The sequence below is a fragment of the Microcaecilia unicolor genome, chromosome 5 (genome assembly GCF_901765095.1).
Source record: "Microcaecilia unicolor chromosome 5, aMicUni1.1, whole genome shotgun sequence".
Lineage (NCBI taxonomy): Eukaryota > Metazoa > Chordata > Amphibia > Gymnophiona > Siphonopidae > Microcaecilia > Microcaecilia unicolor.
In genome coordinates, this window is record NC_044035.1 from 168,050,884 (window position 1) to 168,317,090 (window position 266,207).

The 266,207-nt window shown below is 44.5% G+C and overlaps 4 protein-coding genes across 6 annotated transcripts; 2 read left to right on the plus strand and 2 right to left on the minus strand.

The window, feature by feature from the left end:
* Positions 1-943: 943 nt before the first annotated feature.
* Positions 944-67,493, minus strand: POLR2C (RNA polymerase II subunit C). The gene is given in 11 exon segments (XM_030203570.1): positions 944-2,337; positions 2,340-2,410; positions 13,402-13,476; positions 27,781-27,949; positions 31,801-31,852; positions 38,235-38,347; positions 38,350-38,362; positions 38,542-38,594; positions 39,687-39,755; positions 47,816-47,865; positions 67,338-67,493. Coding segments are annotated over 11 exon segments (822 nt in total). The 5' UTR covers positions 67,424-67,493; the 3' UTR covers positions 944-2,266.
* Positions 67,494-67,557: 64 nt separating this feature from the next.
* On the plus strand, positions 67,558-163,435 carry COQ9 (coenzyme Q9). 2 transcript variants are annotated; one of them, XM_030203571.1, is made up of 9 exons: positions 67,558-67,653; positions 93,924-94,095; positions 108,345-108,480; positions 110,279-110,421; positions 118,975-119,059; positions 137,380-137,484; positions 139,559-139,714; positions 154,701-154,754; positions 163,097-163,435. In XM_030203571.1, the coding sequence occupies exons 1-9, from the start codon at positions 67,593-67,595 to the stop codon at positions 163,130-163,132; spliced, it is 948 nt and encodes a 315-aa protein (XP_030059431.1). In that variant the 5' UTR covers positions 67,558-67,592; the 3' UTR covers positions 163,133-163,435. The 2 variants fall into 2 exon arrangements, with proteins under 2 accessions (XP_030059431.1, XP_030059432.1); XM_030203572.1 differs by having other exon boundaries at positions 67,580-67,644.
* A 16,745-nt stretch (positions 163,436-180,180) lies between these two features.
* On the plus strand, positions 180,181-248,934 carry CIAPIN1 (cytokine induced apoptosis inhibitor 1). 2 transcript variants are annotated; one of them, XM_030203575.1, is made up of 9 exons: positions 180,181-180,204; positions 186,778-186,945; positions 194,008-194,169; positions 205,536-205,606; positions 208,083-208,251; positions 236,403-236,476; positions 236,606-236,727; positions 242,844-242,928; positions 248,421-248,934. In XM_030203575.1, exons 2-9 carry the CDS (start codon positions 186,789-186,791, stop codon positions 248,529-248,531), a joined length of 951 nt encoding a protein of 316 aa, XP_030059435.1. In that variant the 5' UTR covers positions 180,181-180,204; positions 186,778-186,788; the 3' UTR covers positions 248,532-248,934. The 2 variants fall into 2 exon arrangements, with proteins under 2 accessions (XP_030059435.1, XP_030059434.1); XM_030203574.1 differs by having other exon boundaries at positions 180,193-180,271.
* Positions 248,935-254,212: 5,278 nt separating this feature from the next.
* CCL17 (C-C motif chemokine ligand 17) lies at positions 254,213-265,918 on the minus strand. The gene is made up of 3 exons (XM_030204916.1): positions 265,724-265,918; positions 257,408-257,519; positions 254,213-254,454 (listed from the first exon to the last, which is right to left on the minus strand). The coding sequence occupies exons 1-3, from the start codon at positions 265,785-265,787 to the stop codon at positions 254,358-254,360; spliced, it is 273 nt and encodes a 90-aa protein (XP_030060776.1). The 5' UTR covers positions 265,788-265,918; the 3' UTR covers positions 254,213-254,357.
* Positions 265,919-266,207: the final 289 nt, after the last annotated feature.

Sequence of the window (266,207 nt, forward strand, 5' to 3'; positions counted from 1 at the left end):
GAGAAGACTGGTTTTACATTTAGTAGCTGACAGCATTTCCTCTAAAGAATCATTGCTTTTAGAGTGTTATATGCCCCAAGCTTGTCCTGGAGAACCCCTTTACTTAAATATGGTTGTCAATAGATACAAATCAAATATGCATGAAAGTTCTGCACACAGTGGAGACAGTTTGAACTAAACTCATATGCATATTCACTGTGGACGTCATCAGACTGGATCAGGGGTATTCCAGGTTCAGCTTGAGAAACACTGGTCTCAAGCCAATTCATGGGACACACCAAACCAGCCTCATGCATATTCATTGTGGGTATCCTAAAACCTGACTAGCTTGGTGTGTCCTGAGGACTGGGTTGAAAAGTCCTGGTCTAGAGCACAGGTTTCTCAACCCAGTCCTCAGGACGCACTCAGTCAATCTAGATTTTTGGCATCCACAATTAATATGCATGAGAGATTTACATGCACTGCCCTCCTTATATGCAAATCTCTCTCGTGCATATTCATTGTGGATGTCCCAACAACCCAACTGGCTGGGTATGGCCCGAGGACTGGGTTGAGAACTTCTGTTCTCGAATGCTGGTCCTGGAGTAACCTTTTATCCAGTCTGGTGTTCAGGATATCTACCATGAATATGTATAAGAGATTTGCACATACTGCTTTCACTGCGGGCAAAACTCTCATATACATCAGTGGTATAGACAGACAGCAAATTTTGGGTGGACATGACACATTTCCTTTCCGCCCTTGCTCAACTTAAAAGCTAAATAAGGGAAATGGGACTCAATATACTACCTTTCTGAGGTTTTTGCAACTACATTCAAGGCGGTTTACATATATTCAGGTACTTATTTTGTACCAGGGGCAATAGAGGGTTAAGTGACTTGCCCAGAGTCACAAGGAGCTACAGTGGGAATCAAACTGTTCCCCTGGATCAAAGTCCACTGAGCTAACCACTAGGCTACTCCTCCATAAGCTGGGGGGGAATCTTCAAACCCTGCCAGCTGAAGACATCAGCAGCCCGCAGTGGCGTTCTCAGCCACCAACACTGACACTCCATGACAGCTCAGTTCATTTACAAGAGCTAAGCCTGCATAAGGTGTTGGTGTTGGCAGCTGAAAATGCTGCTGCCAACTGCTGCAAGGGGAAATATGGCAGGTTGCTGTCATCTTCAGCTGGTGAAACCTGGGGAACCCCACCAGCTACACTTCTGCAGGGTGGGTCTGATGCCTACACCCATCATGAATATTCATTATGGATATTCTGAAAACAGGACAGGCTAATTGGGTCCCAGGAAATGAGATGAGAACCACTGGTCTACAGCAGAGATGCCCAAGTTCAGTCTTGGAAGGGTAGAGACAGGTCAGGTATTCAGGATAGCCCTAATATACATGAGACAGATTTGCATCCAGTGGAGGTAGTATGCATGCAGATCTCCCATATGCTTATTGATTAGATATATCCTGAAAACCCAACCTGTTTATGCCCCTGGACGACTGATCTTGGACACTCCCAGCTGTTGTCTCAGGATCTCACACAGCTGTGACAGCAATACATGAAGAGAGGGCTGGAGATGATCATTTAACCTTCCTCTCAGATACTGTATGAGGAGTTACATTTAGAGAAAAGTGACTTTACTGAATTTATCTTTAAAAAGTGTTTATTAAGCCAAATAGCCAAACAATATACTAAGACATCAAATGGGATACCAAAATCTAGAAATCCAGGGCAACTGTGCCTTGATTTGTCAAGGTTCACAGTTATTAATGAGCATACAAGACTGAGGCCAGAGCTCATGAACACAGACTGCACAGCTACACTAAAGTCCCAGGTTGAGAAGTCCTGCAGCTAATGGGCATTACAGAGAGAATAGAAATAGAAAATTCCCCTCAAGCAGATTAATTAGGGCATATGAGTTACGAGTAAATGGACATTATTTACAACCTTATACTTTCCATAACTCAGCTCAAAAATATCTGGGAACGTAATCAAATAAAATCTACAGAATAGTCACCTGTGTTTCCTACAATCTCATTATAAAAATACAGGGAACATCCTCTATGGATAATCTGGTAGGTGGCAATGAAGACAGAGTGCAGCAAAGGCAGCCAGGTAGGTCCTTGTCTGCACTTCAATTTCTAGGATACCATTAACAGAAGAGATGTTAATGTTTTCATTGGTGACTCATCAGAAGTGTCCTGTCTACTTTCATATTCTCACACTGAGGTGAGTGACAGTGGTGACCGGAAGAGTCCTCTGGCAGATGTGGTGTTTAGTTAATAGTGAGCACATCACTCTGGATCTCGTGACTCAGCTGGGTCTGCAGATCACTAAGTTTCTTTTCAGTCCGGACAGTGCAGAAAGTACAATGGTTTCTGGACGCAGGGAACCACAGGACTCCACATTGTAGTAAAACCTTGAGCAGGCAAGAAAAAGAAGATGAGTTAAGCATTAATATATTTCCTTTTGTAATGCTGAGGAGACCTGAGTAAGCAGCTCTCCAAGTGTGCACAATAGAACAAAGGGCAAGGGAAAGAGGATGGATTTGATATAGTGCTTTTTTGTGGTAACAATCAAAGTGGTTTGCATATTATATACAGATACTTATTTTGTACCTGGGGCAACAGAGGGTTAAGTGACTTGCCCAGAGTCAGAAGGAGTGGCAGTGGAAATTTTATCAGGTTCCCCTGGTTCCCAGGCCACTGCGCTAACCATTAGGCTATCCCTCCACTCACAAGCTACAGGTAAGTACTACACCCCCCCCCCCCCCCCCCCGGATGGCTGGAGACCACCCTTAGTCAAACATGATTCTGCTTAAAACATGGCTATTTCAATTACTATGGTAAAATTATGTCTTACTTGATAATTTTCTTTCCTTTAGTCACGGCAGATGAATCCAGCAAGTAGTAGGTTGTGTCTGTCTACCAGCAGGTGGAGACAGAAATCACCAACTTTCAACACAGTGATTTAGGACAGACAGCTCCTCCCAAAAGCCAGTATGTCCGCTACCAAAGCAGAATCCGCACCAGGCCCAAGCCTGCCGTCCTCTGTTCCAGGAACACCCCTTGAGCTCAGCCCTCCATGACGACAGGCGGGACAAGGTGGGCAGATTTGGCCTGTCGTCATGGAGGGCTGAGCTCAAGGGGTGTTCCTGGAACAGAGGACGGCAGGCTTGGGCCTGGTGCGGGTTCTGCTTTAATAGTAAAAAAAAAAAGGCCCGTTTCTGAAACAAATGAAATGGGCGCTAGCAAGGTTTTCCTCGGAGTGTGTATTTTTGACACAGTGTGTGTGAGAGCGAGTGTGTGTGAGAGAGAACATGAATTTGCGAGTGTGTGTGTGTGACAGAGTGAGTGAGTGTGGGTGTGAGAGCGAGTGTGTGTGTGAGAATGGGTGTGAGAGCGAGTGTGTGTGTGAGAATGAGTGTGTGCACGTGCGTATGTGAGACACAGTGAGTGTGAGAGAGAGACAGTGTGTTTCACACACATACAGTGTTTGTGAGAGAGAGAGAGAGAGACTGTGTTCGAGTGTCTGTGAGAGAGAGAGAGAGAGAGTGAGACTGAGTGTGAGTGTCTATGAGAGAGAGTGTGTGTGGGAATGAGAGTGTGTGCCAGGATGGTCCCCCCTCCTGCAGGGTGCCCCCCTCCCTGTCTCCCTGCCATGTGCGAGTGTGTATTTGTGAGAGAGTGAGTGTGTGTGAGTGTGTTTGTGAGAGAGTGTGTGTGGGAATGAGAGTGAGTGTGAGAATGAGTGTGTGGCAGGATGGGCCCCCCTCCCTCAGATGTGGGCCCCTGCCCCCCTCCCTCTCTGCCAGGTGTGAGTGTGAGAGAGTGAGACTGTGTGCGAGTGTCTCTGTGAGTGTGTGTGAGAATGAGAGTGTGTGCCAGGGTGGCCCCCTCCCTCCCAGGTGCAAGTGTGTGTTTGTGAGAGAGAGAGAGAGAGAGAGAGAGAGAGAGAGAGAGAGTGTGTGTGTGTGTGTGGGAATGAGAGTGTGTGCCAGGGTGGGGCGCCCCCTCCCCTCCCAGATGTAAGTGTGTGTTTGTGACAGAGAGAGTGAGTGTGTTTGTGAGAGAGAGAGTGTGTGTGTGTGAAGGAGAGTGTGTGCCAGGGTGGCCCCCCTCCCTCCCTCATTGCCTGCCAGGGGCCCCCCTCCCTCTCTCCCCACCTCCTCCTCCTCCAGCCCTCCCTGCCACTTGATCCCGTTCTTCGCTACTCCTCCCCTTGCCTGCTAGCATTGACATGTTTTACCTCCTCCTGTCCCTCCCTGCCTCTTGATCGTCGATCTTCGTGACTCTCCCCCTGCCTGGTACACACCCACCTTCTCCTCCTCCGGCCCGCCCAGCCACTTGATATTGTATCTTCGGTACTCCTAGGGCTGACTGACCTGAGCGCTAACCACAAAAAATGTAAATTAAAAAAAAAATGGCACCGCAGGCAGCCTTGAGGCATTGGCTGCTGGCTGTGCAGGCTCCTCCCATCTCTTTCGTCACTGCCCCTGGAGTGACGCAGGGGCAGTGACGTAAGAGACGGGCAGAGCCTGCACAGCCAGCAGCCAATGGCTCAAGGCTGCCTGCGATGCCGGGGTTTTGTTTTTTTTTTTACATTTTTTGTTGTTAGCGCTCAGGTCAGTCAGCTGAGTGTTTCTTCTTTTTGTAGCGCCGGCCCTGCTGCTCAACATGAAAAGCAGCAGTGGCCGGCAATGGGAGCTGGGGCTGATGCTGGCGCGCTGGAGGAAAAGTGGGCGGGCAGGGCCCGTCTAGGGCCGGCCGTGGCAACGCCCCCGGGCAGCAGTCTGGAGCAATTCTACTCCTCCCCCTGCCTGGGTTGGTGTTTGCTGGGGGGGTGGTATTCCGTGTGTTTGCGGTGGCAACCTGGAGCGATTCTACTCCTCCCCTGCCTGGGTTTGTGTTTGCTGGGAGGTAGTGTTCCGTGTGTTTGCGGTGGCAACCTTGGGGGGGGGGGGGCTGTTTTGGTGACGGACGGCGACTTTGGGGGGTGGGAGACATTGGGAAGGGCGGATAGTGCGCCTCCAACCTTCTAATGGGACGTCATTTTAGGTTGAGCAATGTTTTTTGCTGAGTGTCACTGCTCCGCCCTCGACGTCATCACGTTTGACGCATGGGCGGGGCAGACACTCATGGAGCAAAAAAGTGGTCTTAGCCACCTCACTTTAGAACGTTGGGAAAGTGAGGCTTCATTAGAACATTGGAGGTGTGTTATATATATATATATATATAACACAGGTGTCGAACAATGTTGCTTATTCCTTACACCTTTGAGAGGACTGCACACCTGGTGGGACAAGGTGGGCAGATTTGGCCTGTGTGTGTGTATATATATATATATTTTTTTTTTAATTTGTAGATATTATGTGCTGTTGATATATATATATATATATATATATCAGTGCAATCCGCTTAAGTGCAAGGGTCTGGGACCAAAGAAATGCATGCAGTTAACCGGAGCGTGCACTTAACCGGTGACCCAAAGAAGCCTGACATCTGATAAACATATGTACAGTACTGTTATTATACGTACAGTATACAGTCTCCGTTAACTGACATTAGGCTTACTTGAAGTAATCAGTCATAGTCCTCTGTACACTCTTGGGTCTGTGAGTTCCATAGACTATGTCTGCCAGACGATAAAAACTGTTATAGCACTGACATCCAGTGGCCTCCAGATAGGCCCGCACAGTGTTGAGACTCTCCAGCGCTCTTGCAAAAGTGACAGGAGGTTGTTGAATTTCGTCAGCATGTGCCTCGCTGCTCATTTCGTCATCTGTTTCATCATCAGCCATTGTTGCCTGTGTGTAGGCACATATCTCGACATCAGTGCTGTCTTCAGCTGTTTGTAGATCGTAATCAACAGCTACGTAGCGATGGAACTCCTCTTCAGTAACACCGGCTGGGATGTCAATAATCTGTTCATCCGACATGTTTGCAACAGCAGCATCTGTTTTGTCCCTCTCCACATCCTTAACAAAGCTTGCCCGCTTGTAGCAGTTCACAATGGTTGCCTGTGTAACATGATTCCAGGCTTCTTTCTGCATATGTAGGGAATCCAACAGTGATAGATTACGAGCCATTCAACAGCACATTTATTCTTGCCAGTCTGGTCATCCATAACGCTCATCAGACGACGTAGCACAAGAGCCTGATAATGTTGTTTGAAATTGGCTATTATGCCCTGATCCATAGGTTGGATCAGAGAGGTAGTGTTTGGTGGCAGGAAGACCACTTTGATGTTAGACAGCCTGACATCATCCCTGTGTGCAGCACAATTATCACAAAGCAGCAAAATCTGACGCTTTTGTGCCCACATTCTAGTGTCTAACTTCTTTAGCCACTGCTTCCAAATTTCCCCAGTCATCCATGAATTTGCGTTAGCCTCATATAACACAGGAAGTCGCTTAACTTTCTTGAAGCTACGGGGCTGTTTGCTGTTTCCAATGACGAGGGGTTCCAACTTCTCACTCCCATCCATACTGCAGCAAAGGAGGATCATCAGTCGGTCCTTCGACGTCTTACCACCAGTAGTTTCGGCATATTTGAATGTAAGTGTTCCATCAGGAATCGCTTGCCAGTAGAGACCATTTTCGTCAGCATTGAAAATGTCGCGAGGTGCAAACTCGTTCAACATGGCAGGAAGAACTGAAACAATCCAATTTCAGCACAAAAGTCATCAGCGTCTTTTTTTCTCACCATGCTGTTCCTCTCCTTCCATCTTTCCAACCATCCAACAGTGGCTTGGAATTCAGTTAGTCCAAGACTTTCAGCTAGCTGGTTGGCTTTCTCCATAAGCAGTGGACCACTGATAGGAAACTGTCTGCTCCTGACTTGAGAAAACCACGAAAGAAGAGCATCTTCTACCTCCTCAGCTTTTCTCGCCCGTTTTCGTTTCCGTTGTGGATTTGTATTGTTTTGCCAGTCTTCCAGAAGCTGGTCTTTCTGCTTCGAGACACGTGATATTTGACTGGGATTGACACCATATTCTTTAGAAATAGATGCTTGACTTTGTTTTCTAATTTTTTAAGAACTTCTATTTGTTCAGCCAGTGTTAAAGTCTTACAGTTCCGCCGCGACGACGATAACCCCAGTGTACGCTCTAACAACATTCTTTCGCTTATTCTGCCTGTGGCAGTTAAAGGGGCGGTAAATTTGAAATCTCGTTGGTTGTCACGCGCCAATCGGCTTCCATATTCCGTGTTTGCGCTTATGCAGAGTCTTTCCTGCAGAGGAGCGGTCTTGAACCATGCATATAAGCAAATCTTGCACTTATCAGTGGTGCGCTAAACCGAAGTGCGTCCCCATAGAAATTGATGGTGCCAAAAACGGGACCGAAGTACGGCATGCAGTTAAACAGAGCATGCACTTATCCGACGTGCACTTAAATGGAGTGCACTGTATATATATATTTTTTTAATTTGTAGATAGAATGCGCTGTTGTGAATACATGTAGAACAAAAAAAAAAGCTAACCACAAGAAAAGAAAGAATGCTCATATCACAGACAGCATAGAGGGAGGGACACTGGATTCATCTGCTGTGATTAAAGAAAAGAAAATTATCAGGTAAACATACCTTCCTTAGCGTCATCAGAAGCAACTAGTAGGATGTAGCAAAGCAGTCCCTAAAGAGGGAGGGGATCTGACAACCCCATGGAGAGCACCACCGCACCAACCAAAAATCCCGGGTGCGCAGCCACATCCAAACATAAGTATTTTCTCTAAGAAAGCAGAGAGGCCCAAGAGGCCGCCTGACCGATGTCTTACAGAGAAAAAAAATCCTGATCTCTACCCAGGAGGCTGCCACTGCATGCACAGAATGCGCATGCAATGCCGCCAGAGCCTAGCACCCCATCAGCACCTATGCCGACACAATCACAACCCTAATTCAGTGTGTCAAGGTCGCCTTGGAGGCTGTGAGAGATCCTTCCGGGGTCCCACCATCAGGACAAACAGATGATCTGACCTGTGAAAGTCATTTGTCACGTGCAAATAGTGAATCAGAACCCGATGTCCAAGCAGTGAAGGCCCGCAAAGTCTCATGGATAATCCTCCACCACAAAGGACGGAAGAAACAGTGGTTGATCAGGATGAAAAATTGAGACCATTTTCAGCAAAAAAAAAAAAGGCACCAGATGGATCATAACCCCCCCCCCCCCCGCCCCCCTTGAAAACTACTACTATTTAACATTTCTAGAGCGCTACTAGGGTTACGCAGCACTGTCTCAACAGGATGAATCCTGCAATTCTGACACCCGCCATGCTGAGGCCATAGCAACCAGAAACACCACCTTCAGCGTCAGATCCTTCAATGACGCTGACCACAATGGTTCAAAAGAGACCTGCACAGCACGAAGAACCAAATTAAGATGCCAGTCTGGACAGAGAGGTTGCAGAGGAGGCCTGCGCCGATTAACTCCCTTCGAAAAACACACGACATCCAGATGAGTGGCCAGTGAAGACTGGTCTAACCTGCCTGGGTAGCAAACTTAAGCTGCCACCTGTACTCACCACAGTGAGTTAAAGGCCAGACCTTTCTGCAGTCCCTCTTGCAGAAAAGCCACAATCCTAGGCAATGAGGCAGTCAACGAAGAGATGCCCTGCTGGGAGCATCACAACTCAAAAGCCCGCCAAACCTGTGTATACGCTGATGTCATCGATTGTTTCAAGATTGAAGGAGGGTGGTGATCACCCCCTCCGCATATCCTTTCCTCCTCAAGCACGACCGCTCAAGAGCCAGGTAGTAAGACCAAAGAAGAGGGGAACAGATCCGGAACCAAGGGCAGTGAGAATGGATCATCCACAAGCAGCCGTACCAGATCCACACACCATGGACGTCAGGGCCAGTCGGGAGCCATCAGAAGCACCAGGCCTGGATTTTGCAGAATTCGATGCAGCACGGTGGAAAGATGCAGAGAAGTTCCTTTGACAACCAGAGTTGAAGCAGCGTGTCCAGGCCCTTGGATCCGGCTTCTTGGCCTCAGCTGAAAAACCTTGACATCTTGCATTGGCCCGAGTCACCATCAGATACCGTTGATGGCAGACCTCACCAATGGGTGATGGTGTGGAACACCGTCAGCAACAGCTCCCTTTTCTGCCTCGTCCAGTGACATCCGTCTGAGAAAATCTGTTTGCACGTTGTGGGTCCCCGAAGTGTGAGCTGCCGATAGAAGTTGAAGGTGACACTCTGCCCACGTACCAAGAAGGCTTACCTCCTCCTCCAGCGCAGCACTGTGAGTACCCCCTGATGGTTGAAATATGCAACTGCCGTCGTGTTGTCCGAGAGAACCCATACTGGCCTGTCCTGAATCAGACCCAGAAACGCCTCCAAAGCCCGAGTCACTACTCAGAGCTACAAGCAAGTGATGGACTACTGCTTCCAGCATGGACCAACAGCCCTGAGCACTGCACTGCAGGTAATGGGCTCCCCAGCCTGCCAGGTTGGCATCAGTCACTGCTACAAATCCACTGAGGAAACACCAATGGCAGTCTCCCCTGCAAATTGTCTCGCTGGAGCAACCAGCGTATGGTGAGGCAAGCCTGCAGGTTCCAACAGAATCACACCTGATAGTCCTGCGACTACAGAAGATCAGTGATGTAGGAGACAGTTCTGCAGGGTGAGCATGCGAGGCCTTGCACAGAGCACTACATCCATGGATGCCATCATTGATTCCAGAACCTGAATGTAATCCCACGTGGACATGGCAACCTGAGGGTGCAGTTTCTCCACCCGACCCTGAAGGGTATCGAAGCGCACTCTGAGATATTCAACTACCTGTGAAGGGACTAGATGGCTCATGGCTCTTGGTCTCTGTAGACACCCGGATCAACCAGTCATCCAGATCTGGGTAAACTTGAACAACTTCCCACTACCACCATGACCTTAGAAAACATGCAAGGTGCTGTAGCCAGCCCACAGGGGAGGGCCTGAAACTGGAAATGATGGCCCCGCACTGCAGATATGTCTCCTTGAGATTCAGGGCCGTTAAAAACTCCACCGGCTGTTCGCTGCCAGCACGGACCACAACGTCTCCATGCGAAAATGATGGACCTAAAACGGTTCACATGCTTGGGGTCCAAGATCAGTCAGTAGGACCATCCCTTCTTGGCCACCTCAAAATAGATTGAATAGCATACCTGTTCCTGTTCCCCTGCAGGGATGGGCACAAAGGTGCTGAGCTCCTGCAAGGTGGCCAGAGTGGACAGCACCACCAAGCACTCAGAAGGTGCTCTGCATGGGAATTCCAAGAAAAAATCTGCCAACAGGAGCAGAGAAATAATTTGTACCCTTCTCCGATAATGTTGAGAACCCAATGGACTGGCCCACTGCTCGAAAAACAGGGTCAGCTAACCCCTATTTGCTGTACTGAACAGTGGGCCGGCGCCCCATCATTGGGCAGTTCTCACCGAGGGCGGAGGACAACATATGGGTCCTGGGTCTCTCGTCACTTTGAAAGGAAGACCGCTGCTGAAAACAGAACCTTTGAAAGTCCAAAGATGCCGCTGCTGCAGAACCCGGTCCTGGTCGATAGTTCTATACCTCCTTAAAACAGGTACGCATTGTGCCTGGCCTGAACAAAGGCTTCCTCTGATCCTTGGGCAACTGCTGTCTCAGAATCCCCCAAATCCTTGACCACCTTTGAGGTCCTCCCCGAACAGCAGCTCCGCAAGGGGAGCTTGGTAAGGTGCTGCTTAAAAGGATGTGCCTGCTGCCCAACGGTGGCCACAAAAGCCGTCGAGTCATCACAGCCACAACCATTTGTTTTGCAGACGCCCACATGAGGTCATACAACAAATCTGCCAAATAAGCCAAGCCAGATTCCAGTGAGAGAAAATCCATTGTCGGCTGATCCTCCCCCGATGCCGTCTGCCGACTGTGGGTCCAGGTGAGGCAAGCCTTTGCTGCATAGGAGCTGCAGATGGAGGTTTCAAGCGAGAGCTCCAACACCTCAAAGGCCTGCTTCAAGGACGCCTCCAGCTTCTGGTCCTGCACATCCTTCAAAGCTATACTCCCCCCCCCCCCCCCCCCATCAGCAGGATAGTCTTCTTGGCAACTGCCACCACCAAAGCATCCACCTTAGGAAGCTTCAACTTTTCCAAGTAGTCATGTGGCACAGGATACAGGCGAGACATAGCCTTTGCAACCTGCAGGCCAGCATCCGGAGTGAACCACTGTGCCAGGATGAGCTCTTCTATGACCTCATGCACCGGAAAGGACTGAGCTGGTCTCCATTTTGGGATTACCCGCAGCTGGTGTAGGGGACCGTCCACCGAAATGCTCAGGGCTTGAAGAGCGTGAACAATCAAGGAGGACAACTCCTCTTTATGAAATATATAGACAGCCATTGGGTCATCCATCTCCAAAGCCAGAAGTTCTTCCTCCTCCAGGTCCCCTCTAGGGGAGAATGATTTGACCTGCCTGAGAGAGCCAGCACAGTCCCCAGGGTTGAAAGGAGCGGAGTGGGAGGAGAAAGAGGGGCCACCAACCCCACTTCAGAAGCAGCTTCCATATGCTTCTTTTCAGGAGGCACCAGAGGCAAAACCCGAGAGGAAAGCTCAAAGGTATTCTTCAAACTTCCTGACTGATGCTGAATACGTTTCATCAGGTAAGCCTGATGTATCAGAACAAAATTGCAGGGGGGGGGGGGGGGGGAAGGAGTCTCCACCCCCAAAGTAGACACTCCCTTCTCAGGCAACATGCAGGCCCCGGACTCCCATGGGGTCACACACCACCTGGGGCCCTGCCGCAATGAGGAACCATGTCGTCTGGCGGCAAAATGGTTGTTGGATGATTCGTGTCCAAAGGAGGAGATCATGTGCGGAAAGGTGCCATATTATCTGCCAGTACCGCAGAGGCGTCAGTGCAGCCCCCTTGCAGAGAACGGACACCGCTCACCACAGCAGGAACAGCGGGACGCTACAATCATCAGGATGCTGAAAAAATAAAACAAACACTTACCACTGCCAGGCAGCTTACCACAGATCCAGCACAACACCGCCACCAGAAACAGCCTGCCCTGACAGTCTTCAGCAGAAACACTCTCCCTTCATGACTATCCTAGCACAGCAGCATCTGAACAATGTGTGCTATGGCTTTCTTGTTCCGCACGCTAGCACAACTACAGAAACAGGGACTAAGAGCCCTTTTTTAATTTTCTGTCATCTTATTTATTTATTTGGAGGAAAGCCAAATGAAAACAGTGGAACAGAACTGAGGGTGAGGAAGCCCACAGAACAGTGGCAGAGGGAAACCCAGGGTGCGGGAGGGACCAGGGGTGACCAGGTATGCTCCCTAAAGCTGGCACCGAATAGCCAGAGCACGCCCATGCTCAACTGACCAGGAGACCCAGGCCAGGAGCACCCCTAACGAGCTACAGGATATCCGTCCATCTGCCTGCTGGAGATAGATATATACTGGAAGAAGGTATTCATCCTATATCACTGGGTTGAATGTCAATCATCTCTGTCTCTACACAACCCACTAGTTGCTGATTCATCTGCTGCTGATGCTAAGAAAATGGGTGATCTCCCTTCGCCCATATGGGGTTGAGAGTCTTCCCGCACATCTCTCTTACCTCTTTGTTTGTCCTTTTATACCCTCTCTTTTGTAAACTGCCCTGCAGTACATGGCAATTGACGTTATCATCAAGGGTCTACAGATAAATAAATATACTCTACCCTCCTAATGAAAAAAAAACTGGCAGAAAACTTAGGTCACTGAAATCTGTTTTAAAATCATACTAAACACAAAAGGAACCCGTCTAGCAGCTAGATGTACTAAAATGCACTATCGTGTTATTTCAAGGTGGTTTGATGAACAGGAGACGGCAGGAGTATGCTTTGGCCATAATCTGGGCTGGTCAGTAGGCAGAGCTTTTCACCCTATCGATTACATTGTTTTGGGTGTACCAAGATGGCAGCAGCTGCTTTGGACAGAATTTAAAACCTTCATGAGTGGACCAGCTTCAGCTTTGAGACATCATGCCGCCTCCTGTTCATCAAACCTTCTTGCGTTAATGCATATTAATGTGTTAAACTAGCCCTGGGTCCTTGACGGCAGTACTATAGAAGGGCTGATACTGTGAAAGAAATCTGCTAGACTGCATCCTGATACCTTTATTATTATTAGAACACATTACACCTACAGAATGGGGGACAAATGCTGCTCAGAGACAGCAAGCTAGAAGTACTGAGAAATTACAGATTTTGGTAATATCCATTCAGAAAATGGATTTCATTTTGTTTATGAAGCCCTGTATCTTATATGCTACTCCTTCAATGACCTCTGCTGCCCCATGGTTACACTTTCCTGTTCCTCCCTTTCATAAGGTGATGCTTCTTCACAGTAGATGTATTTGAACATTTCCATCACTCCTCATCCTGGTATAGCACATAACCTCTTACCTCTCAGGTTTCCCGTTGGGATCATAAGGAGCCTGGGACTCATCTTCATCAATCTCTGAGTATTCACTCTTTGGCCTGGAATCAAAACACCACAGAAGTGAACATTTGTGCTGCACATTCATTTTGCTCCCCTCTCACTGCACTATAGATTGTTGCATGCTATGCAAGGTTATTTAATGCATGTGGAACAAGGTTCTTTTTCCTCAGTTACCCTTTTAAAGCTTGTAACTTTTCCCCATTTCTCTTCCTAATCTTTCCATCCCCTATTTCTTTCTTCAGTACTTCTGTCCCTCTTTCTCTCCCTCCTCTTCACCTCTGATGGTTGTTTTTCCCTTTGCTGTCTCAAAGGCCTCTTGCTATTGTTGCACTGCCACTGAAACAGTTCCTCCTCCACACAGCCCAATTCAGCTCCAGTTTGAGCTGCTCTCATTGAGACCGCAAGAGTTGCATGAGAGCCGTGCACCTCATGGCCCAAACCTGAGCTCAATTGCATTGTGCTGGAGAAAGGGGGGGAGGGGGGTTACGACACCTCATGAAGGTACAAAATCTTGGACACCAAAGTCTCTAGATGCCACAGTGACCTGGCAAATGGGAACTGTCAAATCTTACAGGACCAGATGCCATAGGACAGATGTGACTAAACTGTACAATCCATCTTTATAATCTGCTGAAGCCAAATGTGATAATACCGCAAACCATTTGTCACGGAATGCCTAGCACCCACCTGGGGCTAACCCTGTGGCCACCTAGAGGGTCTGTCCCAGCAGTGCTCAGGCCCACTACCACCTGTGCAAGTGCTCTACTCTGACATACCCTTCCTCCCACCTGCTGGGTTACGCTTGCCTCCCAGACTTAATTCCCCAGTGCTTTCTAAGGACACTGAAGCCACACTTCCAGGGGTCCCACAGTTCCTAGAAAGCTCCCACAGACCCAAAACACAAACCACCAGGATTCTTAGTCAGTCCAGGACAAAAATTGCTAATAAATTAATTGATTTATCATCATAACAAGTTAGAACTGAACGGATGAATAGGGTGTAATTAGCAGACAAACAGGTAAATTAAACAGGAATCAATACTAAACTAACACTTATTCACTACCTGAGTAGTACCTGGGGAGTTCAGGAAAATTAACTGCTCACAGTTTTTGAATAGGGTCTCAGTATAGAGGTCTGTACCTTCCACACTCCCACTCTGAGACTAAAGATTTCCAGCGGATACAATCAGAGCCCAGATCATAAACACTGAGCGGCTTCTGACCAACAGCAGTGCAGATTACTTCGCTTCTGCTGAGGCAGGAAGAAGAAACTGTCACTTCTGTAACAACTTTACAAAGTTCAGACACCATCTGCTGGCCAAACAAGGGAAATGCACATCATAAAAAATAGCTATACAATTTACATGCAGGAAAACTCCGTTTCACCACACCATTAAACGCCACAGTCATTTTATTCTTTCCAAACCAATGAAATGCTGGTGTACTGCACCATTCAAACCAATTAACCCACCCCTCTCCAGGTCAGAGCTTCATATAGAGACAAGAGACGCACACAAAAACACAAGGAAAGGAGCTGGAAATATATACATTACATGAGCCAAGCAAAGCATGCTTTCCCAACTTGTTTCAGGCCACAGATGGAACAACCAAGCGGATTCAGAAGTCAGAGGAAACAATGTTTTATTCACAACCCGACACACTTTTTTTTAGGTTTTATGCTTTTTCATTTTCTTGAATATTTTTTAATCATTAAGTATTTTTAGGACATAAGAATAGCCATACTGGGTCAGACCAATGGTCCATCTATCCCAGTATTCTGTTTCCAACAGTGGCCAAGCCAGGTCACAAGTATCTGGTAGAAACCCAAATAGTGGCAACATCCATGCTACCAATCCCAGGGCAAGCAGTAGCTTCCCCATGCCTGTCTCAATGTGGTTAAGTCCTGCAGTCCATTAACTTTTATATTCTCAACCACTGTTTTGTTATAATTTATGTTTTAAGACTTTTTAATGAATCGGCAACAACGTATTTAAATTTATATGATGCTGACAATGAATTGCTATATTTTATTATTTACTAGTAAAAAAGCCCCGTTTCTGATGCAAATGAAACGGGGGCTAGCAATGTTTTCTTCTGTGTGCATGTGGGAGTGTGTGTGTCCCTGCCCTCTGGCCTCTCTCCCCTCCCCCCTCTGAGTCCTTCACTGTTACAGCGCCAGCGATTTGATTTCGTGCTCTGCTGTTTTCCTTCACTGACTGTGTTACAGAGAGGGCGGGGCAGACACTCATAGGGAAACCGGATATCTCGCCCCCTTCACACTTCCGGCTGGAGGCTTCATAGAACGTTGGTGTTGCTTTTTATATAGAGAGATTAACGCTTATGATGCATCTGTTGTGTCAGACTCCTGATGCTAGCAACTGCCATTGTTCTTGAGTAATAGCAGTACATTTGCTCACAAGGGTGTACTGCAGGTCTCTTGTTCTTTTTTTTTGTCCCGATCTGTTTCAGCCGTTCTCTTTTTTAATATTAGTACTCTTTGCAAGTTTTTTCTATGCAAGTGTTTGAAATTTTTTTGTGTGCCATTTTACCTATTTATGGTCATCTTAAGCAGTCTATGATAAAATGAGAAGAACGGTGAAATTTTTAAAAAAAACTTAAAGGAACAGCTGTGAAGGCGTGGATGCTGTTCAAAAATACAACCCTACAAGCCCAGGCCAAATATATTCCGTGTATTAAAAAAGAGGGAAGGAAAGCCAAACGATAGCCAGCATGGTTAAAAAGTGAGGTGAAGGAAGCTATTGGAGCTAAAAGAAAATCCTTTAGAAAATAGAAGTAGGCTCCGACTGAAAATAATAACAAACAGCATAAGGAATGGCAAGTCAAATGCAAAGCACTGGTAAGGAAGGCAAAGAAGGACTTTGAAAAAACATTGCGTGGAGGCAAACACACATAGTAACATTTTTTAGGTACATTAAAAGCAAGAAGCCAGCAAAAGAAACAGTTGAACCGCTAGATGACAGAGGGATAACTGGCCACTGCTGGAAACAGGATACTGGGCTCGATGGACTTTCGATCTGTCTCAGTATGGCAATACTTATGTTCTTATGTTATGTGCTTAGAATATATTCTGATTTTATTATTACAAGCAAAAAAAAGCTCATTTCGCTAAAAAATGAAACGGGAGCTAGCAAGGCTATCATGTAATGGCGATTATGTTTTAAGTGAACCGTGATTCTCCCCTCGCCTCCCATCCCCATCCACCGATTCTCCTCTGCCCTGCCCTCCCATCCGTATCCCGCGATTCTGCCCTCGCCTCCCATGCCATCCATATTCAGCAATTCGCCTCTACCCTGTCCTGCGCTTGTGATGTACAGTATTGTTGGGAGTGTCCCTCTGTTTCTCCTCTCCCCCCTGCCCTCCCCTCCATGTCCAGTGATTCTTCCCTCCCTTCCCATCCCCTCGATGTCCAGCGATTCTCCTCTGTCCTGTCCTTCCCTCCCATCCATATTCAGCGATTCGCCTCTGCCCTGCCTTCCCATCGCTTGTGATGCACAGTGCGATTCGCCTCTGCACTGCCCTCCCATTGCTAGTGATGTACAGTACATTGGAGTGTCCCTCTGCTTCTCTTGTCTCCCCTGCCCTCCCCCCTCCATGTCCAGCGATTCTTCCCTCCCCTCCCATCTATGTCCAGCGATTGTCCTCTGCCCTGCCCTCTGCGTCCCGCAATACTGGCCTCCCCTCCATGTCCAGTGATTCTCCTCTGTGCTGCCCTCCCCTCCCAATCCGTGCCCTGTGATTCTCCCCTCGCCTCCCATCCCATCCATATCCAGCGATTCGCCTGTGGCCTACCCTCTCATTGCTTGTGATGTACAGTGTGATTCACCTGTGCCCTTCCCTCCCATCGCTTGATGTACAGTACGTTGGAGTGTCCCTCTGCTTCTCCTCTCTCCTGCCCTCCCCTCCATGTCCAGCGATTCTTCCCTCCCCTCCCATCTCCAGCGATTCTCCTGTGCCCTGCCCTCCCCTCTGTGTCCCGTGATTTTGCCCTCCCCTCCATGTGCAGCAATTGTCCTCTGCCCTGCCCTTCCATCTGTGTCCCGCGATTCTCCTCTCGCCTCCCATCCCATAGATATCCAGCAATTTGCTTCTGCCCTGCCCTCCCATTCCATCCATATGCAGCAATTCTCCTGTGCCCTGCCCTCCCATCCATGTCCACCGATTGATGTACAGTACATTGGAGTGTACCTCTGCTTCTCCTCTCTCCCCTGCCCTCCTCCCCTCCCATCTCATCTATGTCCAGCGATTCTCCTCTGCCCTCCCTTCCCTCGCCCCCATCCCGATATCCAGCAATTCACTTCTGCCCTGCCCTCCCATTCCCATCCATGTGCAGCGATAGTCCTGTGTCCTGCCCTCCCATCCATCTCCAGTGATTCTCCCCTCCCCTCCATGGCCAGTGACTCTGTCCTTCCTGCCACCCTCCTTGTAGGCCATCCATCTTACCTCAGAACGGCGCAGCGGCAGGCAGGCTGGGCTCGCGTTGCCTCCAGCGTTCCCTTGCCTTCCCTCTCAGTGTCCCACCCTCCTCAGATGTCATTTCGTTTTTACACGAGGGCGGGACACTGAGAGGGAAGGGAACACTGGAGACGAGCTGACGTCAACATGTTACAAACCTAGACAGCCAGCCATCCAGAGAAGCTGAGGTACAAATTATTATATAGTATAATTATTATATAGATATTTGAGTAGTCCTTTGATATTCAAAACATTTCCATGTAAGATATTGTTATAGTTACAAAACAATGTTCTTAAAGATAAGCATGCAGCAGTTTAGATTGTTATAAAACTGCATGATATGTCTATTTAAGGCTAGAGTTCTGCATGTGATCATTAAGATACCTATATCACACATTGTATACGAGAATATTTACTTTTTAAATGATTTTCCTGGGTGCAATAAGATGCATGTTATGGCAGTACTCTGTCTTTTCATGTTTTATGATGTTATGGCAGTACTCTGTCTTTTCATGTTTTATGATGTATGTTATATGATTTAATTTGTATATATGTATCCTTTCAGATTATCCACAATGAATATTCATGAGAAAGATTTGTATGCAATGGAAGCAGTGCATGCAAATATCTCTCATGAATATTCATTGTGGATATCCTGAAAAACCAGGTTTAGAAACTACTGCTTCAGACTGATGTTTTACCTTTTACAGTTATTTATATATCAGTCAAAGGTAAAACACCCTGGGCAAGTCACTTAACCCTCCAATGCCCCAGGTACAAATAACCTTAGATTGTGAGCCCATTAGGGACAGAAAAGTATCTACAGAAAGGTGGTATATCCAGTGTGGAATAACTTGTTAATGTTGGATTTTGCTAAAGTTTTATTTTTCATTTTTTAATGTTTTTAAATCTTATATGCATGTTATTATATTTATGTGACAGACCCCTGATGGCAAACGATAGCCAAAACACGGGCCATGTTTCCTCTGACTTCTGAATCCAAATGGTTGTTCCATCTGTGGCCTGATACACACTTTTCGTTTTACAATACGTTGTGGTGTTATTCCCTCTGACTTGCCTGCTTCCCAACTAGTTTGCTATAAGATTACTGCTATGTTGCTGGTCCTAGGAAAAAATAAATATATTGGCCTGCTATCGCTCTGTTCTTTGTTTCAGACACCACATCCTCTACCAGTTCAGCAAAGACTGCTGTTACAAATCAACAATAAACATAATTTTATTGTCTATGCATATGCTTATACTACCCCCCCATCAGTAAATACATGTTTCTTATCTTCCCTGTAAGACTATTCTCTGCCTCTCTAATCAGGGGAAACTTCCCAGAGTGTCTTTAAAGCCATATTAGGCTTGTGATGCATGAAAATGACCACAGTCTGAGAATTTAAAAACTCCTGGGTGGTACTGCATTGGAAATGCCTTTATGTTCCATCTTGAGCCATTCCAACCATAATGTGGGCCCCTGCATGAAAGGCAATGTTTGGGGTACTAGACCTTTTCACTGACTAGGGAAGTCAGGGGAGTTGGCTAGGGAATAGGAAGAGATGAATCTGGAAGGTATAATAGGCCAAATCAACAAACTAAAGAGCAGCAAATCACCTGGATTAGCGTATCGAAAGAACTCTAAATTGAAACTGTAGATCTACAATTTCATTTTTGAGTTCTTTCAATACTCTAGGGTATATACCAGGGGTTCCCCAAACACTTTCGGCTCACGGCACCTTCAGTATCCAAGCAATATTTTGTGGCACCCCCCCCCCCCCCCCACATGGGTCTCCGCACCCCTCCCCCATGGGTCTCCACACCCTCCCTGGCCACATGGGTCTCCCTTTCCCTGCAGCCCTCGCTTCCCAGAAAGTCCACCACACCATTCCCTGCAGTCCCTCTTATCCCATAAATCCACCACACCTCTGCCTTCCCCAAATCCAGCATTGCTAGCTACCTTCCTTCCTGCAGGTTCAGGATCACTGCTGCTTCCTTCTCCTTCCCCCACCGCCGCTGCAGTGCTTGCAGCTTACGTTTTCGGGCCACCTGCAATTCACAAAAGGCAGGCACTCAGAGGCCTTCCCAGTCTGCCGCATCCGGCCCTCTCTCGTGCAACTTGCTTTTGTGAGGGCCGGACGCAGCAGAGGAAAGTCCCCGCAGTGTCTGTGTGAATCGCGGATGGCCCGAAAATGTAAGCTGCTAGTGCTGCAGCGGTGGCGGGGGAAGAAGCAGATTCCGGACCTGCGGGAGGGGAAAGTACACAGCGATGCTGGATTGTGGGTGGTGGGAGGGAGGTCAAGATGTGCCGCAGCACCTCTGAGAGTTTGCTGCAGCGCACCAGGGTGCTGAGGCGCACAGTTTGGGAAACATTGGTATATACCATCCAGTCTAGATGATTTGCTACTCTTTGGTCTGTTGATCTGATCTGTTATATCTTCCAGATTCACCAAGGTTTGTTTCATTAAGTCCAAATCATCTCCTTTAAGGTAAAATTATGTATCATACCTGATAATTTTCTTTCCATTAATCATAGCTGATCAATCCATAGACTGGTGGGTTGTGTCCATCTACCAGCAGGTGGAGATAGAGAGCAAAGTTTTTGCCTCCCTATATGTGGTCATGTGCTGCCGGAAACTCCTCAGTATGTCGATATCAAAGCTCCATCCGCAGGACTCAGCACTTAGAGAATTACACCCACAAAGGGACACTCTGCCCAGCTCACCACCGCCGAAACGGGGGAGGGGAATTAACCCAGCTCATCCCCACACAAGTGGGGGAGGGGAATCCGTCCAGCTCATCCCCGCGGAGCGGGGGAGGGACACCACCCCGCCGATGCGGGGGGATCTGGCTTATCCTGCAACCACAACCGCGGGAGGAGCTGACTGACCCTAACACCGCCGAAGCGGGAGGGGTACAAAGCTGCCCTACAGCCGCACGAAGCGGGAGGGAGCACCGGCAGAATTTAAGTCTCAATCCAGCCCCGTAAAACGGAGGGGAGAGGAATGCAGCAGCTCACTGTAACACAAACTCGTCTCAACTCTTGAAGAATCCAATTGAAAAAACTTGAACACGAAGTCCTCCTGAACAGGAACTGAAGACTAAACTTGAACCTGAAATGCAACCAGAATATAAACAGTACAGATATCTGGGAGGGACTATGGATTGATCAGCTATGATTAATGGAAAGAAAATTATCAGGTATGATACATAATTTTACCTTCCATATCATCATGCTGATCAATCCATAGACTGGTGGGATGTACCGAAGCAGTACTCACCCAGGGCGGGACATTGAAATCCCTGACCGCAACACTGAAGCTCCAAACCGGGCCTCCGCCCGAGCAGCCACAGTCAAGCGGTAATGTCTGGAGAAGGTATGGGCCGATGCCCAAGTTGCCGCCTTGCAAATCTCTTCCAAGGAGACGGACCCGGCCTCTGCCATCGAGGCCGCCTGAGCTCTAGTGGAGTGAGCCTTCAGCTGGATAGGCGGCACCTTCCCCGCGGCCACATAAGCCGCTGCAATGGCTTCCTTGACCCATCTTGCCACTGTAGGCTTAGCAGCCTGCAGACCCTTACGAGGACCTGCAAACAGGACAAACAGATGATCCGACTTCCGGAAATCATTGGTCACTTCCAAGTATCTGATGATGACTCGTCTCACATCCAGATATTTGAGAGCAGAGTATTCCTCTGGGTAGTCCTCCCTACGAAAGGAAGGGAGACAGAGCTGCTGATTCACATGGAAGCGAGAAACAATCTTGGGCAGGAAGGAAGGCACTGTGCGAACAGACACTCCTGCCTCAGTGAACTGCAGAAAAGGCTCTCGACATGAGAGTGCCTGGAGCTCGGAAACTCTTCTGGCTGAAGTGATAGCCACCAAAAAGACTGCTTTCAACGTCAGGTCTTTCAGAGATGCCCTCGACAAGGGTTCAAAAGGCGGCTTCTGCAAGGCTCTTAGCACCAGGTTGAGATTCCACGCAGGCACCACTGAGTGCAGAGGAGGGCGCAGGTGATTAACTCCCTTGAGAAAGCGCACCACATCTGGCTGCGAAGCCAGGGAAGCACCCTTCAGGCAGCCCCTGAAGCAAGCCAGAGCCGCTACCTGGACTTTAAGGGAACTGAGCGACAGGCCTTTCTCCAGACCTTCTTGCAGGAACGCCAACACTGAAGAAATTGGGGCAGTGAAGGGAGAAAGTGAGCCTGCTTCACACCACGCTGCAAAGGTACGCCAAACCCTGGCGTAAGCAGTAGAAGTAGAGCGCTTCCTCGCTCTCAGCATAGTGGCGATGACCTTGTCTGAGAAGCCCTTCTTCCTCAGACGCTGCCGCTCAATAGCCAGGCCGTAAGACTAAAGGGGGAGGGATCCTCCATCACCACGGGACCCTGATGCAACAGGCCCTGCTCCACTGGCAGCTGCAGAGGGTCGTCTGCTGATAGCCTTATCAAGTCCGCATACCAGGGACGTCTGGGCCAGTCCGGACCCACCAGGATTATTCGGCCCGGATGCTTTGCCACCCGGTCTAGTACCCTGCCCAACATGGGCCAGGGCGGGAACACATAGAGAAGCTCCTGTGTCGGCCACTGTTGGAGAAGAGCATCTACTCCCAGAGATCGAGGGTCCCGTCCTCTGCTGAAAAAGCGCGGCACTTGGCAATTGGCCGATGACGCCATCAGATCTAGGCTCGGCTGGCCCCAGCGCTTCGTGATGTCCAAGAACGCCTGAGCCGATAACTGCCACTCTCCGGGATCCAAGGTATGGCGACTGAGAAAGTCCGCCTTGACATTCATGACTCCGGCAATGTGGGCCGCTGACAGCTGTTCCAGGTTCGCTTCCGCCCACTGGCATAGATTCATGGCTTCCTTGGCTAGAGGGGCGCTCTTGGTACCTCCCTGGCGGTTGACATAGGCCACAGCCGTGGCATTGTCCGACAGGACCCGTACTGGCTTCAACGCCAGTACCGGGAGGAACTCCAAAAGCGCCAACCGAATGGCTCTGAGTTCCAGGAGGTTGATAGACCACTTTGCCTCTGCAGGAGACCAGAGCCCCTGCGCTGTCCTTCCCAAGCAGTGGGCTCCCCAGCCCATCAAAGAGGCGTCCGTCGTGACGACAATCCACTCCGGGGTCACAAGAGGCATCCCTGCAGACAACTTGTCTGTCTTCAGCCACCAGCTCAGCGCCTTGCGCACTGCTGGGTCCAAGGGAAGGCGCACAGCATAATCCTCCGACACCGGAGTCCAGCGCTGCAGCAGAGAGTGTTGTAGTGGTCTCATATGAGCCCTGGCCCAGGGCACTACTTCCATCGTGGCCATCATAGAGCCCAACAGCTGCACATAGTCCCAAGCCCTAAGCGGAGAGGCTACTAGGAACTGGTCCACCTGAGCCTGAAGTTTGACAATCCGATTGTCTGGCAGGAACACTCTGCCCACTTGGGTGTCGAATCGAACTCCCAGATACTCCAGGGACTGAGTCGGGCGCAGCTGGCTTTTCTCCCAGTTGATGATCCACTCCAGGGAGCTCAAAAAAGCAATCGCCCGGTCCACAGCTTTGCCGCACTCTGCATAAGAGGGGGCTCGGATCAACCAGTTGTCCAGATAAGGATGGACTTGTACTCCTTCCTTTCGCAGGAAGTCCGCGATGACCACCATTACTTTGGAGAAGGTCCGCGGAGCAGTAGCCAACCCGAACGGGAGGGCTCTGAACTGGAAGTGTCGGCCCAGGACTGCAAAACGCAGAAAGCGCTGATGAGGAGGCCAGATGGGAATATGCAAGTACGCTTCCTTGATGTTCAAGGATGCCAGGAACTCCCCTGCCTTCTCTGCCGCTATAACAGAGCGGAGAGTCTCCATGCGAAAGTGCTGAACTTTCAAGGCCCGATTGACCCCTTTGAGGTCGAGGATAGGCCTTACAGAACCTCCTTTCTTTGGTACCACAAAGTAAATGGAGTAACGTCCCTTGCCAAGCTGATTTTCTGGCACCGGAACGACCGCACCCAGGCGGATCAGATTGTCCAAGGTCTGCTGCACTGCCACAGCTTTGACGGAGACTTGCAGGGAGAGAGTACAAACCCGTCTCTTAAGGGTCGGCAGAACTCTAGCTTGTAGCCGTCTCTGATGACTTCCAGCACCCAAGCGTCTGAAGTTACCCTGGTCCACTCGCCCAGAAACGAGGACAGGCGTTCTCCAATCTGCACTGGGCCATGGACCAGGACCCCGTCATTGGGTACGAGACCCTGGGGGAGGACCGGAGGGCGCACCTCCGGGACGGCGGTCTCTGCAAAAGGAATGCTGCTTGGGGGAGAAGTTCCTCTTAAAGGAAGAGGGGGCAGAGGAGCCCGACTTGCCCGGGCGGTACCGACGGGTTTCCTGAAACCGTCCTCTGGATATACCGGGGCGAGCACTGGCCCGAGCCCTGACCTCTGGTAACCTCTTGCCCTTAGACGTGCCGAGATCGGTCACAATTTTGTGCAGCTTGACCCCAAAGAGCAGCTTGCCTTTAAAGGCAACTTAGCCAGGCGGGACTTAGAGGCGTGGTCCGCTGACCAATGTTTCAGCCAAAGCCACCGCCGCGCAGAGACTGTCTGAGCCATACCTTTAGCCGAGGCTCTCAAGACATCATATAGTCAGGCACGCCCTGGCCACATAGGAGCCGCAAACTGAGGCCTGCAAACTTAAGGCAGCCGCCTCGAAGGACGACCTTAAGGCCGCCTCCAATCTTCTGTCTTGGGCGTCCTTTAGGGCCGTGCCACCTTCCACCAGCAACGCCGTTTTCTTAGTCACCGCAGTGATTAAAGAATCCACGGTAGGCCAAAGAAAGGCCTCCCATTGACTTTCAGGCAAAGAATAGAGGCGGGACATAGCCCTAGCCACTTTGAGGCTCACTTCCGGGACATCCCATTGAGCCGAAATTAAGGTGTGCATGGCATCATGCACGTGGAAGGTTCTAGGCGGGCGCTTCGTCCCCAGCATAATGGCGGAGCCAACAGGGGCTGAGGGAGAGACGTCCTCTGGACAGGAAATCTTCAAAATGCTCATGGCCTGCACTAACAGGTTGGGCAAATCCTCTGAGCGAAAGATCCGCGCTGCAGAGGGGTCATCCGCTTCCATCCGAGCGGGAATCCGTCTCCTCCAAGGAATCCCCAAAGGACCGTTGGGAGAACTCAGATACGCTGCCTCATCTACATCAGAGGAAACAGAGTCCTCTAAGGCCTGGGAATCCACCCGGGGCGTTACTTTCCGGGGGCCCAACCCCTTTATCGGACAAGGGAGAAGGGGCAGCATTTTGCCATCAGGAAGGCCTGATGCAGCAGCAAAATAAACTCGGGGGAGAAACCCCCCAGACTGTGCACTTCAGCAGCCTGGGCCACAGCCCTAGACGCACCCTCAACCGGTCGCTCGGAAGAGCGGGGGAGAAACATGCTGCGCATCCAAGATGGCGTCCGGCGCGCACTCCGCGAAGGAGCCGCGCGGGAAGAACGGCGCTTAACTTTAGCCGCTTTTTTGCCGTCGCCCAAATCAAGGGCGGCCATGGCATTCACGTCTCCCAGCTCAAGGGCGGCCCAAGAAGAAGCCGTCCGAGCAGAGTGGCCAGCCAAGATGGCGGAGGCGAGCAGCGGGGGATGGGCGTTTATGGCGGGAAAAACCGCCGCATCGGAGGAAGACCCGGGACACTGACCGGCCTCCAAACTGACCCCCAACAAGGGCGAATCAGACTTTAAGACCCCCGCATCCCCGCTAGAAGCGCACACGCGGTCCGGGGAGCGATTCTTCGCGCCCTCGCCCTCCGACGCCATAGGCCACGTGGAGATCGATCGGGGAACCCCCTGCCCGCTATAAAAAGGTAAAAATTACCTGCTTCTCGCTCCGAGCTGTAACGACCTGGTGTCCCAGTGAGTAGCTGCAATAAACGTTTAAATAAACGTCAAAATAAACGCCTTTAAGGACGTCCAAAATTTTTTTTTTTTTTTTTAACGGAGCCAGCGGGAGGGGGGAGAAAAGGATGGACCTGGCGCCACCAGGTTTGCACTTGCTCAAGAAGAGCCCTCAACCCCAGGCACTCAACAAAACCTAAAAATTAGGCTTGGAGACCTAGCCAGAGCTGCTGCTGTGTGTGACCACCCCCTGCTGAGATAGAGAACATACTGAGGAGTTTCCGGCAGCACATGACCACATATAGGGAGGCAAAAACTTTGCTCTCTATCTCCACCTGCTGGTAGATGGCCACAACCCACCAGTCTATGGATTGATCAGCATGATGATATGGAAATACCATTACTGGCACTGTAGCTCCCCAAATTTGTTAGCCTTCCTATTGTCTGTTAGTATTTCACTGTCCATCTCTATCTTTCTTGGTAATACTAGTAAAAAAAAGGCTCGTTTCTCAAACAAATGAAACGGGCAAACTAGCAAGGTTTTCCTCGGAGTGTGTATGTTTGAGAGTGTGTGTGTGAGAGTGATTATGTGAGAGAGAGTGAATGTGCGAGTGTGTGTGACAAAGAGAGAGTGAGACTGTGTGCGAGTATGTCTGTGAGACAGACAGTGTGTGTGTGTGTGAGATTGAGTGTGTGTGCCAGGGCCCCCCATTCCCTCCCTCCCAGTGTCCCCCCTCCCTCCATGTTCCAGGGTCGCCCCCCCCCCTGCCTCCGAGTTCCAGGGTCGTCCCCCCTCCGTCCCTCCGAGTTCCAGGGTCGTCCCCTCCCTCCGAGTTCCAAACGTCCCCCTCCCTCCCTCCGAGTTTCAGGGTCCCCCCTCCCTCCCTCTCGAGTTCCACGGTCCCCTCCGAGTTTCAGGGTCCCCCCTCCCTCCCAGTTCCAGGGTCATCGTCCCTCCCTTCCAGTTCCAGGCCCCCTCCCTCCGATTTTTAAAGTCATCTTCACTTACCAAGTCAGAGTTACGGCGGCGGGCAGTAGCTGTAAAGCGCGTGCAGGCTCGGCCCTTCTCTCTCTTTCTGAGCTTTGGTCCCGCCCTTGCGGAAACAGGAATGAGGGCGGGACCACAGCTGAGAGAGAGAGAAGGGCCGAGCCTGCACGCATTTTACTGCTGCAGCCGGCCGCCGTAACCCTGACTTGGTAAGTGAAGATGACTTTTAAAAATCAGAGGGAGGGGGCCTGGAACTGGAAGGGAGGGACGACGCACCCTCATGCGTGTGACGTAGCGTTCCTTTGCCTGGCAACTCTGCAGTGTGCCCTTCCCTCTCACTGTTCCGCCCTCGACGTCATCACGTTTTGACGAGAGGGCAGGACAGAGAGAGATGGTGACAGACTAACGAACCTTACGAACGCTTCACTTCAAGTGTGCCACGGTCAGCTTCAGAACATTGGAGGTGCAATTATTATAGTAGATATGGAGTTCACTGGATGGAGTCAATTCAGAGGGCAGCTACTAAAAAAAATCAATGGTCTTCTTTATCAAACATATGGGGACAGCTTAAAAGCTCTATATACATATACCCTTGAGAGTACGCAGGATCAGGAAGATATGGTAGAGACATTTAAATACATCCAAGCATAAATGAACAGGGAAGCTGGCCTCTCAGTGGAAAAGAATCTCAGAAAGAGCAGTTGTAAGATGAGGGTGAAAGGAAGTAGACTCAGGAGTAACAAAACACAGAATGGGTGGTGGATCAAAGAACAGCTTCCCAGTAGAGGTAGTGGTGACAATATCTGAATACAAGAAAGCATGGAACAAGCACAGAGGCTCTCCAAGGGAGAAAAAAAAAAGAATTGTAGAGAGTGGACTGTTGGTTTGGATGAGCTGTATAATCTTTTTTCTCCCGTCATGCTCTGTTTCACCGTCTCCCAGTCCCCGTTATTCCATTTATCAATACTGCAAACCCAGTACTCCCAGACCTCCCTCAGATGCTACTCATACCATTCCTCTGGCTTGGGATAGACAGTGTGCCTCAGTGCATTATCAGGATCATATTCAAAGGCTACACCTGCAGTGGGGTTCCACTTGGCATGTTCCTTCCCAAATCCTTTCTTGGCATAGGCTCGCAGCCTCAGCTCCTGTCCCTTTCGCAGCTTCACCAGGAGAATATCTGAAAAAAAGACTGAAGTTGCTGAACTGGCATAAGTGTCTTGGAGCAGAAAGTTTATTCCCTCTGACTTGCGTGCTTCCCAACTAGTTTGTTATAAGATTACTGCTATGTTGCTGGTCCTAGGAAAAAATAAATATATTGGCCTACTATCGCTCTGTTCTTTGTTTCAGACACCACATCCTCTACCAGTTCAGCAAAGACTGCTGTTACAAATCAACAATAAACAATTTTATTGTCTATGCATATGCTTATACTTCCTTCCTCCCATCAGTAAATACAGTGGTGGAAATAAGTATTTGATCCCTTGCTGATTTTGTAAGTTTGCCCACTGACAAAGACATGAGCAGCCCATAATTGAAGGGTAGGTTATTGGTAACAGTGAGAGATAGCACATCACAAATTAAATCCGGAAAATCACATTGTGGAAAGTATAGAATTTATTTGCATTCTGCAGAGGGAAATAAGTATTTGATCCCCCACCAACCAGTAAGAGATCTGGCCCCTACAGACCAGGTAGATGCCTCCAAATCAACTCGTTACCTGCATGACAGACAGCTGTCGGCAATGGTCACCTGTATGAAAGACACCTGTCCCACAGACTCAGTGAATCAGTCAGACTCTAACCTCTACAAAAATGGCCAAGAGCAAGGAGCGTCTAAGGATGTCAGGGACAAGATCCTACACCTGCACAAGGCTGGAATGGGCTACAAACCATCAGTAAGACGTGGGCGAGAAGGAGACAACTGTTGGTGCCATAGTAAGAAAATGGAAGAAGTTACAAAAATGGACTGTCAATCGACAAAGATCTGGGGCTCCACGCAAAATCTCACCTCGTGGGGTATCCTTGATCATGAGGAAGGTTAGAAATCAGCCTACAACTACAAGGGGGAACTTGTCAATGATCTCAAGGCAGCTGGGACCACTGTCACCACGAAAACCATTGGTAACACATTACGACATAACGGATTGCAATCCTGCAGTGGCCCGCAAGGTCCCCCTGCTCCGGAAGGCACATGTGACGGCCCGTCTGAGTTTGCCAGTGAACACCTGGATGATGCCGAGAGTGATTGGGAGAAGGTGCTGTGGTCAGATGAGACAAAAATTGAGCTCTTTGGCATGAACTCAACTCGCCGTGTTTGGAGGAAGAGAATGCTGCCTATGACCCAAAGAACACCGTCCCCACTGTCAAGCATGGAGGTGGAAATGTTATGTTTTTGGGGTGTGTTTCTCTGCTAAGGGCACAGGACTACTTCACCGCATCAATGGGAGAATGGATGGGGCCATGTACCGTACAATTCTGAGTGACAACCTCCTTCCCTCCGCCAGGGCCTTAAAAATGGGTCGTGGCTGGGTCTTCCAGCACGACAATGACCCAAAACATACAGCCAAGGCAACAAAGGAGTGGCTCAGGAAGAAGCACATTAGGGTCATGGAGTGGCCTAGCCAGTCACCAGACCTTAATCCCATTGAAAACTTATGGAGGGAGCTGAAGCTGCGAGTTGCCAAGCGACAGCCCAGAACTCTTAATGATTTAGAGATGATCTGCAAAGAGGAGTGGACCAAAATTCCTCCTGACATGTGTGCAAACCTCATCATCAACTACAGAAGACGTCTGACCGCTGTGCTTGCCAACAAGGGTTTTGCCACCAAGTATTAGGTCTTGTTTGCCAGAGGGATTAAATACTTATTTCCCTCTGCAGAATGCAAATAAATTCATATACTTTCCACAATGTGATTTTCCGGATTTAATTTGTGATGTGCTATCTCTCACTGTTACCAATAACCTACCCTTCAATTATGGGCTGCTCATGTCTTTGTCAGTGGGCAAACTTACAAAATCAGCAAGGGATCAAATACTTATTTCCACCACTGTATATGTTTCTTATCTTTCCTGTAAGACTATTCTCTGCCTCTCTAAACAGGGGAAGCTTCTCAGAGTGCCTTTAAAGCTATATTAGGCTTGTGATGCATGAATATGACCACAGTCTGAGAATTTAAAAAATCCTGGGTGGTACTGCTTTGGAAATGCCTTTATGTTCCATCTTGGGCCCTTCCTACCCTAATGTAGGTCCCTGCATGAAAGGCAATCTCATCACCTGGTTTTGACAGAAACAGAAACCTCAAGTTTGGTTGTGTGAATGTGAACCCAGTGAGGGCCACTGGGGATTGTCAGAGCTTGCAGTCTGCATCCCTCTGCTATACCCACAGTATCCAAATGAGAACAGCCTCCACACACAAGGACTTAAACGAATGAAAACAGATACTAAAAGGCCACAGTGCTTTTACAGGAGCTGACTGGTGCCACAACTCCACAGAGAGGCTAATTCCCAAGGAGCTTATCATCTAAAATTTACAAATTCCTGCAAAATGTTTGTAATCAAAAGCATTTATTTGGCGCACTCTAACTATTGTGCAAAATCATAAATGTATTACTTGCACTCACAGAAGGAAAAAAAAATACAAGAGTCTGTCTCCCCCCCCCCCAGCTACTTTACATTCCCTGATGGTCTAGTCAGGGTAGGAGCAATACCCCAGTAACGGTAGCCATTTTGAGAGCAGGAGTTGGAATGGGCAGGAGTCATGGGAAACGTTCCTGCCCTAACCTATATCCCGGGGATTATAAAACTAGACCCAGAGGGGCCTATGGGTGAGGGGGGAGGAGGCCACTTAAGGTGGTCCGGGAGGAACGGGCGGAGACAAATGGGGACAAAGCACAAATTTTTGGCTTCCACCAAACACATGGTCATTTTGGGCGCGAAAGCCAAAAACTTGGCAGAAAATTAAAATAGCTTATCGGCTGAAACCAAACATAAAAAGGATTTGAGGCCTGTTTTGGCACCGTAACCAAAACTGAAACTTGGTTGGTCTAGGAACAGCCAAGGTTCAATAGTCACAGAATTACAGTCATTTTCTCCAGATTTAATTCTGGATTTTTAATAGTGTTTTAGTTTGTATCATTTCCCGATAAAGTTTTCTGTACTTGATACCTGAGTATATTAACATCATATTGATTTTAATTTCTATTTTTATAATTTTACTGTTATTTTTGCAATTAGTTTTACATAATGTTTTATAGTTCTGTTTTATACTTATATCTCTGCACTGCCTTGATTAGAAGGCTTTTGGAAGCACAAGTTATAAATGTAAATTAAATTAAATGAACTGAACTGGGTCCCAGGAAGTTGTTTAGTCCATCTTTCCAGCTCACTTTACCAACACTATTCAAGAAAAATGTTAGCCTAACATGCTGTGAACAATCTCCAAAGGCCATAGTCATATTTTAGGTTATTATTATTATTATTAGCATTTGTATAGCGCTACCAGACGCGCGCAGCTCTGAACACCTGATACAGAGAGACAGTCCCTGCTCAATAGAGCTTACAATCTAAGATAATACAAACAAGACAATTAAGGGCGAGGGAAGTACTGGGTGAGAAGGAACAAGGGGGAGGCAAATGAGTAGTGGCGCAAATTTAATAGGTCTTTGTTTGATCAATGTGTGTGCATGCATTGTAATGGTACCTGTACTGGATTAGAATTTTATACTTTGTTGATTACTTGCTGTACTAACTGACCAATACAGAGAAGTTTAAAGAAATGGGGGCTGGATTATTTCATATCTGAATTTAACGTATTTGGAATTTTTAAAAATAAGATATTGTTTGAAATACTTTTTAGAAAATTGCTACATGGTATATTCAATGGCATTTGCCAAATGGAACTAATATATACAAATAAAAAATGTGGTGAACTCAGTTCTTGATAATCACAGTCAAATTCCTTCAGCTGTTAGTCAGAACAGCTAGACACGAAGGTAAAAAACGACTAGTAAGCAGAGCTTCCTTACTTACCATCCTGTTCAACATAGTCATTGGGGTCACTGTCTCTGCTTCGGGAGGTTACCTGTGCAGAAGGAACACACACAGTCACTGGGCTAGCACTCAAGATGACCATATCATGTGCTAGACAGCAGTATGAACTACTGGCAAGAGACAACAAAATCAGCAGATAAAAACAGAGGTATAATCAGCTCACAAAACATCCAAGAAACACCAATAAATCGGACATCATTTATTTTGAACAGCAAAAATTACCCAACATGGCACCATGTTTTACCCTGTGGATGTTTCAGGGGTAAAAACACAACAAGGTATATTGTGTTCTCAGATAATATTCCTATGGGCATCTACACAGCACATGCTAAAAAGGAAAGTGCACCTCTGTAAAACAGGGCTATTTGTTTCTTATAGCCTCTCAATGTGATAGTAAACCCTTCAACTATGAGAATTTCCTTGTATAAGAAGCCAAACCTACCTCCCCTACCCACCTGCACAAACCAAGAAAAGGGGGTGGGGGGGGGGGGGCACACACACAGAGGGGCATTTTCGAAAGGGACATCAAAGTTGCGATTTGAACGTCCTTGCAAAATGGCGAAATCCAGGGGCGGGGAAATCCATATTTTCGAAACAAGATGAACATCCATCTTTTGTTTCAAAAATACTGTCAGAGACGTCCAAATCCTTAAATTTGGACGTCCCTAAATTTGGTCGTCCCTAGACATGGACGTTTCTGACTTTTGGCGATTTTCGAAACCAAAGACGTCCATGTCAAAAACGGACAAATGCAAGCCATTTGGTCGTGGAAGGAGCCAGCATTTGTAGTGCACTGGTCCCCCTGACGTGCCAGGACACCAACTAGGCACCCTAGGGGGCACTGCAGTGGACTTCATAAATTGCTCCCAGGAACACAGCTCTCTTACCTTGTGTGCTGAGCCCTCCAAAACCCACTACCCACAACTGTACACCGCTATGATAGCCCTTACGGGTGAAGAGGGGCACCTATATATGGGTATAGTGGGTTTTCCACAAATGTAACAGGTGGGGGGGGTGGGGGGTATGGGCCTGGGTCCGCCTGTCTGATGTGCACTGCAGTACCCACTAAAAGTGCTCCAGGGACCTCCATGTGCTGTCATGGACCTGAGTATGATATCTAAGGCTGACATAGAGGCTGTCACAACGTATTTTTAAATATGTTTTTTTGAGGGTGGGAAGGGGTTAGTGACCACTGGGGGAGTAACGGGAGGTCATCCCCGATTCTCTCTGGTGGTGATCTGGTCATTTCGGGCACCTTTTTGTGCCTTAGTCGTAAGAAAAACAGATCTGGGTGAAAACGTCCAAGTGTTCGTCAGGGACTTCCTTGTTTTTTTCAATTATGGGTCAAGGACATCCAAGTGTTAAACACGCCCATGTCCCACCTTCGCTACGCCTCCGACACGCCCCCTTGAACTCTGGCCATCCTTGTGACGGAGTGCAGTTGGAGAGACGTCCTAAATCGGGTTTCAATTATATTAATTTGGACGTCCCTGGGAGAAGGACGTCCATCTTCTGACTTATGTTGAAAAATGGATGTCCTTCTCTTTCAAAAATGAGCCCAACAGTATTCCAAGCTGTTCCAGCTCCTTACAAAGTGGTAAGTACTAAACTTCAAGCCCCTTGGGGGGAGGGGGGGGGAGGGAAGGGTACAGAACTTACATAGGTATCCCAAATTGATAGAAATTGCTTCTTGTGCTTTTGAGACAAACCAACCCTTTGGTTTGTCCAACATCATAAGATTATGCAATCTATTGTGCCAGCCTAGGAAGAAGGGTTTAGTCTGAAATTGTCCAGACTAAGAATACACTTTTTGCCCAGAAGAGCCACCTTGCATAATAACAAGTGACAACCTCTTCTCTGTTTAACAAAAACCTCATGTCTGTCCAACAAAAGGACTAAGGCTGATAACAGAATAATGGATCCCAACAAAAATTCAATATAACAAACAATCCTTTTCCAAAATAAACATATGTGCAGGCCCAAAATACATGAGAAAAAAAAAAGGAGTTGGGAGTCAATCCTTCAATTTTAAAGACTTGAACTTGGGTAATAAAAGCTCTATGGAGTACCCTAAATTGGCACACCTGTAGGTCTGCAACTGTAATCAGTTCTGGGATTCAAACAACTAATCTGCCTAAATCCAAAGAGTCTAGAGCTCTCTCAAGGTCAACACCTCATTTAATTGGCAATTCTGACATGTGTTTCTGAAGAGAGGATAACTCTATGAAGTTCCGATACTGACAGTCTGTCTCTATTCTTCATATCCAGCACAGCCATAAGTCTAGGTCTGTGATGGGCAGACAAAGCGGCTTTGTCCAGAGTAGAAACATAGCACAATCGATAAGCAAATACATCTGCCAAGTGATTCAGAACTCCTCCAACCAAGCGTTGCAATGGTAATAAACCATTTGGATGCACCAAACACGCCAAACACAAGATCCCCAAGCACTCCCAATGCAGAAAAATTCTCTCCCCCAGGGAGGAAGCCTGCATTTCCTCTAATGGGTAACAGGACTGATGTGTTAGGATCTACTGCCCAATAGTTAGTTAAATTTTGCCATAAAGAACAGAAAAACACTGTCTCAGAACTGGAGGAATAGACTTCAAGGGAGTTTGCAAAAGGAAATTAAAATGCCATGAGCTAAACACATCTGTCTCAGTCTTTACTGGTGTATGGTGTATAATCCTCCCGCTCCAAAAACCAATACCTTAAGTGACGACATAAACACACCTGGTTATCTTTGTGTAAACCGAGTAAGCCCAATCCCTCTGTATTCCAAATGCCAAATACCATTTTGGTGGAAGACTTTGGCCTTTTGCCTCCCCAACAAAATCGGGAGAGATGTCGATATAGGATACATAAGTCCTTCTTCAGCAATTTCAGAGGGAGCATCTGTAACATGTATAGTCATCTTGGGAATCTGACTGTTTTAAATAGATAAACCCTACCATGCAACCCCAGAGGGAGATTCTGTCAGCCCAATAATGTAGTAATAGTGGAGATGAGTAATTTAGAAACATTAAGTTGGTATAACTCTTGAGGTCTTCGTAATCAACTGAATTCCTAGGTATCAGAAGGAATAATCTGCCCAGCACAAAGGAAAATGTCCAACCCAACCCCGCCTGACCATCTGAAGAAGCCAGGGCCTTCAATATATTCAACTTAAAACAAGAAAAATCCCCATATTCGGCAAACAATTCCATCAATGCTTCTAAAGACTGCTGGGGATTAGTGAGGTGTCTTAACAAATCGTCTGCAAAGGTAGAAATTTTAAACTCAATGTTGGAACTTTATTTCTGAGATATTTGGATTCATCAGGATATTCCTAATATGAGGGTCTAAAGAGAAAACAAAAAAGTAAAGAGTAAAGGAGATAGGGACATCCCTGGCATGTGTCCTGACAGCCAATCAACCACTAGATATCTACATATGCAAGAATAGGTGCTTGAACGGAGGAAAAAGCCTCAAACGAACCGCTAGGGTACTCCTTATGTTAACGAATTAACATAAGGAGTACCCTAGCGGTTCGGTTCGTTTGAGGCTTTTTCCTCTGTTCAAGCACCTATTCTTCAAATGTAGATATCTAGTGGTTGATTGGTTGTTTAAACAATTGAGATTCTGCAAGATTCACCACGATATTTAGATGTGTCCTGACAGACCAGGAAAGGCCACATAGACATCCCATTAACATACATTAGAGAGGAGTATCTGAGTTTAAAATGAACACTATGAAGTCAGAACTTTTAAATGTGAACCTGGACTCAGCTATGGTTCATAGATTAAGGTCTAAGGAAAAATTATGTTTCTTACCTGATAATTTTCTTTCCTTTAGTCCCAACAGATCAATCCAGAGACGAGTGGGTTATGTCTCCCTATCAGCAGGTGGAGATAATGCCATAAAGGATACTGTGCAGCAGCCTCACTTTTAATATGTTCGATACCAAAGCAGCAAGGAAACCATGAGCCCACGAAGAAACTCCTGCCTCTAACACCAAAGAGGGAAGAATTAGCGGCAACTGTGGTCAATTAACAGCGGTCTTTCCCCTGCATCATCCGTCCTTTGAAAACTAGACCTACAATGGGACCCAAATGCAAGCAGATGACAAGAGACCCAATACCATGTCACAAAGGAATCCAAGGGAGGGCCTCTGGACTGATCTGTTGGGACTAAAGGAAAGAAAATTATCAGGTAAGAAACATAATTTTTCCTTCCATTACATCCCACAGATCAATCCAGAGACAAATGCGATGCAACAAAGCAGTCCACAAATAGGGTGGGACATGGAAATCCACAAATATACGTTCGCTTCCCCAAAGGCCTTGGCCTCCTGGGCAACTGTAAGCAAAGATGGATGCTGCAGCGAAGGAAGAGACACCAGTCGATGCAGAGCGGCCTGTGGAATCCAGCAAAACAAAGAGCGGCCCAGTAAGGTTAGGAGCAACAACACTTCCTGACAAGGAGGAAGCCATACTAAGCATGAAGAAACCACCAACAGCTGGCCAGACCCCGCAGCATCCCAAACAGGAAATCAGACAACAAGCCGCAGCATGCTTGAAAACCCATGCGGCACCCATACCTATCCCAGACAGGGCCAAGAGCCAAAGAAGCGCTATATGGCATGGCAAGGTAACATGTCCAGCCGTGGCAGTGGAGAACAAGAAAACAACCCGCAAAGGAATCCAGGCACGAGAGAGAAGTCCATGCTGGAAGAAGGGCCATGGTGATCTCCTGCCCGGTCCCCCCAAGGAGCACATAAGAACCACAGATACAGCAGAGCTCCCCAGTACAAACAGGAATCCTAATCTACAAACCAAGAGACCATGCGGCGAGCATGGGATGAATCCCAGGTTTGGACCCCCCCCCCCCCCCCCCCCCCCCCCCCGAGATAAGAGGAAGATGAAGAGTCCCAAGACAGACAAGATCCCCACTGCCCAGACCACGAAAGGACAACATACCAGATTGGAACAAGGCTTGATGAGCCAGAAATGGAACCAGCCCCCCCCCCCCCCCCAAGTCGGACCCCAGGAACGAAACCGAACCCAGGCTAGGCAAACAGCCAAGGCCTATGCCAAGTGAGCCTGAATGGCCAGGACCAGAAACAGAAAGGCCTGCACGGCTGGCCCAGGGTAGCAAACACCATCCAGAGCCAGAGATAATGGAGCTAGTCAAGGGCTCAATGGCCACCCGTGGGAGCCAGAGCTAGGCCAGGCTCCCCAGCCGAAGCTAGGAATTGTTGCCAGAGAATGTGGTAAAAGCCCTTATTAAGATGGGCTTGGGGAGAATCCACTGCCTATTTCTCAAACAAGTGCAGAGAGAAAGGAAATCTTCCAAAATAGGCACGGGATACAGAGAGACACCAAGAGCCCCAGTCACATAACAAACCTGGCCAAGATCGGACTGTGAAACCGTCTGCGGCCGAATAGGCAGAAAGACTCCTGCATCCACCCTCGCGAGCCACTGAGGGGCAGTGTGCAGAACAGGCCCGGTGGCAACACTCCAGCAATGGAGACTCCTGTTCCGAAGCGGATCTTGCTCCAAGATGGCGAACATGCGCACCTGACACAAATCCTGCCAGAAACCAACCTCCTCTGAAGTTTCCACTAACCAATGAGGGCAGGCCCTCTGGACCAAACAGCAGAAGAAAAGCCAGAGGCCACCGGAGATCAGACAGGGAGAGGCCAGTCAGCATGAACAAGCATGCAGCAGGAGACGCAGCACAACCGTCCCATCGTTAACCAGCACAAAGATGATTGCAGAGAGGCAGAGCTAGTAACCTGAGACGCCAGCTAGAACATTATACAATCCTTCAATGCACCACAAAGCCAAGAGGACTGAAATACTGGCAAGTACAGACCAAGCCAGGAGCACAGCAGATTCAGATCCCTGAAGAAATGGTGCACAACCGTGTGTGTGTGTTTTTTTTAAGAGGCAGGCGTTACAAGTGCCATTTCCAATGAAGGACACAGACCCACAAGATAATCATAGAGGTGGATAAGGGAAGGGGGGGAGGGAACTGGCTCTACCAGGTGTACCCTAATAGAAAGACAGAGCTATGCCAAAGACCCCCAGCTCAACTAAGTCTGAGGAAGCAGACTAGGAGCAAGCATCAAACCAGAGCTGCGCAGGAGATGTCTATCCACCTACTGAGATAGAGAGGAACGCAAGAGCTCTGCCATAAAGGATACTGTGCAGCAGCTTCACTTTCAGTATTCTCTCTATCTCCCACCCTCCTAGAATGGGGACATAACCCCACTCATCTCTGGATTGATCTGTGGGACGTAATGGAACATTTATTTCTGCTGGCAAAGGGCAGTATTAAATACCTAGGGGTTAAGATCAGTATACACATACACACACATACAGTATATAAACCCTGGCATTGTAGAGATGAGAATGGGTAGGAATACTGACCGGTATAACCCTGGGGTTGTTGGAGATGAGGTCACGTGATGTCACATGGCGGGTCTGGTCTTCATTACACCGCACGGTCAAGTGTAAATTCACAGAGCATTCTGCACAGAATCATCACATGTGCAGTCCTAAAGTGAAGAATAAGAAGAAAGTCACATTAGGTCTCTCCCACATTAATCCAGGACAATATCAGAGATAGATTTTCAGGTAGAAAGGCCCAACACTGAACAGACAATATGAGAAAGGCCCAGACTTCCAACAGACTGACGAAGTTAAAATGAGTCACCCTCCACACAAAAACATTTACCCTGGAGTACTGCATCTTATCCACAATATCATCACTGGTGAGTGGAATCAATCCTGGCAAAAGAAGAAGGCAGTTCAGAGAGAAAGTCAACTGTTCAACCCGTAAATTCTCAGCTCAACACCAAGCTTGGTAAGATCTTGTGCAAGGCCACAATTAAGAGCTGTCAATTTTGTATCATACATAGTAGGGAGAAAAGCAATTAGACACAGAAATGACAAGTCTGTTGCCTATTGGCCAAAGTCTCTGATCACAGGGAACTGTTACTCTTTATAAAAGACACCATTGCACTGGTTTCCACTCTGCAGCTGGTGGATGAATGCAGCTGTAGACTGACTAAATTAACACCCATAGTTCACCCGTCCAATGGTCACACAGACTCATGCCTTTTGTATCAAATCTAAACTCCTGAACTGAGGCATCAGACAAACACAGTTCCCCATAAAACAAAGGTAGTGAACCAGTTGTAGACTGGGCTGGTGGCTCAGATGGAAATGCTGCACAATGCAATACAGAAAATCCCTGATTTGATTTCCACTTTGAGACCTCTGCATCTCAGTGCTGGCTAGGGATAGTGTGAAGGTAGCAGTCATAGCCTCCATGAAGGGAGGAGGAAGTTACCATTGCATAGAAATGAAGCATAGATGATCCATCAAGGCTATTTTTTAAGACAGTGCTTCTCAACCCAATCTTTGGGGCACATCCAGCCAGTTGGGTTTTCAGGATATTCACAATGAATATCCATAAGATAGATTTGCACACCAAGGAGGCAGTGCATGCAGATCTATCTTATGTATGTTCATTGTGGCAATCCTGAAAACTTGAACGGCAGGGTGTGCCCCAAGGACTGGGTTGAGAAGCACTGTTTTAAGGTTTTAAATTGAGTGAGGCTAAGCAGCCATAGCTCATGATGGTCACTAAATGAACTCATAGAGTATACCCTGGGAGTGGATGAATGGTGGGGGTGGGTAGGGGGGTGCCTCAAGTTACAGTCCACATGCTGCGTGAATGAAGACTCATGGTAAACAAATCTTAGCCTTGTTCTCACTGAGCTAAAGAGAAATTGTCAGTTCCAGAAGATGATAAATCAGTTGCATTTCTGGAATATAATCCAAAGATGATCCTATGCAGGCCCAGCTGCGACTCACCTACTCTGTGTGCAATGAACTCATCATGTAGCACTGACGAATTTGCATCTATCTGAACCCAGTCTATGGCTACAAACAGAATAGAAAAAGAAGAAAATTAAATGGCAGAATTCAGACAGACATCAGCTATTTTAGAAATATGTATTTTCATGGGCCTTTGTTATCCAGCTATTTGCACAAAAATAATTTCATCAGAAGGAAAAAAAAATCAGCCAGATTTTGATTAACTGCATTTCAATAGCATGGCTGAATAAGAAAGGTAAATATATCACTACCCCATATGGAAGCCACTCATGGACTACATGGCATGAGTGGCAGCAATTATGTATGGTAAAAATCAGACGAGACAAGCAAGGGACACCACAGAAATTAACAAGTAATATACACTGATAAAAGAAGAGTAGCCTTTCAGGATATCAAGAAATACATACACTAAGGAGATATTTTACAAGTGACTTAAGTGTAGGGATGAGTACCCAGAATATTTTTTTGTTTTCATCTGGAAATTTTTTTTGTTTCCAACAAATGTTGTTAACAGTGCACCCTCTTCTTAAAGCAGTGGTTCCCAAACCTGTTCCCCAGCCAGTCAGGTTTTCAGGATATCCTTAATGAATATTCAGGAGAGAGATCTGCATGCAACTCCTCCACTGCATGCAAATTTTTCTCATGATTATATCCTGAAAAACAGACTGGCTGGGGGTTCCCCTAGGACAGGTTTGGGAGCCACGTCTAAAGAGTTTCATACTATGTGCACTCTTTCTCTGACAAGGTGTGCATGCTAGTTTGCGTATACACTCTAGAGGGAAGAGGATGAACTATGTGCTCATACCCTGGATTCTATTAAGGTTGCCCAATTTACACATTCAAAATTGGGTGCAAGTCTGAGATAGGCACGAAACGCAATTGGTCAACGAGCCAGTTCAAAAGGGGTGTGGGCCATGGGAGGAGCATGGACATGTCAGGGCATTCTGAAAATTTGCTATTGTGTTATAGAATACTGGGTCAGCGCATCTAACTTGGGCACCAGCATTTACACCAGGTTTCAGCAGGTGTAAATCTGGTGCCCATAATTAGGCACAAGATCCATGCTTAAGCGCTATTCTATTAAGGGCGCGCACCCTATACAGCGGTTTAGCGCCAATTTGTTCCGGTGCCTAATCTGGAGTGGTATTTATAGAATTTCAGCCCATGGTGTGAACTCTTAAGAACAGGATGCACTATTACTGACAGATGGCATTTCAAATGACAATATTTTATGGGCTCCAGTATAGACTTATAAAATTCCCCCCGAGTACGGAATAGAAGAAATATGTCTTACCAGATATTTTCCTTTCTTTAGTCAGAAACACTGTTCTGAACTAATGGACATTATCCCTTTCTACCAGCAAGTGGCAGTAGAGAAAACTGAATTTTGCCAGTATCATCACCAGCATAAGCTGAAGTGCTCTCTGGAACAATCCAGTATGAAGGTCCCTTTGTAATGCACCCATGCCCCATCAAGCATTGCAGCTGCAATGATAATCAAGCGAGCAAAATACTGCAGAGTGGCATTCGCTACCCTGCATATACCAGAATATAGGGGAACCTGTATGGCTGCCAATCACAAAATGAATTTCTCTCTCTCTCTTTTTTTTTTAAAGCACTGAAAGGAAGAACAGAGCACAATGGTCTTCCAAGGACGGGACTTTAGAACAGTATCACTGCACCACCCCCTTCAAAATCTGAGCTACTTCTCTAAGCAAAGCTAGATAGATGCCATTCCCTTTCTCCCAAAAGATGGACAACGCAGCCACCTAGATCCTCAGAGAGTTCAAGGTCAGCCCTGTTCCAGGCCCTGCTGCAGAAAACCCAAAACATCAGGAACCTGAGACCTCTAGGGAGATAGGGATTGTATCCCGGATCAGGATTCAAATACACACCAGACGTACAGGACTGCGGAGAAAACCTGCACTTCTCTAATTGCCACCTCACAATGGTCATACTGTAAGCCAAAAGGGGTCTGAATCTTCCATCTCTACCGGCCCTTGCAGGAGCAGAACCCCAACCCCTGGGTAGTGGAAGTGGATCCTCCATCAGCAGATACCGGATATCCGCATACCAAAGTCTGCAAGGCCAATCTGATGCCACCAGCAAAACCAAATAAGGATGACACGTAACAAGCGACCAATGAGAGAACATGAAGAAGATTTGAAGGGGATCCACTACCAGCCAAGGCTGTACCAGGGCATCTATTCTGTGAGAGGCCAGGTCCCTCTGGTGACTGAAAAATGCTCCGCCTTGGCATTGGCTCTGGATGCCATCAAGTAGAACTGAGGAGGCTCCCATTAGTCCATAAGGAGCTAAAAGGCCTGAAGCCCCAGCTACTATTCTCCGGATCCAGAAGAGAGTGACTGAGAAAGTCTGCGCTGCACATTGTTCTTTGCCTGCAATATGGACAATGGAGAGAGCCTGCACATGTGTCTCTGCCACTGACAGACTCACCCGCCTTCAGGGCCACTACCAGACTCCTAGTTTCGCCCTGCTTGTTTATGTATACCACAGCCATGGCGTTGTCTGACAGCACTCTGCTTTCCCTTCCAAGAGCAGCTGAAACCCCCGCAGAGCCAAATGGACCGCCCAGGTCTTCAGGCAGTTCATGGACCAGGACACCTTCTGGCTTGACTAGGTTTCCTTGGCCTCTTGTTCAAGAAGATGAGCTCCCCAACTGAGGAGCCTTGCATCTGTGGTGACCAGCTGAGGAAGATCCAGGGGGACCCTTCTCAAACCGGACTGTCCCACCAGGCCAGACTGATCCTCGCCCTGGGCATGAAAGAACGATGGATGTCCTGAAAGGGCAGCACCCACCGGGACAACAGGGCTTCCTGTAGTGGATGCATATGAACCACTCCCACAGCACCACCTCCAGAGTGGCAGCCATGAAGCCCAACAACTGCAAGCAATCCCAAACTATGGGCTCCAGGAGATCACACAACCAGTGCAACTGTGCTCAGAGCATCTCTGCCCGCTTCTCCGGAAAAAAAACCCATCCCTCAGGCAGTGTTGAAGCGGATCCCAAGACACTCCAGGGACTAAGACAGGGTCAGGGATTGCAGGAGGAAAATGATCTACGAGGAAATAAATCTGGCATCTGAAGCCAAGTCAGCCCAAAATAGCCAGTCATCCAGGCAGGGATGAAGCCAAATACCATGATGCTGGAGGTGCACAGCCACCACCCCATTACCTTGGAAATGACGGGCAAGGCCCAAAACTGAAAGTGCCATCCCAACACACAGAAGCGCAGATATCTCTTGGGATGATCCAGAATGAAGAAATGGAGGTAGGCCTCCAGGAAAGTCGAGAACTCCCCATCCATACCGAGGCAATGACTGAGAGAAGCGTTTCTATCCGGAAGCACTGGAGTCAAAGACAAGCATCCACACCTTGAGGTCCAGGATGGGGTGGGAGGAACCACCCCTCTTTGGGACCATGAAATAGATGGCGTACCTGTCCAGGCCACTCTCCACCGGTGGAACAGTTTTCATTGCTCCTGTATTGCAGAGCAGCTGAAGGGTAACAACAGCCTGGCACTTTAGAGGTGAGCTGCTGGGGGAGGTCATGGAGTCTGAAATCGGACAGGTGAACTCCATTAGTACCTCCTCTCAACCACCTCCAGAACACCACGATCTAAGGTGACCTGGACCCCACTCATGGCAGAAGAAAAACAATCTGCCTCCCACCAGAAACGAACGGCACATTCATTGGGTAAGCTGAGTGGCTGCAGTACTGCCTGAGGGGCTGGCTGATTTGTCCAGGGAGTTATTTCTGCTTATGCTGGTGATGCCACTGGCAAAATTCAGTTTTCCTCTACTTCACCTACTGGTAGGAAGGTATAACAACCATTGGTTCAGAACAGTGGAGCTGACGCTAAGAAAATAAATTAGGAACCAGGAACACATGACATTTGCTTCTATGTTTATACCTGTAGGTGTTCCAAGGGGCACAGAAGGGGCGAAACAGAGTTGTGATCAGTATGTATATGTATACATATAAGATACACAGATACGTATTTGATTTTACATGCACAAAGCAATTCCTGCCTTGGAGATGTAGCATATTTCAGGGAGGTATCTTTATAAAGTCACAAAGGTGTACAAATTGCCCTTTTAAATAGGTGCAACATATGCATTTAGGTGAAATTCATAGCTATGTGTCAGCTTATAAAATTACTACCTTCCTATGCCAATACTATATTTTGAATCAAAGTTCAACTATAAAGGAACAAAATACAGTAAATCAAAAAAGGTCTGTAAATTTTATGCACTAAATGGGTTTGTAGATAAGGTATACTTATTTACAAAACATTTGGCCTCAAAGCTCCGGATTAATAGCTAGAAAAAATTCTTTTAATCCCTTAAAGGTGTCCCAAATAACATCATTGGGCAATCAGAGCAGGAAAAAAGAATGAGAAGTCAAATGAAGGAGAAAAAGCTTTCTGATCCAAAAAAATCCGGTCTCCAGTACTACTGCTTAGCCACTCAGTTCAAAGAGTAGCCAGTTCCAAAAAACTAAAAGATATGTGCACATAAAACTCAAACATTTATCTGTATCTGTAATTCTAACATTGCAGGGAGAGCCTCAAAGGTTCCTCTATCCATCAATGTTTCAATCAAAGTTTTAATCTGAAAAAAAGTCTTTCCTGCTGGTTTGTCAAAATACTTCAAAATCAGAAATATGAGGAGGTTGATAAATATCAGTATAAATAAGTGAAACAGAAAAGCATTCCCATGACAGTGTCACAGGAAGAGGAAGGGGTGGGTTAGGTGAGAAACAGGGAGAGCTGGGTGAATGCCAGACAGGAAGAGATGGATGGTAGATAAGAGCAGAAAGCAGTAACATTTATGGTTTATAATGGGCTAGAAAACACAGATCTTTGTTAAGTCCTCTCTGTTGGATGTCAAAAGGTTCCTGGATTGTCTTAAAGGTTCCTTTTTTTGTATTCTCACTATAAAATCATTGATACAGTGTTCTAGTTTTGTAAAGTGCTGTCCCTCAGAGGTGACATTCTGGTTGGCACTGGCATTTTTCATATGATGTCTATGTAGATTAAATCTTATCTTTAGCATTTGGCTTGTTTCTCCAATACAACACCCTTCTTCACACTTTTTACATTGAATGATATATACCACATTTGAAGATGAGCATGTGAAGGATTCCTTTATGTTGAATCTTTTTCCTTTGTGAATGACTGTGGATCCTGTGAAATGTGTTGTAACAGTTTGCAGCTAGATATATTGAAAGGATGTGTGCCGCTCTCTTCTTTTTGAGTTTCTATTGGGAGTTTTTTTTCACTGGTTTGTGTTTTAAGTTGGGTGGCTGTCGGAAGGCCAGCACTGGTGGGATGGGAATATCTCTTTCAGTAGTTCATCCTCCTGGAATAATGGCTGTAAATCTTTCATAATCTTCTCAACTTTTCTAGTTCTGGGTTGTATGTCACTACAAGGGGGATTCTCTCTGTGGCTTTCTTTTCCTTGTACTGCAATAGGTTTTCCCTTGATATTTTAAGGGAGGAGGCAACATTCTTGGAGATTATTTGGGGTTGTAGCCTTTTTGTTTGAAGGATTCAGTCGGGATTTTCAGGTGTTTATCTCTGTCTCTTGGGTCAGAGCAGATACGATGGTATCTTGTGGCTTGGTTGTGTATGATGGATTTTTTTGTATGTCAAGGGTAGAAGCTGGAGTTGTGACATAACTGCATCTGTCTGTAGGTTTCCTGTATATAGATGTTTGTATATGCCATTGCTGATGGAAACTGTGGCGTCCAAAAAATTGACTTTTTCTGGGAGTAGTCAATTTTGAATTTGATTGAAGGATGTTATGTATTGAAAGAACTGTGAAATTGTTTTACAGTTTCTTCCCCCTCAGTCCAAATCATGAAAACGTCATCAATATACAGGTAGCATTTAAGGGTTTAGTTTGCTATGTATTCAAATGTCTCTTCCAGTTCTAACATGAAGTGGTTAGCATATTGGGGTGCCATTCTGGTGCCCACTGCAGTGCCCATGATTTGCAGATAGATATCACTGTTTAAAGCGGAAATAGCTGCGAATTAGAATTAATTTGATTAATTTGTATAGTTTAGCGTATTGGTGGGCCAGGGTGGATGAATTTTAGGAGTTTATCACATGCAGCTATGCTATCCGCATGGGAATGTTGCTGTTTAGCGATTCTCACCTAACCCACCCCACCCTTTTCCTGTGAGACTGTCATTGGAATGCTTTTGTGTTTCACTTATAAATACTGATATTTATCAACATTTGCTTAGTTCTGATCTGAGAATGGTTACCTTTGAAAGCCAATCAAAAATGTATTGTTAGTCCAATAAAAAGGTATCAATTATGTTTGTTTATTCTATTTATTACCATTAAAAGTGGATTACTCGACTACCACATCACTTTACTCAAATACTAAAGCAGCTCCGATTACATCATAAATAAGGAAGGCACATATAAAAAAAATCAATTGCTTCACGCTCCTCCTCCTTAAGCAGTATGAAGAGTAAAAGAGGCCCTTATCGAGGATTGAATTTGATATGTGCCTTCCTTATTGGCGATATAAATCGGACCTGTTGAAGTATTTTGACGAACCAGCAGGAAGAAACTCTTATGTGGATTACAAACTTTGATTGAAACACTGGTGGACAGAGGAACCTTTGAGATTCTTCCTGCAGTGATTTGGAAGTTAGAATGATAGATTCAGATAAGTGTTTGAGTTTTTTGTGCACATATCTTAGTTTTTTGGAACTGGCTACTCTTTGCACTGCTAAGCCAGCGGTTCCCAAACCTGGTCTTGGTGGCACCTTAGCCAGTCAGGTTTTCAGGATATCCACAATGAATATTCATTAGATTCACAAGCAGTGGTGGGAATGCATACAAACCTCTTTCATGAATATTCATTGTGGGTATCCTGAAAACCTGACTGGTTAAGGTGCCTCCAGGACCAGGTTTGGGAACCACTGGCTTAGCAGTAGTGCTCGGAGACCCAAATTTTTTGGAACGGAAAGCTTTTTCTCCTTTTGTAGTTTTTTTTTTTTTACTTCCCTTTCTTTTTTCCTATTATGATTGGCCAATAATATTATTGGTAAAAGCAGTTAACTTAGAAGGATTTAAAAAAGGTTTGGATGACTTCCTAAAAGAAAAGTCCATAAGCCATTAAGATGGACTTGAGGACAATCCACTGCTTATTTCTAGGATAAGCAGCCTAAAATGTACTGTACTGTTTTGGGATCTTGCCAGGTACTTGTAACCTGGATTGGTCACTGTTGGAAACAGGATGCTAGACTTGATGGACCCCAGTATGGCAACGCTTATGTTCTTATATTCTTAAAATAATTTTTTCTAGTTATTAAGCCCAGAACTTTGAGACCAGATGTTTTGTAAATAAGTATGTTAACTGCAAACCTACCTAGTGCATAGGGGGGAAAGGGAAATGGGACTTGATATACCGCCTTTCTGAGGTTTTTGCAACTACATTCAAAGCGGTTTACATATATTCAGGTACTTATTTTGTACCGGGGCAATGGAGGGTTAAGTGACTTGCCCAGAGTCACAAGGAGCTGCAGTGGGAATCGAACCCAGTTCCCCAGGATCAGAGTCCACTGCACTAACCACTAGGCTACTCCTCCACTATATATAATACTATATTGTGAACAATTCTGAATGAATCCTTACAAATCTGTAGTAAAAATGTTTAACATACAGCGCCACTTGCACAAAGTGCTTGTTCTGGGACAAAAGTTATTTCTATGAACAAGTCACTACTGGAATATATTGTGCTGAAATTTACACTGTATTTGAGTTACTACATTAAAAAAATCACATTCAGAAATTATGACAATTAAAACTAGTTAGTGATTTCTGTCTGAGTAATAAAAACAATTTAATCTCTCTATGGAATCCAGAGTTTTGGATATTAGCACAATTCAGACAAAGCATGTGGTACTAAGTAGAATGGAAACCTTTGGGGCCAGAGTACTAATAGGTTTTCTTTATACTATGCCATAAAAATGCTTGGCATATTAGAATTTAAACAGTTATTTCTAGTCTTTAGAGGCACTCTTTCCATCAACACACCAAAAAGAGAAAAACAAAGTACCTATTGTGGGAACTTCAGCAATAAACACTCTGCGGATAGAATTAGCCACACTGAAAGACAGAAGAGAGACAATATTCAGTGACAAGAGCACATAGCTAACTGCTTCAAAATATCAACCTGCTCATTTCTGTTGTTTCTTCATTTGATAGCGCCTCTAGTCTAGGTTTCCTTTTTTTTTTTTCAGGACAGTGTATTTTACTATATTTTCATACTGGATTTCAAAATAAAAGATGTGCATTTTATACCTACTTGGTTACCGAGCTGTTTCCTAAGGCAGCTACAGGGGGGATTTTACAGAGATAGATAATTATTCAATGAATTTGCACAGTTTTGTATATTATAAAATTATTATTTTACTTTATTAAAATAAAAAAGTGTCTCTCTGATCTTGTGCGTATCTGAATATATTTTGCTCTTTCTTTGAGAAAAACAGGGACCAAGACTCAGGAATGAAGGAAGAATGGTGCAAGAGAAAGAGAGGGAGGGGAATGAGGTGTCCTGCACGATACAGAAAGGGAAAGGAAGGGGGAGATCAAGAACTGAACAGGAGATGTGAAGAGAAGAGATTCTGTAAAGATGTTTAACAGTTTAAGAATGGAAACATCTACCGGTCAGAATCGATTAACACATCAGCTGCATGGGATATTAATGAAAATATCAAGATACTAAAAAAATAAATGCAAAATGTTATCAAGGCTGATACCATGAATTTCTGCAGAAGCATGTTTACTGAAATGTCAGCATGCACTACTGCCACCTGCACATTTTCTTCACTGAATCATATATACTCCATTTCAGGAACAGAATTAGCAGGATCCCTTTGGGCTCCTTTTATAATGCGGCGCTATTGAGTAGCATGTGCTGAATGCAAAGAAGCCCATTCAAATCCCATGGACTTCTTCGCATTCAGCGCACGCTAATCAGTAGCACCGCATTTGTAAAAGGTAAAATTATGTATAATCATACCTGATAATTTTCTTTCCATTAATCATAGCTGATCAATCCATAGACTGGTGGGTTGTGTCCATCTACCAGCAGGTGGAGATAGAGAGCAAACTTTTGCCTCCCTATATGTGGTCATGTGCTGCCGGAAACTCCTCAGTATGTCGATATCAAAGCTCCATCCGCAGGACTCAGCACTTAGAGAATTACACCCACGAAGGGACACTCTGCCCAGCTCACCACCACCGAAACGGGGGAGGGGAATTAACCCAGCTCATCCCCACACAAGTGGGGGAGGGGAATCCGTCCAGCTCATCCCAGCGGAGCGGGGGAGGGACACCACACCCGCCGATGCGGGGGGATCTGGCTTATCCTGCAACCGCAACCGCGGGAGGAGCTGACTGACCCTAACACCGCCGAAGCGGGAGGGGTACAAAACTGCCCTACAGCCGCACGAAGCGGGAGGGAGTGCCGGCAGAATTTTAAGTCTCAATCCAGCCCCGTAAAACGGAGGGGAGAGGAATGCAGCAGCTCACTGTAACACAAACTCGTCTTAACTCTTGAAGAATCCAAGTGAAAAAACTTGAACACGAAGTCTTTCTGAAGCAACTGAAGACTGAACTTGAACCTGAAATGCAACCAGAATAAAAAACAGTACCGATATCTGGGAGGGGCTATGGATTGATCAGCTATGATTAATGGAAAGAAAATTATCAGGTATGATTATACATAATTTTACCTTCCATATCATCAAGCTGATCAATCCATAGACTGGTGGGATGTACCGAAGCAGTACTCACCCAGGGCGGGACATAGAAATCCCTGACCGCAACACTGAAGCTCCAAACCGGGCCTCCGCCCGAGCAGCCACAGTCAAGCGGTAATGCTTGGAGAATGTATGGGCCGAAGCCCAAGTTGCCGCCTTGCATATCTCTACCAAGGAGACGGAACCGGCCTCTGCCATCGAGGCCGCCTGAGCTCTTGTGGAGTGAGCCTTCAGCTGGATAGGCGGCACCTTCCCCGCGGCCACATAAGCCGCTGCAATGGCTTCCTTGACCCATCTTGCCACTGTAGGCTTAGCAGCCTGCAGACCCCTACGAGGACCTGCATACAGGACAAACAGATGATCCGATTTCCGGAAATCATTGGTCACTTCCAAGTATCTGATGATGACTCGTCTCACATCCAGATATTTAAGAGCAGAGTACTCCTCTGGGTAGTCCTCCCTACGAAAGGAAGGGAGACAGAGCTGCTGATTCACATGGAAGCGAGAAACAATCTTGGCAGAAAGGAAGGCACTGTGCGAATAGTCACTCCTGCCTCAGTGAACTGTAGAAAAGGCTCTCGACATGAGAGCGCCTGGAGCTCGGAAACTCTTCTGGCTGAAGTGATAGCCACCAAAAGACTGCTTTCAACGCCAGGTCTTTCAGAGATGCCCTTGACAAGGGTTCAAACGGCGGCTTCTGCAATGCTCTTAGCACCAGGTTGAGATTCCACGCAGGCACCACTGAGTGCAGAGGAGGGCGCAGGTGATTAACTCCCTTGAGAAAGCGCACCACATCTGGCTGCGAAGCCAGGGAAGCACCCTTCAGGCGGCCCCTGAAGCAAGCCAGAGCCGCTACCTGGACTTTAAGGGAACTGAGCGACAGGCCTTTCTCCAGACCTTCTTGCAGGAACGCCAACACTGAAGAAATTGGAGCAGTGAAGGGAGAAAGTGAGCCTGCTTCACACCATGCTGCAAAGATACGCCAAACCCTGGCGTAAGCAGTAGAAGTAGAGCATTTCCTCGCTCTCAGCATAGTGGCGATGACCTTGTCTGAGAAGCCCTTCTTCCTCAGACGCTGCCGCTCAATAGCCAGGCCGTAAGACCAAAGGGAGAGGGATCCTCCATCACCACGGGACCCTGATGTAACCGGCCCTGCTCCACTGACAGCCGCAGAGGATCGTCGACTGAGAGCCTGATCAAGTCCGCATACCAGGGACGTCTGGGCCAATCCGGACCCACCAGGATTACCCTGCCGGGATGCTTTGCCACCCGGTCTAGCACCCTGCCCAACATGGGCCAGGGCGGGAACACATAGAGGAGCTCTTGTGTCGGCCACTGTTGGAGAAGAGCATCTACTCCCAGGGATCGAGGGTCCCGTCCTCTGCTGAAAAAGCGCGGCACTTGGCAATTGGCCGATGACGCCATCAGATCTAGGCTCGGCTGGCCCCAGCGCTTCGTGATGTCCAAGAACGCCTGAGCAGATAGTTGCCACTCTCCGGGCTCCAAGGTATGGCGACTGAGAAAGTCCGCCTTGACATTCATGACTCCGGCAATGTGGGCCGCTGAAAGCTGCTCCAGGTTCGCTTCCGCCCACTGGCAAAGACTCATAGCCTCCTTGGCTAGAGGGGCGCTCTTGGTACCTCCCTGGCGGTTGATATAGGCCACAGCCGTGGCAATGTCCGACAGGACCCGTACAGGCTACAACACCAGTACCGGGATGAACTCCAATAACACCAACCGAATGGCTCTGAGTTCCAGGAGGTTGATAGACCACTTGCCCCTGCAGGAGACTAGAGCCCCTGCGCTGTCCTTCCCAAGCAGTGGGCTCCCAGCCCATCAAAGAGGCGTCTGTCGTGACGACAATCCACTCCGGGGTCATCAGAGGCAATCCTGCAGACAACTTGTCTGTCTGCGTCCACCAGCTCAGCGCCTTGCGCACTGCTGGGTCCACGGGAAGGCGCACAGCATAATCCTCCGACATCGGAGTCCAGCGCAGCAGCAGAGATAGCTGTAGTGGTCTCATATGAGCCCTGGCCCAGGGCACTACTTCCATCGTGGCCGTCATAGAGCCCAACAGCTGCACGTAGTCCCAAGCCCGAATAGGAGAGGCTACTAGGAACTAGTCCACCTGAGCCTGAAGCTTGACAATCCGATTGTCTGGCAGGAACACTCTGCCCACTTGGGTGTCGAATCGAACTCCCAGATACTCCAGGGACTGAGTCGGGCGCAGCTGGCTCTTCTTCCAGTTGATGATCCATCCCAGGGAGCTCACAAGAGCAACTACCCGGTCCATAGCTTTGCCGCACTCTGCATAAGAGGGGGCTCAGATCAACCAGTCGTCCAGATAAGGATGGACTTGTACTCCTTCCTTTAGCAGGAAGGCCGCTAAGACCCCCAATACTTTGGAAAAGGTCCGCGGAGCAGTAGCCAACCCGAAAGGGAGGGCTCTGAACTGGAAGTGTCGTCTCAGGACTGAAAAACGCAGAAAGCGTTGGAGAGGAGGCCAGATGGGAATATGCAGGTACGCTTCCTTGATGTCCAAGGAAGCCAAGAACTCTCCTGCCTTCACTGCCGCTATAACAGAGCGGAGAGTCTCCATGCGAAAGTGCCTCACTTTCCAGGCCCGATTGACCCCTTTGAGGTCGAGGATAGGCCGGACAGAACCTCCTTTCTTTGGAACCACAAAGTAAATGGAGTAACGTCCCTTGCCAAGCTGATTTTTTGGCACCGGAACGACCGCACCCAGGCGGATCAGGTTGTCCAAGGTCTGCTGCACTGCCACAGCTTGACCGGAGACTTGCAGGGAGAGAGTACAAACCCGTCTCTTAAGGGTTGGCAGAACTCTAGCTTGGAGCCGTCTCTGATGACTTCCAGCACCCACGCGTCTGAAGTTATAGTGGTCCACTCGCCCAGAAACGAGGACAGCCGTCCTCCAATCTGCACTGGGGCGTGGACCAAGGCCCCGTCATTGGGTACGAGACCCTGGGGGAGGACCGGAGGGAGCACCTCCGGGACGGCAGTCTCTGCGAAAGGAATGCTGCTTGGGGGAGAAATTCCTCTTGAAGGAAGAGGGGGCAGAGGAACCCGACTTGCCCGGGCGGTACCGACGGGCTTCCAGCAACCGTCCTCTGGAGGTACTGGGACGAGTACTAGCCCGAGCCCTGACCTCTGGTAATTTCTTGCCCTTAGACGTGCCGAGATCGGACACGATTTTGTCCAGCTCGACCCCAAAGAGCAGCTTGCCTTTAAAAGGCAATCTAGCCAGGCGGGATTTAGAGGCGTGGTCAGCAGACCAATGTTTCAGCCAAAGCCACCGCCGCGCAGAGACTGTCTGAGCCATGCCTTTAGCTGAGGCTCTCAAGACATCATACAGCAAGTCTGCCAAATAGGCTAAGCCCGATTCCAGGGCCGGCCAATCAGCCCACAAGGAAAGATCCGAGGGGGAAGCCCGCTGCACCATAGTCAGGCACGCCCTGGCCACATAGGAGCCGCAAACTGAGGCCTGCAAACTTAAAGCTTTAGCCTCAAAGGACGACCTTAAGGCCGCCTCCAATCTTCTGTCTTGGGCGTCCTTTAGGGCCGTGCCACCTTCCACCGGCAACGCCGATTTCTTAGTCACCGCAGTGATTAAAGAATCCACGGTAGGCCACAGATAGGCCTCACGTTCACTCACAGCCAAAGGATAGCGGCGGGACATAGCCCTAGCCACTTTAAGGCTCGTTTCCGGGACATCCCATTGAGCCGCAATTAAGGTGTACATGGCATCATGCACGTGGAAGGATCAAGGCGGGCGCTTCGTCCCCAGCATAATGGCAGAGCCAACAGGGGCTGAGGGAGAGACGTCCTCCGGAGAGGAAATCTTCAAAGTGTCCATGGCCTGTAAAAACAGGTTGGGCAAATCCTCTGGGCTAAAAAGCCGCGCTGCAGAGGGGTCATCCGCTCCATCCGAGCGGGGATCTATCTCCTCCAAGGAATCCGCAAAGGACCGTTGGGAGACCTCAGACACGCTGCCCTCATCTACATCGGAGGAGACAAAGTCCTCCAAGGCCTGGAAATCAACCCGAGGGCGTTTACCTCTGGGAACCTCAACCTCTTTATCAGAAGAGGGAGCAGGGGCAGCGTTTTGCATGAGGAAAGCCTGATGCAGCAGCAAAACAAACTCGGGGGAGAAACCCCCCAGACTGAGGACTTCCGCAGCCTGGGCAACAGCCCTAGACGCACTCTCAACCGGCGCTCGCAATAGCGGGGGAGAGACATGCTGCGCATCCAAAATGGCGTCTGGCGCGAAACTCCGCGAAGGAGCCGCGCGGGAAGAACGGCGCTTAACTTTAGCCGCTTGTGCCGTCGCCCAAATTAAGGGCGTTCATGGCATTAATGTCTCCAACCTCAAGGGCGGCCCACGAAGAAGCCGTCCGAGCCGCGTGGCCGGCCAAGATGGCGGAGGCGAGGAGTGGGGGATGGGCGTTTATGGCGGGAAAAAACCGCCACGCCGGAGGAACGACCGGGACATTCATCGGTCACTAAACTGTCACCCATCAAGGGCGAATCAGGTTGTAAAACCCCCGCATCCCCTCTAGAAGCGCTCCAGCGATCCGGGGAGCGACCCTTTGCGCCCTCGCCCTCCGACGCCATTGCCACGAGGAGAAGAATCGGGGAACCCCCTGCCCGCTATAAAAAGGTAAAATTACCTGCTTGCCGCTCCGAGCTGTAACGAACTGGTGTCCCAGTGAGTAGCTGCAATGAACGTTTAAAGAAACGTCGAATTAAACGCCTTTAAAGACGTTTAAAATTTTTTTTTTTTTTTAAACGGAGCCAGCGGGAGGGGGGAGAAAAGGAGGGACCTGGCACCACCAGGTTTGCACTTGCTCAAAAGAGCCCTCAACCCCAGGCCTCAACAAAACCTAAGGATTAGGCTTGGAGGCCTAGCCAGAGCTGCTGCTGTGTGTGACCACCACCTGCTGAGATAGAGAACATACTGAGGAGTTTCCGGCAGCACATGACCACATATAGGGAGGCAAAAGTTTGCTCTCTATCTCCACCTGCTGGTAGATGGACACAACCCACCAGTCTATGGATTGATCAGCTTGATGATATGGAAGGAGCCCTTTGTTGAATGTTTTTCCCCATGTGCTGGTACACATCGTAGGATCCAAAAAGCAACAATAAAATTGGATGAATAAAGCACAGTATATATTTTTTTTAATTATTACATTTTTAGAATTGTTGGGCATTAGAAATTTTTGGTTTATGGAAAAGGTCATAGGACTTCATCAGAAAATAACTAGCGTACCTGACTGTAACTCACCATGAGCTACTACTGAAAACGGTGTGAGCAAAATCCAATAAATAAATAAATGTCCTGACCTCTCAGGAATTCTCAGACATCTGCCCAGGATACACATACACATTACAAAAAGTGTCCAAAACATTCCCATTGTGTGAACAATGCACACCACAAAAATAACTGTGAAGACATTTTGAACTGGTTTTGAAAACACATCGTCTCATAGCTCAAATTAAAGTATAAAAAGAATATCTCTAGTGGTTACTTATCTATAACAACGCTGTCAACACTCTCGACACAAACATCTGATGGAAAAACTGAAGAACCTGCTGTCATTATAAAAATGTGTCCTGAAATGACCTCCGATTGGCATTTTGGTGGCACAGCTGCCCGATTCTAGGGCTGCATATTCTTCAATGACATGAGTTGAAAGAAAACTAATGCCTCCGCCTCCATAACTTTTGTTTAAACTAAAATATTGTAATGAATAAAAAGACATATTTCTGCCAACAATAGACAAGGTTTTGAAAGCCATCACGAATGAACTGCACGTCATCTCTTCAACCAGTTGCTCGCAGTCCTTTCCACCTCTTCATTTAAATTGAACAGTTGCCCTCAAAGGTATTCCTTCAATTTTGGAAAAAGATGTAAATCAAGTACCAAGGAAGTCAGAGAAAAAAGAAAACGTGAACTATTTCTGTGCTGGGTGCCACAGGCTTGATTAAAAAGAATTTCCAAGAACACCTGGATAGGTTGCTTATACATGTGACATCTTACAGGTACTAAGAGTGTTGGAAGTAAATTTGAGAGACCGAGATTATATGCCACATATTCTGGGGCTTAGCAGTGAGGTTGATTACCATCAAGGTATGTTCAAAGTTAACCAATACAAACTAAGGTGAGACCTCTGTGGGTGAACATTTTTTGGAACCACAACACACCAGGAAAGGCTTTCTAGTTTTTAATGTAGAGGAGTGTGGTAGCCATGTTAGTCCACTCTTAAGGTTATCAATAGAAATCAAACAAAATAAAACATGGAAAAGAAAATAAGATGATACCTTTTTTATTGGACATAACTTAATACATTTCTTGATTAGCTTTCGAAGGTTGCCCTTCTTCGTCAGATCGGAAATAAGCAAATGTGCTAGCTGACAGTGTATATAAGTGAAAACATTCAAGCATTACTATGACAGTCTGACAGGGTGGGAGGATGGGGGTGGGTAGGAGGTATGCATGGGGACATCAAAGCATATCATTGATATTCTAACAGGATGGGTGTGGATAGGTGAGGGGTGGGATGATCAACAGAGACATACAGCTTTATGGTTTATAATGGGCTAGGAACCCCAGATCCTTGTTAAGTCCTTTCTGTTGGGTGTTAAAATATTCAATCATTCTGACTTCAAAGGTCTTATGTTCTTGTATGGTTTTAATGTTACCTTTCAGGATTCTCACTGTGAAATCACTGGTACAGTGTCCTGGTCCTGTAAAATGCTGACCAACAGGGGTGGGAGCCCTACTGGCACCAGTACTGTTCATATGATGTCTATGTAAATTGAATCTTGTCTTAAGCATCTGGCCTGTTTCTCCAATATAGCATCCTTCGTTACATTTTTTGAATATCTTTCCTTTGTGGATGACTGGGGGGTCCTGTGAAATGTTTTGGCATAGTTTGCAACTTGATAAATTACAGTACTGGCCTTCCGACAGCCACACAACTTAAAACACAAGCTAATCAGAAGTAAACTTCCATCACAGACTGAAAAAAGGGCACACTTCCCTGTAATTTATCCAGTTGCAAACTATGCCAAAACATTTCACAGGACCCTACAGTCATCCACAAAGGTAAGATATTCAACATAAAGGAATCTTTCACTTGCTCATCTTCCAATGTGGTATATATCATTCAGTGTAAAAAATGTAACGAAGGATGCTATATTGGAGAAACAGGCCATTCTTTGAAGTCAGAATGATTGAATATTTTAACACCCAACAGAAAGGACTTAACAAGGATCTGGGGTTCCTAGCCCATTATAAACCATAAAGTTGTATTTCTCTGTTGATCACCCTCCCCTCACCTATCCACACCTATCCTGTTAGAATATCAATGATATGCTTTGATGTCCCCATGCATACCTCCTACCCACCCCCATCCTCCCACCCTGTCAGACTGTCATAGTAATCCTTGAATGTTTTCACTTATATACACTGTCAGCTAGCACATTTGCTTATTTCCGATCTGATGAAGAAGGGCAACCTTCGAAAGCTAATCAAGAAATGTATTATGTCCAATAAAAAAGGTATCATCTTATTTTCTTTTCCATGTTTTATTTTGTTTGATTTCTATTGATAGTTTTTAATGAAAATGTTTGGAACAAAATTTCAGGATATAAGGCTAACTTGTAATATTTTATTTAAAGAAACAATTTTGGCAACAAAAATCCTACTGTTGGGGTATTTAAACATTCAGGGATCATGCGCTTACTTTCATTTTGTTTAGCAGTGTTTGTGGTGAACTACAGTGCAAGCAGAATTTATTGTTAGAGAGGTAATAGTCTTTGTTTACATTTTTTTTTCTAGACAGCAGGATGTTTAAAATACCAAAATCATTGTGTTGGTTTTTATAACACATGTATGTATGCCTTTTTTTTTGCTAGGATAGAGAACCATCACTTATTTATTTGCTGCAAAGACTGTGCTTAAAGGTAAAATTATGTATAATCATACCTGATAATTTTCTTTCCATTAATCATAGCTGATCAATCCATAGACTGGTGGGTTGTGTCCATCTACCAGCAGGTGGAGATAGAGAGCAAACTTTTGCCTCCCTATATGTGGTCATGTGCTGCCGGAAACTCCTCAGTATGTCGATATCAAAGCTCCATCCGCAGGACTCAGCACTTAGAGAATTACACCCACAAAGGGACACTCTGCCCAGCTCACCACCGCCGAAACGGGGAGGGGAATTAACCCAGCTCATCCCCACACAAGTGGGGGAGGGGAATCCGTCCAGCTCATCCCCGCGGAGCAGGGGAGGGACACCACCCCGCCGATGCGGGGGGATCTGGCTTATCCTGCAACCGCAACCGCGGGACGAGCTGACTGACCCTGACACCGCCGAAGCGGGAGGGGTACAAAGCTGCCCTACAGCCGCACGAAGCGGGAGGGAGTGCCGGCAGAATTTTAAGTCTCAATCCAGCCCCGTAAAACGGAGGGGAGAGGAATGCAGCAGCTCACTGTAACACAAACTCGTCTCAACTCTTGAAGAATCCAAGTGAAGGAAGAACTTGAACACGAAGTCTTTCTGAAGTAACTGAAGACTAAACTTGAACCTGAAATGCAACCAGAATAAAAACAGTACAGATATCTGGGAGGGGCTATGGATTGATCAGCTATGATTAATGGAAAGAAAATTATCAGGTATGATTATACATAATTTTACCTTCCATATCATCAAGCTGATCAATCCATAGACTGGTGGGATGTACCGAAGCAGTACTCACCCAGGGCGGGACATAGAAATCCCTGACCTCAACACTGCAGCTCCAAACCGGGCCTCCGCCCGTGCAGCCACAGTCAAACGGTAATGCTTGGAAAATGTATGAGCCGAAGCCCAAGTTGCCGCCTTGCATATCTCTTCCAAGGAGACGGATCCGGCCTCTGCCATCGAGGCCGCCTGAGCTCTCGTGGAGTGAGCCTTCAGCTGGATAGGCGGCACCTTCCCCGCGGCCACATAAGCCGCTGCAATGGCTTCCTTGACCCATCTTGCCACTGTAGGCTTAGCAGCCTGCAGACCCTTACGAGGACCTGCAAACAGGACAAACAGATGATCCGATTTCCGGAAATCATTGGTCACTTCCAAGTATCTGATGATGACTCGTCTCACATCCAGAAATTTAAGAGCAGAGTACTCCTCTGGGTAGTCCTCCCTACGAAAGGAAGGGAGACAGAGCTGCTGATTCACATGGAAGCGAGAAACAATCTTGGGCAGGAAGGAAGGCACTGTGCGAATAGTCACTCCTGCCTCAGTGAACTGCAGAAAAGGCTCTCGACATGAGAGCGCCTGGAGCTCGGAAACTCTTCTGGCTGAAGTGATAGCCACCAAAAAGACTGCTTTCAACGTCAGGTCTTTCAGAGATGCCCTCGACAAGGGTTCAAAAGGCGGCTTCTGCAATGCCCTCAGCACCAGGTTGAGATTCCAAGCAGGCACCACTGAGTGCAGAGGAGGGCGCAGGTGATTAACTCCCTTGAGAAAGCGCACCACATCTGGCTGTGAAGCCAGGGAAGCACCCTTCAGGCGGCCCCTGAAGCAAGCCAGAGCCGCTACCTGGACTTTAAGGGAACTGAGCGACAGGCCTTTCTCCAGACCTTCTTGCAGGAACGCCAACACTGAAGAAATTGGAGCACTGAAGGGAGAAAGTGAGCCTGCTTCACACCACACTGCAAAGATACGCCAAACCCTGGCGTAAGCAGTAGAAGTAGAGCGCTTCCTCGCTCTCAGCATAGTGGCGATGACCTTGTCTGAGAAGCCCTTCTTCCTCAGACGCTGCCGCTCAATAGCCAGGCCGTAAGACCAAAGGGGGAGGGATCCTCCATCACCACGGGACCCTGATGTAACAGGCCCTGCTCCACTGGCAGTCGCATAGGATCGTCCACTGAGAGCCTGATCAAGTCCGCATACCAGGGACGTCTGGGCCAATCCGGACCCCCCAGGATTACCCTGCCGGGATGCTTTGCCACCCGGTCTAGCACCCTGCCCAACATGGGCCAGGGCGGGAACACATAGAGGAGCTCTTGTGTCGGCCACTGTTGGAGAAGAGCATCTACTCCCAGGGATCGAGGGTCCCGTCCTCTGCTGAAGAAGCGCGGCACTTGGCAATTGGCCGATGACGCCATCAGATCTAGGCTCGGCTGGCCCCAGCGCTTCGTGATGTCCAAGAACGCCTGAGCAGATAGCTGCCACTCTCCGGGCTCCAAGGTATGGCGACTGAGAAAGTCCGCCTTGACATTCATGACTCCGGCAATGTGGGCCGCTGAAAGCTGCTCCAGGTTCGCTTCCGCCCACTGGCAAAGATTCATAGCCTCCTTGGCTAGAGGGGCGCTCTTGGTACCTCCCTGGCGGTTGACATAGGCCACAGCCGTGGCATTGTCCGACAGGACCCGTACAGGCTTCCACACCAGTACCGGGATGAACTCCAAAAGCGTCAACCGAATGGCTCTGAGTTCCAGGAGGTTGATAGACCACTTTGCCTCTGCAGGAGACCAGAGCCCCTGCGCTGTCCTTCCCAAGCAGTGGGCTCCCCAGCCCGACAAAGAGGCGTCCGTCGTGACGACAATCCACTCTGGGGTCACCAGAGGCATTCCCGCAGACAACTTGTCTGTCTGCATCCACCAGCTCAGCGCCTTGCGCACTGCTGGGTCCAAGGGAAGTCGCACAGCATAATCCTACGACATCGGAGTCCAGCGCTGCAGCAAAGAGTGTTGAAGTGGTCTCATATGAGCCCTGGCCCAGGGCACTACTTCCATCGAGGCCGTCATAGAGCCCAACAGCTGCACATAGTCCCAAGCCCGAAGAGGAGAGGCTACCAGCAACTGGTCCACCTGAGCCTGAAGTTTGACAATCCGATTGTCTGGCAGGAACACTCTGCCCACTTGGGTGTCGAATCGAACTCCCAGGTACTCCAGGGACTGAGTCGGGCGCAGCTGGCTCTTCTCCCAGTTGATGATCCATCCCAGGGAGCTCAAAAGAGCAACTACCCGGTCCACAGCTTTGCCGCACTCTGCATAAGAGGGGGCTCGGATCAACCAGTCGTCCAGATAAGGATGGACTTGTACCCCTTCCTTTCGTAGGAAGGCCGCGATGACCACCATTACTTTGGAAAAGGTCCGCGGAGCAGTAGCCAACCCGAATGGGAGGGCTCTGAACTGGAAGTGTCGGCCCAGGACTGCAAAACGCAGAAAGCGTTGATGAGGAGGCCAGATGGGAATATGCAGGTACGCTTCCTTGATGTCCAAGGAAGCCAAGAACTCTCCTGCCTTCACTGCCGCTATAACAGAGCGGAGAGTCTCCATGCGAAAGTGCCGCACTTTCAAGGCCCGATTGACCCCTTTGAGGTCGAGGATAGGCCGGACAGAACCTCCTTTCTTTGGTACCACAAAGTAAATGGAGTAACGTCCCTTGCCAAGCTGACTTTCTGGCACAGGAACGACCGCGCCCAGGCGGATCAGATTGTCCAAGGTCTGCTGCACTGCCACAGCTTTGACCGGAGACTTGCAGGGAGAGAGTACAAACCCGTCTTTTAAGGGTCGGCAGAACTCTAGCTTGTAGCCGTCTCTGATGACTTCCAGCACCCACGCGTCTGAAGTTATTGTGGTCCACTCGCCCAGAAACGAGGACAGCCGTCCTCCAATCTGCACTGGGGCGTGGACCAAGGCCCCGTCATTGGGTACGAGACCCTGGGGGAGGACCGGAGTGAGCCCCTCCGGGACGGCGGTCTCTGCGAAAGGAATGCTGCTTGGGGGAGAAATTCCTCTTGAAAGAAGAGGGGGCAGAGGAACCCGACTTGCCCGGGCGGTACCGACGGGCTTCCTGCAACCGTCCTCTGAAGGTACCGGGACGAGTACTAGCTCGAGCCCTGACCTCTGGTAATTTCTTGCCCTTAGACGTGCCGAGATCGGTCACGATTTTGTCCAGCTCGACCCCAAAAAGCAGCTTGCCTTTAAAAGGCAATCTAGCCAGGCGGGATTTAGAGGCGTGGTCAGCAGACCAATGTTTCAGCCAAAGCCACCGCCGCGCAGAGATTGTCTGAACCATGCCTTTAGCTGAGGCTCTCAAGACATCATACAGCAAGTCTGCCAAATAGGCTAAGCCCGATTCCAGGGCCGGCCAATCAGCCCTCAAGGAATGATCCGAGGGGGAAGCCCGCTGCACCATAGTCAGGCACGCCCTGGCCACATAGGAGCCGCAAACTGAGGCCTGCAAACTTAAGGCAGCCGCCTCAAAGGACGACCTTAAGGCCGCCTCCAATCTTCTGTCTTGGGCGTCCTTTAGGGCCGTGCCACCTTCCACCGGCAACGCCGTTTTCTTAGTCACCGCAGTGATTAAAGAATCCACGGTAGGCCACAGATAGGCCTCACGTTCACTTACAGCCAAAGGATAGAGGCGGGACATAGCCCTAGCCACTTTAAGGCTCGCTTCCGGGACATCCCATTGAGCCGAAATTAAGGTGTGCATGGCATCATGCACGTGGAAGGTTCTAGGCGGGCGCTTCGTCCCCAGCATAATGGTGGAGCCAACAGGGGCTGAGGGAGAGACGTCCTCCGGAGAGGAAATCTTCAAAGTGTCCATGGCCTGTAACAACAGGTTGGGCAAATCCTCTGGGCTAAAAAGCCGCGCTGCAGAGGGGTCATCCGCTCCATCCGAGCGGGGATCCGTCTCCTCCAAGGAATCCGCAAAGGACCGTTGGGAGACCTCAGACACGCTGCCCTCATCTACATCGGAGGAGACAAAGTCCTCCAAGGCCTGGGAATCAACCCGAGGGCATTTACCTCTGGGAACCTCAACCTCTTTACCAGACGAGGGAGCAGGGGCAGCGTTTTGCATGAGGAAAGCCTGATGCAGCAGCAAAACAAACTCGGGGGAGAAACCCCCCAGACTGTGCACTTCCGCAGCCTGGGCAACAGCCCTAGACGCACCCTCAACCGGCGCTCGCAAGAGCGGGGGAGAGACATGCTGCGCATCCAAAATGGCGTCCGGCGCGACACTCCGCCAAGGAGCCGCGCGGGAAGAACGGCGCTTAACTTTAGCCACTTTTGTGCCGTCGCCCAAATTAAGGGCGTTCATGGCATTAATGTCTCCAACCTCAAGGGCGGCCCACGAAGAAGCCGTCCGAGCCGCGTGGCCGGCCAAGATGGCGGAGGCGAGGAGCGGGGGATGGGCGTTTATGGCGGGAAAAACCGCCACGCCGGAGGAAGGACCGGGACATTCATCGGTCACGAAACTGTCACCCAACAAGGGCGAACCAGGCTGTAAGACCCCCGGCATCCCCTCTAGAAGCGCTGAAGCGATCCGGGGAGCGACCCTTTGCGCCCTCGCCCTCCGACGCCATATGCCACGAGGAGAAGAATCGGGGAACCCCCTGCCCGCTATAAAAAGGTAAAAATTACCTGCTGTCCGCTCCGAGCTGTAACGAACTGGTGTCCCAGTGAGTAGCTGCAATGAACGTTTAAATAAACGTCGGAATAAACGCCTTTAAGGACGTTTAAAATTTTTTTTTTTTTTTTTTTTTTTAACGGAGCCAGCGGGAGGGGGGAGAAAAGGAGGGACCTGGCACCACCAGGTTTGCACTTGCTCAAAAGAGCCCTCAACCCCAGGCACTCAACAAAACCTAAAAATTAGGCTTGGAGGCCTAGCCAGAGCTGCTGCTGTGTGTGACCACCACCTGCTGAGATAGAGAACATACTGAGGAGTTTCCGGCAGCACATGACCACATATAGGGAGGCAAAAGTTTGCTCTCTATCTCCACCTGTTGGTAGATGGACACAACCCACCAGTCTATGGATTGATCAGCTTGATGATATGGAAACTTTGTTTAGTACTGACAGTTATGTTGAATTTCTTCAAAAATGTTTTTACAAATTTTAAAAATTGATTCAGCATATTTATATATTCTCTTGCAAGTGATATATAACAGTACATCCACAGAGTTATGTAGTTCCCTAATCACATTTTTTCTTCGCATTTACTTTTTAAATATATTATAATCGAGGTATATTGATATAAGACTGGAGTACTGGGCATAATAGTTATATTTTGGTGTAGGCACCATCACTAAATGCACACTTATTTTGATTTCAGCGTTGTGACTGGCTATTGCATCAGTAGCACTAGCAGAGCTAGGAAGAGAGATGAGGGTATATTTCTTCCCCTAATCAACTATTATATTATAGGCTCATCATGAAGGTTTATTTTATCTTTGATCTAGTAAGCTGTACATTCCTTTACCCTTCTGTTAAAAACATATTCTGATCATTCATCCATCTCTTCCCAGTTTCTTACCTCCTCCTCCGCTACTCCTTGAGACTGGTCACTAGAGCACCTTTATGTTTCACTTTTTTATTCTATATTGGCATCTTTTGCTCATGCTGTTCTGAGAAAGAAGGTTCTGGCCTTCAAAAGCTAAATCAAAACATTTATTCAGTTAGCCCAATAAAAAAAAAAAGATATAATTTTACTTCTATTTATCACTTTCAGAAGCTTGATACCATCACTCTAGACCTAAATAGGGACAATGGTGTCATGGCCCACTGCCAAGTGTGAAAGGACTTAACTATTGTCTGGTCATCTTTTTCTAGTTTTTTTTACATGTATACGATTAAGCATTCTTTTTGATTGTTTTATATTCACGTCTTAAACAGTCTCTAATTTTTAATGATCTTTACTTATTTATAGCTAAAATTGTCATTATCGTTTTTATTGTACAAACATTGTGGTTTATATGTTTATAATAGCCATTGTACACTTTGTAGACTCCTGAGGCAGGCGTTTTGGCACCAAAACACAGCAGCTGTGTCGAGTCGTTTGGTAATTTTCAATAAAGACTCATATGATTTAGAGATGGGAGTAACTAGCGAGGTAATTAAATTTGCTGATGACACAAAGTTATTCAAAGTCGTTAACTCGCGACAGGATTGTGAAAAATTACAGAAGGACCTTACGAGACTGGGAGACTGGGTGGCTAAATGGCAGATGACATTTAATGTGAGCAACTGCAAGGTGATGCATGTGGGGAAAAAAGAACCCGAATTATAGCTACGACATGCAAGGTTCCACGTTAGGAGTTACGGACCAAGAAAGGGATCTGGGTGTCGTCGTCAATAATACACTAAAACCTTCTGCTCAGTGTGCTGCTGCGGCTAGGAAAGTGAATAGAATGTTGGGTATTATTAGGAAAGGTATGGAAAACAGGTGTGAGGATGTTATAATGCCGTTGTAGCGCTCCATGGTGCGACCGCACCTTGAGTATTGTGTTCAATTCTGGTCGCCGCATCTCAAGAAAGATATAGTAGAAGTGGAAAAGGTGCAGCGAAAGGCGACTAAAATGATAGCGGGGATGGGACGGCTTCCCTATGAAGAAAGACTAAGGAGGCTAGGGCTTTTCAGCTTGGAGAAGAGACGGCTGAGGGGAGACATGATAGAGGTATATAAAATAATGAGTGGAGCGGAACAGGTGGATGTGAAGCGTCTGTTCACGCTTTCCAAAAATACTAGGACTAGGGGGCATGCGATGAAACTAGTGTAGTAAATTTAAAACAAATCGTAGAAAATTTTTCTTCACCCAACGCATAATTAAACTCTGGAATTCGTTGCGGAGAACTTGGTGAAGGCGGTCAGCTTAACAGAGTTTAAAAAGGGGTTAGACGGTTTCCTAAAGGAGAAGTCCATAAACCACTACTAAATGGACTTGGGAAAAATCCACAATTCCAGGAATAGCATGTATAGAATTGTCTGTACGTTTGGGAAGCTCGCCAGGTGCCCTTGGCCTGGATTGGCCACTGTCGTGGACAGGATGCTGGGCTCGATGGACCCTTGGTCTTTTCCCAGTGTGGCATTACTTATGTACTTATACAAACTTCAAGTTTTTAATAGAGATACTGAACAAAAAATGAAAACTCACCACGTGCCTCAGAAAGGTACTTATCTGGGGAATGTACTTGATAGATGGTCAAATATCCTTTTTAAAGCCAATCTTAAGGACTACATCAACAATCTTTTAAAAGAGTTTTTCACGATTACTTGGCTAAGTGGTGTTTTAATACTGACATCACCACTGATCAGAATATCAGGGAGTGCAACTAACCTTCCTGTTAATTCAAATAGAGATGAAAAGCTTAGTAGTTTACCCCTGCGAGAATTATGCATAACTGTGCAATGCAGAATTTGTGCAGAATTCCTTTGTAGTGAATTTAACTCTCTTCTGCTGAAAAACAATAAGCTTGCTACTACAGCTGCTGAAAGGTGAAATCTGAAAGCAGCCACGTGGGTCTGCCTGAAGAGCTGGCTCAGAAACAGCTGCCTGGTCTGCCAGTTGTCGCACTTAAGAAAAGCTCTGGGGGGAGGGGGGCTGGACGGAAAAGGAAGCATTCGGTACTGCAGCCATTAAAGCGAGGAGCTGCCAATGACTGGAGTGGAGGAGAGGCCTAATGGTTAGTATAGCAGGTTGTGGACCTGGATTTGATTCCTACTGCTGCCTGATGGTCAGCAGTGGGTTGAGATCTTGGGGAACAAAGTTCAGTTCCCTCTGGAGCTCCATGTGACCCTGAGCAAGTCACTTAACCCTATGTTGCCCCAGGTACAACAGTAGTACAATGTACTACTTAGATTGTAAGGCCCCAAGGCACAGACCTAGTACCTGTAAAATGAAACTGCAAACCGCTTAGGTCTAAGTGGTATGTAAATACTGAAATGAATGAATGAAGTGCTGGCTTCTAGAGTGGCTGTCAAGCTAAAGACAGAGTAGAAGATGAGAAAGGGATTAAGGCTAGTGTAGGGGGAAGACAGCTGGAGAGGGTCAAGCAAGGGATGAGTCAATTAAGACTGCTGATGAGGATGGTGTCCAGGAAAATATATGGGGGGGGGGGGGGAGTAGAAGAAGAAGTCAATATTAGGGTAGGGTAGAAGTAGAGTTGAAACTTGGAACTGGAGATAACTGAAGGCAGAACTAACTTGAGGAAAGACTGGGGAGAGCACTGGACATGGAAATGAGCATGGGCTAGATTAGCCTAAGTAGGAGCTTTAGGATGGGGACAGAAAACATCAAGGGTTTATGAGGAGAGAATTATGGAATCGAGTCTGGGTGGGGGGAGGAAATAATACAGGCTAAAGCCAGTGGGCGAGATAGAGGAAGAGGGATAAAATCATAGTGAGCCACCTCCAATATATTCATAGTAATTCTAAGGAAATTCTGAACAAAACATTCTAAATTTAGCCATTTTTAGTATATATTTTTCAATACTGCATGTTATCAATCAAAAACAATGGTTAAGCTTTGTTAATTTGACAAAAACAAGCAGAATTTTGTAGACATTTTAAAATGTTTTTGCACAGAACTTTGATTTTATTTTGAGCACAAATCCTTGAGTAGTAGTAACAGAAGTACGCAGAGAACCAGGAAAGCCTGGATTCAAATCCTGCTTTTCCCACTGATGCTCCCTGTGATACCTTGTGAGATTACATGCCACTTCATTTTCCATTGCTACGGGCATTAAGTTAACTATAAGCCGCATGGCATGAGCACAAACCTACCAAATATATTTTACTTATCCGGGGCTCAGATTTAGAAAAGGCAACTAACCTAAAAACCAAACAAATCCGAAGTTTGCATTCCATACCACAGCAAATCATATGCGTACTGCCATCACACAATATTTCTACCCCATAACTTCACAAGTACAACAACGTTGATTTTCCTGTCAGTTACTCACAACTTATCACCCCACCCCCTTCATATAGTTTTCCCTCTCTTCCTTACGCCAAATCCGTGTTCTCAATGATAAATTTCACATTCTCATCACTGAGCTCCGTAATTCGAACTGTCGGCTGATTAGCATACGGCATGATAACAGCTCCGTCCCGTTCTCCGGTAGTGGTACCACCACCACCAGAACGCTACACACTATCGTCATTTCCCCCAGTTTGCAGGAAGTGAAAGACCGGCAATCTGTCGCGCATTCTTCATGCGTCATCGCCTTGCGCATGCGCCTATTCACTCTTCCCGGCCCGAGAGATGGGGGCTGTTGTGCTCTTGAGACGTGCGGGCTGGCGGCTTTTGCAGCGGTGTGAGCCTGGTGAGGGCTGGGGATTTTGGAGGGGTGGGATAAAAGCTTCCCTAGAGCCTTGCAGTGGGAAAATATGGGCGAAGAGTAACTGGAGAGGGGCTGTACCGGGGCCAAGGTGAGCTGAAGGGTGTGAGGCACGTTACGAGGTCGCTCCCCGGCAGCTCCATTTATACGTATAAAGTGGCGCTTTTTATGAAATTGCTGCTAATATGTATAATTATGACTTATAGGGATCCAGTACTTGAGGCTTCTAACATTCATTGCTTAATGATGTATTGAATTTCTATTTGTAATTATAGAGTCCAATTTACTTTGTCTCCAGGATTGAGGCTAATCAAGTGTGCTGTTATTTGCCCAGTTATAGGGTGACTGAATACATAGAGGCTTATTTTCAAAGCACTTAGCCTCCCAAAGTTCCATAGAAACATATGGAACTTAGCCTCCCAAAGTGCTTTGAAAATATGCCTCTCAGTTAACTCTGATTTTAGTCACTATGAGAAGGTTGTCATTTGGCATTTTTGGAAACTGGTGCAGCATTATGGAGACCTGAGACCTGTCAGGGTTCAAACCAAGGCCCTTGTTTACTAAGTGTCATTTGGCATTTTTGGAAATTAGTGCAGCATTATGGAGACCTGTCATTCAAACTAAGGGCCCTGTTTACTTAGCTGTGCTAGAAACACGCTAAGCATTAGCACACACTAACTGTGTAGATGCCCATTATATTTCTGTGGGCATCTACATGGTTAGCACACGCTAATTTTTAGCACATGCTAAAAACACTAGTTCATCTTAGTAAACAGGGCCCCTAGTGATGTTAGCCAGTGGTAGAATTGGGGGGGATGCAGAAATCTACTGTGACTGAGCCTAGCTAGTTACATTACAGTGCAATATTACACTTATATTTTGCAATATTTCACTTATATTTTGTGTTCACCTTACAGGATTCAGTTCAGATAATAATAAGAGGAAACCATAGAAAATCTGGATATTTACAAAAATATGTTTAAAAAATTAATCTTCTAAAAATTGACTATAGAAAAAGTTTTCAGTTCCTTTTTGAAATGCACATAGTTTATTTCTAATCTATTGGCAGGTGGCAAAGAGTTCCAGATCTTTGCTGATCGATAAGAAATTGGGAGAGAATGAATGCCTTTCTATCTAATATGAACAGCTGAAGGGATGCAGAGGTTCAACCAGTAGTTTGAATGAAGGCTTATATCAGACAAAGGAAAAACAGAACTGACATTTAAGGGCAAAGGAACCAAAACATGAATGTATTGAATATTAGCATACATGATTTAAACAATGACTGAGCCTCATTTGGCACCCAGTGAATCGTCTTAATACAGGAGATGCTGTCTCCCATCTACTTGCTTGACATTAATCTAGCTAAGGTGGTTTGCTGCATCTGCTATCATCTTTGTAACATATCAGAGCAACCTGCAAAAAGCAGATCACAGTCATCTATCTGGCTGATTATAACGACATGAACAACTAAACCAAAATAATTAAAGGAAACTATTTATGGATCCTAGGAAGTTGTTTTGATTTCCAGAAAATTTCTTGCTTAATGAATTAATGTGAGCCTCAAAGGACAACATGGGGTCTAATAAAACCCCTAACACCTTCAACATTGTTTCATTTGGAAAAGATATAAACAAAAAAGTGGAAGTGAAGTATAGTTTAATGTCAAAACCAAAATCTCCAAATCTTCACTATTCTTGTTATGATCTGTAGATCAAGTCAATACAGTAACAGTAATCCTCATCCTATAACCATTATAGGAATGAAAAAGCCTCATCGAGCTGCATTGAGCTTATAACAACTTGCTTTTTATTTGCTTTCACATTTCATCATAAGCAAAAAAAAACTTTCTTTGGCTTATCAAAAACATTAATCATTCACTTGAAAAATTATGTGCATAACATTTTAAAGTGAAGCACTTAACTCACATGTGGGTTGCATACCTAAAGTCCATTTCCGACAGTGGCCAACATTTCACGGTAGCACCGCTGCTTCAGGGAATTAGGACCCAGATTAATCTTTAACCCTTTGATTACTATGGTATATTTGTGAATGGCCTATAATTTGCAAGTTCCTGTTTGTTTTCTGCGGGATATTTTTTAAAGAGGCGATACCAGTAAAGTGAGAGAGAACCTATCCTTAGTGATAAATCTCCTAAGTATGAAACCAAACTATAAAACAGAAAGGAGGTGATTTAAGCACATAAGTAGGACAGAGATCCAAAGAGTAGTGAGTGGTAGAAAATTCTTTAATAAAGTTGATATATTATCTAATTGTACTAGATGAATATTTTTCTTTATTCTATCAAATGGGCCATCTTTAAGATCTGTCCCAATATCAGAGATGGGGGTCTCCTGTACATTTTCCTGCCATCCAGTCATTATCTCCTGAGTAGATTCCATATTGAGGAGTAACGTTGGATCAGAATTAATGTTCCCTCTTGACAAATATTGTCTACATTGATGTTTATGCTTAGGACCAGAAAACTTCATGTAGAATGTAACCACAGGATGTTACTGGCCAAGCAATGCAGAGAGGGACTGAGCACAGGTATTAGCATTACATTGAAATGCGTGCTAATGAGGCCATTAAGCATTCAATTGCAGTGTACAGAAAAAAATGCATTTACCATGAAAGAGTTTTCACCATGTCCATGGCAGCATAGCTTGACCCCTTTGCCCTGATAGTTTTGCTGTCAGTGTCTGAGTCGTGATTTGGCTCAGGCACTGACAGGAAGGTGTGACATTAAAATTTAGCTATAAATTCAAAACCAGTACTTGAGTTGGTTAACTTGGCAACTCTAGTGTTATGCAGGTATGGTGGGATTTAGTGTATGCTAAGCATTAACACTGGCCTGCGCAAGCAGCTACCACACACTAAAAACAGCACACTGGGGGCAGGGGTATAGGCAGAGACTGGACATGGACAAATTGATTCTACATCAGTTATAGTGAAATGTGCATGATGTGGGAGGTCATGCCTTTATTCACTTAATTTTCATTTGAGTATTTATGTACCGCTTAGGCCTAAGCAATTTACAGCTTCACTTTACAGGTACTGGATCTGTCCCTATTGGTCTCACAGTCTAGGTAGTACATTGTACTGCTGTTGTACCTGGTGCAATGGAGGGTTAAGTGACTTGCCCAGGGTCACACAGAGCTGCAGAGGGAATTCAACCTCGTTCCCCAGGATCTCAACCCACAGCTTAACATCAGGCAGCAACGGGAATCAAACCCAATTCCCCAGGTCTGCATCCAACTACACTAACCATTAGGCCACCCCTCCACTTGAACATTTGCTTTTTAAATGATGGATATATTACTTGTTTTAAGATAATCATTGAATTTTATGGATGTAGAATCTATTTCTTTGAATTCAAATTCTGGTATGTATGACAGTTTTTGAACTGATCTTGATGTTATATTGTAAGATTTCCTATGAAATAGTACTAGTATGTAAACATTAATTTTATAAGAGTTGATTATATGTGATTGATACATCTTAGATTTGTAATTGATGAGAATGTGTTTTTACTTATGCAGTTGACATACCTGATGCAGTACAGTATATACAAAACATGGGCATATCAGGCATTTGTTTTTGTTATCAATAAAGAGTTTTTACTTCATCACAGGCTACTTTTTGATTCTTGCCTCTTGCCTTCTGATTTTTTATTTGTTTGGCCCTTCTGGCCTCTTTAAAGTTTTGGCTAGCATTCTCCATGTACTGATATGTTCAGATTGTTGCATTTATTGTCACAGACCAGGTATGAGGAGTTACAAGTTTGAATAGTTGTCTGGAAGTGGTCGTGGAGTGGCTTTAGCAGTTTTTTCTTAATAGACTGAAATCTGAAACCTTGTGGGTTAGCAGCTGGTAAAGTACTCTCATGGTACTAACGCTCTACACAGATAGTTAAGAATCTACCTGGATTGCTCGACAAAGTGTCACAGTTTGGCGGCCCAGGCGACCATACTTTAACTGGGTGCCTCCGTTTAAGCTCACTGAAGGCATGTGGTAGAAGTTTATTCTATAATGGAACCTATCGGTTTCATTATAGAATGCTAGAGTAACCTGATATCGATATGCTTAATATTGAGGTGCCTGGACTTATTCCAGCTGTAGACTGGGTGTAAGTGCAAGAGCCTAAATGCGGCATGGATGCACTTAATGTACAGTATTCTGTAAGTTATGTAGGTACGTGAGAGCCTGCCTCTGGCCCGTTGTACACCCCCCTTGCAAATATACGCTATTTAAATTAAGCAGATATTTGCAGAATAGTACTAATGCATGTAGGGGTGTCCGTATGTACATAAGTGCTAGTGTTCTTTTTTTTTTTTTTATATCTTTATTGATTCATCAAATACATTATTATGTATAAAGAACATATCAAGCCTTTCCAATACAACAGGTCACATCACATTTTACAACTACATGTCAATAAAAACCTTTGCCTCTATAACTTTTCTTTTTTTCTCCCCCTCACCCCAAAAACCTCTAAATAAAGCAAGACCCACCCAGAAAGAGAGGAAAACACTAACCCCCCCCCCCTCCCCGAAGGAACCCCCCCCCCCCTTTCCCTTACTGGCTGCCCATTGTGTCGACATCCACTCATGCCTTGGAGCCAATGTGTGGAAGCAAAGAGAGCACCCTACTCTATAAGTCATGGTACTGGCGCTGTCCCAAAGAGTGTGAAAACTTGAGTGATGTGAGCACCCAGTTAGCCATTTCCCTCATAGTTCCCTGCCAAAGGGCCAGAGAATGGAGAAGGGGGTCCACCCAAGCCTGCAGGACACATTTCTTTACCAACAAAGTTGCCAACAAAGTAAATTTGCATTGGGCATCCCCCAACCCCTGCTCCCGCAGTGATGCTGCACACCCCATTAGCACAACTGAGTAATGCCATTGTATGGTACGCTGCAAAACATTTTCAATGGCCCCCAACACCCCTGTCCAAAGTGCTCGCAAAGACTGGCACTCCACAAAAGAGTATAAAAAAGTACTCACACTTATCTTGCACTTGTTACAGATAGCATCCTCCCATAAGCCCATTACCACCTCCTTCTCCTTGGTGATGTGCACTCTATGAAGAATCCTATACTGGATATCTTGGAGTCACCCGATGGAGACCTTCAAATGCCTCACCCAATCTCTCCTCCGAAATGTTTTCAAGTGTGTCCCTACTCCATAGTTCTGCTAGTGTAATCAAATAAGGGGCCTTCTTATTGTCTCTAATCAGTTGATACCAGTGGGATAACCTATTTAGTGTTGAGGGCAATTGCAAAAAAACTTGATATAATTGTGCAAAACCCACTAGGGTTCAGTGCCTGCGCTCCACTTTTAGCACATAGTCCCTCACCTGGAGATAGACAAAAAACTGCGAGTTAGGAATCGCCCATGCACGCCTGCATTGTTCAAAAGATGGGAACACTTCTCCCCACAACTGCTGGAGATGACCTAAATACCAACATCTCTTACTCTTCCATTTGCTAAACACTGACACCCATAACTGCCGGGAAAGCAATATTACCCACCAGTGTTAAAAAAGGGCTAGTCCCACCATTCACCCCTCCTGACCCCCTCCACCACCTCCATGCCAGCTGCAAAGCCAGCCAATACGGATTTCCCAGATCTTTTCCAGCCCACTTTTTCCCCTTAGCCTCCAATATGGCAAAGGGATCACTTTGCCCGCACCAGCTCTCCCAAAACTCCACAGGAGCAAAAAAGGCCTTTCCCGAGTGAATCTCATGAATCCAGCGCAATAAAGCTGCCACATTGTAGGCCCTCAAGTCTGGCAGACGAAGACCTCTCTGTGCCCTACTATGCGTTAACTTCGCAAAAGAGATCCGCGGGTGCTTCGCATGCCAAATGAAAGAGCTAACCAGGCCATGAAACATGTCCTCTTCCAATTTACGGACCCACAGCGGAAGCATCTGCAACGGATAAAGCAGCTTAGGCAACATAACCATCTTTACCAACGCTATCCGACACAGAAAATTCAGTGGGAGGTCCTTCCACTGGTTACAAAGCCTCTTAGCCACCTCTAGCTTATCCAGAACATTCCTTTTATAAATCCACCCCTGCTCCGCACTAAGATAAACTCCTAGGTACTTAATACCTACTTGGGCCCAAGATAAGGGGAAATCTTGCAGATCAGCACACACACACGGACAACTGATGGGGAGTGCCTCTGACTTCCCAAAGTTTATGCTGAGGCCTGAAAAAGCTCCAAACTCCATAATAATGGTCATGACCTGCGGTAGCATAACAGTCGCATTGTCTAACAGAAGTAGCATGTCATCTGCAAATAAATTTATTCGATATTCCTCACCACCCACTAGAATCCCCTTCAACCCTGAATCCTTCCGAACTCTAGCAGCCAAAGGCTCCAGTGTTAGTACGAATAGCAAAGGCAATAGAGGACATCCCTGCCTAGTGCCTCCTTTCAAGAACAGGGGCTCCGTAAGAGAATCATTAAGAATTTGGGCAGTCGGATTGCTATAAAGAGCTTGGATCCAACCCAAAAACTCCCCTTGTATGCCAAAATGCCGTAACACCCAAAACAAATAGTCCCAAACCACTTTATCAAATGCTTTCTCAGCATCCAGACTGGCCAAGATAGCATCTCCTGCCCGTTTTCAACCCTCGAATAAGATACGACTCACTTTCAAGATATTAGCTGAAGCAAATCTCCCCTGAACAAAACCTACCTGGTCCGAATGGATCAAGCAAAGAACCAAGGTACCTAGCCGGGCAGCCAAGACTGCCACCAAGATCTTAATGTCCCGATTTAATAAAGAAATAGGCCTATATGAACCCACTAATTCTGCATCCTTTCCTGGCTTTGGGAGGACCGTAATATGAACATGATTTAGTGTAGTTCCCATCTCGCCAGAGAACCCCACTTTCTCGCATATGGACATGAAGGAGGGAAGTATCAGATCTTGCAGAATTTTATAATATTCTGTGCCTAAACCATCTGGGCCTGGAGCCTTGGCCAATTAGAATTTTTTAATAACTTGCTGTATTTCCTTCCCTTGCAGCGGCGCACTTAGGGAATAGAAATCCTCGGGAGACGTATGTGTTAGGCGGGGAGAATCTGATAGGTACAGACGGGGAGAGGGATCTTGGGGTGATAGTATCTGAGGATCTGAAGGCGACGAAACAGTGTGACAAGGCGGTGGCCATAGCTAGAAGGTTGTTAGGCTGTATAGAGAGAGGTGTGACCAGCAGAAGAAAGGAGGTGTTGATGCCCCTGTATAAGTCGTTGGTGAGGCCCCACCTAGAGTATTGTGTTCAGTTTTGGAGGCCGTACCTTGCGAAGGATGTAAAAAGAATTGAAGCGGTGTAAAGAAAAGCTACGAGAATGGTAAGAGATTTGCGTTACAAGACGTATGAGCAGAGACTTGATGACCTGAACATGTATACTCTGGAAGAAAGGAGAAACAGGGGTGATATGATACAGACGTTCAAATATTTGAAAAGTATTAATCCACAAACGAACCTTTTCCGGAGGTGCGAAGACGGTAGAACGAGAGGACATGAAATGAGATTGAAGGGGGCAGACTCAAGAAAAATGTCAGGAAGTATTTTTTCACGGAGAGAGTAGTGGATGCTTGGAATGCCCTCCCGCGGGAAGTGGTGGAAATGAAAACGGTAACAGAATTCAAACACGCATGGGATAAACATAAAGGAATCCTGTTCAGAAGGAATGGATCCTAAGGAGCTTAGCCGAGATTGGGTGGCAGAGCCGGTGGCGGGAGGTGGGGATAGTGCTGGGCAGACTTATACGGTCTGTGCCAGAGCCAGCGGTGGGAGGCGGGGCTGGTGGTTGGGAGGCAGGGATAGTGCCGGGCAGACTTACACAGTCTGTGCCCTGTAAAGGACAGGTACAAATCAAGGTAAGGTGTACACAAAAAGTAGCACATATGACTTTATCTTGTAGGGCAGACTGGATGGACCATGCAGGTCTTTTTCTGCCGTCATTTACTATGTTACTTGTTGTTCACTAGTCAAGGATGGAAGCTTCACCTTTTCAAAGAACTCTCTGCATTTCGAAAATCTCTGAAAACATTCTTCTTCAACAAGGCCTATAATGAACATCTATAATCTCACTAAGTCGCCTCACCAACCCACTCAATCACGAAAGCTCACCTTATACAACTATCCTAATCAATTCCTTACTTCTTCTCTCCTCCCTACCTGATCGCTACACATTACTAATTGTATCTGATATCTTGTTATGACAAGGTCAACAAATCTATGTAAGCCACATTGAGCCTGCAAATAGGTGGGGGAATGTGGGATACAAATGCAATAAATAAATAAATAAATAAATTTCACCTCAGAGAAGGAGCCCTCACTATAAAGAGAGGTGTAAAATTGTACAAACTCCCGCTGTATATCTCCCAGCCTCGTGCTCACAGATCCCCCTACTCCCCTGATTTTGCCAATATAATTTTTAGTAGACCTCTGTTTCACCAGAGACGCAAGTAGTTTACCCGTCTTATTTTCCCATTGGTGGAGCCTGTATTTATACAATTTTATGTTATAGAGGGCCCTTTCATCCAAAACTTCCTGCATCTTTTTCTTGCATTCTATATATGCCTTCCTTGCCGACGCCAAAGGGGAAAAAACAAAAAGCCTCTGTGCATCCCTCAATTTAATCATAAGATCTTTCACCTGAGATTCATGGCGTTTTGTCAAAGATGCCATTTAAGATATAATTTTTCCCCTCAGCACCGCCTTCGCTGCCCCCCAGTACGTTCTAGGACCTACAGATTGCGTATCATTGTCAGCCACATAATCTAGCCAACTTTGCCTTAAATAACTTTGGAATTCCCGATCTTGGTATAAGGCCGGATTCATGCGCCAACAGGCCTGCCTCGGCCCCATTCCCCACTGCAGACCGATCCACACTGGGGCATGGTCCGACACATCTGGCTCCCCTTTTCCTGTCTGCACTGTCTTCTGGGTTAGAGAATGGGACACAAGCAGATAATCCAGGCGTGCATGGACCCCGTGGGGATGCGAAAAAAAAAGTATAGTCCTGTTCATCCAAATGATGAAGGCGCCAGACATCCACCAACTCTAGTTCTTTAAGCACAAAATTCACTACCCGCTCCCCATGATCTTTACCTACTCTCTTCGGGGGCTTACGGTCAATCGAGGGGTCACTGGTAATGTTAAAGGCCCCCCCCCCCCCCAGGATAAGCAGGTAGTCATCAAAAGCTACCAGTTTAGCCGTCAACAGTGAAAAGAACCTATGTGAATATACATTTGGCGCATGAATGCTGCACAGAACCATCTTCACTCCCTGTAACAAGCCTACCACAATAACAAACCGACCCTCTGGGTCCTGGTACATTCTGTGCATGCTAAATGCCACGGACTTCCTAATCAATGTAGCTACCCCCCGTTGCCTCCCATTATATGCCGCGAAAAATAACTCACCCACCCAATCCCTTTTCAGTTTTAGATGTTCAGACTTCCCCAGATGTGTCTCCTGCAGCAATGCTATATCAGCCTTCTGTCTGTTAAGCGCCTGCAAAATTGTTGTCCTTTTTATGGGAGAGTGCACACCATCAACATTAAGGGAAATGATCTTTAAATTAGCCATAATCCGAAAGCCAGTTGGATCCCTTCCAAATAGCATGCAACCCATCATGGTCCAGAGAGCCTCCCAGCTGGACTCCCCAGACAAACGCACCCTTGCACTCCCTACTCAATTTACATTTCCATTGCACTTTGACACAAGCTCTCTCACTCCACCTTAGCCTCCTTGCCCCACTTTTGGAGAACAACTCAGACAATACAACCCCTCCCTCCCCATCCCTCCCCCCCACCACAGTCCCACCCTCCCCTCCCCCCACCCCAAACATAAAACAACTAACAGCATTTCTACTTCCATATCCCCCATACCACTCCAGAGCACACCAAACATTCCCCTCTGCCCCCACCACCAACTCCCCCCCCCCACACACACACTCTCTACTCACATGCACACCCCTTTACCCTCTCCCATGCCCCCACATAAGACCCAACTTCTTACAAAGCAAAAACTGGCTAATACTTTTTTTTATATAATGAGCTAAATAACAAGCAACATGGGGATTGTGCCACCAAACAGAACAAGGTTAAACATTCAAAATATGGCACCGTTCCCCTCGATGCAGAAATGGTTAAATCTGAGAGAGCAACAGAAGCAGTTTCAAAACAATTACTTCCTTCCCAGCCAGAGACATATTATCAGCATGGCACCCCACTTCCCTGCACTGGCCTCCTCCCGCATGTCCAACAAGACAATATTCCGCCTTCTTCGCAAATCATCCAGCCACTCCTCAACCCACATGGCACCATGCTGAAAAAAAAAAGAAAGAAAAAATAGTCTCAGACTGAGTTGCCCCTCATCGACGCTTCCTCCATGGACTCCCACTCTATGCAATTAAACAACATCACAGTTTATCCACAAACTATCCCAATTCCACTGGTTCTGTAAAAAAGATCATTTTATTGTCATGCAATACCCATACCTTAGCCGGGTATAGGAGCGCAAAACGAATTCCCTTGTCGAACCAGGTGTTTACAGTGACGCCCCATAGCCCTTCTTTGCTCCGAAAATGCCGCAGAGTAGTCCTGGAGCAAAAGTATTCTCTGCCCTTCATACTCAATATTCTTCTTTTCCCGATATGCCTGCAGTACTCTCTCCTTGTCGGCGTAGTTGAAAATCCTGGCCAACACCGGGCGCAGTCTCCGATCCTCGTCCCGCACGGTGCCCACTCTATGGACTCTCTCTGCCCGCAATACTCCTCCACCAAACTGCAGGCCCAGTTGCTACGGTAACCACTGTTCCACAAACTTCCACAGCTCTTTATCTTTCCACCGTCTCAGGGACTCCTATAAGCCTCAAGTTGTTGCGTCTGCTTCTGTTCTCATGGTCGTCTACCTGGCGCGCCAATTGCTCACATTTTTGCTCCAGCGCTGCGAGTGTCCCGCCTGCACTTTCCGCGCGATCTTCTTGCTCCGAGACCCGCTCCTCCACCTGCTGTAATGGCACTCTCTTATTTGGTCCACAGAGGATTGAATCTTTGACAATTTCTCCTCTAGGACTGCTGAGATCTTCTGGGCCAGTTCCCTTACAAGCTCCGCAGGCATGCTCGAAATCGATGGGGCCTCACTCGCCACCGCCATCTTAGGTTGTGCGCTCTGGATACTCTGCTTCTTCCCCTGCGGGGTCCTCGCGGGCATTCCCACCTGATCTCCAGTAGTTTCAGACCCGCAGCGTGTTGTACCAAAAGCTCTTCTTTTGTTTAATTCAGGCAGCCAGCTTAGAAAGCAGATCGAGGGCTCTAATGCAGATAAATTAGCAGATTCAGGGCGTCGGGAGTGGAGCTGGGCTTAGAAGCGTTCACTCAGCTCTGCCACATCACGTGACCCCAAGTGCTAGTGTTCTAAGCATTTAGACATATACCCCTGGATTCTATATAGCGTGACTTACATTGCATGTGCAAATCCAGTCATATTCCGGATTTGCATGCACAATTTAATTAGCTAAGAAGCCAATCCACAATAATTGCCAATTAACAAGCAATTATTGACACTAATTGGCATTAGAATTTACACGCATGTCTTAAGCGTATTCTGTAAAGTAATGCACATAAATTCTAAGGCGCATAGCAGAAAAGGGAGGCGTAGAATGGGTGGGTCATGGGCATTTCTAAAAACTATGCACATTGTTATAGAATACACCTGGTCTGCGCCTAATTTAGGCATCAGCATTTATACCAAGTTGTGGTATAACTGCCCACAACTAAATTTAGTCACGCGGATGGGCGCTAGACGTATTCTATAAACCGTGCCTAAATTTAGGCATACTTAAAAAAAAAATACGCCTAGCTGTATTTATTTTCCATGCCAATTTTTTTGATGCATGATATATAGAATATAGCCCATAATGCACATGTAAATGTGAATGCCTAGATTATAGAATTGCTCTTCACATGCTAAAGATTCTGTGAACAGTCGAGGGGTTCAGTTAGATTCTTAACTATCTGTGCAGAGCCAGGTTTCTGTGGTAGTGTGTGTTTATTTTCTATTTATGTCAGATCTACCAAATGTAACTGTAAGTGGGAAAAGGGATTCAGGGTATGATTATCCACTTAAAAGTAGCAAGTTTAACTGCTCTAGCTCTTTATATTAAGGGCTGTCTTTTTTATGTTTGAAATTCTTATAGCACCTTCAAAATTTGATGGCTAGGTTCCTGAAGGTGCCATGCTAGTGATCATGTTACACTTTTTTTTTTTAAGGATTTGTACCAGCTGACTGTTAATCTCCTTAGAAGTTTAAGGTCCTAGCTATTGTATTTCGCTGTCTCTCAATGGCCACACAACAGATCTGAAGTCAGCCCAACATTCATTGTTGACTACCCACACATTGTACTTTGCTAAAGTGACGATTACCAGGATGAAGGGATTTAGCTTTTGTGCTACCCACAGGGCTAGCCCTACCATTGAGTGACTGTGTTTTTGACAATGTGACCCCGCTTTTTGGCCCCTACTGAGTACTGTAATGAATACTCCTAGCGGAATTCTGCACAACTCATAATTTGCACAGAATTGTGCATAGGTACTGGTGACTGACCTCCTTTTCTCATCTCCATTCCTGCCCCAATGCAGCAAGAGGAGGCGCATGGTGTACATTGGGTCACATCCTCCTCCTCTGATGTGCGCCCAGCTGCTTATTTTGAACTATGTGGACCTCTGTATAACCACCAGTGATGTCTCTAGACAGAATATTTGGGGTAGTAACAGGGGGGCAAGCTAGGTATGGGGGGATTCAAGTTAAAGTGACATTTTCATATCCCTCTTTCCCACTTTTAAATTTAGATTTATTATTGATAGCATAATTCAACAAATTCTTCTGTATGAGAGTGGTCTTGATTCTCTACAGGATTGGTCAGAATTTCTACATAAACCCTGAAGCTCCAGTTCTGCATCACAAACTTCCTATTCCTCAGCAACAGATTTTTTTTTAAATTTGATAAACCGCTCTAGCTGCCAGCTCAGAATAGTGTACAGACTAAAAATACACTTAAGGAAAGGAACTCCAAATTTAATGATAGGAAAGATAACTAACCATACAAAGAAAAGTAAAGCACACAGGCAAAGAGGTTAAAACATGGAGCCATCCTCCTTACAACTCACCATAGAAACATATTCAGATTATGATTATCACCACATGAACAGCATACACTCCTTCCACTGCCAGATACTGTTTACATTGTTTGTGTGGGGACCCTACAGGATGTAGAGACCACTGTTCTTGAGTATTTTTATTTTGGGTGACAATGGGGTTCATTTTCAAAGCACTTAGACTTATTAGACTTACAAAGTTCCATGGGTTACTATGGAACTTTGTAAGTCTAAGTGCTTTGAAAATATGCCTAAGTACTTCAGAACCTTCTTTCAGACAGGCCAGACACTGTGAAATAACACAAAACCCTGTAAAAAGACACTCAAAAACCTATATAGGAAAAACTTACCAAATCATAACAACCCTAACCCACCTATAAAAAGACAGTGTTATAAATGTTAGACTGGGCCCTAGAGCACCAATATATCTGCTACTAGGAAAGTAGAACGAGCTAGGCTGTTACACATTCCCACACAGATACTACATGCTAGCAAAAGCCTTCACTTCAGTTACACATGCAGAACATGGACAGACCCTCACCTGATACAAAATAGGGAACCACAAAAAAACATGCAGACAAAAACTGAAATACCCCCCCCCCCCCCCCCCCCAAGAAAGCCAAACTCTATAGGCAGTGAAAATACTGGTAAAGGAGAAACAAAAATGCATTTTCTCCTGTACTCTGTTAAATACAAAAATAGAAAAGATATACATTTCCCCAAAGTGAACACATTCCAATCCTTAAAAAGTATTAAATATTTTTTTCTACCTTGGTTGTCTGGGCGATTACCTGCTCTGGGAGGCTTGCTGGTAGCGTCTTTCCTTTCTCAGTGTAACAAACCATTGAGAAGTTCGCCACGCAGCAGCCGCAGATTGAATCCGGAGTGACTGATCCTGTTATAGGTGTAGGTGAAGGAGCTCCTACGCTACTGGGAGTTGACACCTCTCTTTCTGTCTGGTTCTCTTTCCACCTCTGTGTCCAGCAGGCAACCGAGTTGCAGCAGAGCTCCCTGCTGAGACAGAGGTTGCTACAGAGGTGGGCTTCGATGGTGGAGCTGGACTTGAGGACGGACAGTCTGTGTCACTGGACCTGGGAATATTACAACAACTTTCTTCCCCAACGACGGTGACCCTGGATAACATCTGGAAGGTGATTCAAGTGCTGACAGCGATGGTGGCGAATTCTACTCAGGAAACCTTGTAAAGTGGCATCATTATCTACTTCTTTGGAAAATAATAGACAGGAATACTTGAAATTTTCAGAACCAACTGTGACACACATCAAAGAGCTCAAAGGTTCAGTGGCTTCTATTAGTAAAGATTAGTATATTGATTCATCGAAGAATTGAGCAAGTAGAGAGTTTTAATAGGAGGCTGAACCTACTTATATTGAACTTTCCTAGAACTCCTGCATTGTCTCCTGTGAAATTCTTTAAAAAATATCTAGTTGAAGTGTTAAATTTTCTTCTACTATTCCGCTGATAAATGACTTATTTACCTGTTGCAAAGAAAGTCCCAGAGAGGGCACCAATGAGTGATGGTCAAGTTCAGCAAGTTGGTGAAGATATTAGAAAATTCACTTTTGGATGTGACCGAGCAACGCTTTTGGTCTCATTTGTTTTTAAGCACGATCTTAAGTCAGTACTTAGACTATTTTTTCATAACTGACAAAGTTTATTTCGTGGCCAAAAAATATGGATTTACCTAGATGTTACTAAGAATATTCAGGAAAGAAGGAAATTGTTTTTGGCAATGAGAGCAGAGATTTGAGCTGTGGGAGAATCTTTCTTGTTAGCTTATCCTTGCAAATGCTTAGTGCGATATTAGGGTTTAAAGTATATAGTTTTTGATCCTCAGCACTTGAGAGCCTTCATAGATATATTCCCACTGGAGATCTTCTTCATAACTCCGTAAGATCTGTGATTAATGTATGGCGGTTTTAGTTCAGTTTAAGACCTTTTTCTTAGGTTTATTTTTCTTTTTGTATTTCTCCTATTTGTTTTCTTTAGTTCCACTCCTCCCACCTATGGTGGTGTAAGAAGGAGTAATTTTTAATTTTTTTTCCTTTTATAGTGTTCGCTGTATTTCGTACATGTTTCTTTTTGCAAGTGTTCTGCTTGTAATATTGTTACAAATGTGTATAAATTAAAAAAAAAAAAAAAATAATCACCACCAGGGAAAGGCCAGAAACTATTGGGCACAGTTGGCAAAAAGGTATTCCAGAAAGCCCATATACACAGTAACACAGTAAATGATGGCATATAAAGACCCATAAGGTTTAGCCCTATCATTGCTACAAGGTGCCCACCACTCTGTATGGGCCCCAGTCACCCATGCTTAAACTCTGGTTGTCAAGTTGACGCTGAAAAGGCTTTTGTCAGAGTTTGGTGGGACTTCCATTTCTCTGTTCTTTGGGGTTATTTGTTCGCAGAGCATTTCATCCAAAATATTTGTGCTTTGTACGCAGACCCTCAGGCTAGGGTGTTGGTCAGTGGTATCTGTTCCACTCCCTTTTCCATTTTATGAGGTACTCATCAGGAGTGCCCTTTGCCCCCCCCCCCCCCTATTTTACGTTCTCATGTTGGATCCATTTATTTGTGACTTATATGCCAATCCGGAAATTAAAGGGGTAACAATAGAATCACAGGTTTTCAATCTAGCTGCTTTTGTGGATGACCTGCTAGTTCTTTTGCAGCTGCAGACGTCATTGTCTGCTCTATTACAGGCTTTCTCTGAGTATGAGGATTTTGCGGGTTTCCGGCTGAATCTCCAAAAATCAGAGGCTCTGCCATCCTCCGAAGCAGTCAAGTGTCTTTGGAGGAATTATTTCCCATTGAGGTGGGCTATGAACAACATCCAGTATTTGGGTATACACTTGGGGATATTGACTAGTGACCTCTATTCAGCTAATGTCGGTATGATATTGGCTGACACCAGGAGCCAGATCGAGGCCTGGCAGCTTTTATCTCTCTGATGGGCAGGATTAGTTTATTTCATGTAATCTTATTTCCAAAATTACTGTATGTCTTTCAGGTGCTCCTCCTTCGCCTCTTAAAAACAGATCTTTTGTGGCTCTTGCCACTATTCATGACTACTGGGCAGCGGGTTGGGGGGGGGGGGTGCTGGGTATCCCTGATTTTCGGCATTATAATCAGGCTTGCCTACTGAGACATTTAAATGATTGGTTATATTCCGCCGAGGACTATACAACCTACGTCCCCAAGGTTGCATTTTTCTCACACTACCATCTTAACTCCTTATTGCATGTACCGGGTCGGTTACTCCCTGGTTACTGGAAACATAGTGTCCTTTTGGACCCGCATAGAGCTGCTTGGAGGTTCTTGGTGTGTTTGCTGGGGGGCAGCCCGGTTGTTACGGATTTACTCCCTTTTCATGGTAATTTAGCCTTTTTACCTGGAAGAGATAATAGGGCTTTTCTGTGGTGGGAGTCCTGAGGATTGATTACACTGGAGCATGTACTTACACAAACTGGAGATCTTAAACCATTATCTGATCTAATTAGCTTGGTGTCTCGAATATGGGGGGACCAATTTGCATGCTGCCAAGTAAAGCACTATATTTGTAGCTTGGATGGGGAAGCATTGTGATTACGGGTAGGTGACCACTTAAACACCTGTTTCTCCTTCCTGGCAGAGGAGAAACTTACCATATCTGGTCTCCATAGAGCACTTTGTGTACAGGAACCGAGGAAGGATTATAGTTTATTATGGGAACGAGATCTAGGTACTCCATTGCTTGATTGGGATATTCAGGGTGCCCTTCTTGGTACTCCTTGGGTGACTGCTCTGCTACTTTAGAGGAAACACACTTCCGAGTTCTGCGTTGGGCCTATATGTCCCAACAGCAGCTGGCACGGGCAGGAGGGCTCATTGGCTCGGTGCTCTAAATATCACCTTGGGGAAGGCTCCTTTCATTCTATGTAGGGATGCCCGAAAGTAGGCAGTTTTTGGTCTGCAATGGGGCAATTTATTGTCTCCTCCTTGCATTTTGCAGTGCCTTTGACTCCCCAGGCCTATTTACATAGTAACATAGTAAATGACAGCAGATAAAGACCTGAACGGTCCATTCAGTCTGCCCAACAAGATAAACTCATTTTGTATGTAATACTTTATATGTATATCCGAGTTTGATTTGTCCCTGCCTTTCTCAGGGCACAGACCACAGAAGTCCACCCTGCACCGGTTTTATTCTCCAAATACCGGCATCACCACCCAATCTCCGCTAAGATTCCATAGATCCATTCCTTCTAAACAGGATTTCTTTGTGTTTATCCCACGCATGTTTGAATTCCATTACCGTTTTCATCACCACCTCCTGCGGGAGGGCATTCCACGTATCCACCACCCTCTCTGTGAAAAAATACTTCCTGACATTACTCCTGAGTCTGCCCCCCTGCAACCTCAATTCATGTCCTACCACCTTCCTGTCTCCGGAAAAGGTTCGTATGCGGATTAATGCCTTTCAAATATTTGAACATCTGTATCATGTCACCACTGTTTCTCCTTTCCTCCAAGGTATACATGTTCAGGTCTGCAAGTCTCTCCTCGTACGGTTTGCAATTCAAATCCCATACCATTTTCGTAGCTTTTCTTTGCACTGCTTCCAGTCTTTTTACATCTTTAGCCAGATACGGCCTCCAAAACTGAACACAATACTCCAAGTGGGGCCTCACCAATGACTTGTAGAGGGGCATCAACACCTCCTTTCTTCTGCTGGTTATACCCCTGTCTATGCAACCTAGCATCCTTCTAGCCACGTTGGGTAGAGTGACCTCTGGGGCCTTGTGGGGGAGGGAGAGGCTGTCCTTATATCAGAAATAAGAATAGTAGCCCTCAGGTGTGCCCTTCAGGTCTGGGTCTCGACGGAGCCTCCTTCTTTCTGGAGCTGGTGGCCTCAGATATATGCTCTGGCCACCCGGGAGGCTCGGGATGCCTCCTCTTCCCGTAAGCAGGCTCAAAAATTTCTTGTTATTTGGGATTCGTATATCCAGGTACTCTCTCTTTTGGGCCGGAGCTTGTTATTTAACAGTCTGTGACTTTGATTGCTCCAGGAATGTGGTGTTTCCCATGTTTTGGCCGGAAGGGGGGATAGGGCGGGTTGACTGGGTTTGGGGGATGACATGAGGGGGGGGGGGGTCTGTTTGTAATTATATGGTAATAAGTTTGGTGACACACAGCTTGTGGAGAGTCATGTTTCTTGTATCTATTGTTGCTCCTTTTTCTATTTCCCCGTTACTGACGAGAAGAGTTGTTAATTTGTTATGATCACTAATAAAAATTGTTGAAACATAAAAAGGCTTCATTGGCTACAGCTCCCATACTAGTTGCACCTGATTACCAACAAAGATTTGTGGTACAAACTGATGCCTCGACATATGGCATTGGGGCTGTACTTAGTCAAGTGAATAGCAGAGAGGAGGAGCACCCCATTGTGTACCTGAGTTGCAAGCTCCTTGATAGAGAGATAGCATATGCCACTATTGAGAGAGAATGTTTGGCCTTAGTGTGGGCTCTTAAGAAACTACAACTATACCTGTATGGGCAAGACTTTACTGTCATCACAGATCACAATCCATTGGTCTGGCTTAAAAGAGTGTCTGGAGAGAATGGTGTCACTGCAGATAATACAACTTCACCATACAGCACCTGAAGAGCAGTGAACATAGCAGTGCTGATGGACTCTCCAGGAAGGAACAGTCAGCAATGGACTGTCAAGACCTGACCAGTGGACTGAAGAGGCCACAGTCTGGGGTCTCTCTTAAAGAGGGGAGGTGTGAAGAAAGAGTGGGGTTTTATGTCTGAGAACTGTATTGTTTCATGAAGTGTATTTCTTCTGATTGGCCAGTAGGTGGCGTTTTTCTGTTTTAAAGCTGTTGCAGAAAGTGACGGTTTCTTCTTTAGTTTAGCACCGAGAGGAAGTAACCTTCAGTATACTTTCAAAAGTTAATACTCTGGGCTCTGATTGGCCCTGGACTTATCTAGCCTAGAAATACTGGATTTCTCTTAGTCTCAGCACGGGAGTGTAGAGAGGAGGAACTCTGCACTGAGACCCTGTTCAGAACTTGTGAGCAGTTATTTTCCTGAACTCCCCAGGTGCTACCCAGGTAGTGACAAAGTGTTTAGATAGTTTTAATAATTAATCCTATTTCAGTTTCCTGTTATTGTGTGCTGGTTTTTTTCCCATCTGTTTTATATGGTTCACTGTTGAACTTCTGTGAAAATAAATGCATTAGTTTATTGGCTGTGTTGTCCTGGACTGACTAAGAATCCTGGTTTGTGTTTTTGGGTCTGTGGGTGCTTTTTAGGAACTGTGGAACCCCTGAAGTGTGGCCCCAGTGTCCTAGAAATCACCGGGGAATACCTTGAGAGTGGGAGACTCGCCCAGAGGCAAGTGGGGACCCAGTCGGTGGGAGCAGGGTGCAAGTGTAGAGCTCATGATATGGTAACATAGTAGATGACGGCAGAAAAAGACCTGCACGGTCCATCCAGTCTGCCCAACAAGATAAATTCATATGTGCTACTTTTTGTGTATACCTGACCTTGATTTGTTTCTGCCATTTTCAGGGTGCAGACCATAGAAGTCTGCCCAGCACTAGCCCCACCTCCTATCATCTTGGCTTTATATTCTGAGGACTCTCCCCCATTGTCTTTTGCACAAGGACTTCTGTCTTCTTATACGAAAATTAGAGAGGTTTTGAAGGGCAGGAAAGAATAATTTTCCCTTGCACTAGAATGAGTTTTTTTTAACTTAATTAGGCATTCAATTGGCAAGGTCCACTGCTCAGCTTTATAATGTCAATGTATCCCATCTGCTTACAACTACTAAACAACAACTTCCATTTCATCATGCTGATCAATCCATAGACTGGTGGGTTGTGTCCATCTACCAGCAGGTGGAGATAGAGAGCAAACTTTTGCCTCCCTATATGTGGTCATGTGCTGCCTGAAACTCCTCAGTATGTTCTCTATCTCAGCAGGTGGTGGTCACACACAGCAGCAGCTCTGGCTAGGCCTCCAAGCCTAATTTTTAGGTTTTGTTGAGTGCCTGGGGTTGAGGGCTCTTTTGAGCAAGTGCAAACCTGGTGGTGCCAGGTCCCTCCTTTTCTCCCCCCTCCCGCTGGCTCCGTTAAAAAAAAAAAAAAAAAAATTTTGAACGTCCTTAAAGGCGTTTATTTCGACGTTTATTTAAACGTTCATTGCAGCTACTCACTGGGACACCAGGTCGTTACAGCTCGGAGCGGAAAGCAGGTAATTTTTTACCTTTTGTATAGCGGGCAGGGGATCCCCGATTTATCTCCACGTGGCATATGGCGTCGGAGGGCGAGGGCGTAAAGAGTTGCTCCCCGGATCGCTTGAGCGCTTCTAGAGGGGATGCGGGGGTCTTAAAGCCTGATTCGCCCTTGTTGGGTGACAGTTTCATGACCGAAGAATGTCCCGGTCCTTCGTGCGGCGTGGCGGTTTTTCCCGCCATAGATGCCCATCCCCCGCTCCTCGCCTCCGCCATCTTGGCCGGCCACGCGGCTCGGACGGCTTCTTCTTGGGCCGCCCTTGAGGTTGGAGACATTAATGCCATGAACGCCCTTAATTTGGGCGACGGCACCAAAGCGGCTAAAGTTAAGCGCCGCTCTTCCCGCGCGGCTCCTTCGCGGAGTGTCGCGCCGGACGCCATTTTGGATGCGCAGCATGTCTCTCCCCCGCTCTTGCGAGCGCCGGTTGAGGGTGCGTCTAGGGCTTTTGCCCAGGCTGCGGAAGTGCACAGTCTGGGGGGTTTCTCCCCCGAGTTTGTTTTGCTGCTGCATCAGGCCTTCCTTATGCAAAACGCTGCCCCTGCTCCCTCGTCTGGTAAAGAGGTTGAGGTTCCCAGAGGTAAACGCCCTCGGGTTGATTCCCAGGCCTTGGAGGACAATGAGGCTTATTTTCAAAGCACTTAGCCTCCCAAAGTTCCATAGAAACCTATGGAACTTAGCCTCCCAAAGTGCTTTGAAAATATGCCTCTTTGTCTCCTCCGATGTAGATGAGGGCAGCGTATCTGAGTTCTCCCAACGGTCCTTTGCGGATTCCTTGGAGGAGACGGATCCCCGCTCGGATGGAGCGGATGACCCCTCTGCAGCGCGGCTCTTTAGCTCAGAGGATTTGCCCAACCTGTTAGTGCAGGCCATGGGCATTTTGAAGATTTCCTCTCCGAAGGACGTCTTTCCCTCAGCCCCTGTTGGCTCTGCCATTATGCTGGGGACGAAACGCCCGCCTAGAACCTTCCACGTGCATGATGCCATGCACACCTTAATTTCGGCTCAATGGGATGTCCCGGAAGCGAGCCTTAAAGTGGCTAGGGCTATGTCCCGCCTCTATCCTTTGCCTGAAAGTGAACGTGAGGCCTTTCTGTGGCCTACCGTGGATTCTTTAATCACTGCGGTGACTAAGAAAACGGTGTGACCAGTGGAAGGTGGCACGGCCCTAGAGGACGCCCAAGGATTGGAGGCGGCCTTAAGGTCGTCCTTTGAGGCGGCTGCTTTAAGTTTGCAGGCCTCAGTTTGCGGCTCCTATGTGGCCAGGGCGTGCCTGACTATGGTGCAGCGGGCTTCCCCCTCGGATCTTTCCTTGAGGGCTGATTGGCCGGCCCTGGAATCGGGCTTGGCCTATTTGGCAGACTTGCTGTATGATGTCTTGAGAGCCTCAGCTAATGGCATGGCTCAGACAATCTCTGCGCGGCGGTGGCTTTGGCTGAAGCATTGGTCTGCTGACCACGCCTCTAAATTCCGCCTGGCTAGATTGCCTTTTAAAGGCAAGCTGCTCTTTGGGGTCGAGCTGGACAAGATCGTGACCGATCTCAGCACGTCTAAGGGCAAGAAGTTACCAGAGGTCAGGGCTCGGGCTAGTACTTGCCCTGGTACCTCCAGAGGACGGTTGCAGGAAGCCCGTCGGTACCGCCCGGGCAGGTCGGGCTCCTCTGCACCCTCTTCCTTCAAGAGGAACTTCTCCCCCAAGCAGCATTCCTTTCGCAGAGACCGCCGTCCCGGAGGTGCTCCCTCCGGTCCTCCCCCAGGGTCTCGTACCCAATGACGGGGCCTTGGTCCACGCCCCGGTGCAGATTGGAGGACGGCTGTCCTCGTTTATGGGCGAGTGGACCACAATAACTTCAGACGCTTGGGTGCTGGAAGTCATCAGAGACGGCTACAAGCTAGAGTTCTGCCGACCCTTAAAAGACGGGTTTGCACTCTCTCCCTGCAAGTCTCCGGTCAAAGCTGTGGCAGTGCAGCAGACCTTGGACAATCTGATCCGCCTGGGGGCGGTCGTTCCGGTGCCAGAAAATCAGCTTGGCAAGGGACGTTACTCCATTTTCTTTGTGATTCCAAAGAAAGGAGGTTCTGTACGGCCTATCCTCGACCTCAAGGGGTCCATTGAGCCTTGAAAGTTCGGCACTTTCGCATGGAGACCCTCCGCTCTGTTATAGCGGCAGTGAAGGCAGGAGAGTTCCTGGCATCCTTGGACAGCAAGGACGCGTACTTGCATATTCCCATCTGGCCTCCTCATCAACGCTTTCTGCGTTTTGCAGTACTGGGCCGACACTTCCAGTTCAGAGCCCTCCCGTTCGGGTTGGCTACTGCTCCGCGGACCTTCTCCAAAGTAATGGTGGTCATCGCGGCCTTCCTGAGGAAGGAAGGAGTTCAAGTCCATCCTTATCTGGACGACTGGTTGATCCAAGCCCCCTCTTATGCAGAGTGCGGCAAAGCTGTGAACCGGGTGGTTGCTCTTTTGAGCTCCCTGAGGTGGATCATCAACTGGGAGAAAAGCCAGCTGCGCCCAACTCGGTCCCTGGAGTATCTGGGAGTTCGATTCGACACCCAAGTGGGCAGAGTGTTCCTGCCAGACAATCGGATTGTCAAGTTTCAGGCTCAGGTGGACTAGTTCCTAGTAGCCTCTCCTATTCGGGCTTGGCACTATGTGCAGCTGTTGGGCTCTATGACGGCCACGATGGATGTAGTGCCCTGGGCCAGGGCTCATATGAGACCACTACAACAATCTCTGCTGCTGCGCTGGACTCCGATGTCGGAGGATTATGCTGTGCGCCTTCCCTTGGACCCAACAGTGCGCAAGGCGCTGAGCTGGTTGACGCAGACAGACAAGTTGTCTGCAGGAATGCCTCTGGTGACCCCGGAGTGGATTGTCGTCACGACGGACGCCTCTTTGTCGGGCTGGGGAGCCCACTGCTTGGGAAGGACAGCGCAGGGGCTCTGGTCTCCTGCAGAGGCAAAGTGGTCTATCAACCTCCTGGAACTCAGAGCCATTCGGTTGGCGCTTTTGGAGTTCATCCCGGTACTGGCGTTGAAGCCAGTACGGGTCCTGTTGGACAATGCCACGGCTGTGGTCTATGTCAACCGCCAGGGAGGTACCAAGAGCGCCCCTCTAGCCAAGGAAGCCATGAATCTATGCCAGTGGGCGGTAGCGAGCCTGGAGCAGCTGTCAGCAGCCCACATTGCCGGAGTCATGAATGTCAAGGCGGACTTTCTCAGTCGCCATACCTTGGATCCCGGAGAGTGGCAGTTATCGGCTTAGGCGTTCTTGGATATCACGAAGCGCTGGGGCCAGCCGAGCCTAGATCTGATGGCGTCATCGGCCAATTGCCAAGTGCCGCGCTTTTGCAGCAGAGGACGGGACCCTCGATCTCTGGGAGTAGATGCTCTCCTCTAACAGTGGCCAACACATGAGCTTCTCTATGTGTTCCTGCCCTGGCCCATGTTGGGCAGGGTGCTAGACCGATTGGCAAAGCATCCGGGCCGGATAATCCTGGTGGGGCTGCCAGTGGAGCAGGGTCTGTTACATCAGGGTCCCGTGGTGATGGAGGATCCCTCCCCCTTGGTCTTACGGCCTGGCTATTGAGCGGCAGCGTCTGAGGAAGAAGGAATTCTCAGACAAGGTCATCGCCACTATGCTGAGAGCGAGGAAGCGCTCTACTTTTACTGCTTACGCCAGGGTTTGGCGTACCTTTGCAGCATGGTGAAGCAGGCTCATTTTCTCCATTCACTGCTCCAATTTCTTCAGTGTTGGCATTCCTGCAAGAAGGTCTGGAGAAAGGCCTGTCGCTCAGTTCCCTTAAAGTCCAGGTAGCGGCCCTGGCTTGCTTCAGGGGCCGCATGAAGGATGCTTCCCTGGCTTCGCAGCCAGATGTGGTGCATTTTCTCAAGGGAGTTAAGCACCTGCGCCCTCCTCTGCACTCAGTGGTGCCTGCGTGGAATTTCAACCTGGTGCTAAGAGCATTACAGAAGCCGCCTTTTGAACCCTTGTTGAGGGCATCTCTGAAAGACCTGACGTTGAAATGGGGGCTATCACTTCAGCCAGAAGAGTTTCCGAGCTCCAGGCACTCTCATGTCGAGAGCCCTTTCTGCAGTTCACTGAGGCAGGAGTGTCTATTCGCACAGTGCCTTCCTTCCTGCCCAAGATTGTTTCTCGCTTCCATGTGAATCAGCAGCTCTGTCTCCCTTCCTTTCGTAGGGAGGACTACCCAGAGGAGTACTCTGCTCTTAAATATCTGGATGTGAGACGAGTCATCATCAGATACTTGGAAGTGACCAATGATTTCCGGAAATCGGATCATCTGTTTGTCCTGGTTGCAGGTCCTCGTAAGGGTCTGCAGGCTGCTAAGCCTACAGTGGCAAGATGGGTCAAGGAAGCCATTGCAGCGGCTTTTTGGGCCGCGGGGAAGGTGCCGCCTATACAGCTGAAGGCTCACTCCTCTAGAGCTCAGGCGGCCTCGATGGCAGAGGCCGGGTCCGTCTCCTTGGAAGACATATGCAAGGCGGCAACTTGGGCATCAGCCCATACATTCTCCAAGCATTACCGCTTGACTGTAGCTGCTCAGGCGGAGGCCCGGTTTGGAGCTTCAGTGTTGCGATCAGGGATTGCTATGTCCCACCCTGGGTGAGTACTGCTTCGGTACATCCCACCAGTCTATGGATTGATCAGCATGATGAAATGGAAGGTAAAATTAGGTTTCATACCTGATAATTTTCTTTCCATTAATCATAGCTGATCAATCCATAGCCCCTCCCAGATATCTGTACTGTTTTTATTCTGGTTGCATTTCAGGTTCAAGTTTAGTCTTCAGTTACTTCAGAAAGACGTCGTGTTCAAGTTTTTTCACTTGGATTCTTCAAGAGTTGAGACGAGTTTGTGTTACAGTGAGCTGCTGCATTCCTCTCCCCTCCGTTTTACGGGGCTGGATTGAGACTTAAAATTCTGCCGGCACTCCCTCCCGCTTCGTGCGGTTGTAGGGCAGCTTTGTACCCCTCCCGCTTCGGCGGTGTTAGGGTCAGTCAGCTCCTCCCGCGGTTGCGGTTGCAGGATAAGCCAGATCCCCCCGCATCGGCGGGTGTGGTGTCCCTCCCCCGCTCCGCGGGGATGAGCTGGACGGATTCCCCTCCCCCACTTGTGTGGGGATGAGCTGGGTTAATTCCCCTCCCCCGTTTCGGCGGTGGTGAGCTGGGCAGAGTGTCCCTTCGTGGGTGTAATTCTCTAAGTGCTGAGTCCTGCGGATGGAGCTTTGATATCGACATACTGAGGAGTTTCAGGCAGCACATGACCACATATAGGGAGGCAAAAGTTTGCTCTCTATCTCCACCTGCTGGTAGATGGACACAACCCACCAGTCTATGGATTGATCAGCTATGATTAATGGAAAGAAAATTATCAGGTATGAAACCTAATTTTACCTTCGTGCTTGGCAGAGCCTTCCCTTGTCACATGCACAGGTGCAGGCTGGCTTGAGCAGTGCTGGGGACAGACCCTCTAAGTGGCCACAGGGTTAGCCCCAGGTGGTTGCTAGGCGTTTCGTGACACCGTGCTTCCAGCATGCTTCAGTTTTTGTTCTTCTTGGCTGAGACTAATAGTTGATTTCCATTAAGGCCATGAAGGATTGCTAGATATAAAAACTGCTATTAGCTGAATTTGAACCAGAAATGAAAGACTGATGAGGCAACCTGCCCCACCTTGACTGCGCTACTCTTCTGGTGAAAAACTTTATTCAGCTAACCCTCTGCATTTTGCTTTTAGTACTGAAACATCAGTTGACCCCGACACAGCGAACATTTTGTAAATCAGCAGTAGTCTGGAGGGTCTTAGATGAAAACAAGCAGCAGCCACCATCATCTCCAAAGCAAGACTCTGAGACACATCAACCAGGCGAGCAATCTGATTCCGAGCCCAGGCAGCACTCCCACTCCAGGTAAAAGAGACCGTGCTTATCCTGCTCCTTACAGTAAGGGAGGTAAGGGTAATGGGGTATGATATACCGCCTGTCTGTGGTACAAGAAATAACGTTCTCATCTGTCTACTGAAATTCATGATCTCTGGAACAACTTCAAATCTTTCATCTTTGGGTGGGGGGGGGGTACGAGTGTCATAAAACTAATGGGCTCACAATAGACAGCATAAATATAACGTGATGAAGGGTACCTTCAGATTGTACTTTCACCCAGTGCATGGCCTTAGTGGGTTTTGCAGCCGTTTGTAGGGTGATTTGATTTTCTCTTTCATAGTGACCTCTAGGTGCACAGAATTGAAATACATTTTGTGCACTGTGCTCAATATAATAAATAATACAATATTAAAAAATAACTGATGCCACTTCAGTATTAAAGTCACAGCAAGCACATACTTATCTGCTACATGTTGTTCATATGGCTGCCACAGTGATATCCATATGCTGCTATGATGGTTCCCTCCATAGCAGCACATAGATATCGCAGTGGTGTGGGTATAATCAGTGTGTAGCAGATAGGTATTCTGCTTGTTGTGACTTTTAGTACTGTTTATTTTTCTACTATATTGTATTTATTTTATATTGAGCACTGTGCACAAAGAGTATTTCAGTTCTGTGCACTTCGAGCGTCTCTAAGAAGGAGAAAATCAAATCATCCTAGAAACGGCTAAAAAAAAAAGCATCAAGGCTGTGCACTGGGTGGAAGTATAATCTGAGGGTACCCTTCATCACATTATATTTCTGCTTCCTATTGTGAGCATATTATAGATAGTGGGGTGGGGGGGGGGGGGGTTGTGATATAGTTTGGACACTGGTTTTTGGTTTACAAGTATTGAGCTTCCAGTGTTTGGGATATTTTTTTATAGACAGTTTGACAAAACTAATAGGAGCATGAGAATAAGATTGCTTTATTAAAAGCCCTGCTTTGCTAAGAAATATGTTTTTATACTGAACACAACGGTAATTATACTTTTCAGATATTTCTTGTGGTATTCAGTTGCTTAGGAATCAGGTGGGTTTTTTTTTTTTTAGCTTAAGCCTTGTGTTCTTGCTGTCATCGCTTCTTTCTTTTGACATGCCCATGTAGATATTTAATTCCGATCAGGGTGTTTTGGTAAATATATATTTAAAGCCCTCTTATTTTGATTTTACTGGCTCAAAGAAAAAAGCAACACTGGGCCTTCAGAACTAGGACAACAGGAGTACTTTATTGATCAATGACCCGACATGGGCCGTGTTTCGGCGCTAACAAAGGCGCCTGCTTCAGGGGTCGATATGTTGACGCAATAGCGTGCAGATGACAAGGCACGATTGCCTTTCAGTGGGGAATGGGAGCAAACGACGTCACTGACTGCAGAGAACTGTAAATCTACAACCTGAGCATCCACAACTCGGAGCAGAGGCTTCTGCTCCGAGTTGTGGATGCTCAGGTTGTAGATTTACAGTTCTCTGCAGTCAGTGACGTCGTTTGCTCCCATTCCCCACTGAAAGGCAATCGTGCCTTCCATATCATCAAGCTGATCAATCCATAGACTGGTGGGTTGTGTCCATCTACCAGCAGGTGGAGATAGAGAGCAAACTTTTGCCTCCCTATATGTGGTCATGTGCTGCCGGAAACTCCCCAGTATGTTCTCTATCTCAGCAGGTGGTGGTCACACACAGCAGCAGCTCTGGCTAGGCCTCCAAGCCTAATTTTTAGGTTTTGTTGAGTGCCTGGGGTTGAGGGCTCTTCTTGAGCAAGTGCAAACCTGGTGGCGCCAGGTCCCTCCTTTTCTCCCCCCTCCCGCTGGCTCCGTTAAAAAAAAAAAAAAAATTTTGGACGTCCTTAAAGGCGTTTATTTTGACGTTTATTTAAACGTTTATTACAGCTACTCACTGGGCGTTGCCGGTGGAAGGTGGCACGGCCCTAAAGGACGCCCAAGACAGAAGATTGGAGGCGGCCTTAAGGACGTCCTTTGAGGCGGCTGCTTTAAGTTTGCAGGCCTCAGTTTGCGGCTCCTATGTGGCCAGGGCGTGCCTGACTATGGTGCAGCGGGCTTCCCCCTCGGATCATTCCTTGAGGGCTGATTGGCCGGTCCTGGAATCGGGCTTAGCCTATTTGGCAGACTTGCTGTATGATGTCTTGAGGGCCTCAGCTAAAGGCATGGCTCAGACAATCTCTGCGCGGCGGTGGCTTTGGCTGAAGCATTGATCTGCTGACCACGCCTCTAAATCCCGCCTGGCTAGATTGCCTTTTAAAGGCAAGCTGCTCTTTGGGGTCGAGCTGGACAAAATCGTGACCGATCTCGGCACGTCTAAGGGCAGGAAGTTACCAGAGGTCAGGGCTCGGGCTAGTACTCGCCCCGGTACCTCCAGAGGACGGTTTCAGGAAGCCCGTCGGTACCGCCCGGGCAGGTCAGGCTCCTCTGCCCCCTCTTCCTTCAAGAGGAACTTCTCCCCCAAGCAGCATTCCTTTCGCAGAGACCGCCGTCCCGGAGTTGCTCCCTCCGGTCCTCCCCCAGGGTCTCGTACCCAATGACGGGGCCTTGGTCCACGCCCCAGTGCAGATTGGAGGACGGCTGTCCTCGTTTCTGGGCGAGTGGACCACAATAACTTCAGACGCTTGGGTCATCAGAGACGGCTACAAGCTAGAGTTCTGCCGACCCTTAAAAGACGGGTTTGTACTCTCTCCCTGCAAGTCTCCGGTCAAAGCTGTGGCAGTGCAGCAGACCTTGGACAATCTGATCCGCCTGGGTGCGGTCGTTCCGGTGCCAGAAAGTCAGCTTGGCAAGGGGCGTTACTCCATTTACTTTGTGGTACCAAAGAAAGGAGGTTCTGTACAGCCTATCCTCGACCTCAAAGGGGTCAATCGGGCCTTGAAAGTTCGGCACTTTCGCATGGAGACTCTCCGCTCTGTTATAGCGGCAGTGAAGGCAGGGGAGTACCTGGCATCCTTGGACATCAAGGAAGCGTACTTGCATATTCCCATCTGGCCTCCTCATTGCCTCTGGTGACCCCGGAGTGGATTGTTGTCACGACGGACGCCTCTTTGTCGGGCTGGGGAGCCCACTGCTTGGGAAGGACAGCGCAGGGGCTCTGGTCTCCTGCAGAGGCAAAGTGGTCTATCAACCTCCTGGAACTCAGAGCCATTCGGTTGGCGCTTTTGAAGTTCATCCCGGTACTGGCGTTGAAGCCAGTACGGGTCCTGTCGGACAATGCCACGGCTGTGGCCTATGTCAACCGCCAGGGAGGTACCAAGAGCGCCCCTCTAGCCAAGGAGGCTATGAATCTATGCCAGTGGGAGGAAGCGAACCTGGAACAGCTGTCAGCGGCTCACATTGCCGGAGTCATGAATGTCAAGGCGGACTTTCTCAGTCGCCATACCTTGGAGCCCGGAGAGTGGCAGCTATCTGCTCAGGCGTTCTTGGACATCACGAAGCGCTGGGGCCAGCCGAGCCTAGATCTGATGGCGTCATCGGCCAATTGCCAAGTGCCGCGCTTTTTCAGCAGAGGACGGGACCCTCGATCCCTGGGAGTAGATGCTCTTCTCCAACAGTGGCCGACACAAGAGCTCCTCTATGTGTTCCCGCCCTGGCCCATGTTGGGCAGAGTGCTAGACCGGGTGGCAAAGCATCCAGGCCGGGTAATCCTGGGGGGTCCGGATTGGCCCAGACGTCCCTGGTATGCGGACTTGATCAGGCTCTCAGTCGACGATCCTCTGCGGCTGCCAGTGGAGCAGGGCCTGTTACATCAGGGTCCCGTGGTGATGGAGGATCCCTCCCCCTTTGGTCTTACGGCCTGGCTATTGAGCGGCAGCGTCTGAGAAAGAAGGGCTTCTCAGACAAGGTCATCGCCACTATGCTGAGAGCGAGGAAGCGCTCTACTTCTACTGCTTACGCCAGGGTTTGGCGTATCTTTGCAGCGTGGTGTGAAGCAGGCTCACTTTCTCCCTTCACTGCTCCAATTTCTTCAGTGTTGGCGTTCCTGCAAGAAGGTCTGGAGAAAGGCCTGTCGCTCAGTTCCCTTAAAGTCCAGGTAGCGGCTCTGGCTTGCTTCAGGGGCTGCCTGAAGGGTGCTTCCCTGGCTTCGCAGCCAGATGTGGTGCGCTTTCTCAAGGGAGTTAATCACCTGCGCCCTCCTCTGCACTCAGTGGTGCCTGCGTGGAATCTCAACCTGGTGCTAAGAGCATTGCAGAAGCCGCCTTTTGAACCCTTGTCGAGGGCATCTCTGAAAGACCTGACGTTGAAAGCAGTCTTTTTGGTGGCTATCACTTCAGCCAGAAGAGTTTCCGAGCTCCAGGCACTCTCATGTCGAGAGCCTTTTCTGCAGTTCACTGAGGCAGGAGTGACTATTCGCACAGTGCCTTCCTTCCTGCCCAAGATTGTTTCTCGCTTCCATGTGAATCAGCAGCTCTGTCTCCCTTCCTTTCGTAGGGAGGACTACCCAGAGGAATACTCTGCTCTCAAATTTCTGGATGTGAGACGAGTCATCATCAGATACTTGGAAGTGACCAATGATTTCCGGAAATCGGATCATCTGTTTGTCCTGTTTACAGGTCCTCGTAAGGGTCTGCAGGCTTCTAATCCTACAGTGGCAAGATGGGTCAAGGAAGCCATTGCAGCGGCTTATGTGGCCGCGGGGAAGGTGCCGCCTATCCAGCTGAAGGCTCACTCCACTAGAGCTCTGGCGGCCTCAATGGCAGAGGCCGGGTCCGTCTCCTTGGAAGAGATATGCAAGGCGGCAACTTGGGCATCGGCTCATACCTTCTCCAGGCATTACCGCTTGACTGTGGCTGCTCGGGCGGAGGCCCGGTTTGGAGCTTCAGTGTTGCGGTCAGGGATTTCAATGTCCCGCCCTGGGTGAGTACTGCTTCGGTACATCCCACCAGTCTATGGATTGATCAGCTTGATGATATGGAAGGTAAAATTATGTATCATACCTGATAATTTTCTTTCCATTAATCATAGCTGATCAATCCATAGCCCCTCCCAGATATCTGTACTGTTTATATTCTGGTTGAATTTTAGGTTCAAGTTTAGTCTTCAGTTACTTCAGGAGGACTTCGTGTTCAAGTTTTTTCACTTGGATTCTTCAAGAGTTGAGACGAGTTTGTGTTACAGTGAGCTGCTGCATTCCTCTCCCCTCCGTTTTACGGGGCTGGATTGAGACTTAAATTCTGCCGGCACTCCCTCCCGCTTCGTGCGGCTGTAGGGCAGCTTTGTACCCCTCCCGCTTCGGCGGTGTTAGGGTCAGTCAGCTCCTCCCGCGGTTGCGGTTGCAGGATAAGCCAGATCCCCCCGCATCGGCGGGGTGGTGTCCCTCCCCCGCTCCGCGGGGATGAGCTGGACGGATTCCCCTCCCCCACTTGTGTGGGGATGAGCTGGGTTAATTCCCCTCCCCCGTTTCGGCGGTGGTGAGCTGGGCAGAGTGTCCCTTTGTGGGTGTAATTCTCTAAGTGCTGAGTCCTGCGGATGGAGCTTTGATATCGACATACTGAGGAGTTTCCGGCAGCACATGACCACATATAGGGAGGCAAAAGTTTGCTCTCTATCTCCACCTGCTGGTAGATGGACACAACCCACCAGTCTATGGATTGATCAGCTATGATTAATGGAAAGAAAATTATCAGGTATGATACATAATTTTACCTTGTCATCTGCACGCTATTGCGTCAACATATCGACCCCTGAAGCAGGCGCCTTTGTTAGCGCCGAAACACGGCCCGTGTCGGGTCATTGATCAATAAAGTACTCCTGTTGTCCTAGTTCTGAAGGCCCAGTGTTGCTTTTTTCTTTGGACTTGTCTGCTTGTATACTGTAGTGCCCTCTCTGTCTGTATTGATTTTACTGGCTCAGCATGGGATTATGCATTTCTTCCTGTACTGTGGTTTGGTTGTAATATTTAGGGGCCCTTTTACCAAGCTGCGGTAAAAAGTGGCCTGTGGTAGTACTACTGCTACTACTATTTAGCATTTCTATAGCACTACAAGGCGTACGCAGTGCTGCACAAACATAAAAGAAAGACAGTCCCTGCTCAAAGAGCTTACAATCTAATAGACAAAAAAATAAAGTATGCAAATCAAATCAATTAATGTGAATGGGAAGGAAGAGAGGAGGGAAGGAAGAGAGGAGGGTAGGTGGAGGCGAGTGGTTACAAGTAGTTACGAGTCAAAAGCAATGTTAAAGAGGTGGGCTTTCAGTCTAGTTTTAAAGGTGGCCAAGGATGGGGCAAGACGTAGGGGCTCAGGAAGTTTATTCCAGGCTTAGGGTGCAGCGAGACAGAAGGCGCGAAGTCTGGAGCTGGCAGGAGTGGAGAAGGGAACAGATAAGAAGGATTTATCCATGGAGCAGAGTGCACGGGAAGGGGTGTAGGGATGGACGAGTGTGGAGAGATACTGGGGAGCAGCAGAGTGAGTACATTTATAGGTTAGTACAAGACGTTTGAACAGGATCCGAAAACGTAGTATGGGCACGTGGAATTTCCACATGCCAGGCCACTTTTTACCGCTGTGAGAAAAGCCATTTTTTAAATGGAGGTCATTAATGGCTGTACACCAATATAAAAATTGATGGCCATTTACTGCATGAGCCCTTACCATCTCCTATTTAATAGGCAATAAGGGCTCAAGCGCTAACCCAGCGGTAATCAGGCAGCACTGTTACTGCTGGGCACGCCTACTCCCCCACCCTCTATGCTAGAAAATACAAAATTATTTTCTGGCGCAGGAAACAATGCAAAAACAAAACTTCTGCCGGGCACGTAGTGCTGTTATTATGTGCACTACTTGCGTGGTAGCCCTACCACCACTTGATAAAAAAAGAGCCCCTTAATTTGCTGCATGAAATTTTATCTATTTTTCAATTATTATTTCTTGGGGGAGGTTTTTTTTGTTAACTTTGAAAACTTAGGACCCCTTTCAAATGGGCTTCGTCGCATTTGCTGCTTGGGAATTTCTAGTGTGGTTTAGTAAAAGGGGCCCTTAATAAATGTAAAACTAAACTAAACTAAAAAAAAAAAAAAAAAAAGTAATGGGAGCAAATGAGATAAACCAACCAAAAAGAGTAAGTGGTGGCAAAATACATTTTGATTAAAAAAAAAAAAATGATGATAAAATGAAAAATGTGTAGATCGTTTTTATTTTATTTTTGTATTCAGATTTATGTAACTTTTAAAAGATTATAAAAAGCGCATACCATCACTTAATTAAAAGACTAGCCGTTAAGCCCGTTAAAACGGGCGAGTATTGGTATGGGGGTTTTCCAGGGCACCCTCCCCCCCACCTCGCCGCTGCTAGGCCCCCTGCCCTCCCTCCCAGTTCCAAGGCCCCATTCCCTCCCAGCTCCAAAGGCCCCCCACCGTTCCTTCCCCCCATCCCAGCTCCAAGGGCCCCCCTCCGTCCCTCCCCCCCTCCCAGCTCCAAGGCCCCCTGCCTGCCCTCCCAGTTCCAAGGCCCCATGCCGTCCCAGCTCCAAGGGCCCCCCTCCAGCCCTCCCTCCCAGCCAGCTCGAAGGCCCCCTTGTCCCTCCCTCCCAGCTCCGAGGCCCCCCTCCTTCCCTGCCAGCTGCAAGGCCCTCTGTCCCTCCCTCCCAGCTCCAAGGCCCCCCTCTGTCCGTCCCTCCCTCCCTCCCTCCCTCCCTCCCAACTCCAAGGCCCCCCTCCTTCTGATACCTCCCATGTCCAGCATTTCTCCTGCCCTCCCCTCCCTCCCGAGGTCACCGCCACCCCTCCCCCCCCCGAGGTCACCGCTACCGGTCCCCCCCCCCCCCCAGAGTCGCCCCCGCCCCCCTCCACCCGGCCCAGGCCCTCTCTTCGCTATTGAACTTACATCACCGAAAACGCAGCAAGGCAGATCAGCTGAGCTGCCGTTGGCCTTCCTTCTCTGCCTGTGTCCCGCCCTCGTGTGACGTAACGTCGGCGAGGGCGGGACACAGGCAGGGAAGGAAGGCCGACGGGAGCTCAGCTGATCTGCCCTGCTGCGTTTTCGGCGATGTAAGTTCAATAGCGAAGAGAGGGCCCGGGCCGGGTGGAGGGGGGGGCGGCGGCGGCGACTCTGGATGGGGGGACTGGTAGCGACGACCTCGGGGGGGAGCGGTTCCCTCCCTCTCCTTCGCACAGTTTCCCTCTCTGTCCCACCCTCGTCATCACGTATTGACGCGGGGGCGGGACAGAGAGGGAAGTCTCTACTGCGCATTTGCTGGTGAGTACGGTCACTCGCATTTTATATGTTTGATGATTTTAATACAAAAATAACATAAAATATATATAAATTGTGAACAAAGGAGTAAAATGTGGTACTAACAAATATTGGCATGGGCCTACATCAGGAGGTAAAATTTAAGTGATCTTGTAGCAAAAACAATGCACAGCAAACAAGCACAAAATACAAAACAAAATATACATTATATGACATATCAGTGTTAAAAAGTTCTTGGTAGGGCTAGGTAGAAGCCCTATGTAGATTTTCACAAAACTTTGTTCAAAAAGAAGTGAGTTGACCTATAAGAGGGGAAACGCATACACCTCATTCTTAATTGCTTCTTAAAGGTCTCCCACTAAACCATCTGCCTCCCCTTCAATCTGTTCAAAACTTCTGCAGCATGACTTATCTTCCACCAGTATCGCTACACTCGTATAACCCCTCTCTTCAAGTCACTTCATTGTCTCCCTGTCCGTTTCCGTGCACAGTTCATTCCTCTTACTGACTTAAAAGTGCATTCATTGTGCAGCTCCTTAGTATGTTTCCTACAACCCTCCCCAGGAACTCTGTTCATCTGGTAAGTCTTATCTGTACCCTTCTTCTCCACAGCCATCTCTCAGACTCCATTCCTTTTATCTTGCTTGCACCATATGGGTAGAATACACTTCCTGAGTTAGTAAGTCTACTGCTACTATTGCTAATCATTTCTTTAGTGCTACTAGATGTACGCAGCGCTGTACACATTATATGCAGGCACTTTCTCTGTCCCTAAAGGGCTCACAATCTTAAGTTTTTGTACCTGGGACAATGGAGGGTCAAGTGTCTTGCCTAAGGTCACAAGGTGCTGCAGTGGGAATCAAACCCAGGTTGCTAGGATCAAAGCCTGCTGCACTAACCATTAGGCTACTCCTTCTGGCCCTGTTCAAATCTAGGCTAAAAGTTCACCCTTTTGAAGCTGATTTTAACTCTTAAACCCTGTGTTTACCTGTTCAGTACCCATGTTTGTTTTAATCATTCCCGCAAAAACTCCATTTATCCTGGAAATATGTGTTTGTGTATTTCTTTTGTTCTTATTACGAATGTTATGTGTTCTTTCCTATCGCACGTTTTAGTTCTTTTTCTTTTCTTCATTGTTTGTGATTTTTAGAAGTGCAAACCACTTTGCCCTGTTTGCCAGTTAAAGCAGTATATTAAGTATGGAATGAATGATTGTTTGTTTGATTTATTTATTCAGGCTCTCTGGTCCCTTATTTCTCCTGTTTGTTTGAATAGATTGGGAACTCTGTCAAGCAGGACTGCCTTCTACATCTTTGGTGTACAGTGCTGCATATGTCTAGTAGCAGCTGAGAATTAGTAGTAGTAATTCATGTATCAGACTGATGGTGGGGTCATGTCAAATCTTGAAAGTCTATTAACTGTTCTCTGCATAAGGCTATTAGCAAAAATATTTCCTAGAAAGGCTTACATCAATTATGGTTTCTTGAATTCTTGCATAAACAAAGTTGGAGGTTAGTTCACCCTACTGTTCAGTTGCTTTGTCCGCTTTCCAAGTTGTTTGAAGCTGTGATTCACTGTCATAAAAGTCCTATACAGACATTTTTCTCTTGCCACATAAGCACAATTCCACAATTTTTGTACATACTTGGAAAGTGCAGCCGTTTATTTGAGACTTCTGTATTGGCACCCTTACACTGCAGAGAGTTAGAGAAAGAAGGGATTCCGGAAAAGAACTTTAGGACAAAGGTTGATGAGAGAGAAGAGGCTCAGAATGGAGTACTAAAAAAGAACAATGAGATAGTGAAAGGAAATTCAGAAGCGCAAGCGTGAGATAAAAGACAAGCTAAGATGCCAACTGAAGAGGAAGAAGAAAAGATGGAGAGACCTAGAAGTGGAGGAATAAATGACTGAGCGCCTAGCCTATTTGGAAATAGATACCTATCCTGGGTTCTTGGGGGAGGGGGAAGGATTACCCAAGCTGAATTGGTAACACCTAGAGTAAAGACTATGATAAGTAGGATGAATATGGTCATAATCTGTATAAAGGGAGAATCTATTGATATCACAGAATTAAATACAATTAAAAGTAGCAGCTGAAGGGCAAAAACTGGAGATATGAAGAAAACAGAAGAGAATGTTTAGAGACAACTGAAAATAGTTCTACAGAGAACTGGGAAAGAGCATAAGGACAGTGAAAATACCACCAACTAAAGCAGAAACTGAAACTCTTTGGATAAATTTATACAAGGATCTTGTAGAGTACAATCGAGAAGCAGAATGGCTACCCTGCATACAGGAGGATTTGGGAAAATATCAACATTTATAGAAAGGTTTGAAGTAACAGAAGAATTGGAAAACAGGTTAAAAATATCCTTGACCCAGATGGAGTGGCCAATTTTTGGCTCAGACAGTTTACATCACTCCATCAAGACCTAGCAGATTGCAAAATCAATTGACCAGGCAGCCAGATTTTACACTACCATGGTTAATAACAGGCAGGACACATCTTCTTCCAAAGGGAGTTCCAAGTGATGTTTCGAAATAACAGACATCTAACTTGCCTGCCTACAGTCACTGCAGTAGATGGTGATAGACTATGGGGGTCATTTTAGAAGCGCTGTTTGTTTTTGAGATGTTCAAAACCAGTACTTAAATGTCTATCTCACATACGTTTTAAGTTCCTATTTTACAAAGCTGGGATGTGCATGCAAATGACAAGGGGGCGCAATCTGGGTGTATTTTGGACTGAATTAGGATATGTCTAGAAAATGTCAGAAGGAGCATTGACATTGATGTTCTAACAACAGGATTTACACCTGCTACCAAGCAGATGGACAGTTTGTAATTCCTAACGTAAAGATCCAGTGAGAGATGTTCTATCCCCAAAGCAGTGTGTGTATGCTTTGTATTTGTTTGTTCTATTATATCGCTGAAGTGTGTTAAATGCTGTAGCTACTTCTGCTGTAGTGTGGGACTACATTTCACATAATGCATTGCTAACCCATGTTGTAGCCACTCCTGCTTAGTGTGTAATTTTACTCCTAGTGGACATTCCTTTACATGGCACCTTTCCTCCTCCTTAGCCGAGCCTGAACCTTTCATCTTCCCCGAGGAGGTTTAATAAGACAGGAAACAGCCTGATGTCACAAGGCTGAAGATGGTTTTCTCTAGCAGCCACCATCTTGGTACATCCAAAATAACCATATGCTGGAAGGGACTACCACAAATCAGTCGTCTAGGCAATTTATGAAGCTGCATTTAAGAGTGGAGCAGAGCCTTCCTCTCCACTCCTCTCCGCAGTGAGTCCATCCTAATTATTTTATTTCCATTGACCTTGGCTTCTGGAGCTCTGACACTTTAATGAATAACTCCCAGCAACAGCCAGTGGGGCATTTCACACTTAGAAGCACCTGATCCCGGAGCTTCAGAAATGCCATGGTGACCCCTGATGGAAAACTCCCTCGGAGCCAGGCACCACTGCTGCCGTCTAGCCTATCGTCAGCCGAGTCTCTTTGTCAGGCTAGGCAGGAGTACAGGCCAAGCCGAGGCCCGTGTTCTTCCGCCTCTCCTCTGCCACTTCCTGTCAGCACACCGCGGGTTCCTGTTTGGAACGAGCACAGCTTCCGGCCCTCCACTCCACTGAACCTTGTTAAATGTTCTACTTCTTGCTCCTATGATACTGAATTCTATTATTCTGTGTCACTGTATTTTCAAGCCATATTGAACCTGAGTTTGCTTGGGATACTGTAGGATATAAATGCCAAATAAATAAAAAAATAAAATAAAATCCGTTATCCTCCACCTTTTAAGACATTACCCATACAACTGGATCAGCTTTAGACTTTTTACAGATGGACCATGCATAGGCAGTCCGTTATGTCTAATAAGCACTTGCCAGTGATTTATTGACTTGAGCCAACTGAATGGGCCAAGCACGCTCCTGATGTCTCCTGTCTTATTAAACCTCCTTGATCTTCCCACTGTCATTTCTTGAGTTGTCTGTACAGCCTACTCTCTGGCAGATGCATGTAACCTGCTCCCTCCAAACAAGGGCTGCCTTTAGTGTCCTTCACTGTAATCTGGCCTCAAGCTTGGACCCTATTGGTCTCCTTTTCTTCCCTCTGGCCTTATGGATAGATAATGACATGGGGATGGGGAGGAGACAGAGCCTTTGGGGACGGAGCAGGACAGAGCCTACAGGGACAAACGTTGTCCCCCGTGTCATTCTCTACTTTGAAGGCTGTTAATGAATTGGACAGTTATTTATGTTCGAGTGATGCAGACTACGTTGTTTTCATTTTTTGGAAAAACAAGCAAAAGTGCTGGCCATGACGTGCAAAATTTGCACGAAGAATCCTGTACATCCCTGCTACCAGCATATCTTCTGAGAAGACATTTTCTATTGTGGAAGACGGAATCCTGAGATTGTTGATGACTTATTAATCATCCACAAATTAAAAAAATCATAACAGTGTTTCATAGGACATATGTCTCCCCCACTAGGGCATACAGAACTGGTTGTATTTTATACCCCTGGACATTTTAATATGGTGGATTATGGTTCTTTGAGGTAATAGAAGCCAGATATTGTTGGGGTTGGAAGGGTGGGGGAGGAGCAATAATTGCTTGTCGTTGTTATTGTTTTCTGTTTGTGATTTATAAACAATAGTTGCACAGAATATTGTTCCTTTGTATACTTTAATAAAAAGATTTAAATATAAAATCGTAAGTGTTCAAGACTTCTGCAGATGAGAACAGAGCCTTGGGGACGGGTTGGAGATGAAGGCAGGGCTTGCAGGGATTGGGATGGGTCAGGGGCGAATTTTGCCCCGTGTCATTCTCTACTTGTGGATGCTGCTTTCTTGCCTCATGGCAGACACTCCATCTTAAGAGCATGTGCTCTCCCCTTCTCTAATCTAAAAGTGAATCTGCTTTACAAAATTTACATAGTAATGATCTGCTTTACATGCATGGTTGGATTTGTACTGCACTAAGCTATGCACCAAATGGGGTAACCCCCCTTGCCCTTTGGGATCCAATAATACAAGGTTAACAAATTTAGCTCTCACTGTAACTGGGAACCAAATCAACATTGGAGTAGTGAGGTAGCATGCCTACTCGGAACTCTGGCCAAAATCTGTCAATGTGTACATTGTTAGTAGACTCCTGATGCAGGCCTGACGGCCGAAACACGACGTGTTGAGTCTTCAAATCTTTAATAAATTTTTATTTAAGTACGTCTTCCAGTGTCTGGTTTCCTTGGTCGTACTCCCACTTTTTGTACATCATTGTTAGTAGGCCATCTGGGGTTACAACCAGGCCATCTGGAAAATGAAAAAAAAAATCTCAATAAATAATAAAGTATTCTGTCAAGCCCTCACACTGAAAAATTAAAGAAAATAAACACAAAACTGAAGATGTGTTTATGTGAATTCAAATATATTTCTACCGTTAAAAACAAATTATAAAAATAGGAAGGAATATGTCCAAACAATATATTCATATTACTTAATTTTCTTTCTTATTTTTATAATTGTCTTTAATGGCAGAAATATCTTTGAACTCATGTTTTCAGTTTTGTGGTTGGTTTCTTTGTTTGCTTGAAGGTTTACCAGCAGGACAGGGTCACAGCAGTTGAATCTTCTTATCTTTGCATATACATCTCACTTTCCAAGGTGGTCAGTGTGTTGCAGCATGTTCCCTGTCGGTGTCAGGCCTTACTGTTCAGCTAATGAAGGGCTGCCGTGAGCATCTTATTATGGTAACAGCATGGACAGAAAACATTGGATCAGAATTTACTGTAGGGAAAATAAAGCTGTTGACAATTGTGTTGAATGAGAGTGACTGTTTTCTTATTAAATGTGCAAATAAGCAGTGTTTGGACTGCATAAACTAACAAAATTACTTGCCCTGTTAGCCAATCAGATTGTAAGATTTCCAGGTTTTGCCTGCACTGTACTGCTAAAAGAACATAGCAATTCTGACTAGACAAACATCATTCTGTGTATTATCAGGTTCCTTATACTGTGTCCGTTTTCAGTTACACAGGACAAGGTGGATACGAATCAGAGGGATATGAGAGTGAAGAGCAACTGCAACAGCGTATCCTGACAGCATCACTGGAGTTTGTGCGGGAATATGGCTGGACTCCTGAGGCAATTGCAGAAGGAGCCAAGGTAAGGGGAAATGGAGTAATGGAAAGCGGAGACAGAGAAAGAGAGATGGATGCACATAGAACTCCTCTGCAGTTTGTTGCATGCTTTACAGTTCTAGTGCTGAAACTTGGAGCTCACATATATATGTGATGAAGCAGCTCAGTACTGACAGTCAGCATTTTTTTTTCTAATCCAGGGTTGGAGTCACTGATCCCTTGCATAGTTCTGCTTGCAGAACATCTGCTGTTTCTAGACCTTGTCCCATACTTCTCTATCATCATACTTTATTCCTGATGTACATTTCCAGCCTCAATCCACACATAATCATACAAGTGCACCTTGCACCTAACCTTCAGCAATTCTTGAGCAGATATTAATTCTGTTGAATTAAGAGGATTACATTTTGGATGGATCAAATGACCACTAGAGATTTGGTTGAAATTCACTGAAGTGATTTTATTTGGACTTTAAATTGGAGATTTTAGCAGATGTATAGTAATCCAGTACATCAGGCATGTTGACTAAAATGTGTTTGCACTTCTGCATGATAGGAGCAAAAATGGTAAGTGCAGGGGGCATGCTCGGCATCTGCCATGCATTTACCACATTTTCTGCACAGGCACCACAGAACACCCATGCAACCTGGCATAGCATGTAACACAGTGCCAGACCAATAAATAAAAAGCTGCACCTGTGACACACCTTCCCAATCGATCCATCCCAACCCATATGTTACCTGATGCTGCTCCTCACACCAACCCAAGCACCCTTTTGAGATTTACCCAGGGATAATCCCTGGTGATCTGCTGGGAGAGGGTAGGAGCAGAGAATTCTAATGATTGCTTTACTGAGATGGCCTGAGAACCAGGGCAACTGAGTTTGATTCCCTCTGCAGCTCCTTGTGATTCAGGGCAAGTCACTTAACCCTTCATTGCCCCAGGTACAGAATAAGTGCCTGTATATATTATATAAACCACTTTAATTGTAACCACAGAAAGGCAGTATATCAAATCCCATCCCCATTCCTTTTCCCTAAGCTTATGTTGTTTTTTTTGTTTTTTTTTTTGTGGTGGCTCTGACTTGAATTTCTTGCTTCCCACCACCAACAATGCCTGGTTCTCTTAAACATCTTGGGGCCGTTATTCAGTCCGCAAAAGTTAGCTGGGCTGCCTCCTGTGGTTGGTGCTGAGCCCGGATATTCAATGCCAGGCCATCTCCTTGACCAGCATTGAATATCTGGTTTATTTTTGGCCAGTTCCAACTTAGATGGCCAAGTCAATGTTCAGTACTGGCTGGCTGGTTAAGTTGAAACCGGCCAAAGATAGGCCTGCTATTTCGGCTGGCCAGTTTGGCCGCCAAACTTAGCCGGCGATGCACTGAATATTAGCAGATAGCCAGTTATATTGCATGATATAGCCAGTTATCCACTAAGTGCTGACTGCGAATATTCAGCAGGAGATAACCAGCTATACTGCGGAATATTTGCGAATAGCCGGTTAAGTGCTATTTAACAGCTAGGAGCTGTTCCTATCTGGTTAAATAGCACTGAATATCGGGTTGCTTGTGATCAAGCCTCTCTTCCCTATCTTGTGTCTCCCACCTATTTTCTGATTCAGTTGGGCACACCCATGCAGGAGGGGCTCCTTTTCCTCTCTAGGATGAGGAAGTAGAGAAAATACTGTGTATTGGAGAGCAGTGCTCAGCTAGACATAGCTTGGGCACCCTTGCTGTATTTTTTTTATGTAGCTCTAGGCCCCTTTTTATTACTTTTCCATTCAGCTGTGAAGGAGACGGTTCTCATTTATATTTGTCATTTTAGTCTCTCGACCTGTCTGCTGCAGCTACGGGAATGTTTGAGAATGATGGGAGTGACCTGGTCTTCCACTTCGTGTCTCAGTGTAACACCCAGCTCAATAAACTCCTGGAGGAAGAACACAAGCTAGTGCAGTTAGGCCAAGCCGAGTGAGTATCTTGTATCGCACATAGATACTTGTCCTTTGTACTTGATACACAAGAACACAAATTACCTAGTGTGGGAAGGATTATATATATGTATAGATACTATGCTCTTTTATGAAGATGTCCAATGTAACAGATGCTAGTGTGTATGAATCTCAGTGAAATCATGTGTAAGACAATAAATCTACCATATCTCCACAGGAGGGAGTTAAGACCCATTTCATGGGAGTTCAGAGGAGTGCTCTTCCAGAAATATTATTTTAGTTTCCCCCTGAATAAGCCCACAGGTAAAACCCAGATCTATGTTGGGGAATAACTTAATATGTAGTGTGAGAAGAAATTTAGATCAAGGTGGCACTACTCTATCATCATTACCATTGAACTTCAAAAACAATGGTAAAATAAGTTACTTTAAAGTTTTTCTATTGAGTGACCATTTGTAAGAAGATTTATATAGTGTGGTTCTTATCTGCTTTGTTGTTCTCATGTGGTTTTAATAGTGTGCTGTGATGGGTCTGAAATAACCTCACGCTGATCTATGAAGGTATCATTTTTACTGAGCACATTACACATTTTTCACATTTTTTAAATTATATTTTATAGATTTTTGAGAGAGTTTTAAGATATTCGAGAGCTTGATTTATTGAATAATATTCAATAACACTTTTATATATTTAAACTATATTTCTGTTACATAGATCCCCACTATCGGGGGGAAGAGGGGTTGGTGGTTGAGAGGCTAGGATAGGGGAGGGCAGACTTATACGGGGTCTGTGCCAGAGCCGGTGATGGGAGGCGGGACTGGTGGTTGGGAGGCGGGAAATACTGCTGGACAGACTTATACGGTCTGTGCCCTGAAAAAGACAGGTACAAATCAAGGTAAGGTATACACATATGAGTTTATCGTGGGCAGACTAGATGGACCGTGCAGGTCTTTTTCTGCCGTCATCTACTATGTTACTATGTTACTGTGTATTCCAGAAGCTGTGGGTAGTTCTGTCCATATCTCTTTCAGGTGGATGGACACACTTTTCAGCCTCTGGTTCTGAGTGTTTTGCTCTTGGTCCAGTTGATCAATTGACCTTTGTGGATGGCTTGAGTCTAAATATTTATTTATTTATTTATTTATTTATTTATTTTGACATTTATACACCACATTATCCCGACCATACTCAAGTTCAGTGTGGCTAACAGTAAATAAACAACAGACAAGGTTTACAAAGCCATAAACAAAGTATCAAATATAGACCATTGATGGCCATTTGCACTCTAAGATACTCCATCAATGGATAGAAACCTCTCAAAGAGGAGAGTTTTCAGTCTTTTGCAAAATACAAAGTAATCAGGCTGACCCTTGATTGCCATTGGCAGTGAATTCCACCACTTAGTACCCTGGTGTCTAAAGTCAGCAGAGTGAATTGACTTATAACGCACTCTCTTGCAATCTGGAAGATGAAGTCTAAGGTAGTCCCTAGAACCAAAGGTTATATTGCGTGGGGGAATAGTTATTAAGGGCTGCATATAATCCAATTAAGAGTAGCAAATCACCTGGACCAAAGGGTATACATCCCAGCTGTCAGCAGGCCACCACCTTCAGGCCTTCCTGCAGGTAAGAACTCTGCTGACCCTGGAAGGGCCCTTCCCTGGACACAGCACTCCCAGAAGCAGACTCCAAAAATATGCTTAAAACCGCTTTATTCCCTCAGTAAGGCCAAGACATTTCCTCTTCCAGACACAGTCCTTGGTTACAGCACATATCACCCCTTGTTCCCCCCCCGCCCCCGCCAGCCACAGTTTCTGGATACAGTTTAAATCATTCACTGCTTCCCCAGCATGGCCTGATTCCTGGACACAGTTTTAAATCACTCACTGTTTCACCAGCATAGCAGTGTTCTGAACACAGTTCAAGTCACTCATTGTTTCCCCAGCATGGCACCACTTCTGGACACAGTTTAAATTACTCATTGTTTCCCCAGCATGGCACCACTTCTGGACACAGTTTAAATTACTCACTGCTTCCTAGCATGGCATGACTTCTGGACACAGTTTAAATCACTCACTGCTTCCCCAGCATGGCCTAACTTCTGGACACAGCTTAAATCACTCACTGCCTCCCAGCATGGCCAGGTTCCTGGACACAGTTCAAGTCACTACCTGTTTCTCCAGCCGGGTCTGACTTCTGGCCACAGCTGAATACATTCACTGCTTTACAGCACGGCACCTCTCTCCCCCTTGAGTGGAACAGCTGCTTAACGTTTCCTCCAAGCTTTCCCCAGCCTTGAAGAAGGTTTGTTATGAAACCTTTCAACTTCTTCCCTTGTACCTGAGCTAGAGCAGCAATCTCCATGGGCTCACTTCCCCAGTCATCTTGTGCTTGGATCTCCTCTCTATCCTCTTTCTCCCCCTCCCATTCCATGGGCTCCTCTCCCTTTATGGTCCCCAGCTGGTCCTCTCCCTCCTGATTATTCCTCCTCAGCCAATCCCCCTCCTCTCCCTCGGGATCCTAGAACTTGTAGTTCCCTTGCGGCTCCCTTTGCTTGCCCCCAGGGCTTTGCAGGGGTTCTTGGGAACTGTAGTCCTCCTCCCTTCTCCGGCTCTTGGGAAACTTATGCCTCCGTGGGGGCGTGGCTTCCCAGCCCCTAGGATCCTGGGACTTGTAGTTGGAATCCCGGGTATGAAACCTACCCATCTTGCTCCTCTCCCGGATCCCTTCTTCCCTGACCCTCAGGGGTTCCTCACATAGCGTACTGATAGAATTGAAAAATGAACTTGCAGATCTATTGTTTGTAATATGTAATTTATCTTTAAACTCAAGCACAGTACCGGAAGATTGGAGGGTGGCCAATGTAATTCCAATTTTTTAAAAGGGTTTCAGAGGTGATCCGGGAAATTATAGACTGGTGAGCCTGATGTTGGTGCCAGACAAAATGGTAGAGACTATTATAAAGAACAATATTACAGAGTATATACATAAGAATAGATTGAGGCAAAGCCAGCATGGATTTACTCAAGGGAAGTCTTGCCTCACCAATCTACTACATTTCTTTGAAGGGGTGAATAAGTATGTGGATAAAGGTGAGCTGGTCAATATTGTGTATCTGAATTTTCAAAAGGCTTTTGGCAAAGTACCTCATGAGAGACTCTAGAGGAAATTGGAGAGTCATGGGATAAGAGGGAGAGTCATGGGATGAGAGGTAGTGTACTATTGTGGATTAAAAACTGGTTAAAAGATAGAAAACAGAGAGTAGGGTTAAATGGTCCGTATTCTCAATGGAGAAGGGTAGATGGTGGGGTTCCTCAGGGGTCTGTGCTGGGACCATTGCTTTTCAATATATTTATACATGAACTAGAGATGGGAGTAACTAGTGAGGTAATTAAATTTGCTGACGATACAAAGTTATTCAGAGTTGTTAAATCACAAGAGGATTGTGAAGAATTGCAAGAGGACCTTAAGAGACTGGATATCCAGATAGTAGATGACTTTTAATGTGAGCAAGTGCAAAGTGATGCACGTGGGAAAGAGGAACCATAGTTATGTGATGCAAGGTTCCACATTAGGAGCCACAGCCCAGGAAAAGGATCTAGGTGTCATCATTGATAATACCTTGAAACCATTGAAGCCCTCTACTCAATGTGCAGCGGCAGCTAAGCAAGCAAATAAAATGTTAGGAATTATTAGGAAAGGAATGGAAAACAAAACCGAGAATGTTATAATGCCTTTGTATCACTCCATGGTACGACCACACCTTGAATACTGTGTGCAGTTCTGCTCACCGCATCTCAAAAAAGAGTGGAATTAGAGAAGGGCAACGAAAATGATAAAGGGGATGGGACTACTTCCCTATGAGGAAAGGCTAAAACCACTAGGGCTCTTCAGCTTGGAGAGGAGATGGCTGAGGGAAGATATGATAGAGGAATACAAAAAAGCGATTGGAGTGGAACAAATAGATGTGAATCACTTGTTTACTCTTTCCAAAAATAGTAGGACTAGGGGGCACGCAAAGAAGTTACTAAGTAGTAAATTTTAAAACGAGTTGTAGAAATATTTCTTCACTCAATGAGTAAACTCTGGAATTTGTTGCCAGAGAATATGGTAAAAGTTGTTAGATTAGCAGGGTTTAAAAAAGGTTTGGATAATTTCCTAAAAAAAAAAAGTCCATAAGCCATTATTAAGATTACTTGGGAAAATCCACTGCATATTCTAGGATAAGCAACATAAAATCTGTTTTACCGTTCCGGGATCTCGCCAGGTACTTGTGACCTGGATTAGTCAGTGTTGGAAACAGGGTGCTAGGCTTGATGGACCTTTGGTTTGTCCCAATATATCAATGCTTATGTTCTTATCTCAGTAACTTGGGGAAAGAACTGGGGGAAACTAAGCCACAGCAGTTGCCAGAGGATAAGCTGAAAGACTCTGGTCATCCATCTTCAGGGGGCTCTCAATTTCAAGCGGAGGAGTGGCCTAGTGGTTAGGGTGGTGGACTTTGGTCCTGGGGAACTGAGGAACTGAGTTTGATTCGACTTCAGGCACAGGCAGCTCCTTGTGACTCTGGGCAAGTCACTTAACCCTCCATTGCCCCATGTAAGCCGCATTGAACCTGCCATGAGTGGGAAAGCGCGGGATACAAATTTAACAAAAAAAAAAAAAAAAGACAGCAGACAGTACTGGCCTGGTCAACAGCAATATAGTCAGAAATCCAGCTTTCAGGGACGCCAATCTGCAGCATCAGTGACGGTGGTGATGGAAGCGGTGCCATGGGCAAGGGCTCATATGCAGCTACTACAGGAATCTCTTCTCAGCCGCTGGTCTCCGGTATCACAGAAGTATGACCTTCATCTTCCTTGGATGCTGGTTGCCAGACAGAGTATGCATTGGTGGTTGTTGCCCAGGAATTTGACCGTTGGAGCTCCCTTTCTGATAAACATGATGGAAAGTGGTGACAACGGACGCCAGAAAATCATGGATGGGGAGCCCATTACAAGTTCCATCTGGCACAGGGCACCTGGATGGAACAGGAGTCTCAGTGAATCGCTTGGAGCTCAGGGCAGTGTGGAATGCCTTACTCGACTTTGCTTCCTTTCTGGTGGGGTCCCCAGTATGCATTTTCTCCGACAATGTGACTGTGGTGGCTTATATTGACAAGCAAAGCGGGACCTGCAGTCATCTGATGGTGGTGGAGGTATCCTCCCTTATGAGTTCTGTGGAGGAAAATCTTTTCTGCTTGTCGGCAGCTCACATTGTGGGGGTCCTTGAATTTGGAGGCAGACTTTCTCAGCAGTTACTCCTTGAACACAGGAGAATGGGAAGTATCCAGCCAGGAGTTTCAGCTAATAGTGGACTGATAGGGTTCTGGACTTTATGACGATGAAAATGAGTGCCAGAGTGCCCAAGTTCTTCAACTGTCAAAGGGAATCAATGCCTTTCTGCAGCCCTGGCCGGAGACACATCTACTGTATGTCTTCCCTCCTTGGCCTATGGTAAGCCACGTGTTGAAAAGGATCATATTGCACCAGGGTCAAATAATTCTTATAGCTCCAGAGTGTTACGGAGGCCATGGAACACAGACCTGAATCGACTGTTGGATGTGGGTCCTCTCCATCTTCCGCAGGTCCACGGCCTACTGAAGCAAGGTCTGGTGCTAATGGAGGATCCGTGCCCCTTTTGATCTTACGTTTTGACCAGTGAAAGTGCTTGGTTGAGACCAAAAAGGTTATTCTGATTCAGTCATTGTTACCTTCCTTCAGACTTAGAATGCTTTACATCCATGGTATATGCAAGGATGTGGAGGGCGTTCGAGGGTTGGTCTTCTCAGATTACACACATCCTAGTGTTTCTCCAGGCAGGTCTTCAGAAAGGATTGGTGTTGGGTTCTCTAAACATTCATGTTGTGGCTTTGGCCTGTTTCAGGGGCCCACTGCAGAAGATATCTTTCTGCTCACCTGGATATCATTTGATTCTAGTGAGGAGTGGGCCACTTGCTGCCTCCCTTTTGTACCCCATGTCCAGAGTAGAACCTTAATTTAGTTCTTCGGGCTCTTCAGAAGCCTCCTTTTCAGCCATTCTGGAATGCCTCCTTTCGAGCCATTCCGGAATGCCTTATTTAAAGATTTTACACTAAAAACAGCATTCTTGGTGGCTGTTGTGCTGGCACGTAGAGTTTTGGAGTTTAGGCTGTCTCTTGTCGGAATCCCATTCCTCGCTTTTTGGAAACAGTGGTCTCCCTGTGCAGGTTCCTTCCTTTCTTCCAAAAGTGGAGCTTCCATCCTTTCGCAGAGAGGAGGATCATTATTCTTTCTTGAGCTTCTTGATATGCGTATTCTTCATTAAATATCTGGAAGTCATGAATGAGTTACTCAAATCGGACAGGCTGTTTGTGCTTTGGTAAACAGAAGCTTGGCCTCATGGCTTTCAAGCCAATAATTGCTAGATTGCTGAAGGAGACTATCATGTCAGCTTATTTTCTTGTGGAGAAGCAGGCTCCTCAGGCCTTGCGGGCTCATTCTACGAGGTGTACAATGACATTCTGAGTGCAGAGTATCTTACTGTCTCTGGTGGATATTTGCAAGACGATGACGTGGTTGACGTTGTATACCTTTGCCAAACAGTACAGAGTGCTCAGAAGCCAGTTTTGGGGCTTCAGTCCTCAGGGTGGTGGCACCAGGATCCTACTCACTCTAAGGATTGCTTTTGAACATCCTATAGGTTCTGAAATAGTTGGAAGCTATGTAATGGAAGGACAAATTAGGTCTTACCTGATTATTTTCTTTCCATCAGTCTTTTCCAATATTCCAGAGGCCCACCTGATTTTTCTGAGACGTATAACAACTGTCACCTTGTATTGTGCTTTCTGCACATCTCTTGTTCTCTACCAGTTGTCCAGAGATGAAAGAGGTCCACATGTTTGCTTGTCTGGTTAGTGTTGGGTTAGCAAGTTGTTTAAGATTGTGTGTGTTCTTAGTTTCTCCTTACTGCTTATCTATGTAAATACTAAGGAGCTGGACTGGATGCCAAGATAGATGTCTCAGCTTAACATTCTTGAAGCAATGGGGCTGTTTGCTCTTTCCAACGATGAGTGGTTCCAACTTCTCACACCCATCCATATTGCAGCAAAGGAGGATCGTCAGTCGGTCCTTCAACATTTTACTTCCTGTAGTTCTGGCTTCTTTGAATGCAAGTGTTCCATCAGGAATCGCTCGCCAGTAGAGACCGTTTTCGTCAGCATTGAAAATGTCACGAGGTGCAAACTCGTTCAAGATGGTAGGAAGAACTGAAACAACCCAATTTTCAGCACCAAAGTCATCAGCGTCTTGTTTTTCACCATGCTGTTTCTTGAATTTTATGTTCTTCCTCTCCTTCCATCTTTCCAACCATCTAACAGTGGCTTTGAATTCAGTTAGGCCAAGACTTTCAGCTAGCTGATTAGCTTTCTCCATAAGCAGTGGACCACTGACAGGAAACTGTCTGCTCCTGACTTGAGAAAACCACCGAAGAAGAGCATCTTCTACATCCTCGGCTTTTCCCGCCCGTTTACGTTTCATGTGTGGATTTGTATTGTTTTGCCAGTCTTCCAGAAATTGATCTTTCTGCTTCAAGATACGTGAAATTTGACTGGGATTGACACCATATTCTTTAGCAATAGATGCTTGACTTTGTTTTCTAATTTTTTAAGAACTTCTATTCGTTCAGCCAGTGTTAAAGTCTTACAGTTGCGCGATGACGACGACAACTCCAGTGTACACTCTAACAACTTTCTTTCGCTTATTCTGCCTGTGGCAGTTAACCAGTGAGATTTCAAATTTATCGCCCCTTTGTCACGCGCCAATCGGCTTCCATATTCCGTGCGTGCGCTTATGCGGAGTCTTTCCTGCAGAGAAGCGGTCTTAAACCACGCATATAAGCGAATCTTGCACTTATCAGTGGTGCGCTAAACCGAAGTTTGTCCCCATAGAAATTGATGGCGCCAAAAACAGGACCGAAGTACGGCATGCAGTTAAACAGAGCATGCGCATATCTGACACACACACACTACTTTAGGGATGTACTTACTACTTGATTTATTCCTGTATTTTATTATTCTGTTGTATCATTAGTTTGATGTTGTATTTTGACTATTGTGTATCACTTTGGGTTAGGCTTCAGTACACGAGCAAAACATAACTGTTAGACTGGAATGAGAGTGGAAATGTGAGGGATGGATGATGAAATAAAGAAAGATGAGGCAGGAATGAATTGAACTGAAAAGGAGGATTAATGTGGAACTGGGAGAATGTTATCAAGGGTGTAGTTGAACATCACCCCAATATCTTTTTGTCAGTGTTAGCAAGGCAAGAAGAAGGAGAGAGCTAATACTTCTGAATTCTTTTTTTCATGGGCAACCTGACAGACATGTAGGAAAGCTTTGGCTTTCTCATAGAATTTTATTTAAGACAAAGCCCTTTTGAAAGGACCAGAGTATACCTGTTGGGCACAGAGCCTGAACAGGGGACAATATTTGCAGGACATTTTATTAATTTCTTGGAGGTGAGTGTTGAACATGTTTTTTTTCTTCCTCTCAGAAAGAAGAAAACGGATCAGTTCCTGAGAGATGCAATAGAAGCCCGGCTGAAGATGTTGATTCCCTACATTGACAAATGGCCTCAGGTACTGAACTGACATTGATGAGAGATCAAGCAGTAGTTTGTGTGTTTTAGCATGCATGTCTCTCTTTAAGCTTGTTTTTCTTGGTTACTCTGCCTGATAGCTTGGGATTTTGTCCTACCCAACAGATGGAGACAAAACTTAAAATCGAACAAGTCTCATGTTCAACTCCATTGCCTCATATCTAGTTCTGTGTTCAAGAGACTGAGACTGTTAAATGGAAGGCTGGTAAACTAGAGGTGAGGTTTAGTAACCTCCGTTAATATAATTAATGTAGGTTATTAGTAAATAGGCCCCATGATACTTTTAGTTAAATAATGCCCATTTTAACGTGCAATAACATACATTGAAATATTAATGCAAGCATAGGCGTAGTTTGACTGTTTCATTTGGGGGGGCAAAGGATGGGGCGGAGCATATTAGCATATTCATTTGCATATATATATGCAAATGAATATGCTAATATGGAGGAAAGAGTAAAAACACAGCAAGAAAGATCTAATATACCTGGCATTCTGCTACTCCCTCCTATATAGGAAGGCCTTCTTTTGTTTTTTTTTCTCTAGCCACCAAAAACTCCAGTATCCTCCATTATTCACCTGCCTCCTCCGCTCGCTAACGTGCGAGAATCTACTTACACCAAGGATCCGCTCACATCACACTTACTGAAGCAGTCCTCTGGGCGACAGCGCCCCGCCAGCCTCCTGACCACAAGCCATACCCTGATCAGCTCACAGCCCCGCAACACATAGTAACATAGTAGATGACGGCAGAAAAAGACCTGCACGGTCCATCCAGTCTGCCCAACAAGACAACTCATGTGTGCTACTTTTGTGTATACCCTACTTTGATTTGTACCTGTGCTCTTCAGGGCACAGACCGTATAAGTCTGCCCAGCACTAGCCCCGCCTCCCAACCACCAGCTCTGGCACAGACCGTATAAGTCTGCCCAGCACTATCCCTGCCTCTCAACCTCCAGTCAAGCAGCTCCCGCAACGACGAACGGGCAGGCAGCGCTGCTGTAGTAAAAGCAACAAGGAGGCAGGTTCGACTCCGTCCGTCACTTCCCTGCCCTCTGCGTCCCGCCTTCCTGTGATGTCATTTCCTTTCAGGCGGGACGCTGAGAGGGCAGGGAAGTGACGGACGGAGTCGAACCTGCCTCCTTGTTGCTTTTACTACAGCAGCACTGCCTGCCGGTTCGTCGCTGCGACTTCAGGAAAAAGTCGCCATTCCAGTTGTCGTCGTTTGGGGGGCATTGCCCCCCCTCACCCCCCCAGTCTACGCCTATGAATGCAAGTTAATAAATCTAGCCCTGGATTTGAAAAAAAAGTAAAACTTGGTTTAGTTATGAGAGGAATAGTTGTGATGTAAATACAAGATGTAGTGAAAGGAGTAGGGGATGATGCAATGCGTCCATTCGGAGGATAAATGTAAAAGCAGTCTTTATTGAACAAAGCACCAAGGTTTCAGCAGACAAACCCACCTGCCTCAGGGGTCATACATAACTTCAAAGCATAAACGCAATATTGATAGTGCCTATCAGGAATGATGGAGAGTATGTCAGTTCTATGTGTTGTGGAAGTGATGCCACCAGGGGCGGCTCAGCCTATGGATCAGGTGAGGCTCTGATCCAGGGTGCAGGCGATAAACAGCGCCAAATGCCTGAGCCCCATGATGTCACCTGGCCCATAGAATGGAAGTTCTCTTTTACTGTCACTCGCACGCACTCTGCAGCATCAGGTAGCAACTAGCAAGGAGGAAGCGGGGGTGCCAAGACAGTGCTTGTTCTTCTCTGACTTCTCCTCCTCCCTCCATGGCTGGATGCCAACTCCTCGTAGGCTCGCCCTCCAACTTGTGGCACTTTCCATTCAGCACATAGATTGGCAGAAGGTGGGCAGTGGGAGGGGGTGGAGGGACACTGGATATGATATCAACAATGACCATGATATTATATACTTTATCATGGTCTTTTCTTCTGAATTACTGTATAGACAGAACCTGGGACACAAAATCTCCCTTCGAGACAGTCCTGATCTCTTTCCTTCCCCTCAAGAGGGTCCCAAAGTGCCTTCATCCAGCCCAGGTCTGCTTGGCAGCAGTTGATGGGCGCATGGAGCACTTTGGAATTGCCCTACCCCTTCCTGGAAGGCCCAGTCAGCTAGTTTCAACTAGCAAGGCATGCTGGGATGGGGATTGGATGACCAGTTACATCCAATCTCAGTGTGCCTTGCAGGGAGGCGTGGGATGCTGAAGCATTTAAATTGGTCCGGGTGTCACATCCTCTTGAGCTGGCCCTGGATGCCACAAAATGAACAAAAACAATACAGATGCGAATGCTGCTGCCACTGACCACACGTTGGATGTGTTTGTGTTCATTTTGTGTCATTATTTCCACAAAACATATAGTTGACATACTCTCCATCATTCCTGATAGGCGCCATCAACATAGCATTTATGCTTTGAAGTGTTGTGTGACCCCTGAGGCAGGTGGGTTTGTCCACCGAAACACCGCCCCACGTTGGGTCCTACCCTTGGTGATTTGCTCGATAAAGACTGCTTTTACATTTATCCTCCAAATGGAAGTTATTCTCCGAATGGAAGTCATTGCGTCATCCCCTACTCCTTCCATTGCATCTTCGATACACCATAGGGTTTTTTTCCTGTTTTGTTTTTATGCTGATGTAAATAGTTCAGTCGTGTTGCTAGGACTGACACTGAAAGTAAACTGCTGGAGTCTCACAGTGGTGGGGTATGAGGCACCAACTCAAGAAAACACAGCATGTCTGTGGTTTCAGGTCAGAAAAAAAGCAGACATGCACACAGACACACGAAGGTGCTGCAATGTCAACAGATGTAATCGCCTCAGTTATGTGGTGCAGGAGTCAAATAGCCAGTGAAGGAGCTGGCATCGTTCTTAGGTAAAAGTTTACTAAGTTATGTGTGCATGATCAGAAGCCCCACACTGTTCCAAACAGCACTGTAAAAATAGTGCTGAAACAGCGCGGGGCTATAGCGTGCAAATTTAGGCACACTATTAGCTCTGATCATAGGGGTAAAGTGCAGGAGGATTGTGCCTATCCTCCCGCGTTAGTTTGACAAGTCTGGGCTGTCAAAAGCCCAGATCTGTCAAACAGAGGAGGTGGAGGTCTGTGGGGTGCAGCGAAAGGCAACTAAAATGATGTTTCATTCAATGTGGAAACTGAAAAGAGTTAGACCATTCTTTCCAAGGATTGTCTTCCGCAATCTGGTACAATCACTGGTACTCAGTCACCTGGACTATTGTAACTCACTCTACGCTGGCTGTAAAGAGCAAACACTCAAAAAACTTCAGACAGCTCAGAATACGGCAGCCAGACTAATATTTGGCACACCAAAATACGAAAGCGCAAAACCCTTATGAGAAAAACTACACTGGCTCCCACTAAAAGAACACATCACGTTCAAACTTTGCACTTTAGTCCATAAAATCATCCATGGTAACGCCCCAGCCTACATATCAGATCTAATAGAACTACCACCCAGGAACGCAAAACAATCTTCCCATACACCCCTCATTCTTCGTCCTCCAAAATGCAAGGGTTTGAAATACAAATCAATGCATGCATCTACCTTTTCCTTTACAAGCACGCAGCTCTGGAATGCGCTACCACGCAACTTGAAAACGATCTATGAACTGACCAATTTCCGAAAACTATTAAAAACCTATCTCTTCGACAAGATATATCACAAAGATCAACATGCAAATGTATAATCTTCTGAACTTCTAACACTGTCTTATAATGTCTTTTGCTTTCTAGCACTGTCTTATAATGTCTTTTGCTTTAACACCATTATATAATTCACCACCATGTAACACAAATCTTCTGTAAACCTAATGTATATGCACTCCTATTTCCAGTACCCATGATGTATTGTAAGCCACATTGAGCCTGCAAAGAGGTGGGATAATGTGGGATACAAATGCAATAAATAAATAAATAGCGGGGATGGGATGACTTCCCTATGAAGAAAGACTAAGGAGGCTAGGGCTTTTCAGCTTGGAGAAGAGACGGCTGAGGGGAGACATGATAGAGGTATATAAAATAACTAATAAAAAAGGCCCATTTCTGAGAAATGAAACGGGTGCTAGCAAGGTTTTCCTCGAAGTGGGTATGTTTGAGAGAGTGTGTGTGAGATTGACTCTGTGAGAGAGAGGGAATGTGCGAGAGTGTGTGTGTGACTGGGTGCGAGTGTGTCTGACAGTGATAGTGTATGTATGAGAATCAGAGTGTGTGCCAGGGGCCCGGCCCATCACTCCCTCCTCCCTCCCAGTTCCAGGATCTCCCTCCCCCCTCCCTGTGCACTCCAGCTGACCTTGTTAATCACCCAGGGCAACCACTCCAGGTGCCTGAGAAAACAACTGTGGCAGGAATTAATTGCTTTACTTGCAACTCTCTTTTCCTTTGTGTACTTGCTAAACCGGATATCTATGCCACCTCAAGTTTCCGGTTGGAGGCTTCATTTAGAACGTTGGAGGTGCCTTTTATATATAGAGATGAGTGGAGTGGAACAGGTGGATGTGAAGCGTCTGTTCACGCTTTCAAAAAATACTAGGACTAGGGGGCATGCGATGAAACTACAGTGTAGTAAATTTAAAACAAATCGGAGAAAAGTTTTCTTCACCCAACGCATAATTAAACTCTGGAATTCGTTGCCGGAGAACGTGGTGAAGGCGGTTAGCTTAGCAGAATTTAAAAAGGGGTTAGACGGTTTCTTAAAGAACAAGTTCATAAACCACTACTAAATGGACTTGGGAAAATCCACAGTTCCAGGAATAACATGTATAGAATGTTTGTACGTTTGGGAAGCTCGCCAGGTGCCCTTGGCCTGGATTGGCCGCTGTCATGGATAGGATGCTGGGCTCGATGGACCTTTGGTCTTTTCCCAGTGTGGCATTACTTATGTACTTATGGACCCCCGGACCTCCGCCATCCCTTCAAAATGGCGGTGCCATGCCCAGGGCATCCTTGTGCTGGGCAGGGTGCCACCATTTTGAAGGCGGCGCTGGAAGAGGAGGAGAGTGTTCTACACCCTCGTCCATCACAGAGGTTGGGGGGGGGGGGAGAGGGGGCTACTAGACCACCAGGTGGGGGGTTGGGTTTGTGGCCCTCTGGACCACCAGGACTTTTTTGGGAGATGTGAGGCTTGAGGTCTAGAGGTCTATTGGACCCACAGCCCCCGTGTCGCTAGCTTGGGGTGTGGGGGGCTCTTGTCTGGTTCAGGTTGTCTGTTGAGGGAGATGGGGGGGGGGCCTGCTAGCATTCAGATCATGCTGGACAGGGCTCCCCGTTCCTCCTCAATGCTCTGTAAACCCTAATGCCAGAAGCAGCCATGATCATTAGCTTTTAAAAGCAGAGTTTTCTTTCATTGTTTGCTGTCATAATGAGGGCAATTCTATAAAGGGGTGCCTATTTGGAACCTGTTCCGTAAAGGAAAGTAGGAGTCTACTGTCCTTTATAGAATACTAGCACTACAGGTAAAATACATGAGTTTCATTTAGACACAACCGTTTACACCAGTCATAGAACTAGTGTATTTGCTTGCGCCTTGATCATTAAAAAAAAAAAAAAAAAAAAAAACACACACACTGCCCATTTTCAAACTACATACTATCGAATTTAGTTGCCAGTTTATAGCATAGCTGGAATGTTTGCATTTTTCACATATTTGCTGGTATTCAGGTCATTATGCATGTTCTTGGTGCCTAAATATTGAGACTCATTTTATAGAATTACCCCCCCTGTGATGTTTATGCAGCTTTATAATTACCTCCTGCATAGCATATGATGCAGTATGTCTTATTGGGCAGACTGGATGGACTGTTCAGGTCTTTATCTGCTGTCATCTACTATATTACTATGGATCAGACCAAAGTGATTGAATCCCAAATAACAGATTCAGTCCTTTTCGCTTGTACCCACGGATAAGCTTGGATTTCCCAAGTCCACATGACTAATAAAGATATATTTATTTATTTATTTGGATTTATTAACTACCTTTATGAAGAGATTCCTGTAGGAATTTGTCTAACCTCTTTCTAAACCTAGCTATACTAACTGCTTTCACAACATCCTCTGGCAACAGATTAATTGTGCTAAATGAAAACATTTTTTTTCTAAAGATGCTACCTGTTACCTTTGTGAAATGTCCTCAGGTCTAGTACTGTTTTAAAAAATTAACTCTTCATTATTTACCCATTGCACCCCACTCACATACAATCATGTCTTCAGTCAGTTGTCTCTTTCCCAGACTGAAGAGCCATAACCTGTTTAGCTGCCTTTATAGTGAAGCTGTTCATTCCCTTTATCATTTTGGTCACCCTTCTCTGAACCTTTTCAAGTTCAGGTATATCCTTGAGATGAGTTGACCATAACTGCAGACGGGCATAAAGGCACAATTCCACCATTATGACCTCTGTTCTATTTTTATTCTTTTCCAAATAATTCCTAATGTTCTAAAGCCACAGCACACCGAGCTGAGAATTTCAGTATTTTGTCCACAGTAAGCTTAAGATCTTTTTAATTTTGAATGATGATGCCTAAATTATTTTCCTTTTAATGCATCAGTTTGCTTTTGTGCACTTTTAAATTTAATTTTGTTATTTAGATGCCCAATCTCACAAGGTGATCCTGAAATTCTTTATAATATGCTCATGATTTAACTGTTATGAATAATTTTGTTTCATCAGCAATCTGGATCACTTCACTTGTTGCCTTCTTTTCTAGATCATTTATAAATACATTTAAACGCCAGTCTCTGTACAGCTCCTTGGTGTACTCTACTATTTACCTCTGCACTAAGGGAATTGATTCCAAACGTGGTCCTGGAGGCACCCCAGCCAGTCGGGTTTTCAGGATATCCACAATGAATGTCCATGAGAGAGATTTGCATGCACTGCCTCCACTGGATGCATGTCCCACTCATGAATATTCATTGTGGATATCCTAAAAACCTGAGTGGCTGGGGTGTCTCCAGGACCAGGTTTGGAATCCACTGATCTAGTCCTACACTCTTCTTATCATTCTTAACCAGTAAATAGTCTACAATAGAACATTCTCTTCTAGCTTATGACTTTTTAATTTTATGACAAGCCTCTTGTGCGGGACCTTATTGTGTACACTTTTTGAAAATCTAGATACACTATCCTTATAATTGAAAGAGAAAAACGCCTAGATTTCGACCCAAATCGGGAGATAGACGTTTATCTCACAAAAACGAATAAATCGATATAATGGAAAGCCGATTTTGGACGTTTTCAACTGCACTCCATCGCGGAAGCGTACAAAGTTGACGGGGGTGTGTCGGAGGTGTGGCGAAGGTGGAACTGGGGCGTGGTTATCGGCCGAGGAGAGATGGGCGCCTTTCGCCGATAATGGAAAAAAAGTATGCGTTTGTAGCTAGAATTTAGGGCACTTTTCCTGGACCCTGTTTTTTCACGAATAAGGCCCCAAAAAGTGCCCTAAATGACCAGATTACCCCCAGAGGGAATCGGGGATGACCTCCCCTGACTCCCCCAGTGGTCACTAACCCCCTCCCACCACAAAAAATGATGTTTCACAACTTTTTATTTTCACCCTCAAATGTCATACCCACCTCCCTGGCAGCAGTATGCAGGTCCCTGGAGCAGTTGTTAGGGGGTGCAGTGGACTTCAGGCAGGTGGACCCAGGCCCATCCCCCCCCCCTACCTGTTACAATTGTGCCGCTTAATGCTTAATCGTCCAACCCCCCCAAACCCACTGTACCCACATGTAGGTGCCCCCCTTCACCCCTTAGGGCTATAGTAATGGTGTAGACTTGTGGGCAGTGGGTTTTGAGGGGGATTTGGGGGGCTCAACACACAAGGGAAGGGTGCTATGCACCTGGGAGCTCTTTTACCTTTTTTTTTGTTTTTGTAAAAGTGCCCCCTAGGGTGCCCGGTTGGTGTCCTGACATGTGAGGGGGACCAGTGCACTACGAATCCTGGCCCCTCCCACGAACAAATGCCTTGGATTTATTCGTTTTTGAGCTGGGCGCTTTCATTTTCCATTATCACTGAAAAACAAAAACGCCCAGCTCACAAATTGTCGAATAAAACATGGACGTCTATTTTTTTCGAAAATACGGTTCGGTCCGCCCCTTCACGGACCCGTTCTCGGAGATAAATTCCCATGGAGATAGACGTTTTCGTTCAATTATGCCCCTCTATATATCCACCAATTCACTCTTTTCCACCTTCTTATTAACCTCTTCAGAAAAATCTAACAGGTTGGTAAGATAAGACTCTCCTTTGCCAAATCCATGTTGACTATGCCCTATTAATCCTATGTCAATCCAGATAATCAATAATTTTGCTCTTCAGATTAGCTTCTACCATTTTATTGGGTATTAATATCACACTCGCTGGTCTGTGGTATCCTGGATCATCACTTGAACCCTTTTTAAAAATGGGTGTTAATGTTGACCACCTCTAATTCTCCAGTTGGAGTGAAAACCTAGAGGCTACTTGTAATAAGTGTGCAATTTCATTTTCAAGTTTCTAGAACTCTAGGTTGTGTGCCATCTAGACATCTTGTCAATTCACTGTGGTTTGTTTCAGTTCCCCTGAATCATTGCCCTCGAAGAATGTTTTTGACATAGATATCTCCCCAAATCCCTCAAGGACCAAAGCAAAGAATTTGCTTTTCCTGCAATGGCTTTTTCTTTACTGAGTACTCCATTTAGCCCTTGCTTATCTGGTGGCCCAATTGATTCCTTCACAGGCTTAAAGTTTTTAATACTAGATTTTGCCTCTGTAGCAAGCTTCTGTTCAAATTCTGTTTTGGTCTGCTTAGTTGAAGCGTTACATGTGATGTGCCATTGCTCATGCTGTTTTCTGTGTTCTTTATTTGGATCCACTTTTTATTTTTTTGAAAAAATGTCCATTTGGAGGAGTAACATAGTGGATAGAACACCGGACTGACAACCAGGGAATCTGGATTCAAATCCTCTGCTACTTCTTGCCACATCAATTAATCTTCCATTTCCTCAGGTACAAAATTAGATTGTAAACTCTCCTGGGACAGGGTAATACCTAGTGTACTTGAAGGTGACTCACCTTCAAGTACTATTGAAAAAGATATGAGCTAAATACAGATAAATACAGTCTCTTTCACTTCATAATTTAGCCATTTTCTTTTAACTTTTTCTAATCTGGGCTTTCAAGATAGTGAATTTAATCAGCATGCAACTTTTAACCTTTGTAATGGCTTCTTTATGGGCCCTTTACTCAGCTGTGTTAAGAAGCTAGCATGGGTTTTACTGTATGGTACCTGTGCTAGTGGCTGCCTTTTGTTAAAACCAGCACAGTTTAAAAAATAAAAAAGTGCTATCTTCTTAACGTAGGTAGGGGGCAGTTCATGCATATGATGGGGTTGATCAGAGGAGTGGCCAACAGTGACAGCATATGGATCAGTACCACACTCGAGGTGGCACAACTGCCAATTAATGTAGCTGCACTTAACACCACCTCTTGAGACAACATTAAGTGCCCTGACTCCTCCCCAGAGACCTACTCGAGGGTTACACTAGGTGGGGAGTGTGTCCAGTCCTGGGTAGACTTCTACGATCAAGAATATATATATATATATATATCATCATATGCTATGAGTTTCTATTGGGCAGGCTGGATGGACCATGCAGGTGTTTGTCTGCAGCCAACCTAGTTTATAGTTTATTAGAATTTGCTTTACTGCTAGGACTGATTAGCGGTATACAGTGTTTTACAATACAGTCTTTTGATTTGTTACAGTCGGTTTGTAGAAGTCAGTACAATATTGCAGAGGTTTTTGATAGAAGAATTTTTCATAAGAATAACCAAGCCATATCACAATTGGACCTGTCTTCTGCATTTAGTATTTTGGATCATGAGTTGGTATTAGCAAGATGAAGTTAGGGATCTCTGATGGTGTTTTAAAATAGTTTCATAAGTTCTTGTCTAATAGATTATATAAAGTAAAAACTGGGAGCTATCATTTCTCTTTCTTGGTAATCCCCTTTTGGAAGGCTCCAGGGATTCCTGTTGTCCCCAAATTCTTTTCATGTTTTTATTAGCTCTTTGGCCAGGGCCTATGGAAATTGGGCCTTCAGTTTTACTCAGTGCTAATGATATTCTATTATTCCCTGTTTAAGGATACTTTTGCCTCAATTTACTCACTCTTAGACTCACTTTTGATTGTGATATAGGATTATTTTCCTGAACACTGCATTTGAAAACTGTCAAGCCTCTGATATTTGAGGGTTTAGCACAAGTATCAATAGAAATTAGATATTTATCTGTTTCGTGCTTAATTTGATTCCTTAAAGTATTTTATACCCTGTCTTGTAGATAGGTTTGTTGAATAGCAGAGGTGCAGTGAGGTGTTGTATTAGAACATTGGAGATTGGTGTCACAGCTAGCACAGTCCTCAGCTCCTTGTTCTAGCGATCACCAAATGGTGTGATTCAATAGTAAGACAAAGGAGGAGAGTGATATTGCGGAAGGGATGTCTGATAAGGTCTGTTTCTTTGCAGATGATACCAAACTCTGTAATAGGGTGGACACCCCGGAGGGTGTGGATGACATGAGGAAGGATCTGGCAAAGCTTGAAAAATAGTCCGATAATTGACAACTAAGATTTAATGCTAAGAAATGCAGGGTCATGCATTTGGGTCACAAGAATCCAAGGGCACAGTACAGTATAGGGGGTGATGTTCTTCTGTGTACGAAAGAAGAGCGGGACGGGGGTGATTGTGTCTGATGACCTTAAGGTGGCCAAACAGGTAGAAAAGGCGACTGTCAAAGACAGAAGGATGCTTGGGTGCATAAGGAGAGGGATGACCAGCAGGAAAAAAGAGGTGATACTGCCCTTGTATAAGACTCTGGTGAGGTCCCATTTAGAGTACTGTGTGCAATTCTGGAGACCCCACCTATGGAAAAATATGAACAGGATGGAGTCGGTCCAGAGGGCGGCTACAAAATTGGTAAGCACTCTCTGCCGTTTAACATATATGGACAGGCTCATGAACCTCAACATGTATATGCTGGGAGAGAGGGGCTATGATAGAGACGTTTAAATACCTCAGTGGCGTTATTGTACAGGAGATGAGCCTTTTTCAAATGAAGGGAAACTCTGGAATGAGAGGGCATATGATGAAGTTAAGAGGAAATAGGCTTAGGAGAAATCTAAGAAAATACTCCTTCATGGAAAGGGTGGTAAATGTGTGGAATGGCCTCCTGTTGGAGCCACAAGTGAAAATCCATTGTGAGGAAGGTTGTTTTTTTGTTTTGTTTTTTAAAATAAATATATCAAATTAGATTTAATTTTCACTTTGAAGAGTTCAGAGTTTTGGTGCAGGCTCTTATTTAACTCATATGGACTACTTCAACATTCTTTATTTAGGTCTACTATCTAAACTATTGTTAAAATCCCCTCCGAAGGGACACCACTTTGTAAGTGGTGGAGGGGCTTCTGTGTTTCAATGACTCAGAGGCTATGCTGAAGGGTTACCCATATCAGACAGGCCTCTGAGGAGAAACCAGACAAAGAGTGTCCCAAATTAGGGAGAGAGGAAAGATGGTGACCTGAAGCTCGTACACTCAACGGCCCAGCTGTCCTCTGAAGTTCAGTTTTTGTTCACTTGAAATTTCCTCTCTGCATTGCAGTTGCCTTAACAGAGGAAGGGGACAATGGGGGGTCAGCCGCCGATGACCAGCGTTTTGTCCCCTGTGCAGCAAGTGTGGGACCGCTGTATGACAAGCTGCCCATAGATGACTGGGTTGATGAGTCCTTTGATTAGTGCCGACGAAGGAGCATCGATGCTCTTGGACCTGGAAACAACTTCATCGCTCAAAAATCATTTAACCACCATGCCCAAAGGAGTGGAGGAGTGAGTCAGGGGTGTATGCTGAAACGGAAGTCGTTTACAGCTGAACCCGTGTCGGCGGTGCTACTCCTAAACCCTTAAGAGTTATCAGCTTGGAGTTTTTGGCTCCCGTGGAGGTTGCATTGAAGGTCATCTGGAGGGTGCTCCAGGACCTGACGGTGGTAGAGAATGACTTTGCTTCAGATATAGTCTTGTTAATGAGCCAAATGGATAATCTAATCGAATCCTTTGAGAATATACAGCAAATGAAGTTCTACTGAAGTAGGAAACGGTTAAGATTTGAAAATGATAAAAGACCAGAAAAATTTGAACAAAATGAATATTGTTACAGATGATTAATATCGAGATTGTTGTTTTCCCAGAGTTCCGGGTATGACTCCTAATGTTTTTTTTCCTCTGAAATGATTTCTCTTAATATATTAATTCAAAAGGAGTGAAGCCTGTGAAACTGGGATTACTTTAATCAGCGGGAATTGGATTGGAGATTCAAGGGTTTGTATTGTTAAACAATTTCTGGTTTTAAAAGGGAAAAAAAATGAAATGAGGTGTATTACTTTCACTAATATTGGATAATAAGTATGTTTCCAATGAAATTGATGGACTATGCACAGTTATGGTCTTTAAGAAACCAACCAGATGATCAATGTGAAATAATGATTTAGATAAATAATAACTGGGGATAATCAGGTTAATACCACGTTTTCTTTGTTTGCTGTTGTTTAAATTGATCTCCTTGTCTTGTTTCACTCTCCCTATTTATTTTGTGGTCTAAGAAAGAGAAAGATTGTATAAAATCCATTTATCTTGTTGAGATTGTTTTCTTCTAATATTGTTTTAATGTACAATCATCTCTGTTTTACTGTTTTGCAAGCGATCCTTGTAAAATGAAAAAAATTATAAATAAATGATTAAAATAAACTATTGTCAAAATTGCAGCTTTTACAAAACACCACTGCAAAACTTACATTTAAGTGATCTAGAAAGCTTTGCAGTTATCAACAAAGCTTACACCATCTACCTATGTGCCATGAGGAGGGAGACGGGGGACAGAGCATGGTGAGTGTGTCATTGAGGAGAGGGGAAGGGGTACAGCATGGGTAAGTATGCCATGGGGTAGGGAGCACAGAGCATGGGGGTGAAAGTACCATGAGGATTTTAGGGGATGGTGCAGAGAAACCTGAGATTGTAGCCCTGGTGTGGCGACAGAGCATGGTACGAGTGTACTATGGGAGAGGAGAGACAGAGCATGTGATGAATGTACCATGAGGATTTGGGGAGGTGTGGTATAGAGAAAGAAGGGGGCAGAGAAACCTAAGATTATACCCCTTGTGTGGGAAGAGATCACGCTTGAAGGTGTACCATGGGGGAGGGGAGGGAAGAGATACAATGAGAGCTGGGGAGAGGAGAAGAAAGAATGATGGGGGGGGGGGGGGTGCCTGGGGGGGTTGCATGAGGGAGAAGACAGTGTGGGCAGACAGGATTAGGGGTCTTGTTGGAAGAACTGCAGTTGGAGTAATAGATGGAACCTGAGGAAGAAATTTCAGGCCTTATGATGGGGAAATTCTGTGCAAAAACAAATAATGCAGAATTTTTAAATATTTTGCACAGAATTCCCCCAAGAGCACATAGGGGCTTGTTTTTAGCTCCTTACTTCATGTCTGTAAGCGTCTTTGGACTATTATAAGAAATAGCTGCTTAAAAGTTAATATGATGTCAGCACCTCAGACTAAAAGCTTTCATCTGCCCCGTGGTTGGGGGGAAGGGGAGGTAATAGAAAGGAAAGGGTCAGGAGTACCCCCCTGAACAATTGCACTCCATCTTTACCTATGCATTCTTCTCAGACATCCCTTCTGCACCACTGCCCCAGATACCCTTCTCAAACCATATTCCACCCCCCATGCTTGTTATACTGGCACTCCTACTGCACCACTGCCCTATTAACCTTACATACCTTTATCCCTACACATCACATCCACACTACGCCCCTTAGTGTACACAAACTCTTGCTCCCCTGCCCTCACCTCAGGCATCAGGCATCTTACACACAGCCAGATACTTCCTTACCCATCCCACTTGTTCTCCTTCCCTATTCCCCCAACCTAAAAACCATACTGCCAACATCTCCCTCTTTACATACTCCTGCCCCAGATGACCTTCAATTTCCACACATATCAGCAGTCCCTTACTCCCTGACTGGAGCTCTGTAGGGTTTTTCTTTTCCACAGCCCTTACTTTCTTGGGAAACATAGTGTTACAGAGGTCCATTCAATCTTAGCTATGCCAGTGTCCTATTTCAAGTGGGATTGCAATCTCAATTAGTACTTGAGGTAATGGAGGATGAAGGACTTGTCCAGGATCACAAGGAGCATCAGTGAAAAGTAAGTAGGGTTTGATTCCTGGCTTTTCTGGTTCTCAGCCTGCTTCTGTGACCAGTAGTCTATTCCCTTGAAGATTTGAAGGTAACTACTACTACTTATTTTTATATTGCTACTAGATGTACACAGCACTGTACTCTAAACATGTAAGAGACAGTCCCTGCTCGACGGAGTTTACAATCTAATCAGGACAGACAGAACAAATAAGGGATTAGGGAATTACTTATGGTGAGAACGATAAAACAGACATGGGTATTGAACAAGTGAATAGGAGTTGGGAGTTAAAAGCAGCCTCAAAAAGGTGGGCTTTTATTCTAGATTTGAGTATGGCCAGAGACGGAGCTTGACGTACTGACTCGAGAAGTCTATTCCAGGCATATGGTGCAGCAAGATAAAAGGAATGGTGTTTGGAGTTGGCAGTGGAGCAGAAGGATTCAGATAAGAGAGATTTACTTGATGAGCAGAGTTCCTGGTCAGGAATGTAGGGAGAGATAAGAGTGGAGAGGTACTGAGGAGCTGCACTTGTAAGTCAATAAGAGGAGTATGAACTGTATGCTGAAAGGGATGGGGAGCCAATGAAGTGACGAGGAGATGGCTAATATAAGTCATGCAGCAGAATTTTGAACGGATTGAAGGGGGAGAGAGATGTTTTAATGGGAGACCTGTGAGAAGCAAGTTGCAATAGTCTAAGCATTAGGTGGTAAGAGTGGGGATAAGGGTTTTGGTAGTGAGGTTAGAAAAGAAGGGACAAATTTTGGTGATATTGTAGAGAAAAAAACGACAGAATTTAGCAGTCTGTAGGATATTTGCAGAGAAAGATGAGTCAAAGGTGACTCCAGGGTTATGAGTTGATGAAACATGGAGAATGAGAGTTATCACAAAATGCCTAGCCACCCGCCTGGGGTTATCCCTGCGGCCACTTAGAGGGTCTGTCCTCAGTACTGTTCAGATCCACCTGCACCTGGGCATATGCTGTACACTAGACCCTCCTCCCACTGACTGGGTCCCAACCACCCCTGGGCGAATCTCCCACTCTCAAATTATCCCTGGTGATTTCTAGGTTACTTGTGCCACACTCCCAGTGGTCCCACAGTTCCTAGAAAGCACCCAGAAACCCAGCACATAAACCACCAAGATTCTTAGTCAGTCCAGACAAGCAGAGCCAACAAACTGAAAGGTTTTATTGTCAGGAAATTGAACAGTGAACCCTATAAATAGATGAAAAAGAACAGCACACAATAACAGGTAACTGAATATGGATCGATATCTAAACATTTAGTCACTGCCTGGTTAGAGCCTGGGAAGTTCAGGAACATATAGCTGTTCCCAAATTATGAAATATATAACTGTTCACAGGGCCTCAGTAAAGAGGTCTTTCTCTCTTTTACTACCAAACTGAGACTAAACAAAATTACCTCAGAGCTTAAGCCAAGGGTTGTAGGCGGGATAAAAGAAAACTGTTACTTCTGGTACAGTTCCACAAAAAAAAAAAAAAACAATCGCCATCTGCAGCCCAAACAAGGAAAAATACACTTCAAGAAATAATTACAGTTTTACAGGCTTAAAACCCCACTGTTTGACACACCTCTCTCCTTTAAGAGAGACCCTGGACTGTGTCCTTTTTCAGTCTGCTAGCCAGGTCTTGACAGTCCAGTGTCAGAGCGTTTCTGGCTGTTCCTTCCTGGAGAGGCCATCAGCATTCTCATGTTCACTGCCCTTCCGGTGCTGTATGGTGAAGTTGTACACCTGCAGGGACAGGCTCCACCGGAGTAGCTTGCCATTCTCTCCCGAGACTCTTTTAAGCCAGACCAATGGATTGTGATTTATGATGAGAGTAAAGTCTTGCCCATACAGATATGGCTGCAGTTTCTTAAGGGCCCACACTAAAGCCAGACATTCTTTCTCAATTGTGACATATGCTACCTCTCTGTCAAGGAGCTTGTGACTTGGGTACACAATGGGGTGCTCCTCCTCTCTGCTATTCACTCAGTCGAGTACAGCCCCAATGCCATATGCCGAGGCATCAGTCTGTTCCACAAATCTTTGCTGGTAATTGGGTGCAACTAGTCCTGGATCAGTAGCTAATGCTATCTTTAATGCCTGAAAGGCTGCTTCACACTCTGGCAACCAGGTAATTATTCGGGGTAGTCTGTTTTTAGTCAGGTCAGTCAGGGGCTTGGCTATAGTGCTGTAGTGAAGCACAAACTTTCTGTAATATCCTGCTGTCCCTAGGAAGGCCAACACTTGCGTTTTGGTTTGGGGAGTGAGCCAGTTCTGTATAGCTTTCACCTTAGCTGGCTCAGGCTTTAGCTGTCCATCTCCCACTCTGGGCCCTAAATATTGCACTTCTGCCATCCCCATCTGTCATTTGCTGGGCTTAATGGTTAGGCAGGCCTCCCTGATCCATAAGTACCATAAGTATTGCCATACAGGGACAGACCAAAGGTCCATCAAGCCCAGCATCCTGTTTCCAAAAGTGGCCAATCTAGGTCACAAATACCTGGCAAGATCTCAAAAATGTACAAAACATTTTATGCTGCTTATCCCAGAAATAAGCAGGGTATTTTTCCCAAGTCCATTTTAATAATTGTCGGCGACCTCTACAAGGAAAACAACATTTAAAAGGTACTGGCATGTGTGTGTGTGGGAGGAGCTGCCAGAAGTGTCAGAACAGCACAAATTAAGCCCTGAAAGTACATATACAAATAATAATCAAAATAGGCATAACATAAGTACTATAACTGAACATCCTTAAAAATATTTTAAATAAAAACAGTAATAAATCCCCGAGAAAAATCTCACTCAAAGGCTTTCACAAACAAGTAAGCCTTCAATTATTTCCTAAACCGTAAGTAAGGGATGATCTTTCTTAAATCCAGTGGTAAGTAATTACACAGAATTGTACCAGTAACACCACTCTGGTGTTATGTTCAAGTCCTGCTAGCCCAGCTGAGCAGAAAATCAAACCAGACAATATATAAGCAGAGACGTATCTGAACTTCGGCGGTAGGGGGGGCCAGAGCGAGGGAGCACATTATAGCCCCCCGCCACTGCTGCCGCCGCCAGTGCCGACCCCCCTGCCGCTGTCACCTACCTCTGCTGGCGGGGGACCCCAACCCCCGCCAGCCGAGGTCCGCTTCCTCCTGCCGCTGCCTTTAAAAATATTCCTTCAGCTGGCGGGGGACCCCAATCCCCGCTAGAGCCGAGGTCTTTTAAGTTCTTTTTCGTCCTCCGTGCTGTTCAAAGCTGCTGAATCCAGTTTCGGAGTCTGACGTCGCAGCATGTTGTATGTGCAGGACGTCAGGCTCACAGAAACAGAGTCTTTGAGTCTGACGTCCTGCACGTACAACGTGCTGCAACGTCAGACTCCGAAACTTGATTCAGCAGCTTTGAACAGCATGGAGGACGAAGAAGAACTTAAAAGACCTTGGCTCGGCTGGCGGGGGTTGGGTTCCCCCGCCAGCTGAAGGAATATTTTTAAAGGCAGCGGCAGGAGGAAGCGGACCTCGGCTGGCGGGGGTTGGGGTCCCCCACCAGCAAAGGTGGCCCACGGCGATGACGGGGGAGGGTTGACGGCGGGAGGGGGTCCAGGGCAAAATCTGCAGGGGCCCAGGCCCCCGTGGCCCCACGCAGATATGTCCCTGTATATAAGTAACAGTAAACAGTTCCATTCCACTCTAACTAACATCCAGATTGCAGAGAGCAAAAGAAAGATATTGTGGAGGGAACAGATTCAGGAAGAGACATCCTGGGAAAAGGAGAAAATGGGACTGAGAAAGTACTGAAGACACCCATACTGGGGAGTGGTGGTGATCCAGGACAACCAAATACAGATGAGGATGAAAGGCTGTGGAGTAGGCTTTTGAAGGAAGATGGAGACATAAACATGATACACTGTATTATAAAGCCACTTCCATCATATTTGTCCAGTGCTGTAACAAGCTGTAAACTTGTAACATTTGTTTTGTACATGAAAATAATTTTTTAAACATGGTTTATGTTTTTGTTTCCTCTCCTGTCTCTATCAGGCTATGAGTATCATGCTGTTTCCCCAGAATATTCCTGCTGCCTTGAATTTACTCACTAGCATGGTGGATGATATGTGGCATTACGCGGGAGATCAGTCTACTGATGTAAGCACCAGCTGTTCATAAAGGAATTTATCTCTGTACCATGTCCTCTCTTCCCTCCCCCAAACAACCCTCAGGTCTGGTCTGTCTAAAGTTGTTCCGGCCTGGAAAGGTTAATTATGTTACTGCTGTACTGTATTCTTATAGTCTGTGGGCATTCACATTGCTTTAGCAACGCACAAGAAGAGCTGAAGGAAATAGTTTGCAATTAAGAGTAAGTAAGTATATTTAATTGAAAAACTTTAGCATTCTGCAAATAATTGAACAGCAAAAATAAAGGATACAGTATTGGAACTAAGACAGAACAGGTGTAATGCCTGATTTTAATGCTCTTGTTTTGTTTTATTATTATGTATGTTTTATTGTAAACCACATAGACCAGTTGGATATTGCAGTATAAAAAATTGTAAATAATATAAAAATAGGTTTGCAGCACACACACAAATTCTTACAACATATGGTGGTATTACTAAATAGAGAAGTGACTATTATATATGTTGATGTGGGTTGCAAACCTATTAGGTTTATATATATTTAAATTTATAATATACACATGTGTGCGTTGACCCTTTTCGTATATGTTGTAAATCCCTGATGTAGGCAATGCACTAAAACATAACTGTGTTAATTATCCTTTGTTAGTTGTTCTTTTAGATTGCTTGATTAAATGTATCTAAGTGAAAAACTATATGTATTGTGTTTATTGCAAACTTGTCATTTCTTTCTGCCCTTTGTGTGGCAGTGTTTTACTTTGTTGGCTTTGCTTCTGTGTTGGGCTGATACTCAGTGCTTTGACATGAAAGTCACAGGGCCAATTTGAGGGGAACTGAGATTCGGTACCTGGTCAAAATAGCCCTGACAAAAAAGCTCCAAACAAAAAAAGCTCCCGACATAGTAGTCCCTGACATAACAGCCAGTGTCAAAACGGCCTGCCCACAATATAACCCTTAACAAAAGGGCCCAATCAGGCTGCCCAGAATATGGCACTGCATTTTTTTCCTAATAATCTTACCTTGCCAAACAGGATAAGGTTGGTAAGACTATGAAAATGATGACAATATTGTTTTGCTTTTTTAAATTAGTATGTTGATGGAAAAATAGTTTCTTTAAATAGCAGAACAGATCATGAATACCAGTTTGTAGCTGTAGAATTTTGTTTATTTATATATGCTTTATTGAATTGAATGCTGGTAGGAGCCTTTATCAGTGAAGATTTCAGTTGTAGTTTATTATATTTTTTGTGATGTTATTTTTTCTTAGGGGGCTGTTTTGTTAAGGGGGCTATTTTGTGTAGGGGCTATTTTGTCAAGAGTTGTTTTGTAGGGGGGGCCATTTTGTCAAGGGCTATTTTGTTAGGATGTGAAATGTCAAGGGTTATTTTGTTACAGGGCTGTTTTGTCAGGGCTTTTTTGTCGGGGCTCTTTTGTCAGGGCTATTATGACTGGGTGCTCTGAGATCCATATGTAAAGATTGGAGTATTTTATGGCACTCCATTGGCATATGAAGAATTTGTTGAAAATAGTTTGATATTTACTCTCTCACCTGCCACCACTCTTGTCACTCTAGATTGACATCTGTCTTTTTACCCCTTTGTTTCACCCTCATTTCAGAGTAGGACCAAACATAATATATAAGTATTTTCACCAAATAGCTGTTGGCTGAAAAGGATTTGTCAAGATTCATTTCTCAGTAGTGGGGAGAGTTAGTGCCTTAAACTTCTGAAAAGCACATAGGGACATGTTTAATTCATGGGGTGGCCCAAGGTGCTGCACTAATCTAGTCCGAACTTGGCCCTACATGGTACACTACTGAAAATAGGTAGAAGAAGTAACAGAAAAAAAATCTGGTTGTCCTTTCTCCTTTTTGGCCACTTCTTCTTTGATAGGACACTAGTGAAAATGAGAACATGACCAAATGCATGGTTTTCATGTGCTTGTTTAGGATGCCCTGGTATTAAAACCTAACATTTTCTCATGGTTTTGTGTGTCATCAACAATTCAGTAGTCACATGCCCTGCTCCATTGTCCTCAATGTTGGGAGAAGGATAATGCCGTCTTTCTTGGGTCTTGCCTTATAGATAAACTGGTACACTCGCAGGGCTATGCTGGCTGGCATCTACAACACAACTGAGCTAGTAATGGTTCAAGACTCCTCTTCTGACTATAAGGACACCTGGCACTTTCTAGAGAACCGAATTGACAATGCTATGAAGATGGGACATGCTGCCAAGCAGGTAACACATTAGCACTAAATGTAATGGATTTTTCAATAAATGCAGTATAAATATTTTTAATCAGGGAGTTTGTAAACTAGCTTCCAACAAGCACAAACTACAAAAAAACAATATATAAAGAACCAGCAGAACAATTTTATACAAACTAGGGGTGGGGGTGGGGATGCTGTGTTTGTAACTGAAAACCACAGCTTTCTGACATCTTCACTGACTTTACCTGGATCTAGTCAATGAGTACAAACATTTCTCATATTAACATTTGAACGGTTCTGTCAGCTCTATTGGTCCTGGAGGAAATTGGAGCCTTAGTAAGTAGTGATACTTCTTTAAAGTATTAATAAGATATGACGACGAAAGCAGCCCAAAAAGAAAGACAGAGGGGAAGGACGGCCGAAGACAAAATGGCGACGGCCTTCCCCGAAACCAATCCATCGGTGTCTTCGGCGTGGGTGGCTGAGATCACCTCCGAATTAACGGGGGTGATGGAAGATCTATTAGATCGTCGGCTGATTCCGCTTGACCAAAAATTGGATACTAAATTGGAACAGTTGAATACGAAAATAGAGGATTTGACTAAGGAGTGCATAGCGTTCCAAACTACAGTCAGCGAAGTGGAAAACAGGCTGACGGGAGTGGAGGACTCTCAAAAAACTGTGCAGAAAACGATATCCGATTTGGAATCTAAAATTGAGGATTTGGAAAACCGTTCCAGACGGAATAACATCCGATTGGTTGGCTTACCTGAAGCGCTCGGGGGAAAACAGCTGGAGAGGATTCTAGAACAATGGCTGACCAAAAGTATTGAATTTCCAGCAGAGCTTGGTCCTTTAAGAATTGAACGAGCGCATCGGCTGGGAGTTCGCCAGATGAACGCTGTTAAGCCACGAGTAATTATCTGCAAAGTACTCAATTTTATGCACAAGCAATACATTTTGCAGGCAGCAAGATCAAATAACTCTTTGACTTATGAAAAAGCAAAAATACTCTGCTTTCAAGACTACTCAGTAGGTGTTGCAGCCAAGAGAAAAGCGTTTTCTACCGTGTGTTCAAAATTATTTGCTTTGAAGATCCGTTTTAGCCTGCAATATCCGGCTACATTGAAAATAACACATGGGGGCAAACTACGATCATTCACGTCTGAAAGGGAGGCAAAAGACTTTATTGCGCAGATAGAGCACTCGGATAAGGCTGTTCCTGAGGACACAGAACCTGCGTGAGCCCGAAAAGAGCGGCAGCTATGAGGCTGGGAGGAATCTAGCTCTGGATGCGATTAACTATATTCAACAAATTTGAAGCAGGAGAACTCTTAAGGGGCAGATACCATTGAGAGACTCTGGCACAGATGGTGATAGAACTGCTAATCGGTTTTGTTGGTATTTAATTTTTATGTTAATACTGTTATGATGGTTCTGCTCAATATAAAGGGGGAGTTTAAGAAGGGGAGTATATTTAGAAGTTTAAAGGTTGGGAAATGTTAAAATGTAAAACACGAAAGAATAAGGTTCTAGAAGAACTAAGAACTAACAGAAATAAGGGGAGAAGGTGGGTTAGCGTTAAAAAGTGACAGCTTCATATAAGGAAGCACATGGTAAAGGGAGATGGGGAGGGAGAGGGAGGGATATGGGAGGGAGGGATGGGCTAGCGGGGAATTGGAAGCGGAGAGAATTGATGCGGAGGGTTAAATATGTCAAAGAAATGGAAGGAAAGACAAGTTGTACCATAAAATGCATTAACATCAGACTAAGAGAGCAGCTAATATGTGACGAGATGGGGAGCCATAGGCTGGGATGGCTTCTCATGAATTTAAATACGAGTTTGTCAATTAAGGATAATGTGAACTTATATTACACAAGATGATTAAAATTGTCACTTGGAATATAGGTGGTATACACTCCCCTATTAAAAGATCTAAAATTTTGCAGCACTTGCAAAGACTAAGGGTAGACATAGCGATACTGCAGGAAACCCATTTATCTGATGAAGAGCACGCAAAGTTGGTTAAATGGTGGGTGGGAGACTGCATTGCTTCACCAGCGGTGGGCAATAAGGGGGGTGTGGCCATCCTTATCAGGAAAGGAGTGGTGACCCAAATTCATAATCAGCATAAAGATACAATGGGTCGCTTTGTGTTTTGTAAGGTTACTATTGCCAGGAAACAAATAATTTTAGGTGGTGTGTACGCCCCAAATACACTGGACCTTAAATTTTATAAAAAAGTAACTACAACCATTGCCAACATGGAGGCCTTACCGGTGATATTGGGTGGAGACTTTAATATGCCATGGAATCCACAAATTGATAAGTCTCATCCATCAATGGCGCGAGGGGAAAGGAACACTAGAGGTTTACCTGACATGTGCAATACACTAGACCTTTTAGATGTATGGCGCACGTTACACCCAACAGAGAGAGAATATACACATCAATCAAGGGCTCATCAAACCCATTCTAGAATTGATTACCTGTTAGTGTCACGCAAGATTTTTACCGATATACAAGAAGTAGAAATTGGGCCTTGTTTGATTTCAGATCATGCCACAGTTTGGATGACTTGGAAATTAGGAGATAATAATTCCCAAAGAGGGGGAAATTGGTCATTTCCTAGTTACCTTTATAAAAGTGGGAAATTTAGAGAATATTTAATAGCTAAATGGGAGGAGTACAAACACTTCAATGAAGGATCAGTACTAGAGGCGCCCACGTATTGGGAGGCAGCAAAGGCAGTCATCCGAGGGGAAATTATCAGCTATGTTAGCAATTACAAAAAACAACGTGATAGAGAATTATTGAGATTAGAAAAAGAACTTTTACGCTTGACTACTCGATATGGGCAAAACCCGGCTTCAAAGATACATAAAGAAATAATTTCAGTCCAAACAGAGATAAATGCACTGCTGCATGAGAGGGCAATAAAGTCCCAAAGTTATTATCGTTTCCAACTTTATAAACATGGGAACAAAAGTGGTAAATTCATGGCTAAACTGATTGCACCACAATCAACAGCAAGATACATAGGTGCTATTAAAGGCAAAGACGGAAAACTAATAAACAAGGATGAAGAAATCAATAAAGTTTTTCAGGTTTACTACCAACAGCTCTATAGCGCAGGGGAGAATCAGGGTTTACAGAATGATCTTTACTTGCAAAATATTGACACCCCTTTGCTGAGACAGACAGAACTCCAACAATTGAACGAACCCATAAGTTGTGATGAAATTATATGGGCAATTGGCCAAAGCAAATTGGGAAAGGCACCCGGACCTGATGGCTTAAAATCTGAATTTTATAAATTGTTAGGTGAAAATATAGCCCCCATATTAAATGAGGTATTTAATGAATGGGTGATGAAGGGGAAATTACCGGAAAATCTTAACTTGGCTCAAATTATAGTGCTGCCAAAGCCTAAGCGCGATGCGCAATATGTATCCTCCTACAGACCTATTTCACTTCTGAATTGTGAAGTCAAATTATTTGCAAAAATATTAGCCAAGAGACTAGGGACGGTACTACCAAATTTGACACATGAAGCACAGGTGGGGTTTGTGCAGGGTCGATCTGTAACTAAGAATTTGCGAAGTATTCTATTATCTTTGGAACATCTTAAAGGGTCTGCAGAAAGTGCTTTATTGGTCAGTTTTGATGCTGAAAAGGCATTTGACCGTGTGGAATGGCCTTTTTTATTTTCAGTTTTAAGTAGATATGGGTTTTCGGGATGGTTTGTACAAGCCATTAAAGCACTATATACCGCCCCTAGAGCACGGATCATGGTAAATGGAATGGTATCGGCAAATTTTGAGATCATGAGAGGGACACGCCAAGGATGTCCACTCTCCCCGTTACTATTTGCATTATACTTAGACCCGTTGGTACGAGACATAATTTCAATAAGATCCATTAGGGGAGTGGAGATTGGATCGATGACATTTAAAATTGCAGCATTTGCGGATGATTTGCTGGTAGCACTTACTGAACCAAAGGCATCACTTGCAGATCTTCTAGAAATAATTAAGGAATTTGGAGATCATTCAGGATTCAAATTAAATCTGGATAAGTCAGAAGCCCTGGCGATACCAGTTAACACCAAATCTCTTTGGGGAGCAGAATTCCCGCTGAGATGGGTAGAGGGTTCTTTTAGGTACCTGGGAATTTTGCTTGCTTCTCAGACAGGAGACATATACAGCCTAAATGTCAATAGATTGTTCAGTCAAACAGAACAACAGCTGGCAACCTGGAAGATGTTACCGGTGCCACTAATAGGTCGAATTTGTCTCATACGAATGGTAATATTACCCAGATGGCTATATGTATTACAAGTCCTGCCATTGAGATTGTTACAGAAAGATATCAAACGATTCTATCGAATGATAGGACAGTTCTGTTGGGCAAAGAGAAAGGCTAAACTGAAGTTGCAGTTGATGCTGGGGAACTGGCAGCAGAGTGGATTGGGATTGCCTAATCTACAATACTATAATCTGGCAAGCCTGTTGCGGTTAGTGAGAGATTGGATTTTTTCTGCAAATACACACACCCCGCTAGAATTAGAAAAGATATACTTTAGCCCTTACAATATGGTGACCTTGCTGCATCTCAATAATAAATCGGTGCCAAAGAAATTTAAGGGTAGTATAATACTGGCTCCTCTACAAGAGGCATGGAAATACTTGGGGACAAAACTGGGGGGACAGCCGAATATGACAGAATGGTTGACCATAAGGGGGAACCCGTTGTTTACGCCAGGATTGGAAAATCAGGTGTTTCGGAGGTGGGCAAGGAGAGGGCACACATGTCTAAAAACAATAATAGATTTAGAAGGGAAAATTAAACCTCTAAGTCAACTAATACCCACTGACGCTGCACACTGGGAGGACGTGTTTGGGTATGGTCAGATAAAACACTATATACAAACACTTAATGCAGAAGAGCTTAAGTTTCAATTGGGGGAGAAAATTAAACAGTTTTATGATGAAATATCAGAAGAAGCCCCCACAATTTCGCAGCTCCACAAACAATTGTGGACTTTGAGGTCAGATAGAGATTGGTCACAACTTCGCCGTAGGTGGGAAGCAGATACAAAAGTAGATTTATCTAATTGGGACATAGCAGCACACATACGGAACATCCCTAAACTGATTAATGGAGCAAACTATAGAGAATGTGCATTTAGAATAATACATAGAGCATACTTCACACAACGCCAGTTCTATAAAGTAGGAGGGATTGACACACCAATCTGTATGAAATGCACACTGGAGGAAAATTCGTTCTATCATGCATTTTGGGAATGCACAAAAATACAGCTTTTTTGGGAAAAGATACTGGCATTTATGAATTCAATCATTTCAAGTACTATAGTGGGCACTCCGGTGCAATTAATATTGGATTGCCCAAGAGCATTCAGTGGCCTTACGGCAGATGAAATATTGTTAAGTCGCAAATTATGTTTGGTAGCCAAAAAATGTATTTTGCAATGTTGGACTTCGGATAAACCCCCAGATTACTGGCAATGGCGAAATCAGGTGCATCTTTTAATGACATGGGAAGCAAGGAATGCAAAAGGCTCCTGTCGTGGGAAAAAATGCTTCCTTAAAGTTTGGGGGCCTATGTTGGATACCTTAACGCAGAGAGGTCGGAGTCTTGTACTCAATAAGCTTTGATAATATTATAGAATAATGGTACACTTACCTGAACTCATAAGCACAATTTAATTATTAATGAATAGCAGGGGGGAGAGGGTGGGGAGAGAAGAAGGAAGGGGAGAAGGAGGGGGGAATATAAAAGATGACTGTGATGTATATTTAACAAAACACCCCCTCCTTAAATGTACGTTTGGCTGTTAATGAGCAGGTTTGGGAGGGTAGGCAAAGAGACCAGGGGAAGATGCATAAAACTATTGATGATGGAATTTATTGCTGTATACAAGTTAATATGCTGTATTACTTATAATGCTCAATAATAGAAGTATTGGCAATGTTAAAATGTTTATAATGTTGAATCATCAATAAAAACAGTTGAAATATAAAGTATTAATAAGAAAGATACATAAGCTTTTGAGACCTTCAGTCTGAAAAAATGCAAATACTATATACCATAGGTAATGCTAGTCTGAGTAAAATACTATTACTTTATATAATGTGTCTGTTTATATGTGTTCATGTATGCACGTAATTTAAAGAACAAATTCATAAAATGCACATGTATGATATTTAGAACACTGAAGTCCCAAATTCGTTGAAGACCAACCTTTTTTTAAACCTTTGTATGAATTTTCTTTATTACATGTTTTTCTTTTCTTGCCTGCCTAAGACTTCTTTCCCTCACGATTTTCCAATTTTACCTATTCGTATGCTTGTCATATATCTCCCTGATGTTTTTCATGAAATTTCTCTCCTTTTCATCAGCTTTTCATCTTTCTCTCTCTTTTACTACACCTTTCATATCTGACCCTTCCATTCTCCTTTCCATCTTTTCTTCTTCCCCATCACACTCTGTCGGTGAACATCATGTAGTAAATGTGATTAGAAATGTATTTTGTAAACTAAAGGCAGGGCAACATTTGAGAGGTTTACTACTGAGTCCAGACAATTTTTGTACAGTAGTACAGAGTGTGGTTGTTCCTAGCTTAGATTATTGCAATGGTTTGTTCCTGGATATCAGGAAATGTCAGCTCAGGGCACTGCAAGTCACCCAAAATGCTGTGACAAGGGTGTTGGGGAGGTGTAGTCATTTTGAGCAGATTACACCTGTGCTCAAGCGACTACATCTACATGATAGGATTTCTACTATTCTTACTGCCAAACTGAGTGTTTATTAGCTAAAGAGATTGTTATGTTCCATGAATTCTGCTGTTCTAGATGTACCCAATTATCAAGATGTTAGGTTGGAGGAATTGCGGCGCTCAATTTTTTTTATGTTGCAAGGCCGCAACTTTGGAATCGGCTTCCTTTATGTATTAGAGAATTGCAGGAGATGAGTGGGTTCAGGAAATTGTAAAAAACATTTCTGTTCCATCAGGTATACAATGCAGACTGATGTTTACTGGGGTTGACCTTTGTGGTGGGGACATAGTTGTATTTACTTTATATTTTAATTATGAACTGTATTTATTTTTTGTTTAGGTAGAGTTTATGTTAATGGCATAGTTGTTATGTATTAGATCTTATTATGCCTGTGTTTGTTGTATTCTACCTAGAAGACTATGGATAGAGTGGAATTTAAATTTTTAGATACATATGCATTAGCTCTCTCATCTCCTGTTCAGCATCACCTTCTTGTGCTGCCACCTTTGTTTCCATCTGTCTGTCCTTCTAGCGCCCCTACACACACTTAGCTTCCTTCTCTCAGAATCAAGATTTTCACAACCATGAATTGCTTTCCCTCTTGCACCTGGGCCTAGATGTTTTCAGCCCTAAACAGACCAAGTAACCAGCCATGAAATCCTATTCATTATGGTGAGCTGATACCTCTTATATCGGCAGCTATGAAATCAAGATAGGTAAAACAGGGATGAGACGGGTAGATTAAGATATGGAAGAGTTCAGTGTCTGAGAGAAAGCAGGGCAGTACTGTTGACATCTAAGCGCTATGTGTGTGTTTCTATAGTATATATAATTTGTCTGAAGACCAGCAGTTTACCAAATCATACAAATCAATAACATGACATCGCAGTACTAAATGGAAAACCTTCCAGAGCTTTGTGCTTTCACTGTGCATGTGCAGCAGTTCCTACATTGCAGCGGCTCCATGGCTTCCCTCAGCTTCCTTTTTCTCCTAACAGCATTGGATGACCATATTCCAGTAGCCCACAGATTTGTTTTTTGAAAGACATTCTTAATTTCTTCATACTTTCTCCTGGCGCTTGCCTAACAATTTCTAGTAGTTGTCTTAGGTTTTTGGCTTTGCCGAAGTTTATGTGGGTGGGTGTTTGTACCTGGAGATTGGTGGGAAGAGCTAGCTGTCCTGGTCCATGTGGTTATCAGTGTAGAAAGGTGCAGGAAGGAGATTCTGGAGACTACATTTAATTTGCTGGGTAGGAGATCTAAAGCCAGAAGTTCCAGTACATCATTTTTAGAAATACTTCCAGTTCTAGGACCCTAGAATCTCAGTGAAAAAATGGTGCAGGAAAGAGGGATATAGATTTGTTAGGAAATTGGAAACAATTTGAGGAATACTGACAAAATGGTCTCTGTTTTACCTGTTGCTAGTTCTAATAATTAAAAGGGTGTGTGAGCCACCTTGCTGAGGGGGGCGTGTCAAGATGGCGGCCTGACGGTGCAACAAGGTTTTCTATATACCAGTCAAGAACCAAGATATTAAAGGTCAAAAGGAAACAGAACAAAATTTAACTGACTTTCTGGAAAATTCTACCTGTGAGATTAAAGACCGAGGAACTTTGATAGTTCAATTTGTTTTTGAGCAGGATTTGAACCATGTACTGAATTTATACTTTAAAAATATTTCTAAACTATTTTATGGGCAAAACGTTTGGGTATACCCGGATGTTTCTAGGTCTACTCAAGATAGAAGAAAGATGTTTTTGAGCTTGCGCAATGAGTTAAAAAATTTGGGAGCTACATTTATGTTGGCATATCCCTGTAAATGTAAGATCACATACTTGGGGAATAAGTATATTTTCCTAGAACCATCGCAGCTACAGCTGTTCTTGGACCAGAAAAAACTAAGCACTCCGTTAGAGAAATAATAACTTTCAGTTATAAATAATATACGGTTATCAGGTTAAGCCGAGTTTTGTTGTAGTAGATGCTTATAAATTCTCCTTTGTTACCTATCGCCCCCCTCAACTAATGTTGTGGTCTAAGGAAGAGAGAATATTTAATTGCTGTATTAATTCCTGTAATAATGTGGCTCTGTGTTTCTTTACAAGAGAAAATTTTTGTTTTTGCTTGTTATAAAAATTGAATAAACAAATTTAAATATAAAAGAAAAAAAAAAAAAAGGGTGTGTGAGGGAATGGATGGTATAGTGAACAGCACTCCATCACTGATGATACAATTCAGCCACCTTGCAGCAAGTGGCTCTGGTCTGTGGAGGCTGAGGCTGAATCAGAGGGGTGGGGCTGAGGCCAGGAGGGCGTTAAAACCCTGACAGTGAGAGAGAAGGAGGCCCCAATACAAGAGGCCCCTAGAGCCCTAGAGGAGAGAAGCTGTCCTGGAGTGTGGCTCTCCACAGCTTGTAAGTAAGCTACCCGAACCTGATACAAGGTAGGCTAAGCTTGACTTTGAGCTCCATAAGGACACTGTTCATGAGGTCTGATGGGAGGCAGGCATGTGTGGTAAAACCTGGCAAGTGGATGTGTATATATGTACGTACTGTGGGGTTAAGGCCAGTATTTTACAAACTTGTGCAAAGTTGCCTCTGGAGTAAAGAGCCTATTCTTTATTCACTGTACCTGTGTGATAACAGACGTTAGTAATAGTTTAATGAAGGAGATTTGTTTCAGTTCCTCCTTTGTCCAGCTGTAATTTTATGAGGGCCACTTGCCCAACTCGGTTCACACAACCACAGGATGATAAAACAGGTTTTGAACAAGAGCTTTTAGGAAAGCTCAGAGTGAAGATTGTTGTTAAAAACTAAGAACATCATGAAAGGTGAGGATATGTTAAAATTCAAGGTAGTTCAGTAATGTGGAATGTAAATAGAAATAAAAGGGATATGTTTAGATGTCTCTTTGCAAATGCCAGAAGTCCTATAAAAATAAGATTGGAGAATTAGAATGGAAAGCACTACATGAAGAGAGAGAGATAATTGCAGAAATCTAGTGCAAAGCAAATCACCATTGATATCCTAGTATCGCAATATTCCATATATATCAAAATGACAGAGTAGACAGAACTGGTGTTGGAGTAGCTCTATATGTTAAGGATGGTTTAGCATTAGGTAGAATAAAAGCTCTGCAGGCTAGAATCTCTATGGATAAAAATTCCATATGTAATGGGGAAAAATTTTCCTTAGTGTCCTTACCAGACCTCTGCAGCACAGACACTCAGTATTTTTCTGTCTCCAGCAAATGGTAACTCTATAACATGCAGGTTCTCAGCTAAAGAGGTCTGATAGGCTCCTGTACTGGTCTAATTAAGCTACATTTATTCTCAGCATAAGGACTAGAAAAGAAGAAAGCTGACTGGGAAATATTTGGACAGGCCCCTTTCCTTTCACCTTCCCCCTTTCCCTGGTAAGAGTTTGGGGTCAGGGTACCTCTTCAGTATTTACAAGCCTGCCTCAGATGTTATGTGAGGCAGGTTTCTGGACCAGTTCAAGGTCTAGGTCCCAGTTGAGCATGTAGAGCTCTTCTCTGGAAAGCTTATGATCCAGATGGGAATATTCAAGGGTCTGTGTTCCTTCTCTCCCCTGCATGGCTTTCCTGTCTTTAGTTACAACGTGTCAGCAAAATAGCAAGTATATTTTTTATTACTTTTTTTTTTATACTGTATACCATCGTACCAATAGGAATCTTTTCTTATGTTGCTTTATAGGGAAACTTGGGTGGCTATGAAAATTTTTGAGTTCTTGTGTGTGCACTAATGTCTCCAACAGCTACCTTCATATCTCATCATGGTAGTTTTCTAGCCCAAGATGGAGACCTATACGCTGCCTTTTTTTTTTTCTCTCCTATAGTCTGAGGAACAGTAGCAAGGCTTTCTTTCTCTTCCAGGAGCATCATTACCAGCAGTTCCAACATAGCATGGTATGGAATGCATTTTGCTTTGTGGCTAGTTTGAAACCTGTTTTGGTAACACTGGATATTACAGCATTATATACCTCTATTCCACAATTGGAAGCTCGTGATGTAGTATCAGAAGTATTAGAATCTTAGTTGAGACCACAAAGAATTACAGCAGAATTTTTAGTGGAATTGGCAAAACTAGCATTGATGGAAAATTATTTTCTATTTCAAGATGAATTATATCTACAAGTGTCTAGTATAGCTATGGGAGCAACTTTTGCTCCATCAATTGCCAACCTGTTTATGTCCAGATTTGAAAATAAATGGATTAAAAATTCACCGCATAGAACCAAGATTGCTTTATGGAAACGTTTTATTGATGACGTCTTATGGTATGGCAAGGAAATGAAGATGAGTTACACCAATATGTTGGCTGGTTGAATTCCTGTCATTCGAGCATTAAATTTACAAATTCAAATACAACAGTACAGTTTTTAGACATAGAAGTGACAACAGAAGATCAAAGATTTGTCACAAAAGTATTCCGTAAAAAGACGGATAGAAATACATTTCTTCAATTTCATAGTTGTCATCCTGTTACATTAAAAGCAACTTGCCATTCTCCCAGTTCCTAAGATTCCGAAGAATTTGTGCCAAAGATGATGATTTTAAGAAGCATGCTAAAAAATTTATAAAAGATTTGGATCAGAGAGGATGCCCCAATAGAGTGATAAAATCGGCTTATAAAAGAGCTAAATTCAATAATAGGGAGCTTTTATTGAGGGGAGAATGTCAGAATAGTGAAGACTCAGAAAAGATTAATACTTTTGTGGTAAGATTTTCAAGTTGGTAGGGGGAGATTAACATTATCAAGAAAAATTGGATCATAATGTAGTCCCATGATTTATTTTTTGATCAAAGAGTACGAGTAGCTTTTTCAAGATCTTGTAATTTAAAAGGAATATTAAGTTCAGCAAATTTACCATCATACGAATCACAAGAGGCTATTAATATCCGAATTGGTCATGAGAGATATGGTCATTGTAAAACGTGTTCCATTACAGTTATATTAGTGAGTTTAGAAATCCAGTTGATGGTAGGATGTTTAAGCTGAAACAAAACACGAATTGCCAATCAACTTTTATGATATACTAGCCGTTCAGCCCGTAAAAACGGGCTAGTATAGTAAGGGGGGGATTGAAAGGCCCCCCCACCCCGCCGCCGAGTTTGCCGCTGCCGCTCCCCCTCCGAGTTTGTCTCCCCCCCCCCCCCCGGAGCCGTCGCCACCCACCTTCCACCCGGTTGGGCCCTCGCTCCGCTATTGAAACAGTGAGGGCACGCAGCACACAGCTCTACTGCTGAGCTGCCGTGGCCTTACTTCTTCTTCTCAGCCTGTGTCCCGCCCTCGTGTGATGTAACATCATCGAGGGCGAGACACAGGCAGAGAAGAAGAAGGAAGGCCGACGACAGCTCAGCAGAGCTGTGTGCTGCGTGCCCTCGCTGTTTCAATAGCAGAGCGAGGGCCCGAACTGGTGGAAGGTGGGTGGCGGCGGCGACTCCGGGTGGGGGGAGCGTTAGCGACGGCGGTGTCCCTCACAAATGCGCAGTAGAGACCCTCTTTGTTCCGCCCCGTCATCACTTATTGACGCAGGGGAGGGGCAGAGAGGGTCTCTACTGCGCATTTGCGAGTGAGTACGATACTCGCCATTTATATATATTGATATTTTGAAATGTGAGTGCCAAAAGTTGTGTATAGGAAAAACTACAAGAAGTCTACATCAACAGATTACAGAACATTGTTCTTGTGTTAAAAGGCAGAAAAAGGCAACACCTGTAGTAGCACATTGTTTGGAAAAAGAACACCTATTTGAGTCATTCCAATGCTTTGCTATACATTATGTCCCTTTCAGTGTCTGGGGAGGGGATCGGAATAAAGCTTTGGTGAGATGTGACCAACGTTGGATCCACACCTTACAACCTTTGGAACCGCGAGGATTAAACTCACAGATCGAATGGACAGCATTTTTTTTATTTGATGGCAATCAGAAAATGGAGTTGATTTTATAAGACTGATTTGCAATGTTCCCTTGTTAAAATCTATTTAAAATCCATTAAAAGTATAAAATGACAGAAAGAAAGTTATTTAAATGGCTCAGTTCTGTTTCCAGTTAGGGTGAATGCCGGCGTCATGCAGCCAGTAAGCTCCATGTTTGAAGACTGGCATTGACTAAAGTAAAGTAATTTTGTATAATCTTTTGATTACTACAGGAAATTCATATTGAAGGCACTAAAAGATTGTGTATTTTATAGGTGATGTGAGCCCAGATGCATCAACCATACGTAAAAAAAAATCTAAAACGTAAAAGTGCTTACTGAATTTGAAAAAACGAAGAATGCACCAAAAAAAACAAGTCGCACATGAGCGGAGCGGTATTGAAAAGTAAAATGCATTACAGATTCGTAATCCCCGTCGGTAATTGGCCCCTAAAACATGCGCAGAGCAGCCAAGCGTTATGCTGGCTGCTCTGAGCATTCCACAAACGTATTAAACCTACGTAGGTTGCTTACGTCAGAGGGGGGGATCGGGACGTGCAAGCGTTTAGCTCTATGATCCTAGCAGGAGAGTGCAGTTGAAGATGACTCTAAAAAGAACGTCCCTCATAAACCCCCTTTTGTAACAAAAGACCTCTTTCACTGTGATCGAACAGAGGAAGGGAGGGGGGATGGGGCAGCTTAAGTTGTTTACAGTACTGGGAAATTGGCTTCAGAGGAGAGCAGAGTGTTAATTTTCAAAGCTGTGGGAGAAGGAGAGAGAGACAGGATTTTTATGCTGCAGGGAGAAGCGGGGAGCAGTGTCTGAATGATCTGGGGGGGGGCAAGGCCGTCCATAAAGGACGCCTCTGACGAGCGCCTTTGCCCCCTCCCGATCCTTTTTTGAGGTATGTTTAGTTTTGTAGTGATGTTTGTATCTCACTTTTCTTTTTAAACATGCGGCTTAGATTTTTATGGTGCAGGGGGCAGCGGGAAAATGACAGCTCAGGCCTTAACGACAGGTCTGAGCTCACGTAAAATTTATGACGGTAAATGATTCGTTGCAATCGTCGATATGGTTAGTGCATTCCGAATTGTCCACATTTCAATGGTAGTTTCTCGTTTGCATTCCGTTTTCGTTAGCTGCTAGCATCGTCGGAAAATGGCCTTTGATGCATGCTACGGTTGAAAATTTCTTCGTTAAGGGTCAGTAAAGGGTCATTAAGGTTTAGTGCATCTGGACCTTAGTCCCCTGAAGACGCTTAATTAAATAGTGAAACAGAGAGCCCCGTTGGGCACAAGAATTAAGCTTTATATGTTTGAAAATGCAACATTTTATGAACAATTGAATCACAATGTTTGAAGAGATTTGAAGAAGTTAGAGTGCACTATATCTATCTATATGTATGTGTGTGTGTGTGTATAATTATTATTTGGAGGTTATTTTTTAGACCGATGAGAAGACTAGAGTCTAGTGAAAGCTGGCACGAAGATATTTTACGTGCTACTAAGATGGGACATTTGAGGTCTTTTTCCTCCATTAGTGATTATATGTGTATAGCATTTTAAGTATTACATTGAATATAGATCAGATAAGAGATTTACGAACACAGTGATGTTTTCAGCTTGGAAGTTTGTTGGTCACACTAATATTTGGCCCCAAAACTATGACTACACCTTGAGTATTGTGTGCATTTCAAAATGTTTATAGCACTGCAACAAGCCATATCACCTGCCTGGACTTTTTAGGAGAAGTCTCTGCTCCTTTATTTTTATATGAGCTTTTCTAACTTACACTGAGTAGCTATAAGTTCAACTGCATGCGGAAAACCACCATGTATAGTTATCAAGCTTACTCAGAAATCTCCCTGCCAATATAGGATGGAATCGCATGATCTCGATGTATTGCCACTGTAGTCATAAAACATATAGAGAGGCATCTGATGGCTTATGCTGAATTGATTATACTGTAAAATGTCACTGCCTCTGTCAGAGAAGCAGGCAGGGTGTATATAAGAACAAAATTTATTAGTGGATAATTTCCGCTAGTGTTCACTTAGAGAAGAGAAGGTGGCAGCTTTGTGTGTGGAATCCTGTAGTGTATATGCTATATTGGCAATAATCTGCTTACCTCTTCCATTGGATATGCTACGGAAAATATGGTTGCAGTGTTTGGCTTTATCTTGCCTAACCAATTATGGAGCACATCCGGTACCATGTGACAAAGGAATGCCCCTCCCAGACTGCAGCAGTCAAATTTTCTTTGTTTTCCAGGTGAAATCAACAGGGGATGCACTCGTGCAGGGACTGATGGGAGCCACGATCACTGTAAGTCACATAGGCTGGTAAAACATTCTTTACATAGATCGTTCATTATTTATGTTTACTTGAAAGACTTAGAGTTGCTGTAACCAGTAGGCCACTTCTCCATTCCTATGTGTCTCCCTTGCTTAGTTTTCCAACATGATAGTCTATCTTTCTCCAGATTTTGTCTATTTTAATCACTGTTTTTATATTTAGACTAATGAATTTCCTGTTGCCAATTTATTTAGCCTGGCATCAGAGCATACTGCACTGTTATCGACAACACTTCCTTCAGTGAACTCCTTGAGGACTTGCTAATTTTGAGTGTTTTTATCAAACACAACTTAGTCTCTAGCTGTGAGGTTCTCTGGGGGTGGAGAGGTTAGGCACACAGACGATAGACCTGTTGCAATAAAAAATAGAAGCAGCAATTAAGGATGACAATATTATCATTCACAAAAATAAAATTGAATTAAATAAGTTGAAGGTGATACCTTTGTTATAGACTGACACATATTCTTTGGAATAGGGGAAAGCACTAGATACAGTGTGCTTGTCATGCTAGAATCCTTTTGATATAGCTCTAGTTAGGCAACGTATAAATGATCTGAGTGCCCTTGGTGTGTGCCCTAAAATGACTAGGCTAGAAACCAGTTGAGTGTTTAAAGTATTTTCTTGATTTAGTGAGTATGTTTTTGTGTTCTATGCTTTGTACTCCATCTAGAGCTATGGTTTATGTGGAATATAGGAATTGTTTTTTAAATAAATAAAAGGTACCTGATAAATGGAATTCATCCCAAGGAAAGTGGCTCTGTCCTTGGTTCAGTTCTCTCAAATATTTTAGTAAGCAATACTGTGGAAGGTCTGTTAGAAAAAATGTCAAGCTATATGACATTAGTGCAGAAGGCTTGACACACAGACCAGGGAGCTTCACCAAGCACTGCGACCACACCCATGATAAGTGTGCTTAACTTCTTTAGGTCTTCAGTCTGAGAGTAGATCCAGGAACCAAGACAAATCTCATTTTCTATGTGTAATTCAAAATCAGGACTCCAAACACTTGAGCACAGATCATGAAAGATCCAGTGCAAAGTAGCTCTGATGCCTAGTGTAAATCTTCACTGCATGGCTCCTAGAAATACAAAAAGCTTTGCACCATTCAAAGAGGTTAAGTATGGATTTAGGTTCAGCCTTGAAGGCTAAGACATTTTGCTGGTCTCCTTTCCTGATGTCCAGTTTGTATCCTTCAACGCCAACTTCCAGAGGACTATGCAGGACATTTCTCCACTATGCCAACCCTAGTATTGTCATCTACATTGTTTGTGGTGGTTTGTTTATTTATTTGCAAGATTTGATAAACCACTCTTCATATAACTATCAAAATGGTCTACAATACCAGCATGTGAACACAGATGTGACAAAGAAAAGATATGTAAAAACAAGACAACCCAAAAAAGGAAGGGAATGTATTACATAGCTGTTATACCAAGAACCACCATATAACTAAGACACAAAAAAGAAATGGCAAATTCTCTTAAACTTAACTAGATAGGTCTAAAAGTTAAACCAGGTTAAAACCGTGATCAAAAAATTCACATCTTTATCACAACATTGAATTTCTTACAGGAGTTTCGTGCCATATGTCTATTGGGAGAGCATTCCAAAGTGAAAGAGCAAGAAGACTGTGTTGTGCAAGGAATCTAATTTTAGTCTAGCTTCTGTTGGGTCGGTCATTAAGTGTGCTTGTGACAAGCTCAGGTAGCAAGATGGTTAGCAAGGACTTAGAACAGAATTGAGGTAAACTGAAGCCCCTATATAAAAGGCACGATGAGCTAATATCAAGATCTTATACTGAATGTAACTTGAGATTGGGGTCAGTGCTTCTCTTGTAGTAAAGGGGTCATTTAATCATACTTGTTAGCATTATATAGCATCTGACTGCTTTTTGCATAATCTACAGTCTCTTTAACTGATAAAATGGAACCCCCGCTAAGAGAACTACAGTAGTCCAATTGATTAACAATAAACCAGCTCATGAAGTAAAATGTTCAATGAGAATCCGCTAAACGCAGAGAACTCAAAGGTCCCACGGGAAAACACAAATCAAAAGAAGAGGTGGGAGATTGACCACGGGTACCAGAAACTGGAGAGACTCGATCTTGAGTAAAAAAAACATTTTTTACTCAAGATCGAGTCTCTCCAGTTTCTGGTACCCGTGGTCAATCTCCCACCTCTTCTTTTGATTTGTAAAATCCTCAATAATTATTGTCCAAAAACTGCTTGAAAGGACCATATCCTCCTAAGTGCAGTGGAAGATTTCTCAACTGTCACAGAGATATAAAATGTAAAAGGTTATTGTCCTACATAACTTCTAATGGTATAATTGCAGACAGATGCTAGGTTGACACAGAGGAGTATAACCTGCACAAATCTTTCTATTTTGCACAGAGCAGCAGTTATGACTCTAATTGTTGTTGGGCAGACTAAATGGGCCATGCCGGTCTTTATCTGCTGTCTGTTACTGTGTAAGCTATGAAATAGATGGGCCTTATTCTTAGCTATCCATAAAACCTCATATTTCTGAGCACCAGTATTTAGCCTGTGATTTTCAATCCAGTTTGTGATATTATTCAATCTACATTTGAATTATGTGCTTAAAAGTTGAGTCCCTAGCGGCTTATTTTCAAAACAGAAAAAATGTCCAAAAAGCAGCACAAACCAGCATTTTTGGATGTTTTTTTTTCCCAAAAGTCCAAATTGCTATTTTTGAAACCTATTTTAAGATGTTTTTCTATGCAGTTTGGTTGAAATGTGTCCAAATCACAAGGGGTGTATTGGAGGTGGGATTTGGTTGTTCCTAGCACTTGGACATTTTTCTGCTATAATGGAACAAAGCAAAAATGTCCAGGGCTGAAACTTAGACGTTTTCAGCTAGACCTATTTTAATAACAACTGTGACCCAGATGCACTAAGGTCCCCGTAATGAATCGCTCTGTATTTTCACCTCGGTAAAAACAGAGGGATTCCCAAAGCGAATCACATTCAAATAAGCTGGTCGCTGCTTTTGTGAACAGGCTCATTTGCATGCGATGGGGGGAAGCCAGTCAATCAGCTGAGCATGTGCAGATCAGCCAATCGTTAAGCGCAGCTGCTCTGCACAGGCTACAGATGACGTTCATACAGGCAGACAAGCTATGTGTATGAAAGGTAGCCTTCTTTTGTTTGTTTGCTTTTTTTTTTTTGGGGTGGGGGGTTGCAAGCACAAAAGCGCTGTTTATTTTTTTTGGATAGAGCAGCATGTAGGCAGTGGCTGGAGCAGCAACTGACGAACAGACGTGTTGGGGCTCTGGCGTCTTCCGTGCCTCCCCGCTGCCCGGAAAAGTGCAGAATATGCTCTCTGCTGCTCTTGGCTGTCATTTTCTGTGGGGGCTTGGTTCCACCCCCAGCTGCTCCTGCTTCTTCTTTCTATTAGCTGGCTGACATCCTGAAACGCCCTATCTCCCTGAGATGGACTCTCATTGACTGGCTGCTGTCCCAACTCCTCCTCCCCCCTACTACTACTACTTAACATTTCTCCCTGCATGGCTTCCCTGATAACACCACTTTCTGAAGCCTCCCACTCCAAAGACAGAGCAGAAACTGTGAGCTGATTGGATCTGAACTTCCTGGTGTCCCCCTCCAGTAGTGAGTGGGCGGGACATCCTGGGCTGACACTGTCTAATTGGTTTAGCATGCATGCAAATCTCTCATGAATATTCATTGTGGATATCCCAAAAACCTGACTGGCTGGTGTGCCTCCAGGATCAGGATTGGGAACCACTGGACTAAAGGAAAGTCAATTAGTAGGTAAGATCTAATTGCTCCATTTTCTGTGTCACTTGGACCTTTTTTTTTTTTTTTTTTCAAAAATGGTCCAAAAAGATAGAAGCACTGAGCATAACAACATCTAGCAAATGGCCATTTTCGGGAAAAAAAATAGACATTTTTCAGGTTCGAAAATGACCATGTTCGCTACTGGAATTTTTGGATGTTTTCCGCAAAACATCTAAAGTCTGATTTAGATGCCATATCAAAAATGCCCCTCTCTATCGTGCACAAAATTTAATTGGATGTCATCAACATAAAAATGAGCAGTGAGACCAAGTCTTGAATCAAAGTAGCCAGAGGGGCAATGAAAATATTTCAACAAGATCACGGCCAGTATGGCTCCCTGCTGAACCTCGTCAATTAATGAGAACTGTAGAAATGGACTTATTTATGGTCACCTGATAGACCCTTTTGGGAAAATAGGATTAAAACTAATTCAGTGCTATTCCTGTAGTATCAATCTGCTGTAATAGTGACAGCAGATCTATCACATCAAAAGGAGCACTAGGGTCCAATTGCATTACAAGAAAATCTCTAACACTGCCTTGGTAGGTTACTATCTCATCTAATATACCTAGCAAAGCTGTTTTTAGTACTGTCTACCTTACCAAATCCATATTGGTGTGGATGAAAAGTTATTTGTATCAGAGTTGGAGAAGAGGTTTCAAATAATCAGTGCCCCCTTGACCACTTGGTTTGAGCATTTAACTTCACCACCTCCTTAGTGTATTAAGTGACCACCATTTCACCTCCTCTTCAGTGTGCACAGTGTGTTTTGACACCATTTGTTCTACACTGAAATTGATCAGATCTGAAGTGGGAATTCTCTCTTTCCCTGTGGCACTGTCCAGCCCCATAGCAATATAAACAGAGTAACTGGGGAAAGCTTCAGAATATTTTTTTGTTCCAAAGCAGTATGCTCTTTTGCTCTCCCCTAGGGATCATGTTCATCACAGGCAGGGAACAAAAGATGTCTAATACCATACCTTTTGAGAAACAGGCAGAGGGTATGCTTCAGAAGAAATGCGTTCTAGAGTCCACTTGTCTGAGACACAGAGCCCAGGACCTTGTTAGTGTGTATAAAGAAGTTCTAAAGTCAAAACCAGAGACGTGTTCTTGACTGAGGGCCAGATGCACTAACCCCCCCCCCCCCCCCCCCCCCCCCCCGCCGCAATAATAAAAACAAAAGTGCAGTTGAGGCCGGCCATCGAAAAAAGCCGTCCGTTTTCGCCGTCATTCACCTCCGCAATAATAAAAACAAAAGTGCAGTTGAGGCCGGCCATCGAAAAAAGCCGTCCGTTTTCGCCGTCATTCACCTCCGCAATAATAAAAACAAAAGTGCAGTTGAGGCCGGCCATCAAAAAAAGCTGTCCGTTTTTGCCGTCATTCACCTCAATAATAAAAAACGTCTTTTTTGGCCGTGCTTCACTCAGCTGAGAGACCTGGAAGTCTCTGAGCCAATCACAGCGCTGTGATTGGCTCAGAGACTTCCAGGTCTCTCAGCTGAGTGAAGCATGGCCAAAAAAGATGTTTTTTTATTATTGAGGAGGTGAATGACGGCGATTTGGCATGCGCAGAGCAGCCAGCATAACGCTTTGCTGCTCTGCGCATGCTTGACCGGCCGATTCTCCAACTGTTTTAAGAAGGAATAGAGAATGCAAGTGAGCTACAACGAGTAGCTCATTTGCATTCCCTTTCCTTGATGCATAGCCGTTCCCTACTGATTTGCTATGGAATTCGGCACGGAACGGCTCTAACGACGACTTTAGTGCATCTTGGACTGAGTCCAGAATAATTGGCCAGTGTTATCTAGACATGCCCGTAGGTGGAATGCTAACACTTTTGTAAACCATTAGCTCATTGTAATGTAAGGCAGTTAGGTACATCAGATAGCAAGGGATGACAATAGAATATCACCTGGAAATTCCTTCAAGTTGCTCATCCAGAAGAGTCTTAATGCTCAGTCGCACAGGTCCTGTTTGGGTCAGAAATTCTCTCTCCCTATAGAGTGCTAGAGAGAGGTCAGAGATTTTACTTCAGGGACCTTTTGGTTAACGAAAAAACTGACAAATACTTTGCCATCTTAGATCTTAAATGATTCATGACCCTAGGCTGGCTATATTCTCTAGACTTCAGGAAGTATATGTACACATGGAGATCCCATTCAAATCACAGGCAGTATCTCAGAATTAGAGTTGAGTGAATTGTATTATTGTACTGTTGGATTATTATTTTTTATTATCTTTAGTTTTGTAAAGCCAGATGGGAATCTACAAGAAATTAAGTATTTTACTATCACTACTACTACTACTTATCATTTCTAAAGCGCTACTAGACATACGCAGCGCTGTACACTTGAACATGAAGAGACAGTCCCTGCTCGACAGAGGTTACAAGCACCAGCTCTTTGGAACTCTCTTCCCCAAGCAGTCCACCTGGAGAGATCCTATGCTTTATTTTGCTCAAATCTAAAATCATATTTCTTTCAGGTAGCATTCAATACACTCTGATTTTTGGCACCGTACGCTGCTGCTGGTTTTTGCGATGAAAGTATTACTGAGTTCACATATTATAGCAGTCATTTTTTTTTTACTTTTTGTAGAATTTTTATTATTAATTGTTGGTATGAATGATTAGTATATCTGATCTATCTAATTAGAGTGATTTTATTCTTTTGCTTGGCCTTGGATGTAATCTGTCCTATAATTTTATGGAGTTTCTTTCACTATAGAATTTTAATACATTGTAAACCGTTCTGATTTGCATTACAGCAAGACAAGGTATAGGAAAAGTAACGATAAAATTGTATTTTGGCTTCATTATCAGAGCTAATTTAGATGGTGTTTATTTACACATTTCTGTATTTACACTAATAGTATGTTTACTAAGGTGTGTTAGCGATTTTAATGCGCCTGTAAAGTTTATATGCGTTAAACACTAGCACGCCTATACATTTCTATGGGTGCGTTAGCGTTTAAGGTGCGTAAACCGTTTACGCACCTGTAGCGCCCCTTAGTAATCAGGCGTAAGTATTATGTGCTGCTTTTTGCCTTAGACTGAGCTTTACATGTTTTCATAAATGTCTTGCTGTCATCATTGTTGCCTTTGAACAATTGACTAGATAAGGGCACATCTCAAACAGAGGCAAATTCATGTGGGACACTAGATGGGTACTCCAGCGATTAGTGCTTATGAATTAACTCAAAAGTCAATGCAAGCCCAGGGCCAGAATTGGAATTTATAGGAGCCATGCTAAACATGCTTCACACCATGGCCTGTTTCCTTGCCAAAAGGGTTCATGCTATATTGGCCCATGGTAGGAGCAATTTGGTCTGTCAAATGTTGAAGCTCATGGCTTCAAGAGTCCATGTTGCTGCCATTTCATGTTTCTGTATGAGACAAATCTAATGGATTCTGAAGTCCAGGTGGAATCAAGATACAAAAAATATGAGACATAGAAGAGCTGAGACTCGCTATCTTAATGGTATTCTTATTCCAATTTAACTTTAGGCTAGCCCATTACTATGAAATTTTTCTAATCACAAATGCCTCCACTGTAAATTAGGAGCTTGCTGCTTAAGGGCTAGGGGTTGGAAAAGGTAAGGGGGAAATTCTGGGGGGGGGGGGGGGGGGGGGGATAGGCTTAGTTGGTGTACAAGTTTACATATTGTGTGACAATCTAGTTTTGGAATAGACCTACCACCCAGAAACGCTAAAAGGTCATCCCGAACATACCTCAACCTCCACTTCCCCACTTGCAAGGGCCTGAAATACAAGACGCTACACGCGTCAACCTTTTCCCACATGAGCACGCAGGCTTGGAATACACTACCGCGCAACCTAAGAGTGATTAACGAACAAGCTTCCTTACGAAAACTACTGAAGACTCACCTGTTTGAACAAACTTACGGAAAGAACCAAAACACATAGAGTCCATACTCACTGTTCATCAATGCAACATACATCCACTTCCGATCCCTCATCCCGCAATCCATTGTCCCACTGTCTCCTTCCTATGTTTCTATGTTGATGTCCCATTGTTATATTCCTAACGATATCCGAATGTCTCGCACAACTCTGCACAATGTATTCCATAACCAAGTTGTAACAAATGTATTTCTATTATTCATATCTTATTGTAAGCCACACTGAGCCCGCAAAAAGGTGGGAAAATGTGGGATACAAATGCAATAAATGATAGCTTTATATTTTGCAATTCTATATTTGGGATGTTGTTTATACCAATAAAGATATTTAAACTTCAAACTTATTTTTAAAAAAATACAGTTTCTGGACAAGGAGATGATGATGTCCTCACATGAGTTTAAATGGCTTGTAGCCTTTGCACCTATAATCCTGTACGGGGGGGGGGGGGGGGGGGGGGGGGGGGGAACTACACAGTCTCATTATTAAGGAGAAGTAGGATACTTTAATGAGTGATTGCTGTTACTGTTGCAGTTTAACTGCTCTTACCATTAACTACCATTGTCTTTTAACAGCTGAAGAATATGACTGGTCTGAACCAGCGTAGGTGAGAAGTGTGGGCACACATCACACCTTCCATGTGGACTGCACTACATGTCTCTTGGACCTTCACTGCAGATATTTCACCAGCTGATGTCATGACATTGCTCTTTCTTCTTTTTTTAAGTTATTTCTGGCTGTGCTTGTACTGCACTCTGAGAACTTGAGTTCACCCTCCATTCTTTTCCTGGTAAAGCACAGGACAATATTCAGAACATAACCACCAGACAGACACTGGCTGTGACCTCAGATGCATGGCATTGGTTGTAAAATCTACTTGTTTTGAAAACAGTAAAATAAATACATTAATGATCTTTAGTGTCTTTAATTTGACTTGATTTTCTGCAAAGATATTCAGCGAGAGCAGCAGCAATACACTTCAAGGTTAGAGTTTGCGTTTCTCACAAAAGACACAAAATTAAGCTAAGAGGAGTTTAGCATTATTTGCTGTTGTGTGAACTTTTTTTTAAATTCCTTTTTCAGACTAATGTTCTTGCTGTACACCACCTTGAGTGAATTCCTTCAAAAAGGCAGTAAACTAAATCCTAAGAAATAACATAAATAGGCTTGGACATTAAGTAAGCTGCTGAAGAAAGATAGTTCAACTTTCATACTTAACTCCCATGTCATTTCTGGAGTTTTCTGTATACACTGTGAGATAAAGCCCTTACTTCTTGCAGCTTTGCCCAGTTAGATAAAATTGTCCTTGTCCTCAATTAAACCCTATTAGAGTCTTTTTAAATCTGATCTCTCTTTTTGTAAACAATTGTTTCATCTGTGTCTTGATTACACTTTATGCTCCACAGAGCGGATGCTATCTTTTATATGTATTAAAGTGTTGGGTAAATCTTAAATCTTTTAACGTTTTATAAATGAATAACAGTCATACTAGATTAGAGGGCCATTATGGCCCTTAGTTGCCATCATATTTAATATCAAAGCTAGCAGTAATGACATTAATTCTGTGTTCGCCCTTGCCTCTTTGCCCACATTTTACGGGTAGAATGGGTGGATTAAATGGTTTTTATCTGCCAACATCCATGCTGATGATAGACTAAGGTGAAATAGAAAATAACCAACTTTTGCTACCACATACTAAAATGCAAATGGTACAAAGGGGGGAAGTTATCAACCTTGGTTATCATTAGGACAGGTTATTTTACGACTTACCTGGTCTCATTGCATAAAATAGTACTTCGTATTGGTAGCCCATGGTGATCACTCCCCCCCCCCCCCCCCCCCCCCAAATTTATCATATGATTGACACACATTTAGATCCCAGGCACCTGTGTACAAAAATAATTCAGTGAATCTTGAAAACTAATTTCCTTCTTTTGATAACCATGCTTATGAGAGCATGCTTCCAAAGTTTCCTTCCATATGTGTATTTGTACTTCTAACAAATAAATACTATACAAATGCTCATGGGAATTGCCAAAACTGCCTATAAATAACAGCAAAAACAAATTTGTGTCCATCATCTACCCATTTTCCTTTCTTCTTTGAAAACCCCAGTTCATCATCCCAATTAAGGGTTCTTGGTGGTCATTGCATACTTTCTGGAATACTGTTAATGTTCTATAAATCCAATACTGTTCCTGTGAAAAAAGAGGGAGGGAAATATTAGGAAATCTATCTCATTTGCATCCTATAACATGACCTCTTGTTGTAGGACTTGTTTTTCAAGAAAAATAATGCTTGTTTTTTGGTTGTTCAACAAAAAAATCATTCAAACTTCAGTCTTCTTTGAAGAAAAAAAAATTCAAGGCCGAGAGCTGCCCTCATACATTTGATCAGCTTGGTTCTTGGCCTGAGTCCTTGTTATTTGTCCAGTGGGGTTGCTTTGCTAATATACTGCTGCAGAAGTTCACAGTATTAGAAAATTTGCAGAGGGAGAGCCACCCTGGTAGTGGCAGAACTTTTTCCCAGTATATAAACAGCAAGTAGCCGTGTATAGATGGAGCCATGGCAAGTAATCTCTCCTATGTATACTTTTGGGTTTACTTGAACACCTTGGGATTGGAGGTAATATACTTAATTGGATCAAGGGTTTCTTAACCACCAGAACATACCAAGTTAAATCAAAAACAAACATTTCATCACCGTGGAATGCACATTGTGGAGTACCTAAAGGTTCCCCATTATCACCAATACTCTTCAATATAATGATGTTCCCTTTGGCCAAATTCTTATCCAGTCAAAGACTTCACTCGTTCATTTATGCAGACGATGTTACAAATTATATCCCCTTCAGACACGACCTTTCTGAAATCACGCGCTGTCTGAACATCATGGATTCTTGGGCTAACTCATTTCAACTAAAACTAAACACCGAGAAAACACATTGTCTTATCCTCTCATCCCCATACAATAATTATAAACCCACAACCTTAAGCACTCCTGTTTATTCTCTTCCTATTTCTGATAACCTCAAAATCTTAGGTGTTATTATTGATAGCCATCTTACACTTGAGAGCCAAGTTAACTCCATTATAAAGAAGATGTTTCATTCTATGTGGAAACTTAATCGTATAAGACCTTACTTCCCGAGGGAAATTTTCCATAACTTGATACAATCAATGGTTCTGAGCCACACAGATTACTGCAATGGATTATATGCGGGATGTAAAGTACAGCTTATGAAGAAACTCCAGACAGCCCAAAACACAGCTGCCAGGCTGATATTCGATAAAACACGATTCAATAGCGCTAAACCTCTCCGATTAAAATTGTACTGGCTCCCAATCAAGGATCGCATTACCAGAACGTCACGTACCTATTTGAACCTCCATTATCCAAGCTGCATTGGACTCAGATACAAATCAACATATGCATCGAATTTTTCTTACTTAAGTACAAAAATTCAAAACTGCATCAGCAAATATAAAAAATAGAAACTCAACATGTAATATTTGCTCAATTTGTTAGAAATATTTTGCTCAGCACCAAAAATTATTTAACAATTTTTGCCTCATAAACCAAGGGTACCAATTTACAATAGGACACCCCTTGTAATGGCTATCATCATTGGCCAATGATGATAGCCGTTATAAGGGGTGTCCTATTGTAAATTTGTACCCTTGGTTTATGAGGCCAGTTATTAAAAATTGTTAAATAATTTTTGGTGCTGAGCAAAATATTTCTAACAAATTGAGCAAATATTACATGTTGAGTTACTTAAGTACACAAATGTGGAATGCACTACCAAAGAGTGTGAAAACGATTCACGACCATCAAAACTTCAGGCGATCATTAAAGACCTATCTGTTTTGCAAGCCCTACCCTACTGGCCCTACTTAAATGCCTCAACTCTGCAATGCATCAATACCTTACATCGCATTGGTCATTACATATTCCTTTATTTCCTTGTCCCTTTTGTACCTGTTTACCTGACCCTTATTTTAAACTGTATTTGTTTAACATGTACCGGACTTGGCGATCGCCTTCATGGTATAATGTAAGCCACATTGAGCCTGCTAATGGGTGGGAAAATGTGGGATACAAATGTTACAAATAAATAAATACGGTGGCAATATGAATGGTTCTTAACTTCAGTGTCAGAACAGGTCAGCATCTGGAATGCACACTTAGTGATGGCATTCAAAAAATGGCCCCTCCAAAGAAGGTCCTGTGCTCTACATACAAATGTGCACCATAGTTCTTCACAGAACTACAGGTCCTTAAGTGTCAAGGACATAAACTTGAAAGAAAAATGTCAAAAATATAACCTAGATGAAGACAGGCTCAACTGTAAGAAACACATAGCAATGTACTGCCAGGCTTTAACAATAGCCAAAAAACAATATTTCACAACACATTGAACAAGCTGCAAACTCAGCCAAGCAGCTATTTAAAATAGTAAATAGCCTACTGCAAACCCCACAACAGAACCAACCTTCCTAGTCACAATTACCCAACAATGATTTAGCTTCATATCTTGCCAACAAAATTAAAAGTCTCTATCAGAACCTACAGCCAGTTTTATCAAACCTCCTACCTGCTAATGAGGACGATCCCTCCTCCCCACTTCACACAGCCATTGGGTCGCATTCAACCCATTCACAGAGAAAGCTCTTGAAAAAATCCTGAAAAGTTTACTGCTGACAACCTACTCTCTTGACCCCTGGCCAGCAAAGATAGTACAGCTTGCAAGTATAGGCTTCATTGAAGGGGCCACTAAAATGGTTAATTCCTCTCCTGTGCAAGGGTAGCTGCTGCCAACATTAAAAAGGGCTACCGTGCACTATCGACTAGTCTCTAACATCCCTTTCCTGCCAAAACTTATAGAACATACTAAACTATTCCAACACTGTACAAACATTCTTTGAAGCAAGGCAACAATATATTCTTATTAATCAAATATATTGCACTACAGCGCCTTGGCTGGGGACTCTTTTCACACAGGGATCTCACCAAAAGAGTCACCAGCTGAGGCTTTGTAGAGCAATATATTTGATTAATAAGAATACATTGTTACATTACTTCAAAGAATGTTTGTGCAGCATTGGGAGTTGAGTTGAGTTGTGAATCAGATTATGCTGATACATGGGCTATGGCCTTTGTATCGGCAGCAGTGTTGTTATAGAATGCACTTCCTGACCAACTATGCTTTTGTGGCAGCTTGACACAGTTTAAGAAATTCTTAAAGACTCACTTATTTGTGACAGCATATTTTTGAAGCAGCTATGGTAGTCATGTGATGTAATGAAGAGATAGTTATGTTTTTAGTTTTGTATGTTAAATTTGTAATTTCTTTGTTATTTTGATGGTATTTTAATTGTGTATGTTCATAACTGGAAACCACCTAGTTTATAAGTGGTCTATACATTTTTAAATAAATAAATAAGCTCCAGACTATTTTAAGTGTGGTAATCAAAACCTCTAGAACAGATAGTCTGCATTCAACTCAACCACTGGCTAAATGAACGTAACTGATTACCTAAGTACATAAGTATTACCATACTGGGATAGACATAAGGTCCATCAAGCCCAGCATCCTGTTTCCAACAGTGGTCAATCCAGGTCACACATATCTAGCAAGATCCCCAAAAAAGTACAAAACATTTTATGCTGCTTATCCCAGAAATAGTAGATTTCCCCAAGTCCAATTTAATAATGGTCTATGGACTTTTCCTTTAGGAAGCCATCCAAACCTTTTTTAAACTCGGCTAAGCTAACTGCCTTTATCACATTTTCTGGCAACAAATTCCACAGTTGAATTACACGTTGAGTGACAGGGCCGTGCCAACATGGTAAGCGAGGTAAGCATGGCAGGGGGGCGCTTCCCTCTGGGGGGCGCCGCCGCACCATGCTCACCTCGCTCGCCCTCCCCCCAACATCCCTTTTCTTTTTTTTTCCTTTTTAAATGTACCTCCGTAGCGGTTCCGGCAGTGCAGCGTCAGTGAAGGAGGCGGCGCTCCCGACGTCGCTAGCCTTCCCTTCGCTGTGTTCCGCCTTCTTCTGACGTCAAGGAAATGACGTCAGAAGAAGGCAGAACACAGCGAAGGGAAGGCTAGCGACGTCGGGAGTGCCGCCTCCTTCACTGACGCTGCCGGAACCGCTACGGAGGTAAATTTAAAAAGAAAAAAAAAAGAAAAGGGATGTTGGAGGGAGAGAAGAGGGCGGGCAGTTGAATTGAACAATGGGAGCAGGAGGGCAGGGAAGAGACGAGAGTATGGATGCGAGGAGGGGGCGGTCATGGAAGGGAGAGAGGGAAATTGCTGGAAAAGGATGAATGGAGGGGGCAGGGGACAGAGGAGCATGGATGGGCATGGATTGGGTGGGCAGGGCTCAGGGAGAGAGGGGAATTGCTGGAAAAGGATGAATGGAGGGGGCAGGGGACAGAGGAGCATGGATGGGCATGGATTGGGAGGGCAGGGCTCAGGGAGAGAGGAGAAATTGCTGGACATAGAGGGGAGGGAAGAAAGATGAAGGAGATGAAATGAGGGAAAAGGAAGAGAGGAGAAAAACTGCAGATGGATGAAGAAAATAGGCAGAAGCTGAGGACCAGAAATGAAGAAGAAAGGAGGAAAGGAAAGAAATAAATGGAAAGGAAGCCCTGGAAACGGAGTTAAGAGGACAGATAGCAGCAGAATCAGATACTGGGCCAGCATGATCAGAAAAAGAAAGTCACCAGAAAGTCATCATTTTATTTTCATTTTAGTGTTTGGAATATGTCCACTTTGAGAATTTACTCTGCTATCTTATTTTGCAATGTATAGCAATTTGTTTCTAAGAATATTGCTGACAATTCCTGTCAGTGTGGCAAGTGGTGAGCGATCATTTTCACGGGGGGGGGGGGGGCGCCGCCGCTGCCGCCAACTGATAGTCTGTGGGGGGGGCGCCAGAGACCCTAGGCACAGCCCTGTTGAGTGAAGAAACATTTTCTCCAGTTCGTTTTAAATTTACTACTTTGTAGCTTCAACGTATGCCCCCTCGTCCTATGCCTGGAACAATCTTCCTCAACCCCTACGCCAAGCCCCCTCCCTACCCATCTTCAAATCTCTGCTTAAAACTCACCTCTTCAATGCTGCTTTTGGCACCTAACCTTTCAAGAAATATAGTTTGCCCTATCAGATTGACTCTACACTTGTCTTTTAGATTGTACACTTGTCTCTAGATTGTACACTTGTCTTTTAGATTGTACACTTGTCTTTAGATTGTAAGCTCCTTGAGCAGGGACTGTCCTTACATGTTAAATTGTACAGCGCTGCGTAACCCTAGTAGCACTTTAGAAATGTTAAGTAGTAGTAGTAGTCCTAGTGTTTTTGGAAAGCGTAAACAGATGCTTTACGTCTACCCGTTCCACTCCACTCATTATTTAATAGACCTCTATCGTATCTCCCCTCAGCCATCTTTTCTCCAAGCTGAAGAGCCCCAGCTGCTTTAGCCTTTCCTTATAGGGAAGTTGTCCCATCCCTTTTATCATTTTCGTTGTCCTTCTCTGCACCTTTTCTAATTCCACTATAGCTTTTTTGAGATGCGGCAACCAGAATTGAACACAATATTCGAGGTGTGGTCGCACCATGGAGTGATACAAAGGCAGATTAGACCCACATCAATCTGGCTTCAGCCCTGGATATGGAATGGAGATAGTTCTTGTGTCCCTTCTTGATGATCACAGAATCTGTGAGATAGGATGTGCCTCGATACTAGTGTTACTTGATTTTCCCAGCAGCCTTTGACATTGTGGATCATAATATCTTGCTTAAAAGGCTGGCAGAAACAGGTATCAATGGCATAGTATTTACATGGTTCAAATCCTATTTGTCAGACTGACAAGAATCAGTTCAGTTTAGTGACAGTCCTTCATCATCTTGGACACTGAATGGCCGGGTGCTACAGGGATTCATACTAGAGTTGTACCGAATAGCATATTTGACTATTTGGCCAAATATGAATAATGGGCTTAGGGTCTTATTCTATAAAGATTCTGCTCCTAAATCTATGAGCATAATTTATGCTCCTAAATTACAAGTGTAATCTATTTTGGAGCATAGATTAGGCTTGTAATTTAGGAGTGTAAATTTAGGAGCATTCTGCATAGAACCAAGCCCATTTTGCTTTAACATAACAATAAAAGAAGCAGCATGAAATCAGAGATCAAGTGTTTATTCCTGTAGGATTTAGCACAGTACAGCCCCCAATTATTTGTATGTGAATTTAAATCACTGTTCATCTGAATATGAATGAGATACAAATATTCAGTACAGCCCTAATTCATACTGTCACCTATTTTATTGTATATATACCTCAAGCCTTTAGCTGAGCTGCTTTGGTCAATGGACATAATATTTTATATCTATGCCGATGCTGTGCAACTTCTCCTATCCTCTGAACCAAATCTAACTACAGGTTTGAGTAAGCTGACTGTATAACAGCTGCTCAGGAATGGACAAAAAGAAACAAAAAAAAAGAACCAACTCCATCTGAACCCAAGCAAAACAGATTCTGTAGGTTCCTAACACAAGTGGACAAGCACCTGACTTCAAAATACCTTATGGGAAGTATGAACTCCCACTAAAATCAAGGGAATCTTCGGTATTGTTAGACTCATCACTCACTTTGATCCCACAAATTCAATTAATCTTTAAAAGTTGCTTCTGTCACCTGTGGCAACTATCAAATCTCTCGCCATATATTGAAAAGACAAGTCTGATGACAGTGTCCATGCCATGATAACATCACAACTGGACTACTGCAATGCCGTGTTCGCTGGTCAAACCAAAAAGAGTTTGCGGCAGCTCCAATTCAGGATGCTGCAGCATGACCACATCATACCCTTCCTACAAAAACTACACTGGCTACCACTACCTTAAAGGGCTAAATTTAAAACTCTGATTTTCAAGGTTCTCAAACAAAATGGGCCAAAATACTTAAAGAATAAGTTAGTCCCTTACACACCTTTGAGACCACTAAGATTCTCCCAAGGAACATTATTATCTATACCAGTGGCGTAGCCAGAAGTCAATTTTTGGGTGGGCCAACAGGTTGGATGGGTGGGCACTAGACAGTGGTGTGCTGGTAAATGTTTAAGAACAGGCTTTCTCCCCGTCCAACTGTGCCCCCCCCCCGTCCACCTGTGCACCTCCCCTCAAAATTGCAGAGCTGGCTATAGCCAGGGAGAGAGCCTGGCGGGGGGGGAGGGGGGGGGGGAGGCAATGCATTACTCTCTCCAGGAAAAAAAACCATGAAATAATCCCAGGTTCCAATCTAATTCATGATTAATGTGGGATAAAATGCCATAAATAAGTAAATAAATATAAACTTTTAATGTTGAGCACCTGATTCTCAAAGTGGACATATTCCAAACAATATAATGAAAATAAAATGATTTTTTTTCTACCTTTGTTGTCTGGTGACTTTGTTTTTCTGATCATGCTGGCCCAGTATCTGATTCTGCTGCTATCTGTCCTCTTAACTCCGTTTCCAGGGCTTCCTTTCCATTTATTTCTTTACTTTCCGCCTTTCTTCTTCATTTCTTGCTCTATATCCGTAAGTAAAAGCTGGGTTCTCCGCAGACTTGACTGTCCAGTGGATCCAGCTTCTGCCTATTTTCTTCATCCATGTGCAGTTTTTCTCCTCTCTTCCTTTTCCCTTATCTCATCTCCTTCCTCACTCTTCCATCCCCTCCATCCATATCCAGCATTTCTTCTCTCTCCCTTCCCTCTCCTCCATCCATGTCCAGCAACCCTCCTCTCTCCTGCCCTTCCCTCCATCCATCCATGTCCAGAAACCTTCCTCTTCCCTCCCCTCCAACCATCCATACCCAGCAATTCTCTTCTCTCCCGTGCCCCCTCTATTCATCCTTACCCAGCAATTCTCTTCTCTCCCCTGCCCCCCTCCATTCATCCATACCCAGCAATTCTCCTCTCTCCCCTGCCCTTCCCTCCCATCCATCTCCTGCGCCTTCCCTCTGCTGTGCTCCATTTCTCCCAGTCCCATCCACCCTCTGCTCCTTTCCTCTGCTCATCACCCCTCCCAGTTCCATCCTTCCCTCTGCTCACCACCCCTCCTAGTCCCATCCATCTCCTGCTCCTTCCCTCTGCTCACCACCCCTCCCTCTGCTGTGCCCCACCTCTCCCAGTCCAAGTTGCACCCAGCCCGCGAGGTCCAGGATCACGCAATTCTGTCTACCCCCTCTCATGGAACCAGGAAAACTAATTTGGTGTCAAAAGTAAAGTGCCCTTGAATGTAAAAATAGATAAGAACGTGAAGTTCAAAGAAAACTATTTACAAAGTCCCCTTTTGAAAATATAGCTGGCGTTCACAACGTGGATACTAAAGTACCTACACACTTTTATCACCACATGAGCGCAGGAGTAAAACAAGCACATTTCAAAATTCAAAACAAACCTCATGAGTACTTCCTTTTCCAGAACCCGTCCCCAGCCAGGGGAGTATATACTGCTCCCAGTGAGCTTATTTCACTTTACACTCTAGGGGAAATGCCTCTGGAAACTGCCTCACCGTAGCCAACCCTCTCTTCCTCCCTCCCTCCGGCACTGTGCAGTCTTTAATCTACCTGGGATCCCAGCAGCATTAGCGATGTATCCACGCTGCCTTCGCACTGCCCCGGAAGCCTTCTCTTCAACTTCCTGTTCCCGCATAGGTGGGACCAAGGGACGCTGCAAAGAGAAGGCTTCCGGGGCAGTGCGAAGGCAGCGTGGATACATCGCTAATGCTGCCGGGATCCCAGGTAGATTAAAGACTGCAGCGCCAGAGGGAGGGAGGAAGAGAGGGGATAGACGGAATCGCTATCGGCGGTGGCAAGGTGTTTGGGGGGGGCTGGGCTGCTGTCGGGGTCCGGGAGCTGACGGACTCTGCTTCTGGGTTGGCCTGAGTCTAAACTGGGTGGGCCTGGGCCCATCCAGGCCCACCCGTAGCTACGCCCCTGAACACCCTTGTGAAGAGAAATTGCAGGATGTGGTACCCACTAGTGAGCTTTCTCAGGTGTAGCTCCCATACTCTGGAACCTACTCCCAGAAGGGCTATGTCTAACTTGACTACCTCAAAAAATAACCAAGGTACTCAAACAACAAGTTATTAGGTAAGTACTTTTAAAGTACTTACCTAATAACTTGTACAAGTTATTAGGTAAGTACTTTTAAAGTACTTACCTAATAACTTGTACTCGAGAAACCCCATGACTAATAAAAAAGCCTATAAGGGGATGGACTTCCTCATCGTCAGCCCAAAACCTCTAAAATGGCTAGACAAGAACTCAACACTTAGCTCAGTGAATAGCCGGTCTCTGTGTATTGTGCTCTCTCTGCGTTCCTCAGATGATTTAAATTGTGATCAACGGAGGCCAGCGTTTCGAATCCGCAAATTCTGCTTCAGGATCACTAGATGAATTCCCGCACACTTCAGGGCGGTTGACTACCTCTACATCAGGACGCAGGTGGAAGCCTGGCTCTTCTCTCAAGCCTTTTATATAGGTAATGACTGACTATCCACTCACTCCACACTTAGACTAGCTTGCCACAGACTCTGTAAGTTAGACCAGCCCTTCATATTTTATTTAACCGTATATATAATTTGGCTTCAGTTTAGCCACCCATCTATTTATCCCAGTTGACTCTGCAGTACCCATCTTGGCCCCTTGACTACATAATAAGATGTTTCATTGTATCTTAGGAACAGGATTAGCATCATATCTGTGATTTGAATGTTCTAATGTGTGCTTATTAGGTATTTCATTGGTATTATGCTGAATTCATATTATATCTGTTATTTGATTTTCCTCCATGTTGTCATTTATGGTGTCATTTATAATATATTGACTTTTTCCCCCCATATTTCTGTTATATGATTGTTCTGTAGTGTTGTTAAATGTGTACATTTCTGACACAGTTTCACGTTAGTCCTATTACTAGGTTTCAATTTGCCATTTTCAAGTTTATCTTATTGACTGTAATTATTCTTATATTTGGTCATTTTACTATTGTTATGCTGTTACAATTTTAATTTTTCTGTTAAACTGTTGTACACTAACTTGACTGAATTTCTTCATAAAGGTGGTTAATAAATCCCAATAAATAAAATTCTTACAGGCGGAGCTGCATTAGTGGCTTCAACCCAGTACTCCATTGAAAGGAGTTCCTGTATCAATTTCATATTGGGTGGTAATCACCACAGATGCCAGTCTCACCTCTCCTCAGAACAACCACAACCCAGTAACAGAGCCAAGCATTCCTGTACTTCCTTCCCACTAGGAAGAATGCAGGGTGACAGAACAAGACCAACACAAAAGGGTCTGGTTTTGACATTGAAACCAAAACCTCTAATTTTTTTCTCAATCTGGTGACCTTCTGACAATTCCAGCACTTCTGACCAACAGTTTATCTTGATATCATGTAGTGCAGGAAACAACTTACACTCTGGGAACCTTCTCTCTTGACAAACGTGTTCTGAAAATTAGAAAAAGTAAGAAACGATATTAAAATAAAATTGAATTCCATTGCTTTAAGAGCAAGGGTGAAAAACTGGGATCTAGAAAGGAAACCATAATGCCTGAAAAGCTTTTATACAATTACATTCTTGGGAAATTCTTACACTGATCCAAATAAAAAGGTATTTCACTGCCTGCAGATAATTAAATAACAGCAAATTTTAAGAATACAAAATGGCAAATCAACCGAGAGAGCTGTAAGGCCTGACCATTGGTACAAAATGAGGGGAAAAAAAAAGCTTTACTAAACCAAACCCTTAGAGCAAATTAAAAATAAAGGGCCCCTTTTACTAAAGCTTAGTGCATGATAACAGAATTAGAGCACTACTACTACTTACTAGAAAGGTGAGAGATCAAAAGGCATTGAACGGACCACTGAGAAAACCCAGCCATACACAGCACTGTGGTAAGAAGAAATGTTTTTATCTAGTGCAAAGCGGTAACTGGCATCACTGAGCAAAAAACAGTCCAATTCAAGTCTCCAGACTCCTATCCACGAACACAGATAGAGAATTAAATAACCAGATGCCATAGATTTATAATAAAGTGTTTATTGTATCAGCACTGAGAGAAAGGGATATAGCAATTAGATTCTCTGTCTGAATAACAAAGCAGTGTGCTGCATCTTATACAGCATCACAATATTGTGATTTCCATAACTACAACCCAGGATAATACATACATGGTTTGTTAGTGCATACAGGTGTTACCCTGGTCTCATCAAAAGCTCTGGGTACTAGCTAGCTTTTTGGGTCACAGCAAAAGTTGTATTTTTCAGCTGAGTGCAGGGGGCAGGATTTACTCTGGTAGGCCGTAGGGTTTTAAGCCACACTTTTACTGTGTGAATTCTTTATCAGTCTGGGAGCAAATTAATTTCACTTCAAAGAAATTCTTCAGTCCAGGATTTATGAAACAAATGCAAACTTACTGGAATGCTGCAACAGGCAGATATCCATACTTCATATTTTCCTGTACCAAAACAGTTTATGTATCCAACCAGTTTACTTTGATGAAAGAGGTTTCTGTGTACTACTACTAAACATTTCTAGAGCGCTACTAAGGTTATGCAGCGCTGTACAAAATAAACAAAGAAGGACGGTCCCTGCTCAAATGAGCTTACAATCTAAAGAACGAAATGTCAAGTTGGGCAGTCTAGATTTCCTGGGTAGAGGTGTAGAGGTTAGGTGCCGAAGGCGACATTGAAGAGGTGGGCTTTAAGCAGAGATTTGAAGATGGGGAGGGAGGGGGCCTGACGTATGGGCTCGGGGAGTTTGTTCCACGCGTGGGGTGAGGCGAGGCAGAAAGGGCGGAGCCTGGAGTTGGTGGTGGTGGAGAAGGGTACTGAAAGGAGGGATTTGTCTTGAGAGCGGAGGTTACGGGTAGGAATGTAAGGGGAGATGATGGTTGAGATGTAAGGAGGGGCTGCAGATCGAGTACATTTGTAGGTTAGTAGCAGAAGCTTGAATTGAATGCGGTACCTGATCGGAAGCCAATGAAGTGACTTGAGGAGAGGGGTGATGTGAGTGTATCGGTTCAGGCGGAAGATAAGACGTGCAGCAGAGTTCTGAACGGACTGAAGGGGGGATAGGTGGCTAAGTGGGAGACCAGTGAGGAGTAGGTTGCAGTAGTCAAGGCGAGAGGTGATGAGAGAGTGGATGAGAGTTCGGGTGGCGTGCTCGGAGAGGAAGGGGCGAATTTTGCTGATGTTATAGAGAAAGAAGCGACAGGTCTTGGCTGTCTGCTGGATAAGGGCAGAGAAGGAGAGGGAGGAGTCAAAGATGACTCCGAGGTTGCGGGCAGATGAGACGGGGAGGATGAGGGTGTTGTCGACTGAACTAGAGAGTGGAGGGAGAGGAGAAGTGGGTTTGGGTGGAAAGACAATGAGCTCGGTCTTGGCCATGTTCAGTTTCAGGTGGCGGTTGGACATCCAGGTAGCAATATCGGATAAGCAGGCCGATACTTTGACCTGGGTTTCCGCAGTGATGTCAGGTGTGGAGAGATAAAGTTGGGTGTCGTCAGCATAAAGATGATACTGGAAGCCATGAGACGAGATCAGGGAGCCCAGGGAAGAGGTGTAGATAGAGAAAAGAAGGGGTCCGAGGACAGAACCCTGAGGGACTCCAACAGAGAGCGGGATAGGGGTGGAGGAAGAGCCATGAGAGTGTACTCTGAAGGTACGATGGGAGAGATAAGAGGAGAACCAGGAGAGGACAGAGCCCTGGAACCCAAAAGAGGACAGTGTGTCAAGAAGTAAGTTGTGATTGACAGTGTCAAAAGCGGCGGATAGGTCGAGGAGAATGAGGATGGAGTAATGACCTTTGGATTTTTCGGTGTATCCATCAGTCCAATTTCCATCTTTTTGGGAAGAATAATCCAAGGCTGTGCTTGCAGCGTTTTTTTTGCTGCAAGTTGTCCCGCTGGGCTTTATTCAGCTGCTGGACCTCCCTCTCTGTCCTTCCTCCAAAGATGCACTTCTTCAAGCTGCTGCCTCTTCTGCTCTCAGGCTGGGTTAGCTCTTCTCACCTGGACCACTCCTCACACTCCACAGTTAGGGGGTCTTTTACTAAAGAGTTATCTGCAGCAGAGCCCATACGAATAAAATGGGCCCTGCTGCAGATAACTTGAGCTATGCAATAGTAAAAGACCCCTTTAATGCTTTAGTTGGCAAAAACCTCCAGTTAGTTCAGTTTTAGGTTATTGAACCTATCCAGGACACCCCATCTCCTCACGGGTCCTGGTGGGGGTGAAGAGAACTAAAGACCATGTGTTCTAAACAGTGCTTTTTTTTGTAGGAAAAAAGGTACTGGTACTCATTATGGGCGGGTTCACCACCTATGTCTCCGCCCTATGATAGCCACACCCCTTATACCAGCCGTGGTGCATATAAACAGGCATCATTGAAAATACTATACCAGTATAGGAGAAAAAAATAACGTGATTTTTTTCATTATAAAAATTTCTGTAAGCTGTTATAGCTCCAGTATGCCCTGTGCAAAATAAGAAAACAGATGTAAATTCTCAAATTGGACATATTCCAAACACTAAAATGAAAATAAAATGATTTTTTTTTCTATCTTTGTTGTCTGGTCATGTTGGTCCCAGTCTCTGATTCTGCTGCTCTCTATCTGTTCTCTTAACTCAGTTTCCAGGGCTTCCTTTCCATTTATTTCTTTACTTTCCTCCTTTCTTCTTTATTTCTTGCTCTACATCTGTAAGTAAAGCTGGGCCCTCGGTGGAATTGACTAAAGGAGGTATAATGTGGATCCAGTTTTTGCCTATTTTCTCCATCCATGTGCAGTTTTTCTCCACTCTTCCCTTTCCCCATCTTCATCTGTGTGCATCTTCTTCTCTTTCTTCCTCTCCATTCATGTCTAGCATTTCTCCTCTCTCTTCCCTCCCCTGTATCCATATCCAGCAATAATTCTCTCTTCCATCCAAGTCCAGCATTTCTCTTCTCTCCCCTGCCCTCCCCTCTATCCATCCATGTCCAGCAATTCTCCTCTCTCTCCTGCTCTCCCCTCCCCTCCATGCCCAGCGATTCTCTCTTCCCTGCCCTCCCTTCCCATCCATGTCCAGCATGTCTACTCTTTCCCCTGCCCTGCCCTCTCCTGCCATCCATATCCAGCAATTCTCCTCTCTCCCCTGCCCTCCCCTCTCATCCATGCCCAGCGATTCTCCTTCCCCTTTCCTCCCCTGCTATCCATGTCCAGCGATTCTTCCTCCCCCCGCCCATCCTCCTTCTCCTGCTTCCTACCTGTGAGTCTGGACCCCAGCATCAGCCAGTGCAGCAATTAAGAGAGGCTGCTGGCATCAGTAGACCTGTCAAGTCTTCCACATCCAGTGGGAGACTCCCGCTTTGGCGGGTCATCTCCCGCACTCCCGCCAAAATGGGAAAGTCTTCCGTTGAGATGATCCTCCGCCGCTGCATCTCTGTAAGCAGCCTCAGCAAAAGAAGAAAATGAAGCACGGGGTCGCAGCAGCCTTCAGGCATGCGATGTCAGCTCTGCCGTCCTCTGCCCCCGCTGACGTCAATTTCTTGTGCCAGGGGCAGAGGACCGGCAGACCGACAGCACATGCCTGAAGGCTGCTGCGGCCCTGCACTTCATTTTCTTCGCTGAGGCTGCTCACAGTGGCAGCATATAGAAGGGATGCAGCTGAGCTCCCTGGCTGATCACAGGAATTAGCAGCCATTTGGGTGCCTGGGAAACTAATGTACGGGGAAACAGAAAATGCTGTGGTGGAGGAGAATAGAAAGAAAGATTTTGTTTGGAAGGGGAGGAGGAAGAAAGAGTGTGTCAGTGTGTATGCTACATCGAGGGGGAGAGAGATCAAAGATGTTGGATGGGGACAGAAAAAGGGGAGACACTGGATGAAAGGAGGAACAGAGAGGAGATGGATGAAAGGAGAGAGTCACTGGACAGAAGGTGGAGAGGGAGGGGAGATCATGTTGGATGGAAGGGAGAGAGAGAGAGAGAAAGGGGACATGCTGGAGTTGAGAGGGGAGAAGCTGGATGGAAAGAAAAGAGTGGGGATGCTAGATAGAAGAGGGGTACAGAGAGAGAGATGAATGGAAAGATGATGGGAGAAAGAGGGGACATGGAAAAGGGCAGGGGAGAGAAAGATGCAGAGAGAAAGAGGAGAAATGCTGGATGAAAGGAGGGAGAGAAAGAGGAGAACAACTGGTGCCCACCCACTTCTTTCCTAGGCCCACCCAAAATCTGTTGTCTGGCTACGCCCCTGGCCATACAGACGCTTAACCAAAGGCCTGAGGGGAAAAAAAGCTTTAATATTTCCTGAATTGAAGGTAATGTAATGTTTTGTAATTCTACACGGGAGGCTGCTCCACGGTCACGCGCACCTTCCACATAGAATCTGTTTGTAAGAAGGACCATTTAATAACATTTTATCAGCAGATCTTAAAGGATGAGGTGGACAATAGATCCTTATGGCTTCAGCCTAAAGCCGATAGGCTCCTTCCTTGCTTAGTTGTACCAAAATGGCGGCTGGTAGGGGAAACCGGCTTCAGCATTGAGACGTCAAGCTGTCTGCTGTGCTTTCTTCAACCTCTTTGTTCCACCCCGCTCTGACGTCACTTCCTGTTTCTGCGGAGCTGTTTGCACGTCAGTGAAGGCAAGCTGTCCAGAGCAGCGGCGCACAGTTATCAGTGCTGTCGTCGACCTCGAAGACAAGTTTGAAGGTAGGTTGGAGAACTTTGAGACCGAGGGGGCGATGCCGGATCAGCGAGAGGGAGAGACATTCTGGACTAGGGAGAGTGGAACTGAGAGACGGATAGACGGCGGGCGGGCTAAAATAGTGGAGGAAGAGATTCCGGTCAGTGAGCGGGCGTGAGAGACGTGCTGGACCGAGAAGGGTAGAAGAGAGAGAAGCAGGGATGCCAGACCGATTGGGGTGGGTGTCTCGGGATGCGTGTGATGAGAGGTACTCACAGCGTGAGGGTAACTAAATGTGTGGGACTTTTAGTATCTTTTCCGTTAGAACACTGTCTCCAGCCAAAGACTGGTATTCCTTTGTAAAATTCAGAACATTTCCTTAGCCGAAAAGGCTCAAGAATTATTTCACAAGATCAAACTTTTTAATTCTGCATTTACAGAGATATCTAAGTAACATTTTCGTGCTTAAAAAATATCTCCTCTTGGTGCACAAAACAAGATATAAGAATACATAATAGCCCAGTATCCTGCTTCCAGCAGTGGCCAATCCAGAACGAGTCATTCTTTGACCCATGAATGTTGCTAGTATTTATGAAAACCACGTGTGTAACAAGTTTTTACGTTCTGTTCATAAATAAAAGCCACAAGTCACTGGCCTTGGTAAACACTTTAGTAGCTGGTGGAATGGTTTCAGCTGGCATGTGTAAATTCTCAGACAAATATTTGTAAAGCCTCCCCCCGTGGACTTGAAACACCTTTATTCAAATGTCTAATATAATTCTCAACGTGTTCATTTATATAATGATATAATATGTGATAAACCTATATTAGGGCTATAACCACATTAAAAGTCTTACATTGACACAGGCTGCTACAGAGATTATCAGTTTTCTCTTAATCCCTGAAGAGATTCTGCATCTCTGTCAATTATTGCACTATCCCCATTAGTGATGTGATAGTAAGCGTTTTATTAATGGAGAATCAAGACATTCCACTGTATGTCCATAATGACAGTAGTGATAAGAACAGAGCCCTCTAAATTAATGTCCCAAATGGGACAGTGTCAAAGGCTTTGTTTTGAAATCTAAGTGTCTTTTGTGATCTTCTATCCTATTTCTTCACAGTTTTTTTAAAATTCTTATGTTTGGATTTGTCTGTTAATTTCTTAATTTCTAAAGTTTGTGCATTGCCTTGTAAAAATCTTCACATATGTGTGCATGTTCATATTCTGCTGTTTAATGAATACAGTTCAAATGCAGTGTAGAAGTTTTTTTTCATTCATCCTCTGTGCACTTTCAACATGAAATAAGTACTGAAATATTCAAAAAGTAATTAAGAATAGGAAATCAAAAGAACTTTTTATTGCATTTCTTTATACTCTTTGAATCAGTAATTGGTAGAAGCCCCTTTTGTGGTCTTGAGCCATTAAACAATAACTATCAACTATGCACAGTGGGATGGCACAATGTTTGCCTGTTCTTCTTAGCAGAACAACTCAAGCGCTTTTAGGTTAACTGGGGATCATGTGTGGCCTGCAGTCTTCAAGACTTGTCCCATGTGTCCATTGGATTCAGATCTGGGCTATTGTCCCGTGTTTCCATTGGATTCAGATCCGGGTTATTCAAGGATTGACACTTTGGGAGTAATTCTCAAAAGGTTGTCTTAAGTTAGGTGCCGGGATGGTGCGCACTAATTGTGAATTCTATAAAGTAAATTACGTGTATTATTGCCATTATAAAATATTATTTATTTATTGCATTTGTATCCCACCTTTTCCCACCTATTTGTAGGCTCAAAGTGGCTTACAGAGTTTGGTTATGACATAATCAATTTGTGTTAACAGGAACATTTCTTATAGTTTGAATGTTGGTAAGAGAAGATAAGCATAGTTGTTTCATGATAAGTACAATTCTTGCTGTTTAAAGATTGGGTAAGGGAGGATAGACAGGGAAGTGTTAGGTAAGTTAGAGGTGAGCTGTGTTAATTGTGTGATTTGTTGAAGTAGTTTGTAGGCTATGTATTTTCCTTGTAGGCCTTTTGGAATAGATGAGTTTTCAGAGATTTGCGGAAGTTAGTTACTTCGTCAATAGCTATAATATAAAATATTAGTGTATGTCCACTGTTAGATGCCTAACTTTAAGCACAAGCTTGTACCTAAACTGCTTTCAGGTGCATAACATAACATTGTATAACCTGCGCACAAATGCTAAGCATGCTACTGACCAGTCCATGCCCTCCTCGCAGTTGTGCACTAAAGGGAGTGGTACTTGATATACTGCCTTTCTGTGGTTCTTGCAACTACATTCAAAGTGCTTTACATAGTGTATACAGGTACTTATTTGTATCTGGGTCAATGGAGGGTTAAGTGACCTAACCACTAGGCTGCTACTCCGCACACTCCTCCACAATTTGTAGATTCCTGGCTGACAGTTATGTAACTGCTAATTAGTGCCAATTAACACCAGTTATAGCTAATTGGTTGGTAATGCCAATTAGCAACTAATTTAGGAGACCGAAACCAGTTTCTTCAGTTGCATCTGAAATGTTCCACTCAGTCTTGGCTAAAACTGAAAGTAGCAAAAGGGACCAGCCCAGCAGTCTAGTGGGTGGTCAGGCGAGAGTGATCCCCAGTCGCTCCTGCCCATGTCCTCTCCGTTGCCAAAATGACTGCCGCAATCTCTAGCGACATTGTTATGAGACTGCCGCTGGAGGTCACAGCAGCCATTTTGAGATTGGAGCCTGACTACCCCTAGACCACCAGGGGATGTGGTAGTCCCGGGGGAGGGGGGAGGCTTACAGGTGGGTCCAGGAGAGGGAGGAGGGCTTTGATCATTTGGGGGTGGGAAAGGGGAAGAGCTAGGAGATCCAGCATAAAATTTCAATTCCAGCCGAAACCCATTTATTCAAGCAAGCCTATCCAAACGATCCAGATTAATCTTAGGAACCATCTACCTAACACATACCCCCATGATAACGACATTGATCCAGACTATATCTCCTACCTTACTCCCCTTTCCATTGCCTATTTCTACCTACTCATCTCATCTGGTATACTTAACTTTTACCTTCTCTAACAATATTCTGTATTCCTTTTACTGTGTAAGCCACATTGAACCTGCTTTGAGTGGGAAAGCGCGGGATACAAATGTAATAATAAATAAAATAAATAAGGCCGAGCATGAATTTTGGTCTGGTTTCAACACCAAAACTGAAATTCGGCCAGCCTATAAACTATTTAAGTTACGCATTTAACTGGCACTTTTTATTTTTCTGATAGCAAATATTTTTATTTAGAGCCAAGCAAATACAATATAATAACCAGGTGGATCAACAATTTTATATTGCTTGTCATCAGCAGCGGATGAATCCAGAGGCTTGTGGGTTATCTCCATCTACCAGCAGGTGGAGATGGCGAACACTGAATTGAAGTGTGCCACATACAGGACGATATGCTTTTGGTTAATCAGTATGTGCTCTATCTCCAGCAGGCTATTGAATATGCTAGTCAGCATCTGCACTAGGCTCCATCAGGTGATGTCACCCAGATGTCAGAATACTAATAGCCTGCTTGTCCTCAGAGAAAACTCAGTTCTTGATTTCATTAAATTATCTTAATGTGTTTTTGAATTGGATTTTTGTAAACAGCAGAATTGTAAGGCACAGTAATAACAGTGTACATAAGATATGTCATTCTAAGTCAGACGAAAAGTTCATGAAGCCTGACATCCTGTCTCCAGATCACCAGAAGTACCTGTCCAGATCTCAAGAGTAGACCTATTTCTTGTTGCTCCTTCCTGGTGATAAGCGATAGCTTTCCCAAGTCTATTTGGCTAATTGCTGTTCCCTAGTAACCTGTTCTGTTCTTTTCCAAACTACTGTTGTAAACTCCCTGTCATTTCATTTTAGCCATTCTTCATAAATGAATCATTCCATCCCCATTATCACTTTGGTCACCCTTCTAGTCTTTTCACATTCTTCTTGAATTAGAGCAACTAAAACTGCATACAATACCTAAAATGCAGTCACACCATGGATCGATAGAAGCATAATATTTCCAATCTTACTCTAATTTCTCTTCTGAGCAATTTTTAGCATTCTGCTTGCTTTTTTTGACCAGTCGCATTTTGAGGTCAAAATTTATTTTTTATACCAAGGACTTATTTTATCTGTATAAATTGCCTCTGGCCTTAGTTGAAAATGTAAGCTAAGGGTACAAATAAGTAATATTGTACAGTTATACACCACACACAGCTGAGCTCAGGGGACCACGGCTGAGTTTAAAGGCTATGACTGGGTAGGGGGAGGCTAGAGCTGAGCTTAGGAGTCTTGGCTGTGTGGTTAAAAGAGTGTGTGTAGGGAGAGCAGCAGAGATGCACATAAGAGCTATAAAAGAGCGAGGGGAGGGTTTGTAGTGCAGCCAGGGGAAGAGTAAAGGAGAGGAGGCAGACTCTGTGCCCACTTCTTCTTACATGTAGGTAGTTGATCCTTTTAGATACATCTGATAACCATTCTAAAAAAACTTTAAAGATAATTCTGAAGACTTTTTAAAAGCTACTCCCTTTAGATCTGTTTTGCTTTTATCTACGTTTAACTGCAAAATAGGCATGAGTGTGTTTGGATACCTGTCCTAACAATGTGAAAAATGTAAATTGGGGAACTGCTTGCTGTTCATACCTTTCATGAGATTCTGATACTGAACACAATGGAGCCAAGAGAATGGCATGTAGACAGGTTTTTTTTTTTTTTTTTTTAACAAACATCTTATTCAGGGATCCCTTATTTTTGCCTCAACAAATTTGTAGTAAGTCTATGAGCCAGTAGCTGAGACCTTTCATTTCTCCTCCAATATTGTCAACTGTGAATTTTTTTTTTTTTTGGGGGGGAGGGAGGGAGGGGAATACCCTCCCAGGTCAGCAGTAGCTCTTTTATAAACTGGTTTACAAAGGTTCTTTTTCTATTCTTTGGGCCCTGTTTACTAAACTGCGCTACATGCGCATTAGCGTTTTTAGCACACGCAAAACAGTGTTTGCTGAACCGTATAGATACCCATAATATTCCTATGGGTGTTTACATCACGTGCTAAAAATGCCAACGCACCTTAGTAAACAAGGCCCCTATGTCTGTGGTTATAGAAATATCAGTTTGAGTATTGTTGTTCACCAGATGTTGCTGTTCTTTTCTTATTATAATCTGCTTAAAACCCATTTGGGTAATTGCAGAATATGAGAACGCATTTAAAGTAAAGTAAATTGACAGTATCCTCTCTCAAGGTTCTTTTATGTAGCCATGGAAAACTGACTCCTCAGCTTGCTTTACATAGTTACATGCAGCAAATCCAAAATATGTCTTCACTCCTCTGGCACCCATTATTGTTTATCGTATTTTTTTTTTTTGTTACATTTGTACCCTGCGCTTTCCCACTCATGGCAGGCTCAATGCAGCTTACATGGGGCAACGGAGGGTTAAGTGACTTGCCCAGAGTCACAAGGAGCTGCCTGTGCCTGAAGTGGGAATCGAACTCAGTTCCCCAGGACCAAAGTCCACCACCCTAACCACTAGGCCACTCCTCCACTCCATATACTGTTACTTCTTACATAGCAAATCAGAACGGTTTACATCTTTAAAAAAAATACATATGACATATAATAATATCTTTAAAATACAAAATAACATATAACAGTATTCTAACATAAAAGAAATCCGTTTATAATAGGACAGCTCTAACAAAAACTTCCATTTCAAAGAAGAGAAACCGATTACATATATCATGTTGAGGATGGGCAGACTGGGTGGGCCGTTTGGCCTTTATCTGCCATCATGTTTCTATATTTCTATCTTAGAAAGCAGATCCTTAGAACCCCAAACCACCCCATAAACAGGATAAACAATCCTCCCAGCAGAACCATCTTCCCCCTCCCCACCCTGCCTGATAACCTATGGAACATACATATGTCCTAGTGGACCAGTGAAAACCCATTCAAGACTTGCTTCCTGTCTCCCTCTAATAGAGATGTGCATGGGGACATAATCTGGTCTCCATCCATAGAATATTCCATCCCCATCATATTGGTACCATCCCCTCACCATCTCCAGTCAGTCCTTTTCCATCCCTGCACCATCCCAACCCATGTTTAAAAGATCGCATAAATTCAAACAAAACACAAAATGTGTTATATAACTTGTTTAACCCAAACAATAGGCATAATTTTGCTTCTTGGGATTAAGGTGAATAATGATGTTTTCAGGGTATGGTTATTTTCCTCCATGATGTATGGACTGGTTAAGAGGAGGGAAGGCAGGTTGTTATAGTGTATATTTTCTGTTGCAAGTTCAAACCAGTTCCAATAAAAAAAAAAAAAAAACCAGTAGGTGACATGGGCTGATCATGTCATTAAACTCAACTTGAAGAGAACAGGTGGGTTACCTGATAGGAGAGCTGTATGTTATATTGGGCTTGGGATGTGTTATTGTGAGGCTTTGTGAATTAATGCATCCTGTGATACATTCTAATAACCTCTGCTGTCATTTTCAGGTTCTGCAGATATGGCGGAGTATGGGATCAGAGCTGGGCACAGAGTTGTGGTGACATGGGACCGTTCCTCAGTGGTGGAGTCATTGAAGGAGTTTGTGGAGAAGTTGCAGGTGGCAGTGAGTGTAGAGGGACGTGTAGCTGTAGAAAACCTTGACCAGCTGCTGCAGTGTAAGAATCCAGCATATAACCTCCTTTTATATCCAGGGAAACAAACAAAAAACAGAAGTACTGTACAAAGGTTTATTGTATCATTACAAATTTAACTCAGTCATGACATGGGCCATGTTTTGGCTCTGTGCCTCTAGAATCTGAGGGGCCCTTTTACTAAGGTGCGCCGAAAAATGGGCTGTGCTAGTGTAGGCACATGTTTTGGGCGCACGCAGATCCATTTTTCAGCACGCCTGCAAAAAGGCCTTTTTAAAATGTTGCTGAAGATGAACGTGCGGCAAGGTGTCACGCGGTAACCATGCAGTAATCGTCTACACGCGTAGAATGACGATTACTGCCCGGTTTCTACTGCACGCCAGAAAATAAAAATTATTTTCCGGTGCGCATAGCGGACGCACGTCAAAAATGAAATTCGTGCAAGGACCACGCGGTAGCTGGGTGGTAACTCCAAACTGACACGCGTAGGTGCCTACATGGCTTAGTAAAAGGGCCCCTTAACAATTAAAAACAGGTGAAAAAATAGTGATCAGTACTGGTTTGTAATGTTTTTTTTTTCTACTGATCACTGATAAAAGTTGTGTAAACTAAAAACAGATGACAGATGAAGAGAATATAATGAACAAAAGCTATATACAAAATAGTAATAGTGAGGTATAGACATTTTCAAAGGTCTTGGGGCCCCTTTTACAAAGGTGCGCTAGCGTTTTTAGCAAGTGCTGAAAATTAGCATACGCTGTGTAGATGGCCATAGGAATATTATGGGCGTCTACACAGCATGTGCTAATTTTTAGCATGTTCTAAAAACGCTAATGCACCTTTGTAAAAGATCCCCTTACATTACTTGGAGGCGTATTTTCAAAGCACTTAGACTTATAAAGTAACCTGTGGAACTTTGTAAGTGTAAGTGCTTTGAAAATGAACCCCATAGCATATTACATCACTAGCATCAAATAAATAAATCACACACAAAAAAATTAAATAAGTTCATCTTCAATAAAAGAAATTATGTAAAAGAATCTGAGGAAGATGTCATAAATAAGAAATGACATAAGTACTCCTCACATGTCATTACAAGGATCCAAAGAAACAATAATGTAAAAATATAATTTAATTAGACCGTACAAAAACTTCAAACAGCCCAGAACACTGCAGCTAGACTCATATTCAGCAAAACAAAATATGAAAGTGCTAAACCCCTACGAGAAAAACTACACTGGCTCCCACTTAAAGAACGCATCACGTTCAAAATTTGCTAGTTCACAAAATCATTCACGGAGATGCACCAGCATACATGACAGACCTGATAGACTTACCACCTAGGAATGCCAAAAGATCATCCCGCGCATTCCTTAATCTGCACTTCCCTAACTGCAAAGGTCTGAAATACAAACTAACGCACGCGTCAAACTTTACCTACTTGAGCACACAGATATGGAGCACATTGCCGCGCAACTTAAAAACAATTTACGAATTAACGAACTTCCGCAAACTACTGAAGACCCATCTCTTTAACAAGGTATACCACAAAGATCAACCAATGTAAATATACACAACTTCTCCACATATATTCAGAACTGTATCACAATATCTGCTTGCTATACTACTACCGTGTTTCCCCGAAAATAAGACACTGTCTTATATTAAATTTTGCTCCCCAAGACCTGCTAGGTCTTATTTTCAGGGGAGGCCTTATTTTTCGGGGAAACATCGGGGTCACCCCCCCACCCGAGATCGCCGGCTCCCCCCCTCGATCGGCGGCTCCCCCTGCCCTCAGTCGCTCCCGGAACTAACCTCTTAAATGCTTCCTTTCACTATTCATCTTCGCACTCGCCGCAAGCAGCAGGGCAGGCCACTCCTTCCTTCCATGTCCCGCCCTCGCCTGACGTTACGTTACGTCAGGCGAGGGCGGGACATGGAAGGAAGGAGTGGCCAGCCCTGCTGCTTGCGGCGAGTGCGAAGGTGAAAGGAAGCGGTTAAGAGGTTAGTTCCGGGAGCGACTGAGGGCGGGGGGAGCCGCTGATCGAGGGGGGGAGCCGGCGATCTCGGGTGGGGGGGTGACCCCGATGTTTCCCTGAAAAATAAGGCCTCCCCTGCTAGGTCTTATTTTCGGGGGAGGCCTTATATTTTCAAATTGCAGCAAGACCTCTACTAGGTCTTACTTTCGGAGGATGTCCTATTTTCGGGGAAACACGGTATCTTGTTTTTTCATTATCATGTTGCCCAAGATCCTTCTGTAACACTAAATGTCTATTTTCTAATATATTTCCACTATTCATGATTGTTGTAAGCCTGCAAAGAGGTGGGAAAATGTGGGATACAAATGCAATAAATAAAATAAATAGTAAAACAGCATATCAAAGAGAACCTAAAACTAAATGGATAAAAAAATATATAAAGAAAATACTTATATGGCAGAGTATGTATGAAAAAAATACACACTATTACATAATAGACCAATGAAATATAGTTTAAAAAAAGAAAAGAAACTACTTACACCATCAAGTCAGACAAAATGAAACACCATCATTTTTAAAGTATATCATGCATAGGATGAAAATGTCTATATAAACATTGCAAGTTAAAAAAAATACAAAGAGGCACAGGTTCTTATTAATTTTTATTTATTTATTTATTGCATTTGTATCCCACATTTTCCCACCTCTTTGCAGGCTCAATGTGGCTTACAATACATCATGACTATTGGAAATATATAATAGAATATACATTAAGTATTATGGAAGGATTTTTGGCAACATGATAATGAAAAAGCATCGTATAAAGGATAGTGAAAAAACATGATATAAAGGATGAGGAAGGCATGAAGGATGCAGGATGCCAGTAAAGCTGGAAGGGGACCTGCATCCTTTCTTCATCTTTTGAAATTCAGTGAGGTACTGGACAGTGTTGTCCCCTATCTTACCTATTTTGTATATGGAGCACTTAGCATTGAAACTTCTAACTGATGATACCATAAGGGGCATACTGGTGGGACCTCGAGGGTTTAAACTGGCAATATTTGCAGATGATTTACTTATAGTGATCACAGAGCTACAGGACTCCTTGGCCAGAGCTCTGGATGCTTTGCTGGACTTTGGGCAGGCTTCAGGATTATGGATCGATATGGATAAATCAGAGGCCTTGGGACTACCTGAGAATCTTCCGGCATGCTGGGCTGCTGTGATGGGCTGGGACATCCTTATGGTACATAGGGTTATTAATTCCGAGGGATCTCAATCTTTATTTATTTTTTTAGTTTATTTTTATTGGGATCTCAATCTTTTTGTGATTTGAATGTGGCCCCCCTTCTCCTTGAGACCACATGGCTCTGTGAGCACTGGTCCCTACTACCAGTTTCATTGTGGGGCAGAACCCATTTGCTAAAGATGATTTGCCTTATTGGCTTTATATTTTGCAAAACTTACTTATTATGTTATGGATCCATGATAGGAGACGTTAGAATCAGCTGATCCGATGTTTCCTGTAGGGTGGTAAACGCTCCAGAGCCTCTTTGAAACAGTTATAATTGTTGCAGCAGGAAGGTGGCATGGGCTTACCTGACCTTCATATGTATAATGTAGCTTGTCATATGCGTTTTGTTAGAGATTGGATTTTACATACTTCTATATTTTGTGAAACAGCTTTTGAAGACACAGTTTCACCAGACTTATCACTCAGTTATATTATCCAGGCTGGAATGAAGGCTGCTTCTTATAAACATTGTTTCCATTACGTTCTATCACACTATTCCAGGACAAGTGGGTAGTTATGTCCATCGACCAGCAGCAGGTAGAGATAGAAAATCCAGAACTGAGCACTACTACCTAGCCACGTGCTAGCCGCCCAGTTCCTCAGTATTGTACATAAGCCAGCAGAAAACCAACCTAAATACATGAACAGCAATCAACCAACAAACAAGGCAAAAAAAACCAAAAACCAACGACAGGATCCAGAACAGTGAGAAGGGCAGTCAGAAACAAAATAAGCCGATGGACATAACTACCACTTGTCCTGGAATAGTGTGAAGAACTAATGAAAAGAAAATGATCAGGTAAGACCTAATTTCTCCATTTGGGAGTGCCCCCCAGTTAAACAGTTTTGGGAGACTGGGCACACCTGACTCGTATATAACTGTGGGTTATCAGTCCTGTGGCCAGTCTGTTGGATGATGTAACAGCTATACAGGAGGGATATCGGCTAATTGGATTATTTCTCTGAAAGGCCTTCCTCATCATCAAAGTGAATCCAGACTGATCCACCAGAGTTCACTCTGTTTTGATAAATGATTTAGACATTTAACTGTTAGCACTGCTTGAGGGATGAATCTGTACTGAGGGGGGAGTTGGGGGGGGGGGGTTGTGGTATTGTCTTTCACTTTTGGTTATAGTGAGTATTCCATGTTGTTTGACTTACGATGTATGTGAATTTGGCATTGCTCATTTCTTGTTGGTTATTTTTGAAAATGTAGTAAAAGAAATTTAAACCTAAAAAAAAAAAAAAAAAATATATATATATATATATATATATATATATATATATATATATATATATATATATATATATATATATATATATATATAATCGGATTGTATAAGAAACAAAGTACGCTATCGATAGACTGGTGAAATATCTCCATAAATCAAAAATGTCAACTTTAAAACAGAGGAAAACTTTATCATTGAAAAACATATGTAAAAGACACCATGCTACATTGACAAAGCAAAAATCCAAACGTTAGAAAACAGAAAAAAAATAGAGTTAAAAAAAATAAAACAAAACCCATTTTGAACATAAAGGAAATGTGGAAGAAATTTTGGCACAAGAAGACCATGGATTTTCTTGTTTATCCTTAAAATCGAGCGTGGTACCGGAAGATTGGAGGGTGGCCAATGTAACACCCATTTTTAAAAAAGGTTCCAGGGGAGATCTGGGAAATTATAGACCGGTGAGTGACGTTGGTGCCAGGGAAAATGGTAGAGGCTATTATTAAAAACAAAATTACAGAGCACATCCGAGGACATGGATTACTGAGACCGAGTCAGCATGGCTTTTGTGTGGGGAAATCTTGCCTGACCAATTTACTTCAATTCTTTGAAGGAGTAAACAAACATGTGGACAAAGGGGAGCCAGTTGATATTGTGTATCTGGATTTTCAAAAGGCGTTTGACAAGGTACCTCATGAAAGGCTACAGAGGAAATTGGAGGGTCATGGGATAGGAGGAAAAGTCCTATTGTAGATTAAAAACTGGTTGAAGGATAGGAAACAGAGAGTGGGGTTAAATGGTCAATATTCACAATGGAGAAGGGTAGTTAGTGGGGTTCCTCAGGGGTCTGTGTTAGGACCGCTGCTTTTTAGTATATTTATAAATGATTTAGAGGTGGGAGTAACTAGCGAGGTAATTAAATTTGCTGATCACACAAAGTTATTCAAAGTTGTTAACTTGCGACAGGATTGTGAAAAATTACAGAAGGACCTTACGAGACTAGGAGAGTGGGCGGCTAGATGGCAGATGACGTTTAATGTGAGCAAGTGCAAGGTGATTTATGTGGGAAAAAAGAACCCGAATTATAGCTATGTCATGCAAGTTTCCACGTTAGGAGTTATGGACCAAGAAAGGGATCTGGGTGTCGTCGTCGATAATACACTGAAACCTTCTGCTCAGTGTGCTGCTGCGGCTCGGAAAGTGAATAGAATGTTGGGTATTAGGAAAGGTATGGAAAACAGGTGTGAGGATGTTATAATGCCATTATATTGCTCCATGGTGCGACCGCACCTTGAGTATGGTGTTCAATTCTGGTCGCCGCATCTCAAGAAAGATAAAGTGGAACTGGAAAAGGTGCAGCGAAGGGCGACTAAAATGATAGTGGGGATGGGACGACTTCCCTATGAAGAAAGACTAAGGCGGCTAGGGCTTTTCAGCTTGGAGAAGAGACGGCTGAGGGGAGACAGATAGAGGTATATAAAATAATGAGTGGAGTGGAACAGGTGGATATGAAGCGTCTGTTCACGCTTTCCAAAAATACTAGGACTAGGGGGCATGTGATGAAACTACAGTGTAGTAAATTTAAAACAAATCGGAGAAAATGTTTCTTCACCCAACACTTAATTAAAACTCTGGAATTCGTTGCCAGAGAACGTGTTGAAGGCGGTTAGCTTGGCAGAGTTTAAAAAGGGGTTAGACGGTTTCCTAAAGGACAAGTCCATAAACCGCTACTAAATGGACTTGGGAAAAATCTACAATTCCAGGAATAACATGTATAGAATGTTTGTACGTTTGGGAAGCTTGCCAGGTGCCATTGGCCTGGATTGGCCGCTGTCGTGGATAGGATGCTGGGCTCAATGGACCCATGGTCTTTTCCCAGTGTGGCATTACTTATGTACTTAAATGGTTGGTTTTGCACTTTCTGCAGTGGAGGTTATGTAAAACATTTCAGGTTTAAAGAATTATGGCTAGTCACGTTATGAGAACTTTTTCTTTTATGCTATTTTTTCACACTGGAGGATGGCCAGTTTTGGTAGGAGTTTTCTGTGTAGGTAAACCTTATTTATAATTGGAGAATCCCTTTTGAAAACTGCCTCCAGCATGACAGCAGATGAAGTCCCATAATCCTCCCATCTTCTCTTTTCAGAATCATTCTCTCCTTTTTCTGTCTGTAGTGAGCTTGGCTAAACATAAACTGAGAGATTTGCACCCTGGGGCGCATAGGAAAATTCAACATATATTAGGAAAGCATTAATTTAGTATCGTCCAAAAACACCACTCTAGAGACCTTATGGTCAAGTGACTCTGTCAGCTTAACTTGTTCTGCAATATTCACTTTGTCACCATTTTGGTATCTCAAACCCATAAGCTGACAGTGTCCACTCACCAGTTCAGGATAATAGTTTGTGCAGAGTCTATGACTACGAGCTTTTTATGTGCAACATTACAGGAAGTGAAAAAACAGAGGTCCACACAGGAAGGTGATATACCTTTTACTGCAAGGGGTAGGAGAAAGACTTAGGATTTACTAAAAGACACCAATTATGTATTTATTAATTATACATAATCTCTTCTCTTTCAGCGGCACATGCAGAGTCTAGTTTTGATGTAGCTCTGTTGGGCCTTGTGCCAGGCAGTGTGGCTGTGCATAGTTCAGACGTGTTGGCAGATGTTGCCAGAATTTTGAAGCCTGGTGGTAGCATCCTTTTGAAGGAGCCTGTGACCTCTGCTGCAGCAACAAGAGGTAAGAGCCCAACCACTCAGATGCGTACAAGGGACAGGAAATATTCATTCTCTAAAAGAAATCGGAAGGCACACGCTGCGGAAATTCATTGAAAAACACTAGAGTTCTTTTACTAAAGTAAGGTTTTGTACTTAGTATGTGCTAACAGTCAAAATTAATGTGTGGTAAGTGCAAAGACTGTATGGGAACTGTTGGGGGCTTGTTACTGCACAGACAAAGTTCCCAACTGCACGTTAGCATCAAGAGCAATTAACATTGATGCACGAAAAGGTGGCATTATGTACTTCTGCACTAACTGCTCATTCCATTATGTAACTTCTCATTATTCCAGAACCTTTGGGATAGTTGTGTCCATCAACCAGCAAGTGGAGATGGAGAACAGAAAACTGAGCTGAGACATATTTCTCTTGGCAACCAGTCCAGTTTCTCAATATTTTCTGTCTCCAGCAAGTGGATGGACACACTTTTCAGCCACTGGTTTCCGAATGATTTGCTCCTGGTCCAGTAGGTCAACTGGTCCCAGTTGGGCTTTGTGGGTGGCTTGAGTCTGTGGAGTCATATCTGAAGGTCTTCAGGTCCCTGTCTCTGGTGCCCTGCCAATTTACTTCTTCCCTCCCTTCACCTCTCATATGCTTCCTGTGGAGCTCTCCTTTTCCAGCACAACAACTTTAAAAAAAAAAGGAAGGAGGTATGCTGGAGAGCATGGGACAGAGTATTAATCCTGATCCTTTCTCATTTAGGTAAAACTTGTGGAATCTGTGTGAACTTAGGGGGAGCAGTCGGCAGTTGTAAGTCCAACTAAAGTTCGACTTGGAACTGCTTGGAGGGCTACAAGTTCTACTTTGTGCAAGGAAGGGATCCTTACTCACCGCTTGCTTCTCCCTCCTTATCAAATGTGGCCTCTGTCTAAGAGGAGCAATCGTTGAAGGAGCCATTAGAGGAGGGAGCGGTCCCTCCTGATAAGGGGGATGATCCAAAAGTACTGAGTTTGTTTCATAAAGAGGAGCTCAGTACTCTTATTTCTGAGGCACTGGCAGTGTTTTCCATTGAGGAGCCTTCTGCTTCAACATTGGGTGTTCCATCTTTGTCGATCATGAGGGAGCGTAGAGGTCCTTCTAAGGCCTTCCCGATGCATCCAGACATTCAGGACCTGATTACAGCAGAATGGGTCTCACCAGTCATAGGGTTGCGAGTGGGAAGAGCCATAGCACACCTGTTTCCATTAGTGCCGGAGGAGAAAGATAAATTAGTTTCCTAAGGTAGACTCCCTGGTTATGGCGACAACTAGACCACTTTGCTGGTGAAAGGAGCACTGCCCTAAAAAACCTACAGGATAGGAAGCTAGAAGGTTTACTGAAACAAGTTCTTGAAGTGGCCTCTTTGGGCCTTCAAGTGACAGCGTGCAGCTCGTTCGTGGCAAAAGCATCCTGATGTGGCATCAGCTGTCGGCAGCACAAGATGGGCGCCATAACTTCCAGCTGGAAGCGAGGTTGGCTTACTTGGCGGATGCTATTTATGCCATGTTATGGCCCACAGTATGTCTTTGACCATCATGGCACATCAGCAGCTCTTGGTTGTGGCATTGGGCAGCGGATGCAGCATCAAAGTCATGTTTAGTTCAACTGACTTTTTGGGGCAAGTGGCTATTTGGAGAATATCTCAGTTACTTGGTGAAAGAACTGGGGGAAACTAAACCACAGTGGTTGCCGGAGGATAAGCTGAAAGCCTCTGGTCATCCATCTTCAGGGGCTTTCAGTATTGATTTTGAAACAGCAGACGGTACCAGCCTGGTTGTCAGCAATGTGGTCAGAAGTCCTGCTTTCAGGCATACCAATCTTCCCTTTGTGCAGACAGGAAGTCCTCTCAGTCAGCTAGAGTGCCCAATGACTCCAGAGCTTCACAATGATGCAAAGCTTGTCCTTTCTTTTCTTCCTCCAGTGGAAGGACATCTTCAGGAGTTTCAGGAGGAGTGGGCCAAAATCACTTCAGACCATTGGGTTCTGGATATTCTTACAGAAGATTACAAGTTGGAGTTCTCATGCCTGGTCTCTCTTCTCTTCTTGCATCCTCCGTGTTGAAAGGGAACCAAGGCGGTCGAGATTCAGGCCACCGTAGATGTCTTGCTGGTGCTCCAGGCCATTGTTCCAGTTCCCCATGCCGAACAGGGACAAGGCAGATACTCCGTCTATTTCATTGTCCCAAAGAAGGAAGGCACCTTTCATCCGGTCTTAGATATCAAAGGTCTAAACCGCTATCTGAATGTTCTGTTTTCGCATGGATACACTAAGAGCAATCATAGCCTCGGTTCTAGCAGAAGAATTTCTCACAACCCTCAATCTCAAGGAAGTGTACTTGCATATACCCATATGGCTGCATCAGAGGTTTCAACATCTTGCGGTGCTAGGCTGTCACTTCCAGTTCAGGGCTTGACCTTTCAGTTTCGCCACAGCTCCAATAATGTTTATCAAGGTTGCAGAGGTGTTGGTGACAGCGGTGGCATCCTTCCTTGGGCACCAGGGAATCAGAGTTCACCAGTATCTCAACAACTGGCATATTTGTGTGTCCTATTTGTACTGCGTGGCGGCAGCAGACAAAGTTCTTCATCTTCTGCAGTCATTTTGAGAAGAACAGACTAACTCCATCACAGACACAGGAGTATCTGGGCATTCTATTCAACACAGCACTGGAAAAGATCTTCCTCATGGAGCACAGGAGGTCGAAGCTGGTTTAACAGCTTTGTCTTTTTCTCGGTCAAGGCAGGCCCAGGGTCTGGGACTGTGTTCAGATTCTGGGTTCAATGATGGCAGCAGTGAAAGTGGGATCATGAGCAAGGGCTCAAATGTGGCCATTACATGAATCTTTTCTCAGCCACTGGTATCGGTGACTCAGAAGTATGACCTTCATCTTCCTTGGATGCTGGTTGCCAGAAGCAGTACGCAGTGGTGGTTGTCACCCAGGAATTAGAACTTTGGAGCTCCCTTTCCGATAACACAACGGAGGTGTTGACAGTGGACACCAGCAAGACAGGTTGGGGAACTCCATTACAGGTTCCATCTGTCATAGGTCACCTGGATGGAACAGGAGTCTCAGTGGTTGATAAATTGCTTGGAGCCAGGAGAATGGGAACTATCTAGCCAGGGGTTACAGCTGATAGTGGACCAGTGGTGTTCTCTGCTTCTGGACTTGATGGGCATGTTTCTTTTCATCACCACTTTCTTCAGCTGTTGGAAAGAACTGGGATCGATGAGCGGTGCCCTACTGCAGCCATGGACAGAAACACATCTACTGTATGTCTTTTCCTTGGCCCATGGTAGGCTGCGTGTTGAACAGGATCACATTGCACCAGGGTCGAATAATTTTTGTAGCCCTGGATTGACCGCGGTGTCTGTGGTATACAGACCTTATTTGTCTGCTGGACAAGGGTTCTGTCCATATTCCATAGAGACGTGGCCTACTGAAGCAAGGTCTGGTGCTCCTGGTGGATCCTTGCCCCTTTGGTCTTATAACTTGGCTATTGAAAGGGCTCAATTGAGACAAATAGGCTATTCTGATTCAGTCATTACTATCTTGCTTCAGGTTCTGAAACGCTGTACATCCATGGCATATGTGAGGGTGTAGAGGACATTCAGTGGTGGTGTTCTGAGGGGACTATCACCTATCTTCTCAGATCGTACACATCCTAGCATTTCTCAGGCAGGTCTTCTGAAAGGATTGGTGTTGGGTTCTGTAAAAGTTTAGGTTGTGGCTTTGGCCTGTTTTAGGGGCTTAATACAGAAGATGTCTGTTGCGGCTCAACCAGATATCATTTGCCTGCAGCCTCCCTTTTGTACACAGTGTGAAACCTTAATTTAGTCCTTTGGACTCTTCAGAAGCTTCCGTTTGAGCCACCCTGGAAGGCCTGCTTGAAAGATCTTACGCTAGAGACGGCATTCATGATGCCTGTTGCATTGGTACATAAGGTTTCAGATCTGGGGGCTCTCTTGTCAGGATCCCTTTCTTCGCTTTTCGAAGGCAGGGATCTCCCTATGCATGGTTCTTTCCTTTCTTTGGAAAGTGATATTGGCATTTCATCTCATCCAATCTGTGGAGCTTCCGTCCCTTACAGAAAGGATGAAGAGGCTCACTGTTCTTCCTTGAAGCTTCTCGATGTATGTAGTCCTCATTAGATATCTGGAAGTCACGAATGAGTTTCGCAAATCAGACAGACTGTTTTTGTTTTTTGGTAAACAGAGGCTTGGCCTTATGACTTCCAAGACCATGATTGCTAGAGGCTGAAGGGGATGATCACAGCTTATTTGCTTGAGGGGAAGCAGGCTCCTCGGGCCTTGCAGGCTAGGCAGAGACTACCTTACTGTCTCTGGCCTATATTTGCAAGGCAGCAACATGGTGGTTGCTGCATACCTTTGTCAAGCACTACAGGATGGTCATTGTGGAAGCTGGTTTTGGTGCTTTGGCCCTCATGGTGGTGGCACCAGGATCACACCCATTCTAGGGCTTGCTTTTGAACATCCAACAGGTTCTAGAATAGAGGGAAGCTATATAATGGAAGGAGAAGTTAGGTCTTACCTGATAATTTTCTTTCTATTAGTCATTTCCACTATTCCAGAGGCCTGTCTTGGGTTTCTGAGATGTTTAGTCGTAGAAACCTAGAAAAGTGTAGGCAGAAAAAGACCATATGGCCTATCCAGTCTGCCCATCTGTCTTATACTCTCCATATTACCCCCTTAGAGATCCTATGCACTTCTCCCAAGCTCTCTTGAATTCAGAAACGGTTTCTACCAGGAGACTGTTCACCTTCATCCTATGCCCCCTCATTTCAGTGCAAAGTAATGGGTGAAATAACAACTGTCACTTTGCATGGTGCTTCCTGCATATCTCTTGTTCTCCAAGTTGTCCAGAGATGAGAGGTCCACATGTTTGCTCATCTGGTTAGTATTAGGTTAGCGACTTGTTTAAGGTTGTTATGTTTATTCTGAGTTTCTCCTTACTGCTTGTCTAAGTAAATACTGAAGACCTGGACTGGATACCAAGGACCAGATGCACTAAACTTAACGAGCCAGCAATGTGGTTTTTAAACCAGTTCTAGCCAGTCTAGCGAGCAAGTAGTAAAACAAGACATGCACAAAAGGGTTCTCCGAGCCATTTTCCTGTCACGGTAGCAGCTAACAAAAACAGAATGTAAATGATCTAAAAATTATTATAATGAGCTAATTAGTATTATAATGCACATGCAAGGCAGATGCACAGGCGTTTTCCGACCCCATGCACTGTGGAAAACCTAACAGGAGGTCCGCACCTCTCGTCGGGGCTGCTGTGAGCGGGACCCATGCAGAGGAGGATGCCCATCACAAAAATAGGAAGAAAAAAAAACGTCTAAGTGCTCGTCAGGGACGTCCCGTCCTTCACGCAAAAAAAAAAAGGACGTCCCTGACAAGCACTTGGACGTTTTTTTCTTCAGATTTTGTGATGGGCGTCCTTCTCTTGGATGTGTTTTTCTTACGACTAAGGTGCCCGAAATTACTACTGCCGGAGAGAATCGGGATGTGCGAGGACATCCAAATCAAAACTATTTGGACGTCCCTTTCGATTATGCCCCTCCAGGTCTCTCTCAGCCAATCACAGCGCGTTTAGCTATCACTAGTTCAGAACAAGGTTCTCATTATATTGTACTGGATCGTGACTCTTAATAAAGACTTCTCAAAATAAAAATCATTAAAACAAGAAAGATAGAGCATCCTGATAGTGAGGTTGCAATAGAGACCATAGTAGACCAGATGACTTTTAAATAAAGAGCAGACAGATTTTCATGGTTGCAAATTATCACTTGTCAACTGCTAAGTAAGTTGTAAATTGAACAGAAAAGAGGAGGAGAATTTGCCTGGAAATATGTGCCACCAAAATTGGTGATAAAACCTTGCAGGGACATCTACTCTGCGTTTTATTCTACTGACGACCAGGCAAATGGAGGGAGGCACAGACAGAATTCACGGATTTCATCTCAAATATTTGTGTCAACCACACTGATGTGCTCTTAATAGGGATTACAATCTCCACCTAGACATCCTAGCTGACAAAAACACCAAAGACTGCATGGAATTCCTACATCTGTGGACTTCCACGGTCCTGAGGTCAACACCACTCACGCAATGAGGCACATCATAGATCTGCTAGAACATAGATTTCCAGCTAATTGAAATTTTGCAGTAGAAACCCCTTGATCTGATCACCCCAAATTGAACCTAACGCTGCACTGGAAGGAATCCTTCAATACAAGAAAGCCAGTCTAGATATCCTACAAGATACCGGATGGACGTAGGAAAGTTTTGGGACAAAATATGACCACCTACTGACTCCCTCAACCAACCGATTGAGTTCCTTCACATATGGGAGGAGAGCAGCAGGAGGGTCCTAGATGAGATAGCCCCCACTAAAAAAAAAAAAAAGGCAGCAGACAGAAGATTTCCCTCTGGTTTACAAACAAATTGAACTGAAAAGACTTTGCAGAAGACATAGAAAATGGTCCAAAAATAAAACCACAGTCAATAAGGAGTCTTGGAAAACCAACCTAAGACCAGCAAAGTGGAAACATTGCAAAGAACAAGCTGGTCCCAGTTATCAAAACACCAGAAAACTATTTGGGTTAGTTAACTCCATGATATCCACCCACACATCTACATCATTAAACGTAAACACTCCTTCAGCAGAAATCTTGGCCAACTACTTCAAAAACAAAATAACTGATTTAAGAAAGGCTCTTCCATACGGCTGCAATCTGGAAACCTTTGTTGGTGAACTGGAAAGCCCACAAGACAACATAATTGCTGACAGGACATGGTCATCCTTCAACTAACCAACCACTGAATCTGTAAAGTAGTTAGTGCAGAAAGTTTCCAGATCATTCTGCCTGTTAGCAGCCCTAGCTACCTAATGCAAGTGGCCCCAACACAGTTCTTAGAACAGCTGAGATCGTATCTGGCTTGTTCATAACAGGAAAAAGCAACTAACCCCGATAATAAAGAATGAGAAAAAAAAGTAGAAACAAACCCATAAATTAGACCAGTGGCCTTCATACTTCTCATGATGAAGCTTGTGGAAGGACTTAAATATAACATACTGCGTGAATTCCAGTCAGGATTCTGCCCCGATTTCTCACTCTTCTAGCAAATCTCAGGGACGAGATCAGCAAAGGCAAAAAAAACACCCTTCTCTTATAATTCATCATGCCAAGAGCATTTGAAATGGTCGATTACTCGGTTTTTCTGAGGCTACTGCATAAAATCGGAATCGTCGGAGAAGTACTCTGGTGGTTATGATGGTTTTTTGACTTCCAGAACCTGTCAAGTAAAGATGGAAAGCAGAAAGTGGAGTTCCCCAAGGATCATCCATTTCTCCTACCCTGTTTGACATTATGATGACATCTTTTGCACATACTTTTATCAAAAAACAGTTTTAATCCCTTCCTGACCTCTGATGACGTGTCCATTTACATCCCATTCAACAAAAAACTAGAGGACAGCATAGACAGATCTGGCCTAGAATCATGGACCACTTCGTTCAAACTCAAAGTTATCACGAACCCCCCCCCCCCCCCCCCCCGCCAATTCCTGATGCTAACATCTCCTCAATGCAGCGATACCTTTACAAACATCAACATAGATGGAGTTATCTACCCAATAGATGTCCCATTGTTATATTCCTAATGATAATCGAATGTCTCACACAACTCTGCACAATGTATTCCATATCCAAGTTGTTACAAATGTATTTCTACTATTCATATCTTATTGTAAGCCACACTGAGCCCGCAAAGAGGTGGGAAAATGTGGGATACAAATGCAATAAATAAATAAATAAATAGCTGAAAATCTGAAACTATTGGGAATCACTCTGGACAGTAAACTATCCTTTGATCAATAGATCCTGACCACCACATTGAAAATGTTTGAAACAATGTGGAAACTCAGGAGAATAAGGTATAACTTTCTCAGAGAGATATTCCACATGCTAGTCCAAACGATGGTCTTAATGCACATAAATTACTGTAACAGGGTGTATGCCAGCTGCAGAGAACTAACAAGACTACGGACAGTTTTTTTTAAAATTTTATTTATCAGCTTTTATTTTAAACAAACTCTTAAGAGTCACAGACATACAAGCAATTTCAAAAATCCTTCAACAGAAAATTTAAATAGAAATTATTTTCCTTTAACTATCGACCATAAAATTTAAGGCAATGATCCAAGATTTTAAAGAAAATACAAAAAGATAAAGTAATAGTTGCTGCTACCAAGAAGCATCTCTCCCCTTGGCCTATCTAGCAGTGTCGTCTGGTGACCCAACTGTTACATTAACATCCTCTTTAGAGACCAAAAAATCTTATCAATTGTTTTGGGTCAAAAAACAAACATATTTGTTTGATACACAATTCTACATATGCAAGGAAATTTTAAGATAAAGTTAGCTCCTATGGCGAGAGTTCTCGGGCATAGTGCTAAGAAAGCACTTCGCCATTTCTGAGTTTCTCTCGCCAAATCTGGATATAACCTTTCTTTTGAGCCAAACAAAGTTGATTGTAAGTGCCTAAAGGAAAGCCTCAAAAGAGCGTCCCAATCCATTTCTAAAGCAAAAACAACTAGTAATGTTAGTCTTTGAGTTACAACCTCCAATGAGAATTCTAAGAAGGATGTCAAGTTCATCTCGTTCCCTCTATTGAGTTGAGAGGTAATATTCTCCGCACTAGTTCTATTAGGCAAATATTGTGCTCGCACAATAGGGGGTAAGTTTTTACTCGACATACCCAAAGTCTCCATCAAATATTTTTTTTACCATATCTATGGGGGAAATCAGAGGAGACTTAGAAAAATTCGTAAATCTCAAATTTAATCTTCTAGATTTATTTTCCAGGTATTCCAAACGTCTTGCCATATAGTCTCTGTCCTTAATCATTCCCTGATTAAGGGCTTCCATTGTTTGCACTTTTCCTCCAATTTTCTCCAAGTTGGAAACTCTATTTATAATTGTTTGTGCTTGCTGGAGGGACACACTGGATAATGTCTTTATATCTGATGAATTTCTCAAAGTCTGTTGTTGTAAAGAGGCATGCATGGTTGCAGATAGGTCCCAGAGTGCTTCTAAAGTCACCACGGGAGGTTTTTGAATTACTCCCACTTCTAAAGCCAAAAGGGGGGCGTTAACAATTTTTCTCAGGTTACTCACGGTCTCTTCTTCCACCGTGGCTGTTCCTGAGCCTTCCAACGGGGAAAACGGGTTCCCTCGCTGCGTTGGTCCCACACTTTCTGGAGAGAGCAGCGCAGACCTAATTTCTCCTTCCAATCCTCTTGGTTGCGGGGGCCCCGGTCCCGAAAGCAGGGGAAGAAGTGCTACTCGGCCCCAGAAGCACCCCGTATCGCTCCAGCGCCGGCTGATTCTGAAGGTGGGTTCCACTCGGTGTAGAGGGAGGCACTCGAGTTTTCCCTCTCTGCTTCCCCATAACTGGGAAATCAGTTCCCTCCGAACTGCTATGCTGTGCTCAATCAAGCGCGTCTGGTGCAGCAAATGATCAAGCGGCCATCTTGGATTGTCGACTACAGACAGTTTATTATACAGATTGATTTTCCTCTTAAAAGTATAAGGAGGAAGTTATGAATGTGGGCTACTATTAAAATAAATGATTTTACTGTTAACCTCAGTTATTATTAACTAGGACTTATTGCATAAAATGGGACCTGTTCTAAAACATCATGAGTTGTTCACCAATGCCCCTAAGTCAGTTTTTTGATGAAGCTATTTCCAGCACTTGTGAGAACAAAGTGAGTGTGGAATTTGTAGTAGTATATTTGAATGAATGCGGTGCACCACAAGCTCCCGATCAGCTCTCCATAATTGTACATACCACCAATACCTCATTGCATGCAAAAGAGAGCTAAAAGTGACAAGTGTTCTTCAAACTCGCCCTTATCCTGTTACATGCTCTTCTCCAGGAACAGACTACCACTGTCCTGCTCGATCACATATGGTAGAAATCACCGAGGCCCCCACATCACCTCCAGCAAATGTTGAAAACTGCACCTGCATACTGGGCATAAAAAAGAGGGGACATTAGGTACGTTGCATTAGTCTAAACATGAATTCCACCTGCTGACAGCACACGGACACCAAATAGACCGTAGGCCACATGACTCCCCAATCCTTGTTTCACTGTGCCACTATATGCTGAAGCGATTCAGAGGTCAAGACAGCATCAAGCATAATGTCATATATCCAAGAGACCCACTTCCTTTCCACACAAGAACAAATTGATTTGGGTCAGCTATACCGCAAACTCTGTTCACCCAAACATTGCAAAATCTCCGCCATTTTCCGAATGGGTCTCCAGATGAAACTCCCGCTGTAATCTTAAATCTTTAAACTGCTGTTCCCGCATTTAATTGAAAGACATTTGATAGTCCCTTTTGTTCCCAATCCCCCATAGCTGGTGAAAAAGTAGACTAGAAAAGGCCTGGGAGAAGCGATTCGATACTTGTTTGTGTATTGCAGCGCTGACCTAATAAAGATGATTAAAAAGGCCTGGGTTCTTACTCAGTGGTGAGATTGGAGAAAGAGGCCCATCCCAGAGGCCCAATTTTTGGCAGACACCTGACACAGATCTCAGTTGTATGCATCACCATAGGGCAGACCTGCAGGATCTTGTATACTCCTTGGGAATCTTGTGGGGAAACCATCAGTAGAAGAAGGAAGAAACCTTCCTGCAATTCCTCTAACTGCTTCCAACTCATTGGGCCAAAACCTCAGCACCACCACATGGCGCTTGATGGTCTTGACACCCAGTAGTAAAACTCCATCCCACCTTCCCATTTATTCCAGCAAAGGATGTTAAAGGCTACCCTAGGACTTTTGCAATGCCAGATAAAACTGAACAGCCTCCATTTTAGAGTTTTAAACAAGATTCAACCACTCCGGAGATCCATTTATTGCTTTTGGTCTATAGAAATACAATAAAGGAACTTAATTAACCCTGTAAAGATCCCAAGATGCTTGAAGGAAGAAACCTGTTTTGGTTGCATTTTGAATGATGTGGGTATCAGTCTACCTCTGCATTAGGTAATCTAGCTAGTTCCTTAATACATTATGGAAATGTCTGTCCTCTTTGTTAATCAGGAAAGATGAGAGGTCCAAGAATTCTGGAATAATGCTAAGAGAGAAAAATACAGAATGTCTATGGAGGTGGGGCGGAATGTGGCCTTTGAGAACTGCTTTAAAGATCAGAGATCCAAGAAATATACAATGATTTTTTTTATAATGTGCTTAAGAGATCCTCACTGAATACCGGGATCTGTCATCTTCCCTTTCTTACTTCCTTGTTCCAGGAAGTGCTCTGAGGACTGCGGACCGACTGTGCTCTGCCTTGACCCTTGCAGGACTCACAGATGTGACAGAGGTATGTTTATTGTTAAAATATGAAGATTTCTGAACTTTCAGCTAACTTCATGTCAGCAGTGCTATTCTAAATCGGGTCAGATTTTAGTCTTCTAAGCATTTGTACTGACAAAGAAAATTCCAAATCACTACTTCCACAAGGATGTGTAAGTGATGGTGTAGTGCTGATTTTACTATTTAAATACAATTAAAATGTACACATGAATAGTGAACTGTAAGAGAAAGTTTGAGCCATATCCTCCTTTCTATTGTTTTTTTTTTAATTCTCTTTATTAAAACTTTTTGTATTATGACAAAAATTAATTTGGACTAATTTCCCTGTAAACATTTAGCAAATGCACTTTCTGGAAAGGATTCCATAGAAATCATTTTACAAATTTTAATACAGAGTATTACTTAGAAACACATAATATGGTGTCAGGAAGGACCTGATAAGCCCTATCTACTTTGCCCAGTTTTCCTGGTGCAATGCAAGATGATTTGGAATCTGTTTCTTGTAGTCAACCATGAATATAGGGCAGAGTTGGGAGGGGGTGAATGTTTGCAAGTATATAAGTTAAATTTTCAAAGCATATCTGTTCTGGTCTTTGCATTGTTTGATGAGTGATAATTTTTCAGAATGTGGGAACGATATTCTGCATACTTGGCTTTGGTTTTTTAGCACATTGAATAATATAAATGATATAAACAGCACATAGGTACATAGTTACCTTTTATAAAATATTTGCAGCATATGCACCTATATGCCTTCTTTGCACATGTGCCCTTTGTATAAAATTACTTTATTATCCGCCACAAAGAAATTCATCTCTCTCTCTCTCTCTGTCCCCAGCTGTTTTTTTTCTCTGTCCCCAGCTGTTTGTGCTTCCTTTTGTTAAGCTCTGTGTTAGTCATTTTGTCTCCCACCACAGCATTATTACCTATCTCAGACCCTTCAGCTCTCAGCTTACATAAGTATTGCCATACTGGGGCAGACCGAAGGTCCATCAAGCCCAGCATCCTGTTTCCAACAGTGGCCAATCCAGGTCACAAGTACAATACATTTTATGCTGCTTATCCTAGAAATAAGCAGTGGATTTTCACTAAATCCATTTTAATAATGGTTTATGGACTTTTCCTTTAGGAAGCCATCCAAACCTTTTTTTAATCCCGCTAAGCTAACTGCTTTTACTGCATTCTCTGTTAATGAATTCCAGAGTTTATTTACACGTTGAGGGAAGAAACTTTTTATCTGATTGCTACTTTATAGCTTCATTGTGTTGCCCCTTAGTCCTAATATTTTTGGAAAGAGTAAACAATTGATTCATGTCTACGCATTCTACTCCACTCATTACTTTATAGACCTCTATCATATCTCCCCTCAGCCGTCTTTTCTCAAAGCTGAACAGCCCTAGCCGCTTTAGCCTTTCCTCATAGGGAAGTTGTCCCATCCCCGTTATCATTTTCGTCACCCTTCTCTGTACCTTTTCTAATTCTACTATATCTTTTTTGAGATGTGACCAGAATTGAACACAATATTCGAGGTGCGGTCGCACCATGTAGTGATACAGAGTCATTATAACGTCCACATTTTTGTTTTCTATTCCTATCCTAATAATACCTAACATTCTATTTGCTTTCTTAGCTGCTGTTTGATATCTTTTACTATAGGAATTAAAAAAAAAAATCTTCTGATACTTTTTCTTTTGTGCTCCAATATACCGGTGTTTATGCTGTACACGCAGACCTTGCATATTAAATCATTGCAGCAAGAAAATTCTAACTTTAGTGTAGCCTGCCCCCCCCCCCCCCCCCCCCCCATGTGCATGAGTTCTCCGAATGAGTTTGGTTTGTGCATGCCATAGCAAGGGGCAAACCTTATTCTTAAGCCAGTCCAGGTTTGAATTTACTTCTAGTTTGCTTAATACTTGCATCAAGTGAAAGCTAATTTCCTTCTGGTGCTCATAACATGTAATATGCGCAAGCAACATGTCGAGGTATGCTTGGAAAATCTTTTGAATCAAGTCAGTGCCACTAAAAATAATTCGGACTGTTCCTATATTTTTTACCGATATTTTCCTGATTTCTAACTGCGTCCTTAGTACTTGAATAGTCGCTTGAAACTGACACTTCTATTGGAAATGTTTTATGATTTCTCTCCTTTCCCACTGTGTTTAGTTGTTAGGCATAAAGCTTTTTATCTATTGATATGGGAACGGCCCACTTGATTGTAACTTCCTTCTCTGCAGTTTGTCAGAGTCATGGTTGTGTTTCATGGCTCTACAATGTAATATAGTTTATACTCTTTCCAGTGGATGTTGCATGCTACAGAAATCTGCATTTGTCTTCCCACTGTTCTCTGGTGCAATTTTCAGTCTCTTTATCTTTAGGTTTTAATTAATTTGTTTATTCCAGTTATCTTGTTCAGGTTATTTTGTAATCTTGACTCTTATAACTGTGCCTCTTCGTTAAACCCCCTGTTCTGATTTTTGGTCAAGGTGCAAAAGCATGCTATGACGCCACAGGAGATGCAGGCTGTTCAGCGGCAGCTTGGCTACCAAGGCAACAATCTAATCATAATTCAAATATCAGGCAAGAAACCCAACTTTGAAGTGGGCTCCTCAGCACAGCTTAAAGTTTCATTTGCCAAGAAGTTGACTCCAGCAGGTAAGGATTGCACAGTTACTAAGATTGAAAGAAGACTAAAATAAAGGTCTCTATAGATGTTCTTTCAGCTTGTGGTCTAATAGTGCACATTATGATGTTGAAGAAAAGGTAACTCCCTCCATCTCCTCACCTCACGATTAATCTGTGACCAGTTCTACAACTCTGAAAAAAAATTCCATCTTGACTCAATTAGCTTACTGTTTTTCTCTAGAGTCCAATTGGATCTTCATACACATCTGTCTTTAATGCACTTTATTTAAATTTGAGTACAATCATTATAGTCTCATTCATCAGTCATAATTGTGCACAGTGCAAAATGTCAAAGATGATAACTAAAAGGCATTTGAATACATTATGCTGTTAGGCATGGGCTAATCTTGAACTAGTGCTCTCAGGAGTGGCTGTTCAGTCTTTTGGGGATTGCTGTCCAGCCAGGTTTCTGCTCTTTGTGGTTCTATGTGTTTTCTCCTGTGTCTTGGCTGGTTTAGGAGAAGCCAGCCCAATTTGGGCCCTTTGGCTGTGCTCCTCTGCTTGTCCTTTGTTTTGTTACTCATAGTTAATTCATCTGTACTGTCCACATGTCATTGTTCAGGTCTCTGCATCAGTCTGTCTGGTAACTCCTGCTTTATCAATATTCAAAGGATTTATACATCTAAGTTTGAAAATTCGTAAGAGCTGAATGCTTTAATTTATACTCCAAACTTCTCTAAACAACTAATGGAGCATAAAAAGTGGGTGGCAATAGGGGCAGATTTAGGGCAGCGGAAAAAGGAGCTTCACACTGATTTTTGGCAGTAGATTATAACAGTAAATTAAGTTCATAAATCTAAGCAAATGAATGTTGGGCCTATATTTTATAAGAATAACTTTTTTAGATCTTAAAGATGAATTTTCAGCTGCAAACTTAGGCACCTACATTTGGCTTAAAATAGGCCACAAATTTAGGAGCCTAGCCTTTTTAGAAGACACGGCGCTGTTCTGACCTGGTTTTACAGCCTTCCTCACTGACACAGCACCAACACAGACTACTCAGGAATTTCTGTGGATTCTTTTGGATTCGTATTATGTAAATGAGATTTTTATTAGAGGTTTAAATGGAGAGTGTATAAGTCATTATTGTCTAAGATACGCAATGATTAAGATATATATACACAATGATGAGGCTATATAGCTGAGGAGAAACAATACCTATCTATAGTTAAAAAGAAACAATCATTACGTCACTGGTCCCTACATCCAAGCAATGCTAGGAGTCTCTTGACCAGGAAAAGAAGCAATAATAAACTATACATACATCGTTGGTCACTACGTCACCCAGGATTTTTGCATCAGCTGAGAGAAGCCCCTTTTTCACCGAAGGCAGAGTCTCGGTCTTTCTATGCAATGCATCCATCCATAGATGAGCTTCTGACTTCACTGGTCAAAGCTCCCCTTTTTATTAGGCTTAGAACTCATTTTCAGAGTTGAGGAAAATTACAGAATGCTTGAGATGTGGGAATGTGGTCACATGTTTCTCTGTTCAGGTGGCCAGCCTGGACTCGAAACATGCTCCATCTCTCCCCGCACATAGCTGTTTCTTATCTTCTTACACATTCCAAATCATTTTCACACAAACAGAATTATACACTTTAATGAGAAAGTGCACTGTCGGTCACTCAGATAGAGTTGAAAAGCAATTTTTAAAATCCTTTACACGGAGCTTACATTTTTTTGACATCTTTTCTTTGTTTTTTCCATGAATTGTTTGCTTGCTGTAACTCACAGTGAAGAGTAAACCAATCCTGTACAGTTCCTTGACCTGATTCCCAATCTGTACCACTGGCTTTTCTCCATTAGTAGTGGCTACTCGTATCTGTCACCTAGTAAGAGCAGGCTGCGCGCTTAAAAGGACGATTTTTATAAGTGGCTTGTGCATACAGAACATAATTTTACACGCTCAAGTAGATGCTTATAAATTCTCTGCAGCATATACATGGATTAAAGTGAGCATAAATATCTAGCATTATACAGGTTACATATAGGTGTTCCTAAGGTAGAGAGTGGGCAGAGCAGGAACAGGATCAACACTTTGTGTGTATTTTTTAAAATATACCCATATACGCCTATTTCTACTGGCACATAAACCCAAAACATATCTGTTTTATAAAGGCAGATCTACACAAAGGACTAGATTCTATATATTGCACCTAAAAAATCTGCACTGAAACGAAATAGCTTAGGCATATTCTATAAAGTACGCCTATTGAATAAGCCTAAATTTCTGCACGATGTATAGAATATGCTGAGCACCCATCCGTGACTAAATTTAGTTGTGGGAGTTGCACCAAGTAAAACTTAATGTAAATTCCAGCGCAGCGCAGACCAGGTGTATTCTGTAACAACACACATAGATTTTAGAAGCGTCCACCACGCCCCCTTTTCAACTGTGCAACTTAGAATTTACATGCATCATGTTATAGAATGCGCTTAGACAGTTCTGCACATATATTCTAATGCTAAGTAGTGTCAATACTTGCTTAAGTGCGCAGTTATCAGAGCTGATTGACTTGTTAATTAAGTTGTGCGTGCAAGACTTCCGGTTGGGGAATGGAGTAGCGAGGCGGAAGGTGAAGCTGCTCCGGGACACCAATTATCTTGCACTCGCAAACAGCTTCCTTAATCGCAACAAGGCGAGTAAATATAGAAATAAAAACACCCAGCACAGAAGTCTGCCCGATAACAGCGGCAATGGCGGCGAAAACGGGACGGAAAGAGCCCAAAGAACGAGCGCGCCCAGGAGATAACAAAATGGCGGAGACAGGAGCCCCTGACTCACCCTCGCCCAGCTCACTGTGGGCCGCCGAAATCACGGAAGAAGTGAAGGCGGCAGTGGAGCAAACGGTAGGGCAGAAGCTGCAACAGATCCTGGACAAATTGGACGGGATGGAAGAGAGGCAGGCCACGTTGGTCACGGAGCTCCACGAGGCGCAACAGCGGCTAGGACAAGCGGAGGATGAGATCCGGAAGGTGGTGGAGGAGCGGCCGAAAATAATTAGCAGACTGGAAGAAGTAGAAGCGCGGCTGGAGGATTTGGAAAATCGCTCGAGGCGAAACAACTTGAGATTGGTTGGACTTCCGGAAAGTGTGCCCGAACGAAATCTCAGCACGTTCCTTGAAAAATGGATACCAGAAGCGCTGGAGAAACAAGACCTCGTGGGTAATTTTAAAATTGAGAGAGCGCACAGATTGGGTGCTCGGAGAGAAAATGCTGATAGACCACGGATAGCAATCCTAAAGATTTTGAATTATGCACATAAAGCAGAGATCCTGCAAAGCCTAAGAGCTGGGAAACAGTTGCAGTATCAAGGCAAGAAAGTGTTATGTTTTCAGGACTATTCAATGAAGGTCTCTATAGCGCGCAGAGAATTTGGGCCCATCTGTACTAAGTTGTTTGGACATAAATATCGGTTTAGCCTCCTTTACCCAGCACGGTTGAAGGTGATAAACAATGGACAAGTGATATACTTTGATAAAGTGCGGGAGGCTGAAGAATATGTTGACAAGTTGCTAAGAGTAGAGAACGGAGAACAAGGAGGAAATAATGGCTGAAAGAATTAGATCCAGCAGAGCCAAACGGGACTAGTTTGAGCTTACTCTAATAGAAGACTAAAGAAGGTTGCAAGATGGATAATGCACATGTTGGTGCTGGTTTGAAGTTGAAAATTATGTAAGTTACCAGTTAATGAAAAATCTGAATATGCGATAAGGCACTCAAGGGGCTGGAGCCCTTAGCACAACAAGAGAGTGTCCTATGCCTGGGGACACGGAAGTCGCGATGCCTCAGGGCATGTTTGGGGTAAAGTATGTTAAAAGGGTTGGAAAGGAGGGGGGGTGGGGGGAGGGGGGGGGTGGGGGGAGAGGGGGAGGGAGGGTCGGGAAGCTATAAGGAAAATGGACAAGAGGGGGACAGAAGGCTGGGACGAATGTGGATGAATGAGATGTATGAATGTTGGGAACAAGTGAAGAACGGCAGATATGGAGAGAGAGAGAAGGAATGTTGGAAGGGAAACTCGGGAGGTGGAGGCTGGGACATCTCTCGGGTGATTAAAAGTTGGAAACAGAAGTTGGAAGGTCAAAATACTCCTGAGAGGTGTCAGAAATAAAAGTTATAACGTGGAATGTTGGGGGCATACACTCCCCAATAAAAAGACAAAAAATCCTAAAAGTTTTAAACGACCAGAAAACAACAATAGCCTTCTTACAGGAAACACACTTAACACGAGAAGAACATGAAAAGCTGAAGCGATGGTGGGTGGGTGAAATCATGGAGGCCCCAGCAGTAGATGGGAAGGGTGGGGTGATAATCTTGATACGCAAGGGATTGCATGTGAAAGTTAAGAAACTAATTAAGGACGAGAGAGGGCGGTATGTCCTGGTGGCCTTAGAAATAGAGAGACAACCTTTATTGCTATGTAACATATATGCACCTAATAACTTTGAAAAACCATTCTATAAACAACTTATGCGTAGAATGCAGGATATGGGAGAGGGACCTATCATAATGGGGGGAGATTTCAATGAGGTACGAGATCCGCAATTGGACAGATCTAATCCGACCAGGCGAGAGCTGTCTAGGAATCAGAGGGGTCTGGGGATGCTGGAGGAAGCCCTGGAGTTGGTGGATGTCTGGAGAACCTTAAACCCGTTAGAACGAGATTACACGCACTTGTCCAGGGCCCATTCCACGCTATCACGCATTGACTACATAATGATCGCGCGGGAACTGTTAACACAAGTTAGGGGGGCGAGGATTGGACCAATAGTGGTTTCCGACCATGCTTGGGTCTCAGTAGGCTTGAGACTGGAGCGGGAGTCACGGGGAACCTTCTCATGGCGATTTCCTACTTACCTGTATAGAGATAATAAATTTCAATCCCAACTACTGCATAGGTGGGCACAATATCAGAAGGAGAATGAAGTACATAGGGAAGACCCAGTCCTCTTCTGGGAGGCCGCCAAAGCGGTTCTCCGAGGGGAAACAATAGCCTATAACAGTTTCCAGAAGAAGGTACGGAAACGGGAGGTGCTAGGATGGGAACGGAAGGTAGTATCATTGCGAAGACAATATGGCCATAGTCAGACGATAGAATTGCGGGCTCGGTTATTAGAGGCACAGCAAGCCCTTAATGAGTTATTGCAACAACAGGTCCAGAAATCGGCAGTGTATTATAAATATCAACTATATAAATTTGCTAATAAGGGAGGGAAATTCTTGGCGAACTTAATAAATAAACAGGTGGGCTCCAGGAAAGTGATCTCATTGGTAAACAGGCAAAAAGAACTGAAACATAAAGACAATGAAATAGCAGAGATCTTTAAGCACTTTTACGAAGAGTTATATAAGCCACAAGCTGAAATAGTGAAACCTAGTGCAATATATCTTGGGAGTGTGGATGTGCCAAAGGTGCAAGCTGATGACCTAAAGGTTTTGAACGCCGCAATAACAGAGGATGAAGTAGATTGGGTATTAAAGCAAAGCCCACTTGGTAAAGCGCCAGGCCCTGATGGGCTCTGTAATGAGTTTTATAAAATACTAAGACCGGAAATTGGGCAGATAATTTCAGAGGTTTTTAACTTGGTGATTGCACGTAGACAAATGCCCAACCACTTAAATCGAGCTCATATAACAGTCATTTTAAAACCGGGCAAGCAGGCACATCTTCCAGAGTCATACAGACCTATATCCCTACTGAACGCAGAGACAAAATTCATAGCAAAGATATTGGCCAATCGACTGGCTCGGTTTTTGCCGGACTTGCTGGAGGAGTCACAGGTGGGCTTTGTGAAAGGCAGGAAAGTAGTTAAAAACCTGAGAAGGATAATTGGGGCATTGGAGAGAGTAAAGAAAGAGGACAAGCAGGCCATGTTAATCAGCTTTGATGCCGAAAAGGCCTTTGACAGAGTGGACTGGGGCTTCATGTTTGCGACATTAAAGGCTTATGGCATAAAGGGGTTCTTTGTGCAGGCAATAGAGATGCTATATAAGGATCCCAGTGCGAGAGTCAATGTGAATGGGCTGTGCTCAGAATGGTTCAATATAAGTAGGGGAACAAGGCAGGGCTGCCCACTGTCGCCACTTCTATTCGTGTTGACTCTGGATCCACTACTGCGAGAAATAGGAAACAATGTAGAAATCAAGGGAATAAGAATACAAGATCAGGAATTCAAAACTGCAGCCTTTGCAGATGACTTACTGGTGTTGATTACTGAGCCCCGGAGGTCACTGGAAAGATTGATGGAGAGCCTTCAGGAATATGGAGACTTCTCGGGGTTCAAATTGAATCTAGGAAAATCAGAGGCCCTAGCACATGAGGGACTAGGACAAGAGGTATGGAATCAAACAAAGTTACGACAAGCGAACACGACATTCAAGTATTTAGGTATCAACATGCCAATGGAGCCAACACAATTATATAAAACCAATGTCCCAAGTTTGATTAGAGAAACCAAGACACAATTGGAAAAATGGATGTCGTTACCGCTGTCATTGATGGGCAGGATACACTTGTATAGGATGATTATTTTCCCCAAATGGCTATATGTACTACAGATTCTGCCAATTAAACTGTTGGTTAAAGATCTGAAGACTTTGCAGAGACACGTGGTACGATTTTGCTGGGGGGGGAAAAAATCAAAAATGAGGTGGCAACATGTATATGGGACACAAGTTGGAGGCGGATTGGGCATGCCTGACATGAAGGATTATAATCAGGCGTGTTTGATAAGGCATGTGAAAGACTGGATCCTGGGCACGTCTACATATACCGACATGCAGTGGGAACGCGCATATTTTAAGCCATGGTCCCTGAACTGTTTATTACATATGGGGAGAAAGGGGCTGCCGACACTGGTGAAAAATAGTGTGTTACTGAGACCGCTGAGACAAGTCTGGAGGGCACTGCTGGGCAATTGGGGACAGGATCCGGAGACTAGTGTGCTACTGACCATTACTGGCAATGTAGAGTTCCCAGCGGGAAGAGAAAACCGAGTTTTTAGAGACCTGGAGAGACAGGGGGTAACACTGTTGGAGAATTTTCTCCAAGCAGATGGTTCATTGCTATCTTATGAAGACTTTGAAAGAAGGTGTGCCGGAGGTCCGATGACCAGGCTGGCATATTTACAGTTAGCACATTATCATAGGGGATTGCCTCGATCCGCACTCACAATGGAGTTTGGGGGGAAAATTCGGGACTTCCTGAGAGGGGATGCAGTAGGACAAACCTCCATATCTTGGTTTCATAAAGCGTTGGGACAATTCAAACCCAAAAGGAATATAGGTGAAGTAGTGAGGAGATGGGAGCAGGAGGTGGGGAGCACAATAGCAGAAGGGAAGGTGGAGGCTGCGCTTAAAGGGTTAACAGGGGTAGTACATAGTGCGGAGTTGCAGGAGTGCCACTTTCGATCAATACACAGGGCATACTTCTCGGGCAAGCAAGCATGGCATGCAGGAGCGGCGGGAGCAGATAGATGCCTAAAATGCGGAGAGGACACGCCCTCCTTGGCACATGGGATGTGGCAATGTCGACCCGTTTGGAGGTTCTGGATGGCTCTCGCTCGGTTTGTTTCGGGGACATTGGGATTTAGGGTGCAATTCACATTTGAACAGATAATGTTTAGTTCATCATTGGTGTGGGCATCAGGGACGAGGGAAGAAAAGATATTTTTAAGTAAATCCTGCATTTTGGGGAAAAAATGTATATTGAATCATTGGCTGATGGACGTACCGCCCTCATACTGGTATTGGAGGAACAAACTACACGCGCTCATGCTCTGGGAGGCAAAAGGTGCTAGATATACGCCAAAGCGGAGGCAACACTTTATTAAAATATGGAAAGCATATTTGAATGTTATAGCTCCTAAAGTTAGAAGCCAGGTACTGAATGAGTTGGGATGAATGTAGAATGAATGGAAGGGAGGGGAAGGGAGGTAATACTTGAGGGGAATGGGGGGGGGGGGAGGAGGGGGGAGAGAGTCCGATGGGATGCCAAAAGGAGTACTAAAATGAAAGTATAAGTAGGGAACAATCTGAGCCCTTCATCGGCCTTAAATGTGACCCTTGATCTATGAATGTCAATGCTATAGATAATCTTTACCTATTTTTTTAAAAATATAGTAATGACACAAAGAAAACAATAAACAGGGTGGTCATTGCATCTGGAACACGGCAGTACATGTAAGAAAAATGCATTAAAGAACTCAAAAATAAACGATTGGAGACAGCAGTTCAATGCTGTAGACACATGCTAGCCCATTAAAGGACTCCAAATCTCGAATCTTTAAGGTACTATTGTAACTGTGGACTCAGCAAAGAAAAGTTACTGAAACTAAATATAAAATATAGTACGAGAAGCGATGAGAGGATAAAACGTTAAAAGTTTGATGATTGTAAGCAGTAAGGTATATTTGTGGTACTGTTATTATGGATGTTGCATCATTGTGCTTATATTGCTATGCCGAGATAGTTTTGTACTTCTTGACTTGACATCAATAAAAACTGTTGAAACATAAGTTGTGCGTGCAAATCCATAATACGACTGGATTTGCGTGCACAACTTAAGTTGCACTATATAGAATCCGGGGTAAAACATACCTTTTTTCTAGGGAGACAGTTTTATAAAGGCACATACACACACAACCTAGGGAACTTTATAAGTCTTATGTCCTTTGAAAATACTTTTCATTGTACCTTTCCTGCCTAGACATCTTGTTATAAAATTACCCTCTTATTGCATAGTTGAATTCACTTATCAAAGAAAAATAAATGGACAGCATAAACCTTATAAAGGAAATCGTTTCAGACAGTAATCTTCTTGAACTTATACAATTATCTCCATGCTCTGCAACCAAATTTAGCATAAGAAACCAGATTCAAGAGGTTTGATTTTTTTTTTTTTTTTTTTTTAATAATTTTTAAATACTGATTTGTCTCCATTGGTAAATGCTCTATAATTTCCTATTCTTTGAACAAAGTATTGTGGTGGTTGTTAGTCCACTTGAATATGCAAAAATAAGGCCCAACAAATAAATATATTTATTTTCCGCACTTGATCTATAGAAGATACATTTTATGTTCAAATTTGTTTATTGAGGTTTATATAACATTGTACACAAAAGGAAATGGCTATTACATAATAAGACCTGTGACACCATAACCAATACAGTCAAGAGAATACATCGCAAAAGGCAAAAGGGCCTTGTGTCTGATAGCCCCCTGCCTATACACTCTTCCTCTGTGCGAACCCACATTACTTGTGCACTGTGCACCTGTACCCGTCAACTACTTACGGGTAGCGTACGACTACTTTCCCCCCCGCAGTTACTTAAGCTGTTTCCATACAAAAATAAGTATCTGCCAGTTTCTTTTATGCGCCAATCTGTGGTACAGAAACTTTAAACATTTCACTATGTAATCATAACACAAAACAGTCAAAACTCGCCATCCGCCCAAACTAATATACCAACACTGCACCCAGTGAACTACAAAGTGCAAAACCAGATGTTCCCCATCCCCCCCCCCCACCCCCCCCCCCCCCTTCCTACCCCTCACCCTCCCTCCCTGCCTTCCCTAGCTAAGCAGGAGTTTCGAACAAACCTCTGGGGCCCTCAACTGGTGTTAACGAGCAAGCTTCTCCCTCTCGGACTCAGTATTTGCAGATAAGGGGCCCATATTTGAAGGAATTGCTTTCTGCGCTTGGGTGATGTTTTAGCATCACGAGCTTCCCATGAGGCCAGAAGATGTACCTGGTTTCTCCAATGCCAATAAGCAGGAGCTTCCTTGGAAGTCCAGTATTGCATAATACATTTGCGAGCCACCAAGCACAGTTTCCTACACAGAAGAACCGCCGGCGCCTTTAGAGGGGCAAAAGCTCTAGATTGATCCAGCAAAAATTGCCTGTCGGTTCCCTGGATTTTATTGCCCAGCTTTATCAAAAAACCACGGACACGTTGCCAAAATGCCCGCACCTTTGGACATTGCCAGAGAGCATGGTAAAATGAGCCTGGGCCGCCATCACATTTACAGCAATTAGCACTCTCCGACCTCTGTATATGAGCCAGCTGTTTCTTGGTCATGTAACCCCGTAGGATCACCCGATAACCACATTCTCTCAGTCGTTCGTCCTTAACTAACTGTCGGATCCCCTTCAGTGAAGCCGCTATGTCCCAGGACGCCAAGGACGTCCCAAGATCCTGCTCCCATTTTAGTTTAATATTGTTGAGAATTCAGGGGTCCCAAGCCCCCTCCCCAAGAAGGCTAGGGTGACCTTAATCTGACTCCATCCCTAAATAGCCCTAGAACTGGGGCAATCAGGGGGTTGTGAAGTTCTAAGAGGAGTTGCTACTGAGAGAGACACTAGAGCTAAGGAAAAGGTACCAGCCTTATGACAAACTGGAACCAGATTACAAGTTATACAATGCAGTGAGAGATAGCTGCTGGATGCAACAAAAGCATTTATACTTACAGCCTTTCATCATTAAGTTAAGCCCACAAATCATCATTTGGAATAAGGATTTTATTTGCACAACAGACTTTAATCAGGTACATTCAGCAGATAGATTCTGGGTACAACCGGACAGAGCTTCGCCGTCTGACAGCTTTGGAGAAAAGACTCTCAAACTAAGCCAAAATCCCCCCTCTTTTATACACAAACCTCTCCATAGAAGTCTATGGTGAGATACCTAGCTCTCAATTTCTGAGATGATACTTTCCCACACAATCTTATCAGCATGTTTTGGGAAGCGTTGAGATAACAGTTCCACATCTGTCTGTGTCGCAATACTTTTCACATCATCTTAAGAACTCTGTATAACCTCTGTAGCCTTCTATACAAAGCTAATAAACTCCATTTTGTTCATCTGATTTAAAGTGACAGTTGTACCAGTTTGTGTCAGGACTCATTGTTCAGACCTGCTTTTTGCAGATTCTCAAATATTAAATCACTTTCTTGTTGTTTGGCCTAGTCAGTACTTTTTCAGTTGTTTTAGCTATTTAAGGTATGTAAATTGACCCACCACTATTCCAGTGGATGGATCCCAAGCGGGGACACATATTAACTTACAGGAAAAGCAAGTCCTTGCGCAGCCAGTCATAGATTTTTAAACCTAGCTGGTATTTTTACAGCCTGAGTCCTAAAATCTGGCCTTCCACCCTTCCGGTGGATCCAGTGAAGGTCTCTTGCTGTAGTATAATTATACATTCCCCACTTGTCACCCCCTCTGGAGAGGGGTGACACAAAACTCGTCAAGCGTGTCATCATCTATTCCAGAAGGTGGCAAGCTATTAAACGAGAGGGGGAGTTTTGCTCTTATGGATTGCTAGCAGATATTATGCCAGACAGAAAACTTCATTTTTAGGTGGTATATTTCTGGGCATATGGAATTCCCTTTATATTACCCAACCCCTTGGGCCTTAATCTTGATGTTACCCCTCTTGAGGTGTACTCAAACCTGTAGTGAGAGAGGTTTTATGAATGGGACAAAACCATGAGTTCATCTACAAAATCTCATGAAGTATAGGTATACGGGTAATAGCAATTTCAGGTGGATCATACTAATAAATACTTTCAGGTCTTGTTATGACTTAGTACATGGGGAGATAATCTAATGTATCTATCTCAGTGGTCTTGAGAAGGGACAGTGGTTTCGATTAAGCATTGTTATGGGCTCAACAAATATATGGCTAGTATTCAGATTGCAGGCTGGTTAAGGTTTGTAGGTATTCAGAATCCTTAAATAGGTCGGGATTCCTGGACCTTACTAGTACTCATCATTGGCATCCAACCATGAGCACTAATAAGTGGATAGTAAGCATGAGGTTGCCTCATACAGCAAAAAGAGTCAATCCTAGAAAAATTCATATCACCAGAGGTCATGCATGGATCTTGACATATGCATAATGACCTGGAAGTATGGGAAGCAATTTATATATCCATTACCCCACTTGGAGCTTAGTCAAACCTACAGAAAGACATGCAACGTAAGTAAGCCTACACCAGAGTTAAACAATTGCATAGCTGGTTGATACTAACAGAGTTTACATCTACATTATGATATCTTAGCCCGTACTAGGGTTTGATGTTACCCTTGTATCTGAGCAAGATCAACTTCAATTTTAAATTACCTAAACAGAAATAACAGGGAAACTCTTAGAAAAACAATTAGAACAATAAAGGAAATAATAGGAAAATAAAATAAAACCTTTTCAATATCTAGATAGGATTACTGCTAAACTGAAAATAGAACAAAATATGAATTTATAATGTCCATAAATAGCAACAGTAATTCTCAAATTAAGTATCAGTTCTAAATTCTCTTTCATCGATCATGGTTGAGGCGGTGGAAGCGCTGAAGAATCTGGACGGAGATCTGGAAGATCTAACAGGGCTGGGTTTTCAGGCTGGCCTGCTGAAGGAAGTGGTCGGTCTTGAGAGGGTTAGGCTGGTAACATCTGGTTCTGCGGCTGAGTAAACACGTATATCTTTCACATGGACCCAGGACTTGCGGTCCAGTAGTTTGCAAGGTGTAAAGGTCATTGCCACAACCTTGGGGGATCTAACATCATTTGGACCAGGATAGACTTTGAAGACGTACTTATGGTGTACAAATTGGGATCTTTCCATGTCTTTATTCTAGGCATATACCATCAACTTAAAATTAAATAAAAAATAAAAAAATTGGAATTGGGATTTACATAATATATCCCCACTTCTGGCTTGCATAATGTGCGAGACAGATTGGTAATTTTTAGAAAGACATGATCAAATAACAATGGGAAAGTATATGGAACAAAAGAGAAAAACAATTAAAATTTAGAGATGATGGTAAATGTTCAATTATTGATGTATGGAGGGCAATGCGTCGCCATTTATCGCCAATAGATATGGAATCTTCACCTACGATGACTACCATTCACCAAGGGTTGAGCCCTCAGCTGCAGGAGGTCAGCAGGACTTACGAGTTAGATGATTCAGAAAGAAGGGTAGCTTAGGAAATAGTCATAATCAAAGCAGAAGACTAATGTGCAGAAATTTAAAACTCATAACTAGTCCAGGTGATGGAAGTATCTTCTGGAATCACGGTCGCTGTCTGTTGTAATAGAGAGGTTCTTGAAAAGATGAGTCTGCAATAATATTATTTAAGAGCATAACCAAGAAGGTCTAAATTAAGGACATCATTTGAACAAAAGAAAATTCTCATTGGAGGAGGTGGCACTTTTTTTCTTGCCAGAGGTCAGTTGTAGCAGAAGTATCAAACTGGAATAGAGGCGGTAGATCAGGAATTGAATATGCCGTCTTCACTCATCCTACAGGACTTAATAAATAGAGGTGATATAAGAAGTAATATCAAGTGGTCAAATCTCAGCATAGGACCATTAAAAAGAATAGATTATAGAATGCAATAGTTAGTTTCTTTGCGCATCAGTAGGTGGAGCATAGTGTCAATATATAATATATAATATCAGAAATTACCAGTAGGAATAATAATAAAAAATTGTTCTCTGTATATTACATGTGGCTGGCACAGGAAGTCGGCAGAGTCTGAGGAAACATTGTGGTCAGAGTCTGTTCCAGGAAAATGCAGCCCTTAACATGATATTTTAAAAGATAGAGAAAAGCCAAAATCAGAAATGTAAAAACTATATATTTCTATGAAGCCTTCTCACGTGACCTTTACAAGGTTTAAATAGGTCAAATGAGAAGGACAATAACCTATAGGTCTCTGTAATAGTTCACAGCCAATTTTATGGTCATTGCTACTGACAGCCTGATAGACTTCATTGTGCTACACCATGTGGTTACAAAGTGTTAAAAAGATATCTTTCCTTCAAACATACATAACTTACCCCGTTGAAAACCGGCTTTCTCCTTCTTTGTCCTAGTGTGGCTTTCTGTAATTATGTTACAATGCTTCTTTAATCTGTTTTTGGTATTATGCTGACAAATCATTTACGTGGCCCCCCATGATTTATGCTTCATGATCCTGGTTTTCGCACTTTAAATGGTATTACTCAATTTCTACAGATGTTACTTTCTTTTGCCCTGTACAGATATATGTCTTAATGTTCCACTATAATGTCACATTTACCTTAGTATGATTAGTACACATGTATTTCTTGCTGAATGCTTAACTGGTAGTATTCTAGGAAGACTGTTGCATATTTTGGTTATATTGTTGAGAAGCAACTGTTTTGTTATATCTAAATGCTATCATATTGTGCTTGTGTTCAATAACACAGGGGTATAGCGTGATTTCCAGAGCATGCTAGCTACAGACTCTTTCTTGTAAAAATATTTGTGCTCAAATTTTCATAACTTTTACTTCTATGATGGCAGTGCTGGTCCGCTGCCCATCTACAAGCTTTAACACTAAGCTACGTATGTCAAAACTGTCCTACAAGGTTAAGTATTTCACAGTCTTTTTCAGCTTTGTTCGTCTTCCATGACTGAGTTTGTACTGCTTGCCCTAGTTTCCTCCCTGTTCCGCTCTACCACCTCCAAGCTTTTCTTTCCTAGTTTGCTGTGTGGCAGCCTTAGTATTCACGGTAAAGTTAAGGTGCCTTACCAGAAGAGCTTACATGTTTTTTTCCTTTAAAATAATTTCTTTGCTTGCTACTTCTGGATTAGGCTTCAGAGATTCTCTTTAGGAACAGGCTATATTTCTTATTTCTTTTTTCTTTTTTCCTTTATTTATTTCTTAATTTTTATTTATTTAATTTCCTTCTACTAGTGTCATGCTATAATTTTGATACTGATGTCTGGGACTTACATGCATTGAAGGGAATCCTTCAATGGATGACGGTATCTCATTTATTAGATTTTGAGCAGACTTCCATTCCATTTTTCGGAGTGGCCTGCGGTTTCGGCATTATTGCCCACCTATGAGTTACTTGTATAGATGACCGCGGGGTTAATAAAGAGACGTCTAACGACTTTTGTTGCGATTGTGTACAGGTTGACTCGGGCATTCAAAATTGTTTAGAAATGGTTAGTTGTATACGCGGGAGAGCCTAACCTATAAAATTTTTATTTCACTGCGTGCGTTGTAGCCACTTAAGGTTCATTGGGGTGATTACGTTGTAGCTAATCAGCGGGACCCTGTGGACCGCTGCTCCTCGACTCAGAGGACCTTATTCGCAGGTTTTTTGAGTTCATTTTGGGAGTGTTTGCAATGTCCCTTTTTGGGGGCTCTATCATGGCGTTGTAGCCCATGGCCGATAACTGGGAAAAGTTGTTGGCAGGCATGTTGTAGCTGTCTTTAGAAGCACACTCTGGGGAGTAATATTTATTAATTTGGGATAGAGTAGTATAAATATATAATAGCTGACACTACGTATTTATTTACTTTTGTACTGTCTCTCTAGGCATATTTCTGTTTACAGTTTTTGTCTTGCTTTCTCCTAATGTCACTTGCGGTCAAAGCGTTGAGCTTTCCGCTAATTAGTAATTTTTATTTTGGGTCTCTATGTTGGAGTACATTAGCAGATGCGTGAGTATGATTGTGTTATGTCTCTGTATGTTCTACTATCAGGATAATCATCGCCTGTTTTTGTAAACTGTTAACACATTATCATTTCTAGGTTTCCCTGATATCTTTGAAGCTGCTTTTTGAATCACTAACCTTGTACCAGGTTCTAGGTCTGGTCAATATATATATTACTAATCTAGTTCATTTTTCTATAGGAAATTACAGGTTTGAAATTTATTTGTAGACCACTTGCTCACTAGGTCCCGTTATTATACATATTGGGTGATGTTGTTCACTGCCCATTATATCATATCTTCCTCTCCGCACCCAACACCAGATACTAGTGATCTGACATCCGAAACAAACCTTTCTATTTTGCGGTTGACCTCCCTATGCCACCGAGAGTTCGGAAGGGCATAGTGATCCCGCCAACTGTTCTCTTTCTCAATTGATTTTCTACGCTGGAAATTACATTGCATGAATTGTGAGTATCTTTTCATTTATTGTATGTGTTACTATTAAGCTTGCCGTTGTATACTCTCATGGCATGTTGGATTAGCCCTAATTTAAATATTTTATTTTACCAAATTTAGGATTAAGACTTTGTATGTGTATGAGTGTGATTTTCCTTTCCTTTTCTGTCTGTATGCTGTGACTTGTGATTGGCTACTGGAATATTTATTTTCATATTTTTTGTTTTGAAACCCTAAACAATTTCTTAATCGTGCACATAGATATCTTGCTTCCTCTTCTGAGCTTTAAGTTTTCTACGTATCAAGATTAAGTTACAGTTTTAATTTTATGTCTGTATGTTCCTGTGTGTCCTGTGATAAATAGCATATATTGAACCAGCTATTTATTAGGGAATCATCTCTTTAGTTTTAAATGTGTGCTTTAAGGTTACTCTGCGAGATTGCCTATCAACTGCAGTGATAGTAAATCTAAAAGGAGTGTTTTTTTCCCAGGATTGTATATTATTTCATTTAAGCCTTCTTGGGGGGGCTCGGGACCCCTTAATTCTGAACAATATCTTCATATTTTATTATTGGTAGAAGATACATTTTAAATTGTAATGTAAGTGGCAGATTCTTAGCATGCACACACAACCTCCTGCCTAGCTAACTCTGCACTATAGAACTGTTTTCTATGGGAAGGAAACCAGAGTGCTCATCAAATATGCTTAGTGGTACAAATAGATCGGTATTTCCCTCTGTGGCTGAAGTATGCCTTGCAGGTCCCATTTTTTTGGAATTCCTTGTCAATTTCATAGTGTTGGAACAGAATTATTTGAAACTGAGGAAACAACTGAAATGTTTATCTAGGCTTTTGCTGTTTATTACAGTAAGCAGGTTTAGTCCACCCTGCTTGTCACTTCCAGAATAGGATTACAAAAAAATTTTAAATTTAAAAAACAATGTGTATCTGTTCAAGTTAATCTGCTATTTGTCTGCCTCTTTATTACTACGAATATTTTACTGTGTAGAACATTTGGGTATTATGGAATATACAAACAATGACATGAAATGTGCTGTCTTCTCTGACCCGATGAAGAGACTGTAGCTCTTGTAAGCTCACCACATAGTATTGAATCAGCCTGATTTAAAAATGTAACACCCACAGCTTGTTTGACTTTGAAGAAATAATCGTTTCTTCTGTAGGAGAAATGTATTTCCCTTTAATGTTTAGATTTTAAGTGGTGGGTGGACTTATCGGTTCAACTGGTGGACACTAGTTTCCAGTGCCATGATTGCAGCTGTCTGAGGTCTTTTTTGCCACTCTTATTTCTTCCCCACTACTATCGCTAATCCAGTATTTTTATAGTGACTGCCTTTGGAGGCTGCAGGCTGTATACCTCCCTTTCAAAATCCATTACACATGAACTTTAAACTGTATCATAGAGCACAGCACCATTAGTGGCTGATCAGTTTTTTGTGGCACCCCCTCCCCAAGCCACATAGGTCTCCACCCCACAGCCACACAGTTCTCTACTGCCCCCATCACCACACATATTTTTCCACTGCTCACCTCCACCCCCCCCCCCCCACCCTCAGCCACACAATTTTTCCACTGCTCACCTTCATCTGGAGCAGCTCCACTTCAGGCTCCCTGCCGCCGCTGCTGCTGCTTCTCTAGATAAGCAGCAACAGTGGCAAAACAAGCTGGAGCCATTCGGGACCGGACTTTCCATACATGCGCTGCCGGCTGTGCCCCAGAACAGGAAGTGATGTTCAAGGGGGCAGGATTATCAGAAGAGTTTGGCTCTGTGTGGCTGCACTTAGTTCTGTAGCTGCTACTACTGGTGCTCATCTAGAGAAGCAGCAGGGATGGGTTTGGGTGGCGGCAGGAAGTAGATCAGGAATTGCCGTGGCACCCCACTTAGGCGCTGTCATAGAGTGATAATTTGGAGAAGCCTTATGTCTGGACAAGGCTGAAAGAGAAAAGTAGATAAGTTGTAGCATAGTGATATTTGTTTGTTCGAACATTTGGCTTGTTAGCATGCCTTATTAAATGTAGTGCATCCAAAGTTGATTTAATGCGTATTAACTTACAAAGTAACACATGTAAATATATGAACAAAAAAAATCACTGGAAAGTCCAAAATATGTGAAAATGGAACTGAACATTTTTTGCCTGTACACATCCTTATTAAGTGCCATGAGTGTGGATAATTGCCCTGAACGGTGTTTGGTCTTCAGTCAAGAACAAACTTTTCTCTTTCAGCCTTGTCCATACATAAGGCTTCTCCAAGTTCCCAAACTGTGTGCCGCGGCACCCTGGTACGCTTCAGCAGGGTGCCACGGCAATTCCTGACTCCTTCCTGCCACCACCCAAACCCATCCCTGCTGCTTCTCTAGCTGTTGTAGCGATCCATTGCATTGATGGTCTTCCTCTTTTTTTTTTTTTTTGTTACATTTGTACCCCGCGCTTTCCCACTCATGGCAGGCTCAATGCAGCTTACATGGGGCAATGGAGGGTTAAGTGACTTGCCCAGAGTCACTTTTTGCATTGACCTTCTACCTTGCCAAACAAGATGTCTTTCGCAAAAGATCTTTCTCTTCACGTGATTTGTCCAAAATATGAAAGTCAGTCTCATCATTTGAGCTTCCAAGGATAGCTTAAGTTTGATCTCCTTCAGTACCAGTTGATTTATTCTTTAGGCAGCCCGCTGTATACACAGTATTCTTCTCCAGCACCATAATTCAAAGGCACTGTTTTTCTTCTTCTGTTGCATCTTCACGGTTCAACTTTTACATCTAAATGATATTATTGAAAATACCATGGCTTGGACAGATTGAATCTTTGTATGCAGAGATACATCTCTGCACTTGAAGATTTTTTTTCTAGGTCCTTCACAGCTGTTCTGCCAAGAGCAATATGTAGTTGGATTTCTTAACTGCTTGTTGCTTCATTATTGATCCGAACAAGTTGAAGTAGTCGACTATTTCTATTACTTCTCCATCAAGGATTAAATTAATTGATTTTACCAGTTGTCAGGATCTTTGTCTTCTTCACACTAAGCTGCAGGCACATTTTGAGGCTGCGTTCCTCGATCTTGATGATCAGATCTTTCAGATCATCTTCACTTTCAGCCCAGCAGCACATGAGAAAGCTACAATTGTATAGCAGGAAAGAAGAAATGCATTGTGATCTGGAGGACATCAGCAGAGATACTGATAGAAATATTTGGACCTGGTAAGCATCAGTTTTTCAGAGCCCCACCTAGGTGGCACAGGAGTGAGGTAGGAAAGTGAGCAGCGGCAGAGTGGAGTGGTAGGAAGGTGAGCAGAGACTTTGAGAGGGAGTAGATTGAAGAGGGGACAGGGAGATGAACAAAGACTTGACAGGTTTTTTTTTTTCTTTGTATTTTTTTTATTCACTCCTGTTTTCCCAGTTCCTCCTCGCTGTCTTCTTACTCTGGCTGATAGCTCGCGGAAGGCAGGCCAGCTGTCCCGTGATTGGCGCTGAGCCCAGATATTCAATGCCGGACTGTTTCCGGCTTAAATTTGACTGGCCTGGTCGGTTAAGTGTATAGCAGCCAAAGATAGGACTGCTATTTAGGCAGTCTGATTTGGCCACTAAGCTTAACTGGCAAAGTGATGAATATTTGCAGCTAGCTGATTAGCTAAAGGAGATAACCAGCTATTTCGCACTGAATATTAGTGCTTAGCCAGTTAAGTGCTATTTAACTGGTCAGGAACTGTTCCTGGCCAGTTAAATAGTGCTGAATATTGGTCAGACTCTCTTGCTCATCTTCCCCATCTTCCACTGAACTTGTTCAGCTTTCTCTCTGTCTTTTTCTCCCCCACAAACACTGACAGGCAGCAACCGCTCTGCATTGGCCATAGGAGTGGGAGAAAGTATTGGTGAGCACATGGCTACATCGCTAGCCTTTCTCGGTAGATTGATTTTCCAAAGCAGAATGAACCAATCAGTTTTGAGGAAAAGTAACATGAGGCTTGAAAGTGTTTCCTCCTGCTTTGTGGTGCTGCTGCCCCTCTCAGGAGAGAAAAGAAAATTGTTATTGGCCATGGTAGTAGCTTCGTACACTGATTGATTGGCTAAGGGCTCTGGTACTGGCTCATTTCAGACTCTGGACTTCTTTTGGCTCTATTCCTTTAATCCAATCCTTTGAAGAGGCTATTGGCTGATCTAGTTACTCAATGGAACAGATAACATAAGGGAAAAGATTTGAATCCAAGGGAGTTATGCCTACACTTAAAAGCATGATGACAATGCACATGAAAAAAACAAGACTTACAGTATAACTAAAAAAAACCAAGGTCATCAAAACAGTGGACACAACAGTAAGACAAACACAAAAAGGAAAGGCCACCTTGGCAAGAGACACAGAACAAAAAGGAAGTAGGCAGAGTGCAGTAACAACAACAAAAGAGTGCTCAGCAGAGATAGCAAATGAGGTCTGCAATCTGACTATGGTGGGTAATTACTGAACCATACTTAGTCGCACAGCTGTGCTGGGCACATAATAGATTATCATTCCCGAGTCGTCAGGAAAGATTGTGTATCATCCATAGTGGCTGTGTCTAGAGGTAAGCTCAACCTCTCAGGCTAAGATGTCACTGTGATGGCCTTCAAAGGTCTATTTTACAACAGTCAGCTTTGGTCTCGATAGGAATTGCCCAGAGGCTTATTTGGTGATCCTTGGCTCCAAGTGTGTTAGTGATGCAGGGTCAGTGCCCTAAACCTGTTTTGGTGCTATCTGTGTCACATTGGAATTAAGTAGGTTTGAAGCAGGAAGCCTTTCCTGTCCCGTGGCATGATTACGTCCTAATGTTCAAAGAAATAACTTTTAGACCTAGTAAATCTTCGACTCCAGGGGTAACACTTCAAGACAACCTTTCAGTTTCGAAGATCCCTCTTTTGGATTTTTCTTTGTGTCTTGTCAGATGGGCTATTGTCATTTAAAATACAGTGATAATGTTTAATGAGGCCATTTTCATTTAGCTTTTACCATGTACTTGTAAGATATATGCTTTCTACTAGTATACTTTATTAATCTTGTACCCATACTAGATTTTTCAAACGATATCCACTACAAGGCTGCTTTCTTGTATCTTTGATGTGCATCAGTTTTATTTCAGGGCTCCGATCTAGTGTACAGTAACTATTTGGCCACTTTTGTGTCTCATTTGTCCCCCTAAATAGTATGTTTGTAAAAACAGGACAGAGCGTGCTAGCAAACATTCACATGCTAGAGGATGACCTCCCTATATCGCTGCATTGTTTGCACATTACTATATTTTCATGCATTTTATGTATGCTGTATGCATTTTTCTCCGAGGACAAGCAGGCTGCTTGTTCTCACATGTGGGTCGGCATCTGCGTTGGCCCGGGAACCGGCATTTTGCAAGCAAAATATAAAAAAATCTTGCCAGAGTCTTCTGGTGCGTGTGCAGCGCCACATGCGCGGACCAATTTCCCACCCGTCGCGTGAACACGTACCTCAGTTATTTTTTCTCTGTGTTGAGGTGCGGTCGAGTTTTTTCTCCGCTCCTCTCAGGCCCGGGAAACAGTCTCATCCATTTTGTGACTTTTGCCTTATTTCTTTTCTTTTATTAATAGAAATTTACACTTTAAAAAAAAATCTTCCGGTAGTTTTCTTTATTTTTTTGCCCTTTTAAAGTTTCCTTTGTTTTTTGACGCAGCCAGCTTAGACCGCACGGTCGGGTTGTTCCCTTCTTTTCGTACCCTTTTTTTTTTTGTTAACAGGCACGATATTGTCTTTTAATTTCGCCAAAGCCATTTTTCCTTCCACGTCATCGAAGACACCCAGTGGCTTCAAACGTTGTACTCGGTGCAACCGGACCATATCAGGTACTGATACCCACGCCTGGTGTATCCAGAGCCTTGAGCCCGACCATAGCCCAGCCACTTGTAGTCTGTGTCTTTGCATGAAGAAACGGACTCAAGCGTCTCAAGAAGCCCAACGAGAGAAGCTTTTTGGGGCTCAGTCCGATCCATCGACATCGGTACTGAGGTCGGCGGCATCGACATCGAGGGACACAACGACGTCGGGAGCGAAGATAATGGCTACAGAACGACCAACTCGTGCTGGGAGCAGTGAGGCATCGAGTGGGTCTCCACCTGTCTCGAAACCTCCTATTATGCAGGCCCAGGCCCCGAGGAGACATGAGGATTCCACGTCTTCCTCATCGGTACCGAGGAATCTCGATGACGGGCGTTGAGCAAAGGTGAAGAAGCACCGTCATCGTTCTCCTTTGACACACGATGCCGGGAGCTCCAGGGCGTCGAGGGACTCGGTACCGAGAGGATCGCTCTCCCTCTATTCAGGAGGTGCCGCTGTGTCGGTCTAGCAGCCCGGTACCTGCTCCTGACCCTGCAGCCTTGTCCGACGGCGGCTCTCGACAAGCGCATCAGGGCCCTGCTTCTGGAAGGGTTGCTACGCCAGTCTGCTTTGGGGTTGGGGGTGCTTGCGCCTTCCGTACCGTCTGCTGCAGTGGTATCTGGCCTGTCGCCTGTGGTGAGGTCCCCGACCTCGGTGCCGCCTGCCACCCAGGTCGACTCCCCTTCGACGTCAGTGGAGGAAGCTTCACCGGAGTCCAGGCGGGAGTCGACTTCTCGGCACCGCCATCGAGGACGTCGTTCCTCGGCGTAGAGGCAGGCTCAGTTTTGGACTGCTCTGAGAGATGTCTTGTCCAATACTGAAGATGAGCGTTCGTGGGAGGATCCAAGGTACTTTTCTTCTGATGAGTCCTATGGGATTCCTTCTGAACCTTCCCCTCCACCAGAAAGGAGACTTTCTCCACCGGAGAGTCTATCCTTTACCTCCTTTGTCCGGGAAATGGCTGCGGCTATTCCCTTCCCTATGAAGGTTGAGGATGAGCTCAGGGCTGAGATGCTCGAGGTCCTGGATTATCCTTCTCCACCTATAGAGGCTGCAACGGCTCCTTTGCATAATGTACTGAACAAAGTCCTTATGTGAAACTGGTCGTTCCCTCTGTCTAATCCCGTGATCCCGAAAAGGACTGAATCCCAATATCGGATCCACGGGGAGCCTGGATTGATGAAGTCTCAGCTACCTCACAATTCCATGGTGGTGGACTCCGCTCTCAAAAGAGCCAAGAATACTAGGGACTATGCCTCAGCGCCCCCAGGCAGAGAATCTAGAACCTTGTACTCTTTTGGGAGGAAGGTGTATCAGGCCACTATGTTCGCTGCCAAGATCCAAACATACCAGCTCTTCACGAGCATCCACTTGCGGAACTCGGTGAGGTAATTGTCTAGCTTGGTTGATGCACTCTCTCAAGAGCAAGCTGAGCCTTTTTGCCAGGTGGTTGGGCAGCAGAAGGCGTGTCAAAAATTCCTGGCCAGGGGTATGTTTGACACTTTTGACGTAGCATCCAGGATCACTGCTCGTGGTATAATGATGCGCAGACTCTCATGGCTGCGTGTCTCTGACCTGGATTATTCGGTCCAGCAGCAGATGGCGGATGTTCCTTGCTGGGGGGGATAACCTTTTTGGTGAGAAAGTAGAGGATCTGGTTGACCAGCTCAAGAAGCACAATGATGCTATGGATTCTCTCTCCCGCCGGGTGTCTTCTGCTACTACCTCCTCATCTAGGAGGCTTTTTGGAGGGAAGAGGAGTGCTCCATATTACTATGCTAGGTTGTAGGTACACTCCTGCTTCTCGGCAGCCTGTCCAGGCTCAGTCCCAGCGCGCTTGTTCTCATCAACAGTGTGTGCCTAAGGCCTCTGCGGCTCCCCAGCAAAAGCAAGGGACGGGCTTTTGACTCACTCCAGTTCAACATATCCTCAGTAAAAGTGTCCGTGCCGGATGACTTGTCAGTTGGGGGGAGGTTGATATTTTTTCACCAAAGGTGGCCTCTCATAACCTCCAACTGGTGGGTTCTTCAAATAGTCCGGTCAGGGTACACCCTCAATCTGGAATCCAAGCCTTCAATTGTCCATAGGGAGCTCATTCTTACAGTTCCCAGCACAAACAGGTACTTGCAGAGGAACTCTCCGCCCTTCTGAAGGTCCAAGTGGTCGAACCCGTTCCACCAGGGGAAGAAGGGCTGGGATTCTGTTCCAGGTATTTCCTTGTGCAAAAGAAAACTGGGGGTGGGGATGCATCCCATCCTAGACCTAAGGGCCCTGAACAAATTTCTTGTTCGAGAAAAGTTCAGGATGGTTTCCCTGGGCACCCTTCTTCCCATGATTCAGGAAAACGATTGGCTATGCTCTCTGGACTTAAAGGATGCTTACACACGCATCTCGATACTTCCAACTCACAGGAAGTATCGTCAGTTTCGGCTGGGAACACAGCACTTTCAGTACTGTGTACTGCCTTTTGGCCTGGTGTCTGCGCCCAGAGTGTTTACCAGATGCCTAACTGTAGTCGCAGCGTCGCTACGCAGACTGGGAGTTAATGTGTTTCCTTATCTTGACGATTGGCTGGTGAAGAATACCTCAAAGGAGGGTGCTCTAGAGTCCAAGTGAATGACAATTCGGGTGCTAGAGCTACTGGGGTTCGTCATAAATTATCCCAAGTCCCATCTCACCCCAGTCCAAGTATTGGAATTCATTGGAGCCCTATTGAATACTCAGACAGCTCGAGCTTATTTTCTCGAGTCAAGGGCGGACAATCTTCTGTCCGTGGTGTCCGTGGTTTGAGCGTCTCATGAGGTAACTGCTCTGCAGATGTTGAGACTTCTGGGGCACATGGCCTCCACAGTTCATGTCACGCCCATGGCACGTCTACATATGAGATCAGCTCAATGAACCCTAGCTTCCCAGTGGTTTCAAGCTGCGGGGGATCTAGAGGATGTCATCCAACTGTCCACCGACTTTCGGAATTCTCTCCACTAGTGTACGATTCGATTCAATTTGACCATGGGACAACCATTCCAAGTTCCTCAGCCACGAAAATTGCTGACGACGGATGCATCTCTCCTGGGGTTGGGAGCTCATGTAGATGGGCTCCACACTCAGGGAGCCTGGTGCTTTCAGGAAAGAGGTCTGCAGATCAACCTCCTGGAATTAAGAGCGATCTGGAACGCTCTAAAGGCTTTCAGAGATCGGCTGTCCAACCAAATCATTTTAATTCAGACAGACAATCAGGTTGCCATATATTACACCAACAAGCAGGGGGCACCGGATCTCGCCTTCTGTGTCAGGAAGCCATCCAGATGTGGCTTTGGGCTCACCGTCACGGCATGTTTCTCTAAGCCACTTATCTGGCAGGCTTAAACAACAGTCTGGCCAACAGGTTGAGCAGGATAATGCAACCTCACGAGTGGTCACTGAACAAGGGCGTAGTCCGCAAAATCTTCCGAGCGTGGGGCACCCCCTCGGTGGATCTTTTTGCCACTCAGATCAATCACAAGGTCCCTCAGTTCTGTTCCAGACTTCAGGCCCACGACAGACTAGCGTCAGATGCCTTTATCCTACATTGGGGACAGGCCTTCTGTATGCGTATCCTCCCATACTTCTAGTAGGGAAGACTTTGCTGAAACTCAAGCAAGACTGCGGAACCATGATCCTGATTGCACCCTTCTGGCTGCGTCAGATTTGGTTCCCTCTTCTTCTGAAGTTGTCCTCCGATGAACCGTGAAGATTGGAGTGTTTTCCAACCCTCATCACTCAGAACGAGGGGTCGCTTCTACATCCCAACCTCCAGTCTCTGGCTCTCACGGCCTGGATGTTGAGAGCTTAGAATTGGGTCTTTCAGAGGGTGTCTCCTGAGTCGTGCTTGCTTCCAGGAAAGATTCCACCAAGAGGTGTTACTCTTTCAAATGGAGGAGGCCCTAGATCCTCTTTCTTGTCCTGCACAGACCCTGCTTGAATACCTTCTACACTTGTCGGAGTCTGGTCTCAATACCAACTCCATAAGAGTTCACCTTAGTGCGATTAGTGCTTATCATCGCTGTGTAGAGGGTAAGCCTATCTCTGGACAGCCTTTAGTTGTTCGCTTCATGAGAGGTTTGCTTTTGTCAAAGACCCTGTCAAACCTCCATCAGTGTCATGGGATCTCAACATTGTTCTCACCCAGCTGATGAAAGCTCCTTTTGAGACACTGAATTCCTGCCATCTGAAGTACTTGACCTGGAAGGTCGTTTTCTTGGTGGCTGTTACTTCAGCTCGTAGAGTCAGTGAGCTTCAGGCCTTGGTAGTGCATGCACCTTATATCAAGTTCCATCACAACAGAGTAGTCCTCTGCACGCACCCTAAATTCCTGCCAAAGGTGGTGTCGGAGTTCCATCTGAACCAGTTAATTGTCTTGCCAACTTTCTTTCCCCGTCCTCATACACGCCCTGGTGAAAGCAGTTTGCACACCTTGGACTGCAAGAGAGCGTTGGCCTTTTACGTGGAGCGGACAAAGCCCTTTAGACAGTCCGCCCAGTTTGTTTCTTTTTATCCCAACAGGAGAGGAGTTGCTATCGGAAAACACACAATCTCCAATTGGCTAGCAGATTGTATTTCCTTCACTTTATGCCCAAGCTGGGTTGACTTTAGAAGGCCATGTTACGGCTCATAATGTTAGAGCCATGGCTGCATCAGTGGCTCACTTAAAGTCAGCCTCCATTGAGGAGATTTGCAAGGTTGCAGTGTGGTCATCAGTCCACACATTCACATCTCACTACTGCCTTCAGCAGGATACCCGACGCGACAGTCGGTTTGGGCAGTCGGTGCTGCAGAATCTGTTCGGGGTTTAGAATCCAACTCCACCCCCCTAGACCCATTTTTGTTCTGTTCCAGGCTGCACTCTCAGTTAGTTGTTTATGGTTTCAGGTCAACCTCTGTTATGTCCTCGCCGTTGCGAGGCCTAATTGACCAATGTTCATTGTTTTGAGTGAGCCTGGTTGCTAGGGATACCCCACATGTGAGAACAAACAGCCTGCTTGCCCTCGGAGAAAGCGAAGATACATACCTGTAGCAGGTATTCTCCGAGGACAGCAGGCTGATTGTTCTCACAAACCCGCCCACCTCCCCTTTGGAGTTCTTATTGTTTCTTTTTATGCTTTTGATTTAACTGAGGATCGCGTTCACGCGACGGGCAGGAAATCGGTCAGCGTGTGCGCCAGAAGACTCTGGCAAGATTTTTTTTATATTTTGCTTGCAAAATGACGGTTCTCGGGCCAATGCAGACGTCGACCCACATGTGAGAACAATCAGCCTGCTGTCCTTGGAGAATACCTGCTACAGGTATGTATCTGTGCTTTACAGACCTGGAGACCCTCCTGCACTCTATATGCATGAGTTGCTGGCCGAATCTCTCCCCCCCCTCCCCCCAGAGTTCTCGGCTTGCCAGTGTCTCCTCCTCCCCTCGACTTCCCACATTGTGGCCTCATTCCCTCCCCAGCATTTTTTCCTGCTTAGACCGGCAGTGGGGCTGCTACCTTTGAGCTCCCTGCTGTCCACTCTCTTCTCTCCTTCCCCCTTCCTGTAGTCCTTACTTGGTTTAGGAATCTGCTCCAACAGCGATTCTAGCAGACAGCCTTGTGTGTCATCAGGGGCATTTCCTCCTCTGATGCTTATACAGAAAGTTGTCACAGGTGGAAAGGCCCCTGATAAAATGCAAGGCTACCTGTTAAAATCACTGTTGGAAGCATGGAATTGATGCTTGTGTTTCTACCTTGTGTAAAGTACTGTTTAGTCCGTTAAGATTTATTTTTATTGTGTATGTAGCCTTGTAATCCGCTTAGTTGTAGGCAAAATAGAATTCTTTTAAATTAAATAAATATTCTATAACCGTGTGTGTAGATTTTTAGAATGCCCACTATCTGCCCGTGGTCACGCCCCCTTTTTATCAGCACGCATTAGAATTTATGTGCACCAGTTTACAGAATATGCCTAGTAAATTGTGCGTGTAACTTTTATTTAATGCTAATTAGTGTCAATTGCTTAAGTGGTAATTATCAGTGCTAATTGGCTTGTTAAGTAATTAAATTGCATGTGCAGATCCAGAAGACTGGATTTGCACATGCAATTTCGGTCACACTACCAGGGTATATGCATAAAAATGCAGTATTCATAAGTAATTGGATTCAGAAGTCAGTGAAACCCTTGTAACAGATTGGTGTGTTGCTTGCATGAAGCTTTGTTATGAAGGATGGTTCTACACTTCAAAGGCTAATTTCAGCTGCTTCTCCTGTTTTGATTCAAGCAAAACCATCAGTGGACCCTTCTGCTGCACAGCTCTGGACACTCTCAGCCACTGATATGAATGACGATGATGTGGTGAGTTTTCTGGTTTTGCTTCCAGTACCCATGATGCTAGAATGTGGTGAGTTTTCTGGTTTTGCTTCCAGTACCCATGATGCTAGAATGTCGGTGAAACCAGTAGTGTTTCATTTCCTTCTCCTTCAGGATCTTTTAGACTCGGATGAGCTTTTGGACTCTGAAGATTTAAAAAAGCCAGATCCCACTTCCTTACGAGCTCCTGGGTGTGGAACAGGAAGTGAGAAGAAACGGAAAGCCTGTAAGAACTGGTGAGTTATTTTGCTCTGTATTTTGATGACAGAGGCTAGACAGCACTGAAAATGTGCCTGGGCACAGCAAGGGAGGAAACGGGAAAGCCAGGGTTCCAATCCTGCGTCTGCCACTGATGCTGCTTGTGACCTTGAGCAGGTTATTTATCTTCCATTGCTTCAGGTACCCACTAGGATTGTAAGCTTTGAGCCAGGATCGTATTGTACCTGATTACTTATCATAGTTATGCACTGCGTATGCTCAGTAGCACTGTAAAAATAAAGATTATTATTGGAGCACGATAAAGAAATCCACACTCCCTCCAAGAATCCAATATGACTGCGGAGAAAATAAGTCAGACCTTCAGTTTATGGGATTCAAAAATGTTCAAGGGGAATCATTTCAGTGGTGTACAAAGATTCTCTGACCTTGCATAGTTTATAATTCTACTATGAACTGTGGTTGTTCCAAGAGTCTGGATTCCCCATGGACAAGCAGGCTTATAATTCTCACAAGTAGGTGACGCCCATCAGCATCGCCCGTCCGACATTTTACCATAGCTAAAAGAGCTTTGTGAAGCGCGAGCCATGCTTCACCTAGCATGCGTGAGTGCCTTTCTGCTCTTTGTGCAAACTCGGTCTCCTCAGTTCTTTTTATGTGTGAGGAAAAGGTGTTTTTTCTTGTCCTTATTCGCTCGGTCTAAGAGAGCTGTTTTTTGTGCCTTCCGGCAATTTTTTCCAACTTTATAATTCTACTCCTTTTATTGGAACCTTTTTTCCCTTCTTTTAATTTCTTTAGAATTCTTTTGCCCAGTTTATAAGGTTTTTTTATTGTTTTTTCATTGGGCCACTTTCAGGCCTTGGCTTTGGCTGGGTCTTCCCCTTTACTTTTTACCGTGCCTGGTCCCTTTTTCAGGCACCATCACATTGTTTAATTTAGCCAATGAAGTTGTTCCGTCCACGAAGATTCCCAGTAGCTTCAAGCGCTGAACCCGGTACAATCAGACTGTCTCGAGAAAGGACACCCATTCTTGGTGTCTGCAGTGTCTTGGGCCCAACCATAACCCTGCTAACTGTTCTCTGTCTACGCCTGTCTCCAAGCAGCTGAGTTCCCGATCCCGCGTCAACCCCAGCGGTTCTGCAACCTGTGCCTCAGCCGGCACCCCAGCTTTTCCTGATGTCAGCTCTCGATGAGCGCATCCCAGCCTTGCTGCCTGAGCTGCTGGATGGCCTTATGCAATGGTGTGCATTGGTATTGGAGGCGCTTGCACCTATCCTGCCTCCTGTTGCAGCCCCGCCTGGCCCTCAGCCTTTAGTGTGGCCTCCGGCGCCGTTTGCGGTCCCAGTGTTGACTGCCACCCAAGCCGGCACCCCTCGACATCGGTGGAGGAAGTTTCTCCATAGTTGAGGCAGGAGTCGATTTCTCAACGTCACTCTCGAAAACATGGTTCCTCGGTACTGAGGCAGGCACAGTCTCGGTAATCCCATAGGTAGATGCTGTCCAACACCGAAGAGGAGCGCTCATGGAATTCAGAGGAGGATCCCAGGTACTTTTCCTCAGATGAGTCTTATGGGATTCCCTCTGAACCCTTCCATCCACCTGAAAAGAGAAGGTCTCCTCCGGAGAGCCTTTCATTTCCATCTTTTGTAAAGGAAATGGCTGAGGCCATTCCATTTCCTTTGGAAGTGGAAGATGAGCCTGGGGCAAAGATGCTCAAGGTCCTGGACTATACATCTCCTAAGGAGGCTGTGACTGCACCTCTCCAGGAGGTATGCCAAGAAGTCCTCGTCAGGAACTGGAATCCCCTCTGTCGGTCCCTGTTATGCCCAAGAAGATTGACACCTAGTATTGGATACACGATGCACCTGGCTTTGATAGACCTCAATTGCCTCGCAATTCCATGGTGGTGGAATCCGCTCTCAAAAGAGCCAGGAATTCCATGGATTATGCCTCGGCGCCCCCAGGCAGAGAAGCTAGAACTCTGGATTCTTTTGGGAGGAAGATGTACCAGGCTTCAATGCTCATCTCCCGAATACAATCCTACCAGCTCTTCACAAGCTTCTACTTGCGAAACTCGGTGCGGCAGCTGTCAGACTTAGTTGCCGTGCTCACTCCAGAGCATGCTGTCAAGCAGCAGAAGTCGTGTCGAAAGTTCTTGGCCAGGGGCACTTATGACGATGTGGCATCCAAGATCTCTGCTCAAAGTATAGCAATGCCTAGACTGTAATGGCTGCATGTTTCTGACTTGGAACATTCTGTTCAGAAGCAGTTGGCTGATGCCCCTTGCCGAAGAGATAACGTTTTTGGACAGAAGGTTGAGGAGGTTGCTGACCAAATAAAGAAACACATTCATACAATCTCTTCTCTCTCCCGCTGGGCACCTTCTGATCAACCTCCTCAGCTAAGAGGACTTTTGGTAAGCCTAGGAGGAGTTCCTGTTACTATCCTAGGTGTAGGTACAACCCTTCGGCTCGCCAGCCTACTTAGGCTTGTCCCCAGCATGCTCATTCACGTCAACAGCATGCATCCAAGGCCTGTGCTGCTCCCTACTCAAAGGAAGAGATGAGCGTTTGACTGGCTCCAGCAGAGCATAGCTGCAGTAAAAGTGTACGTCCCAGACAACTTGCTGGTCTATGGTGAGGCTAAACTTTTTTCACCAAAGGTGGCCTCTTATAACCTCTGACCAGTGGGTTCTTCAAATAGTCCGTCTCGGAAACACCCTCAGTTGGCATTTCAGACTCCAAATTGCCCACCAAGAGCTCATTCATTCAACTTTCAACACAAGCAGGTACTTGCAGAGGAACTTGGCCCTTCTAAAGGCCCATGCGGTTGAACCCGTTCCACCAAGGAAAGAAGGGCAGGGATTCTATTCCAGGTACTTCCTTGTGCAGAAGAAAACAGGGGGGATGTGTCCCATCCTAGACTTAAGGGCTCTGAACAAATTTCTAGTCTGAGAAAAGTTCAGTATGGTTTCCCTGGGCACCGTTCTCCCATTGATTCAGAAAAATAATTCGCTATGCTCTCTGATGCATATACTCGCATCACGACACTTCCAGCCCACCGGAAGTATCTTTGATTTTGGCTGAGAACACATCACTTTCAGTACCACGTGTTGCCTTTTGCCCTCGCATCAGCTCCCAGGGTCTTCACCAAGTGCAGCATCACTACGCATATTGGGAGCCCATGTGTTCCCATATCTCGACGATTGGCTGATAAAGAACGCCTCTGAGGACGGTGCTCGGGAGTCTGTGCGAATTACTATTTGGGTGCTGGAGCTACTAAAGTTTGTTTTAAACTACCCCGTCCCATCTCTGTCCTATCCAGTGATTGGAGCTCATAGGAGCCCTGCTCGACACACACATGGTTTGAGCCTACCTCCCGGAGACAAGAACAGACAATCTTGTCTCGCTTGCATCCAAGGTTCGTACCTCTCAGCAGGTTTCAGCTCGGCAGAAGTTGAGATAGTTGGGCCACGTGGCTTCCACAATATCCGTTGCACCCATGAAACGTCTTCACATGAGATCAGCTCGATTGACCCTGGCTTCTCAGTCATATAGATAGCAGATATAAATTCTCAAAGCTGACATATTTCAGTTACTAAACTAAAAATAATCTTACCTTTGTTACGATTTTCTTTCTAATCATCTCTTTTCCTGTCTCTGGTTCTCCTTTCCTGTGCTACCAGCACAGTTCTGTGCTCTGAACTCTGTGTTTCTAGAGCCTTCTATCTATTCACAATTTTTTTCCCTCCTCCACTTCCTTTTTTCTTTCTCTTTTCTTTCTTTCTAAAATCTATCTGCTCTCTCTTTTCTCCCCTCCCCTCCCCTTGCCCTCATCTCCAGTTTCCCTTCACTCTCCCTTTCCTTGCCCTCCTCTCCAGTGGCACCATCTCTTCCCTCCCCTTTCCTTTGCTTCAGGGTCACCATTTCTTCCCTTCTCCCCCCCCCCCCCCCCCACCCTGCAGTCCACATCTCTCCTCTCTGCACCTTTCTGACCTCCCCTGTCCACATCTCTCCCTCTCTCCTTCTTTCTCCCTGTACCTCCAACCTTCAATGATTTAAGCAATGTGACCCGATCCTTAAACAATAAAAGGGCAGTTTTATAAACTAGGTGCTCGCATTTAAACATGTGTTATGCTCATAAATAATTGGAATAATGGCATGTATGTGCATAAATGCAAAAATTCTGCCTAAATGCTACTCTGCAAATACTTGCTTAACTTACATAGCAGAATACTGTAAATGATATATGTGTCTCTACAAACATAGGTGCCTAGCTGTGAGGTGTGTTGATACCGGGTTATGTTATTTGATGATAGAATCCAGATTCCCTTACAATATAGACTCCTGCACACCTGAATGGAGATGCTTGGTTATAGAATTGTTACTAAAGCATTTCTCACATTCTGTATCTAAGGAGAAGAAAGGCTTAGTAAATCAGATCCTAAAGAGTAATTCGTTTATCGTTTATTAATTTAATATACTGCCTGCCTTGCAAGCAAATCGATGTGGTTTACATATGCAATAATATTTATAAAAGATAAGACTTTTTAAAATAGGAAAGGACACACATACAAGAACATACATTCCTGTACCATAGTGTTATAACCAGTCATGTCACTCATACAAAGCAGAATTTACATCAGTCAATCTAAAAAAAAAAAAAAAACCATCTAACTGTAGAACACCTTGTAGGAGCCTCATGTGTAAAAGAAAGTAGGCACCTGTTTTTCTTTTATAGAGCACTAAGCGCCTAACATATTTAGGCTCAGGCCCTTTCTGCCAGCCGTAGAGCTGGTGTAAGTGCAGGTGCTCAGGTGTTTCAGCTACTTGTGTAACTTACAGTATTTCATAAGTTGTGTATGTAAACAGGAGCCCTGTCTGCCCCTCCCATGCTACACCTCCTGTCAGTGGCATTCCTAGGGGGGCTGACACCCGGGGCGGGACCCCCCCCCCCCCCGGTGCACGCCGCCGCTGGGGGGGGGGGGGGGGGGGGGGGGTGCCGCGCGCGCGCGCGCGCCTGTCCTCCGTTCGGTCCATGCTTCTTCTCTGCCCTGGTACAGGATGTAACCTGTTCCGGGGCAGAGAAGAAGCATGGAACGAACGGAGGACAGGCGCGCGCGGCACCCCCCCAGTGGCGTGTACCCGGGGCAGACAGCACCCACCGCCCCCCCCCCCCCTAGGAACGCCACTGCCTCCTGTAAATGTTTCCCTTGCATATATATACGCTGTGTAAGTTAAAGGGGTATTTGCAGAATAGCTCTTTGTCAGCATGCTGCCTTCTACATGCATTTATGTTAGTATTCTACGCATTTACACACACACGGGTAGATTCTGTATATTATGCCTAAACAATTCGGCGCCAAAACAATATGCCTAGGCGTATTCTATAAACCATGCTTAAATTTAAGAGCGGTTTATAGAATATGCCTAAATCTAGGAGTAGTTTATAGAATGTGCCCGACACCCGGTTTCTGCGACTGTATTTAGTCACAGCCATTTACACCAGTGAAAACCTGGTGTAAATGCTGACACCTAAATTACATGCAGAAAGAGCATATTCTATAACAGTGCACGTAAATGCTAGGAACGCCCCATGGCCACGCCCTCTTTTCAGATCCACATCTTAGAATGTACGCGTATCACTTTATAGAACAGACATTTGTGCATAAATTCTAATTAATATCAATTAGTGTCAATTGCTTAAGTTCAATTATCAGCGCTGATTAGCTTGTTAAGCTAATTAAGTTGCAATTCTCAAATCCAGAATATGATTGGCTTTGCACGCATAACTTGCATCACTATATAGAATCCGGGGGATAACTTGCACATAAATGTTAGTGACTGTTTTATAGAATTCCCCCCCCCCCCCCCCCCCCCCCCCAAAAAAAAAAAAACTCTTCAGTTGTATCAGAGTGACTTAATTGAGATTTGTTTTTATGGTAGTGTTTCATGTGGTTCCTGTTCTGTGTGTGACAGGATCCTGCAGTTCTAGTTATGTTACTATGGTAATGGATGAAGGAAACCATATAACAGTCCCTCACAGCTATGACAGGATTAAAGAAGAGAGCTAAAAGACAAGTTAAACACCATTGAGTTAAACTGTCTCTGATGATAGCTTCTGTCTTTATGTGCAGTACCTGCGGCCTGGCTGAGGAGCTGGAACAGGAAACGAGAGACACTACACAACAGAGCTCGGAGGCCAAATCTGCTTGTGGGAATGTAAGTACCTGATGCTTTTTCCCTGCTTAATAGGAGGGGAGGGTGCCAGAAGGGACCTACAGGGCAGATGCAAAATTTAAGCTACAGAAGTTGGTCTGAGGATCCCTGTGAAAATGTTCCTTATGTGCAAGCATTTATAGTATTGTTCATAGTATGGTACACAGGAGGTGTAGAAATGGGTGCATATTTCCTCTGCATTTTCTCTGATCTTGATAACCTACAAGTAGAGACCTACTGAATTTCGGTTTCGACTGAAAAGTTATTTTAATTTTTAGCCATGTTTTCAGTTTTGGCCAAAAAATGACCATGTGTATTCAGTGGAACCTGAAAATTTGTGATTTTTCTCATTTGTCTTCGCCCCCCTAGTCCTACCTTACAATCCCTGGTGATCTAGGGGTGTAATTGGAGCATCAGTTGGTTCCCAGTTACTCCTGCCCATTCCAGATCTACTCTCAAAATGGCTGTCACGACTGGGATGGGGCATCGCATCGTTTCTGCCCTTACTACACCACTAGACCACCAGGGATTATAAGGTAGGCTAGGGGTCGCTGCTCTTTGTATTCTTCCCCCCCCCCCCCCCCCCCTACTGAGAATGCAAGTAATGCAGTTATGATCTTGCACAATATAGTAAATAAATTCCTGCTAAAATTTTGTATCAAAAACATTTATTTGGAGCACTCTAAATTTGTAATTGGGGATGATAAACTCCTTAGGAATTAGGGTTTCTGTGGAGTTATAGTGTCAGCTGTCACTCTGAGTGTGGTGCAGAGTCGCCACTGTAAAGACACTGTGGCTTTTAGTTTTGGTTTTCATTAGCTGCAGTCCGTGTGTGGAGGCTATTTTGCTTGGAGGTAAATTAGTCTTTCACTATTTAAATTATTATATTCTGGTTTGGATACCGTGGGTTTAGCAAAGGGATACAGATGGCAAGCTCTGACAATTCCCAGAGGCCCTCACTGGTTCATATTGACACAACCAAACTTGAACTTTTGGTTTCAGTGTCCGCTGAAACCAGGTGATGAGTTTCGGCTACAGTTTGGTCTTGGCCAAAAGCTTTCAGACTATTTTGGCAGCGGTTTTGGCTGAAACAGAAAATGCAGTTTTGGCTGGCCACTATCTGCAAGTTATTGTAGTTACCAGTATTTTTCTTCATCTGGGGAAAGGATGGGATAACATTCTCTCATTTGTTTATTGGGCTTAAATTTTCAAAAGTAATTCATACAGCAACTGCTTGTGTACTTACCAATACAGCATTTATTAGTATAAGGCTAAGAGTGTAATAAGAACAGCAAACAAATTTCAAGTTTAATCAGTGCTTGACATGCTGCTCTTTGGTTATTAAATTTAACTAGCAACAGTGAAAAGGATGTTGGTGATATCCAGCATGGTATATTTTTTTTGTCACAGTGCTGTCCCATCCCCAGTCAGGTTGGCATGCAGTTGTGGCCCCTCATTTATCACTCCAGATTGCCAAGGAAGTTCAGCATTTATCTAATGCTCATATTGCCTAATGTAATTGAAAAATGCGTATCTGGTGTTGCATGGCATATCAACACAAAACTGTGGAGTAAATTATGCCACCCCTTTTCCTGCAAGAGGAAAGAAGTTCAAGGCTTTAATGTTTTGACCTCTTGAGAACAAAAGACATAACTTCAGGCTGTCCAGGAAGAAGAGGTACAAATGGTTCTGAGGGTGGAGGTCAAAGGAATTTTGGTTTCAGCTTCAATGCTAAAACCAGCCTGAAATTCCTATTTGACTATGCTTCAGTCGCAGCCAAAAATGCCAGTCCTTTTTTTGGATCAAATGGAAACTCCCTACCTCCACTCCTAGGTCATCCCCGGGCCTACCTGAGGAGCCCTTGTGGTCTAGTGGCCTAACCAGAGCAAGAGCAATTCACAGTTGCTCCTACCCCTGCTGTCTGCCTCCAAAATGGCTGCTGAAACAGTCAGTGGCAGTCTCGCAAGACTGCCACTGTAGATTGCGGCAGCCATTTTGAGATAAGCAGGAGTAATTCAGTGTTTCTCTTGGCAGCCATTTTGCCATTGGAGACGGCAGGAGTGATTGTGGATCGCGCCTGCCCCAGTTAGACCACTAGACCATCAGTAGGCCTGAGGGGGGAGGGAGATTGTGTTTTGGGGTGGCATTGGCGGTTAAAGGGGGGGGGAGGGGTGAGACGGAGCCTGGCCAGTGTTGACTTTGGTTTTGGCCACAGATTGTTTCAGCTGAAACCGAAAAGCCTGGTTTCAGTTGGTCTATATATGAGGTCAGGTGACTGAGGGGATATTGAATTTTTTTCTGGATTGTGACAGCTCAGGTATAAATAGTAGATGCATAAAGATAAATTCTCACATTGTACAATAACAGACCCTAATGTTTGTGAGGATGACGTGTCTCTTTATTTGTTCAGTCTTGCATGGGCACTCTTCTGCCACTGCCTCTTTGGAACTTTGGTAACTTGCTCCAAGGCCGCCTGTGCAATGAGTAACAGGTCATGCTTAGTACTCGTCTCCTGTCATAAGTTACCTCTGTTAGACTTGGCTGGTGTGGTATAACTGTGACAGGGTTGTGGTGGTATTTACTTATCTATTTATATTTAGTGTTGATCTCTCTCTCTCTCACACACACACACACACACACACAAGGTATCTTTAACAGATATCGCCACAACAGGGAAGATAAGGCATCCAGGTGTCTTTAAATAAAAAGCAGACAGATTTTCGAAATTGCAGATTACCACTTTTAACTGCTGAGCAAGTTGTAAATAGGAACTACAAACATTGTTTGAAATGTCTGTATACAAATGCCAGAAGCCTAAGAAGTAAGATGAGAGAGAATATATTGCACTAAATGAAAAGATAGATATACTAGGTGTCTCTGAGACCTGGTGGAAGGAAGATAACCAATGGGACAGTCATACCAAGGCATGATTTATATTGCAGTGGAGTGGTAGCATTATACATTAAGGAGGACCTTGTATCAAATAGACTAAAAATTCTGCAGGATACAAAACACATCTTGGAATCCCTATGGATAGAAATTCCATGTGTAAAGAGGAAAAGGATAGTGGTAGGAGTTTATTACCATCAACCTGGCTAGGATGAACAGACAGATGCAGAAATGTGAGCCGGTTGATATTGTGTATCTGGATTTTCAAAAGGCATTTGACAAAGTATCTCATGGAAGTCTCCTGAGGAAATTAGAAAGTCATGGAATAGGAGGTAATGTCCTACTGTGGATTAAAAAATGGTTAAAAGATAGAAAACAGAGTAGGGTTAAATGAGCAGTATTCTCAATAGAGAAGGGTGGATGGTGGGGTTCCCCAGAGGTCTGTGCTGGGACTGCAACTTTTTATAAATGATGTACAGAAAGGAATAATTAGTGAGGTAATTAAATTTGCTGATGACACAAAGTTATTCAAAGTTGTTAAATCACAAGAGGATTGTAAAAAATTGCAAGAGGACCTTATGAGACTGGGACTGGGCGTCCAAATGGCAGGTGACGTTTAACGTGAATAAGTGCAAAGTGATGCATGTGGGAAAGAGGAACCCAACCTACAGCTACATGATGCAAGGTTGCACATTAGGAATTACCACCCAGGAAAAGGATCTAGGTGTCATCGTTGATATGTTGAAACTCACTGTTCATTGTGCAGTGACATCTAAGAAAACAAATAGAATGTAAGTAATTATTAGGAAGGGAATGGAAAGCAAAAATGAGAATGTTATAATGCCTTTGGATCATTCCTTAGTGTGACTGCACCTTAAATACTGTGTGCAATTCTGGTCACTGCATCTCAAAAAAGATATAGCAGAATTAGAAAAGGTACAGAGAAGGGCAATGAAAATATGGAGCATCCTTCCCTATGAGGAAAGGCTGAAGTGGCTAGGGCTCGGGGAAATATGATAGAGGTCTGTAAAACATTGAGTGGAACGGGTAGACGTGAATGGCCTGTTTTCCAGACATTATCGCCTGTCTTCTTTTTTCTGCATTCTCTTGTAGTTTATAAAAGCTAACCTCTTCTTTTTTTCCTTACCTTTTCAGCTACTACTTTTGAGAACCAAAGCAGCCTCCTTTTTCCCCTTTTATTTACTTTCCTTACAAAAAGGTTTGTTGCCCTTACAATAGGTCCTTTCAGTTTTGCCCACTTCTTTCCAACTTCTTCCAGATGTTCCCATCCAAACAGCAATTCCTTGAGGTAATCCCCCATCTGAATAAAGTTAGGTTTTTTTGAAGTCTAGAACCTTCACTTTTGAATGAACCCTCTCTACACCTATCTTGATGATAAACCACACCATTATTGTCACGTATCTATCATAATTGAATTGAACATTCTGCAGAATAGGCCTCACCAACAAGCATGGGAAACTTGGGTAAAGCTTTAGATTCTGATAGCTGGATGCGTATTTAAGAATTCATTTCTATTTGCTCAATGGTTACCAACTATCAACAATTGTCAGACATGTTGATCTTGAGGCTATATTAGTATCTAGCAAGGATTCCCTCTCACCCAGGTGAGAGTACTGCAGATCATCTGTGCTGGAGAAATTGTGGACAAGTGGGGAATTATGAACGTTTATGGTGAGACTGTCCTAAGAGTTAAATTTTGTGGTCTCTGATTTGGAGAAATGTGAAAGTGAAGTGGAGTCATATGGCCACTTGATCCAGTAATATGTTTAGTTAGGTTTGCTACCATGTGGATGTGGTGAGATCCAGAAGGGCCTGTGGTCACTAGGTGGCGCCAGATATGTGTGGAAATTTAGAAAATATAAAAAGATAGCTCCTGCTCTCAGGGGTCAGAAGGATCTCTTCGATACTAAATGGGTGGGGTACCAATATAAAACTGTAATACCTCTGGAAAATAGTAATACTTCTGGACATATTACTCTTTTGGGAGCTCAGGTATTTTTTCTGTGTTTGTGGCTTAGATGTTATTTAAGGAGGTGTTCAGAGTATTATGTAAAGTTGTCGCCTGTATATCAACAAAATCTCTAAAAAGGGATGCTGAATGTATCTTTCCCAGTGTTCTTTTTCTTTGGTTTTCTTTCCCTCAGTTGTGGGGTTTGGGGGGGGGATGGAGGTGGTTGGGATTGATTCTAATACATAAAAACATTGGATGTGGCTATTATAGTCTAGATTCTATATTTGTATTGTTATTTCACCATAAATTTTCAATAAAAATTTAATAATTAAAAAAAAAGAAATTTGTTAGCAAAGTATTTGGTAAAAGCAGTTAGCTTAGCAGGGTTTCAAAAAGGTTTGTATAATTTCCTAAAAGAAAAATCCATACGCCATTATTAAGATGGACTTGGGGAAAATTCACTGCTTATTTCTAGGATAAGCAGCGTAAAATGTTTTACTATTTTTCAGATCTTACCAGGTACTTGTGACCTGGATTGACCACTGTTGGAAACAGGATACTGGGCTTGATGGACTTTGTCTGTCCCAACATGCCACCACTTATATTCTTATGTTTTCTTTCTTTCTCATGGCAGTGTTACCTGGGGGATGCCTTTCGCTGTGCCAGCTGTCCTTATTTGGGGATGCCAGCTTTTAAACCTGGAGAGAAGATCCTCCTGAATCAAAACCAGCTTCAAGATGCCTAGAGTGATGGAAAGGAAGAAGGATATATCTCTATGGCCCTAGCCTTTTTGCAGTATGACTGTCCTGCACAGAAAATCCTTTGTTTGGAACCAACATATTCTCGGATAGGTTGGGTGATTTTTCACGCTATGGGATGATCCTCTAACTAGTCTAGCCCTGGACTGAAAGCTGATGAGCATCACATTAGAATTCCACCTTTAAAGCTCCTCCATCCACACATGCTCTCTTCTTCTTTTCTGCTTATTGGATAATGATGAAGTTTGTAAGAGGATTTTTCCTGATAAGAGTCTGCACTAATGGGCTTTAATATTCCTAGGTCATACACACTGATATGAGACACATGGCAGTGGAAGAACTGCATTTTTACAGTCTGTGTCCTGTATCATAAAACTGTTTAAAAAGATCCTTTAAACTTTGTTTTCTGGTCTTATCGACTCGTGTGGCTTTTGCTGGTAGACAATATGATAACCAAAGGTGTGATATCCCAAACCTGCTAGTGTGGCACATGGTTTGAATAACTTAAGGGACAGTAGGTAGGTCAAATACATATATTTAATTATTTTATCAAATTGTATGAGCATAAATAATGTGATTACAATGTAGTTGCCGCCTCAGTGTGTGTTGTCAAGTTTAAGCAGAATGAGTGACCACGTATCCTGCTTGTTCATTGCTCTCCCCATTTTACTACGTTGCATGCCCATCCCGTGTAAGCTTGTTTTATGCACCTCAATTTGTGGGAGGCATAAAGACCTAACCAGTTTGCACCCCTGAGGATTCATAACAAAATTCAGTAGCAAATAAATGAGACAGAAGACCAAGATATTAAGAGCCAGTATTTGCAGTGTAATCCAATGTTTCAACTTCCGTACTGAGGTTTTCTTAAGGTTACTTAAGGGATCCAGTGCTAACTTGTTATAGACCGTTCTAAATGATTTTGCGCCACCAAGACCCTGAAGCAGTTTTTTCGAAACGCTGGCCATCGTTGGCTTGGTGTGGCAGAAAGGAACGAGGTCTAAGTCTCCCAGCGTGAAAGATAAGTGCTCTTTCGGTATTCTCGCTGGTTTGAAGTGTACAGTGCAACTTAGTAGAAGTTTTTGAGCATAAGTAGTTGTGAGGCTCCTTTTTCCTCCTTTTTCAATGGTTGGTTGATTCAGTTATAGGCAGCATTATTCTTTGAATCATTTTCATTTCAGTGGGAAAGATAGTAGTGTGTAATATGTTTTTGAAGAGAATTTTCCACAAGCCACCTGTTATTGTTTAGTGGATAGAAATTAAAGACACTACAGCTACTGAATTTGTGAGAAGTTCAGTAGCATTGGGTTTTACACAATTCTTATGATCCAACGCATGTCAAATGTGGGAACCTGGGGTAGTCATTGATATGAAAACTGGACCAGTTCTCATATCAGTGACTACCCCAGGTTCCCACCTTTGGCATGCGTAAGATCTTTTTTTTTTCCTCCTCCCTCCCTTCTTAATTGCAGGTACTTTTCAATTACTGAGTGGGACTTGTGGAATTTCTTAAATGTTCAGCTAGAGAATTTACTTTTAATAAAATAATTGCAATTTTACAAAAGGATCTTTTATCCAGTCCTGCTGGCTCAGTGATTAACCATTTGCAGAACTGGGAGTCATTTATGGGCCAAGTTTTGGATGAATAGCTCTGCTGTGCCCATATAACATACAGATAAATCAAAAGGCATCCTGGATCACTGAAAATCTACCATTCTTTATCAGTGCTAGACCAGTCCAAAAAAATGAACCATTACCCCCGGCTACAAATGGAGCCGGGGGGGGGGGGGGGGGGGGGAGCTCTCAGCTGACTTCACTCTCCTTGATTCCTCACTGATAACTTCAAGCTCCCCTTTTGTTTTAACCACAGTCCCACTTAAGGGTACTAAATTCAGATATCTAGCAATTTAGGGCTGAGTCTGCACAGGAGAGTTCATCTGTAGCCGTGGCTCTGCAGGTGTGGAACCCCTACGCAGATGATTATCCTGAGAAACAGTTTAGTCTTTCCTAGTCTCGAGTTACAGAGAAGCCCTCATGTCTCCTAAGAAGAACATGGTCTTTGTAGCCTTGGACATCATGGGTTCAAACCCTTACTCCCTGTGTCTAGTTCTCCTATTTATGCATTGACCATTTCTGTGGGTCCTAGGCTTCAGGTCAGTGGACATGTGTATAACACACACACACTCACTTTTCATAGTTGTCTCAGGCAGGGAATGGATATGAAGTCCCTTTCATGATTATCTTGCATCATAGATGTGAGCCTAATAGGCTGGGACAGGAGTTGTGGTCCAGTACAGCTGAAGCAGTGACACTGATCTGGTGGAGAACCAACAGGTCCCAGCTTAGGCTGAAGGCCAGAAACAACTATCTACCATTCCAGCAGCCCTGGCTTTTAGCTTAGGAGAAGGTAATTCAAATGATGACGGGCAAGATAACGATATTTGCTGAGCTGAGGGAACCAAGTAGCCCCCAGGTGCTCTGGTAAGTATATCATATTGGGCCTGGGATGGACCTGACAGTAACCTAGATGACTGACACCATTGTCGTATAGATGAATTTTTGATCCAGCCCCTTTTGGATCTGTGAAGTTTAAGCACTGGAAGAAGTAGCTGTTGCTTTACTAGGAGTCAGGTGGGGCACCTCCACGCATGGGCCTTTGATCAGCTTGGCAAAAAAAAAAAAAAGCAAATTCTTCAACCAGAAAGAGAAAAAGAAAAGCAGAAGCCATGGGCCTGAATATACTGGTAGAACCATGATAGACATCCATGGGCCGATGATCAGAAGCAAATGCAGGCGATAGAGGCTGTTAGCGCCATACTAACGCCTGCGTTTGCTACCACCTCATGATCAGAGACCTGAGCGCGTGAAACGCGCTTGTGGGCTCTGAACGCAACTAGTATGCAGATGCATGCAAAACAGGGCTCTTTAAGCAAGTAGCATGCAAATACATGCTAAACCTATTCATGATCAGCGCTCAGAGCTGGCGTTAGGGTTTGCGGCCATTGGGGAGGAATGGTGAGCCCTGTCCAGCATGCATTTACATGCTAGCTGCCCCCCCCCCCCCCCAATGCAGCAGCCCTGGTAGGAACCCCGACCCCCCCCCCCCCCCCCCCCCCCCGACAGGTTCAGGGGGGCTGGAGATCTGCTTCCATACACCAGTTTATAGCAACTTGCGTTTTGGATAGTCTGCAGGCGATCGGGCGAGCCTTCCATCTCTGCATGTTCCTCCATCATCCTTAGGGCAGCCTTTCCATGAAAGATCGGATCTCTTCAGGATTCTCCATAAGAATGACATTCCCCTCATGTACAACTCGTACCCGTGCAGGATATTGCAATGAGAATTTAACCCCCTTGTTGAAAAGTTGAGAACAATATGGTGACAAACGCTGGCGGAGCTCAGACACTCTGGGTGAAAAATCTTGGAATAACAAAACTTCAGCTCTTTCGTAGACCAGATTCCTGTGCTGCCGGAATTTAGCCATCAGTTGGGCCTTGTCGGTGTAATTGAGTACGTGGGTGATCACAGGGCGCGATCTGCCATTCTGGTCTTTTAGTACTCCCACGCGGTGCACCCGCTCAGCTCTCAACCTCTGCCCTTCCATCTTGAGGCCCAACTCCTGAGGCAGCCACGACTCCACCAGGTCCCACAGTCTTTCACACTCACAGGCACACCCACCAACCTAATGTTATTACTCTGGCTCCTGTTCTCCTGGTCCTCCACTCTGTCCTCCAAAAGTTTGCACCATTTCTCCAACGTTGCCAGCTGAGAGTTCATATCATTTGTGAGATCTTCCTGGCGCAAAATCCTATCCTCCGCTTGCTGAATGCAGTTACCCTGTGCTGTCAGGTTCTCTTTAAGTTTGTCCATAAAAGCATGCAATGCCGACAGTTTATTGTCTAATGCAGCCGCCATATGCTTCATTATCTCTTTAATCGCTGCTTCCTGCAGCGCGATCACTGGCGGCGTCTGAGTTTGAGGCTCCCCTTCCTTTTCCTGCCCAGATGCCATTTGGCCACGTGTTGCACTCCGTGTTTCCTGTGCGCTCACGGGGTCTTATACGGCGTGCCCAGTATACTGCACTGAATCACTGCCTCGCCCTTACCAGCACTCGCATGTAAGTAATTGGGTTCCAAACAGGGTGGAAAGCAGAAATAAAAGCTGTTTTTGTGGCCCAGGCGAGGAGAGCAGCCGTGAGACGTCTGTTCAGGTTCCAGCCATCACGTGACCCCCCCCCCCCCCCATTAGCACTTTAATGGATAAATGTACACTTGTGTGTTTAAGTGCTAGTATTCTGTAAATTAACAAATACATGGTACGTGTAAATGCAGGCACCTAGTTTATAGAGATGCCTCTGAAATGGTTTGATCCAGGGACGTACCCAGACCTCGGTGGGAGGGGGATCCAGAGCCCAAGGTTGGGGGGCATATTTTAGTCCACCTCCCCCAGCTGCCGCTCCCCCCCCCCCCCCCCCCCCCCCCCCCCCCCCCCGCCGCCGGTCCTCGCCTACCACTTTTGACCCCCTGCCACAATGTACTCTTGCTGGCGGGGGTCCCCAACCCCCACCAGCCTTAGTCGTCTTCAGCGCTGGTCTCCGGCGTATTCGCTCACTTCACTGATCTGTGCTGTGAGTCCTGACGTTCTTGAACGTCAGGGCTCACAGCACAGATCTGCAAAGTGAGTGAACGCGCCAGAGGCTGGCGCTGAAGAAGACTAAAGCTGGCGGGGGTTGGGGACCCCTGGCGGCAGGGGGGGGGGTTGAAAGTGGAGGGGGCCAAGACTAAATCTGTGGGGGCCCATGCCCCTGTGGCCCCACCTAGCTACGCCCCTGGTTTGATCCCCTCCACCAGACAGACACTTGGGTGCATCATCTCCAGCTGCTGAGGCCAAGTCTGGTGATAAAATGCTGCAGAATCACATGGGGTGTGATAGGGCCACTTAGCTGAGTAAAGATAGTGGGACATTATGGTGATGTAGTTAAATGTGAGTACAGTTCCCCATGTTCTCTTAGTATCTGCTATACAGGGGCTACTGGGCTTCCCCCTCCCCATGGAGACTGATTGAGAAGTATTTGTTATTGTTTGGTTGCTCTTCATTGCCCTGGTCACAGTTCTGTTCCAGCCTGCTGACTTGTTTCTGATCTGATGCAATGACCAACATCAGGCATTTCATGTATGGGAGGAAGGGGTGCTCAAATACTCAAAACCAGTCAACATTTATCAGGCATATGTATTCCATCTTTAATGACATGTAACACTTAGGGCCCTGTTTACTAAGCCACATTAGAGGTGCGCTAGCATTGTTAGTGCATGCTAAAAATTAGCACATGTTAACTGTGTAGGCGCCCATAGGAATATTAAAAGTGCCTACAGGATTAGCATGCTCTAAAAATCCTAGCACACCTTAGTAAACGGGGCCCTTAATTTGATCTATATCCCAATGAGAACTAGGTGGGTTACAGAGTTCTCACAAGGAGTAAGTACAACAATATAATAATACATTTATACAGATATAACCTCCACATCCCCTATAACTAGGATGTTTTTAATGGGTGTTTCTCCGTCTTGTTTTCATAGTCTTTCTTTTGTGTGCTGTCATTTTTTCTGTTTATTCCCTTTCATAATGAGAAGTACAAAAATAATGTAAAGGGGTTTTATGGTTAAATCTGTTTATTATATCAAGTATGTACATAACAAATGCAAAAAACTGAATCAGGTATCCATGATTTAAACAAAAAAAGAAAGAATTAGGATTGTCCTTTGCAAAGAAAAGATATAAGTCCTGAGAGAGGCTTCATGTAGAGAAAAGCCTGGATGGGTCATTGCTTTTGTTGTAGTTTCTTGATATGAACTTTGGCTTTTCGTACCCACTTCATGCTTGGATCAGCACAGATATGCTTACGCGCAGTTAAAAACCTGCAGATTTTAGACAAGAGTCGGAAAAAAAAAGAACATATTTGTAAAATGGCAACTTCAGCACTGTCCCAGTTTCTGCTTGCCAGGACAGCACAGTCACTAATGTCCCATTCATGGGGACAGTCTATGGTTGAGGACATAAAGAAGGACCTCAGTCTCAAGCAGTGTTCGCATGTATGGGGAGATTCTACAATGCATCTCAAAGAACTATGTGGTAGGGATGAGCAGCCAGAAAATTGTAGGTTTTTTTTTTTGTCATTTCCCATGTCATCTATGAGAATTTTCATTTTATTTGGATTTTTCTGGCCATTTGGGATAATAGTGTGTGCTCTTTGGAAATGGGGTGCATTCTTTTCCCAGTAGGGTGTGCATATGTACACAAGTTTGCATGAGCACAGTGGTTCATCCATGAGTGGTGTCTTCACTATCAGGGGTAAAGTGTGCACTCTTTTCACATAGGGTGAACTATTTCAGAAAATGACAAAACACAAAGGGGTCCTTTTACTAAGGCGTGGTAGGCCTAATGAGGGCCTGCCATGGGGTAGAAGGGCAGTACCCCCCCCCCCCCCCATGGTTTCAAATTCAAAACATTACTTGGCAAGATCCTAGAACAGTAAAACAACTAAATGTATCTGCTATCCTGTAATGACAATGTTTATAAAACTATGTAAGCCACATTGAGCCTGCAACTAGGTGGGATAATGTGGGATACAAATGCAATAAAAAAAAAATAAAACAGATTTTATGCTGCTTCTCCTAGAAATAAGCAGCGGATTTTCCCAAGTCCATCTTAATAATGGCTTATGGACTTTTCTTTTAGGAAGTGATCCAAACCTTTTTTTTAAACCCTGCTAAGCCAATTGCTTTTACCACATTCTCTGGCATTGAATTCCAGAGTTTAATTACATGTTAAGTGAAGAAATATTTTCTCTGGTTTGTTTTAAATTTACTACTTAGTAGCTTCATTGTGTGCCCCCAAGTCCTAGTATTTTTGGAAAGAGTAAACAAGCGATTTACATCTGCCATTTCCACTCCACTCATTATTTTCTAGACTTCTGTCATATCTCCTCGCAGCCATTTTAGCCTTTCCTCCTAGGTCACAGTAAGGGCTCTCAGTGGTAGTGGCCACATGCTAATGGGGAAATTAGCTCATGGTCATTAAACAAAAAAACATGACAGTGCCCATTTTTCAGCCATGTTAGAAAGTGGCTAGAGCAAATACCTACAGAAGGTGATCTCTCCAAAGGAGAAATGAGAGTCAGATAGGTGAACAGTGGATCAAAAAAAAAAAAAGCCCTCTCACAAATGGTGTTTCCTAAACAAGGTCTTTATTCACATCAAATCAGTAAAAACAACCCGACATGCATCGTGTTTCGGCCGTAGCGGCCTGCCTCAGGGGTCTGTTGATCTTTGATGTCAAAAACTGATAAAACAGATGACTCACACTCAAATGTGTTTAAAATAGAGATATCATGCTGCAGATTGTGTCAAGCCCACATGGGAAAGATATTCAACATAGGAGTCACACCGATGCGCCTTTCAGAATTCAGTATATATGATCCAGTACAGCATGAGCCAGATTCACACTAGCTGTGCAGCCTCATTTCAGTTCCAGGTCTTGTTTATAATTAGGGATTCACTGAAATGATGACATGCAATGGGAAGGTTAAGTATATCCTGCAGCTCCTACTCTTCCTTCCAGGCACTGCAGCCAAGTCCAGGGATAATCTGGAAGATCAGGACATATAATTCACCGAGCCTCAGCAAAGATATCTGTCTCCCTCTTCTTCCAGGCTGGAGCACACAGCAACCCCACGTGCTAATTGCCGTGCCAATAACTTTCTAGTGAGACTTGGTAAAATGCCCCAAAATGGCTTGTTTTTCTGATTCTTTTCATTTGGTAACAATACCAGACCCATTCCCATACTGTATAGTTAGGGATTCTATCTAGTTCATAGGACACACTCAACTAGTCAGGTTTGCAGGATCTCCAATATGAATATGAGACATTTGCACACACCTGTGATCTGTAAATCTGTCTCATGCATATTAATTTGGATATCCTGAAAACTTGACTGGCTAGGTGTGTCCCAAGGAGGGTTACCATGTGGCTCCAGAAAAATGTGTCGTCCTTTTTCTGGAGCCATATGGTAACCCTAGTCCCAAGGACTGCGTTGAGAACCACTGAATAGTCCTTAAATTCTTGCTGTCCCTTTACAAGGAGTAAACAGTTAATATGTTCATTCCAGACACTAACAACTTAGCTGGGGCTTCTCCAGAAGGCTATCATGGCTCTGATGAAAAACTGCTACCTCTCCCCATAACCTATAGTGCTAGGCAGGATAGGAACACAAGAATAGTCAGACTGAGGGTCCATCTAGTCTAATATCCTACTTCCAGCAGTGACCAATCCATGTCATAAGTGCCTGGCTGAATCTCAAACAGTAGCAAGATTTCATGCTACCAGTGCCAGGGACAGCAGTGACTTCCCCAGTTCTATCTCAGAGTAGCAGACTATGGACTTTTCCTCCAGGAACTTGTCCAAACCTTTTTTTAAACCCAGATATATTAACTGTTGTTACTACATCCTCTGCTAATGAGTTCCAAAGCTTACATATTCATTGAGTGAAAAACGTATTTCCTCCTATTCATTTTAAAAGTAGTACCATGTAACTTCATTGAGTGTCCCCTAGTTTAAGTACTTCTTGAAAGAATAAACAATCGATTCACATTTACCTGTTCTACACTACTCAGGGATTTTGTAGACCTATCATATCCCCCTCAGCCACAAACCTCTTTAGCCTTTCCTCATATGAGAGGAGTTCCATCCCTTTAATCATTTTGCTTGCCCTTCGTTGATGATGAATCTGAGATTTTTGAAGCCTAAGCTGCTCATGTGTGGCAGCAACAGCACCGTGACTCCAGCACTAGCACACAGGTTGGGTTTACTTACACAACAGCTTTTTTGGGACAGTCAGATGGTGTCTCATAGAAGCTCTTCAGCAAAGTCAGACGGATTCTGTTTCTCACATACTCTGTGCAACATTCTATACTGTTACGACCCACTGCAAATGTTAATAGAGAAATACAAAGGTTTAATAAGATGCCATGTCAAAGTGCAGAATTTACCAGGTGAGGAGGTTCTAACACCAAACAAACTTTTCACCCCCTCCCCCCACCAGCCAGTTGCATATAATGAAAGCGTGCACGTCTATCTTTTACATATTAATTAGAGATATCCTGAAAACTCAGCTAGTTTGTGACCCTTGAGGGCTGTAATTTGAGATCCCTTCTTCTTGTTTATAAATTATTTCTTATCTTTTCTTGGCATCTTGTTCCTTCCTCCTCTGTCCAGGACTCTGATATTTTAACTCTCTGCTGTTCCATTTTTACCCCCTCCCCACCAGTTGTTCATCTGTTCCTTGCCTCCTTCCCCAGTGCACTTCTGTCCTTTCTCCTCCCTCCTTCCCTGGCTCCAAGTGATCTATTGTGATCCCCACCTCCCTGCACTTCTCTCCCTCCCTTTGATGCTGTCTTATTTTATTCAAGTGTAACTCAGATCACCAACTAGCTCTTGGGATCAGGCATCCCAAACCTGGGTCACAAAACAATTCACACACTCAGTTCTATCTCACTCGAGCTTGGGCTCAGGCTGGGGCTGGATAAAGGCTGTAGGGTGTTAAGCCAGGGTTTGAAAAAAATATATATATCCTTTATCAGTCTGGGACACTGTACACCAAGGGTTTGTATATTATGCAAACAGGACTTTATTGTCTGCAACCGACAGTTAAAGTCTTTGTAGACATAAACCAAAACAATATGTAATCCAGCTTGATAACAGGTGCAAACAATCTAGAGCCAATTTCAGGGATATGGTGTATCTTCTCTAACTCAGTTTGTAAGTCCTACTGTATATACATATTTATAGCTCCTTCTATCCGTACCCATCCTTTCCTGGGTGTAACAACCTAAGGCTATGCCTACAGCACTTTTGAAGCAAGCAGATCTTCACTGTGGATCAAAGCTCCCTGTATGTCCACTCCTAAAGGTGAGCCTCTCAGGGCTACTACCTTTGCTCCGAACAGGCTCTTTTCTGTTCTTGCTCCCAGACTAGGATTCCCCACTTCCTATCTGGAGCACTCCTCCACTTCACAGTTAAATGTTAGAATTTGTAGAAACCCTTCACTTAGTGCAGCCTTAGTTTCTTTACTCCATCCAGGACAGCCCCCCCCCCTCTTCTTAAGGGTCCCAGTGGGGATAGAGGCAACCAGGGACAGCCAAAGGCAATCTGCTGCCCCCGTTCCCAGTCTAGCATCTCCCCTTTCCCTCCTCAACTCTTTATCTTATTTTTTCCCCCCATAAGGCGGCAGTGATTCCCATAGGCTGCCCTGCCGGCCTCTTTGCTACTGCGTCCCACCTCTGAGGAAACAGGAAGTTACATCAAGAGGTGGGTCATAGTGGGAGAAGAGGCCAGGCACCACAGCAGGACAGTTTATGGGAATCGCTGCCGTCTTTTGACAAAAAAAAAAAATAAGGTAAAGGGTTGAGGAGGGAAGGGGCGAGCACCATTCCTGGAGCGTGTAGCCTGACACCCCCACTTCAGGAGGCCTAATGGTAGGGCTGCCCCTGGAGCCAGCCAAAGACATTATGCTTTCTCCAACATAAATTTTTATTAACTCTAAACTCTTCCCCTACTGTTATTCAACCACAGGAAACATTTCCCTCAGCACTTTCCCACAAATACTCGCCTTGTGGCTGGGCTTCACATATCTCCCTTTCCAACCAGCTTCCGTCTCCCCAATGACTCTAGGGAGGGACTCTACAAAAGCAGTTTTAGAAAGGGACAGCTCAGGGGACAAATATGCTGCATGAGGTGTACCTTCACCATGCACTGGTCCCAATCTCTCCAACTCAAAGCTTTGTATTTGTTTTTGTTTGTATGCCTTGTCTATCTGTCTTAACTAGATTATAAGGTGGAGGAGTGGCCTAGTGGTTAGGGTGGTGGACTTTGGTCCTGAGGAACTGAGTTCAATTCCCACTTCAGGCACAGGCAGCTCCTTGTGACTCTGGGCAAGTCACTTAACCCTCCATTGCCACATTGAGCCTGCCATGAGTGGGAAAGCGTGGGGTACAAATGTAATAAAAAAAAAAAAAAACTCATCTCTGTACAGTGGTGTGTAAATCAGGAGCTATAAATCATGATAATACTTGTGCTACAAAAGGAAATGAGAATGAGGGCAAGTTTGATGTGTTTGCTGAGTGATAAGGTCATAGAAATAGAATTATGTCTAGCAGTGAGTTAAAGAAACCAAAGCGCTAACAGATTTGTAAACTCACTAGCAGACAATTCTGGATGGATGTAGTTTTTTGGGGGGGAGGAGGGGCATAAGAGGGCCATGTCACCCCTCCCCCAAATTCTGGATGCTGGCACTTGAAAGGGATAGGCCACAGGGGTCTCAGCCCATGTAAAATTTCAAAGCCCCTTTAGCTGCTGCCGCCATGGTTTTGCTCCTTCTCAAACTTTTCTTTGGTCTTCCACTTGGCTTCTGTTCAGTGAGCCAGCAATAGCAAAATTAAAAACAGAAATGAGCCTCAGGGAGCCTCTGTGACTCTGTGAGGAGCCTCTGTGACTCTGTGCTGTGAACGATTCTGTCGTGTCCCACTTGTGTAAGGCAACAGGAAGTGCACATCAGTGGGAGCAGAACATGGAGGCAGGTTACCTGTTGTTTATAGGTACACTAGTAAAAAAAAGCCCGTTTCTTAACGCAATGAAACGGGTGCTAGCAATGTAATGGGTGGGTGTGTGTGTACAGACTTACTTTATTTTTTGTCTATTAGATTGTAAGCTCTTTGAGCAAGGACTGTCTTTCTTCTATGTTTGTGCAGCGCTGCGTACGCTTTGTAGCGCTATAGAAATGCTAAATAGTAGTAGTAGTACGAACCCTACACTGCCACAGTGCCACAGAGTCAGCTTCAGAATGTTGGAGGTGCTTTTTATTATATAGGATGTTAAACATCGTTTATATCAGATTGCATTGCATGTAACAGTTTACAATGCTTGTGCCCTTAAGGCAGGAAGTGCTTTTGGAGTACAAATCTTAGCCTTCCTGCAATGCTCTGTGATAGGCTGTTCATGAGCACAAGTCTGTGTTCCCTATGCCTTATGGGACTTTTCCTATTGGCTGGCCCTTGTCCCTGTGTATGTTGGGTTGTAGTTGGCCCACTTCTCTCTCCAGTGGGGTGGAGGGAATCTGTCTACATGCATACTTTTTCTAAGAACTATAAGCTGACTTGCTGTACCTTGTTGCATGCTCCCCCCCCTTTCAAGCCAGACCTGCCAAGTCTCCCGCATTCAGCGGGAGACTTCCGCTTTAGCGGGTAATCTCCCGCACTTCTGCCAAAGCGGGAAAGTCTCCCGCTGAGACACCATTGGTAGCTCCCGCTTCCACCTGGTATTAATTTCCTGGCCACTGCTGCAGTGGTGTACAAAGGGCAGAGCAGTGGGGGGCGGTCCGCCCTTGGTGTCAGCATGAGGGGGGGGGGGTGCTCCGCTCCCAACCCAAAGACCGTAGTGCTGCAGTCCCCAGTCACCACCTGCCTACCCTAAGCTCCCTCCTCTCTGCCACCCGCCACCTGCATTTTAAAAACCTCAGAATCGGCGGTGCAGCGCCTCGCGTCTGCCTGCCGCCTGTGAAAGAAGCAAATTACCTCATCGTCGGGCCTTCCCTCACTGTGTAACTTCCTATTTCCGTGAGGGCGGGACACGGTGAAGGAAGGCCCGACGGCCCACCCACCCGGCCTTGCAGTACTGAAGACTTCCAGACAGGTCAGAGAGCAAGTGGACAATGCCAGCGGCAGCCTTGCTCACTGGCTGTCTCTGGCATGCACCGGGTCTTTCCGCTCGGACCAGATCTGCCCCGTCTGATGCAGGAAGGGTGGGACGGGTCAGAGGGAAAAGCCCAGTTCATGCTGGAGGCAGCCAGTGAGTAAGATCAGAGAGAGCAAGTGGCAGGGCTGGGAGTAGGGAGAAATATGCTAGTTTATGCAGGGAGGGGTGATGGGAAGAAAAGGAGGCAGGTGTAGCCACGGGGAGCCTTGGGGGTCTGGGAGAGTGAGAAAGCAAGCGGGCAGGGAAGGGGTGGTTGAGATGCCAGACCAGGTGGGGGTGGGAGAAAGGGAGTCCGGATTCTTGGGTGGTCGGCATGCAAATTGAAAAGGTCCAGATTCTTGGGTTTCTGGATTTCCAAACTTCTACTGTATAGGTAAAGACGAGAAGGAGGGTGAGGAAAGGAAAAAGGAGAGAGATAAGAGTACAGTGAGTAGGGGAGATGAGTGGAAAGGGTCAGAGTGGAGATATAAGGAAAGATAGAGAAGATGGTGCAGAGAAATGAAACGGAGGGAGGATGAAGGAGGAGATGTAAGAAAGAGGTGAAAGATAAAGGAATTAGAGAGAGATGGGGAAGGATGAATGAGTGGGAAGACCAAAAGCAAAGGGTGAGTGTGCGAGAGGAGGAGGTAAAAAGAGGAAAATGGAAGTGGAGAGGTAGGATAAAGAAAAACATAAGAAAAAGGGAAAACAGAAGAAACTGAACCTGTAAAGTAAGTAAAAATAAAATGGGAAAATCTAGAGGATATGCTGAGAGAATAAATGGATAACAGAAAGAAAAGCAAAGAAAATTGAGGGAACAGGAAATGTGGAGAAATAAGGTTAATAGGGAAAGGTAAGAAAAATGAAAGTAAATCTGTAGAAAGTGATAAACATAAAGGAAGACAATAAGAATATATTAAGATATATAAAAAGGATTTTAACATATGTTACTGTGTCGTGCTGTGACAGCTACAACTGAACAGGGGCAAAAGTTGAAGCTGGAGTCAGCAGGTCTGGGAGGAGGAATTGGGACATGAATGATAGAGTGTGCATAGAAGAGAGGGTGAATATCCAGGTGGGAAGAGAAAGCTAATAGATAAGTTCCCCCTGCCACAAATCTGTTCTCCTACCTCTTGCCCTCAGCCTAACAAAGGGGCAAACTAAGCCTATGCTGCAAACACATTAGCTCCCCTCCTTCTCTCCCTTCCCTTCATGTCAAGTACTAGGACTAGGGGGCATGCGATGAAGCTTCAAAGTAGTAAATTGAATACAAATTGGAGACAATTTTTCTTCACTGCTTACTTCTAGGATAAGCAGCATAAAATGTATTGAACTTTTTCAGGATCTGGCCACTATTGGAAACAGGATGCTGGGCTTGATGGACCTTGGTCTATCCCAGTGTGGCAATACTTATGTACTTATGTCACCGTTATACTGTAATGTATGACTCACTTGTATATACAGGTAGCATACTTTTTTTGGTGCGAACTTATGCCAATCAAAAAAGCTAATCCAATTAACAGCTAGAATCTTCTATATATCTATGTATCTATATCTATATTGGTTGTCGTACCCTTCATTTTCACACATTGAAGTGGACTAGCACATCACTCACACTTTTTATATCTTCATGGAGTGTACGTTCCACATGCTGTCCACACCATTTGAGCAAAGAGCCCTAAAACCAATCAAGAACAAGATTCCTCCAAATATTCCACTTGCAGGCATGTGAACAGCAGGTATGTAGACAGGAAGAGAACTGGGAGAGGCGCCTAGATTTTTTTTTTCCAGTCACAAAGCTTTATTTACTATTACTACTTATCATTCCTATAACACTACTAGATGTACCCAGCACTGTACACTGAACATGTAAGAGACAGTCCCTGCTTGACAGAGCTTACAATCCAGTTGAGACAGACAAACAGGACAAATAAGGGATTAGGGAACTACTTAAGGTGGGAATGATAAAACAGACATGGGTACAGAACAAGTGAATAGGGGTTAGGAGTTAAAAGCAGCCTTAAAAAGGTGGGCTTTAGCCTAGATTTGAAGACAGTTGAGTTGGAGCTTGACCTACTGACTCAGGAAGTCTGTTCTAGGCTTATGGTGCAGCAAGATAAAAGGAATAGAATCTGGAATTTGCAGTGGAGCAGATGGTGAAGCAAGATAAAAGGAATGGCGTCTGGAGTTTTCAGGGGAGGAGAAGGGTACAGATAAGAGAGATTTACCTACCTAATGAAGAGAGTTCATGGGAAGAAGTGTAGGGAAAGATAAGAGTGGAGAGGTACTGAGAAGCTGCAATGTGAATGCACTTGTAAATCAATAAGAGAAGTTTGAATTGTATGAGGAAATGGATAGGCATAGCTGCCGAGAGGGGGGGACAAAATTCCCCGGGCCCGGGCCTCCAAGGGGGGCCCAGCGCTGCAGTCTCACCCGCCCTCCGTCGTCGACCATCTGCCTCCGGGCTGGGCCCCCTGCATTGAAATCACAGCACCTCTCACCTCCGTGTGAAGGGGCAGCAGAGCAGCAGATCGCCTCCCTTTGGGCCTCCTTCCCTCAAGCCTGCAGCGCTTTCACATGGAGGTGAGAGGCGCTGTGATTTCAATGCAGGGGGCCCGGCCTGGTGGCGGACGGAGGGGGGCGGGTGGCGGTGGCAGTGACCTCAGGGGGGCAGCAGGGGAGGCTTTGCCCTGGGCCCGGCCCAGTCTCTTGGCGGCCCTGTGGATAGGGAGCCAATGAAGTGATGAGTGTGGATAAGGGTTTTGGTAGTGTGCTAAAAAAGGAAGGGATGAATTATAGAGAAAGAAATGACAGGTTTTAGCACTCTGTTGAATATGTGCAGACTGCAGAGAAAGAGAGAGAGGAGTCAAAGATGACCCCAAGGTTACGAGCTGATGAGACAGGGAAGATGAGCGTGTTATCCACAGAGATAGAGAATGGGGGAAGAGGAGAGGTGGGTTTAGAGGGAAAGATAAGAAGCTCAGTCTTGGTCATGTTTAGTTTCAGATGGAAGTGAGACATCCAGGCAGCAATGTCAGACAGGCATGCAGAAACTTGGGCCTGGATTTGTGCTGAAATTTCTGGCATGGAGAGATAGATCTGGGAGTCATCAACATAAAGGTGATACTGAAAACCATGGGAGGAGATCAGAGCACCAAGTATAGATGGAAAAAAGAAGAGGTCCTAAGACAGAGCACAGAGGTACACCAACCGATAGTGGGATGGAAGTGGAGGAGGATCCACCAGAGCATACGTAAAAAGTGTGATGGGAGAGATAAGAAAACCAAAAAAGAACAGAAACCTGAAATCCAAGTGAGGATAGTGTATCAAGGAGTAGGTGGTGATCAACAGTGTCAAAAGCAGCAGATAGATTGAGAAGGATGAGGATAGAACAGAGACCTTTAGATTTGGCCAGGAACAGGTCATTGGAGACTTTAGCAAGGGCTGTTTCAGTTGAATATAGAAGGCAAAAGCCAGATTGAAGGGGATCAAGAATATAAGTCAAGACAATGGCTGTGAACAGCACGTTCAAGTATCTCGGATAGGAAAGGGAGGAGGGAGATGGGGGGATAGTTGGAAGGGCAGGTAGGGTCCAATTACGTTTTTGGGGGGGAGTGGTGTAACTACAGCATGTTTGAAGGGATCAGGAACAGTTGCAGTGGAAAGCAAAAGGATGAGGATATGACAGACAGAAGGGATGACAGTAGGAAACATAGTGCTGAGTAGATGGGTGGAAATAGGATCAGAGGAACAGGTAGTCAGTTTGGAGAAGGCAAGAACATGTGCAGTTTCCTCTTCAGTGATTTCATAAAAGGAAAAAAAGAGACAGGGGTTAAAGGTGGGTTGACAGAATGGACTGGGGAAAGGGAAGGTGGAGGTGATGTGGATGAGAACTCAAGGTTAATCCTCAACACCTTCATCTGTCCCCTCCTACACTTTGCTCAAGAAACCCTGGGAGCTCAAAACTAAAATCTCCATCCTCCCTGGTCATGCACACCCTTTACCCTCTGTCTCCTGCTTTTGATGAGCTTTGCCCGTTTTTATGTTTTTCTTCACCCATACTCTTTCCTTCTGTTTTTCTTTTAGTTCTATTCCTCAGGCTATCTTTAGCTTCTTGTGTTCGTCTGTCCCAGTATGGTGATGCTTATGTACTTAATTTCTAAATACAGTTTTTTGTTCCTTTCTTGTCTTATAGTATCTGTGGGTTCTCAGAGCAATACCACCCTTCTTGTGTCCAAAACCTAGAATCAGGATTTGCAAACTGACAAAATGCATTCAAATTTATAGTAGGAGCTCAAAATCTTGTAAGTCACAGAGGGTCTTCATATAAGTTATCTATGTTTTCCCTGCATTCCCAGCTCCATCAGTAAGCCTGTAAGTCTGTTAAGAAGATTTACTCACTGTTTGGCTGAGTAAGTGTTCCCAGCAGGAGAATGAGCAAGAGAGCGGTCTGCAGGTGATTCATCTGTCTGGAGAAGCTTCTTTAACAGATCAGCGTTTATCCTTTGAATCCTGTGAAGTGACATTTCTGGGCCAAAGCTGCTGAATTTATGCAGCTCCTTTGGCCCTCTGTTATTCCTTGGAAGAACAATTTCACTAGAGGTCTAACTATAGAATTAAGCCATTTGATCTAAGTGAAAACAGGACACTTCTCCTTTCCCTGGAAGGACAGCTGCAGTTTACAACCTACTAAATATGGACTTAAGGGAGTTTTTAAGAAGAACTGAAACCATCCTCGCTAACCAAGGAATTTGGAAGTAATGGATAGGGGAATCTTTACAAATATGACTACAGAATTCTCTTTAAAAACAGTCTTAACCACTATAAGGAAATCCTGGGTAGGCCCCCCTCCCCTACCCAGCCTTTTCCATACAGCACAGGGGAT

Bases quoted from the DNA above. Each gene is read 5' to 3' on its own strand.
- COQ9 (XM_030203571.1), top strand. From the start codon at position 67,593: ATGGGGGCTGTTGTGCTCTTGAGACGTGCGGGCTGGCGGCTTTTGCAG. The intron at 108,481-110,278 runs GTAAGGGGAAAT...TTGTCATTTTAG, and splicing joins CAATTGCAGAAGGAGCCAAG to TCTCTCGACCTGTCTGCTGC. The intron at 137,485-139,558 runs GTAAGCACCAGC...CTTGCCTTATAG, and splicing joins CGGGAGATCAGTCTACTGAT to ATAAACTGGTACACTCGCAG.
- CIAPIN1 (XM_030203575.1), top strand. From the start codon at position 186,789: ATGGCGGAGTATGGGATCAGAGCTGGGCACAGAGTTGTGGTGACATGG. The intron at 194,170-205,535 runs GTAAGAGCCCAA...TCCTTGTTCCAG, and splicing joins CTCTGCTGCAGCAACAAGAG to GAAGTGCTCTGAGGACTGCG. The intron at 242,929-248,420 runs GTAAGTACCTGA...TTCTCATGGCAG, and splicing joins CCAAATCTGCTTGTGGGAAT to TGTTACCTGGGGGATGCCTT.
- CCL17 (XM_030204916.1), bottom strand. From the start codon at position 265,787: ATGAATCACCTGCAGACCGCTCTCTTGCTCATTCTCCTGCTGGGAACA. The intron at 257,520-265,723 runs GTGAGTAAATCT...TAACATTTGCAG, and splicing joins AACACTTACTCAGCCAAACA to TGGGTCGTAACAGTATAGAA. The intron at 254,455-257,407 runs GTAAGTAAACCC...TAAAATCTGCAG, and splicing joins TGTCCCAAAAAAGCTGTTGT to GTTTTTAACTGCGCGTAAGC.